Source organism: Sebastes fasciatus, chromosome 24, assembly GCF_043250625.1.
Source record: "Sebastes fasciatus isolate fSebFas1 chromosome 24, fSebFas1.pri, whole genome shotgun sequence".
In the NCBI taxonomy this organism is placed as follows: Eukaryota; Metazoa; Chordata; class Actinopteri; order Perciformes; family Sebastidae; genus Sebastes; species Sebastes fasciatus.
The window spans coordinates 101,246-387,858 of NC_133818.1; positions in this window are offsets into that span (position 1 = coordinate 101,246).

Below are 286,613 nucleotides of genomic sequence, written 5' to 3' on the forward strand. Positions count from 1 at the left end.
TTTTTTATATCAAAAAATGTATATCTCTGGAACGGAAGGTCGTAGAGACTCACAACCACGACAGGCGTGTTCAGCGTGGTCGAATTATGTCAGACAGAGCACGTTTCCAAGTGTCTACGACGTTCGGTTCGGGAGATATTCGAGAAAAACGTTAAATGTTTCAGAAACATCTTGTAGTGAACTGTTTAATTGTTTAATGTTTCAGAAACATCTAGTAGTGAACTGTTTAACTGTTAAATGGGTTAGGGTTAGGGTTAGGGTTAGGTTAAGGGGATAAAAACTTCATCTGGAAATAGGGTTAGGGTTAGTGTTAGGGTTAGGGTTAGGTTTGGGTTATGGTTGGGGTTGATAGATCCGGTGGAGGTTTGTTTGCACTGGCCTAAAGATCTGTATGTAAGTGTGTGTGGCTGTATGATGCTTAATGTGTGAGCTGGTTCCTGTTCCTGTCGTGATGGATGGGTGAGGTGGCTGGAGCAGCTCTCTGCCCCGGGAGACCCGGGTTCGACTCCCAGATGAGGCGGAGGACCAGGATGTGGTTAGGGCTAGGGTAAGAGGGTGGGGTAAGATGGTTGAGTCAGGGCAAGGTTAGGGGGTTGGGGTTCAAGTAGGGGGTTAGGGTTAGGGTAAGGTGGTAGGGTTAGGGTAAGAAGGTAGGGTCAGGGTAAGGTTAGGGGGTTGGGGGTCAAGTAGGGGGTTAGGGTTAGGGTAAGAAGGTAGGGTCAGGGTAAGGTTAGGTGGTTTGGGTTCAGGTAGGGTTAGGGTTAGGATAAGGGTGTGGGTAAGGGTTAAGGTTTAGGGATTAAATCAGGAAGTACTGGTCAGGGTTAGGGTTAGGGTTAGGGTTAGGTAAGGGCATGATAACCACGATGATCAAATTGATCATCCTTGATCATCCTCATTAACTCTTTGTGTGAACATGACAGAGCGATGAGACCTTGACGTACCCCCCCATTTTCGGGGTCGTTCTTTCCACTGATGGCACTGACAAGTCTGTGCGACTTTCGGTTGCGAAGTTACGCAACTTTTTTATATCAAAAAATGTATATCTCTGGAACGGAAGGTCGTAGAGACTCACAACCACGACAGGCGTGTTCAGCGTGGTCGAATTATGTCAGACAGAGCACGTTTCCAAGTGTCTACGACGTTCGGTTCGGGAGATATTCGAGAAAAACGTTAAATGTTTCAGAAACATCTTGTAGTGAACTGTTTAATTGTTTAATGTTTCAGAAACATCCTGTAGTGAACTGTTTAATTGTTTAATGTTTCAGAAACATCCTGTAATGAACTGTTTAATTGTTTAATGTTTCAGAAACATCTAGTAGTGAACTGTTTAACTGTTAAATGTTTCAGAAACATCCTGTAGTGAACTGTTTAACTGTTAAATGTTTCAGAAACATCCTGTAGTGAACTGTTTAATTGTTTAATGTTTCAGAAACATCTAGTAGTGAACTGTTTAACTGTTAAATGGGTTAGGGTTAGGGTTAGGGTTAGGTTAGGGTTAGGGTTAGGGTTGGGGTTAGGGTTAGGTAAGGGCATGATAACCACGATGATCAAATTGATCATCCTTGATCATCCTCATTAACTCTTTGTGTGAACATGACAGAGCGATGAGACCTTGACGTACCCCCCCATTTTCGGGGTCGTTCTTTCCACTGATGGCACTGACAAGTCTGTGCGACTTTCGGTTGCGAAGTTACGCAACTTTTTTATATCAAAAAATGTATATCTCTGGAACGGAAGGTCGTAGAGACTCACAACCACGACAGGCGTGTTCCGCGTGGTCGAATTATGTCAGACAGAGCACGTTTCCAAGTGTCTACGACGTTCGGTTCGGGAGATATTCGAGAAAAACGTTAAATGTTTCAGAAACATCTTGTAGTGAACTGTTTAATTGTTTAATGTTTCAGAAACATCCTGTAGTGAACTGTTTAATTGTTTAATGTTTCAGAAACATCCTGTAGTGAACTGTTTAACTGTTAAATGTTTCAGAAACATCCTGTAGTGAACTGTTTAACTGTTAAATGTTTCAGAAACATCTAGTAGTGAACTGTTTAACTGTTAAATGTTTCAGAAACATCTTGTAGTGAACTGTTTAACTGTTAAATGTTTCAGAAACATCCTGTAGTGAACTGTTTAATTGTTTAATGTTTCAGAAACATCTAGTAGTGAACTGTTTAACTGTTAAATGGGTTAGGGTTAGGGTTAGGGTTAGGTTAAGGGGATAAAAACTTCATCTGGAAATAGGGTTAGGGTTAGTGTTAGGGTTAGGGTTAGGTTTGGGTTATGGTTGGGGTTGATAGATCCGGTGGAGGTTTGTTTGCACTGGCCTAAAGATCTGTATGTAAGTGTGTGTGGCTGTATGATGCTTAATGTGTGAGCTGGTTCCTGTTCCTGTCGTGATGGATGGGTGAGGTGGCTGGAGCAGCTCTCTGCCCCGGGAGACCCGGGTTCGACTCCCAGATGAGGCGGAGGACCAGGATGTGGTTAGGGCTAGGGTAAGAGGGTGGGGTAAGATGGTTGAGTCAGGGCAAGGTTAGGGGGTTGGGGTTCAAGTAGGGGGTTAGGGTTAGGGTAAGGTGGTAGGGTTAGGGTAAGAAGGTAGGGTCAGGGTAAGGTTAGGGGGTTGGGGGTCAAGTAGGGGGTTAGGGTTAGGGTAAGAAGGTAGGGTCAGGGTAAGGTTAGGTGGTTTGGGTTCAGGTAGGGTTAGGGTTAGGATAAGGGTGTGGGTAAGGGTTAAGGTTTAGGGATTAAATCAGGAAGTACTGGTCAGGGTTAGGGTTAGGGTTAGGGTTAGGTAAGGGCATGATAACCACGATGATCAAATTGATCATCCTTGATCATCCTCATTAACTCTTTGTGTGAACATGACAGAGCGATGAGACCTTGACGTACCCCCCCATTTTCGGGGTCGTTCTTTCCACTGATGGCACTGACAAGTCTGTGCGACTTTCGGTTGCGAAGTTACGCAACTTTTTTATATCAAAAAATGTATATCTCTGGAACGGAAGGTCGTAGAGACTCACAACCACGACAGGCGTGTTCAGCGTGGTCGAATTATGTCAGACAGAGCACGTTTCCAAGTGTCTACGACGTTCGGTTCGGGAGATATTCGAGAAAAACGTTAAATGTTTCAGAAACATCTTGTAGTGAACTGTTTAATTGTTTAATGTTTCAGAAACATCCTGTAGTGAACTGTTTAATTGTTTAATGTTTCAGAAACATCCTGTAATGAACTGTTTAATTGTTTAATGTTTCAGAAACATCTAGTAGTGAACTGTTTAACTGTTAAATGTTTCAGAAACATCCTGTAGTGAACTGTTTAACTGTTAAATGTTTCAGAAACATCCTGTAGTGAACTGTTTAATTGTTTAATGTTTCAGAAACATCTAGTAGTGAACTGTTTAACTGTTAAATGGGTTAGGGTTAGGGTTAGGGTTAGGTTAGGGTTAGGGTTAGGGTTAGGGTTGGGGTTAGGGTTAGGTAAGGGCATGATAACCACGATGATCAAATTGATCATCCTTGATCATCCTCATTAACTCTTTGTGTGAACATGACAGAGCGATGAGACCTTGACGTACCCCCCCATTTTCGGGGTCGTTCTTTCCACTGATGGCACTGACAAGTCTGTGCGACTTTCGGTTGCGAAGTTACGCAACTTTTTTATATCAAAAAATGTATATCTCTGGAACGGAAGGTCGTAGAGACTCACAACCACGACAGGCGTGTTCCGCGTGGTCGAATTATGTCAGACAGAGCACGTTTCCAAGTGTCTACGACGTTCGGTTCGGGAGATATTCGAGAAAAACGTTAAATGTTTCAGAAACATCTTGTAGTGAACTGTTTAATTGTTTAATGTTTCAGAAACATCCTGTAGTGAACTGTTTAATTGTTTAATGTTTCAGAAACATCCTGTAGTGAACTGTTTAATTGTTTAATGTTTCAGAAACATATAGTAGTGAACTGTTTAACTGTTAAATGTTTCAGAAACATCCTGTAGTGAACTGTTTAACTGTTAAATGTTTCAGAAACATCCTGTAGTGAACTGTTTAATTGTTTAATGTTTCAGAAACATCTAGTAGTGAACTGTTTAACTGTTAAATGGGTTAGGGTTAGGGTTAGGGTTAGGTTAAGGGGATAAAAACTTCATCTGGAAATAGGGTTAGGGTTAGGGTTAGGGTTAGGGTTATGGTTGGGGTTGATAGATCCGGTGGAGGTTTGTTTGCACTGGCCTAAAGATCTGTATGTAAGTGTGTGTGGCTGTATGATGCTTAATGTGTGAGCTGGTTCCTGTTCCTGTCGTGATGGATGGGTGAGGTGGCTGGAGCAGCTCTCTGCCCCGGGAGACCCGGATTCGACTCCCAGATGAGGCGGAGGACCAGGATGTGGTTAGGGCCCAGGGTTAGGGTTAGGGTAAGAGGGTGGGGTAAGATGGTTGAGTCAGGGCAAGGTTAGGGGGTTGGGGTTCAAGTAGGGGGTTAGGGTTAGGGTAAGGTGGTAGGGTTAGGGTAAGAAGGTAGGGTCAGGGTAAGGTTAGGGGGTTTGGGTTCAAGTAGGGGGTTAGGGTTAGGGTAAGAAGGTAGGGTCAGGGTAAGGTTAGGTGGTTTGGGTTCAGGTAGGGTTAGGGTTAGGATAAGGGGGTGGGTAAGGGTTAAGGTTTAGGGATTAAATCAGGAAGTACTGGTTAGGGTTAGGGTTAGGTAAGGGCATGATAACCACGATGATCAAATTGATCATCCTTGATCATCCTCATTAACTCTTTTTGTGAACATGACAGAGCGATGAGACCTTGACGTACCCCCCCATTTTCGGGGTCGTTCTTTCCACTGATGGCACTGACAAGTCTGTGCGACTTTCGGTTGCGAAGTTACGCAACTTTTTTATATCAAAAAATGTATATCTCTGGAACGGAAGGTCGTAGAGACTCACAACCACGACAGGCGTGTTCAGCGTGGTCGAATTATGTCAGACAGAGCACGTTTCCAAGTGTCTACGATGTTCGGTTCGAGAGATATTCGAGAAAAACGTTAAATGTTTCAGAAACATCTTGTAGTGAACTGTTTAATTGTTTAATGTTTCAGAAACATCCTGTAGTGAACTGTTTAATTGTTTAATGTTTCAGAAACATCCTTTAGTGAACTGTTTAATTGTTTAATGTTTCAGAAACATCTAGTAGTGAACTGTTTAACTGTTAAATGTTTCAGAAACATCCTGTAGTGAACTGTTTAACTGTTAAATGTTTCAGAAACATCCTGTAGTGAACTGTTTAATTGTTTAATGTTTCAGAAACATCTAGTAGTGAACTGTTTAACTGTTAAATGGGTTAGGGTTAGGGTTAGGTTAAGGGGATAAAAACTTCATCTGGAAATAGGGTTAGGGTTAGGGTTAGGTTTGGGTTATGGTTGGGGTTGATAGATCCGGTGGAGGTTTGTTTGCACTGGCCTAAAGATCTGTATGTAAGTGTGTGTGGCTGTATGATGCTTAATGTGTGAGCTGGTTCCTGTTCCTGTCGTGATGGATGGGTGAGGTGGCTGGAGCAGCTCTCTGCCCCGGGAGACCCGGGTTCGACTCCCAGATGAGGCGGAGGACCAGGATGTGGTTAGGGCCCAGGGTTAGGGTTAGGGTAAGAGGGTGGGGTAAGATGGTTGAGTCAGGGCAAGGTTAGGGGGTTGGGGTTCAAGTAGGGGGTTAGGGTTAGGGTAAGGTGGTAGGGTTAGGGTAAGAAGGTAGGGTCAGGGTAAGGTTAGGGGGTTGGGGTTCAAGTAGGGGGTTAGGGTTAGGGTTAGGGTAAGAAGGTAGGGTCAGGGTAAGGTTAGGTGGTTTGGGTTCAGGTAGGGTTAGGGTTAGGATAAGGGGGTGGGTAAGGGTTAAGGTTTAGGGATTAAATCAGGAAGTACTGACGCAACTGTCTAAGGATAAACTTGGCTGTGGTGGGCGTCCAGGTGCGATTGTCCGATTCCGTTATGAAGTCCTGGGGTGGGATTGCAGGGATATGTTGAAGAGTGCTGATGACCTTGTTGATGTGGGTGAGGGTGCTCTTGTGTTTGGGGCTGAGGTTTGGGGAGAAGTTGATGAGGGGTACATATACATCGGCGCGAGGGAAGGTGCTGGTTGCAGTTTTCATCATGATTTGCAGTTGTTTGACAGCGACCTTGGGGTCCTGGATCCTGTCATTAAGGCCAACTGCGAGGATGACGAATGAAGTGTTGTGGTTGGGTGCTGTCCTTCTAAAAAGCTGGTAGAATTTCCGGAAGTTGGCAGAGGGGTAGCTGTCGAGTTGTAGATCCGTTTTGGAGTGAGATGGGAATCTGCTGATGCGGCCGTCGCCCAATACCAAGTATGTCGCCTGTGTTGTGATGGTCCAATCGTCGGGTCTGGTGTTGTGGCAGGTGGGTATACAGGGGCCTGGGGAGTAGCTTATGTCGGGGTCGAAGGAGGGGTTGTAGGTGGGATCTAGGGTGATGGACTCCAGCTCTGAGGTAGTGGTGGCTTCCAGAGAGGCCAAGGCAAGCGGCGCGACCCCAAAAGAGTGCTGAGTGGAGGGCTCAGATAGGGCTTTCAGAGTGGCAGTGTTAGCCTTTGGAGTCCCAGTCATCATGGGTGTAGCCTCCTGCAGCTGCTCAATTGGGGCCCGCCGCCCGACAAGGCCAGTCCGGTCACCAGCACCACCTGTGGGTGTGAGAGGGAGAGGAGAGATGGTGTCAATGGTTATGACTGCAAGGTTGTGCTTACTGTGAATGGTGGGGGATCAAATCAAATCAAATCAATTTATTTTTGTATAGCGTCAAATCACAACAGAAGTTATCTCAAGACGCTTTATATGTAGAGCAGGTCTATGACCGTACACCATAGTTTTGAGACCCAACAGGATCCACCAAGCGCACTGTGGCCAGGAAAAACTCCCCGATTACTGGGAAGAAACCTGGAGCAGAACCGGGCGCAGGGCGGGCGGCCATCTGCCGAGACCGGCTGGGGGGATAGATAGATAGAGTGAGAGAGAGAGAGAGAGAGAGAGAGAGAGAGAGAGATATAGAAGCAGCCACAATAGCAGTCTAGCCGCTGTAATAACTAATACAAGTAGGGCTGATAACACAAAACCAATAGTGGTGGATGGAAAGAGTGATAATACAACTATCGGAAAGCCAGCACTGTCCAGCATCTCTCCTCAGTACGTCCATGTGTATTGGTGTGGGACGTCCCTGCGATCGATGCCCGTGCGTTGGTTCCTGCAGCATCAGCATGCTTGCTGGGAGCTCTTGATGTCTTTGGCAGTGATTGAGAAGTGTTATTCTCCAGGCTGCCACATTGTCATTAGGTGTTGGAAATCCCTCGTTAGCATTGGTAGTCCCTCGTACAGACGTAGTTAATTAGGGATGGTAGCAGTTGGTGTCAAGCAGGCACCGACGCGGCAGCAGATGCAGCCACAATACCGGAGACCACCAAGATCCAGGTGAAACCCTGCTCCAAGTGTACCCATGCTCCAGGTATAACCTCGCTCCCTGGTGTGATCCCGCTCCAGGTATGACCTCACTCCAGGTGTGACCCCACTCCACGGTTAGCTGCGAGACAAGGAGGCACAAGGACTCCCGGGAAGGAATGAAGTTAGTAACAACATGGACATGGGACATGAGTATATACAGAAGGAGAGGGGAGCTCAGTGTGTCATAGGAAGTTCCTTATGACAGTGTGTCATAGGAAGTCCCCCGGCAGTCTATGCCTATAGCAGCTTAAGTATAAGCGTTATCAAAGAGGAAAGTCTTTAGCCTACTCTTAAATGTAGAGACGGTGTCTGCCTCCCGGACTGAAACTGGGAGCTGGTTCCAGAGAAGAGGAGCTTGATAGCTGAAGGCTCTGGCTCCCATTCTACGTTTGGAGACTCTAGGAACCTCAAGTAACCCTGCATTCTGTGAGCGCAGTGCTCTAGTGGGGTAGTAGGGTACTATGAGCTCTTTAAGATATGATGGGGCCTGACCGTTTAGCGCTTTGTAGGTGAGGAGGACGATTTTAAAATCTATTCTGGATTTTACAGGCAGCCAGTGCAGAGAAGCTAATACAGGCGTAATATGATCTCTTTTTCTAGTTCTAGTCAGTACACGTGCTGCAGCATTCTGGATCAACTGGAGAGTCTTAAGAGACTTATTGGAGCAGCCTGATAATAAGGAATTGCAGTAATCGAGTCTAGAGGTAACAAATGCATGGACTAATTTTTCTGCATCATTTTGACACAGGATGTGCCTGATCTTCGCAATGTTACGTAGATGAAAGAAGGCAGTCCGTGAGGTTTGTTTTATGTGAGAGTTAAAGGACATATCCTGGTCGAAGACAACTCCCAGATTCCTTACGGTGGTGCTGGAGGCCAGGGCAATGCCATCTAAAGTAACTATATCATTAGATAATTTGTTTCGGAGGTGCTCAGGGCCTAGTACAATAACTTCAGTTTTGTCTGAGTTTAACATCAGGAAATTGCAGGCCATCCAGGTTTTTATGTCCTTAAGGCATGCTTGAAGTTTAGTTAACTGGTTTGTTTCGTCTGGCTTGATTGATAGATATAATTGAGTATCATCTGCATAACAATGAAAGTTTATGGAGTGTTTTCTAATAACATTGCCTAAGGGAAGCATATATAAGGTAAATAGAATTGGTCCAAGTACAGAACCCTGTGGAACTCCGTGACTAACTTTGGCGTACATGGAGGACTCATCGTTGATATGTACAAACTGAGATCGATCTGATAAATAGGACTTAAACCAACTTAGTGCAGTTCCTTTAATGCCAATTAAATGTTCCAGTCTTTGTAATAGGATGTCATGGTCAATGGTGTCGAAAGCAGCACTGAGATCTAGCAAGACAAGGGTTAGGGTTAGGGTTAGGGTTAGGGTTAGGTAAGGGCATGATAACCACGATGATCAAATTGATCATCCTTGATCATCCTCATTAACTCTTTGTGTGAACATGACAGAGCGATGAGACCTTGACGTACCCCCCCATTTTCGGGGTCGTTCTTTCCACTGATGGCACTGACAAGTCTGTGCGACTTTCGGTTGCGAAGTTACGCAACTTTTTTATATCAAAAAATGTATATCTCTGGAACGGAAGGTCGTAGAGACTCACAACCACGACAGGCGTGTTCAGCGTGGTCGAATTATGTCCGTTCGGTTCGGGAGATATTCGAGAAAAACGTTAAATGTTTCAGAAACATCTTGTAGTGAACTGTTTAATTGTTTAATGTTTCAGAAACATCCTGTAGTGAACTGTTTAATTGTTTAATGTTTCAGAAACATCCTGTAGTGAACTGTTTAACTGTTAAATGTTTCAGAAACATCCTGTAGTGAACTGTTTAACTGTTAAATGTTTCAGAAACATCTAGTAGTGAACTGTTTAACTGTTAAATGTTTCAGAAACATCTTGTAGTGAACTGTTTAACTGTTAAATGTTTCAGAAACATCCTGTAGTGAACTGTTTAATTGTTTAATGTTTCAGAAACATCTAGTAGTGAACTGTTTAACTGTTAAATGGGTTAGGGTTAGGGTTAGGGTTAGGTTAAGGGGATAAAAACTTCATCTGGAAATAGGGTTAGGGTTAGGGTTAGGTTTGGGTTATGGTTGGGGTTGATAGATCCGGTGGAGGTTTGTTTGCACTGGCCTAAAGATCTGTATGTAAGTGTGTGTGGCTGTATGATGCTTAATGTGTGAGCTGGTTCCTGTTCCTGTCGTGATGGATGGGTGAGGTGGCTGGAGCAGCTCTCTGCCCCGGGAGACCCGGGTTCGACTCCCAGATGAGGCGGAGGACCAGGATGTGGTTAGGGCCCAGGGTTAGGGTTAGGGTAAGAGGGTGGGGTAAGATGGTTGAGTCAGGGCAAGGTTAGGGGGTTGGGGTTCAAGTAGGGGGTTAGGGTTAGGGTAAGGTGGTAGGGTTAGGGTAAGGTTAGGTGGTTTGGGTTCAGGTAGGGTTAGGGTTAGGATAAGGGGGTGGGTAAGGGTTAAGGTTTAGGGATTAAATCAGGAAGTACTGACGCAACTGTCTAAGGATAAACTTGGCTGTGGTGGGCGTCCAGGTGCGATTGTCCGATTCCGTTATGAAGTCCTGGGGTGGGATTGCAGGGATATGTTGAAGAGTGCTGATGACCTTGTTGATGTGGGTGAGGGTGCTCTTGTGTTTGGGGCTGAGGTTTGGGGAGAAGTTGATGAGGGGTACATATACATCGGCGCGAGGACATTGACAGCGACCTTGGGGTCCTGGATCCTGTCATTAAGGCCAACTGCGAGGATGACGAATGAAGTGTTGTGGTTGGGTGCTGTCCTTCTAAAAAGCTGGTAGAATTTCCGGAAGTTGGCAGAGGGGTAGCTGTCGAGTTGTAGATCCGTTTTGGAGTGAGATGGGAATCTGCTGATGCGGCCGTCGCCCAATACCAAGTATGTCGCCTGTGTTGTGATGGTCCAATCGTCGGGTCTGGTGTTGTGGCAGGTGGGTATACAGGGGCCTGGGGAGTAGCTTATGTCGGGGTCGAAGGAGGGGTTGTAGGTGGGATCTAGGGTGATGGACTCCAGCTCTGAGGTAGCGGTGGCTTCCAGAGAGGCCAAGGCAAGCGGCGCGACCCCAAAAGAGTGCTGAGTGGAGGGCTCAGATAGGGCTTTCAGAGTGGCAGTGTTAGCCTTTGGAGTCCCAGTCATCATGGGTGTAGCCTCCTGCAGCTGCTCAATTGGGGCCCGCCGCCCGACAAGGCCAGTCCGGTCACCAGCACCACCTGTGGGTGTGAGAGGGAGAGGAGAGATGGTGTCAATGGTTATGACTGCAAGGTTGTGCTTACTGTGAATGGTGGGGGATCAAATCAAATCAAATCAATTTATTTTTGTATAGCGTCAAATCACAACAGAAGTTATCTCAAGACGCTTTATATGTAGAGCAGGTCTATGACCGTACACCATAGTTTTGAGACCCAACAGGATCCACCAAGCGCACTGTGGCCAGGAAAAACTCCCCGATTACTGGGAAGAAACCTGGAGCAGAACCGGGCGCAGGGCGGGCGGCCATCTGCCGAGACCGGCTGGGGGGATAGATAGATAGAGTGAGAGAGAGAGAGAGAGAGAGATAGAGAGAGAGAGATATAGAAGCAGCCACAATAGCAGTCTAGCCGCTGTAATAACTAATACAAGTAGGGCTGATAACACAAAACCAATAGTGGTGGATGGAAAGAGTGATAATACAACTATCGGAAAGCCAGCACTGTCCAGCATCTCTCCTCAGTACGTCCATGTGTATTGGTGTGGGACGTCCCTGCGATCGATGCCCGTGCGTTGGTTCCTGCAGCATCAGCATGCTTGCTGGGAGCTCTTGATGTCTTTGGCAGTGATTGAGAAGTGTTATTCTCCAGGCTGCCACATTGTCATTAGGTGTTGGAAATCCCTCGTTAGCATTGGTAGTCCCTCGTACAGACGTAGTTAATTAGGGATGGTAGCAGTTGGTGTCAAGCAGGCACCGACGCGGCAGCAGATGCAGCCACAATACCGGAGACCACCAAGATCCAGGTGAAACCCTGCTCCAAGTGTACCCATGCTCCAGGTATAACCTCGCTCCCTGGTGTGATCCCGCTCCAGGTATGACCTCACTCCAGGTGTGACCCCACTCCACGGTTAGCTGCGAGACAAGGAGGCACAAGGACTCCCGGGAAGGAATGAAGTTAGTAACAACATGGACATGGGACATGAGTATATACAGAAGGAGAGGGGAGCTCAGTGTGTCATAGGAAGTTCCTTATGACAGTGTGTCATAGGAAGTCCCCCGGCAGTCTATGCCTATAGCAGCTTAAGTATAAGCGTTATCAAAGAGGAAAGTCTTTAGCCTACTCTTAAATGTAGAGACGGTGTCTGCCTCCCGGACTGAAACTGGGAGCTGGTTCCAGAGAAGAGGAGCTTGATAGCTGAAGGCTCTGGCTCCCATTCTACGTTTGGAGACTCTAGGAACCTCAAGTAACCCTGCATTCTGTGAGCGCAGTGCTCTAGTGGGGTAGTAGGGTACTATGAGCTCTTTAAGATATGATGGGGCCTGACCGTTTAGCGCTTTGTAGGTGAGGAGGACGATTTTAAAATCTATTCTGGATTTTACAGGCAGCCAGTGCAGAGAAGCTAATACAGGCGTAATATGATCTCTTTTTCTAGTTCTAGTCAGTACACGTGCTGCAGCATTCTGGATCAACTGGAGAGTCTTAAGAGACTTATTGGAGCAGCCTGATAATAAGGAATTGCAGTAATCGAGTCTAGAGGTAACAAATGCATGGACTAATTTTTCTGCATCATTTTGACACAGGATGTGCCTGATCTTCGCAATGTTACGTAGATGAAAGAAGGCAGTCCGTGAGGTTTGTTTTATGTGAGAGTTAAAGGACATATCCTGGTCGAAGACAACTCCCAGATTCCTTACGGTGGTGCTGGAGGCCAGGGCAATGCCATCTAAAGTAACTATATCATTAGATAATTTGTTTCGGAGGTGCTCAGGGCCTAGTACAATAACTTCAGTTTTGTCTGAGTTTAACATCAGGAAATTGCAGGTCATCCAGGTTTTTATGTCCTTAAGGCATGCTTGAAGTTTAGTTAACTGGTTTGTTTCGTCTGGCTTGATTGATAGATATAATTGAGTATCATCTGCATAACAATGAAAGTTTATGGAGTGTTTTCTAATAACATTGCCTAAGGGAAGCATATATAAGGTAAATAGAATTGGTCCAAGTACAGAACCCTGTGGAACTCCGTGACTAACTTTGGCGTACATGGAGGACTCATCGTTGATATGTACAAACTGAGATCGATCTGATAAATAGGACTTAAACCAACTTAGTGCAGTTCCTTTAATGCCAATTAAATGTTCCAGTCTTTGTAATAGGATGTCATGGTCAATGGTGTCGAAAGCAGCACTGAGATCTAGCAAGACAAGGGTTAGGGTTAGGGTTAGGGTTAGGTAAGGGCATGATAACCACGATGATCAAATTGATCATCCTTGATCATCCTCATTAACTCTTTGTGTGAACATGACAGAGCGATGAGACCTTGACGTACCCCCCCATTTTCGGGGTCGTTCTTTCCACTGATGGCACTGACAAGTCTGCGACTTTCGGTTGCGAAGTTACGCAACTTTTTTATATCAAAAAATTTATATCTCTGGAACGGAAGGTCGTAGAGACTCACAACCACGACAGGCGTGTTCAGCGTGGTCGAATTATGTCAGACAGAGCACGTTTCCAAGTGTCTACGACGTTCGGTTCGGGAGATATTCGAGAAAAACGTTAAATGTTTCAGAAACATCTTGTAGTGAACTGTTTAATTGTTTAATGTTTCAGAAACATCCTGTAGTGAACTGTTTAACTGTTAAATGTTTCAGAAACATCCTGTAGTGAACTGTTTAACTGTTAAATGTTTCAGAAACATCCTGTAGTGAACTGTTTAATTGTTTAATGTTTCAGAAACATCTAGTAGTGAACTGTTTAACTGTTAAATGGGTTAGGGTTAGGGTTAGGGTTAGGTTAAGGGGATAAAAACTTCATCTGGAAATAGGGTTAGGGTTAGGGTTAGGGTTAGGTTTGGGTTATGGTTGGGGTTGATAGATCCGGTGGAGGTTTGTTTGCACTGGCCTAAAGATCTGTATGTAAGTGTGTGTGGCTGTATGATGCTTAATGTGTGAGCTGGTTCCTGTTCCTGTCGTGATGGATGGGTGAGGTGGCTGGAGCAGCTCTCTGCCCCGGGAGACCCGGGTTCGACTCCCAGATGAGGCGGAGGACCAGGATGTGGTTAGGGCCCAGGGTTAGGGTTAGGGTAAGAGGGTGGGGTAAGATGGTTGAGTCAGGGCAAGGTTAGGGGGTTGGGGTTCAAGTAGGGGGTTAGGGTTAGGGTAAGGTGGTAGGGTTAGGGTAAGAAGGTAGGGTCAGGGTAAGGTTAGGGGGTTTGGGTTCAAGTAGGGGGTTAGGGTTAGGGTTAGGGTAAGAAGGTAGGGTCAGGGTAAGGTTAGGTGGTTTGGGTTCAGGTAGGGTTAGGGTTAGGATAAGGGGGTGGGTAAGGGTTAAGGTTTAGGGATTAAATCAGGAAGTACTGACGCAACTGTCTAAGGATAAACTTGGCTGTGGTGGGCGTCCAGGTGCGATTGTCCGATTCCGTTATGAAGTCCTGGGGTGGGATTGCAGGGATATGTTGAAGAGTGCTGATGACCTTGTTGATGTGGGTGAGGGTGCTCTTGTGTTTGGGGCTGAGGTTTGGGGAGAAGTTGATGAGGGGTACATATACATCGGCGCGAGGGAAGGTGCTGGTTGCAGTTTTCATCATGATTTGCAGTTGTTTGACAGCGACCTTGGGGTCCTGGATCCTGTCATTAAGGCCAACTGCGAGGATGACGAATGAAGTGTTGTGGTTGGGTGCTGTCCTTCTAAAAAGCTGGTAGAATTTCCGGAAGTTGGCAGAGGGGTAGCTGTCGAGTTGTAGATCCGTTTTGGAGTGAGATGGGAATCTGCTGATGCGGCCGTCGCCCAATACCAAGTATGTCGCCTGTGTTGTGATGGTCCAATCGTCGGGTCTGGTGTTGTGGCAGGTGGGTATACAGGGGCCTGGGGAGTAGCTTATGTCGGGGTCGAAGGAGGGGTTGTAGGTGGGATCTAGGGTGATGGACTCCAGCTCTGAGGTAGCGGTGGCTTCCAGAGAGGCCAAGGCAAGCGGCGCGACCCCAAAAGAGTGCTGAGTGGAGGGCTCAGATAGGGCTTTCAGAGTGGCAGTGTTAGCCTTTGGAGTCCCAGTCATCATGGGTGTAGCCTCCTGCAGCTGCTCAATTGGGGCCCGCCGCCCGACAAGGCCAGTCCGGTCACCAGCACCACCTGTGGGTGTGAGAGGGAGAGGAGAGATGGTGTCAATGGTTATGACTGCAAGGTTGTGCTTACTGTGAATGGTGGGGGATCAAATCAAATCAAATCAATTTATTTTTGTATAGCGTCAAATCACAACAGAAGTTATCTCAAGACGCTTTATATGTAGAGCAGGTCTATGACCGTACACCATAGTTTTGAGACCCAACAGGATCCACCAAGCGCACTGTGGCCAGGAAAAACTCCCCGATTACTGGGAAGAAACCTGGAGCAGAACCGGGCGCAGGGCGGGCGGCCATCTGCCGAGACCGGCTGGGGGGATAGATAGATAGAGTGAGAGAGAGCGAGAGAGAGAGATAGAGAGAGAGAGATATAGAAGCAGCCACAATAGCAGTCTAGCCGCTGTAATAACTAATACAAGTAGGGCTGATAACACAAAACCAATAGTGGTGGATGGAAAGAGTGATAATACAACTATCGGAAAGCCAGCACTGTCCAGCATCTCTCCTCAGTACGTCCATGTGTATTGGTGTGGGACGTCCCTGCGATCGATGCCCGTGCGTTGGTTCCTGCAGCATCAGCATGCTTGCTGGGAGCTCTTGATGTCTTTGGCAGTGATTGAGAAGTGTTATTCTCCAGGCTGCCACATTGTCATTAGGTGTTGGAAATCCCTCGTTAGCATTGGTAGTCCCTCGTACAGACGTAGTTAATTAGGGATGGTAGCAGTTGGTGTCAAGCAGGCACCGACGCGGCAGCAGATGCAGCCACAATACCGGAGACCACCAAGATCCAGGTGAAACCCTGCTCCAAGTGTACCCATGCTCCAGGTATAACCTCGCTCCCTGGTGTGATCCCGCTCCAGGTATGACCTCACTCCAGGTGTGACCCCACTCCACGGTTAGCTGCGAGACAAGGAGGCACAAGGACTCCCGGGAAGGAATGAAGTTAGTAACAACATGGACATGGGACATGAGTATATACAGAAGGAGAGGGGAGCTCAGTGTGTCATAGGAAGTTCCTTATGACAGTGTGTCATAGGAAGTCCCCCGGCAGTCTATGCCTATAGCAGCTTAAGTATAAGCGTTATCAAAGAGGAAAGTCTTTAGCCTACTCTTAAATGTAGAGACGGTGTCTGCCTCCCGGACTGAAACTGGGAGCTGGTTCCAGAGAAGAGGAGCTTGATAGCTGAAGGCTCTGGCTCCCATTCTACGTTTGGAGACTCTAGGAACCTCAAGTAACCCTGCATTCTGTGAGCGCAGTGCTCTAGTGGGGTAGTAGGGTACTATGAGCTCTTTAAGATATGATGGGGCCTGACCGTTTAGCGCTTTGTAGGTGAGGAGGACGATTTTAAAATCTATTCTGGATTTTACAGGCAGCCAGTGCAGAGAAGCTAATACAGGCGTAATATGATCTCTTTTTCTAGTTCTAGTCAGTACACGTGCTGCAGCATTCTGGATCAACTGGAGAGTCTTAAGAGACTTATTGGAGCAGCCTGATAATAAGGAATTGCAGTAATCGAGTCTAGAGGTAACAAATGCATGGACTAATTTTTCTGCATCATTTTGACACAGGATGTGCCTGATCTTCGCAATGTTACGTAGATGAAAGAAGGCAGTCCGTGAGGTTTGTTTTATGTGAGAGTTAAAGGACATATCCTGGTCGAAGACAACTCCCAGATTCCTTACGGTGGTGCTGGAGGCCAGGGCAATGCCATCTAAAGTAACTATATCATTAGATAATTTGTTTCGGAGGTGCTCAGGGCCTAGTACAATAACTTCAGTTTTGTCTGAGTTTAACATCAGGAAATTGCAGGTCATCCAGGTTTTTATGTCCTTAAGGCATGCTTGAAGTTTAGTTAACTGGTTTGTTTCGTCTGGCTTGATTGATAGATATAATTGAGTATCATCTGCATAACAATGAAAGTTTATGGAGTGTTTTCTAATAACATTGCCTAAGGGAAGCATATATAAGGTAAATAGAATTGGTCCAAGTACAGAACCCTGTGGAACTCCGTGACTAACTTTGGCGTACATGGAGGACTCATCGTTGATATGTACAAACTGAGATCGATCTGATAAATAGGACTTAAACCAACTTAGTGCAGTTCCTTTAATGCCAATTAAATGTTCCAGTCTTTGTAATAGGATGTCATGGTCAATGGTGTCGAAAGCAGCACTGAGATCTAGCAAGACAAGGGTTAGGGTTAGGGTTAGGGTTAGGGTTAGGGTTAGGTAAGGGCATGATAACCACGATGATCAAATTGATCATCCTTGATCATCCTCATTAACTCTTTGTGTGAACATGACAGAGCGATGAGACCTTGACGTACCCCCCCATTTTCGGGGTCGTTCTTTCCACTGATGGCACTGACAAGTCTGTGCGACTTTCGGTTGCGAAGTTACGCAACTTTTTTATATCAAAAAATGTATATCTCTGGAACGGAAGGTCGTAGAGACTCACAACCACGACAGGCGTGTTCAGCGTGGTCGAATTATGTCAGACAGAGCACGTTTCCAAGTGTCTACGACGTTCGGTTCGGGAGATATTCGAGAAAAACGTTAAATGTTTCAGAAACATCTTGTAGTGAACTGTTTAATTGTTTAATGTTTCAGAAACATCCTGTAGTGAACTGTTTAATTGTTTAATGTTTCAGAAACATCCTGTAGTGAACTGTTTAATTGTTTAATGTTTCAGAAACATCTAGTAGTGAACTGTTTAATTGTTAAATGGGTTAGGGTTAGGGTTAGGGTTAGGTTAAGGGGATAAAAACTTCATCTGGAAATAGGGTTAGGGTTAGGGTTAGGGTTAGGTTTGGGTTATGGTTGGGGTTGATAGATCCGGTGGAGGTTTGTTTGCACTGGCCTAAAGATCTGTATGTAAGTGTGTGTGGCTGTATGATGCTTAATGTGTGAGCTGGTTCCTGTTCCTGTCGTGATGGATGGGTGAGGTGGCTGGAGCAGCTCTCTGCCCCGGGAGACCCGGGTTCGACTCCCAGATGAGGCGGAGGACCAGGATGTGGTTAGGGCCCACGGTTAGGGTTAGGGTAAGAGGGTGGGGTAAGATGGTTGAGTCAGGGCAAGGTTAGGGGGTTGGGGTTCAAGTAGGGGGTTAGGGTTAGGGTAAGGTGGTAGGGTTAGGGTAAGAAGGTAGGGTCAGGGTAAGGTTAGGGGGTTGGGGTTCAAGTAGGGGGTTAGGGTTAGGGTAAGAAGGTAAGGTTAGGTGGTTTGGGTTCAGGTAGGGTTAGGGTTAGGATAAGGGGGTGGGTAAGGGTTAAGGTTTAGGGATTAAATCAGGAAGTACTGACGCAACTGTCTAAGGATAAACTTGGCTGTGGTGGGCGTCCAGGTGCGATTGTCCGATTCCGTTATGAAGTCCTGGGGTGGGATTGCAGGGATATGTTGAAGAGTGCTGATGACCTTGTTGATGTGGGTGAGGGTGCTCTTGTGTTTGGGGCTGAGGTTTGGGGAGAAGTTGATGAGGGGTACATATACATCGGCGCGAGGGAAGGTGCTGGTTGCAGTTTTCATCATGATTTGCAGTTGTTTGACAGCGACCTTGGGGTCCTGGATCCTGTCATTAAGGCCAACTGCGAGGATGACGAATGAAGTGTTGTGGTTGGGTGCTGTCCTTCTAAAAAGCTGGTAGAATTTCCGGAAGTTGGCAGAGGGGTAGCTGTCGAGTTGTAGATCCGTTTTGGAGTGAGATGGGAATCTGCTGATGCGGCCGTCGCCCAATACCAAGTATGTCGCCTGTGTTGTGATGGTCCAATCGTCGGGTCTGGTGTTGTGGCAGGTGGGTATACAGGGGCCTGGGGAGTAGCTTATGTCGGGGTCGAAGGAGGGGTTGTAGGTGGGATCTAGGGTGATGGACTCCAGCTCTGAGGTAGCGGTGGCTTCCAGAGAGGCCAAGGCAAGCGGCGCGACCCCAAAAGAGTGCTGAGTGGAGGGCTCAGATAGGGCTTTCAGAGTGGCAGTGTTAGCCTTTGGAGTCCCAGTCATCATGGGTGTAGCCTCCTGCAGCTGCTCAATTGGGGCCCGCCGCCCGACAAGGCCAGTCCGGTCACCAGCACCACCTGTGGGTGTGAGAGGGAGAGGAGAGATGGTGTCAATGGTTATGACTGCAAGGTTGTGCTTACTGTGAATGGTGGGGGATCAAATCAAATCAAATCAATTTATTTTTGTATAGCGTCAAATCACAACAGAAGTTATCTCAAGACGCTTTATATGTAGAGCAGGTCTATGACCGTACACCATAGTTTTGAGACCCAACAGGATCCACCAAGCGCACTGTGGCCAGGAAAAACTCCCCGATTACTGGGAAGAAACCTGGAGCAGAACCGGGCGCAGGGCGGGCGGCCATCTGCCGAGACCGGCTGGGGGGATAGATAGATAGAGTGAGAGAGAGCGAGAGAGAGAGATAGAGAGAGAGAGATATAGAAGCAGCCACAATAGCAGTCTAGCCGCTGTAATAACTAATACAAGTAGGGCTGATAACACAAAACCAATAGTGGTGGATGGAAAGAGTGATAATACAACTATCGGAAAGCCAGCACTGTCCAGCATCTCTCCTCAGTACGTCCATGTGTATTGGTGTGGGACGTCCCCGCGATCGATGCCCGTGCGTTGGTTCCTGCAGCATCAGCATGCTTGCTGGGAGCTCTTGATGTCTTTGGCAGTGATTGAGAAGTGTTATTCTCCAGGCTGCCACATTGTCATTAGGTGTTGGAAATCCCTCGTTAGCATTGGTAGTCCCTCGTACAGACGTAGTTAATTAGGGATGGTAGCAGTTGGTGTCAAGCAGGCACCGACGCGGCAGCAGATGCAGCCACAATACCGGAGACCACCAAGATCCAGGTGAAACCCTGCTCCAAGTGTACCCATGCTCCAGGTATAACCTCGCTCCCTGGTGTGATCCCGCTCCAGGTATGACCTCACTCCAGGTGTGACCCCACTCCACGGTTAGCTGCGAGACAAGGAGGCACAAGGACTCCCGGGAAGGAATGAAGTTAGTAACAACATGGACATGGGACATGAGTATATACAGAAGGAGAGGGGAGCTCAGTGTGTCATAGGAAGTTCCTTATGACAGTGTGTCATAGGAAGTCCCCCGGCAGTCTATGCCTATAGCAGCTTAAGTATAAGCGTTATCAAAGAGGAAAGTCTTTAGCCTACTCTTAAATGTAGAGACGGTGTCTGCCTCCCGGACTGAAACTGGGAGCTGGTTCCAGAGAAGAGGAGCTTGATAGCTGAAGGCTCTGGCTCCCATTCTACGTTTGGAGACTCTAGGAACCTCAAGTAACCCTGCATTCTGTGAGCGCAGTGCTCTAGTGGGGTAGTAGGGTACTATGAGCTCTTTAAGATATGATGGGGCCTGACCGTTTAGCGCTTTGTAGGTGAGGAGGACGATTTTAAAATCTATTCTGGATTTTACAGGCAGCCAGTGCAGAGAAGCTAATACAGGCGTAATATGATCTCTTTTTCTAGTTCTAGTCAGTACACGTGCTGCAGCATTCTGGATCAACTGGAGAGTCTTAAGAGACTTATTGGAGCAGCCTGATAATAAGGAATTGCAGTAATCGAGTCTAGAGGTAACAAATGCATGGACTAATTTTTCTGCATCATTTTGACACAGGATGTGCCTGATCTTCGCAATGTTACGTAGATGAAAGAAGGCAGTCCGTGAGGTTTGTTTTATGTGAGAGTTAAAGGACATATCCTGGTCGAAGACAACTCCCAGATTCCTTACGGTGGTGCTGGAGGCCAGGGCAATGCCATCTAAAGTAACTATATCATTAGATAATTTGTTTCGGAGGTGCTCAGGGCCTAGTACAATAACTTCAGTTTTGTCTGAGTTTAACATCAGGAAATTGCAGGTCATCCAGGTTTTTATGTCCTTAAGGCATGCTTGAAGTTTAGTTAACTGGTTTGTTTCGTCTGGCTTGATTGATAGATATAATTGAGTATCATCTGCATAACAATGAAAGTTTATGGAGTGTTTTCTAATAACATTGCCTAAGGGAAGCATATATAAGGTAAATAGAATTGGTCCAAGTACAGAACCCTGTGGAACTCCGTGACTAACTTTGGCGTACATGGAGGACTCATCGTTGATATGTACAAACTGAGATCGATCTGATAAATAGGACTTAAACCAACTTAGTGCAGTTCCTTTAATGCCAATTAAATGTTCCAGTCTTTGTAATAGGATGTCATGGTCAATGGTGTCGAAAGCAGCACTGAGATCTAGCAAGACAAGGGTAAGGGTTAGGGTTAGGGTTAGGGTTAGGTAAGGGCATGATAACCACGATGATCAAATTGATCATCCTTGATCATCCTCATTAACTCTTTGTGTGAACATGACAGAGCGATGAGACCTTGACGTACCCCCCCACTTTCGGGGTCGTTCTTTCCACTGATGGCACTGACAAGTCTGTGCGACTTTCGGTTGCGAAGTTACGCAACTTTTTTATATCAAAAAATGTATATCTCTGGAACGGAAGGTCGTAGAGACTCACAACCACGACAGGCGTGTTCAGCGTGGTCGAATTATGTCAGACAGAGCACGTTTCCAAGTGTCTACGACGTTCGGTTCGGGAGATATTCGAGAAAAACGTTCGGCTAGGGTTAGGGTTAGGGTTAGGCCTAGGTAAGGGCATGATAACCACGATGATCAAATTGATCATCCTTGATCATCCTCATTAACTCTTTGTGTGAACATGACAGAGCGATGAGACCTTGACGTACCCCCCCATTTTCGGGGTCGTTCTTTCCACTGATGGCACTGACAAGTCTGTGCGACTTTCGGTTGCGAAGTTACGCAACTTTTTTATTTCAAAAAATGTATATCTCTGGAACGGAAGGTCGTAGAGACTCACAACCACGACAGGCGTGTTCAGCGTGGTCGAATTATGTCAGACAGAGCACGTTTCCAAGTGTCTACGACGTTCGGTTCGGGAGATATTCGAGAAAAACGTTCGGCTAGGGTTAGGGTTAGGGTTAGGCCTAGGTAAGGGCATGATAACCACGATGATCAAATTGATCATCCTTGATCATCCTCATTAACTCTTTGTGTGAACATGACAGAGCGATGAGACCTTGACGTACCCCCCCATTTTCGGGGTCGTTCTTTCCACTGATGGCACTGACAAGTCTGTGCGACTTTCGGTTGCGAAGTTACGCAACTTTTTTATATCAAAAAATGTATATCTCTGGAACGGAAGGTCGTAGAGACTCACAACCACGACAGGCGTGTTCAGCGTGGTCGAATTATGTCAGACAGAGCACGTTTCCAAGTGTCTACGACGTTCGGTTCGGGAGATATTCGAGAAAAACGTTAAATGTTTCAGAAACATCTTGTAGTGAACTGTTTAATTGTTTAATGTTTCAGAAACATCCTGTAGTGAACTGTTTAATTGTTTAATGTTTCAGAAACATCCTGTAGTGAACTGTTTAATTGTTTAATGTTTCAGAAACATCTAGTAGTGAACTGTTTAACTGTTAAATGTTTCAGAAACATCCTGTAGTGAACTGTTTAACTGTTAAATGTTTCAGAAACATCCTGTAGTGAACTGTTTAATTGTTAAATGGGTTAGGGTTAGGGTTAGGGTTAGGTTAAGGGGATAAAAACTTCATCTGGAAATAGGGTTAGGGTTAGGGTTAGGGTTAGGGTTAGGTTTGGGTTATGGTTGGGGTTGATAGATCCGGTGGAGGTTTGTTTGCACTGGCCTAAAGATCTGTATGTAAGTGTGTGTGGCTGTATGATGCTTAATGTGTGAGCTGGTTCCTGTTCCTGTCGTGATGGATGGGTGAGGTGGCTGGAGCAGCTCTCTGCCCCGGGAGACCCGGGTTCGACTCCCAGATGAGGCGGAGGACCAGGATGTGGTTAGGGCCCACGGTTAGGGTTAGGGTAAGAGGGTGGGGTAAGATGGTTGAGTCAGGGCAAGGTTAGGGGGTTGGGGTTCAAGTAGGGGGTTAGGGTTAGGGTAAGGTGGTAGGGTTAGGGTAAGAAGGTAGGGTCAGGGTAAGGTTAGGGGGTTGGGGTTCAAGTAGGGGGTTAGGGTTAGGGTAAGAAGGTAAGGTTAGGTGGTTTGGGTTCAGGTAGGGTTAGGGTTAGGATAAGGGGGTGGGTAAGGGTTAAGGTTTAGGGATTAAATCAGGAAGTACTGACGCAACTGTCTAAGGATAAACTTGGCTGTGGTGGGCGTCCAGGTGCGATTGTCCGATTCCGTTATGAAGTCCTGGGGTGGGATTGCAGGGATATGTTGAAGAGTGCTGATGACCTTGTTGATGTGGGTGAGGGTGCTCTTGTGTTTGGGGCTGAGGTTTGGGGAGAAGTTGATGAGGGGTACATATACATCGGCGCGAGGGAAGGTGCTGGTTGCAGTTTTCATCATGATTTGCAGTTGTTTGACAGCGACCTTGGGGTCCTGGATCCTGTCATTAAGGCCAACTGCGAGGATGACGAATGAAGTGTTGTGGTTGGGTGCTGTCCTTCTAAAAAGCTGGTAGAATTTCCGGAAGTTGGCAGAGGGGTAGCTGTCGAGTTGTAGATCCGTTTTGGAGTGAGATGGGAATCTGCTGATGCGGCCGTCGCCCAATACCAAGTATGTCGCCTGTGTTGTGATGGTCCAATCGTCGGGTCTGGTGTTGTGGCAGGTGGGTATACAGGGGCCTGGGGAGTAGCTTATGTCGGGGTCGAAGGAGGGGTTGTAGGTGGGATCTAGGGTGATGGACTCCAGCTCTGAGGTAGCGGTGGCTTCCAGAGAGGCCAAGGCAAGCGGCGCGACCCCAAAAGAGTGCTGAGTGGAGGGCTCAGATAGGGCTTTCAGAGTGGCAGTGTTAGCCTTTGGAGTCCCAGTCATCATGGGTGTAGCCTCCTGCAGCTGCTCAATTGGGGCCCGCCGCCCGACAAGGCCAGTCCGGTCACCAGCACCACCTGTGGGTGTGAGAGGGAGAGGAGAGATGGTGTCAATGGTTATGACTGCAAGGTTGTGCTTACTGTGAATGGTGGGGGATCAAATCAAATCAAATCAATTTATTTTTGTATAGCGTCAAATCACAACAGAAGTTATCTCAAGACGCTTTATATGTAGAGCAGGTCTATGACCGTACACCATAGTTTTGAGACCCAACAGGATCCACCAAGCGCACTGTGGCCAGGAAAAACTCCCCGATTACTGGGAAGAAACCTGGAGCAGAACCGGGCGCAGGGCGGGCGGCCATCTGCCGAGACCGGCTGGGGGGATAGATAGATAGAGTGAGAGAGAGCGAGAGAGAGAGATAGAGAGAGAGAGATATAGAAGCAGCCACAATAGCAGTCTAGCCGCTGTAATAACTAATACAAGTAGGGCTGATAACACAAAACCAATAGTGGTGGATGGAAAGAGTGATAATACAACTATCGGAAAGCCAGCACTGTCCAGCATCTCTCCTCAGTACGTCCATGTGTATTGGTGTGGGACGTCCCTGCGATCGATGCCCGTGCGTTGGTTCCTGCAGCATCAGCATGCTTGCTGGGAGCTCTTGATGTCTTTGGCAGTGATTGAGAAGTGTTATTCTCCAGGCTGCCACATTGTCATTAGGTGTTGGAAATCCCTCGTTAGCATTGGTAGTCCCTCGTACAGACGTAGTTAATTAGGGATGGTAGCAGTTGGTGTCAAGCAGGCACCGACGCGGCAGCAGATGCAGCCACAATACCGGAGACCACCAAGATCCAGGTGAAACCCTGCTCCAAGTGTACCCATGCTCCAGGTATAACCTCGCTCCCTGGTGTGATCCCGCTCCAGGTATGACCTCACTCCAGGTGTGACCCCACTCCACGGTTAGCTGCGAGACAAGGAGGCACAAGGACTCCCGGGAAGGAATGAAGTTAGTAACAACATGGACATGGGACATGAGTATATACAGAAGGAGAGGGGAGCTCAGTGTGTCATAGGAAGTTCCTTATGACAGTGTGTCATAGGAAGTCCCCCGGCAGTCTATGCCTATAGCAGCTTAAGTATAAGCGTTATCAAAGAGGAAAGTCTTTAGCCTACTCTTAAATGTAGAGACGGTGTCTGCCTCCCGGACTGAAACTGGGAGCTGGTTCCAGAGAAGAGGAGCTTGATAGCTGAAGGCTCTGGCTCCCATTCTACGTTTGGAGACTCTAGGAACCTCAAGTAACCCTGCATTCTGTGAGCGCAGTGCTCTAGTGGGGTAGTAGGGTACTATGAGCTCTTTAAGATATGATGGGGCCTGACCGTTTAGCGCTTTGTAGGTGAGGAGGACGATTTTAAAATCTATTCTGGATTTTACAGGCAGCCAGTGCAGAGAAGCTAATACAGGCGTAATATGATCTCTTTTTCTAGTTCTAGTCAGTACACGTGCTGCAGCATTCTGGATCAACTGGAGAGTCTTAAGAGACTTATTGGAGCAGCCTGATAATAAGGAATTGCAGTAATCGAGTCTAGAGGTAACAAATGCATGGACTAATTTTTCTGCATCATTTTGACACAGGATGTGCCTGATCTTCGCAATGTTACGTAGATGAAAGAAGGCAGTCCGTGAGGTTTGTTTTATGTGAGAGTTAAAGGACATATCCTGGTCGAAGACAACTCCCAGATTCCTTACGGTGGTGCTGGAGGCCAGGGCAATGCCATCTAAAGTAACTATATCATTAGATAATTTGTTTCGGAGGTGCTCAGGGCCTAGTACAATAACTTCAGTTTTGTCTGAGTTTAACATCAGGAAATTGCAGGTCATCCAGGTTTTTATGTCCTTAAGGCATGCTTGAAGTTTAGTTAACTGGTTTGTTTCGTCTGGCTTGATTGATAGATATAATTGAGTATCATCTGCATAACAATGAAAGTTTATGGAGTGTTTTCTAATAACATTGCCTAAGGGAAGCATATATAAGGTAAATAGAATTGGTCCAAGTACAGAACCCTGTGGAACTCCGTGACTAACTTTGGCGTACATGGAGGACTCATCGTTGATATGTACAAACTGAGATCGATCTGATAAATAGGACTTAAACCAACTTAGTGCAGTTCCTTTAATGCCAATTAAATGTTCCAGTCTTTGTAATAGGATGTCATGGTCAATGGTGTCGAAAGCAGCACTGAGATCTAGCAAGACAAGGGTTAGGGTTAGGGTTAGGGTTAGGGTTAGGGTTAGGTAAGGGCATGATAACCACGATGATCAAATTGATCATCCTTGATCATCCTCATTAACTCTTTGTGTGAACATGACAGAGCGATGAGACCTTGACGTACCCCCCCATTTTCGGGGTCGTTCTTTCCACTGATGGCACTGACAAGTCTGTGCGACTTTCGGTTGCGAAGTTACGCAACTTTTTTATATCAAAAAATGTATATCTCTGGAACGGAAGGTCGTAGAGACTCACAACCACGACAGGCGTGTTCAGCGTGGTCGAATTATGTCAGACAGAGCACGTTTCCAAGTGTCTACGACGTTCGGTTCGGGAGATATTCGAGAAAAACGTTCGGCTAGGGTTAGGGTTAGGGTTAGGCCTAGGTAAGGGCATGATAACCACGATGATCAAATTGATCATCCTTGATCATCCTCTAACTCTTTGTGTGAACATGACAGAGCGATGAGACCTTGACGTACCCCCCCATTTTCGGGGTCGTTCTTTCCACTGATGGCACTGACAAGTCTGTGCGACTTTCGGTTGCGAAGTTACGCAACTTTTTTATATCAAAAAATGTATATCTCTGGAACGGAAGGTCGTAGAGACTCACAACCACGACAGGCGTGTTCAGCGTGGTCGAATTATGTCAGACAGAGCACGTTTCCAAGTGTCTACGACGTTCGGTTCGGGAGATATTCGAGAAAAACGTTAAATGTTTCAGAAACATCTTGTAGTGAACTGTTTAATTGTTTAATGTTTCAGAAACATCCTGTAGTGAACTGTTTAATTGTTTAATGTTTCAGAAACATCCTGTAGTGAACTGTTTAATTGTTTAATGTTTCAGAAACATCTAGTAGTGAACTGTTTAACTGTTAAATGTTTCAGAAACATCCTGTAGTGAACTGTTTAACTGTTAAATGTTTCAGAAACATCCTGTAGTGAACTGTTTAATTGTTAAATGGGTTAGGGTTAGGGTTAGGGTTAGGTTAAGGGGATAAAAACTTCATCTGGAAATAGGGTTAGGGTTAGGGTTAGGGTTAGGGTTAGGTTTGGGTTATGGTTGGGGTTGATAGATCCGGTGGAGGTTTGTTTGCACTGGCCTAAAGATCTGTATGTAAGTGTGTGTGGCTGTATGATGCTTAATGTGTGAGCTGGTTCCTGTTCCTGTCGTGATGGATGGGTGAGGTGGCTGGAGCAGCTCTCTGCCCCGGGAGACCCGGGTTCGACTCCCAGATGAGGCGGAGGACCAGGATGTGGTTAGGGCCCACGGTTAGGGTTAGGGTAAGAGGGTGGGGTAAGATGGTTGAGTCAGGGCAAGGTTAGGGGGGTTGGGGTTCAAGTAGGGGGTTAGGGTTAGGGTAAGGTGGTAGGGTTAGGGTAAGAAGGTAGGGTCAGGGTAAGGTTAGGGGGTTGGGGTTCAAGTAGGGGGTTAGGGTTAGGGTAAGAAGGTAAGGTTAGGTGGTTTGGGTTCAGGTAGGGTTAGGGTTAGGATAAGGGGGTGGGTAAGGGTTAAGGTTTAGGGATGAAATCAGGAAGTACTGACGCAACTGTCTAAGGATAAACTTGGCTGTGGTGGGCGTCCAGGTGCGATTGTCCGATTCCGTTATGAAGTCCTGGGGTGGGATTGCAGGGATATGTTGAAGAGTGCTGATGACCTTGTTGATGTGGGTGAGGGTGCTCTTGTGTTTGGGGCTGAGGTTTGGGGAGAAGTTGATGAGGGGTACATATACATCGGCGCGAGGGAAGGTGCTGGTTGCAGTTTTCATCATGATTTGCAGTTGTTTGACAGCGACCTTGGGGTCCTGGATCCTGTCATTAAGGCCAACTGCGAGGATGACGAATGAAGTGTTGTGGTTGGGTGCTGTCCTTCTAAAAAGCTGGTAGAATTTCCGGAAGTTGGCAGAGGGGTAGCTGTCGAGTTGTAGATCCGTTTTGGAGTGAGATGGGAATCTGCTGATGCGGCCGTCGCCCAATACCAAGTATGTCGCCTGTGTTGTGATGGTCCAATCGTCGGGTCTGGTGTTGTGGCAGGTGGGTATACAGGGGCCTGGGGAGTAGCTTATGTCGGGGTCGAAGGAGGGGTTGTAGGTGGGATCTAGGGTGATGGACTCCAGCTCTGAGGTAGCGGTGGCTTCCAGAGAGGCCAAGGCAAGCGGCGCGACCCCAAAAGAGTGCTGAGTGGAGGGCTCAGATAGGGCTTTCAGAGTGGCAGTGTTAGCCTTTGGAGTCCCAGTCATCATGGGTGTAGCCTCCTGCAGCTGCTCAATTGGGGCCCGCCGCCCGACAAGGCCAGTCCGGTCACCAGCACCACCTGTGGGTGTGAGAGGGAGAGGAGAGATGGTGTCAATGGTTATGACTGCAAGGTTGTGCTTACTGTGAATGGTGGGGGATCAAATCAAATCAAATCAATTTATTTTTGTATAGCGTCAAATCACAACAGAAGTTATCTCAAGACGCTTTATATGTAGAGCAGGTCTATGACCGTACACCATAGTTTTGAGACCCAACAGGATCCACCAAGCGCACTGTGGCCAGGAAAAACTCCCCGATTACTGGGAAGAAACCTGGAGCAGAACCGGGCGCAGGGCGGGCGGCCATCTGCCGAGACCGGCTGGGGGGATAGATAGATAGAGTGAGAGAGAGAGAGAGAGAGAGATAGAGAGAGAGAGATATAGAAGCAGCCACAATAGCAGTCTAGCCGCTGTAATAACTAATACAAGTAGGGCTGATAACACAAAACCAATAGTGGTGGATGGAAAGAGTGATAATACAACTATCGGAAAGCCAGCACTGTCCAGCATCTCTCCTCAGTACGTCCATGTGTATTGGTGTGGGACGTCCCTGCGATCGATGCCCGTGCGTTGGTTCCTGCAGCATCAGCATGCTTGCTGGGAGCTCTTGATGTCTTTGGCAGTGATTGAGAAGTGTTATTCTCCAGGCTGCCACATTGTCATTAGGTGTTGGAAATCCCTCGTTAGCATTGGTAGTCCCTCGTACAGACGTAGTTAATTAGGGATGGTAGCAGTTGGTGTCAAGCAGGCACCGACGCGGCAGCAGATGCAGCCACAATACCGGAGACCACCAAGATCCAGGTGAAACCCTGCTCCAAGTGTACCCATGCTCCAGGTATAACCTCGCTCCCTGGTGTGATCCCGCTCCAGGTATGACCTCACTCCAGGTGTGACCCCACTCCACGGTTAGCTGCGAGACAAGGAGGCACAAGGACTCCCGGGAAGGAATGAAGTTAGTAACAACATGGACATGGGACATGAGTATATACAGAAGGAGAGGGGAGCTCAGTGTGTCATAGGAAGTTCCTTATGACAGTGTGTCATAGGAAGTCCCCCGGCAGTCTATGCCTATAGCAGCTTAAGTATAAGCGTTATCAAAGAGGAAAGTCTTTAGCCTACTCTTAAATGTAGAGACGGTGTCTGCCTCCCGGACTGAAACTGGGAGCTGGTTCCAGAGAAGAGGAGCTTGATAGCTGAAGGCTCTGGCTCCCATTCTACGTTTGGAGACTCTAGGAACCTCAAGTAACCCTGCATTCTGTGAGCGCAGTGCTCTAGTGGGGTAGTAGGGTACTATGAGCTCTTTAAGATATGATGGGGCCTGACCGTTTAGCGCTTTGTAGGTGAGGAGGACGATTTTAAAATCTATTCTGGATTTTACAGGCAGCCAGTGCAGAGAAGCTAATACAGGCGTAATATGATCTCTTTTTCTAGTTCTAGTCAGTACACGTGCTGCAGCATTCTGGATCAACTGGAGAGTCTTAAGAGACTTATTGGAGCAGCCTGATAATAAGGAATTGCAGTAATCGAGTCTAGAGGTAACAAATGCATGGACTAATTTTTCTGCATCATTTTGACACAGGATGTGCCTGATCTTCGCAATGTTACGTAGATGAAAGAAGGCAGTCCGTGAGGTTTGTTTTATGTGAGAGTTAAAGGACATATCCTGGTCGAAGACAACTCCCAGATTCCTTACGGTGGTGCTGGAGGCCAGGGCAATGCCATCTAAAGTAACTATATCATTAGATAATTTGTTTCGGAGGTGCTCAGGGCCTAGTACAATAACTTCAGTTTTGTCTGAGTTTAACATCAGGAAATTGCAGGTCATCCAGGTTTTTATGTCCTTAAGGCATGCTTGAAGTTTAGTTAACTGGTTTGTTTCGTCTGGCTTGATTGATAGATATAATTGAGTATCATCTGCATAACAATGAAAGTTTATGGAGTGTTTTCTAATAACATTGCCTAAGGGAAGCATATATAAGGTAAATAGAATTGGTCCAAGTACAGAACCCTGTGGAACTCCGTGACTAACTTTGGCGTACATGGAGGACTCATCGTTGATATGTACAAACTGAGATCGATCTGATAAATAGGACTTAAACCAACTTAGTGCAGTTCCTTTAATGCCAATTAAATGTTCCAGTCTTTGTAATAGGATGTCATGGTCAATGGTGTCGAAAGCAGCACTGAGATCTAGCAAGACAAGGGTTAGGGTTAGGGTTAGGGTTAGGGTTAGGGTTAGGCAAGGGCATGATAACCACGATGATCAAATTGATCATCCTTGATCATCCTCATTAACTCTTTGTGTGAACATGACAGAGCGATGAGACCTTGACGTACCCCCCCATTTTCGGGGTCGTTCTTTCCACTGATGGCATTGACAAGTCTGTGCGACTTTCGGTTGCGAAGTTACGCAACTTTTTTATATAAAAAAATGTATATCTCTGGAACGGAAGGTCGTAGAGACTCACAACCACGACAGGCGTGTTCAGCGTGGTCGAATTATGTCAGACAGAGCACGTTTCCAAGTGTCTACGACGTTCGGTTCGGGAGATATTCGAGAAAAACGTTAAATGTTTCAGAAACATCTTGTAGTGAACTGTTTAATTGTTTAATGTTTCAGAAACATCCTGTAGTGAACTGTTTAATTGTTTAATGTTTCAGAAACATCCTGTAGTGAACTGTTTAATTGTTTAATGTTTCAGAAACATCTAGTAGTGAACTGTTTAACTGTTAAATGTTTCAGAAACATCCTGTAGTGAACTGTTTAACTGTTAAATGTTTCAGAAACATCCTGTAGTGAACTGTTTAATTGTTTAATGTTTCAGAAACATCTAGTAGTGAACTGTTTAACTGTTAAATGGGTTAGGGTTAGGGTTAGGGTTAGGGTTAGGTTAAGGGGATAAAAACTTCATCTGGAAATAGGGTTAGGGTCAGGGTTAGGGTTAGGTTTGGGTTATGGTTGGGGTTGATAGATCCGGTGGAGGTTTGTTTGCACTGGCCTAAAGATCTGTATGTAAGTGTGTGTGGCTGTATGATGCTTAATGTGTGAGCTGGTTCCTGTTCCTGTCGTGATGGATGGTGGCTGGAGCAGCTCTCTGCCCCGGGAGACCCGGGTTCGACTCCCAGATGAGGCGGAGGACCAGGATGTGGTTAGGGCCCAGGGTTAGGGTTAGGGTTAGGGTAAGAGGGTGGGGTAAGATGGTTGAGTCAGGGCAAGGTTAGGGGGTTGGGGTTCAAGTAGGGGGTTAGGGTTAGGGTAAGGTGGTAGGGTTAGGGTAAGAAGGTAGGGTCAGGGTAAGGTTAGGGGGTTGGGGTTCAAGTAGGGGGTTAGGGTTAGGGTAAGAAGGTAGGGTCAGGGTAAGGTTAGGTGGTTTGGGTTCAGGTAGGGTTAGGGTTAGGATAAGGGGGTGGGTAAGGGTTAAGGTTTAGGGATTAAATCAGGAAGTACTGACGCAACTGTCTAAGGATAAACTTGGCTGTGGTGGGCGTCCAGGTGCGATTGTCCGATTCCGTTATGAAGTCCTGGGGTGGGATTGCAGGGATATGTTGAAGAGTGCTGATGACCTTGTTGATGTGGGTGAGGGTGCTCTTGTGTTTGGGGCTGAGGTTTGGGGAGAAGTTGATGAGGGGTACATATACATCGGCGCGAGGGAAGGTGCTGGTTGCAGTTTTCATCATGATTTGCAGTTGTTTGACAGCGACCTTGGGGTCCTGGATCCTGTCATTAAGGCCAACTGCGAGGATGACGAATGAAGTGTTGTGGTTGGGTTCTGTCCTTCTAAAAAGCTGGTAGAATTTCCGGAAGTTGGCAGAGGGGTAGCTGTCGAGTTGTAGATCCGTTTTGGAGTGAGATGGGAATCTGCTGATGCGGCCGTCGCCCAATACCAAGTATGTCGCCTGTGTTGTGATGGTCCAATCGTCGGGTCTGGTGTTGTGGCAGGTGGGTATACAGGGGCCTGGGGAGTAGCTTATGTCGGGGTCGAAGGAGGGGTTGTAGGTGGGATCTAGGGTGATGGACTCCAGCTCTGAGGTAGCGGTGGCTTCCAGAGAGGCCAAGGCAAGCGGCGCGACCCCAAAAGAGTGCTGAGTGGAGGGCTCAGATAGGGCTTTCAGAGTGGCAGTGTTAGCCTTTGGAGTCCCAGTCATCATGGGTGTAGCCTCCTGCAGCTGCTCAATTGGGGCCCGCCGCCCGACAAGGCCAGTCCGGTCACCAGCACCACCTGTGGGTGTGAGAGGGAGAGGAGAGATGGTGTCAATGGTTATGACTGCAAGGTTGTGCTTACTGTGAATGGTGGGGGATCAAATCAAATCAAATCAATTTATTTTTGTATAGCGTCAAATCACAACAGAAGTTATCTCAAGACGCTTTATATGTAGAGCAGGTCTATGACCGTACACCATAGTTTTGAGACCCAACAGGATCCACCAAGCGCACTGTGGCCAGGAAAAACTCCCCGATTACTGGGAAGAAACCTGGAGCAGAACCGGGCGCAGGGCGGGCGGCCATCTGCCGAGACCGGCTGGGGGGATAGATAGATAGAGTGAGAGAGAGAGAGAGAGAGAGATAGAGAGAGAGAGATATAGAAGCAGCCACAATAGCAGTCTAGCCGCTGTAATAACTAATACAAGTAGGGCTGATAACACAAAACCAATAGTGGTGGATGGAAAGAGTGATAATACAACTATCGGAAAGCCAGCACTGTCCAGCATCTCTCCTCAGTACGTCCATGTGTATTGGTGTGGGACGTCCCTGCGATCGATGCCCGTGCGTTGGTTCCTGCAGCATCAGCATGCTTGCTGGGAGCTCTTGATGTCTTTGGCAGTGATTGAGAAGTGTTATTCTCCAGGCTGCCACATTGTCATTAGGTGTTGGAAATCCCTCGTTAGCATTGGTAGTCCCTCGTACAGACGTAGTTAATTAGGGATGGTAGCAGTTGGTGTCAAGCAGGCACCGACGCGGCAGCAGATGCAGCCACAATACCGGAGACCACCAAGATCCAGGTGAAACCCTGCTCCAAGTGTACCCATGCTCCAGGTATAACCTCGCTCCCTGGTGTGATCCCGCTCCAGGTATGACCTCACTCCAGGTGTGACCCCACTCCACGGTTAGCTGCGAGACAAGGAGGCACAAGGACTCCCGGGAAGGAATGAAGTTAGTAACAACATGGACATGGGACATGAGTATATACAGAAGGAGAGGGGAGCTCAGTGTGTCATAGGAAGTTCCTTATGACAGTGTGTCATAGGAAGTCCCCCGGCAGTCTATGCCTATAGCAGCTTAAGTATAAGCGTTATCAAAGAGGAAAGTCTTTAGCCTACTCTTAAATGTAGAGACGGTGTCTGCCTCCCGGACTGAAACTGGGAGCTGGTTCCAGAGAAGAGGAGCTTGATAGCTGAAGGCTCTGGCTCCCATTCTACGTTTGGAGACTCTAGGAACCTCAAGTAACCCTGCATTCTGTGAGCGCAGTGCTCTAGTGGGGTAGTAGGGTACTATGAGCTCTTTAAGATATGATGGGGCCTGACCGTTTAGCGCTTTGTAGGTGAGGAGGACGATTTTAAAATCTATTCTGGATTTTACAGGCAGCCAGTGCAGAGAAGCTAATACAGGCGTAATATGATCTCTTTTTCTAGTTCTAGTCAGTACACGTGCTGCAGCATTCTGGATCAACTGGAGAGTCTTAAGAGACTTATTGGAGCAGCCTGATAATAAGGAATTGCAGTAATCGAGTCTAGAGGTAACAAATGCATGGACTAATTTTTCTGCATCATTTTGACACAGGATGTGCCTGATCTTCGCAATGTTACGTAGATGAAAGAAGGCAGTCCGTGAGGTTTGTTTTATGTGAGAGTTAAAGGACATATCCTGGTCGAAGACAACTCCCAGATTCCTTACGGTGGTGCTGGAGGCCAGGGCAATGCCATCTAAAGTAACTATATCATTAGATAATTTGTTTCGGAGGTGCTCAGGGCCTAGTACAATAACTTCAGTTTTGTCTGAGTTTAACATCAGGAAATTGCAGGTCATCCAGGTTTTTATGTCCTTAAGGCATGCTTGAAGTTTAGTTAACTGGTTTGTTTCGTCTGGCTTGATTGATAGATATAATTGAGTATCATCTGCATAACAATGAAAGTTTATGGAGTGTTTTCTAATAACATTGCCTAAGGGAAGCATATATAAGGTAAATAGAATTGGTCCAAGTACAGAACCCTGTGGAACTCCGTGACTAACTTTGGCGTACATGGAGGACTCATCGTTGATATGTACAAACTGAGATCGATCTGATAAATAGGACTTAAACCAACTTAGTGCAGTTCCTTTAATGCCAATTAAATGTTCCAGTCTTTGTAATAGGATGTCATGGTCAATGGTGTCGAAAGCAGCACTGAGATCTAGCAAGACAAGGGTTAGGGTTAGGGTTAGGGTTAGGGTTAGGGTTAGGGTTAGGCAAGGGCATGATAACCACGATGATCAAATTGATCATCCTTGATCATCCTCATTAACTCTTTGTGTGAACATGACAGAGCGATGAGACCTTGACGTACCCCCCCATTTTCGGGGTCGTTCTTTCCACTGATGGCATTGACAAGTCTGTGCGACTTTCGGTTGCGAAGTTACGCAACTTTTTTATATAAAAAAATGTATATCTCTGGAACGGAAGGTCGTAGAGACTCACAACCACGACAGGCGTGTTCAGCGTGGTCGAATTATGTCAGACAGAGCACGTTTCCAAGTGTCTACGACGTTCGGTTCGGGAGATATTCGAGAAAAACGTTAAATGTTTCAGAAACATCTTGTAGTGAACTGTTTAATTGTTTAATGTTTCAGAAACATCCTGTAGTGAACTGTTTAATTGTTTAATGTTTCAGAAACATCCTGTAGTGAACTGTTTAATTGTTTAATGTTTCAGAAACATCTAGTAGTGAACTGTTTAACTGTTAAATGTTTCAGAAACATCCTGTAGTGAACTGTTTAACTGTTAAATGTTTCAGAAACATCCTGTAGTGAACTGTTTAATTGTTTAATGTTTCAGAAACATCTAGTAGTGAACTGTTTAACTGTTAAATGGGTTAGGGTTAGGGTTAGGGTTAGGTTAAGGGGATAAAAACTTCATCTGGAAATAGGGTTAGGGTTAGGGTTAGGGTTAGGGTTAGGTTTGGGTTATGGTTGGGGTTGATAGATCCGGTGGAGGTTTGTTTGCACTGGCCTAAAGATCTGTATGTAAGTGTGTGTGGCTGTATGATGCTTAATGTGTGAGCTGGTTCCTGTTCCTGTCGTAATGGATGGGTGAGGTGGCTGGAGCAGCTCTCTGCCCCGGGAGACCCGGGTTCGACTCCCAGATGAGGCGGAGGACCAGGATGTGGTTAGGGCCCAGGGTTAGGGTTAGGGTTAGGGTAAGAGGGTGGGGTAAGATGGTTGAGTCAGGGCAAGGTTAGGGTTAGGGGGTTGGGGTTCAAGTAGGGGGTTAGGGTTAGGGTAAGGTGGTAGGGTTAGGGTAAGAAGGTAGGGTCAGGGTAAGGTTAGGGGGTTGGGGTTCAAGTAGGGGGTTAGGGTTAGGGTAAGAAGGTAGGGTCAGGGTAAGGTTAGGTGGTTTGGGTTCAGGTAGGGTTAGGGTTAGGATAAGGGGGTGGGTAAGGGTTAAGGTTTAGGGATTAAATCAGGAAGTACTGACGCAACTGTCTAAGGATAAACTTGGCTGTGGTGGGCGTCCAGGTGCGATTGTCCGATTCCGTTATGAAGTCCTGGGGTGGGATTGCAGGGATATGTTGAAGAGTGCTGATGACCTTGTTGATGTGGGTGAGGGTGCTCTTGTGTTTGGGGCTGAGGTTTGGGGAGAAGTTGATGAGGGGTACATATACATCGGCGCGAGGGAAGGTGCTGGTTGCAGTTTTCATCATGATTTGCAGTTGTTTGACAGCGACCTTGGGGTCCTGGATCCTGTCATTAAGGCCAACTGCGAGGATGACGAATGAAGTGTTGTGGTTGGGTTCTGTCCTTCTAAAAAGCTGGTAGAATTTCCGGAAGTTGGCAGAGGGGTAGCTGTCGAGTTGTAGATCCGTTTTGGAGTGAGATGGGAATCTGCTGATGCGGCCGTCGCCCAATACCAAGTATGTCGCCTGTGTTGTGATGGTCCAATCGTCGGGTCTGGTGTTGTGGCAGGTGGGTATACAGGGGCCTGGGGAGTAGCTTATGTCGGGGTCGAAGGAGGGGTTGTAGGTGGGATCTAGGGTGATGGACTCCAGCTCTGAGGTAGCGGTGGCTTCCAGAGAGGCCAAGGCAAGCGGCGCGACCCCAAAAGAGTGCTGAGTGGAGGGCTCAGATAGGGCTTTCAGAGTGGCAGTGTTAGCCTTTGGAGTCCCAGTCATCATGGGTGTAGCCTCCTGCAGCTGCTCAATTGGGGCCCGCCGCCCGACAAGGCCAGTCCGGTCACCAGCACCACCTGTGGGTGTGAGAGGGAGAGGAGAGATGGTGTCAATGGTTATGACTGCAAGGTTGTGCTTACTGTGAATGGTGGGGGATCAAATCAAATCAAATCAATTTATTTTTGTATAGCGTCAAATCACAACAGAAGTTATCTCAAGACGCTTTATATGTAGAGCAGGTCTATGACCGTACACCATAGTTTTGAGACCCAACAGGATCCACCAAGCGCACTGTGGCCAGGAAAAACTCCCCGATTACTGGGAAGAAACCTGGAGCAGAACCGGGCGCAGGGCGGGCGGCCATCTGCCGAGACCGGCTGGGGGGATAGATAGATAGAGTGAGAGAGAGAGAGAGAGAGAGATAGAGAGAGAGAGATATAGAAGCAGCCACAATAGCAGTCTAGCCGCTGTAATAACTAATACAAGTAGGGCTGATAACACAAAACCAATAGTGGTGGATGGAAAGAGTGATAATACAACTATCGGAAAGCCAGCACTGTCCAGCATCTCTCCTCAGTACGTCCATGTGTATTGGTGTGGGACGTCCCTGCGATCGATGCCCGTGCGTTGGTTCCTGCAGCATCAGCATGCTTGCTGGGAGCTCTTGATGTCTTTGGCAGTGATTGAGAAGTGTTATTCTCCAGGCTGCCACATTGTCATTAGGTGTTGGAAATCCCTCGTTAGCATTGGTAGTCCCTCGTACAGACGTAGTTAATTAGGGATGGTAGCAGTTGGTGTCAAGCAGGCACCGACGCGGCAGCAGATGCAGCCACAATACCGGAGACCACCAAGATCCAGGTGAAACCCTGCTCCAAGTGTACCCATGCTCCAGGTATAACCTCGCTCCCTGGTGTGATCCCGCTCCAGGTATGACCTCACTCCAGGTGTGACCCCACTCCACGGTTAGCTGCGAGACAAGGAGGCACAAGGACTCCCGGGAAGGAATGAAGTTAGTAACAACATGGACATGGGACATGAGTATATACAGAAGGAGAGGGGAGCTCAGTGTGTCATAGGAAGTTCCTTATGACAGTGTGTCATAGGAAGTCCCCCGGCAGTCTATGCCTATAGCAGCTTAAGTATAAGCGTTATCAAAGAGGAAAGTCTTTAGCCTACTCTTAAATGTAGAGACGGTGTCTGCCTCCCGGACTGAAACTGGGAGCTGGTTCCAGAGAAGAGGAGCTTGATAGCTGAAGGCTCTGGCTCCCATTCTACGTTTGGAGACTCTAGGAACCTCAAGTAACCCTGCATTCTGTGAGCGCAGTGCTCTAGTGGGGTAGTAGGGTACTATGAGCTCTTTAAGATATGATGGGGCCTGACCGTTTAGCGCTTTGTAGGTGAGGAGGACGATTTTAAAATCTATTCTGGATTTTACAGGCAGCCAGTGCAGAGAAGCTAATACAGGCGTAATATGATCTCTTTTTCTAGTTCTAGTCAGTACACGTGCTGCAGCATTCTGGATCAACTGGAGAGTCTTAAGAGACTTATTGGAGCAGCCTGATAATAAGGAATTGCAGTAATCGAGTCTAGAGGTAACAAATGCATGGACTAATTTTTCTGCATCATTTTGACACAGGATGTGCCTGATCTTCGCAATGTTACGTAGATGAAAGAAGGCAGTCCGTGAGGTTTGTTTTATGTGAGAGTTAAAGGACATATCCTGGTCGAAGACAACTCCCAGATTCCTTACGGTGGTGCTGGAGGCCAGGGCAATGCCATCTAAAGTAACTATATCATTAGATAATTTGTTTCGGAGGTGCTCAGGGCCTAGTACAATAACTTCAGTTTTGTCTGAGTTTAACATCAGGAAATTGCAGGTCATCCAGGTTTTTATGTCCTTAAGGCATGCTTGAAGTTTAGTTAACTGGTTTGTTTCGTCTGGCTTGATTGATAGATATAATTGAGTATCATCTGCATAACAATGAAAGTTTATGGAGTGTTTTCTAATAACATTGCCTAAGGGAAGCATATATAAGGTAAATAGAATTGGTCCAAGTACAGAACCCTGTGGAACTCCGTGACTAACTTTGGCGTACATGGAGGACTCATCGTTGATATGTACAAACTGAGATCGATCTGATAAATAGGACTTAAACCAACTTAGTGCAGTTCCTTTAATGCCAATTAAATGTTCCAGTCTTTGTAATAGGATGTCATGGTCAATGGTGTCGAAAGCAGCACTGAGATCTAGCAAGACAAGGGTTAGGGTTAGGGTTAGGGTTAGGGTTAGGGTTAGGCAAGGGCATGATAACCACGATGATCAAATTGATCATCCTTGATCATCCTCATTAACTCTTTGTGTGAACATGACAGAGCGATGAGACCTTGACGTACCCCCCCATTTTCGGGGTCGTTCTTTCCACTGATGGCATTGACAAGTCTGTGCGACTTTCGGTTGCGAAGTTACGCAACTTTTTTATATAAAAAAATGTATATCTCTGGAACGGAAGGTCGTAGAGACTCACAACCACGACAGGCGTGTTCAGCGTGGTCGAATTATGTCAGACAGAGCACGTTTCCAAGTGTCTACGACGTTCGGTTCGGGAGATATTCGAGAAAAACGTTAAATGTTTCAGAAACATCTTGTAGTGAACTGTTTAATTGTTTAATGTTTCAGAAACATCCTGTAGTGAACTGTTTAATTGTTTAATGTTTCAGAAACATCCTGTAGTGAACTGTTTAATTGTTTAATGTTTCAGAAACATCTAGTAGTGAACTGTTTAACTGTTAAATGTTTCAGAAACATCCTGTAGTGAACTGTTTAACTGTTAAATGTTTCAGAAACATCCTGTAGTGAACTGTTTAATTGTTTAATGTTTCAGAAACATCTAGTAGTGAACTGTTTAACTGTTAAATGGGTTAGGGTTAGGGTTAGGGTTAGGGTTAGGTTAAGGGGATAAAAACTTCATCTGGAAATAGGGTTAGGGTCAGGGTTAGGGTTAGGTTTGGGTTATGGTTGGGGTTGATAGATCCGGTGGAGGTTTGTTTGCACTGGCCTAAAGATCTGTATGTAAGTGTGTGTGGCTGTATGATGCTTAATGTGTGAGCTGGTTCCTGTTCCTGTCGTGATGGATGGGTGAGGTGGCTGGAGCAGCTCTCTGCCCCGGGAGACCCGGGTTCGACTCCCAGATGAGGCGGAGGACCAGGATGTGGTTAGGGCCCAGGGTTAGGGTTAGGGTAAGAGGGTGGGGTAAGATGGTTGAGTCAGGGCAAGGTTAGGGGGTTGGGGTTCAAGTAGGGGGTTAGGGTTAGGGTAAGGTGGTAGGGTTAGGGTAAGAAGGTAGGGTCAGGGTAAGGTTAGGGGGTTGGGGTTCAAGTAGGGGGTTAGGGTTAGGGTTAGGGTAAGAAGGTAGGGTCAGGGTAAGGTTAGGTGGTTTGGGTTCAGGTAGGGTTAGGATAAGGGGGTGGGTAAGGGTTAAGGTTTAGGGATTAAATCAGGAAGTACTGACGCAACTGTCTAAGGATAAACTTGGCTGTGGTGGGCGTCCAGGTGCGATTGTCCGATTCCGTTATGAAGTCCTGGGGTGGGATTGCAGGGATATGTTGAAGAGTGCTGATGACCTTGTTGATGTGGGTGAGGGTGCTCTTGTGTTTGGGGCTGAGGTTTGGGGAGAAGTTGATGAGGGGTACATATACATCGGCGCGAGGGAAGGTGCTGGTTGCAGTTTTCATCATGATTTGCAGTTGTTTGACAGCGACCTTGGGGTCCTGGATCCTGTCATTAAGGCCAACTGCGAGGATGACGAATGAAGTGTTGTGGTTGGGTTCTGTCCTTCTAAAAAGCTGGTAGAATTTCCGGAAGTTGGCAGAGGGGTAGCTGTCGAGTTGTAGATCCGTTTTGGAGTGAGATGGGAATCTGCTGATGCGGCCGTCGCCCAATACCAAGTATGTCGCCTGTGTTGTGATGGTCCAATCGTCGGGTCTGGTGTTGTGGCAGGTGGGTATACAGGGGCCTGGGGAGTAGCTTATGTCGGGGTCGAAGGAGGGGTTGTAGGTGGGATCTAGGGTGATGGACTCCAGCTCTGAGGTAGCGGTGGCTTCCAGAGAGGCCAAGGCAAGCGGCGCGACCCCAAAAGAGTGCTGAGTGGAGGGCTCAGATAGGGCTTTCAGAGTGGCAGTGTTAGCCTTTGGAGTCCCAGTCATCATGGGTGTAGCCTCCTGCAGCTGCTCAATTGGGGCCCGCCGCCCGACAAGGCCAGTCCGGTCACCAGCACCACCTGTGGGTGTGAGAGGGAGAGGAGAGATGGTGTCAATGGTTATGACTGCAAGGTTGTGCTTACTGTGAATGGTGGGGGATCAAATCAAATCAAATCAATTTATTTTTGTATAGCGTCAAATCACAACAGAAGTTATCTCAAGACGCTTTATATGTAGAGCAGGTCTATGACCGTACACCATAGTTTTGAGACCCAACAGGATCCACCAAGCGCACTGTGGCCAGGAAAAACTCCCCGATTACTGGGAAGAAACCTGGAGCAGAACCGGGCGCAGGGCGGGCGGCCATCTGCCGAGACCGGCTGGGGGGATAGATAGATAGAGTGAGAGAGAGAGAGAGAGAGAGATAGAGAGAGAGAGATATAGAAGCAGCCACAATAGCAGTCTAGCCGCTGTAATAACTAATACAAGTAGGGCTGATAACACAAAACCAATAGTGGTGGATGGAAAGAGTGATAATACAACTATCGGAAAGCCAGCACTGTCCAGCATCTCTCCTCAGTACGTCCATGTGTATTGGTGTGGGACGTCCCTGCGATCGATGCCCGTGCGTTGGTTCCTGCAGCATCAGCATGCTTGCTGGGAGCTCTTGATGTCTTTGGCAGTGATTGAGAAGTGTTATTCTCCAGGCTGCCACATTGTCATTAGGTGTTGGAAATCCCTCGTTAGCATTGGTAGTCCCTCGTACAGACGTAGTTAATTAGGGATGGTAGCAGTTGGTGTCAAGCAGGCACCGACGCGGCAGCAGATGCAGCCACAATACCGGAGACCACCAAGATCCAGGTGAAACCCTGCTCCAAGTGTACCCATGCTCCAGGTATAACCTCGCTCCCTGGTGTGATCCCGCTCCAGGTATGACCTCACTCCAGGTGTGACCCCACTCCACGGTTAGCTGCGAGACAAGGAGGCACAAGGACTCCCGGGAAGGAATGAAGTTAGTAACAACATGGACATGGGACATGAGTATATACAGAAGGAGAGGGGAGCTCAGTGTGTCATAGGAAGTTCCTTATGACAGTGTGTCATAGGAAGTCCCCCGGCAGTCTATGCCTATAGCAGCTTAAGTATAAGCGTTATCAAAGAGGAAAGTCTTTAGCCTACTCTTAAATGTAGAGACGGTGTCTGCCTCCCGGACTGAAACTGGGAGCTGGTTCCAGAGAAGAGGAGCTTGATAGCTGAAGGCTCTGGCTCCCATTCTACGTTTGGAGACTCTAGGAACCTCAAGTAACCCTGCATTCTGTGAGCGCAGTGCTCTAGTGGGGTAGTAGGGTACTATGAGCTCTTTAAGATATGATGGGGCCTGACCGTTTAGCGCTTTGTAGGTGAGGAGGACGATTTTAAAATCTATTCTGGATTTTACAGGCAGCCAGTGCAGAGAAGCTAATACAGGCGTAATATGATCTCTTTTTCTAGTTCTAGTCAGTACACGTGCTGCAGCATTCTGGATCAACTGGAGAGTCTTAAGAGACTTATTGGAGCAGCCTGATAATAAGGAATTGCAGTAATCGAGTCTAGAGGTAACAAATGCATGGACTAATTTTTCTGCATCATTTTGACACAGGATGTGCCTGATCTTCGCAATGTTACGTAGATGAAAGAAGGCAGTCCGTGAGGTTTGTTTTATGTGAGAGTTAAAGGACATATCCTGGTCGAAGACAACTCCCAGATTCCTTACGGTGGTGCTGGAGGCCAGGGCAATGCCATCTAAAGTAACTATATCATTAGATAATTTGTTTCGGAGGTGCTCAGGGCCTAGTACAATAACTTCAGTTTTGTCTGAGTTTAACATCAGGAAATTGCAGGTCATCCAGGTTTTTATGTCCTTAAGGCATGCTTGAAGTTTAGTTAACTGGTTTGTTTCGTCTGGCTTGATTGATAGATATAATTGAGTATCATCTGCATAACAATGAAAGTTTATGGAGTGTTTTCTAATAACATTGCCTAAGGGAAGCATATATAAGGTAAATAGAATTGGTCCAAGTACAGAACCCTGTGGAACTCCGTGACTAACTTTGGCGTACATGGAGGACTCATCGTTGATATGTACAAACTGAGATCGATCTGATAAATAGGACTTAAACCAACTTAGTGCAGTTCCTTTAATGCCAATTAAATGTTCCAGTCTTTGTAATAGGATGTCATGGTCAATGGTGTCGAAAGCAGCACTGAGATCTAGCAAGACAAGGGTTAGGGTTAGGGTTAGGGTTAGGGTTAGGGTTAGGGTTAGGCAAGGGCATGATAACCACGATGATCAAATTGATCATCCTTGATCATCCTCATTAACTCTTTGTGTGAACATGACAGAGCGATGAGACCTTGACGTACCCCCCCATTTTCGGGGTCGTTCTTTCCACTGATGGCATTGACAAGTCTGTGCGACTTTCGGTTGCGAAGTTACGCAACTTTTTTATATAAAAAAATGTATATCTCTGGAACGGAAGGTCGTAGAGACTCACAACCACGACAGGCGTGTTCAGCGTGGTCGAATTATGTCAGACAGAGCACGTTTCCAAGTGTCTACGACGTTCGGTTCGGGAGATATTCGAGAAAAACGTTAAATGTTTCAGAAACATCTTGTAGTGAACTGTTTAATTGTTTAATGTTTCAGAAACATCCTGTAGTGAACTGTTTAATTGTTTAATGTTTCAGAAACATCCTGTAGTGAACTGTTTAATTGTTTAATGTTTCAGAAACATCTAGTAGTGAACTGTTTAACTGTTAAATGTTTCAGAAACATCCTGTAGTGAACTGTTTAACTGTTAAATGTTTCAGAAACATCCTGTAGTGAACTGTTTAATTGTTTAATGTTTCAGAAACATCTAGTAGTGAACTGTTTAACTGTTAAATGGGTTAGGGTTAGGGTTAGGGTTAGGTTAAGGGGATAAAAACTTCATCTGGAAATAGGGTTAGGGTTAGGGTTAGGGTTAGGGTTAGGTTTGGGTTATGGTTGGGGTTGATAGATCCGGTGGAGGTTTGTTTGCACTGGCCTAAAGATCTGTATGTAAGTGTGTGTGGCTGTATGATGCTTAATGTGTGAGCTGGTTCCTGTTCCTGTCGTAATGGATGGGTGAGGTGGCTGGAGCAGCTCTCTGCCCCGGGAGACCCGGGTTCGACTCCCAGATGAGGCGGAGGACCAGGATGTGGTTAGGGCCCAGGGTTAGGGTTAGGGTTAGGGTAAGAGGGTGGGGTAAGATGGTTGAGTCAGGGCAAGGTTAGGGGGTTGGGGTTCAAGTAGGGGGTTAGGGTTAGGGTAAGGTGGTAGGGTTAGGGTAAGAAGGTAGGGTCAGGGTAAGGTTAGGGGGTTGGGGTTCAAGTAGGGGGTTAGGGTTAGGGTTAGGGTAAGAAGGTAGGGTCAGGGTAAGGTTAGGTGGTTTGGGTTCAGGTAGGGTTAGGGTTAGGATAAGGGGGTGGGTAAGGGTTAAGGTTTAGGGATTAAATCAGGAAGTACTGACGCAACTGTCTAAGGATAAACTTGGCTGTGGTGGGCGTCCAGGTGCGATTGTCCGATTCCGTTATGAAGTCCTGGGGTGGGATTGCAGGGATATGTTGAAGAGTGCTGATGACCTTGTTGATGTGGGTGAGGGTGCTCTTGTGTTTGGGGCTGAGGTTTGGGGAGAAGTTGATGAGGGGTACATATACATCGGCGCGAGGGAAGGTGCTGGTTGCAGTTTTCATCATGATTTGCAGTTGTTTGACAGCGACCTTGGGGTCCTGGATCCTGTCATTAAGGCCAACTGCGAGGATGACGAATGAAGTGTTGTGGTTGGGTTCTGTCCTTCTAAAAAGCTGGTAGAATTTCCGGAAGTTGGCAGAGGGGTAGCTGTCGAGTTGTAGATCCGTTTTGGAGTGAGATGGGAATCTGCTGATGCGGCCGTCGCCCAATACCAAGTATGTCGCCTGTGTTGTGATGGTCCAATCGTCGGGTCTGGTGTTGTGGCAGGTGGGTATACAGGGGCCTGGGGAGTAGCTTATGTCGGGGTCGAAGGAGGGGTTGTAGGTGGGATCTAGGGTGATGGACTCCAGCTCTGAGGTAGCGGTGGCTTCCAGAGAGGCCAAGGCAAGCGGCGCGACCCCAAAAGAGTGCTGAGTGGAGGGCTCAGATAGGGCTTTCAGAGTGGCAGTGTTAGCCTTTGGAGTCCCAGTCATCATGGGTGTAGCCTCCTGCAGCTGCTCAATTGGGGCCCGCCGCCCGACAAGGCCAGTCCGGTCACCAGCACCACCTGTGGGTGTGAGAGGGAGAGGAGAGATGGTGTCAATGGTTATGACTGCAAGGTTGTGCTTACTGTGAATGGTGGGGGATCAAATCAAATCAAATCAATTTATTTTTGTATAGCGTCAAATCACAACAGAAGTTATCTCAAGACGCTTTATATGTAGAGCAGGTCTATGACCGTACACCATAGTTTTGAGACCCAACAGGATCCACCAAGCGCACTGTGGCCAGGAAAAACTCCCCGATTACTGGGAAGAAACCTGGAGCAGAACCGGGCGCAGGGCGGGCGGCCATCTGCCGAGACCGGCTGGGGGGATAGATAGATAGAGTGAGAGAGAGAGAGAGAGAGAGATAGAGAGAGAGAGATATAGAAGCAGCCACAATAGCAGTCTAGCCGCTGTAATAACTAATACAAGTAGGGCTGATAACACAAAACCAATAGTGGTGGATGGAAAGAGTGATAATACAACTATCGGAAAGCCAGCACTGTCCAGCATCTCTCCTCAGTACGTCCATGTGTATTGGTGTGGGACGTCCCTGCGATCGATGCCCGTGCGTTGGTTCCTGCAGCATCAGCATGCTTGCTGGGAGCTCTTGATGTCTTTGGCAGTGATTGAGAAGTGTTATTCTCCAGGCTGCCACATTGTCATTAGGTGTTGGAAATCCCTCGTTAGCATTGGTAGTCCCTCGTACAGACGTAGTTAATTAGGGATGGTAGCAGTTGGTGTCAAGCAGGCACCGACGCGGCAGCAGATGCAGCCACAATACCGGAGACCACCAAGATCCAGGTGAAACCCTGCTCCAAGTGTACCCATGCTCCAGGTATAACCTCGCTCCCTGGTGTGATCCCGCTCCAGGTATGACCTCACTCCAGGTGTGACCCCACTCCACGGTTAGCTGCGAGACAAGGAGGCACAAGGACTCCCGGGAAGGAATGAAGTTAGTAACAACATGGACATGGGACATGAGTATATACAGAAGGAGAGGGGAGCTCAGTGTGTCATAGGAAGTTCCTTATGACAGTGTGTCATAGGAAGTCCCCCGGCAGTCTATGCCTATAGCAGCTTAAGTATAAGCGTTATCAAAGAGGAAAGTCTTTAGCCTACTCTTAAATGTAGAGACGGTGTCTGCCTCCCGGACTGAAACTGGGAGCTGGTTCCAGAGAAGAGGAGCTTGATAGCTGAAGGCTCTGGCTCCCATTCTACGTTTGGAGACTCTAGGAACCTCAAGTAACCCTGCATTCTGTGAGCGCAGTGCTCTAGTGGGGTAGTAGGGTACTATGAGCTCTTTAAGATATGATGGGGCCTGACCGTTTAGCGCTTTGTAGGTGAGGAGGACGATTTTAAAATCTATTCTGGATTTTACAGGCAGCCAGTGCAGAGAAGCTAATACAGGCGTAATATGATCTCTTTTTCTAGTTCTAGTCAGTACACGTGCTGCAGCATTCTGGATCAACTGGAGAGTCTTAAGAGACTTATTGGAGCAGCCTGATAATAAGGAATTGCAGTAATCGAGTCTAGAGGTAACAAATGCATGGACTAATTTTTCTGCATCATTTTGACACAGGATGTGCCTGATCTTCGCAATGTTACGTAGATGAAAGAAGGCAGTCCGTGAGGTTTGTTTTATGTGAGAGTTAAAGGACATATCCTGGTCGAAGACAACTCCCAGATTCCTTACGGTGGTGCTGGAGGCCAGGGCAATGCCATCTAAAGTAACTATATCATTAGATAATTTGTTTCGGAGGTGCTCAGGGCCTAGTACAATAACTTCAGTTTTGTCTGAGTTTAACATCAGGAAATTGCAGGTCATCCAGGTTTTTATGTCCTTAAGGCATGCTTGAAGTTTAGTTAACTGGTTTGTTTCGTCTGGCTTGATTGATAGATATAATTGAGTATCATCTGCATAACAATGAAAGTTTATGGAGTGTTTTCTAATAACATTGCCTAAGGGAAGCATATATAAGGTAAATAGAATTGGTCCAAGTACAGAACCCTGTGGAACTCCGTGACTAACTTTGGCGTACATGGAGGACTCATCGTTGATATGTACAAACTGAGATCGATCTGATAAATAGGACTTAAACCAACTTAGTGCAGTTCCTTTAATGCCAATTAAATGTTCCAGTCTTTGTAATAGGATGTCATGGTCAATGGTGTCGAAAGCAGCACTGAGATCTAGCAAGACAAGGGTTAGGGTTAGGGTTAGGGTTAGGGTTAGGGTTAGGGTTAGGCAAGGGCATGATAACCACGATGATCAAATTGATCATCCTTGATCATCCTCATTAACTCTTTGTGTGAACATGACAGAGCGATGAGACCTTGACGTACCCCCCCATTTTCGGGGTCGTTCTTTCCACTGATGGCATTGACAAGTCTGTGCGACTTTCGGTTGCGAAGTTACGCAACTTTTTTATATAAAAAAATGTATATCTCTGGAACGGAAGGTCGTAGAGACTCACAACCACGACAGGCGTGTTCAGCGTGGTCGAATTATGTCAGACAGAGCACGTTTCCAAGTGTCTACGACGTTCGGTTCGGGAGATATTCGAGAAAAACGTTAAATGTTTCAGAAACATCTTGTAGTGAACTGTTTAATTGTTTAATGTTTCAGAAACATCCTGTAGTGAACTGTTTAATTGTTTAATGTTTCAGAAACATCCTGTAGTGAACTGTTTAATTGTTTAATGTTTCAGAAACATCTAGTAGTGAACTGTTTAACTGTTAAATGTTTCAGAAACATCCTGTAGTGAACTGTTTAACTGTTAAATGTTTCAGAAACATCCTGTAGTGAACTGTTTAATTGTTTAATGTTTCAGAAACATCTAGTAGTGAACTGTTTAACTGTTAAATGGGTTAGGGTTAGGGTTAGGGTTAGGTTAAGGGGATAAAAACTTCATCTGGAAATAGGGTTAGGGTTAGGGTTAGGGTTAGGGTTAGGTTTGGGTTATGGTTGGGGTTGATAGATCCGGTGGAGGTTTGTTTGCACTGGCCTAAAGATCTGTATGTAAGTGTGTGTGGCTGTATGATGCTTAATGTGTGAGCTGGTTCCTGTTCCTGTCGTAATGGATGGGTGAGGTGGCTGGAGCAGCTCTCTGCCCCGGGAGACCCGGGTTCGACTCCCAGATGAGGCGGAGGACCAGGATGTGGTTAGGGCCCAGGGTTAGGGTTAGGGTTAGGGTAAGAGGGTGGGGTAAGATGGTTGAGTCAGGGCAAGGTTAGGGGGTTGGGGTTCAAGTAGGGGGTTAGGGTTAGGGTAAGGTGGTAGGGTTAGGGTAAGAAGGTAGGGTCAGGGTAAGGTTAGGGGGTTGGGGTTCAAGTAGGGGGTTAGGGTTAGGGTTAGGGTAAGAAGGTAGGGTCAGGGTAAGGTTAGGTGGTTTGGGTTCAGGTAGGGTTAGGGTTAGGATAAGGGGGTGGGTAAGGGTTAAGGTTTAGGGATTAAATCAGGAAGTACTGACGCAACTGTCTAAGGATAAACTTGGCTGTGGTGGGCGTCCAGGTGCGATTGTCCGATTCCGTTATGAAGTCCTGGGGTGGGATTGCAGGGATATGTTGAAGAGTGCTGATGACCTTGTTGATGTGGGTGAGGGTGCTCTTGTGTTTGGGGCTGAGGTTTGGGGAGAAGTTGATGAGGGGTACATATACATCGGCGCGAGGGAAGGTGCTGGTTGCAGTTTTCATCATGATTTGCAGTTGTTTGACAGCGACCTTGGGGTCCTGGATCCTGTCATTAAGGCCAACTGCGAGGATGACGAATGAAGTGTTGTGGTTGGGTTCTGTCCTTCTAAAAAGCTGGTAGAATTTCCGGAAGTTGGCAGAGGGGTAGCTGTCGAGTTGTAGATCCGTTTTGGAGTGAGATGGGAATCTGCTGATGCGGCCGTCGCCCAATACCAAGTATGTCGCCTGTGTTGTGATGGTCCAATCGTCGGGTCTGGTGTTGTGGCAGGTGGGTATACAGGGGCCTGGGGAGTAGCTTATGTCGGGGTCGAAGGAGGGGTTGTAGGTGGGATCTAGGGTGATGGACTCCAGCTCTGAGGTAGCGGTGGCTTCCAGAGAGGCCAAGGCAAGCGGCGCGACCCCAAAAGAGTGCTGAGTGGAGGGCTCAGATAGGGCTTTCAGAGTGGCAGTGTTAGCCTTTGGAGTCCCAGTCATCATGGGTGTAGCCTCCTGCAGCTGCTCAATTGGGGCCCGCCGCCCGACAAGGCCAGTCCGGTCACCAGCACCACCTGTGGGTGTGAGAGGGAGAGGAGAGATGGTGTCAATGGTTATGACTGCAAGGTTGTGCTTACTGTGAATGGTGGGGGATCAAATCAAATCAAATCAATTTATTTTTGTATAGCGTCAAATCACAACAGAAGTTATCTCAAGACGCTTTATATGTAGAGCAGGTCTATGACCGTACACCATAGTTTTGAGACCCAACAGGATCCACCAAGCGCACTGTGGCCAGGAAAAACTCCCCGATTACTGGGAAGAAACCTGGAGCAGAACCGGGCGCAGGGCGGGCGGCCATCTGCCGAGACCGGCTGGGGGGATAGATAGATAGAGTGAGAGAGAGAGAGAGAGAGAGATAGAGAGAGAGAGATATAGAAGCAGCCACAATAGCAGTCTAGCCGCTGTAATAACTAATACAAGTAGGGCTGATAACACAAAACCAATAGTGGTGGATGGAAAGAGTGATAATACAACTATCGGAAAGCCAGCACTGTCCAGCATCTCTCCTCAGTACGTCCATGTGTATTGGTGTGGGACGTCCCTGCGATCGATGCCCGTGCGTTGGTTCCTGCAGCATCAGCATGCTTGCTGGGAGCTCTTGATGTCTTTGGCAGTGATTGAGAAGTGTTATTCTCCAGGCTGCCACATTGTCATTAGGTGTTGGAAATCCCTCGTTAGCATTGGTAGTCCCTCGTACAGACGTAGTTAATTAGGGATGGTAGCAGTTGGTGTCAAGCAGGCACCGACGCGGCAGCAGATGCAGCCACAATACCGGAGACCACCAAGATCCAGGTGAAACCCTGCTCCAAGTGTACCCATGCTCCAGGTATAACCTCGCTCCCTGGTGTGATCCCGCTCCAGGTATGACCTCACTCCAGGTGTGACCCCACTCCACGGTTAGCTGCGAGACAAGGAGGCACAAGGACTCCCGGGAAGGAATGAAGTTAGTAACAACATGGACATGGGACATGAGTATATACAGAAGGAGAGGGGAGCTCAGTGTGTCATAGGAAGTTCCTTATGACAGTGTGTCATAGGAAGTCCCCCGGCAGTCTATGCCTATAGCAGCTTAAGTATAAGCGTTATCAAAGAGGAAAGTCTTTAGCCTACTCTTAAATGTAGAGACGGTGTCTGCCTCCCGGACTGAAACTGGGAGCTGGTTCCAGAGAAGAGGAGCTTGATAGCTGAAGGCTCTGGCTCCCATTCTACGTTTGGAGACTCTAGGAACCTCAAGTAACCCTGCATTCTGTGAGCGCAGTGCTCTAGTGGGGTAGTAGGGTACTATGAGCTCTTTAAGATATGATGGGGCCTGACCGTTTAGCGCTTTGTAGGTGAGGAGGACGATTTTAAAATCTATTCTGGATTTTACAGGCAGCCAGTGCAGAGAAGCTAATACAGGCGTAATATGATCTCTTTTTCTAGTTCTAGTCAGTACACGTGCTGCAGCATTCTGGATCAACTGGAGAGTCTTAAGAGACTTATTGGAGCAGCCTGATAATAAGGAATTGCAGTAATCGAGTCTAGAGGTAACAAATGCATGGACTAATTTTTCTGCATCATTTTGACACAGGATGTGCCTGATCTTCGCAATGTTACGTAGATAAAAGAAGGCAGTCCGTGAGGTTTGTTTTATGTGAGAGTTAAAGGACATATCCTGGTCGAAGACAACTCCCAGATTCCTTACGGTGGTGCTGGAGGCCAGGGCAATGCCATCTAAAGTAACTATATCATTAGATAATTTGTTTCGGAGGTGCTCAGGGCCTAGTACAATAACTTCAATTTTGTCTGAGTTTAACATCAGGAAATTGCAGGTCATCCAGGTTTTTATGTCCTTAAGGCATGCTTGAAGTTTAGTTAACTGGTTTGTTTCGTCTGGCTTGATTGATAGATATAATTGAGTATCATCTGCATAACAATGAAAGTTTATGGAGTGTTTTCTAATAACATTGCCTAAGGGAAGCATATATAAGGTAAATAGAATTGGTCCGAGTACAGAACCCTGTGGAACTCCGTGACTAACTTTGGCGTACATGGAGGACTCATCGTTGATATGTACAAACTGAGATCGATCTGATAAATAGGACTTAAACCAACTTAGTGCAGTTCCTTTAATGCCAATTAAATGTTCCAGTCTTTGTAATAGGATGTCATGGTCAATGGTGTCGAAAGCAGCACTGAGATCTAGCAAGACAAGGGTTAGGGTTAGGGTTAGGGTTAGGTAAGGGCATGATAACCACGATGATCAAATTGATCATCCTTGATCATCCTCATTAACTCTTTGTGTGAACATGACAGAGCGATGAGACCTTGACGTACCCCCCCATTTTCGGGGTCGTTCTTTCCACTGATGGCATTGACAAGTCTGTGCAACTTTCGGTTGCGAAGTTACGCAACTTTTTTATATAAAAAAATGTATATCTCTGGAACGGAAGGTCGTAGAGACTCACAACCACGACAGGCGTGTTCAGCGTGGTCGAATTATATCAGACAGAGCACGTTTCCAAGTGTCTACGACGTTCGGTTCGGGAGATATTCGAGAAAAACGTTAAATGTTTCAGAAACATCTTGTAGTGAACTGTTTAATTGTTTAATGTTTCAGAAACATCCTGTAGTGAACTGTTTAATTGTTTAATGTTTCAGAAACATCCTGTAGTGAACTGTTTAATTGTTTAATGTTTCAGAAACATCTAGTAGTGAACTGTTTAACTGTTAAATGTTTCAGAAACATCCTGTAGTGAACTGTTTAACTGTTAAATGTTTCAGAAACATCCTGTAGTGAACTGTTTAATTGTTTAATGTTTCAGAAACATCTAGTAGTGAACTGTTTAACTGTTAAATGGGTTAGGGTTAGGGTTAGGGTTAGGTTAAGGGGATAAAAACTTCATCTGGAAATAGGGTTAGGGTTAGGGTTAGGGTTAGGGTTAGGGTTAGGTTTGGGTTATGGTTGGGGTTGATAGATCCGGTGGAGGTTTGTTTGCACTGGCCTAAAGATCTGTATGTAAGTGTGTGTGGCTGTATGATGCTTAATGTGTGAGCTGGTTCCTGTTCCTGTCGTGATGGATGGGTGAGGTGGCTGGAGCAGCTCTCTGCCCCGGGAGACCCGGGTTCGACTCCCAGATGAGGCGGAGGACCAGGATGTGGTTAGGGCCCAGGGTTAGGGTTAGGGTAAGAGGGTGGGGTAAGATGGTTGGGTCAGGGCAAGGTTAGGGGGTTGGGGTTCAAGTAGGGGGTTAGGGTTAGGGTAAGGTGGTAGGGTTAGGGTAAGAAGGTAGGGTCAGGGTAAGGTTAGGGGGTTGGGGTTCAAGTAGGGGGTTAGGGTTAGGGTTAGGGTAAGAAGGTAGGGTCAGGGTAAGGTTAGGTGGTTTGGGTTCAGGTAGGGTTAGGGTTAGGATAAGGGGGTGGGTAAGGGTTAAGGTTTAGGGATTAAATCAGGAAGTACTGACGCAACTGTCTAAGGATAAACTTGGCTGTGGTGGGCGTCCAGGTGCGATTGTCCGATTCCGTTATGAAGTCCTGGGGTGGGATTGCAGGGATATGTTGAAGAGTGCTGATGACCTTGTTGATGTGGGAGAGGGTGCTCTTGTGTTTGGGGCTGAGGTTTGGGGAGAAGTTGATGAGGGGTACATATACATCGGCGCGAGGGAAGGTGCTGGTTGCAGTTTTCATCATGATTTGCAGTTGTTTGACAGCGACCTTGGGGTCCTGGATCCTGTCATTAAGGCCAACTGCGAGGATGACGAATGAAGTGTTGTGGTTGGGTGCTGTCCTTCTAAAAAGCTGGTAGAATTTCCGGAAGTTGGCAGAGGGGTAGCTGTCGAGTTGTAGATCCGTTTTGGAGTGAGATGGGAATCTGCTGATGCGGCCGTCGCCCAATACCAAGTATGTCGCCTGTGTTGTGATGGTCCAATCGTCGGGTCTGGTGTTGTGGCAGGTGGGTATACAGGGGCCTGGGGAGTAGCTTATGTCGGGGTCGAAGGAGGGGTTGTAGGTGGGATCTAGGGTGATGGACTCCAGCTCTGAGGTAGCGGTGGCTTCCAGAGAGGCCAAGGCAAGCGGCGCGACCCCAAAAGAGTGCTGAGTGGAGGGCTCAGATAGGGCTTTCAGAGTGGCAGTGTTAGCCTTTGGAGTCCCAGTCATCATGGGTGTAGCCTCCTGCAGCTGCTCAATTGGGGCCCGCCGCCCGACAAGGCCAGTCCGGTCACCAGCACCACCTGTGGGTGTGAGAGGGAGAGGAGAGATGGTGTCAATGGTTATGACTGCAAGGTTGTGCTTACTGTGAATGGTGGGGGATCAAATCAAATCAAATCAATTTATTTTTGTATAGCGTCAAATCACAACAGAAGTTATCTCAAGACGCTTTATATGTAGAGCAGGTCTATGACCGTACACCATAGTTTTGAGACCCAACAGGATCCACCAAGCGCACTGTGGCCAGGAAAAACTCCCCGATTACTGGGAAGAAACCTGGAGCAGAACCGGGCGCAGGGCGGGCGGCCATCTGCCGAGACCGGCTGGGGGGATAGATAGATAGAGTGAGAGAGAGAGAGAGAGAGAGATAGAGAGAGAGAGATATAGAAGCAGCCACAATAGCAGTCTAGCCGCTGTAATAACTAATACAAGTAGGGCTGATAACACAAAACCAATAGTGGTGGATGGAAAGAGTGATAATACAACTATCGGAAAGCCAGCACTGTCCAGCATCTCTCCTCAGTACGTCCATGTGTATTGGTGTGGGACGTCCCTGCGATCGATGCCCGTGCGTTGGTTCCTGCAGCATCAGCATGCTTGCTGGGAGCTCTTGATGTCTTTGGCAGTGATTGAGAAGTGTTATTCTCCAGGCTGCCACATTGTCATTAGGTGTTGGAAATCCCTCGTTAGCATTGGTAGTCCCTCGTACAGACGTAGTTAATTAGGGATGGTAGCAGTTGGTGTCAAGCAGGCACCGACGCGGCAGCAGATGCAGCCACAATACCGGAGACCACCAAGATCCAGGTGAAACCCTGCTCCAAGTGTACCCATGCTCCAGGTATAACCTCGCTCCCTGGTGTGATCCCGCTCCAGGTATGACCTCACTCCAGGTGTGACCCCACTCCACGGTTAGCTGCGAGACAAGGAGGCACAAGGACTCCCGGGAAGGAATGAAGTTAGTAACAACATGGACATGGGACATGAGTATATACAGAAGGAGAGGGGAGCTCAGTGTGTCATAGGAAGTTCCTTATGACAGTGTGTCATAGGAAGTCCCCCGGCAGTCTATGCCTATAGCAGCTTAAGTATAAGCGTTATCAAAGAGGAAAGTCTTTAGCCTACTCTTAAATGTAGAGACGGTGTCTGCCTCCCGGACTGAAACTGGGAGCTGGTTCCAGAGAAGAGGAGCTTGATAGCTGAAGGCTCTGGCTCCCATTCTACGTTTGGAGACTCTAGGAACCTCAAGTAACCCTGCATTCTGTGAGCGCAGTGCTCTAGTGGGGTAGTAGGGTACTATGAGCTCTTTAAGATATGATGGGGCCTGACCGTTTAGCGCTTTGTAGGTGAGGAGGACGATTTTAAAATCTATTCTGGATTTTACAGGCAGCCAGTGCAGAGAAGCTAATACAGGCGTAATATGATCTCTTTTTCTAGTTCTAGTCAGTACACGTGCTGCAGCATTCTGGATCAACTGGAGAGTCTTAAGAGACTTATTGGAGCAGCCTGATAATAAGGAATTGCAGTAATCGAGTCTAGAGGTAACAAATGCATGGACTAATTTTTCTGCATCATTTTGACACAGGATGTGCCTGATCTTCGCAATGTTACGTAGATGAAAGAAGGCAGTCCGTGAGGTTTGTTTTATGTGAGAGTTAAAGGACATATCCTGGTCGAAGACAACTCCCAGATTCCTTACGGTGGTGCTGGAGGCCAGGGCAATGCCATCTAAAGTAACTATATCATTAGATAATTTGTTTCGGAGGTGCTCAGGGCCTAGTACAATAACTTCAGTTTTGTCTGAGTTTAACATCAGGAAATTGCAGGTCATCCAGGTTTTTATGTCCTTAAGGCATGCTTGAAGTTTAGTTAACTGGTTTGTTTCGTCTGGCTTGATTGATAGATATAATTGAGTATCATCTGCATAACAATGAAAGTTTATGGAGTGTTTTCTAATAACATTGCCTAAGGGAAGCATATATAAGGTAAATAGAATTGGTCCAAGTACAGAACCCTGTGGAACTCCGTGACTAACTTTGGCGTACATGGAGGACTCATCGTTGATATGTACAAACTGAGATCGATCTGATAAATAGGACTTAAACCAACTTAGTGCAGTTCCTTTAATGCCAATTAAATGTTCCAGTCTTTGTAATAGGATGTCATGGTCAATGGTGTCGAAAGCAGCACTGAGATCTAGCAAGACAAGGGTTAGGGTTAGGGTTAGGGTTAGGGTTAGGGTTAGGTAAGGGCATGATAACCACGATGATCAAATTGATCATCCTTGATCATCCTCATTAACTCTTTGTGTGAACATGACAGAGCGATGAGACCTTGACGTACCCCCCCATTTTCGGGGTCGTTCTTTCCACTGATGGCACTGACAAGTCTGTGCGACTTTCGGTTGCGAAGTTACGCAACTTTTTTATATCAAAAAATGTATATCTCTGGAACGGAAGGTCGTAGAGACTCACAACCACGACAGGCGTGTTCAGCGTGGTCGAATTATGTCAGACAGAGCACGTTTCCAAGTGTCTACGACGTTCGGTTCGGGAGATATTCGAGAAAAACGTTCGGCTAGGGTTAGGGTTAGGGTTAGGCCTAGGTAAGGGCATGATAACCACGATGATCAAATTGATCATCCTTGATCATCCTCATTAACTCTTTGTGTGAACATGACAGAGCGATGAGACCTTGACGTACCCCCCCATTTTCGGGGTCGTTCTTTCCACTGATGGCACTGACAAGTCTGTGCGACTTTCGGTTGCGAAGTTACGCAACTTTTTTATATCAAAAAATGTATATCTCTGGAACGGAAGGTCGTAGAGACTCACAACTACGACAGGCGTGTTCAGCGTGGTCGAATTATGTCAGACAGAGCATGTTTCCAAGTGTCTACGACGTTCGGTTCGGGAGATATTCGAGAAAAACGTTAAATGTTTCAGAAACATCTTGTAGTGAACTGTTTAATTGTTTAATGTTTCAGAAACATCCTGTAGTGAACTGTTTAATTGTTTAATGTTTCAGAAACATCCTGTAGTGAACTGTTTAATTGTTTAATGTTTCAGAAACATCTAGTAGTGAACTGTTTAACTGTTAAATGTTTCAGAAACATCCTGTAGTGAACTGTTTAACTGTTAAATGTTTCAGAAACATCCTGTAGTGAACTGTTTAATTGTTTAATGTTTCAGAAACATCTAGTAGTGAACTGTTTAACTGTTAAATGGGTTAGGGTTAGGGTTAGGGTTAGGTTAAGGGGATAAAAACTTCATCTGGAAATAGGGTTAGGGTTAGGGTTAGGGTTAGGGTTAGGTTTGGGTTATGGTTGGGGTTGATAGATCCGGTGGAGGTTTGTTTGCACTGGCCTAAAGATCTGTATGTAAGTGTGTGTGGCTGTATGATGCTTAATGTGTGAGCTGGTTCCTGTTCCTGTCGTGATGGATGGGCGAGGTGGCTGGAGCAGCTCTCTGCCCCGGGAGACCCGGGTTCGACTCCCAGATGAGGCGGAGGACCAGGATGTGGTTAGGGCCCAGGGTTAGGGTTAGGGTTAGGGTAAGAGGGTGGGGTAAGATGGTTGAGTCAGGGCAAGGTTAGGGGGTTGGGGTTCAAGTAGGGGGTTAGGGTTAGGGTAAGGTGGTAGGGTTAGGGTAAGAAGGTAGGGTCAGGGTAAGGTTAGGGGGTTGGGGTTCAAGTAGGGGGTTAGGGTTAGGGTAAGAAGGTAAGGTTAGGTGGTTTGGGTTCAGGTAGGGTTAGGGTTAGGATAAGGGGGTGGGTAAGGGTTAAGGTTTAGGGATTAAATCAGGAAGTACTGACGCAACTGTCTAAGGATAAACTTGGCTGTGGTGGGCGTCCAGGTGCGATTGTCCGATTCCGTTATGAAGTCCTGGGGTGGGATTGCAGGGATATGTTGAAGAGTGCTGATGACCTTGTTGATGTGGGTGAGGGTGCTCTTGTGTTTGGGGCTGAGGTTTGGGGAGAAGTTGATGAGGGGTACATATACATCGGCGCGAGGGAAGGTGCTGGTTGCAGTTTTCATCATGATTTGCAGTTGTTTGACAGCGACCTTGGGGTCCTGGATCCTGTCATTAAGGCCAACTGCGAGGATGACGAATGAAGTGTTGTGGTTGGGTGCTGTCCTTCTAAAAAGCTGGTAGAATTTCCGGAAGTTGGCAGAGGGGTAGCTGTCGAGTTGTAGATCCGTTTTGGAGTGAGATGGGAATCTGCTGATGCGGCCGTCGCCCAATACCAAGTATGTCGCCTGTGTTGTGATGGTCCAATCGTCGGGTCTGGTGTTGTGGCAGGTGGGTATACAGGGGCCTGGGGAGTAGCTTATGTCGGGGTCGAAGGAGGGGTTGTAGGTGGGATCTAGGGTGATGGACTCCAGCTCTGCGGTAGCGGTGGCTTCCAGAGAGGCCAAGGCAAGCGGCGCGACCCCAAAAGAGTGCTGAGTGGAGGGCTCAGATAGGGCTTTCAGAGTGGCAGTGTTAGCCTTTGGAGTCCCAGTCATCATGGGTGTAGCCTCCTGCAGCTGCTCAATTGGGGCCCGCCGCCCGACAAGGCCAGTCCGGTCACCAGCACCACCTGTGGGTGTGAGAGGGAGAGGAGAGATGGTGTCAATGGTTATGACTGCAAGGTTGTGCTTACTGTGAATGGTGGGGGATCAAATCAAATCAAATCAATTTATTTTTGTATAGCGTCAAATCACAACAGAAGTTATCTCAAGACGCTTTATATGTAGAGCAGGTCTATGACCGTACACCATAGTTTTGAGACCCAACAGGATCCACCAAGCGCACTGTGGCCAGGAAAAACTCCCCGATTACTGGGAAGAAACCTGGAGCAGAACCGGGCGCAGGGCGGGCGGCCATCTGCCGAGACCGGCTGGGGGGATAGATAGATAGAGTGAGAGAGAGAGAGAGAGAGAGATAGAGAGAGAGAGATATAGAAGCAGCCACAATAGCAGTCTAGCCGCTGTAATAACTAATACAAGTAGGGCTGATAACACAAAACCAATAGTGGTGGATGGAAAGAGTGATAATACAACTATCGGATAGCCAGCACTGTCCAGCATCTCTCCTCAGTACGTCCATGTGTATTGGTGTGGGACGTCCCTGCGATCGATGCCCGTGCGTTGGTTCCTGCAGCATCAGCATGCTTGCTGGGAGCTCTTGATGTCTTTGGCAGTGATTGAGAAGTGTTATTCTCCAGGCTGCCACATTGTCATTAGGTGTTGGAAATCCCTCGTTAGCATTGGTAGTCCCTCGTACAGACGTAGTTAATTAGGGATGGTAGCAGTTGGTGTCAAGCAGGCACCGACGCGGCAGCAGATGCAGCCACAATACCGGAGACCACCAAGATCCAGGTGAAACCCTGCTCCAAGTGTACCCATGCTCCAGGTATAACCTCGCTCCCTGGTGTGATCCCGCTCCAGGTATGACCTCACTCCAGGTGTGACCCCACTCCACGGTTAGCTGCGAGACAAGGAGGCACAAGGACTCCCGGGAAGGAATGAAGTTAGTAACAACATGGACATGGGACATGAGTATATACAGAAGGAGAGGGGAGCTCAGTGTGTCATAGGAAGTTCCTTATGACAGTGTGTCATAGGAAGTCCCCCGGCAGTCTATGCCTATAGCAGCTTAAGTATAAGCGTTATCAAAGAGGAAAGTCTTTAGCCTACTCTTAAATGTAGAGACGGTGTCTGCCTCCCGGAGTGAAACTGGGAGCTGGTTCCAGAGAAGAGGAGCTTGATAGCTGAAGGCTCTGGCTCCCATTCTACGTTTGGAGACTCTAGGAACCTCAAGTAACCCTGCATTCTGTGAGCGCAGTGCTCTAGTGGGGTAGTAGGGTACTATGAGCTCTTTAAGATATGATGGGGCCTGACCGTTTAGCGCTTTGTAGGTGAGGAGGACGATTTTAAAATCTATTCTGGATTTTACAGGCAGCCAGTGCAGAGAAGCTAATACAGGCGTAATATGATCTCTTTTTCTAGTTCTAGTCAGTACACGTGCTGCAGCATTCTGGATCAACTGGAGAGTCTTAAGAGACTTATTGGAGCAGCCTGATAATAAGGAATTGCAGTAATCGAGTCTAGAGGTAACAAATGCATGGACTAATTTTTCTGCATCATTTTGACACAGGATGTGCCTGATCTTCGCAATGTTACGTAGATGAAAGAAGGCAGTCCGTGAGGTTTGTTTTATGTGAGAGTTAAAGGACATATCCTGGTCGAAGACAACTCCCAGATTCCTTACGGTGGTGCTGGAGGCCAGGGCAATGCCATCTAAAGTAACTATATCATTAGATAATTTGTTTCGGAGGTGCTCAGGGCCTAGTACAATAACTTCAGTTTTGTCTGAGTTTAACATCAGGAAATTGCAGGTCATCCAGGTTTTTATGTCCTTAAGGCATGCTTGAAGTTTAGTTAACTGGTTTGTTTCGTCTGGCTTGATTGATAGATATAATTGAGTATCATCTGCATAACAATGAAAGTTTATGGAGTGTTTTCTAATAACATTGCCTAAGGGAAGCATATATAAGGTAAATAGAATTGGTCCAAGTACAGAACCCTGTGGAACTCCGTGACTAACTTTGGCGTACATGGAGGACTCATCGTTGATATGTACAAACTGAGATCGATCTGATAAATAGGACTTAAACCAACTTAGTGCAGTTCCTTTAATGCCAATTAAATGTTCCAGTCTTTGTAATAGGATGTCATGGTCAATGGTGTCGAAAGCAGCACTGAGATCTAGCAAGACAAGGGTTAGGGTTAGGGTTAGGGTTAGGTAAGGGCATGATAACCACGATGATCAAATTGATCATCCTTGATCATCCTCATTAACTCTTTGTGTGAACATGACAGAGCGATGAGACCTTGACGTACCCCCCCATTTTCGGGGTCGTTCTTTCCACTGATGGCACTGACAAGTCTGTGCGACTTTCGGTTGCGAAGTTACGCAACTTTTTTATATCAAAAAATGTATATCTCTGGAACGGAAGGTCGTAGAGACTCACAACCACGACAGGCGTGTTCAGCGTGGTCGAATTATGTCAGACAGAGCACGTTTCCAAGTGTCTACGACGTTCGGTTCGGGAGATATTCGAGAAAAACGTTAAATGTTTCAGAAACATCTTGTAGTGAACTGTTTAATTGTTTAATGTTTCAGAAACATCCTGTAGTGAACTGTTTAATTGTTTAATGTTTCAGAAACATCCTGTAGTGAACTGTTTAATTGTTTAATGTTTCAGAAACATCTAGTAGTGAACTGTTTAACTGTTAAATGTTTCAGAAACATCCTGTAGTGAACTGTTTAACTGTTAAATGTTTCAGAAACATCCTGTAGTGAACTGTTTAATTGTTTAATGTTTCAGAAACATCTAGTAGTGAACTGTTTAACTGTTAAATGGGTTAGGGTTAGGGTTAGGGTTAGGGTTATGGTTGGGGTTGATAGATCCGGTGGAGGTTTGTTTGCACTGGCCTAAAGATCTGTATGTAAGTGTGTGTGGCTGTATGATGCTTAATGTGTGAGCTGGTTCCTGTTCCTGTCGTGATGGATGGGTGAGGTGGCTGGAGCAGCTCTCTGCCCCGGGAGACCCGGGTTCGACTCCCAGATGAGGCGGAGGACCAGGATGTGGTTAGGGCCCAGGGTTAGGGTTAGGGTAAGAGGGTGGGGTAAGATGGTTGAGTCAGGGCAAGGTTAGGGGGTTGGGGTTCAAGTAGGGGGTTAGGGTTAGGGTAAGGTGGTAGGGTTAGGGTAAGAAGGTAGGGTCAGGGTAAGGTTAAGGTTAGGGGGTTGGGGTTCAAGTAGGGGGTTAGGGTTAGGGTAAGAAGGTAGGGTCAGGGTAAGGTTAGGTGGTTTGGGTTCAGGTAGGGTTAGGGTTAGGATAAGGGGGTGGGTAAGGGTTAAGGTTTAGGGATTAAATCAGGAAGTACTGACGCAACTGTCTAAGGATAAACTTGGCTGTGGTGGGCGTCCAGGTGCGATTGTCCGATTCCGTTATGAAGTCCTGGGGTGGGATTGCAGGGATATGTTGAAGAGTGCTGATGACCTTGTTGATGTGGGTGAGGGTGCTCTTGTGTTTGGGGCTGAGGTTTGGGGAGAAGTTGATGATGGGTACATATACATCGGCGCGAGGGACGGTGCTGGTTGCAGTTTTCATCATGATTTGCAGTTGTTTGACAGCGACCTTGGGGTCCTGGATCCTGTCATTAAGGCCAACTGCGAGGATGACGAATGAAGTGTTGTGGTTGGGTGCTGTCCTTCTAAAAAGCTGGTAGAATTTCCGGAAGTTGGCAGAGGGGTAGCTGTCGAGTTGTAGATCCGTTTTGGAGTGAGATGGGAATCTGCTGATGCGGCCGTCGCCCAATACCAAGTATGTCGCCTGTGTTGTGATGGTCCAATCGTCGGGTCTGGTGTTGTGGCAGGTGGGTATACAGGGGCCTGGGGAGTAGCTTATGTCGGGGTCGAAGGAGGGGTTGTAGGTGGGATCTAGGGTGATGGACTCCAGCTCTGAGGTAGCGGTGGCTTCCAGAGAGGCCAAGGCAAGCGGCGCGACCCCAAAAGAGTGCTGAGTGGAGGGCTCAGATAGGGCTTTCAGAGTGGCAGTGTTAGCCTTTGGAGTCCCAGTCATCATGGGTGTAGCCTCCTGCAGCTGCTCAATTGGGGCCCGCCGCCCGACAAGGCCAGTCCGGTCACCAGCACCACCTGTGGGTGTGAGAGGGAGAGGAGAGATGGTGTCAATGGTTATGACTGCAAGGTTGTGCTTACTGTGAATGGTGGGGGATCAAATCAAATCAAATCAATTTATTTTTGTATAGCGTCAAATCACAACAGAAGTTATCTCAAGACGCTTTATATGTAGAGCAGGTCTATGACCGTACACCATAGTTTTGAGACCCAACAGGATCCACCAAGCGCACTGTGGCCAGGAAAAACTCCCCGATTACTGGGAAGAAACCTGGAGCAGAACCGGGCGCAGGGCGGGCGGCCATCTGCCGAGACCGGCTGGGGGGATAGATAGATAGAGTGAGAGAGAGAGAGAGAGAGAGATAGAGAGAGAGAGATATAGAAGCAGCCACAATAGCAGTCTAGCCGCTGTAATAACTAATACAAGTAGGGCTGATAACACAAAACCAATAGTGGTGGATGGAAAGAGTGATAATACAACTATCGGAAAGCCAGCACTGTCCAGCATCTCTCCTCAGTACGTCCATGTGTATTGGTGTGGGACGTCCCTGCGATCGATGCCCGTGCGTTGGTTCCTGCAGCATCAGCATGTTTGCTGGGAGCTCTTGATGTCTTTGGCAGTGATTGAGAAGTGTTATTCTCCAGGCTGCCACATTGTCATTAGGTGTTGGAAATCCCTCGTTAGCATTGGTAGTCCCTCGTACAGACGTAGTTAATTAGGGATGGTAGCAGTTGGTGTCAAGCAGGCACCGACGCGGCAGCAGATGCAGCCACAATACCGGAGACCACCAAGATCCAGGTGAAACCCTGCTCCAAGTGTACCCATGCTCCAGGTATAACCTCGCTCCCTGGTGTGATCCCGCTCCAGGTATGACCTCACTCCAGGTGTGACCCCACTCCACGGTTAGCTGCGAGACAAGGAGGCACAAGGACTCCCGGGAAGGAATGAAGTTAGTAACAACATGGACATGGGACATGAGTATATACAGAAGGAGAGGGGAGCTCAGTGTGTCATAGGAAGTTCCTTATGACAGTGTGTCATAGGAAGTCCCCCGGCAGTCTATGCCTATAGCAGCTTAAGTATAAGCGTTATCAAAGAGGAAAGTCTTTAGCCTACTCTTAAATGTAGAGACGGTGTCTGCCTCCCGGAGTGAAACTGGGAGCTGGTTCCAGAGAAGAGGAGCTTGATAGCTGAAGGCTCTGGCTCCCATTCTACGTTTGGAGACTCTAGGAACCTCAAGTAACCCTGCATTCTGTGAGCGCAGTGCTCTAGTGGGGTAGTAGGGTACTATGAGCTCTTTAAGATATGATGGGGCCTGACCGTTTAGCGCTTTGTAGGTGAGGAGGACGATTTTAAAATCTATTCTGGATTTTACAGGCAGCCAGTGCAGAGAAGCTAATACAGGCGTAATATGATCTCTTTTTCTAGTTCTAGTCAGTACACGTGCTGCAGCATTCTGGATCAACTGGAGAGTCTTAAGAGACTTATTGGAGCAGCCTGATAATAAGGAATTGCAGTAATCGAGTCTAGAGGTAACAAATGCATGGACTAATTTTTCTGCATCATTTTGACACAGGATGTGCCTGATCTTCGCAATGTTACGTAGATGAAAGAAGGCAGTCCGTGAGGTTTGTTTTATGTGAGAGTTAAAGGACATATCCTGGTCGAAGACAACTCCCAGATTCCTTACGGTGGTGCTGGAGGCCAAGGCAATGCCATCTAAAGTAACTATATCATTAGATAATTTGTTTCGGAGGTGCTCAGGGCCTAGTACAATAACTTCAGTTTTGTCTGAGTTTAACATCAGGAAATTGCAGGTCATCCAGGTTTTTATGTCCTTAAGGCATGCTTGAAGTTTAGTTAACTGGTTTGTTTCGTCTGGCTTGATTGATAGATATAATTGAGTATCATCTGCATAACAATGAAAGTTTATGGAGTGTTTTCTAATAACATTGCCTAAGGGAAGCATATATAAGGTAAATAGAATTGGTCCAAGTACAGAACCCTGTGGAACTCCGTGACTAACTTTGGCGTACATGGAGGACTCATCGTTGATATGTACAAACTGAGATCGATCTGATAAATAGGACTTAAACCAACTTAGTGCAGTTCCTTTAATGCCAATTAAATGTTCCAGTCTTTGTAATAGGATGTCATGGTCAATGGTGTCGAAAGCAGCACTGAGATCTAGCAAGACAAGGGTTAGGGTTAGGGTTAGGGTTAGGGTTAGGGTTAGGGTTAGGTAAGGGCATGATAACCACGATGATCAAATTGATCATCCTTGATCATCCTCATTAACTCTTTGTGTGAACATGACAGAGCGATGAGACCTTGACGTACCCCCCCATTTTCGGGGTCGTTCTTTCCACTGATGGCACTGACAAGTCTGTGCGACTTTCGGTTGCGAAGTTACGCAACTTTTTTATATCAAAAAATGTATATCTCTGGAACGGAAGGTCGTAGAGACTCACAACCACGACAGGCGTGTTCAGCGTGGTCGAATTATGTCAGACAGAGCACGTTTCCAAGTGTCTACGACGTTCGGTTCGGGAGATATTCGAGAAAAACGTTAAATGTTTCAGAAACATCTTGTAGTGAACTGTTTAATTGTTTAATGTTTCAGAAACATCCTGTAGTGAACTGTTTAATTGTTTAATGTTTCAGAAACATCCTGTAGTGAACTGTTTAATTGTTTAATGTTTCAGAAACATCTAGTAGTGAACTGTTTAACTGTTAAATGTTTCAGAAACATCCTGTAGTGAACTGTTTAACTGTTAAATGTTTCAGAAACATCCTGTAGTGAACTGTTTAATTGTTTAATGTTTCAGAAACATCTAGTAGTGAACTGTTTAACTGTTAAATGGGTTAGGGTTAGGGTTAGGGTTAGGGTTATGGTTGGGGTTGATAGATCCGGTGGAGGTTTGTTTGCACTGGCCTAAAGATCTGTATGTAAGTGTGTGTGGCTGTATGATGCTTAATGTGTGAGCTGGTTCCTGTTCCTGTCGTGATGGATGGGTGAGGTGGCTGGAGCAGCTCTCTGCCCCGGGAGACCCGGGTTCGACTCCCAGATGAGGCGGAGGACCAGGATGTGGTTAGGGCCCAGGGTTAGGGTTAGGGTAAGAGGGTGGGGTAAGATGGTTGAGTCAGGGCAAGGTTAGGGGGTTGGGGTTCAAGTAGGGGGTTAGGGTTAGGGTAAGGTGGTAGGGTTAGGGTAAGAAGGTAGGGTCAGGGTAAGGTTAAGGTTAGGGGGTTGGGGTTCAAGTAGGGGGTTAGGGTTAGGGTAAGAAGGTAGGGTCAGGGTAAGGTTAGGTGGTTTGGGTTCAGGTAGGGTTAGGGTTAGGATAAGGGGGTGGGTAAGGGTTAAGGTTTAGGGATTAAATCAGGAAGTACTGACGCAACTGTCTAAGGATAAACTTGGCTGTGGTGGGCGTCCAGGTGCGATTGTCCGATTCCGTTATGAAGTCCTGGGGTGGGATTGCAGGGATATGTTGAAGAGTGCTGATGACCTTGTTGATGTGGGTGAGGGTGCTCTTGTGTTTGGGGCTGAGGTTTGGGGAGAAGTTGATGATGGGTACATATACATCGGCGCGAGGGAAGGTGCTGGTTGCAGTTTTCATCATGATTTGCAGTTGTTTGACAGCGACCTTGGGGTCCTGGATCCTGTCATTAAGGCCAACTGCGAGGATGACGAATGAAGTGTTGTGGTTGGGTGCTGTCCTTCTAAAAAGCTGGTAGAATTTCCGGAAGTTGGCAGAGGGGTAGCTGTCGAGTTGTAGATCCGTTTTGGAGTGAGATGGGAATCTGCTGATGCGGCCGTCGCCCAATACCAAGTATGTCGCCTGTGTTGTGATGGTCCAATCGTCGGGTCTGGTGTTGTGGCAGGTGGGTATACAGGGGCCTGGGGAGTAGCTTATGTCGGGGTCGAAGGAGGGGTTGTAGGTGGGATCTAGGGTGATGGACTCCAGCTCTGAGGTAGCGGTGGCTTCCAGAGAGGCCAAGGCAAGCGGCGCGACCCCAAAAGAGTGCTGAGTGGAGGGCTCAGATAGGGCTTTCAGAGTGGCAGTGTTAGCCTTTGGAGTCCCAGTCATCATGGGTGTAGCCTCCTGCAGCTGCTCAATTGGGGCCCGCCGCCCGACAAGGCCAGTCCGGTCACCAGCACCACCTGTGGGTGTGAGAGGGAGAGGAGAGATGGTGTCAATGGTTATGACTGCAAGGTTGTGCTTACTGTGAATGGTGGGGGATCAAATCAAATCAAATCAATTTATTTTTGTATAGCGTCAAATCACAACAGAAGTTATCTCAAGACGCTTTATATGTAGAGCAGGTCTATGACCGTACACCATAGTTTTGAGACCCAACAGGATCCACCAAGCGCACTGTGGCCAGGAAAAACTCCCCGATTACTGGGAAGAAACCTGGAGCAGAACCGGGCGCAGGGCGGGCGGCCATCTGCCGAGACCGGCTGGGGGGATAGATAGATAGAGTGAGAGAGAGAGAGAGAGAGAGATAGAGAGAGAGAGATATAGAAGCAGCCACAATAGCAGTCTAGCCGCTGTAATAACTAATACAAGTAGGGCTGATAACACAAAACCAATAGTGGTGGATGGAAAGAGTGATAATACAACTATCGGAAAGCCAGCACTGTCCAGCATCTCTCCTCAGTACGTCCATGTGTATTGGTGTGGGACGTCCCTGCGATCGATGCCCGTGCGTTGGTTCCTGCAGCATCAGCATGTTTGCTGGGAGCTCTTGATGTCTTTGGCAGTGATTGAGAAGTGTTATTCTCCAGGCTGCCACATTGTCATTAGGTGTTGGAAATCCCTCGTTAGCATTGGTAGTCCCTCGTACAGACGTAGTTAATTAGGGATGGTAGCAGTTGGTGTCAAGCAGGCACCGACGCGGCAGCAGATGCAGCCACAATACCGGAGACCACCAAGATCCAGGTGAAACCCTGCTCCAAGTGTACCCATGCTCCAGGTATAACCTCGCTCCCTGGTGTGATCCCGCTCCAGGTATGACCTCACTCCAGGTGTGACCCCACTCCACGGTTAGCTGCGAGACAAGGAGGCACAAGGACTCCCGGGAAGGAATGAAGTTAGTAACAACATGGACATGGGACATGAGTATATACAGAAGGAGAGGGGAGCTCAGTGTGTCATAGGAAGTTCCTTATGACAGTGTGTCATAGGAAGTCCCCCGGCAGTCTATGCCTATAGCAGCTTAAGTATAAGCGTTATCAAAGAGGAAAGTCTTTAGCCTACTCTTAAATGTAGAGACGGTGTCTGCCTCCCGGAGTGAAACTGGGAGCTGGTTCCAGAGAAGAGGAGCTTGATAGCTGAAGGCTCTGGCTCCCATTCTACGTTTGGAGACTCTAGGAACCTCAAGTAACCCTGCATTCTGTGAGCGCAGTGCTCTAGTGGGGTAGTAGGGTACTATGAGCTCTTTAAGATATGATGGGGCCTGACCGTTTAGCGCTTTGTAGGTGAGGAGGACGATTTTAAAATCTATTCTGGATTTTACAGGCAGCCAGTGCAGAGAAGCTAATACAGGCGTAATATGATCTCTTTTTCTAGTTCTAGTCAGTACACGTGCTGCAGCATTCTGGATCAACTGGAGAGTCTTAAGAGACTTATTGGAGCAGCCTGATAATAAGGAATTGCAGTAATCGAGTCTAGAGGTAACAAATGCATGGACTAATTTTTCTGCATCATTTTGACACAGGATGTGCCTGATCTTCGCAATGTTACGTAGATGAAAGAAGGCAGTCCGTGAGGTTTGTTTTATGTGAGAGTTAAAGGACATATCCTGGTCGAAGACAACTCCCAGATTCCTTACGGTGGTGCTGGAGGCCAGGGCAATGCCATCTAAAGTAACTATATCATTAGATAATTTGTTTCGGAGGTGCTCAGGGCCTAGTACAATAACTTCAGTTTTGTCTGAGTTTAACATCAGGAAATTGCAGGTCATCCAGGTTTTTATGTCCTTAAGGCATGCTTGAAGTTTAGTTAACTGGTTTGTTTCGTCTGGCTTGATTGATAGATATAATTGAGTATCATCTGCATAACAATGAAAGTTTATGGAGTGTTTTCTAATAACATTGCCTAAGGGAAGCATATATAAGGTAAATAGAATTGGTCCAAGTACAGAACCCTGTGGAACTCCGTGACTAACTTTGGCGTACATGGAGGACTCATCGTTGATATGTACAAACTGAGATCGATCTGATAAATAGGACTTAAACCAACTTAGTGCAGTTCCTTTAATGCCAATTAAATGTTCCAGTCTTTGTAATAGGATGTCATGGTCAATGGTGTCGAAAGCAGCACTGAGATCTAGCAAGACAAGGGTTAGGGTTAGGGTTAGGGTTAGGGTTAGGGTTAGGGTTAGGTAAGGGCATGATAACCACGATGATCAAATTGATCATCCTTGATCATCCTCATTAACTCTTTGTGTGAACATGACAGAGCGATGAGACCTTGACGTACCCCCCCATTTTCGGGGTCGTTCTTTCCACTGATGGCACTGACAAGTCTGTGCGACTTTCGGTTGCGAAGTTACGCAACTTTTTTATATCAAAAAATGTATATCTCTGGAACGGAAGGTCGTAGAGACTCACAACCACGACAGGCGTGTTCAGCGTGGTCGAATTATGTCAGACAGAGCACGTTTCCAAGTGTCTACGACGTTCGGTTCGGGAGATATTCGAGAAAAACGTTAAATGTTTCAGAAACATCTTGTAGTGAACTGTTTAATTGTTTAATGTTTCAGAAACATCCTGTAGTGAACTGTTTAATTGTTTAATGTTTCAGAAACATCCTGTAGTGAACTGTTTAATTGTTTAATGTTTCAGAAACATCTAGTAGTGAACTGTTTAACTGTTAAATGTTTCAGAAACATCCTGTAGTGAACTGTTTAACTGTTAAATGTTTCAGAAACATCCTGTAGTGAACTGTTTAATTGTTTAATGTTTCAGAAACATCTAGTAGTGAACTGTTTAACTGTTAAATGGGTTAGGGTTAGGGTTAGGGTTAGGGTTATGGTTGGGGTTGATAGATCCGGTGGAGGTTTGTTTGCACTGGCCTAAAGATCTGTATGTAAGTGTGTGTGGCTGTATGATGCTTAATGTGTGAGCTGGTTCCTGTTCCTGTCGTGATGGATGGGTGAGGTGGCTGGAGCAGCTCTCTGCCCCGGGAGACCCGGGTTCGACTCCCAGATGAGGCGGAGGACCAGGATGTGGTTAGGGCCCAGGGTTAGGGTTAGGGTAAGAGGGTGGGGTAAGATGGTTGAGTCAGGGCAAGGTTAGGGGGTTGGGGTTCAAGTAGGGGGTTAGGGTTAGGGTAAGGTGGTAGGGTTAGGGTAAGAAGGTAGGGTCAGGGTAAGGTTAAGGTTAGGGGGTTGGGGTTCAAGTAGGGGGTTAGGGTTAGGGTAAGAAGGTAGGGTCAGGGTAAGGTTAGGTGGTTTGGGTTCAGGTAGGGATAGGGTTAGGATAAGGGGGTGGGTAAGGGTTAAGGTTTAGGGATTAAATCAGGAAGTACTGACGCAACTGTCTAAGGATAAACTTGGCTGTGGTGGGCGTCCAGGTGCGATTGTCCGATTCCGTTATGAAGTCCTGGGGTGGGATTGCAGGGATATGTTGAAGAGTGCTGATGACCTTGTTGATGTGGGTGAGGGTGCTCTTGTGTTTGGGGCTGAGGTTTGGGGAGAAGTTGATGATGGGTACATATACATCGGCGCGAGGGACGGTGCTGGTTGCAGTTTTCATCATGATTTGCAGTTGTTTGACAGCGACCTTGGGGTCCTGGATCCTGTCATTAAGGCCAACTGCGAGGATGACGAATGAAGTGTTGTGGTTGGGTGCTGTCCTTCTAAAAAGCTGGTAGAATTTCCGGAAGTTGGCAGAGGGGTAGCTGTCGAGTTGTAGATCCGTTTTGGAGTGAGATGGGAATCTGCTGATGCGGCCGTCGCCCAATACCAAGTATGTCGCCTGTGTTGTGATGGTCCAATCGTCGGGTCTGGTGTTGTGGCAGGTGGGTATACAGGGGCCTGGGGAGTAGCTTATGTCGGGGTCGAAGGAGGGGTTGTAGGTGGGATCTAGGGTGATGGACTCCAGCTCTGAGGTAGCGGTGGCTTCCAGAGAGGCCAAGGCAAGCGGCGCGACCCCAAAAGAGTGCTGAGTGGAGGGCTCAGATAGGGCTTTCAGAGTGGCAGTGTTAGCCTTTGGAGTCCCAGTCATCATGGGTGTAGCCTCCTGCAGCTGCTCAATTGGGGCCCGCCGCCCGACAAGGCCAGTCCGGTCACCAGCACCACCTGTGGGTGTGAGAGGGAGAGGAGAGATGGTGTCAATGGTTATGACTGCAAGGTTGTGCTTACTGTGAATGGTGGGGGATCAAATCAAATCAAATCAATTTATTTTTGTATAGCGTCAAATCACAACAGAAGTTATCTCAAGACGCTTTATATGTAGAGCAGGTCTATGACCGTACACCATAGTTTTGAGACCCAACAGGATCCACCAAGCGCACTGTGGCCAGGAAAAACTCCCCGATTACTGGGAAGAAACCTGGAGCAGAACCGGGCGCAGGGCGGGCGGCCATCTGCCGAGACCGGCTGGGGGGATAGATAGATAGAGTGAGAGAGAGAGAGAGAGAGAGATAGAGAGAGAGAGATATAGAAGCAGCCACAATAGCAGTCTAGCCGCTGTAATAACTAATACAAGTAGGGCTGATAACACAAAACCAATAGTGGTGGATGGAAAGAGTGATAATACAACTATCGGAAAGCCAGCACTGTCCAGCATCTCTCCTCAGTACGTCCATGTGTATTGGTGTGGGACGTCCCTGCGATCGATGCCCGTGCGTTGGTTCCTGCAGCATCAGCATGTTTGCTGGGAGCTCTTGATGTCTTTGGCAGTGATTGAGAAGTGTTATTCTCCAGGCTGCCACATTGTCATTAGGTGTTGGAAATCCCTCGTTAGCATTGGTAGTCCCTCGTACAGACGTAGTTAATTAGGGATGGTAGCAGTTGGTGTCAAGCAGGCACCGACGCGGCAGCAGATGCAGCCACAATACCGGAGACCACCAAGATCCAGGTGAAACCCTGCTCCAAGTGTACCCATGCTCCAGGTATAACCTCGCTCCCTGGTGTGATCCCGCTCCAGGTATGACCTCACTCCAGGTGTGACCCCACTCCACGGTTAGCTGCGAGACAAGGAGGCACAAGGACTCCCGGGAAGGAATGAAGTTAGTAACAACATGGACATGGGACATGAGTATATACAGAAGGAGAGGGGAGCTCAGTGTGTCATAGGAAGTTCCTTATGACAGTGTGTCATAGGAAGTCCCCCGGCAGTCTATGCCTATAGCAGCTTAAGTATAAGCGTTATCAAAGAGGAAAGTCTTTAGCCTACTCTTAAATGTAGAGACGGTGTCTGCCTCCCGGACTGAAACTGGGAGCTGGTTCCAGAGAAGAGGAGCTTGATAGCTGAAGGCTCTGGCTCCCATTCTACGTTTGGAGACTCTAGGAACCTCAAGTAACCCTGCATTCTGTGAGCGCAGTGCTCTAGTGGGGTAGTAGGGTACTATGAGCTCTTTAAGATATGATGGGGCCTGACCGTTTAGCGCTTTGTAGGTGAGGAGGACGATTTTAAAATCTATTCTGGATTTTACAGGCAGCCAGTGCAGAGAAGCTAATACAGGCGTAATATGATCTCTTTTTCTAGTTCTAGTCAGTACACGTGCTGCAGCATTCTGGATCAACTGGAGAGTCTTAAGAGACTTATTGGAGCAGCCTGATAATAAGGAATTGCAGTAATCGAGTCTAGAGGTAACAAATGCATGGACTAATTTTTCTGCATCATTTTGACACAGGATGTGCCTGATCTTCGCAATGTTACGTAGATGAAAGAAGGCAGTCCGTGAGGTTTGTTTTATGTGAGAGTTAAAGGACATATCCTGGTCGAAGACAACTCCCAGATTCCTTACGGTGGTGCTGGAGGCCAGGGCAATGCCATCTAAAGTAACTATATCATTAGATAATTTGTTTCGGAGGTGCTCAGGGCCTAGTACAATAACTTCAGTTTTGTCTGAGTTTAACATCAGGAAATTGCAGGTCATCCAGGTTTTTATGTCCTTAAGGCATGCTTGAAGTTTAGTTAACTGGTTTGTTTCGTCTGGCTTGATTGATAGATATAATTGAGTATCATCTGCATAACAATGAAAGTTTATGGAGTGTTTTCTAATAACATTGCCTAAGGGAAGCATATATAAGGTAAATAGAATTGGTCCAAGTACAGAACCCTGTGGAACTCCGTGACTAACTTTGGCGTACATGGAGGACTCATCGTTGATATGTACAAACTGAGATCGATCTGATAAATAGGACTTAAACCAACTTAGTGCAGTTCCTTTAATGCCAATTAAATGTTCCAGTCTTTGTAATAGGATGTCATGGTCAATGGTGTCGAAAGCAGCACTGAGATCTAGCAAGACAAGGGTTAGGGTTAGGGTTAGGGTTAGGGTTAGGGTTAGGGTTAGGGTTAGGTAAGGGCATGATAACCACGATGATCAAATTGATCATCCTTGATCATCCTCATTAACTCTTTGTGTGAACATGACAGAGCGATGAGACCTTGACGTACCCCCCCATTTTCGGGGTCGTTCTTTCCACTGATGGCACTGACAAGTCTGTGCGACTTTCGGTTGCGAAGTTACGCAACTTTTTTATATCAAAAAATGTATATCTCTGGAACGGAAGGTCGTAGAGACTCACAACCACGACAGGCGTGTTCAGCGTGGTCGAATTATGTCAGACAGAGCACGTTTCCAAGTGTCTACGACATTCGGTTCGGGAGATATTCGAGAAAAACGTTAAATGTTTCAGAAACATCTTGTAGTGAACTGTTTAATTGTTTAATGTTTCAGAAACATCCTGTAGTGAACTGTTTAATTGTTTAATGTTTCAGAAACATCCTGTAGTGAACTGTTTAACTGTTAAATGTTTCAGAAACATCCTGTAGTGAACTGTTTAACTGTTAAATGTTTCAGAAACATCTAGTAGTGAACTGTTTAACTGTTAAATGTTTCAGAAACATCCTGTAGTGAACTGTTTAACTGTTAAATGTTTCAGAAACATCCTGTAGTGAACTGTTTAATTGTTTAATGTTTCAGAAACATCTAGTAGTGAACTGTTTAACTGTTAAATGGGTTAGGGTTAGGGTTAGGGTTAGGTTAAGGGGATAAAAACTTCATCTGGAAATAGGGTTAGGGTTAGGGTTAGGGTTAGGTTTGGGTTATGGTTGGGGTTGATAGATCCGGTGGAGGTTTGTTTGCACTGGCCTAAAGATCTGTATGTAAGTGTGTGTGGCTGTATGATGCTTAATGTGTGAGCTGGTTCCTGTTCCTGTCGTGATGGATGGGTGAGGTGGCTGGAGCAGCTGTCTGCCCCGGGAGACCCGGGTTCGACTCCCAGATGAGGCGGAGGACCAGGATGTGGTTAGGGCCCAGGGTTAGGGTTAGGGTAAGAGGGTGGGGTAAGATGGTTGAGTCAGGGCAAGGTTAGGGGGTTGGGGTTCAAGTAGGGGGTTAGGGTTAGGGTAAGGTGGTAGGGTTAGGGTAAGAAGGTAGGGTCAGGGTAAGGTTAGGGGGTTGGGGTTCAAGTAGGGGGTTAGGGTTAGGGTAAGAAGGTAGGGTCAGGGTAAGGTTAGGTGGTTTGGGTTCAGGTAGGGTTAGGGTTAGGATAAGGGGGTGGGTAAGGGTTAAGGTTTAGGGATTAAATCAGGAAGTACTGACGCAACTGTCTAAGGATAAACTTGGCTGTGGTGGGCGTCCAGGTGCGATTGTCCGATTCCGTTATGAAGTCCTGGGGTGGGATTGCAGGGATATGTTGAAGAGTGCTGATGACCTTGTTGATGTGGGTGAGGGTGCTCTTGTGTTTGGGGCTGAGGTTTGGGGAGAAGTTGATGAGGGGTACATATACATCGGCGCGAGGGAAGGTGCTGGTTGCAGTTTTCATCATGATTTGCAGTTGTTTGACAGCGACCTTTGGGTCCTGGATCCTGTCATTAAGGCCAACTGCGAGGATGACGAATGAAGTGTTGTGGTTGGGTGCTGTCCTTCTAAAAAGCTGGTAGAATTTCCGGAAGTTGGCAGAGGGGTAGCTGTCGAGTTGTAGATCCGTTTTGGAGTGAGATGGGAATCTGCTGATGCGGCCGTCGCCCAATACCAAGTATGTCGCCTGTGTTGTGATGGTCCAATCGTCGGGTCTGGTGTTGTGGTAGGTGGGTATACAGGGGCCTGGGGAGTAGCTTATGTCGGGGTCGAAGGAGGGGTTGTAGGTGGGATCTAGGGTGATGGACTCCAGCTGAGGTAGCGGTGGCTTCCAGAGAGGCCAAGGCAAGCGGCGCGACCCCAAAAGAGTGCTGAGTGGAGGGCTCAGATAGGGCTTTCAGAGTGGCAGTGTTAGCCTTTGGAGTCCCAGTCATCATGGGTGTAGCCTCCTGCAGCTGCTCAATTGGGGCCCGCCGCCCGACAAGGCCAGTCCGGTCACCAGCACCACCTGTGGGTGTGAGAGGGAGAGGAGAGATGGTGTCAATGGTTATGACTGCAAGGTTGTGCTTACTGTGAATGGTGGGGGATCAAATCAAATCAAATCAATTTATTTTTGTATAGCGTCAAATCACAACAGAAGTTATCTCAAGACGCTTTATATGTAGAGCAGGTCTATGACCGTACACCATAGTTTTGAGACCCAACAGGATCCACCAAGCGCACTGTGGCCAGGAAAAACTCCCCGATTACTGGGAAGAAACCTGGAGCAGAACCGGGCGCAGGGCGGGCGGCCATCTGCCGAGACCGGCTGGGGGGATAGATAGATAGAGTGAGAGAGAGAGAGAGAGAGAGAGATAGAGAGAGAGAGATATAGAAGCAGCCACAATAGCAGTCTAGCCGCTGTAATAACTAATACAAGTAGGGCTGATAACACAAAACCAATAGTGGTGGATGGAAAGAGTGATAATACAACTATCGGAAAGCCAGCACTGTCCAGCATCTCTCCTCAGTACGTCCATGTGTATTGGTGTGGGACGTCCCTGCGATCGATGCCCGTGCGTTGGTTCCTGCAGCATCAGCATGCTTGCTGGGAGCTCTTGATGTCTTTGGCAGTGATTGAGAAGTGTTATTCTCCAGGCTGCCACATTGTCATTAGGTGTTGGAAATCCCTCGTTAGCATTGGTAGTCCCTCGTACAGACGTAGTTAATTAGGGATGGTAGCAGTTGGTGTCAAGCAGGCACCGACGCGGCAGCAGATGCAGCCACAATACCGGAGACCACCAAGATCCAGGTGAAACCCTGCTCCAAGTGTACCCATGCTCCAGGTATAACCTCGCTCCCTGGTGTGATCCCGCTCCAGGTATGACCTCACTCCAGGTGTGACCCCACTCCACGGTTAGCTGCGAGACAAGGAGGCACAAGGACTCCCGGGAAGGAATGAAGTTAGTAACAACATGGACATGGGACATGAGTATATACAGAAGGAGAGGGGAGCTCAGTGTGTCATAGGAAGTTCCTTATGACAGTGTGTCATAGGAAGTCCCCCGGCAGTCTATGCCTATAGCAGCTTAAGTATAAGCGTTATCAAAGAGGAAAGTCTTTAGCCTACTCTTAAATGTAGAGACGGTGTCTGCCTCCCGGACTGAAACTGGGAGCTGGTTCCAGAGAAGAGGAGCTTGATAGCTGAAGGCTCTGGCTCCCATTCTACGTTTGGAGACTCTAGGAACCTCAAGTAACCCTGCATTCTGTGAGCGCAGTGCTCTAGTGGGGTAGTAGGGTACTATGAGCTCTTTAAGATATGATGGGGCCTGACCGTTTAGCGCTTTGTAGGTGAGGAGGACGATTTTAAAATCTATTCTGGATTTTACAGGCAGCCAGTGCAGAGAAGCTAATACAGGCGTAATATGATCTCTTTTTCTAGTTCTAGTCAGTACACGTGCTGCAGCATTCTGGATCAACTGGAGAGTCTTAAGAGACTTATTGGAGCAGCCTGATAATAAGGAATTGCAGTAATCGAGTCTAGAGGTAACAAATGCATGGACTAATTTTTCTGCATCATTTTGACACAGGATGTGCCTGATCTTCGCAATGTTACGTAGATGAAAGAAGGCAGTCCGTGAGGTTTGTTTTATGTGAGAGTTAAAGGACATATCCTGGTCGAAGACAACTCCCAGATTCCTTACGGTGGTGCTGGAGGCCAGGGCAATGCCATCTAAAGTAACTATATCATTAGATAATTTGTTTCGGAGGTGCTCAGGGCCTAGTACAATAACTTCAGTTTTGTCTGAGTTTAACATCAGGAAATTGCAGGTCATCCAGGTTTTTATGTCCTTAAGGCATGCTTGAAGTTTAGTTAACTGGTTTGTTTCGTCTGGCTTGATTGATAGATATAATTGAGTATCATCTGCATAACAATGAAAGTTTATGGAGTGTTTTCTAATAACATTGCCTAAGGGAAGCATATATAAGGTAAATAGAATTGGTCCAAGTACAGAACCCTGTGGAACTCCGTGACTAACTTTGGCGTACATGGAGGACTCATCGTTGATATGTACAAACTGAGATCGATCTGATAAATAGGACTTAAACCAACTTAGTGCAGTTCCTTTAATGCCAATTAAATGTTCCAGTCTTTGTAATAGGATGTCATGGTCAATGGTGTCGAAAGCAGCACTGAGATCTAGCAAGACAAGGGTTAGGGTTAGGGTTAGGGTTAGGGTTAGGGTTAGGGTTAGGTAAGGGCATGATAACCACGATGATCAAATTGATCATCCTTGATCATCCTCATTAACTCTTTGTGTGAACATGACAGAGCGATGAGACCTTGACGTACCCCCCCATTTTCGGGGTCGTTCTTTCCACTGATGGCACTGACAAGTCTGTGCGACTTTCGGTTGCGAAGTTACGCAACTTTTTTATATCAAAAAATGTATATCTCTGGAACGGAAGGTCGTAGAGACTCACAACCACGACAGGCGTGTTCAGCGTGGTCGAATTATGTCAGACAGAGCACGTTTCCAAGTGTCTACGACGTTCGGTTCGGGAGATATTCGAGAAAAACGTTCGGCTAGGGTTAGGGTTAGGGTTAGGCCTAGGTAAGGGCATGATAACCACGATGATCAAATTGATCATCCTTGATCATCCTCATTAACTCTTTGTGTGAACATGACAGAGCGATGAGACCTTGACGTACCCCCCCATTTTCGGGGTCGTTCTTTCCACTGATGGCACTGACAAGTCTGTGCGACTTTCGGATGCGAAGTTACGCAACTTTTTTATATCAAAAAATGTATATCTCTGGAACGGAAGGTCGTAGAGACTCACAACCACGACAGGCGTGTTCAGCGTGGTCGAATTATGTCAGACAGAGCACGTTTCCAAGTGTCTACGACGTTCGGTTCGGGAGATATTCGAGAAAAACGTTAAATGTTTCAGAAACATCTTGTAGTGAACTGTTTAATTGTTTAATGTTTCAGAAACATCTAGTAGTGAACTGTTTAACTGTTAAATGGGTTAGGGTTAGGGTTAGGGTTAGGTTAAGGGGATAAAAACTTCATCTGGAAGTAGGGTTAGGGTTAGTGTTAGGGTTAGGGTTAGGGTTAGGTTTGGGTTATGGTTGGGGTTGATAGATCCGGTGGAGGTTTGTTTGCACTGGCCTAAAGATCTGTATGTAAGTGTGTGTGGCTGTATGATGCTTAATGTGTGAGCTGGTTCCTGTTCCTGTCGTGATGGATGGGTGAGGTGGCTGGAGCAGCTCTCTGCCCCGGGAGACCCGGGTTCGACTCCCAGATGAGGCGGAGGACCAGGATGTGGTTAGGGCTAGGGTAAGAGGGTGGGGTAAGATGGTTGAGTCAGGGCAAGGGTAGGGGGTTAGGGTTAGGGTAAGGTGGTAGGGTTAGGGTAAGAAGGTAGGGTCAGGGTAAGGTTAGGGGGTTGGGGTTCAAGTAGGGGGTTAGGGTTAGGGTAAGAAGGTAGGGTCAGGGTAAGGTTAGGTGGTTTGGGTTCAGGTAGGGTTAGGGTTAGGATAAGGGTGTGGGTAAGGGTTAAGGTTTAGGGATTAAATCAGGAAGTACTGGTTAGGGTTAGGGTTAGGGTTAGGGTTAGGGTTAGGTAAGGGCATGATAACCACGATGATCAAATTGATCATCCTTGATCATCCTCATTAACTCTTTGTGTGAACATGACAGAGCGATGAGACCTTGACGTACCCCCCCATTTTCGGGGTCGTTCTTTCCACTGATGGCACTGACAAGTCTGTGCGACTTTCGGTTGCGAAGTTACGCAACTTTTTTATATCAAAAAATGTATATCTCTGGAACGGAAGGTCGTAGAGACTCACAACCACGACAGGCGTGTTCCGCGTGGTCGAATTATGTCAGACAGAGCACGTTTCCAAGTGTCTACGACGTTCGGTTCGGGAGATATTCGAGAAAAACTTTAAATGTTTCAGAAACATCTTGTAGTGAACTGTTTAATTGTTTAATGTTTCAGAAACATCCTGTAGTGAACTGTTTAATTGTTTAATGTTTCAGAAACATCCTGTAGTGAACTGTTTAACTGTTAAATGTTTCAGAAACATCCTGTAGTGAACTGTTTAACTGTTAAATGTTTCAGAAACATCTAGTAGTGAACTGTTTAACTGTTAAATGTTTCAGAAACATCCTGTAGTGAACTGTTTAACTGTTAAATGTTTCAGAAACATCCTGTAGTGAACTTTTTAATTGTTTAATGTTTCAGAAACATCTAGTAGTGAACTGTTTAACTGTTAAATGGGTTAGGGTTAGGGTTAGGGTTAGGTTAAGGGGATAAAAACTTCATCTGGAAATAGGGTTAGGGTTAGGGTTAGGGTTAGGGTTAGGTTTGGGTTATGGTTGGGGTTGATAGATCCGGTGGAGGTTTGTTTGCACTGGCCTAAAGATCTGTATGTAAGTGTGTGTGGCTGTATGATGCTTAATGTGTGAGCTGGTTCCTGTTCCTGTCGTGATGGATGGGTGAGGTGGCTGGAGCAGCTCTCTGCCCCGGGAGACTCCCAGATGAGGCGGAGGACCAGGATGTGGTTAGGGCCCAGGGTTAGGGTTAGGGTAAGAGGGTGGGGTAAGATGGTTGAGTCAGGGCAAGGTTAGGGGGTTGGGGTTCAAGTAGGGGGTTAGGGTTAGGGTAAGGTGGTAGGGTTAGGGTAAGAAGGTAGGGTCAGGGTAAGGTTAGGGGGTTGGGGTTCAAGTAGGGGGTTAGGGTTAGGGTAAGAAGGTAGGGTCAGGGTAAGGTTAGGTGGTTTGGGTTCAGGTAGGGTTAGGGTTAGGATAAGGGTGTGGGTAAGGGTTAAGGTTTAGGGATTAAATCAGGAAGTACTGGTTAGGGTTAGGGTTAGGGTTAGGGTTAGGGTTAGGTAAGGGCATGATAACCACGATGATCAAATTGATCATCCTTGATCATCCTCATTAACTCTTTGTGTGAACATGACAGAGCGATGAGACCTTGACGTACCCCCCCATTTTCGGGGTCGTTCTTTCCACTGATGGCACTGACAAGTCTGTGCGACTTTCGGTTGCGAAGTTACGCAACTTTTTTATATAAAAAAATGTATATCTCTGGAACGGAAGGTCGTAGAGACTCACAACCACGACAGGCGTGTTCCGCGTGGTCGAATTATGTCAGACAGAGCACGTTTCCAAGTGTCTACGACGTTCGGTTCGGGAGATATTCGAGAAAAACTTTAAATGTTTCAGAAACATCTTGTAGTGAACTGTTTAATTGTTTAATGTTTCAGAAACATCCTGTAGTGAACTGTTTAATTGTTTAATGTTTCAGAAACATCCTGTAGTGAACTGTTTAACTGTTAAATGTTTCAGAAACATCCTGTAGTGAACTGTTTAACTGTTAAATGTTTCAGAAACATCTAGTAGTGAACTGTTTAACTGTTAAATGTTTCAGAAACATCCTGTAGTGAACTGTTTAACTGTTAAATGTTTCAGAAACATCCTGTAGTGAACTTTTTAATTGTTTAATGTTTCAGAAACATCTAGTAGTGAACTGTTTAACTGTTAAATGGGTTAGGGTTAGGGTTAGGGTTAGGTTAAGGGGATAAAAACTTCATCTGGAAATAGGGTTAGGGTTAGGGTTAGGGTTAGGGTTAGGTTTGGGTTATGGTTGGGGTTGATAGATCCGGTGGAGGTTTGTTTGCACTGGCCTAAAGATCTGTATGTAAGTGTGTGTGGCTGTATGATGCTTAATGTGTGAGCTGGTTCCTGTTCCTGTCGTGATGGATGGGTGAGGTGGCTGGAGCAGCTCTCTGCCCCGGGAGACTCCCAGATGAGGCGGAGGACCAGGATGTGGTTAGGGCCCAGGGTTAGGGTTAGGGTAAGAGGGTGGGGTAAGATGGTTGAGTCAGGGCAAGGTTAGGGGGTTGGGGTTCAAGTAGGGGGTTAGGGTTAGGGTAAGGTGGTAGGGTTAGGGTAAGAAGGTAGGGTCAGGGTAAGGTTAGGGGGTTGGGGTTCAAGTAGGGGGTTAGGGTTAGGGTAAGAAGGTAGGGTCAGGGTAAGGTTAGGTGGTTTGGGTTCAGGTAGGGTTAGGGTTAGGATAAGGGTGTGGGTAAGGGTTAAGGTTTAGGGATTAAATCAGGAAGTACTGGTTAGGGTTAGGGTTAGGGTTAGGGTTAGGGTTAGGTAAGGGCATGATAACCACGATGATCAAATTGATCATCCTTGATCATCCTCATTAACTCTTTGTGTGAACATGACAGAGCGATGAGACCTTGACGTACCCCCCCATTTTCGGGGTCGTTCTTTCCACTGATGGCACTGACAAGTCTGTGCGACTTTCGGTTGCGAAGTTACGCAACTTTTTTATATCAAAAAATGTATATCTCTGGAACGGAAGGTCGTAGAGACTCACAACCACGACAGGCGTGTTCCGCGTGGTCGAATTATGTCAGACAGAGCACGTTTCCAAGTGTCTACGACGTTCGGTTCGGGAGATATTCGAGAAAAACTTTAAATGTTTCAGAAACATCTTGTAGTGAACTGTTTAATTGTTTAATGTTTCAGAAACATCCTGTAGTGAACTGTTTAATTGTTTAATGTTTCAGAAACATCCTGTAGTGAACTGTTTAACTGTTAAATGTTTCAGAAACATCCTGTAGTGAACTGTTTAACTGTTAAATGTTTCAGAAACATCTAGTAGTGAACTGTTTAACTGTTAAATGTTTCAGAAACATCCTGTAGTGAACTGTTTAACTGTTAAATGTTTCAGAAACATCCTGTAGTGAACTTTTTAATTGTTTAATGTTTCAGAAACATCTAGTAGTGAACTGTTTAACTGTTAAATGGGTTAGGGTTAGGGTTAGGGTTAGGTTAAGGGGATAAAAACTTCATCTGGAAATAGGGTTAGGGTTAGGGTTAGGGTTAGGTTTGGGTTATGGTTGGGGTTGATAGATCCGGTGGAGGTTTGTTTGCACTGGCCTAAAGATCTGTATGTAAGTGTGTGTGGCTGTATGATGCTTAATGTGTGAGCTGGTTCCTGTTCCTGTCGTGATGGATGGGTGAGGTGGCTGGAGCAGCTCTCTGCCCCGGGAGACTCCCAGATGAGGCGGAGGACCAGGATGTGGTTAGGGCCCAGGGTTAGGGTTAGGGTAAGAGGGTGGGGTAAGATGGTTGAGTCAGGGCAAGGTTAGGGGGTTGGGGTTCAAGTAGGGGGTTAGGGTTAGGGTAAGGTGGTAGGGTTAGGGTAAGAAGGTAGGGTCAGGGTAAGGTTAGGGGGTTGGGGTTCAAGTAGGGGGTTAGGGTTAGGGTAAGAAGGTAGGGTCAGGGTAAGGTTAGGTGGTTTGGGTTCAGGTAGGGTTAGGGTTAGGATAAGGGGGTGGGTAAGGGTTAAGGTTTAGGGATTAAATCAGGAAGTACTGACGCAACTGTCTAAGGATAAACTTGGCTGTGGTGGGCGTCCAGGTGCGATTGTCCGATTCCGTTATGAAGTCCTGGGGTGGGATTGCAGGGATATGTTGAAGAGTGCTGATGACCTTGTTGATGTGGGTGAGGGTGCTCTTGTGTTTGGGGCTGAGGTTTGGGGAGAAGTTGATGAGGGGTACATATACATCGGCGCGAGGGAAGGTGCTGGTTGCAGTTTTCATCATGATTTGCAGTTGTTTGACAGCGACCTTGGGGTCCTGGATCCTGTCATTAAGGCCAACTGCGAGGATGACGAATGAAGTGTTGTGGTTGGGTGCTGTCCTTCTAAAAAGCTGGTAGAATTTCCGGAAGTTGGCAGAGGGGTAGCTGTCGAGTTGTAGATCCGTTTTGGAGTGAGATGGGAATCTGCTGATGCGGCCGTCGCCCAATACCAAGTATGTCGCCTGTGTTGTGATGGTCCAATCGTCGGGTCTGGTGTTGTGGCAGGTGGGTATACAGGGGCCTGGGGAGTAGCTTATGTCGGGGTCGAAGGAGGGGTTGTAGGTGGGATCTAGGGTGATGGACTCCAGCTCTGAGGTAGCGGTGGCTTCCAGAGAGGCCAAGGCAAGCGGCGCGACCCCAAAAGAGTGCTGAGTGGAGGGCTCAGATAGGGCTTTCAGAGTGGCAGTGTTAGCCTTTGGAGTCCCAGTCATCATGGGTGTAGCCTCCTGCAGCTGCTCAATTGGGGCCCGCCGCCCGACAAGGCCAGTCCGGTCACCAGCACCACCTGTGGGTGTGAGAGGGAGAGGAGAGATGGTGTCAATGGTTATGACTGCAAGGTTGTGCTTACTGTGAATGGTGGGGGATCAAATCAAATCAAATCAATTTATTTTTGTATAGCGTCAAATCACAACAGAAGTTATCTCAAGACGCTTTATATGTAGAGCAGGTCTATGACCGTACACCATAGTTTTGAGACCCAACAGGATCCACCAAGCGCACTGTGGCCAGGAAAAACTCCCCGATTACTGGGAAGAAACCTGGAGCAGAACCGGGCGCAGGGCGGGCGGCCATCTGCCGAGACCGGCTGGGGGGATAGATAGATAGAGTGAGAGAGAGAGAGAGAGAGAGATAGAGAGAGAGAGATATAGAAGCAGCCACAATAGCAGTCTAGCCGCTGTAATAACTAATACAAGTAGGGCTGATAACACAAAACCAATAGTGGTGGATGGAAAGAGTGATAATACAACTATCGGAAAGCCAGCACTGTCCAGCATCTCTCCTCAGTACGTCCATGTGTATTGGTGTGGGACGTCCCTGCGATCGATGCCCGTGCGTTGGTTCCTGCAGCATCAGCATGCTTGCTGGGAGCTCTTGATGTCTTTGGCAGTGATTGAGAAGTGTTATTCTCCAGGCTGCCACATTGTCATTAGGTGTTGGAAATCCCTCGTTAGCATTGGTAGTCCCTCGTACAGACGTAGTTAATTAGGGATGGTAGCAGTTGGTGTCAAGCAGGCACCGACGCGGCAGCAGATGCAGCCACAATACCGGAGACCACCAAGATCCAGGTGAAACCCTGCTCCAAGTGTACCCATGCTCCAGGTATAACCTCGCTCCCTGGTGTGATCCCGCTCCAGGTATGACCTCACTCCAGGTGTGACCCCACTCCACGGTTAGCTGCGAGACAAGGAGGCACAAGGACTCCCGGGAAGGAATGAAGTTAGTAACAACATGGACATGGGACATGAGTATATACAGAAGGAGAGGGGAGCTCAGTGTCATAAGGAACTTCCTATGACACAGTGTGTCATAGGAAGTCCCCCGGCAGTCTATGCCTATAGCAGCTTAAGTATAAGCGTTATCAAAGAGGAAAGTCTTTAGCCTACTCTTAAATGTAGAGACGGTGTCTGCCTCCCGGACTGAAACTGGGAGCTGGTTCCAGAGAAGAGGAGCTTGATAGCTGAAGGCTCTGGCTCCCATTCTACGTTTGGAGACTCTAGGAACCTCAAGTAACCCTGCATTCTGTGAGCGCAGTGCTCTAGTGGGGTAGTAGGGTACTATGAGCTCTTTAAGATATGATGGGGCCTGACCGTTTAGCGCTTTGTAGGTGAGGAGGACGATTTTAAAATCTATTCTGGATTTTACAGGCAGCCAGTGCAGAGAAGCTAATACAGGCGTAATATGATCTCTTTTTCTAGTTCTAGTCAGTACACGTGCTGCAGCATTCTGGATCAACTGGAGAGTCTTAAGAGACTTATTGGAGCAGCCTGATAATAAGGAATTGCAGTAATCGAGTCTAGAGGTAACAAATGCATGGACTAATTTTTCTGCATCATTTTGACACAGGATGTGCCTGATCTTCGCAATGTTACGTAGATGAAAGAAGGCAGTCCGTGAGGTTTGTTTTATGTGAGAGTTAAAGGACATATCCTGGTCGAAGACAACTCCCAGATTCCTTACGGTGGTGCTGGAGGCCAGGGCAATGCCATCTAAAGTAACTATATCATTAGATAATTTGTTTCGGAGGTGCTCAGGGCCTAGTACAATAACTTCAGTTTTGTCTGAGTTTAACATCAGGAAATTGCAGGTCATCCAGGTTTTTATGTCCTTAAGGCATGCTTGAAGTTTAGTTAACTGGTTTGTTTCGTCTGGCTTGATTGATAGATATAATTGAGTATCATCTGCATAACAATGAAAGTTTATGGAGTGTTTTCTAATAACATTGCCTAAGGGAAGCATATATAAGGTAAATAGAATTGGTCCAAGTACAGAACCCTGTGGAACTCCGTGACTAACTTTGGCGTACATGGAGGACTCATCGTTGATATGTACAAACTGAGATCGATCTGATAAATAGGACTTAAACCAACTTAGTGCAGTTCCTTTAATGCCAATTAAATGTTCCAGTCTTTGTAATAGGATGTCATGGTCAATGGTGTCGAAAGCAGCACTGAGATCTAGCAAGACAAGGGTTAGGGTTAGGGTTAGGGTTAGGGTTAGGGTTAGGTAAGGGCATGATAACCACGATGATGAAATTGATCATCCTTGATCATCCTCATTAACTCTTTGTGTGAACATGACAGAGCGATGAGACCTTGACGTACCCCCCCATTTTCGGGGTCGTTCTTTCCACTGATGGCACTGACAAGTCTGTGCGACTTTCGGTTGCGAAGTTACGCAACTTTTTTATATCAAAAAATGTATATCTCTGGAACGGAAGGTCGTAGAGACTCACAACCACGACAGGCGTGTTCGGCGTGGTCGAATTATGTCAGACAGAGCACGTTTCCAAGTGTCTACGACGTTCGGTTCGGGAGATATTCGAGAAAAACGTTAAATGTTTCAGAAACATCTTGTAGTGAACTGTTTAATTGTTTAATGTTTCAGAAACATCCTGTAGTGAACTGTTTAATTGTTTAATGTTTCAGAAACATCTTGTAGTGAACTGTTTAATTGTTTAATGTTTCAGAAACATCTAGTAGTGAACTGTTTAACTGTTAAATGTTTCAGAAACATCCTGTAGTGAACTATTTAACTGTTAAATGTTTCAGAAACATCCTGTAGTGAACTGTTTAATTGTTTAATGTTTCAGAAACATCTAGTAGTGAACTGTTTAACTGTTAAATGGGTTAGGGTTAGGGTTAGGGTTAGGTTAAGGGGATAAAAACTTCATCTGGAAATAGGGTTAGGGTTAGGGTTAGGGTTATGGTTGGGGTTGATAGATCCGGTGGAGGTTTGTTTGCACTGGCCTAAAGATCTGTATGTAAGTGTGTGTGGCTGTATGATGCTTAATGTGTGAGCTGGTTCCTGTTCCTGTCGTGATGGATGGGTGAGGTGGCTGGAGCAGCTCTCTGCCCCGGGAGACCCGGGTTCGACTCCCAGATGAGGCGGAGGACCAGGATGTGGTTAGGGCCCAGGGTTAGGGTTAGGGTAAGAGGGTGGGGTAAGATGGTTGAGTCAGGGCAAGGTTAGGGGGTTGGGGTTCAAGTAGGGGGTTAGGGTTAGGGTAAGGTGGTAGGGTTAGGGTAAGAAGGTAGGGTCAGGGTAAGGTTAGGGGGTTGGGGTTCAAGTAGGGGGTTAGGGTTAGGGTTAGGGTAAGAAGGTAGGGTCAGGGTAAGGTTAGGTGGTTTGGGTTCAGGTAGGGTTAGGGTTAGGATAAGGGGGTGGGTAAGGGTTAAGGTTTAGGGATTAAATCAGGAAGTACTGGTTAGGGTTAGGGTTAGGGTTAGGGTTAGGGTTAGGTAAGGGCATGATAACCACGATGATCAAATTGATCATCCTTGATCATCCTCATTAACTCTTTGTGTGAACATGACAGAGCGATGAGACCTTGACGTACCCCCCCATTTTCGGGGTCGTTCTTTCCACTGATGGCACTGACAAGTCTGTGCGACTTTCGGTTGCGAAGTTACGCAACTTTTTTATATCAAAAAATGTATATCTCTGGAACGGAAGGTCGTAGAGACTCACAACCACGACAGGCGTGTTCAGCGTGGTCGAATTATGTCAGACAGAGCACGTTTCCAAGTGTCTACGACGTTCGGTTCGGGAGATATTCGAGAAAAACGTTAAATGTTTCAGAAACATCTTGTAGTGAACTGTTTAATTGTTTAATGTTTCAGAAACATCCTGTAGTGAACTGTTTAATTGTTTAATGTTTCAGAAACATCCTGTAGTGAACTGTTTAATTGTTTAATGTTTCAGAAACATCTAGTAGTGAACTGTTTAACTGTTAAATGTTTCAGAAACATCCTGTAGTGAACTGTTTAATTGTTTAATGTTTCAGAAACATCTAGTAGTGAACTGTTTAACTGTTAAATGGGTTAGGGTTAGGGTTAGGGTTAGGTTAAGGGGATAAAAACTTCATCTGGAAATAGGGTTAGGGTTAGGGTTAGGGTTAGGGTTAGGTTTGGGTTATGGTTGGGGTTGATAGATCCGGTGGAGGTTTGTTTGCACTGGCCTAAAGATCTGTATGTAAGTGTGTGTGGCTGTATGATGCTTAATGTGTGAGCTGGTTCCTGTTCCTGTCGTGATGGATGGGTGAGGTGGCTGGAGCAGCTCTCTGCCCCGGGAGACCCGGGTTCGACTCCCAGATGAGGCGGAGGACCAGGATGTGGTTAGGGCCCAGGGTTAGGGTTAGGGTAAGAGGGTGGGGTAAGATGGTTGAGTCAGGGCAAGGTTAGGGGGTTGGGGTTCAAGTAGGGGGTTAGGGTTAGGGTAAGGTGGTAGGGTTAGGGTAAGAAGGTAGGGTCAGGGTAAGGTTAGGGGGTTAGGGTTAGGGTTAGGGTTAGGGTTTAGGGTTAGGGTTAGGGTTAGGGTTAGGGTTTAGGGTTAGGGTTAGGGTTAGGGTTAGGTAAGGGCATGATAACCACGATGATCAAATTGATCATCCTTGATCATCCTCATTAACTCTTTGTGTGAACATGACAGAGCGATGAGACCTTGACGTACCCCCCCATTTTCGGGGTCGTTCTTTCCACTGATGGCACTGACAAGTCTGTGCGACTTTCGGATGCGAAGTTACGCAACTTTTTTATATCAAAAAATTTATATCTCTGGAACGGAAGGTCGTAGAGACTCACAACCACGACAGGCGTGTTCAGCGTGGTCGAATTATGTCAGACAGAGCACGTTTCCAAGTGTCTACGACGTTCGGTTCGGGAGATATTCGAGAAAAACGTTAAATGTTTCAGAAACATCTTGTAGTGAACTGTTTAACTGTTAAATGGGTTAGGGTTAGGGTTAGGGTTAGGTTAAGGGGATAAAAACTTCATCTGGAAGTAGGGTTAGGGTTAGTGTTAGGGTTAGGGTTAGGGTTAGGTTTGGGTTATGGTTGGGGTTGATAGATCCGGTGGAGGTTTGTTTGCACTGGCCTAAAGATCTGTATGTAAGTGTGTGTGGCTGTATGATGCTTAATGTGTGAGCTGGTTCCTGTTCCTGTCGTGATGGATGGGTGAGGTGGCTGGAGCAGCTCTCTGCCCCGGGAGACCCGGGTTCGACTCCCAGATGAGGCGGAGGACCAGGATGTGGTTAGGGCTAGGGTAAGAGGGTGGGGTAAGATGGTTGAGTCAGGGCAAGGGTAGGGGGTTAGGGTTAGGGTAAGGTGGTAGGGTTAGGGTAAGAAGGTAGGGTCAGGGTAAGGTTAGGGGGATGGGGTTCAAGTAGGGGGTTAGGGTTAGGGTAAGAAGGTAGGGTCAGGGTAAGGTTAGGTGGTTTGGGTTCAGGTAGGGTTAGGGTTAGGATAAGGGTGTGGGTAAGGGTTAAGGTTTAGGGATTAAATCAGGAAGTACTGGTTAGGGTTAGGGTTAGGGTTAGGGTTAGGGTTAGGTAAGGGCATGATAACCACGATGATCAAATTGATCATCCTTGATCATCCTCATTAACTCTTTGTGTGAACATGACAGAGCGATGAGACCTTGACGTACCCCCCCATTTTCGGGGTCGTTCTTTCCACTGATGGCACTGACAAGTCTGTGCGACTTTCGGTTGCGAAGTTACGCAACTTTTTTATATCAAAAAATGTATATCTCTGGAACGGAAGGTCGTAGAGACTCACAACCACGACAGGCGTGTTCCGCGTGGTCGAATTATGTCAGACAGAGCACGTTTCCAAGTGTCTACGACGTTCGGTTCGGGAGATATTCGAGAAAAACTTTAAATGTTTCAGAAACATCTTGTAGTGAACTGTTTAATTGTTTAATGTTTCAGAAACATCCTGTAGTGAACTGTTTAATTGTTTAATGTTTCAGAAACATCCTGTAGTGAACTGTTTAACTGTTAAATGTTTCAGAAACATCCTGTAGTGAACTGTTTAACTGTTAAATGTTTCAGAAACATCTAGTAGTGAACTGTTTAACTGTTAAATGTTTCAGAAACATCCTGTAGTGAACTGTTTAACTGTTAAATGTTTCAGAAACATCCTGTAGTGAACTTTTTAATTGTTTAATGTTTCAGAAACATCTAGTAGTGAACTGTTTAACTGTTAAATGGGTTAGGGTTAGGGTTAGGGTTAGGTTAAGGGGATAAAAACTTCATCTGGAAATAGGGTTAGGGTTAGGGTTAGGGTTAGGTTTGGGTTATGGTTGGGGTTGATAGATCCGGTGGAGGTTTGTTTGCACTGGCCTAAAGATCTGTATGTAAGTGTGTGTGGCTGTATGATGCTTAATGTGTGAGCTGGTTCCTGTTCCTGTCGTGATGGATGGGTGAGGTGGCTGGAGCAGCTCTCTGCCCCGGGAGACTCCCAGATGAGGCGGAGGACCAGGATGTGGTTAGGGCCCAGGGTTAGGGTTAGGGTAAGAGGGTGGGGTAAGATGGTTGAGTCAGGGCAAGGTTAGGGGGTTGGGGTTCAAGTAGGGGGTTAGGGTTAGGGTAAGGTGGTAGGGTTAGGGTAAGAAGGTAGGGTCAGGGTAAGGTTAGGGGGTTGGGGTTCAAGTAGGGGGTTAGGGTTAGGGTAAGAAGGTAGGGTCAGGGTAAGGTTAGGTGGTTTGGGTTCAGGTAGGGTTAGGGTTAGGATAAGGGGGTGGGTAAGGGTTAAGGTTTAGGGATTAAATCAGGAAGTACTGACGCAACTGTCTAAGGATAAACTTGGCTGTGGTGGGCGTCCAGGTGCGATTGTCCGATTCCGTTATGAAGTCCTGGGGTGGGATTGCAGGGATATGTTGAAGAGTGCTGATGACCTTGTTGATGTGGGTGAGGGTGCTCTTGTGTTTGGGGCTGAGGTTTGGGGAGAAGTTGATGAGGGGTACATATACATCGGCGCGAGGGAAGGTGCTGGTTGCAGTTTTCATCATGATTTGCAGTTGTTTGACAGCGACCTTGGGGTCCTGGATCCTGTCATTAAGGCCAACTGCGAGGATGACGAATGAAGTGTTGTGGTTGGGTGCTGTCCTTCTAAAAAGCTGGTAGAATTTCCGGAAGTTGGCAGAGGGGTAGCTGTCGAGTTGTAGATCCGTTTTGGAGTGAGATGGGAATCTGCTGATGCGGCCGTCGCCCAATACCAAGTATGTCGCCTGTGTTGTGATGGTCCAATCGTCGGGTCTGGTGTTGTGGCAGGTGGGTATACAGGGGCCTGGGGAGTAGCTTATGTCGGGGTCGAAGGAGGGGTTGTAGGTGGGATCTAGGGTGATGGACTCCAGCTCTGAGGTAGCGGTGGCTTCCAGAGAGGCCAAGGCAAGCGGCGCGACCCCAAAAGAGTGCTGAGTGGAGGGCTCAGATAGGGCTTTCAGAGTGGCAGTGTTAGCCTTTGGAGTCCCAGTCATCATGGGTGTAGCCTCCTGCAGCTGCTCAATTGGGGCCCGCCGCCCGACAAGGCCAGTCCGGTCACCAGCACCACCTGTGGGTGTGAGAGGGAGAGGAGAGATGGTGTCAATGGTTATGACTGCAAGGTTGTGCTTACTGTGAATGGTGGGGGATCAAATCAAATCAAATCAATTTATTTTTGTATAGCGTCAAATCACAACAGAAGTTATCTCAAGACGCTTTATATGTAGAGCAGGTCTATGACCGTACACCATAGTTTTGAGACCCAACAGGATCCACCAAGCGCACTGTGGCCAGGAAAAACTCCCCGATTACTGGGAAGAAACCTGGAGCAGAACCGGGCGCAGGGCGGGCGGCCATCTGCCGAGACCGGCTGGGGGGATAGATAGATAGAGTGAGAGAGAGAGAGAGAGAGAGATAGAGAGAGAGAGATATAGAAGCAGCCACAATAGCAGTCTAGCCGCTGTAATAACTAATACAAGTAGGGCTGATAACACAAAACCAATAGTGGTGGATGGAAAGAGTGATAATACAACTATCGGAAAGCCAGCACTGTCCAGCATCTCTCCTCAGTACGTCCATGTGTATTGGTGTGGGACGTCCCTGCGATCGATGCCCGTGCGTTGGTTCCTGCAGCATCAGCATGCTTGCTGGGAGCTCTTGATGTCTTTGGCAGTGATTGAGAAGTGTTATTCTCCAGGCTGCCACATTGTCATTAGGTGTTGGAAATCCCTCGTTAGCATTGGTAGTCCCTCGTACAGACGTAGTTAATTAGGGATGGTAGCAGTTGGTGTCAAGCAGGCACCGACGCGGCAGCAGATGCAGCCACAATACCGGAGACCACCAAGATCCAGGTGAAACCCTGCTCCAAGTGTACCCATGCTCCAGGTATAACCTCGCTCCCTGGTGTGATCCCGCTCCAGGTATGACCTCACTCCAGGTGTGACCCCACTCCACGGTTAGCTGCGAGACAAGGAGGCACAAGGACTCCCGGGAAGGAATGAAGTTAGTAACAACATGGACATGGGACATGAGTATATACAGAAGGAGAGGGGAGCTCAGTGTGTCATAGGAAGTTCCTTATGACAGTGTGTCATAGGAAGTCCCCCGGCAGTCTATGCCTATAGCAGCTTAAGTATAAGCGTTATCAAAGAGGAAAGTCTTTAGCCTACTCTTAAATGTAGAGACGGTGTCTGCCTCCCGGACTGAAACTGGGAGCTGGTTCCAGAGAAGAGGAGCTTGATAGCTGAAGGCTCTGGCTCCCATTCTACGTTTGGAGACTCTAGGAACCTCAAGTAACCCTGCATTCTGTGAGCGCAGTGCTCTAGTGGGGTAGTAGGGTACTATGAGCTCTTTAAGATATGATGGGGCCTGACCGTTTAGCGCTTTGTAGGTGAGGAGGACGATTTTAAAATCTATTCTGGATTTTACAGGCAGCCAGTGCAGAGAAGCTAATACAGGCGTAATATGATCTCTTTTTCTAGTTCTAGTCAGTACACGTGCTGCAGCATTCTGGATCAACTGGAGAGTCTTAAGAGACTTATTGGAGCAGCCTGATAATAAGGAATTGCAGTAATCGAGTCTAGAGGTAACAAATGCATGGACTAATTTTTCTGCATCATTTTGACACAGGATGTGCCTGATCTTCGCAATGTTACGTAGATGAAAGAAGGCAGTCCGTGAGGTTTGTTTTATGTGAGAGTTAAAGGACATATCCTGGTCGAAGACAACTCCCAGATTCCTTACGGTGGTGCTGGAGGCCAGGGCAATGCCATCTAAAGTAACTATATCATTAGATAATTTGTTTCGGAGGTGCTCAGGGCCTAGTACAATAACTTCAGTTTTGTCTGAGTTTAACATCAGGAAATTGCAGGTCATCCAGGTTTTTATGTCCTTAAGGCATGCTTGAAGTTTAGTTAACTGGTTTGTTTCGTCTGGCTTGATTGATAGATATAATTGAGTATCATCTGCATAACAATGAAAGTTTATGGAGTGTTTTCTAATAACATTGCCTAAGGGAAGCATATATAAGGTAAATAGAATTGGTCCAAGTACAGAACCCTGTGGAACTCCGTGACTAACTTTGGCGTACATGGAGGACTCATCGTTGATATGTACAAACTGAGATCGATCTGATAAATAGGACTTAAACCAACTTAGTGCAGTTCCTTTAATGCCAATTAAATGTTCCAGTCTTTGTAATAGGATGTCATGGTCAATGGTGTCGAAAGCAGCACTGAGATCTAGCAAGACAAGGGTTAGGGTTAGGGTTAGGGTTAGGGTTAGGGTTAGGGTTAGGCAAGGGCATGATAACCACGATGATCAAATTGATCATCCTTGATCATCCTCATTAACTCTTTGTGTGAACATGACAGAGCGATGAGACCTTGACGTACCCCCCCATTTTCGGGGTCGTTCTTTCCACTGATGGCACTGACAAGTCTGTGCGACTTTCGGTTGCGAAGTTACGCAACTTTTTTATATCAAAAAATGTATATCTCTGGAACGGAAGGTCGTAGAGACTCACAACCACGACAGGCGTGTTCGGCGTGGTCGAATTATGTCAGACAGAGCACGTTTCCAAGTGTCTACGACGTTCGGTTCGGGAGATATTCGAGAAAAACGTTAAATGTTTCAGAAACATCTTGTAGTGAACTGTTTAATTGTTTAATGTTTCAGAAACATCCTGTAGTGAACTGTTTAATTGTTTAATGTTTCAGAAACATCTTGTAGTGAACTGTTTAATTGTTTAATGTTTCAGAAACATCTAGTAGTGAACTGTTTAACTGTTAAATGTTTCAGAAACATCCTGTAGTGAACTATTTAACTGTTAAATGTTTCAGAAACATCCTGTAGTGAACTGTTTAATTGTTTAATGTTTCAGAAACATCTAGTAGTGAACTGTTTAACTGTTAAATGGGTTAGGGTTAGGGTTAGGGTTAGGTTAAGGGGATAAAAACTTCATCTGGAAATAGGGTTAGGGTTAGGGTTAGGGTTATGGTTGGGGTTGATAGATCCGGTGGAGGTTTGTTTGCACTGGCCTAAAGATCTGTATGTAAGTGTGTGTGGCTGTATGATGCTTAATGTGTGAGCTGGTTCCTGTTCCTGTCGTGATGGATGGGTGAGGTGGCTGGAGCAGCTCTCTGCCCCGGGAGACCCGGGTTCGACTCCCAGATGAGGCGGAGGACCAGGATGTGGTTAGGGCCCAGGGTTAGGGTTAGGGTAAGAGGGTGGGGTAAGATGGTTGAGTCAGGGCAAGGTTAGGGGGTTGGGGTTCAAGTAGGGGGTTAGGGTTAGGGTAAGGTGGTAGGGTTAGGGTAAGAAGGTAGGGTCAGGGTAAGGTTAGGGGGTTGGGGTTCAAGTAGGGGGTTAGGGTTAGGGTTAGGGTAAGAAGGTAGGGTCAGGGTAAGGTTAGGTGGTTTGGGTTCAGGTAGGGTTAGGGTTAGGATAAGGGGGTGGGTAAGGGTTAAGGTTTAGGGATTAAATCAGGAAGTACTGGTTAGGGTTAGGGTTAGGGTTAGGGTTAGGGTTAGGTAAGGGCATGATAACCACGATGATCAAATTGATCATCCTTGATCATCCTCATTAACTCTTTGTGTGAACATGACAGAGCGATGAGACCTTGACGTACCCCCCCATTTTCGGGGTCGTTCTTTCCACTGATGGCACTGACAAGTCTGTGCGACTTTCGGTTGCGAAGTTACGCAACTTTTTTATATCAAAAAATGTATATCTCTGGAACGGAAGGTCGTAGAGACTCACAACCACGACAGGCGTGTTCAGCGTGGTCGAATTATGTCAGACAGAGCACGTTTCCAAGTGTCTACGACGTTCGGTTCGGGAGATATTCGAGAAAAACGTTAAATGTTTCAGAAACATCTTGTAGTGAACTGTTTAATTGTTTAATGTTTCAGAAACATCCTGTAGTGAACTGTTTAATTGTTTAATGTTTCAGAAACATCCTGTAGTGAACTGTTTAATTGTTTAATGTTTCAGAAACATCTAGTAGTGAACTGTTTAACTGTTAAATGTTTCAGAAACATCCTGTAGTGAACTGTTTAATTGTTTAATGTTTCAGAAACATCTAGTAGTGAACTGTTTAACTGTTAAATGGGTTAGGGTTAGGGTTAGGGTTAGGTTAAGGGGATAAAAACTTCATCTGGAAATAGGGTTAGGGTTAGGGTTAGGGTTAGGGTTAGGTTTGGGTTATGGTTGGGGTTGATAGATCCGGTGGAGGTTTGTTTGCACTGGCCTAAAGATCTGTATGTAAGTGTGTGTGGCTGTATGATGCTTAATGTGTGAGCTGGTTCCTGTTCCTGTCGTGATGGATGGGTGAGGTGGCTGGAGCAGCTCTCTGCCCCGGGAGACCCGGGTTCGACTCCCAGATGAGGCGGAGGACCAGGATGTGGTTAGGGCCCAGGGTTAGGGTTAGGGTAAGAGGGTGGGGTAAGATGGTTGAGTCAGGGCAAGGTTAGGGGGTTGGGGTTCAAGTAGGGGGTTAGGGTTAGGGTAAGGTGGTAGGGTTAGGGTAAGAAGGTAGGGTCAGGGTAAGGTTAGGGGGTTAGGGTTAGGGTTAGGGTTTAGGGTTAGGGTTAGGGTTAGGGTTAGGGTTTAGGGTTAGGGTTAGGGTTAGGGTTAGGTAAGGGCATGATAACCACGATGATCAAATTGATCATCCTTGATCATCCTCATTAACTCTTTGTGTGAACATGACAGAGCGATGAGACCTTGACGTACCCCCCCATTTTCGGGGTCGTTCTTTCCACTGATGGCACTGACAAGTCTGTGCGACTTTCGGATGCGAAGTTACGCAACTTTTTTATATCAAAAAATTTATATCTCTGGAACGGAAGGTCGTAGAGACTCACAACCACGACAGGCGTGTTCAGCGTGGTCGAATTATGTCAGACAGAGCACGTTTCCAAGTGTCTACGACGTTCGGTTCGGGAGATATTCGAGAAAAACGTTAAATGTTTCAGAAACATCTTGTAGTGAACTGTTTAACTGTTAAATGGGTTAGGGTTAGGGTTAGGGTTAGGTTAAGGGGATAAAAACTTCATCTGGAAGTAGGGTTAGGGTTAGTGTTAGGGTTAGGGTTAGGGTTAGGTTTGGGTTATGGTTGGGGTTGATAGATCCGGTGGAGGTTTGTTTGCACTGGCCTAAAGATCTGTATGTAAGTGTGTGTGGCTGTATGATGCTTAATGTGTGAGCTGGTTCCTGTTCCTGTCGTGATGGATGGGTGAGGTGGCTGGAGCAGCTCTCTGCCCCGGGAGACCCGGGTTCGACTCCCAGATGAGGCGGAGGACCAGGATGTGGTTAGGGCTAGGGTAAGAGGGTGGGGTAAGATGGTTGAGTCAGGGCAAGGGTAGGGGGTTAGGGTTAGGGTAAGGTGGTAGGGTTAGGGTAAGAAGGTAGGGTCAGGGTAAGGTTAGGGGGATGGGGTTCAAGTAGGGGGTTAGGGTTAGGGTAAGAAGGTAGGGTCAGGGTAAGGTTAGGTGGTTTGGGTTCAGGTAGGGTTAGGGTTAGGATAAGGGTGTGGGTAAGGGTTAAGGTTTAGGGATTAAATCAGGAAGTACTGGTTAGGGTTAGGGTTAGGGTTAGGGTTAGGGTTAGGGTTAGGTAAGGGCATGATAACCACGATGATCAAATTGATCATCCTTGATCATCCTCATTAACTCTTTGTGTGAACATGACAGAGCGATGAGACCTTGACGTACCCCCCCATTTTCGGGGTCGTTCTTTCCACTGATGGCACTGACAAGTCTGTGCGACTTTCGGTTGCGAAGTTACGCAACTTTTTTATATCAAAAAATGTATATCTCTGGAACGGAAGGTCGTAGAGACTCACAACCACGACAGGCGTGTTCCGCGTGGTCGAATTATGTCAGACAGAGCACGTTTCCAAGTGTCTACGACGTTCGGTTCGGGAGATATTCGAGAAAAACTTTAAATGTTTCAGAAACATCTTGTAGTGAACTGTTTAATTGTTTAATGTTTCAGAAACATCCTGTAGTGAACTGTTTAATTGTTTAATGTTTCAGAAACATCCTGTAGTGAACTGTTTAACTGTTAAATGTTTCAGAAACATCCTGTAGTGAACTGTTTAACTGTTAAATGTTTCAGAAACATCTAGTAGTGAACTGTTTAACTGTTAAATGTTTCAGAAACATCCTGTAGTGAACTGTTTAACTGTTAAATGTTTCAGAAACATCCTGTAGTGAACTTTTTAATTGTTTAATGTTTCAGAAACATCTAGTAGTGAACTGTTTAACTGTTAAATGGGTTAGGGTTAGGGTTAGGGTTAGGTTAAGGGGATAAAAACTTCATCTGGAAATAGGGTTAGGGTTAGGGTTAGGGTTAGGGTTAGGTTTGGGTTATGGTTGGGGTTGATAGATCCGGTGGAGGTTTGTTTGCACTGGCCTAAAGATCTGTATGTAAGTGTGTGTGGCTGTATGATGCTTAATGTGTGAGCTGGTTCCTGTTCCTGTCGTGATGGATGGGTGAGGTGGCTGGAGCAGCTCTCTGCCCCGGGAGACTCCCAGATGAGGCGGAGGACCAGGATGTGGTTAGGGCCCAGGGTTAGGGTTAGGGTAAGAGGGTGGGGTAAGATGGTTGAGTCAGGGCAAGGTTAGGGGGTTGGGGTTCAAGTAGGGGGTTAGGGTTAGGGTAAGGTGGTAGGGTTAGGGTAAGAAGGTAGGGTCAGGGTAAGGTTAGGGGGTTGGGGTTCAAGTAGGGGGTTAGGGTTAGGGTAAGAAGGTAGGGTCAGGGTAAGGTTAGGTGGTTTGGGTTCAGGTAGGGTTAGGGTTAGGATAAGGGGGTGGGTAAGGGTTAAGGTTTAGGGATTAAATCAGGAAGTACTGACGCAACTGTCTAAGGATAAACTTGGCTGTGGTGGGCGTCCAGGTGCGATTGTCCGATTCCGTTATGAAGTCCTGGGGTGGGATTGCAGGGATATGTTGAAGAGTGCTGATGACCTTGTTGATGTGGGTGAGGGTGCTCTTGTGTTTGGGGCTGAGGTTTGGGGAGAAGTTGATGAGGGGTACATATACATCGGCGCGAGGGAAGGTGCTGGTTGCAGTCTTCATCATGATTTGCAGTTGTTTGACAGCGACCTTGGGGTCCTGGATCCTGTCATTAAGGCCAACTGCGAGGATGACGAATGAAGTGTTGTGGTTGGGTGCTGTCCTTCTAAAAAGCTGGTAGAATTTCCGGAAGTTGGCAGAGGGGTAGCTGTCGAGTTGTAGATCCGTTTTGGAGTGAGATGGGAATCTGCTGATGCGGCCGTCGCCCAATACCAAGTATGTCGCCTGTGTTGTGATGGTCCAATCGTCGGGTCTGGTGTTGTGGCAGGTGGGTATACAGGGGCCTGGGGAGTAGCTTATGTCGGGGTCGAAGGAGGGGTTGTAGGTGGGATCTAGGGTGATGGACTCCAGCTCTGAGGTAGCGGTGGCTTCCAGAGAGGCCAAGGCAAGCGGCGCGACCCCAAAAGAGTGCTGAGTGGAGGGCTCAGATAGGGCTTTCAGAGTGGCAGTGTTAGCCTTTGGAGTCCCAGTCATCATGGGTGTAGCCTCCTGCAGCTGCTCAATTGGGGCCCGCCGCCCGACAAGGCCAGTCCGGTCACCAGCACCACCTGTGGGTGTGAGAGGGAGAGGAGAGATGGTGTCAATGGTTATGACTGCAAGGTTGTGCTTACTGTGAATGGTGGGGGATCAAATCAAATCAAATCAATTTATTTTTGTATAGCGTCAAATCACAACAGAAGTTATCTCAAGACGCTTTATATGTAGAGCAGGTCTATGACCGTACACCATAGTTTTGAGACCCAACAGGATCCACCAAGCGCACTGTGGCCAGGAAAAACTCCCCGATTACTGGGAAGAAACCTGGAGCAGAACCGGGCGCAGGGCGGGCGGCCATCTGCCGAGACCGGCTGGGGGGATAGATAGATAGAGTGAGAGAGAGAGAGAGAGAGAGATAGAGAGAGAGAGATATAGAAGCAGCCACAATAGCAGTCTAGCCGCTGTAATAACTAATACAAGTAGGGCTGATAACACAAAACCAATAGTGGTGGATGGAAAGTGTGATAATACAACTATCGGAAAGCCAGCACTGTCCAGCATCTCTCCTCAGTACGTCCATGTGTATTGGTGTGGGACGTCCCTGCGATCGATGCCCGTGCGTTGGTTCCTGCAGCATCAGCATGCTTGCTGGGAGCTCTTGATGTCTTTGGCAGTGATTGAGAAGTGTTATTCTCCAGGCTGCCACATTGTCATTAGGTGTTGGAAATCCCTCGTTAGCATTGGTAGTCCCTCGTACAGACGTAGTTAATTAGGGATGGTAGCAGTTGGTGTCAAGCAGGCACCGACGCGGCAGCAGATGCAGCCACAATACCGGAGACCACCAAGATCCAGGTGAAACCCTGCTCCAAGTGTACCCATGCTCCAGGTATAACCTCGCTCCCTGGTGTGATCCCGCTCCAGGTATGACCTCACTCCAGGTGTGACCCCACTCCACGGTTAGCTGCGAGACAAGGAGGCACAAGGACTCCCGGGAAGGAATGAAGTTAGTAACAACATGGACATGGGACATGAGTATATACAGAAGGAGAGGGGAGCTCAGTGTGTCATAGGAAGTTCCTTATGACAGTGTGTCATAGGAAGTCCCCCGGCAGTCTATGCCTATAGCAGCTTAAGTATAAGCGTTATCAAAGAGGAAAGTCTTTAGCCTACTCTTAAATGTAGAGACGGTGTCTGCCTCCCGGACTGAAACTGGGAGCTGGTTCCAGAGAAGAGGAGCTTGATAGCTGAAGGCTCTGGCTCCCATTCTACGTTTGGAGACTCTAGGAACCTCAAGTAACCCTGCATTCTGTGAGCGCAGTGCTCTAGTGGGGTAGTAGGGTACTATGAGCTCTTTAAGATATGATGGGGCCTGACCGTTTAGCGCTTTGTAGGTGAGGAGGACGATTTTAAAATCTATTCTGGATTTTACAGGCAGCCAGTGCAGAGAAGCTAATACAGGCGTAATATGATCTCTTTTTCTAGTTCTAGTCAGTACACGTGCTGCAGCATTCTGGATCAACTGGAGAGTCTTAAGAGACTTATTGGAGCAGCCTGATAATAAGGAATTGCAGTAATCGAGTCTAGAGGTAACAAATGCATGGACTAATTTTTCTGCATCATTTTGACACAGGATGTGCCTGATCTTCGCAATGTTACGTAGATGAAAGAAGGCAGTCCGTGAGGTTTGTTTTATGTGAGAGTTAAAGGACATATCCTGGTCGAAGACAACTCCCAGATTCCTTACGGTGGTGCTGGAGGCCAGGGCAATGCCATCTAAAGTAACTATATCATTAGATAATTTGTTTCGGAGGTGCTCAGGGCCTAGTACAATAACTTCAGTTTTGTCTGAGTTTAACATCAGGAAATTGCAGGTCATCCAGGTTTTTATGTCCTTAAGGCATGCTTGAAGTTTAGTTAACTGGTTTGTTTCGTCTGGCTTGATTGATAGATATAATTGAGTATCATCTGCATAACAATGAAAGTTTATGGAGTGTTTTCTAATAACATTGCCTAAGGGAAGCATATATAAGGTAAATAGAATTGGTCCAAGTACAGAACCCTGTGGAACTCCGTGACTAACTTTGGCGTACATGGAGGACTCATCGTTGATATGTACAAACTGAGATCGATCTGATAAATAGGACTTAAACCAACTTAGTGCAGTTCCTTTAATGCCAATTAAATGTTCCAGTCTTTGTAATAGGATGTCATGGTCAATGGTGTCGAAAGCAGCACTGAGATCTAGCAAGACAAGGGTTAGGGTTAGGGTTAGGGTTAGGGTTAGGGTTAGGTAAGGGCATGATAACCACGATGATCAAATTGATCATCCTTGATCATCCTCATTAACTCTTTGTGTGAACATGACAGAGCGATGAGACCTTGACGTACCCCCCCATTTTCGGGGTCGTTCTTTCCACTGATGGCACTGACAAGTCTGTGCGACTTTCGGTTGCGAAGTTACGCAACTTTTTTATATCAAAAAATGTATATCTCTGGAACGGAAGGTCGTAGAGACTCACAACCACGACAGGCGTGTTCAGCGTGGTCGAATTATGTCAGACAGAGCACGTTTCCAAGTGTCTACGACGTTCGGTTCGGGAGATATTCGAGAAAAACGTTAAATGTTTCAGAAACATCTTGTAGTGAACTGTTTAATTGTTTAATGTTTCAGAAACATCCTGTAGTGAACTGTTTAATTGTTTAATGTTTCAGAAACATCCTGTAGTGAACTGTTTAATTGTTTAATGTTTCAGAAACATCTAGTAGTGAACTGTTTAACTGTTAAATGTTTCAGAAACATCCTGTAGTGAACTGTTTAATTGTTTAATGTTTCAGAAACATCTAGTAGTGAACTGTTTAACTGTTAAATGGGTTAGGGTTAGGGTTAGGGTTAGGTTAAGGGGATAAAAACTTCATCTGGAAATAGGGTTAGGGTTAGGGTTAGGGTTAGGGTTAGGTTTGGGTTATGGTTGGGGTTGATAGATCCGGTGGAGGTTTGTTTGCACTGGCCTAAAGATCTGTATGTAAGTGTGTGTGGCTGTATGATGCTTAATGTGTGAGCTGGTTCCTGTTCCTGTCGTGATGGATGGGTGAGGTGGCTGGAGCAGCTCTCTGCCCCGGGAGACCCGGGTTCGACTCCCAGATGAGGCGGAGGACCAGGATGTGGTTAGGGCCCAGGGTTAGGGTTAGGGTAAGAGGGTGGGGTAAGATGGTTGAGTCAGGGCAAGGTTAGGGGGTTGGGGTTCAAGTAGGGGGTTAGGGTTAGGGTAAGGTGGTAGGGTTAGGGTAAGAAGGTAGGGTCAGGGTAAGGTTAGGGGGTTGGGGTTCAAGTAGGGGGTTAGGGTTAGGGTAAGAAGGTAGGGTCAGGGTAAGGTTAGGTGGTTTGGGTTCAGGTAGGGTTAGGGTTAGGATAAGGGGGTGGGTAAGGGTTAAGGTTTAGGGATTAAATCAGGAAGTACTGACGCAACTGTCTAAGGATAAACTTGGCTGTGGTGGGCGTCCAGGTGCGATTGTCCGATTCCGTTATGAAGTCCTGGGGTGGGATTGCAGGGATATGTTGAAGAGTGCTGATGACCTTGTTGATGTGGGTGAGGGTGCTCTTGTGTTTGGGGCTGAGGTTTGGGGAGAAGTTGATGAGGGGTACATATACATCGGCGCGAGGGAAGGTGCTGGTTGCAGTTTTCATCATGATTTGCAGTTGTTTGACAGCGACCTTGGGGTCCTGGATCCTGTCATTAAGGCCAACTGCGAGGATGACGAATGAAGTGTTGTGGTTGGGTGCTGTCCTTCTAAAAAGCTGGTAGAATTTCCGGAAGTTGGCAGAGGGGTAGCTGTCGAGTTGTAGATCCGTTTTGGAGTGAGATGGGAATCTGCTGATGCGGCCGTCGCCCAATACCAAGTATGTCGCCTGTGTTGTGATGGTCCAATCGTCGGGTCTGGTGTTGTGGCAGGTGGGTATACAGGGGCCTGGGGAGTAGCTTATGTCGGGGTCGAAGGAGGGGTTGTAGGTGGGATCTAGGGTGATGGACTCCAGCTCTGAGGTAGCGGTGGCTTCCAGAGAGGCCAAGGCAAGCGGCGCGACCCCAAAAGAGTGCTGAGTGGAGGGCTCAGATAGGGCTTTCAGAGTGGCAGTGTTAGCCTTTGGAGTCCCAGTCATCATGGGTGTAGCCTCCTGCAGCTGCTCAATTGGGGCCCGCCGCCCGACAAGGCCAGTCCGGTCACCAGCACCACCTGTGGGTGTGAGAGGGAGAGGAGAGATGGTGTCAATGGTTATGACTGCAAGGTTGTGCTTACTGTGAATGGTGGGGGATCAAATCAAATCAAATCAATTTATTTTTGTATAGCGTCAAATCACAACAGAAGTTATCTCAAGACGCTTTATATGTAGAGCAGGTCTATGACCGTACACCATAGTTTTGAGACCCAACAGGATCCACCAAGCGCACTGTGGCCAGGAAAAACTCCCCGATTACTGGGAAGAAACCTGGAGCAGAACCGGGCGCAGGGCGGGCGGCCATCTGCCGAGACCGGCTGGGGGGATAGATAGATAGAGTGAGAGAGAGAGAGAGAGAGAGATAGAGAGAGAGAGATATAGAAGCAGCCACAATAGCAGTCTAGCCGCTGTAATAACTAATACAAGTAGGGCTGATAACACAAAACCAATAGTGGTGGATGGAAAGAGTGATAATACAACTATCGGAAAGCCAGCACTGTCCAGCATCTCTCCTCAGTACGTCCATGTGTATTGGTGTGGGACGTCCCTGCGATCGATGCCCGTGCGTTGGTTCCTGCAGCATCAGCATGCTTGCTGGGAGCTCTTGATGTCTTTGGCAGTGATTGAGAAGTGTTATTCTCCAGGCTGCCACATTGTCATTAGGTGTTGGAAATCCCTCGTTAGCATTGGTAGTCCCTCGTACAGACGTAGTTAATTAGGGATGGTAGCAGTTGGTGTCAAGCAGGCACCGACGCGGCAGCAGATGCAGCCACAATACCGGAGACCACCAAGATCCAGGTGAAACCCTGCTCCAAGTGTACCCATGCTCCAGGTATAACCTCGCTCCCTGGTGTGATCCCGCTCCAGGTATGACCTCACTCCAGGTGTGACCCCACTCCACGGTTAGCTGCGAGACAAGGAGGCACAAGGACTCCCGGGAAGGAATGAAGTTAGTAACAACATGGACATGGGACATGAGTATATACAGAAGGAGAGGGGAGCTCAGTGTGTCATAGGAAGTTCCTTATGACAGTGTGTCATAGGAAGTCCCCCGGCAGTCTATGCCTATAGCAGCTTAAGTATAAGCGTTATCAAAGAGGAAAGTCTTTAGCCTACTCTTAAATGTAGAGACGGTGTCTGCCTCCCGGACTGAAACTGGGAGCTGGTTCCAGAGAAGAGGAGCTTGATAGCTGAAGGCTCTGGCTCCCATTCTACGTTTGGAGACTCTAGGAACCTCAAGTAACCCTGCATTCTGTGAGCGCAGTGCTCTAGTGGGGTAGTAGGGTACTATGAGCTCTTTAAGATATGATGGGGCCTGACCGTTTAGCGCTTTGTAGGTGAGGAGGACGATTTTAAAATCTATTCTGGATTTTACAGGCAGCCAGTGCAGAGAAGCTAATACAGGCGTAATATGATCTCTTTTTCTAGTTCTAGTCAGTACACGTGCTGCAGCATTCTGGATCAACTGGAGAGTCTTAAGAGACTTATTGGAGCAGCCTGATAATAAGGAATTGCAGTAATCGAGTCTAGAGGTAACAAATGCATGGACTAATTTTTCTGCATCATTTTGACACAGGATGTGCCTGATCTTCGCAATGTTACGTAGATGAAAGAAGGCAGTCCGTGAGGTTTGTTTTATGTGAGAGTTAAAGGACATATCCTGGTCGAAGACAACTCCCAGATTCCTTACGGTGGTGCTGGAGGCCAGGGCAATGCCATCTAAAGTAACTATATCATTAGATAATTTGTTTCGGAGGTGCTCAGGGCCTAGTACAATAACTTCAGTTTTGTCTGAGTTTAACATCAGGAAATTGCAGGTCATCCAGGTTTTTATGTCCTTAAGGCATGCTTGAAGTTTAGTTAACTGGTTTGTTTCGTCTGGCTTGATTGATAGATATAATTGAGTATCATCTGCATAACAATGAAAGTTTATGGAGTGTTTTCTAATAACATTGCCTAAGGGAAGCATATATAAGGTAAATAGAATTGGTCCAAGTACAGAACCCTGTGGAACTCCGTGACTAACTTTGGCGTACATGGAGGACTCATCGTTGATATGTACAAACTGAGATCGATCTGATAAATAGGACTTAAACCAACTTAGTGCAGTTCCTTTAATGCCAATTAAATGTTCCAGTCTTTGTAATAGGATGTCATGGTCAATGGTGTCGAAAGCAGCACTGAGATCTAGCAAGACAAGGGTTAGGGTTAGGGTTAGGGTTAGGGTTAGGGTTAGGTAAGGGCATGATAACCACGATGATCAAATTGATCATCCTTGATCATCCTCATTAACTCTTTATGTGAACATGACAGAGCGATGAGACCTTGACGTACCCCCCCATTTTCGGGGTCGTTCTTTCCACTGATGGCACTGACAAGTCTGTGCGACTTTCGGTTGCGAAGTTACGCAACTTTTTTATATCAAAAAATGTTTATCTCTGGAACGGAAGGTCGTAGAGACTCACAACCACGACAGGCGTGTTCGGCGTGGTCGAATTATGTCAGACAGAGCACGTTTCCAAGTGTCTACGACGTTCGGTTCGGGAGATATTCGAGAAAAACGTTAAATGTTTCAGAAACATCTTGTAGTGAACTGTTTAATTGTTTAATGTTTCAGAAACATCCTGTAGTGAACTGTTTAATTGTTTAATGTTTCAGAAACATCCTGTAGTGAACTGTTTAATTGTTTAATGTTTCAGAAACATCTAGTAGTGAACTGTTTAACTGTTAAATGTTTCAGAAACATCCTGTAGTGAACTGTTTAACTGTTAAATGTTTCAGAAACATCCTGTAGTGAACTGTTTAATTGTTTAATGTTTCAGAAACATCTAGTAGTGAACTGTTTAACTGTTAAATGGGTTAGGGTTAGGGTTAGGGTTAGGTTAAGGGGATAAAAACTTCATCTGGAAATAGGGTTAGGGTTAGGGTTAGGGTTATGGTTGGGGTTGATAGATCCGGTGGAGGTTTGTTTGCACTGGCCTAAAGATCTGTATGTAAGTGTGTGTGGCTGTATGATGCTTAATGTGTGAGCTGGTTCCTGTTCCTGTCGTGATGGATGGGTGAGGTGGCTGGAGCAGCTCTCTGCCCCGGGAGACCCGGGTTCGACTCCCAGATGAGGCGGAGGACCAGGATGTGGTTAGGGCCCAGGCTTAGGGTTAGGGTAAGAGGGTGGGGTAAGATGGTTGAGTCAGGGCAAGGTTAGGGGGTTGGGGTTCAAGTAGGGGGTTAGGGTTAGGGTAAGGTGGTAGGGTTAGGGTAAGAAGGTAGGGTCAGGGTAAGGTTAGGGGGTTAGGGTTAGGGTTAGGGTTAGGGTTTAGGGTTTAGGGTTAGGGTTAGGGTTAGGGTTAGGGTTAGGGTTAGGTAAGGGCATGATAACCACGATGATCAAATTGATCATCCTTGATCATCCTCATTAACTCTTTGTGTGAACATGACAGAGCGATGAGACCTTGACGTACCCCCCCATTTTCGGGGTCGTTCTTTCCACTGATGGCACTGACAAGTCTGTGCGACTTTCGGATGCGAAGTTACGGAACTTTTTTATATCAAAAAATTTATATCTCTGGAACGGAAGGTCGTAGAGACTCACAACCACGACAGGCGTGTTCAGCGTGGTCGAATTATGTCAGACAGAGCACGTTTCCAAGTGTCTACGACGTTCGGTTCGGGAGATATTCGAGAAAAACGTTAAATGTTTCAGAAACATCTTGTAGTGAACTGTTTAATTGTTTAATGTTTCAGAAACATCTAGTAGTGAACTGTTTAACTGTTAAATGGGTTAGGGTTAGGGTTAGGGTTAGGTTAAGGGGATAAAAACTTCATCTGGAAGTAGGGTTAGGGTTAGTGTTAGGGTTAGGGTTAGGGTTAGGTTTGGGTTATGGTTGGGGTTGATAGATCCGGTGGAGGTTTGTTTGCACTGGCCTAAAGATCTGTATGTAAGTGTGTGTGGCTGTATGATGCTTAATGTGTGAGCTGGTTCCTGTTCCTGTCGTGATGGATGGGTGAGGTGGCTGGAGCAGCTCTCTGCCCCGGGAGACCCGGGTTCGACTCCCAGATGAGGCGGAGGACCAGGATGTGGTTAGGGCTAGGGTAAGAGGGTGGGGTAAGATGGTTGAGTCAGGGCAAGGGTAGGGGGTTAGGGTTAGGGTAAGGTGGTAGGGTTAGGGTAAGAAGGTAGGGTCAGGGTAAGGTTAGGGGGTTGGGGTTCAAGTAGGGGGTTAGGGTTAGGGTAAGAAGGTAGGGTCAGGGTAAGGTTAGGTGGTTTGGGTTCAGGTAGGGTTAGGGTTAGGATAAGGGGGTGGGTAAGGGTTAAGGTTTAGGGATTAAATCAGGAAGTACTGGTTAGGGTTAGGGTTAGGGTTAGGGTTAGGGTTAGGTAAGGGCATGATAACCACGATGATCAAATTGATCATCCTTGATCATCCTCATTAACTCTTTGTGTGAACATGACAGAGCGATGAGACCTTGACGTACCCCCCCATTTTCGGGGTCGTTCTTTCCACTGATGGCACTGACAAGTCTGTGCGACTTTCGGTTGCGAAGTTACGCAACTTTTTTATATCAAAAAATGTATATCTCTGGAACGGAAGGTCGTAGAGACTCACAACCACGACAGGCGTGTTCAGCGTGGTCGAATTATGTCAGACAGAGCACGTTTCCAAGTGTCTACGACGTTCGGTTCGGGAGATATTCGAGAAAAACGTTAAATGTTTCAGAAACATCTTGTAGTGAACTGTTTAATTGTTTAATGTTTCAGAAACATCTAGTAGTGAACTGTTTAACTGTTAAATGGGTTAGGGTTAGGGTTAGGGTTAGGTTAAGGGGATAAAAACTTCATCTGGAAGTAGGGTTAGGGTTAGGGTTAGGGTTAGGGTTAGGGTTAGGTTTGGGTTATGGTTGGGGTTGATAGATCCGGTGGAGGTTTGTTTGCACTGGCCTAAAGATCTGTATGTAAGTGTGTGTGGCTGTATGATGCTTAATGTGTGAGCTGGTTCCTGTTCCTGTCGTGATGGATGGGTGAGGTGGCTGGAGCAGCTCTCTGCCCCGGGAGACCCGGGTTCGACTCCCAGATGAGGCGGAGGACCAGGATGTGGTTAGGGCTAGGGTAAGAGGGTGGGGTAAGATGGTTGAGTCAGGGCAAGGGTAGGGGGTTAGGGTTAGGGTAAGGTGGTAGGGTTAGGGTAAGAAGGTAGGGTCAGGGTAAGGTTAGGGGGTTGGGGTTCAAGTAGGGGGTTAGGGTTAGGGTAAGAAGGTAGGGTCAGGGTAAGGTTAGGTGGTTTGGGTTCAGGTAGGGTTAGGGTTAGGATAAGGGTGTGGGTAAGGGTTAAGGTTTAGGGATTAAATCAGGAAGTACTGGTTAGGGTTAGGGTTAGGGTTAGGGTTAGGGTTAGGGTTAGGTAAGGGCATGATAACCACGATGATCAAATTGATCATCCTTGATCATCCTCATTAACTCTTTGTGTGAACATGACAGAGCGATGAGACCTTGACGTACCCCCCCATTTTCGGGGTCGTTCTTTCCACTGATGGCACTGACAAGTCTGTGCGACTTTCGGTTGCGAAGTTACGCAACTTTTTTATATCAAAAAATGTATATCTCTGGAACGGAAGGTCGTAGAGACTCACAACCACGACAGGCGTGTTCCGCGTGGTCGAATTATGTCAGACAGAGCACGTTTCCAAGTGTCTACGACGTTCGGTTCGGGAGATATTCGAGAAAAACTTTAAATGTTTCAGAAACATCTTGTAGTGAACTGTTTAATTGTTTAATGTTTCAGAAACATCCTGTAGTGAACTGTTTAATTGTTTAATGTTTCAGAAACATCCTGTAGTGAACTGTTTAACTGTTAAATGTTTCAGAAACATCCTGTAGTGAACTGTTTAACTGTTAAATGTTTCAGAAACATCTAGTAGTGAACTGTTTAACTGTTAAATGTTTCAGAAACATCCTGTAGTGAACTGTTTAACTGTTAAATGTTTCAGAAACATCCTGTAGTGAACTTTTTAATTGTTTAATGTTTCAGAAACATCTAGTAGTGAACTGTTTAACTGTTAAATGGGTTAGGGTTAGGGTTAGGGTTAGGTTAAGGGGATAAAAACTTCATCTGGAAATAGGGTTAGGGTTAGGGTTAGGGTTAGGGTTAGGTTTGGGTTATGGTTGGGGTTGATAGATCCGGTGGAGGTTTGTTTGCACTGGCCTAAAGATCTGTATGTAAGTGTGTGTGGCTGTATGATGCTTAATGTGTGAGCTGGTTCCTGTTCCTGTCGTGATGGATGGGTGAGGTGGCTGGAGCAGCTCTCTGCCCCGGGAGACTCCCAGATGAGGCGGAGGACCAGGATGTGGTTAGGGCCCAGGGTTAGGGTTAGGGTAAGAGGGTGGGGTAAGATGGTTGAGTCAGGGCAAGGTTAGGGGGTTGGGGTTCAAGTAGGGGGTTAGGGTTAGGGTAAGGTGGTAGGGTTAGGGTAAGAAGGTAGGGTCAGGGTAAGGTTAGGGGGTTGGGGTTCAAGTAGGGGGTTAGGGTTAGGGTAAGAAGGTAGGGTCAGGGTAAGGTTAGGTGGTTTGGGTTCAGGTAGGGTTAGGGTTAGGATAAGGGGGTGGGTAAGGGTTAAGGTTTAGGGATTAAATCAGGAAGTACTGACGCAACTGTCTAAGGATAAACTTGGCTGTGGTGGGCGTCCAGGTGCAATTGTCCGATTCCGTTATGAAGTCCTGGGGTGGGATTGCAGGGATATGTTGAAGAGTGCTGATGACCTTGTTGATGTGGGTGAGGGTGCTCTTGTGTTTGGGGCTGAGGTTTGGGGAGAAGTTGATGAGGGGTACATATACATCGGCGCGAGGGAAGGTGCTGGTTGCAGTTTTCATCATGATTTGCAGTTGTTTGACAGCGACCTTGGGGTCCTGGATCCTGTCATTAAGGCCAACTGCGAGGATGACGAATGAAGTGTTGTGGTTGGGTGCTGTCCTTCTAAAAAGCTGGTAGAATTTCCGGAAGTTGGCAGAGGGGTAGCTGTCGAGTTGTAGATCCGTTTTGGAGTGAGATGGGAATCTGCTGATGCGGCCGTCGCCCAATACCAAGTATGTCGCCTGTGTTGTGATGGTCCAATCGTCGGGTCTGGTGTTGTGGCAGGTGGGTATACAGGGGCCTGGGGAGTAGCTTATGTCGGGGTCGAAGGAGGGGTTGTAGGTGGGATCTAGGGTGATGGACTCCAGCTCTGAGGTAGCGGTGGCTTCCAGAGAGGCCAAGGCAAGCGGCGCGACCCCAAAAGAGTGCTGAGTGGAGGGCTCAGATAGGGCTTTCAGAGTGGCAGTGTTAGCCTTTGGAGTCCCAGTCATCATGGGTGTAGCCTCCTGCAGCTGCTCAATTGGGGCCCGCCGCCCGACAAGGCCAGTCCGGTCACCAGCACCACCTGTGGGTGTGAGAGGGAGAGGAGAGATGGTGTCAATGGTTATGACTGCAAGGTTGTGCTTACTGTGAATGGTGGGGGATCAAATCAAATCAAATCAATTTATTTTTGTATAGCGTCAAATCACAACAGAAGTTATCTCAAGACGCTTTATATGTAGAGCAGGTCTATGACCGTACACCATAGTTTTGAGACCCAACAGGATCCACCAAGCGCACTGTGGCCAGGAAAAACTCCCCGATTACTGGGAAGAAACCTGGAGCAGAACCGGGCGCAGGGCGGGCGGCCATCTGCCGAGACCGGCTGGGGGGATAGATAGATAGAGTGAGAGAGAGAGAGAGAGAGAGATAGAGAGAGAGAGATATAGAAGCAGCCACAATAGCAGTCTAGCCGCTGTAATAACTAATACAAGTAGGGCTGATAACACAAAACCAATAGTGGTGGATGGAAAGAGTGATAATACAACTATCGGAAAGCCAGCACTGTCCAGCATCTCTCCTCAGTACGTCCATGTGTATTGGTGTGGGACGTCCCTGCGATCGATGCCCGTGCGTTGGTTCCTGCAGCATCAGCATGCTTGCTGGGAGCTCTTGATGTCTTTGGCAGTGATTGAGAAGTGTTATTCTCCAGGCTGCCACATTGTCATTAGGTGTTGGAAATCCCTCGTTAGCATTGGTAGTCCCTCGTACAGACGTAGTTAATTAGGGATGGTAGCAGTTGGTGTCAAGCAGGCACCGACGCGGCAGCAGATGCAGCCACAATACCGGAGACCACCAAGATCCAGGTGAAACCCTGCTCCAAGTGTACCCATGCTCCAGGTATAACCTCGCTCCCTGGTGTGATCCCGCTCCAGGTATGACCTCACTCCAGGTGTGACCCCACTCCACGGTTAGCTGCGAGACAAGGAGGCACAAGGACTCCCGGGAAGGAATGAAGTTAGTAACAACATGGACATGGGACATGAGTATATACAGAAGGAGAGGGGAGCTCAGTGTGTCATAGGAAGTTCCTTATGACAGTGTGTCATAGGAAGTCCCCCGGCAGTCTATGCCTATAGCAGCTTAAGTATAAGCGTTATCAAAGAGGAAAGTCTTTAGCCTACTCTTAAATGTAGAGACGGTGTCTGCCTCCCGGACTGAAACTGGGAGCTGGTTCCAGAGAAGAGGAGCTTGATAGCTGAAGGCTCTGGCTCCCATTCTACGTTTGGAGACTCTAGGAACCTCAAGTAACCCTGCATTCTGTGAGCGCAGTGCTCTAGTGGGGTAGTAGGGTACTATGAGCTCTTTAAGATATGATGGGGCCTGACCGTTTAGCGCTTTGTAGGTGAGGAGGACGATTTTAAAATCTATTCTGGATTTTACAGGCAGCCAGTGCAGAGAAGCTAATACAGGCGTAATATGATCTCTTTTTCTAGTTCTAGTCAGTACACGTGCTGCAGCATTCTGGATCAACTGGAGAGTCTTAAGAGACTTATTGGAGCAGCCTGATAATAAGGAATTGCAGTAATCGAGTCTAGAGGTAACAAATGCATGGACTAATTTTTCTGCATCATTTTGACACAGGATGTGCCTGATCTTCGCAATGTTACGTAGATGAAAGAAGGCAGTCCGTGAGGTTTGTTTTATGTGAGAGTTAAAGGACATATCCTGGTCGAAGACAACTCCCAGATTCCTTACGGTGGTGCTGGAGGCCAGGGCAATGCCATCTAAAGTAACTATATCATTAGATAATTTGTTTCGGAGGTGCTCAGGGCCTAGTACAATAACTTCAGTTTTGTCTGAGTTTAACATCAGGAAATTGCAGGTCATCAAGGTTTTTATGTCCTTAAGGCATGCTTGAAGTTTAGTTAACTGGTTTGTTTCGTCTGGCTTGATTGATAGATATAATTGAGTATCATCTGCATAACAATGAAAGTTTATGGAGTGTTTTCTAATAGCATTGCCTAAGGGAAGCATATATAAGGTAAATAGAATTGGTCCAAGTACAGAACCCTGTGGAACTCCGTGACTAACTTTGGCGTACATGGAGGACTCATCGTTGATATGTACAAACTGAGATCGATCTGATAAATAGGACTTAAACCAACTTAGTGCAGTTCCTTTAATGCCAATTAAATGTTCCAGTCTTTGTAATAGGATGTCATGGTCAATGGTGTCGAAAGCAGCACTGAGATCTAGCAAGACAAGGGTTAGGGTTAGGGTTAGGGTTAGGGTTAGGGTTAGGGTTAGGTAAGGGCATGATAACCACGATGATCAAATTGATCATCCTTGATCATCCTCATTAACTCTTTGTGTGAACATGACAGAGCGATGAGACCTTGACGTACCCCCCCATTTTCGGGGTCGTTCTTTCCACTGATGGCACTGACAAGTCTGTGCGACTTTCGGTTGCGAAGTTACGCAACTTTTTTATATCAAAAAATGTATATCTCTGGAACGGAAGGTCGTAGAGACTCACAACCACGACAGGCGTGTTCGGCGTGGTCGAATTATGTCAGACAGAGCACGTTTCCAAGTGTCTACGACGTTCGGTTCGGGAGATATTCGAGAAAAACGTTAAATGTTTCAGAAACATCTTGTAGTGAACTGTTTAATTGTTTAATGTTTCAGAAACATCCTGTAGTGAACTGTTTAACTGTTAAATGTTTCAGAAACATCCTGTAGTGAACTGTTTAACTGTTAAATGTTTCAGAAACATCTAGTAGTGAACTGTTTAACTGTTAAATGTTTCAGAAACATCCTGTAGTGAACTGTTTAACTGTTAAATGTTTCAGAAACATCCTGTAGTGAACTGTTTAATTGTTTAATGTTTCAGAAACATCTAGTAGTGAACTGTTTAACTGTTAAATGGGTTAGGGTTAGGGTTAGGGTTAGGTTAAGGGGATAAAAACTTCATCTGGAAGTAGGGTTAGGGTTAGTGTTAGGGTTAGGGTTAGGGTTAGGTTTGGGTTATGGTTGGGGTTGATAGATCCGGTGGAGGTTTGTTTGCACTGGCCTAAAGATCTGTATGTAAGTGTGTGTGGCTGTATGATGCTTAATGTGTGAGCTGGTTCCTGTTCCTGTCGTGATGGATGGGTGAGGTGGCTGGAGCAGCTCTCTGCCCCGGGAGACCCGGGTTCGACTCCCAGATGAGGCGGAGGACCAGGATGTGGTTAGGGCTAGGGTAAGAGGGTGGGGTAAGATGGTTGAGTCAGGGCAAGGGTAGGGGGTTAGGGTTAGGGTAAGGTGGTAGGGTTAGGGTAAGAAGGTAGGGTCAGGGTAAGGTTAGGGGGTTGGGGTTCAAGTAGGGGGTTAGGGTTAGGGTAAGAAGGTAGGGTCAGGGTAAGGTTAGGTGGTTTGGGTTCAGGTAGGGTTAGGGTTAGGATAAGGGGGTGGGTAAGGGTTAAGGTTTAGGGATTAAATCAGGAAGTACTGGTTAGGGTTAGGGTTAGGGTTAGGGTTAGGGTTAGGTAAGGGCATGATAACCACGATGATCAAATTGATCATCCTTGATCATCCTCATTAACTCTTTGTGTGAACATGACAGAGCGATGAGACCTTGACGTACCCCCCCATTTTCGGGGTCGTTCTTTCCACTGATGGCACTGACAAGTCTGTGCGACTTTCGGTTGCGAAGTTACGCAACTTTTTTATATCAAAAAATGTATATCTCTGGAACGGAAGGTCGTAGAGACTCACAACCACGACAGGCGTGTTCAGCGTGGTCGAATTATGTCAGACAGAGCACGTTTCCAAGTGTCTACGACGTTCGGTTCGGGAGATATTCGAGAAAAACGTTAAATGTTTCAGAAACATCTTGTAGTGAACTGTTTAATTGTTTAATGTTTCAGAAACATCTAGTAGTGAACTGTTTAACTGTTAAATGGGTTAGGGTTAGGGTTAGGGTTAGGTTAAGGGGATAAAAACTTCATCTGGAAGTAGGGTTAGGGTTAGTGTTAGGGTTAGGGTTAGGGTTAGGTTTGGGTTATGGTTGGGGTTGATAGATCCGGTGGAGGTTTGTTTGCACTGGCCTAAAGATCTGTATGTAAGTGTGTGTGGCTGTATGATGCTTAATGTGTGAGCTGGTTCCTGTTCCTGTCGTGATGGATGGGTGAGGTGGCTGGAGCAGCTCTCTGCCCCGGGAGACCCGGGTTCGACTCCCAGATGAGGCGGAGGACCAGGATGTGGTTAGGGCTAGGGTAAGAGGGTGGGGTAAGATGGTTGAGTCAGGGCAAGGGTAGGGGGTTAGGGTTAGGGTAAGGTGGTAGGGTTAGGGTAAGAAGGTAGGGTCAGGGTAAGGTTAGGGGGTTGGGGTTCAAGTAGGGGGTTAGGGTTAGGGTAAGAAGGTAGGGTCAGGGTAAGGTTAGGTGGTTTGGGTTCAGGTAGGGTTAGGGTTAGGATAAGGGTGTGGGTAAGGGTTAAGGTTTAGGGATTAAATCAGGAAGTACTGGTTAGGGTTAGGGTTAGGGTTAGGGTTAGGGTTAGGTAAGGGCATGATAACCACGATGATCAAATTGATCATCCTTGATCATCCTCATTAACTCTTTGTGTGAACATGACAGAGCGATGAGACCTTGACGTACCCCCCCATTTTCGGGGTCGTTCTTTCCACTGATGGCACTGACAAGTCTGTGCGACTTTCGGTTGCGAAGTTACGCAACTTTTTTATATCAAAAAATGTATATCTCTGGAACGGAAGGTCGTAGAGACTCACAACCACGACAGGCGTGTTCCGCGTGGTCGAATTATGTCAGACAGAGCACGTTTCCAAGTGTCTACGACGTTCGGTTCGGGAGATATTCGAGAAAAACTTTAAATGTTTCAGAAACATCTTGTAGTGAACTGTTTAATTGTTTAATGTTTCAGAAACATCCTGTAGTGAACTGTTTAATTGTTTAATGTTTCAGAAACATCCTGTAGTGAACTGTTTAACTGTTAAATGTTTCAGAAACATCCTGTAGTGAACTGTTTAACTGTTAAATGTTTCAGAAACATCTAGTAGTGAACTGTTTAACTGTTAAATGTTTCAGAAACATCCTGTAGTGAACTGTTTAACTGTTAAATGTTTCAGAAACATCCTGTAGTGAACTTTTTAATTGTTTAATGTTTCAGAAACATCTAGTAGTGAACTGTTTAACTGTTAAATGGGTTAGGGTTAGGGTTAGGGTTAGGTTAAGGGGATAAAAACTTCATCTGGAAATAGGGTTAGGGTTAGGGTTAGGGTTAGGGTTAGGTTTGGGTTATGGTTGGGGTTGATAGATCCGGTGGAGGTTTGTTTGCACTGGCCTAAAGATCTGTATGTAAGTGTGTGTGGCTGTATGATGCTTAATGTGTGAGCTGGTTCCTGTTCCTGTCGTGATGGATGGGTGAGGTGGCTGGAGCAGCTCTCTGCCCCGGGAGACTCCCAGATGAGGCGGAGGACCAGGATGTGGTTAGGGCCCAGGGTTAGGGTTAGGGTAAGAGGGTGGGGTAAGATGGTTGAGTCAGGGCAAGGTTAGGGGGTTGGGGTTCAAGTAGGGGGTTAGGGTTAGGGTAAGGTGGTAGGGTTAGGGTAAGAAGGTAGGGTCAGGGTAAGGTTAGGGGGTTGGGGTTCAAGTAGGGGGTTAGGGTTAGGGTAAGAAGGTAGGGTCAGGGTAAGGTTAGGTGGTTTGGGTTCAGGTAGGGTTAGGGTTAGGATAAGGGGGTGGGTAAGGGTTAAGGTTTAGGGATTAAATCAGGAAGTACTGACGCAACTGTCTAAGGATAAACTTGGCTGTGGTGGGCGTCCAGGTGCGATTGTCCGATTCCGTTATGAAGTCCTGGGGTGGGATTGCAGGGATATGTTGAAGAGTGCTGATGACCTTGTTGATGTGGGTGAGGGTGCTCTTGTGTTTGGGGCTGAGGTTTGGGGAGAAGTTGATGAGGGGTACATATACATCGGCGCGAGGGAAGGTGCTGGTTGCAGTTTTCATCATGATTTGCAGTTGTTTGACAGCGACCTTGGGGTCCTGGATCCTGTCATTAAGGCCAACTGCGAGGATGACGAATGAAGTGTTGTGGTTGGGTGCTGTCCTTCTAAAAAGCTGGTAGAATTTCCGGAAGTTGGCAGAGGGGTAGCTGTCGAGTTGTAGATCCGTTTTGGAGTGAGATGGGAATCTGCTGATGCGGCCGTCGCCCAATACCAAGTATGTCGCCTGTGTTGTGATGGTCCAATCGTCGGGTCTGGTGTTGTGGCAGGTGGGTATACAGGGGCCTGGGGAGTAGCTTATGTCGGGGTCGAAGGAGGGGTTGTAGGTGGGATCTAGGGTGATGGACTCCAGCTCTGAGGTAGCGGTGGCTTCCAGAGAGGCCAAGGCAAGCGGCGCGACCCCAAAAGAGTGCTGAGTGGAGGGCTCAGATAGGGCTTTCAGAGTGGCAGTGTTAGCCTTTGGAGTCCCAGTCATCATGGGTGTAGCCTCCTGCAGCTGCTCAATTGGGGCCCGCCGCCCGACAAGGCCAGTCCGGTCACCAGCACCACCTGTGGGTGTGAGAGGGAGAGGAGAGATGGTGTCAATGGTTATGACTGCAAGGTTGTGCTTACTGTGAATGGTGGGGGATCAAATCAAATCAAATCAATTTATTTTTGTATAGCGTCAAATCACAACAGAAGTTATCTCAAGACGCTTTATATGTAGAGCAGGTCTATGACCGTACACCATAGTTTTGAGACCCAACAGGATCCACCAAGCGCACTGTGGCCAGGAAAAACTCCCCGATTACTGGGAAGAAACCTGGAGCAGAACCGGGCGCAGGGCGGGCGGCCATCTGCCGAGACCGGCTGGGGGGATAGATAGATAGAGTGAGAGAGAGAGAGAGAGAGAGATAGAGAGAGAGAGATATAGAAGCAGCCACAATAGCAGTCTAGCCGCTGTAATAACTAATACAAGTAGGGCTGACACAAAACCAATAGTGGTGGATGGAAAGAGTGATAATACAACTATCGGAAAGCCAGCACTGTCCAGCATCTCTCCTCAGTACGTCCATGTGTATTGGTGTGGGACGTCCCTGCGATCGATGCCCGTGCGTTGGTTCCTGCAGCATCAGCATGCTTGCTGGGAGCTCTTGATGTCTTTGGCAGTGATTGAGAAGTGTTATTCTCCAGGCTGCCACATTGTCATTAGGTGTTGGAAATCCCTCGTTAGCATTGGTAGTCCCTCGTACAGACGTAGTTAATTAGGGATGGTAGCAGTTGGTGTCAAGCAGGCACCGACGCGGCAGCAGATGCAGCCACAATACCGGAGACCACCAAGATCCAGGTGAAACCCTGCTCCAAGTGTACCCATGCTCCAGGTATAACCTCGCTCCCTGGTGTGATCCCGCTCCAGGTATGACCTCACTCCAGGTGTGACCCCACTCCACGGTTAGCTGCGAGACAAGGAGGCACAAGGACTCCCGGGAAGGAATGAAGTTAGTAACAACATGGACATGGGACATGAGTATATACAGAAGGAGAGGGGAGCTCAGTGTGTCATAGGAAGTTCCTTATGACAGTGTGTCATAGGAAGTCCCCCGGCAGTCTATGCCTATAGCAGCTTAAGTATAAGCGTTATCAAAGAGGAAAGTCTTTAGCCTACTCTTAAATGTAGAGACGGTGTCTGCCTCCCGGACTGAAACTGGGAGCTGGTTCCAGAGAAGAGGAGCTTGATAGCTGAAGGCTCTGGCTCCCATTCTACGTTTGGAGACTCTAGGAACCTCAAGTAACCCTGCATTCTGTGAGCGCAGTGCTCTAGTGGGGTAGTAGGGTACTATGAGCTCTTTAAGATATGATGGGGCCTGACCGTTTAGCGCTTTGTAGGTGAGGAGGACGATTTTAAAATCTATTCTGGATTTTACAGGCAGCCAGTGCAGAGAAGCTAATACAGGCGTAATATGATCTCTTTTTCTAGTTCTAGTCAGTACACGTGCTGCAGCATTCTGGATCAACTGGAGAGTCTTAAGAGACTTATTGGAGCAGCCTGATAATAAGGAATTGCAGTAATCGAGTCTAGAGGTAACAAATGCATGGACTAATTTTTCTGCATCATTTTGACACAGGATGTGCCTGATCTTCGCAATGTTACGTAGATGAAAGAAGGCAGTCCGTGAGGTTTGTTTTATGTGAGAGTTAAAGGACATATCCTGGTCGAAGACAACTCCCAGATTCCTTACGGTGGTGCTGGAGGCCAGGGCAATGCCATCTAAAGTAACTATATCATTAGATAATTTGTTTCGGAGGTGCTCAGGGCCTAGTACAATAACTTCAGTTTTGTCTGAGTTTAACATCAGGAAATTGCAGGTCATCCAGGTTTTTATGTCCTTAAGGCATGCTTGAAGTTTAGTTAACTGGTTTGTTTCGTCTGGCTTGATTGATAGATATAATTGAGTATCATCTGCATAACAATGAAAGTTTATGGAGTGTTTTCTAATAGCATTGCCTAAGGGAAGCATATATAAGGTAAATAGAATTGGTCCAAGTACAGAACCCTGTGGAACTCCGTGACTAACTTTGGCGTACATGGAGGACTCATCGTTGATATGTACAAACTGAGATCGATCTGATAAATAGGACTTAAACCAACTTAGTGCAGTTCCTTTAATGCCAATTAAATGTTCCAGTCTTTGTAATAGGATGTCATGGTCAATGGTGTCGAAAGCAGCACTGAGATCTAGCAAGACAAGGGTTAGGGTTAGGGTTAGGGTTAGGGTTAGGGTTAGGGTTAGGTAAGGGCATGATAACCACGATGATCAAATTGATCATCCTTGATCATCCTCATTAACTCTTTGTGTGAACATGACAGAGCGATGAGACCTTGACGTACCCCCCCATTTTCGGGGTCGTTCTTTCCACTGATGGCACTGACAAGTCTGTGCGACTTTCGGTTGCGAAGTTACGCAACTTTTTTATATCAAAAAATGTATATCTCTGGAACGGAAGGTCGTAGAGACTCACAACCACGACAGGCGTGTTCGGCGTGGTCGAATTAATTCAGACAGAGCACGTTTCCAAGTGTCTACGACGTTCGGTTCGGGAGATATTCGAGAAAAACGTTAAATGTTTCAGAAACATCTTGTAGTGAACTGTTTAATTGTTTAATGTTTCAGAAACATCCTGTAGTGAACTGTTTAACTGTTAAATGTTTCAGAAACATCCTGTAGTGAACTGTTTAACTGTTAAATGTTTCAGAAACATCTAGTAGTGAACTGTTTAACTGTTAAATGTTTCAGAAACATCCTGTAGTGAACTGTTTAACTGTTAAATGTTTCAGAAACATCCTGTAGTGAACTGTTTAATTGTTTAATGTTTCAGAAACATCTAGTAGTGAACTGTTTAACTGTTAAATGGGTTAGGGTTAGGGTTAGGGTTAGGTTAAGGGGATAAAAACTTCATCTGGAAATAGGGTTAGGGTTAGGGTTAGGGTTAGGGTTAGGGTTAGGGTTATGGTTGGGGTTGATAGATCCGGTGGAGGTTTGTTTGCACTGGCCTAAAGATCTGTATGTAAGTGTGTGTGGCTGTATGATGCTTAATGTGTGAGCTGGTTCCTGTTCCTGTCGTGATGGATGGGTGAGGTGGCTGGAGCAGCTCTCTGCCCCGGGAGACCCGGGTTCGACTCCCAGATGAGGCGGAGGACCAGGATGTGGTTAGGGCCCAGGGTTAGGGTTAGGGTAAGAGGGTGGGGTAAGATGGTTGAGTCAGGGCAAGGTTAGGGGGTTGGGGTTCAAGTAGGGGGTTAGGGTTAGGGTAAGGTGGTAGGGTTAGGGTAAGAAGGTAGGGTCAGGGTAAGGTTAGGGGGTTGGGGTTCAAGTAGGGGGTTAGGGTTAGGGTAAGAAGGTAGGGTCAGGGTAAGGTTAGGTGGTTTGGGTTCAGGTAGGGTTAGGGTTAGGATAAGGGGGTGGGTAAGGGTTAAGGTTTAGGGATTAAATCAGGAAGTACTGGTTAGGGTTAGGGTTAGGGTTAGGTAAGGGCATGATAACCACGATGATCAAATTGATCATCCTTGATCATCCTCATTAACTCTTTGTGTGAACATGACAGAGCGATGAGACCTTGACGTACCCCCCCATTTTCGGGGTCGTTCTTTCCACTGATGGCACTGACAAGTCTGTGCGACTTTCGGTTGCGAAGTTACGCAACTTTTTTATATCAAAAAATGTATATCTCTGGAACGGAAGGTCGTAGAGACTCACAACCACGACAGGCGTGTTCAGCGTGGTCGAATTATGTCAGACAGAGCACGTTTCCAAGTGTCTACGACGTTCGGTTCGGGAGATATTCGAGAAAAACGTTAAATGTTTCAGAAACATCTTGTAGTGAACTGTTTAATTGTTTAATGTTTCAGAAACATCCTGTAGTGAACTGTTTAATTGTTTAATGTTTTAGAAACATCCTGTAGTGAACTGTTTAACTGTTAAATGTTTCAGAAACATCTAGTAGTGAACTGTTTAACTGTTAAATGTTTCAGAAACATCCTGTAGTGAACTGTTTAACTGTTAAATGTTTCAGAAACATCCTGTAGTGAACTGTTTAATTGTTTAATGTTTCAGAAACATCTAGTAGTGAACTGTTTAACTGTTAAATGGGTTAGGGTTAGGGTTAGGGTTAGGTTAAGGGGATAAAAACTTCATCTGGAAATAGGGTTAGGGTTAGGGTTAGGGTTAGGGTTAGGGTTAGGGTTATGGTTGGGGTTGATAGATCCGGTGGAGGTTTGTTTGCACTGGCCTAAAGATCTGTATGTAAGTGTGTGTGGCTGTATGATGCTTAATGTGTGAGCTGGTTCCTGTTCCTGTCGTGATGGATGGGTGAGGTGGCTGGAGCAGCTCTCTGCCCCGGGAGACCCGGGTTCGACTCCCAGATGAGGCGGAGGACCAGGATGTGGTTAGGGCCCAGGGTTAGGGTTAGGGTAAGAGGGTGGGGTAAGATGGTTGAGTCAGGGCAAGGTTAGGGGGTTGGGGTTCAAGTAGGGGGTTAGGGTTAGGGTAAGGTGGTAGGGTTAGGGTAAGAAGGTAGGGTCAGGGTAAGGTTAGGGGGTTGGGGTTCAAGTAGGGGGTTAGGGTTAGGGTAAGAAGGTAGGGTCAGGGTAAGGTTAGGTGGTTTGGGTTCAGGTAGGGTTAGGGTTAGGATAAGGGGGTGGGTAAGGGTTAAGGTTTAGGGATTAAATCAGGAAGTACTGGTTAGGGTTAGGGTTAGGGTTAGGTAAGGGCATGATAACCACGATGATCAAATTGATCATCCTTGATCATCCTCATTAACTCTTTGTGTGAACATGACAGAGCGATGAGACCTTGACGTACCCCCCCATTTTCGGGGTCGTTCTTTCCACTGATGGCACTGACAAGTCTGTGCGACTTTCGGTTGCGAAGTTACGCAACTTTTTTATATCAAAAAATGTATATCTCTGGAACGGAAGGTCGTAGAGACTCACAACCACGACAGGCGTGTTCAGCGTGGTCGAATTATGTCAGACAGAGCACGTTTCCAAGTGTCTACGACGTTCGGTTCGGGAGATATTCGAGAAAAACGTTAAATGTTTCAGAAACATCTTGTAGTGAACTGTTTAATTGTTTAATGTTTCAGAAACATCCTGTAGTGAACTGTTTAATTGTTTAATGTTTCAGAAACATCCTGTAGTGAACTGTTTAACTGTTAAATGTTTCAGAAACATCTAGTAGTGAACTGTTTAACTGTTAAATGTTTCAGAAACATCCTGTAGTGAACTGTTTAACTGTTAAATGTTTCAGAAACATCCTGTAGTGAACTGTTTAATTGTTTAATGTTTCAGAAACATCTAGTAGTGAACTGTTTAACTGTTAAATGGGTTAGGGTTAGGGTTAGGTTAAGGGGATAAAAACTTCATCTGGAAATAGGGTTAGGGTTAGGGTTAGGGTTAGGGTTAGGGTTAGGTTTGGGTTATGGTTGGGGTTGATAGATCCGGTGGAGGTTTGTTTGCACTGGCCTAAAGATCTGTATGTAAGTGTGTGTGGCTGTATGATGCTTAATGTGTGAGCTGGTTCCTGTTCCTGTCGTGATGGATGGGTGAGGTGGCTGGAGCAGCTCTCTGCCCCGGGAGACTCCCAGATGAGGCGGAGGACCAGGATGTGGTTAGGGCCCAGGGTTAGGGTTAGGGTAAGAGGGTGGGGTAAGATGGTTGAGTCAGGGCAAGGTTAGGGGGTTGGGGTTCAAGTAGGGGGTTAGGGTTAGGGTAAGGTGGTAGGGTTAGGGTAAGAAGGTAGGGTCAGGGTAAGGTTAGGGGGTTGGGGTTCAAGTAGGGGGTTAGGGTTAGGGTAAGAAGGTAGGGTCAGGGTAAGGTTAGGTGGTTTGGGTTCAGGTAGGGTTAGGGTTAGGATAAGGGGGTGGGTAAGGGTTAAGGTTTAGGGATTAAATCAGGAAGTACTGACGCAACTGTCTAAGGATAAACTTGGCTGTGGTGGGCGTCCAGGTGCGATTGTCCGATTCCGTTATGAAGTCCTGGGGTGGGATTGCAGGGATATGTTGAAGAGTGCTGATGACCTTGTTGATGTGGGTGAGGGTGCTCTTGTGTTTGGGGCTGAGGTTTGGGGAGAAGTTGATGAGGGGTACATATACATCGGCGCGAGGGAAGGTGCTGGTTGCAGTTTTCATCATGATTTGCAGTTGTTTGACAGCGACCTTGGGGTCCTGGATCCTGTCATTAAGGCCAACTGCGAGGATGACGAATGAAGTGTTGTGGTTGGGTGCTGTCCTTCTAAAAAGCTGGTAGAATTTCCGGAAGTTGGCAGAGGGGTAGCTGTCGAGTTGTAGATCCGTTTTGGAGTGAGATGGGAATCTGCTGATGCGGCCGTCGCCCAATACCAAGTATGTCGCCTGTGTTGTGATGGTCCAATCGTCGGGTCTGGTGTTGTGGCAGGTGGGTATACAGGGGCCTGGGGAGTAGCTTATGTCGGGGTCGAAGGAGGGGTTGTAGGTGGGATCTAGGGTGATGGACTCCAGCTCTGAGGTAGCGGTGGCTTCCAGAGAGGCCAAGGCAAGCGGCGCGACCCCAAAAGAGTGCTGAGTGGAGGGCTCAGATAGGGCTTTCAGAGTGGCAGTGTTAGCCTTTGGAGTCCCAGTCATCATGGGTGTAGCCTCCTGCAGCTGCTCAATTGGGGCCCGCCGCCCGACAAGGCCAGTCCGGTCACCAGCACCACCTGTGGGTGTGAGAGGGAGAGGAGAGATGGTGTCAATGGTTATGACTGCAAGGTTGTGCTTACTGTGAATGGTGGGGGATCAAATCAAATCAAATCAATTTATTTTTGTATAGCGTCAAATCACAACAGAAGTTATCTCAAGACGCTTTATATGTAGAGCAGGTCTATGACCGTACACCATAGTTTTGAGACCCAACAGGATCCACCAAGCGCACTGTGGCCAGGAAAAACTCCCCGATTACTGGGAAGAAACCTGGAGCAGAACCGGGCGCAGGGCGGGCGGCCATCTGCCGAGACCGGCTGGGGGGATAGATAGATAGAGTGAGAGAGAGAGAGAGAGAGAGATAGAGAGAGAGAGATATAGAAGCAGCCACAATAGCAGTCTAGCCGCTGTAATAACTAATACAAGTAGGGCTGATAACACAAAACCAATAGTGGTGGATGGAAAGAGTGATAATACAACTATCGGAAAGCCAGCACTGTCCAGCATCTCTCCTCAGTACGTCCATGTGTATTGGTGTGGGACGTCCCTGCGATCGATGCCCGTGCGTTGGTTCCTGCAGCATCAGCATGCTTGCTGGGAGCTCTTGATGTCTTTGGCAGTGATTGAGAAGTGTTATTCTCCAGGCTGCCACATTGTCATTAGGTGTTGGAAATCCCTCGTTAGCATTGGTAGTCCCTCGTACAGACGTAGTTAATTAGGGATGGTAGCAGTTGGTGTCAAGCAGGCACCGACGCGGCAGCAGATGCAGCCACAATACCGGAGACCACCAAGATCCAGGTGAAACCCTGCTCCAAGTGTACCCATGCTCCAGGTATAACCTCGCTCCCTGGTGTGATCCCGCTCCAGGTATGACCTCACTCCAGGTGTGACCCCACTCCACGGTTAGCTGCGAGACAAGGAGGCACAAGGACTCCCGGGAAGGAATGAAGTTAGTAACAACATGGACATGGGACATGAGTATATACAGAAGGAGAGGGGAGCTCAGTGTGTCATAGGAAGTTCCTTATGACAGTGTGTCATAGGAAGTCCCCCGGCAGTCTATGCCTATAGCAGCTTAAGTATAAGCGTTATCAAAGAGGAAAGTCTTTAGCCTACTCTTAAATGTAGAGACGGTGTCTGCCTCCCGGACTGAAACTGGGAGCTGGTTCCAGAGAAGAGGAGCTTGATAGCTGAAGGCTCTGGCTCCCATTCTACGTTTGGAGACTCTAGGAACCTCAAGTAACCCTGCATTCTGTGAGCGCAGTGCTCTAGTGGGGTAGTAGGGTACTATGAGCTCTTTAAGATATGATGGGGCCTGACCGTTTAGCGCTTTGTAGGTGAGGAGGACGATTTTAAAATCTATTCTGGATTTTACAGGCAGCCAGTGCAGAGAAGCTAATACAGGCGTAATATGATCTCTTTTTCTAGTTCTAGTCAGTACACGTGCTGCAGCATTCTGGATCAACTGGAGAGTCTTAAGAGACTTATTGGAGCAGCCTGATAATAAGGAATTGCAGTAATCGAGTCTAGAGGTAACAAATGCATGGACTAATTTTTCTGCATCATTTTGACACAGGATGTGCCTGATCTTCGCAATGTTACGTAGATGAAAGAAGGCAGTCCGTGAGGTTTGTTTTATGTGAGAGTTAAAGGACATATCCTGGTCGAAGACAACTCCCAGATTCCTTACGGTGGTGCTGGAGGCCAGGGCAATGCCATCTAAAGTAACTATATCATTAGATAATTTGTTTCGGAGGTGCTCAGGGCCTAGTACAATAACTTCAGTTTTGTCTGAGTTTAACATCAGGAAATTGCAGGTCATCCAGGTTTTTATGTCCTTAAGGCATGCTTGAAGTTTAGTTAACTGGTTTGTTTCGTCTGGCTTGATTGATAGATATAATTGAGTATCATCTGCATAACAATGAAAGTTTATGGAGTGTTTTCTAATAGCATTGCCTAAGGGAAGCATATATAAGGTAAATAGAATTGGTCCAAGTACAGAACCCTGTGGAACTCCGTGACTAACTTTGGCGTACATGGAGGACTCATCGTTGATATGTACAAACTGAGATCGATCTGATAAATAGGACTTAAACCAACTTAGTGCAGTTCCTTTAATGCCAATTAAATGTTCCAGTCTTTGTAATAGGATGTCATGGTCAATGGTGTCGAAAGCAGCACTGAGATCTAGCAAGACAAGGGTTAGGGTTAGGGTTAGGGTTAGGGTTAGGGTTAGGGTTAGGTAAGGGCATGATAACCACGATGATCAAATTGATCATCCTTGATCATCCTCATTAACTCTTTGTGTGAACATGACAGAGCGATGAGACCTTGACGTACCCCCCCATTTTCGGGGTCGTTCTTTCCACTGATGGCACTGACAAGTCTGTGCGACTTTCGGTTGCGAAGTTACGCAACTTTTTTATATCAAAAAATGTATATCTCTGGAACGGAAGGTCGTAGAGACTCACAACCACGACAGGCGTGTTCGGCGTGGTCGAATTAATTCAGACAGAGCACGTTTCCAAGTGTCTACGACGTTCGGTTCGGGAGATATTCGAGAAAAACGTTAAATGTTTCAGAAACATCTTGTAGTGAACTGTTTAATTGTTTAATGTTTCAGAAACATCCTGTAGTGAACTGTTTAACTGTTAAATGTTTCAGAAACATCCTGTAGTGAACTGTTTAACTGTTAAATGTTTCAGAAACATCTAGTAGTGAACTGTTTAACTGTTAAATGTTTCAGAAACATCCTGTAGTGAACTGTTTAACTGTTAAATGTTTCAGAAACATCCTGTAGTGAACTGTTTAATTGTTTAATGTTTCAGAAACATCTAGTAGTGAACTGTTTAACTGTTAAATGGGTTAGGGTTAGGGTTAGGGTTAGGTTAAGGGGATAAAAACTTCATCTGGAAATAGGGTTAGGGTTAGGGTTAGGGTTAGGGTTATGGTTGGGGTTGATAGATCCGGTGGAGGTTTGTTTGCACTGGCCTAAAGATCTGTATGTAAGTGTGTGTGGCTGTATGATGCTTAATGTGTGAGCTGGTTCCTGTTCCTGTCGTGATGGATGGGTGAGGTGGCTGGAGCAGCTCTCTGCCCCGGGAGACCCGGGTTCGACTCCCAGATGAGGCGGAGGACCAGGATGTGGTTAGGGCCCAGGGTTAGGGTTAGGGTAAGAGGGTGGGGTAAGATGGTTGAGTCAGGGCAAGGTTAGGGGGTTGGGGTTCAAGTAGGGGGTTAGGGTTAGGGTAAGGTGGTAGGGTTAGGGTAAGAAGGTAGGGTCAGGGTAAGGTTAGGGGGTTGGGGTTCAAGTAGGGGGTTAGGGTTAGGGTAAGAAGGTAGGGTCAGGGTAAGGTTAGGTGGTTTGGGTTCAGGTAGGGTTAGGGTTAGGATAAGGGGGTGGGTAAGGGTTAAGGTTTAGGGATTAAATCAGGAAGTACTGGTTAGGGTTAGGGTTAGGGTTAGGTAAGGGCATGATAACCACGATGATCAAATTGATCATCCTTGATCATCCTCATTAACTCTTTGTGTGAACATGACAGAGCGATGAGACCTTGACGTACCCCCCCATTTTCGGGGTCGTTCTTTCCACTGATGGCACTGACAAGTCTGTGCGACTTTCGGTTGCGAAGTTACGCAACTTTTTTATATCAAAAAATGTATATCTCTGGAACGGAAGGTCGTAGAGACTCACAACCACGACAGGCGTGTTCAGCGTGGTCGAATTATGTCAGACAGAGCACGTTTCCAAGTGTCTACGACGTTCGGTTCGGGAGATATTCGAGAAAAACGTTAAATGTTTCAGAAACATCTTGTAGTGAACTGTTTAATTGTTTAATGTTTCAGAAACATCCTGTAGTGAACTGTTTAATTGTTTAATGTTTTAGAAACATCCTGTAGTGAACTGTTTAACTGTTAAATGTTTCAGAAACATCTAGTAGTGAACTGTTTAACTGTTAAATGTTTCAGAAACATCCTGTAGTGAACTGTTTAACTGTTAAATGTTTCAGAAACATCCTGTAGTGAACTGTTTAATTGTTTAATGTTTCAGAAACATCTAGTAGTGAACTGTTTAACTGTTAAATGGGTTAGGGTTAGGGTTAGGGTTAGGTTAAGGGGATAAAAACTTCATCTGGAAATAGGGTTAGGGTTAGGGTTAGGGTTAGGGTTAGGGTTAGGGTTATGGTTGGGGTTGATAGATCCGGTGGAGGTTTGTTTGCACTGGCCTAAAGATCTGTATGTAAGTGTGTGTGGCTGTATGATGCTTAATGTGTGAGCTGGTTCCTGTTCCTGTCGTGATGGATGGGTGAGGTGGCTGGAGCAGCTCTCTGCCCCGGGAGACCCGGGTTCGACTCCCAGATGAGGCGGAGGACCAGGATGTGGTTAGGGCCCAGGGTTAGGGTTAGGGTAAGAGGGTGGGGTAAGATGGTTGAGTCAGGGCAAGGTTAGGGGGTTGGGGTTCAAGTAGGGGGTTAGGGTTAGGGTAAGGTGGTAGGGTTAGGGTAAGAAGGTAGGGTCAGGGTAAGGTTAGGGGGTTGGGGTTCAAGTAGGGGGTTAGGGTTAGGGTAAGAAGGTAGGGTCAGGGTAAGGTTAGGTGGTTTGGGTTCAGGTAGGGTTAGGGTTAGGATAAGGGGGTGGGTAAGGGTTAAGGTTTAGGGATTAAATCAGGAAGTACTGGTTAGGGTTAGGGTTAGGGTTAGGTAAGGGCATGATAACCACGATGATCAAATTGATCATCCTTGATCATCCTCATTAACTCTTTGTGTGAACATGACAGAGCGATGAGACCTTGACGTACCCCCCCATTTTCGGGGTCGTTCTTTCCACTGATGGCACTGACAAGTCTGTGCGACTTTCGGTTGCGAAGTTACGCAACTTTTTTATATCAAAAAATGTATATCTCTGGAACGGAAGGTCGTAGAGACTCACAACCACGACAGGCGTGTTCAGCGTGGTCGAATTATGTCAGACAGAGCACGTTTCCAAGTGTCTACGACGTTCGGTTCGGGAGATATTCGAGAAAAACGTTAAATGTTTCAGAAACATCTTGTAGTGAACTGTTTAATTGTTTAATGTTTCAGAAACATCCTGTAGTGAACTGTTTAATTGTTTAATGTTTCAGAAACATCCTGTAGTGAACTGTTTAACTGTTAAATGTTTCAGAAACATCTAGTAGTGAACTGTTTAACTGTTAAATGTTTCAGAAACATCCTGTAGTGAACTGTTTAACTGTTAAATGTTTCAGAAACATCCTGTAGTGAACTGTTTAATTGTTTAATGTTTCAGAAACATCTAGTAGTGAACTGTTTAACTGTTAAATGGGTTAGGGTTAGGGTTAGGGTTAGGTTAAGGGGATAAAAACTTCATCTGGAAATAGGGTTAGGGTTAGGGTTAGGGTTAGGGTTAGGTTTGGGTTATGGTTGGGGTTGATAGATCCGGTGGAGGTTTGTTTGCACTGGCCTAAAGATCTGTATGTAAGTGTGTGTGGCTGTATGATGCTTAATGTGTGAGCTGGTTCCTGTTCCTGTCGTGATGGATGGGTGAGGTGGCTGGAGCAGCTCTCTGCCCCGGGAGACTTCCAGATGAGGCGGAGGACCAGGATGTGGTTAGGGCCCAGGGTTAGGGTTAGGGTAAGAGGGTGGGGTAAGATGGTTGAGTCAGGGCAAGGTTAGGGGGTTGGGGTTCAAGTAGGGGGTTAGGGTTAGGGTAAGGTGGTAGGGTTAGGGTAAGAAGGTAGGGTCAGGGTAAGGTTAGGGGGTTGGGGTTCAAGTAGGGGGTTAGGGTTAGGGTAAGAAGGTAGGGTCAGGGTAAGGTTAGGTGGTTTGGGTTCAGGTAGGGTTAGGGTTAGGATAAGGGGGTGGGTAAGGGTTAAGGTTTAGGGATTAAATCAGGAAGTACTGACGCAACTGTCTAAGGATAAACTTGGCTGTGGTGGGCGTCCAGGTGCGATTGTCCGATTCCGTTATGAAGTCCTGGGGTGGGATTGCAGGGATATGTTGAAGAGTGCTGATGACCTTGTTGATGTGGGTGAGGGTGCTCTTGTGTTTGGGGCTGAGGTTTGGGGAGAAGTTGATGAGGGGTACATATACATCGGCGCGAGGGAAGGTGCTGGTTGCAGTTTTCATCATGATTTGCAGTTGTTTGACAGCGACCTTGGGGTCCTGGATCCTGTCATTAAGGCCAACTGCGAGGATGACGAATGAAGTGTTGTGGTTGGGTGCTGTCCTTCTAAAAAGCTGGTAGAATTTCCGGAAGTTGGCAGAGGGGTAGCTGTCGAGTTGTAGATCCGTTTTGGAGTGAGATGGGAATCTGCTGATGCGGCCGTCGCCCAATACCAAGTATGTCGCCTGTGTTGTGATGGTCCAATCGTCGGGTCTGGTGTTGTGGCAGGTGGGTATACAGGGGCCTGGGGAGTAGCTTATGTCGGGGTCGAAGGAGGGGTTGTAGGTGGGATCTAGGGTGATGGACTCCAGCTCTGAGGTAGCGGTGGCTTCCAGAGAGGCCAAGGCAAGCGGCGCGACCCCAAAAGAGTGCTGAGTGGAGGGCTCAGATAGGGCTTTCAGAGTGGCAGTGTTAGCCTTTGGAGTCCCAGTCATCATGGGTGTAGCCTCCTGCAGCTGCTCAATTGGGGCCCGCCGCCCGACAAGGCCAGTCCGGTCACCAGCACCACCTGTGGGTGTGAGAGGGAGAGGAGAGATGGTGTCAATGGTTATGACTGCAAGGTTGTGCTTACTGTGAATGGTGGGGGATCAAATCAAATCAAATCAATTTATTTTTGTATAGCGTCAAATCACAACAGAAGTTATCTCAAGACGCTTTATATGTAGAGCAGGTCTATGACCGTACACCATAGTTTTGAGACCCAACAGGATCCACCAAGCGCACTGTGGCCAGGAAAAACTCCCCGATTACTGGGAAGAAACCTGGAGCAGAACCGGGCGCAGGGCGGGCGGCCATCTGCCGAGACCGGCTGGGGGGATAGATAGATAGAGTGAGAGAGAGAGAGAGAGAGAGATAGAGAGAGAGAGATATAGAAGCAGCCACAATAGCAGTCTAGCCGCTGTAATAACTAATACAAGTAGGGCTGATAACACAAAACCAATAGTGGTGGATGGAAAGAGTGATAATACAACTATCGGAAAGCCAGCACTGTCCAGCATCTCTCCTCAGTACGTCCATGTGTATTGGTGTGGGACGTCCCTGCGATCGATGCCCGTGCGTTGGTTCCTGCAGCATCAGCATGCTTGCTGGGAGCTCTTGATGTCTTTGGCAGTGATTGAGAAGTGTTATTCTCCAGGCTGCCACATTGTCATTAGGTGTTGGAAATCCCTCGTTAGCATTGGTAGTCCCTCGTACAGACGTAGTTAATTAGGGATGGTAGCAGTTGGTGTCAAGCAGGCACCGACGCGGCAGCAGATGCAGCCACAATACCGGAGACCACCAAGATCCAGGTGAAACCCTGCTCCAAGTGTACCCATGCTCCAGGTATAACCTCGCTCCCTGGTGTGATCCCGCTCCAGGTATGACCTCACTCCAGGTGTGACCCCACTCCACGGTTAGCTGCGAGACAAGGAGGCACAAGGACTCCCGGGAAGGAATGAAGTTAGTAACAACATGGACATGGGACATGAGTATATACAGAAGGAGAGGGGAGCTCAGTGTGTCATAGGAAGTTCCTTATGACAGTGTGTCATAGGAAGTCCCCCGGCAGTCTATGCCTATAGCAGCTTAAGTATAAGCGTTATCAAAGAGGAAAGTCTTTAGCCTACTCTTAAATGTAGAGACGGTGTCTGCCTCCCGGACTGAAACTGGGAGCTGGTTCCAGAGAAGAGGAGCTTGATAGCTGAAGGCTCTGGCTCCCATTCTACGTTTGGAGACTCTAGGAACCTCAAGTAACCCTGCATTCTGTGAGCGCAGTGCTCTAGTGGGGTAGTAGGGTACTATGAGCTCTTTAAGATATGATGGGGCCTGACCGTTTAGCGCTTTGTAGGTGAGGAGGACGATTTTAAAATCTATTCTGGATTTTACAGGCAGCCAGTGCAGAGAAGCTAATACAGGCGTAATATGATCTCTTTTTCTAGTTCTAGTCAGTACACGTGCTGCAGCATTCTGGATCAACTGGAGAGTCTTAAGAGACTTATTGGAGCAGCCTGATAATAAGGAATTGCAGTAATCGAGTCTAGAGGTAACAAATGCATGGACTAATTTTTCTGCATCATTTTGACACAGGATGTGCCTGATCTTCGCAATGTTACGTAGATGAAAGAAGGCAGTCCGTGAGGTTTGTTTTATGTGAGAGTTAAAGGACATATCCTGGTCGAAGACAACTCCCAGATTCCTTACGGTGGTGCTGGAGGCCAGGGCAATGCCATCTAAAGTAACTATATCATTAGATAATTTGTTTCGGAGGTGCTCAGGGCCTAGTACAATAACTTCAGTTTTGTCTGAGTTTAACATCAGGAAATTGCAGGTCATCCAGGTTTTTATGTCCTTAAGGCATGCTTGAAGTTTAGTTAACTGGTTTGTTTCGTCTGGCTTGATTGATAGATATAATTGAGTATCATCTGCATAACAATGAAAGTTTATGGAGTGTTTTCTAATAGCATTGCCTAAGGGAAGCATATATAAGGTAAATAGAATTGGTCCAAGTACAGAACCCTGTGGAACTCCGTGACTAACTTTGGCGTACATGGAGGACTCATCGTTGATATGTACAAACTGAGATCGATCTGATAAATAGGACTTAAACCAACTTAGTGCAGTTCCTTTAATGCCAATTAAATGTTCCAGTCTTTGTAATAGGATGTCATGGTCAATGGTGTCGAAAGCAGCACTGAGATCTAGCAAGACAAGGGTTAGGGTTAGGGTTAGGGTTAGGGTTAGGGTTAGGGTTAGGTAAGGGCATGATAACCACGATGATCAAATTGATCATCCTTGATCATCCTCATTAACTCTTTGTGTGAACATGACAGAGCGATGAGACCTTGACGTACCCCCCCATTTTCGGGGTCGTTCTTTCCACTGATGGCACTGACAAGTCTGTGCGACTTTCGGTTGCGAAGTTACGCAACTTTTTTATATCAAAAAATGTATATCTCTGGAACGGAAGGTCGTAGAGACTCACAACCACGACAGGCGTGTTCGGCGTGGTCGAATTAATTCAGACAGAGCACGTTTCCAAGTGTCTACGACGTTCGGTTCGGGAGATATTCGAGAAAAACGTTAAATGTTTCAGAAACATCTTGTAGTGAACTGTTTAATTGTTTAATGTTTCAGAAACATCCTGTAGTGAACTGTTTAACTGTTAAATGTTTCAGAAACATCCTGTAGTGAACTGTTTAACTGTTAAATGTTTCAGAAACATCTAGTAGTGAACTGTTTAACTGTTAAATGTTTCAGAAACATCCTGTAGTGAACTGTTTAACTGTTAAATGTTTCAGAAACATCCTGTAGTGAACTGTTTAATTGTTTAATGTTTCAGAAACATCTAGTAGTGAACTGTTTAACTGTTAAATGGGTTAGGGTTAGGGTTAGGGTTAGGTTAAGGGGATAAAAACTTCATCTGGAAATAGGGTTAGGGTTAGGGTTAGGGTTATGGTTGGGGTTGATAGATCCGGTGGAGGTTTGTTTGCACTGGCCTAAAGATCTGTATGTAAGTGTGTGTGGCTGTATGATGCTTAATGTGTGAGCTGGTTCCTGTTCCTGTCGTGATGGATGGGTGAGGTGGCTGGAGCAGCTCTCTGCCCCGGGAGACCCGGGTTCGACTCCCAGATGAGGCGGAGGACCAGGATGTGGTTAGGGCCCAGGGTTAGGGTTAGGGTAAGAGGGTGGGGTAAGATGGTTGAGTCAGGGCAAGGTTAGGGGGTTGGGGTTCAAGTAGGGGGTTAGGGTTAGGGTAAGGTGGTAGGGTTAGGGTAAGAAGGTAGGGTCAGGGTAAGGTTAGGGGGTTGGGGTTCAAGTAGGGGGTTAGGGTTAGGGTAAGAAGGTAGGGTCAGGGTAAGGTTAGGTGGTTTGGGTTCAGGTAGGGTTAGGGTTAGGATAAGGGGGTGGGTAAGGGTTAAGGTTTAGGGATTAAATCAGGAAGTACTGGTTAGGGTTAGGGTTAGGGTTAGGTAAGGGCATGATAACCACGATGATCAAATTGATCATCCTTGATCATCCTCATTAACTCTTTGTGTGAACATGACAGAGCGATGAGACCTTGACGTACCCCCCCATTTTCGGGGTCGTTCTTTCCACTGATGGCACTGACAAGTCTGTGCGACTTTCGGTTGCGAAGTTACGCAACTTTTTTATATCAAAAAATGTATATCTCTGGAACGGAAGGTCGTAGAGACTCACAACCACGACAGGCGTGTTCAGCGTGGTCGAATTATGTCAGACAGAGCACGTTTCCAAGTGTCTACGACGTTCGGTTCGGGAGATATTCGAGAAAAACGTTAAATGTTTCAGAAACATCTTGTAGTGAACTGTTTAATTGTTTAATGTTTCAGAAACATCCTGTAGTGAACTGTTTAATTGTTTAATGTTTTAGAAACATCCTGTAGTGAACTGTTTAACTGTTAAATGTTTCAGAAACATCTAGTAGTGAACTGTTTAACTGTTAAATGTTTCAGAAACATCCTGTAGTGAACTGTTTAACTGTTAAATGTTTCAGAAACATCCTGTAGTGAACTGTTTAATTGTTTAATGTTTCAGAAACATCTAGTAGTGAACTGTTTAACTGTTAAATGGGTTAGGGTTAGGGTTAGGGTTAGGTTAAGGGGATAAAAACTTCATCTGGAAATAGGGTTAGGGTTAGGGTTAGGGTTAGGGTTAGGGTTATGGTTGGGGTTGATAGATCCGGTGGAGGTTTGTTTGCACTGGCCTAAAGATCTGTATGTAAGTGTGTGTGGCTGTATGATGCTTAATGTGTGAGCTGGTTCCTGTTCCTGTCGTGATGGATGGGTGAGGTGGCTGGAGCAGCTCTCTGCCCCGGGAGACCCGGGTTCGACTCCCAGATGAGGCGGAGGACCAGGATGTGGTTAGGGCCCAGGGTTAGGGTTAGGGTAAGAGGGTGGGGTAAGATGGTTGAGTCAGGGCAAGGTTAGGGGGTTGGGGTTCAAGTAGGGGGTTAGGGTTAGGGTAAGGTGGTAGGGTTAGGGTAAGAAGGTAGGGTCAGGGTAAGGTTAGGGGGTTGGGGTTCAAGTAGGGGGTTAGGGTTAGGGTAAGAAGGTAGGGTCAGGGTAAGGTTAGGTGGTTTGGGTTCAGGTAGGGTTAGGGTTAGGATAAGGGGGTGGGTAAGGGTTAAGGTTTAGGGATTAAATCAGGAAGTACTGGTTAGGGTTAGGGTTAGGGTTAGGTAAGGGCATGATAACCACGATGATCAAATTGATCATCCTTGATCATCCTCATTAACTCTTTGTGTGAACATGACAGAGCGATGAGACCTTGACGTACCCCCCCATTTTCGGGGTCGTTCTTTCCACTGATGGCACTGACAAGTCTGTGCGACTTTCGGTTGCGAAGTTACGCAACTTTTTTATATCAAAAAATGTATATCTCTGGAACGGAAGGTCGTAGAGACTCACAACCACGACAGGCGTGTTCAGCGTGGTCGAATTATGTCAGACAGAGCACGTTTCCAAGTGTCTACGACGTTCGGTTCGGGAGATATTCGAGAAAAACGTTAAATGTTTCAGAAACATCTTGTAGTGAACTGTTTAATTGTTTAATGTTTCAGAAACATCCTGTAGTGAACTGTTTAATTGTTTAATGTTTCAGAAACATCCTGTAGTGAACTGTTTAACTGTTAAATGTTTCAGAAACATCTAGTAGTGAACTGTTTAACTGTTAAATGTTTCAGAAACATCCTGTAGTGAACTGTTTAACTGTTAAATGTTTCAGAAACATCCTGTAGTGAACTGTTTAATTGTTTAATGTTTCAGAAACATCTAGTAGTGAACTGTTTAACTGTTAAATGGGTTAGGGTTAGGGTTAGGGTTAGGTTAAGGGGATAAAAACTTCATCTGGAAATAGGGTTAGGGTTAGGGTTAGGGTTAGGGTTATGGTTGGGGTTGATAGATCCGGTGGAGGTTTGTTTGCACTGGCCTAAAGATCTGTATGTAAGTGTGTGTGGCTGTATGATGCTTAATGTGTGAGCTGGTTCCTGTTCCTGTCGTGATGGATGGGTGAGGTGGCTGGAGCAGCTCTCTGCCCCGGGAGACCCGGGTTCGACTCCCAGATGAGGCGGAGGACCAGGATGTGGTTAGGGCCCAGGGTTAGGGTTAGGGTAAGAGGGTGGGGTAAGATGGTTGAGTCAGGGCAAGGTTAGGGGGTTGGGGTTCAAGTAGGGGGTTAGGGTTAGGGTAAGGTGGTAGGGTTAGGGTAAGAAGGTAGGGTCAGGGTAAGGTTAGGGGGTTGGGGTTCAAGTAGGGGGTTAGGGTTAGGGTAAGAAGGTAGGGTCAAGGTAAGGTTAGGTGGTTTGGGTTCAGGTAGGGTTAGGGTTAGGATAAGGGGGTGGGTAAGGGTTAAGGTTTAGGGATTAAATCAGGAAGTACTGGTTAGGGTTAGGGTTAGGGTTAGGTAAGGGCATGATAACCACGATGATCAAATTGATCATCCTTGATCATCCTCATTAACTCTTTGTGTGAACATGACAGAGCGATGAGACCTTGACGTACCCCCCCATTTTCGGGGTCGTTCTTTCCACTGATGGCACTGACAAGTCTGTGCGACTTTCGGTTGCGAAGTTACGCAACTTTTTTATATCAAAAAATGTATATCTCTGGAACGGAAGGTCGTAGAGACTCACAACCACGACAGGCGTGTTCAGCGTGGTCGAATTATGTCAGACAGAGCACGTTTCCAAGTGTCTACGACGTTCGGTTCGGGAGATATTCGAGAAAAACGTTAAATGTTTCAGAAACATCTTGTAGTGAACTGTTTAATTGTTTAATGTTTCAGAAACATCCTGTAGTGAACTGTTTAACTGTTAAATGTTTCAGAAACATCCTGTAGTGAACTGTTTAACTGTTAAATGTTTCAAGAAACATCTAGTAGTGAACTGTTTAACTGTTAAATGTTTCAGAAACATCCTGTAGTGAACTGTTTAACTGTTAAATGTTTCAGAAACATCCTGTAGTGAACTGTTTAATTGTTTAATGTTTCAGAAACATCTAGTAGTGAACTGTTTAACTGTTAAATGGGTTAGGGTTAGGGTTAGGGTTAGGTTAAGGGGATAAAAACTTCATCTGGAAATAGGGTTAGGGTTAGGGTTAGGGTTAGGGTTAGGTTTGGGTTATGGTTGGGGTTGATAGATCCGGTGGAGGTTTGTTTGCACTGGCCTAAAGATCTGTATGTAAGTGTGTGTGGCTGTATGATGCTTAATGTGTGAGCTGGTTCCTGTTCCTGTCGTGATGGATGGGTGAGGTGGCTGGAGCAGCTCTCTGCCCCGGGAGACCCGGGTTCGACTCCCAGATGAGGCGGAGGACCAGGATGTGGTTAGGGCCCAGGGTTAGGGTTAGGGTAAGAGGGTGGGGTAAGATGGTTGAGTCAGGGCAAGGTTAGGGGGTTGGGGTTCAAGTAGGGGGTTAGGGTTAGGGTAAGGTGGTAGGGTTAGGGTAAGAAGGTAGGGTCAGGGTAAGGTTAGGGGGTTGGGGTTCAAGTAGGGGGTTAGGGTTAGGGTAAGAAGGTAGGGTCAGGGTAAGGTTAGGTGGTTTGGGTTCAGGTAGGGTTAGGGTTAGGATAAGGGGGTGGGTAAGGGTTAAGGTTTAGGGATTAAATCAGGAAGTACTGACGCAACTGTCTAAGGATAAACTTGGCTGTGGTGGGCGTCCAGGTGCGATTGTCCGATTCCGTTATGAAGTCCTGGGGTGGGATTGCAGGGATATGTTGAAGAGTGCTGATGACCTTGTTGATGTGGGTGAGGGTGCTCTTGTGTTTGGGGCTGAGGTTTGGGGAGAAGTTGATGAGGGGTACATATACATCGGCGCGAGGGAAGGTGCTGGTTGCAGTTTTCATCATGATTTGCAGTTGTTTGACAGCGACCTTGGGGTCCTGGATCCTGTCATTAAGGCCAACTGCGAGGATGACGAATGAAGTGTTGTGGTTGGGTGCTGTCCTTCTAAAAAGCTGGTAGAATTTCCGGAAGTTGGCAGAGGGGTAGCTGTCGAGTTGTAGATCCGTTTTGGAGTGAGATGGGAATCTGCTGATGCGGCCGTCGCCCAATACCAAGTATGTCGCCTGTGTTGTGATGGTCCAATCGTCGGGTCTGGTGTTGTGGCAGGTGGGTATACAGGGGCCTGGGGAGTAGCTTATGTCGGGGTCGAAGGAGGGGTTGTAGGTGGGATCTAGGGTGATGGACTCCAGCTCTGAGGTAGCGGTGGCTTCCAGAGAGGCCAAGGCAAGCGGCGCGACCCCAAAAGAGTGCTGAGTGGAGGGCTCAGATAGGGCTTTCAGAGTGGCAGTGTTAGCCTTTGGAGTCCCAGTCATCATGGGTGTAGCCTCCTGCAGCTGCTCAATTGGGGCCCGCCGCCCGACAAGGCCAGTCCGGTCACCAGCACCACCTGTGGGTGTGAGAGGGAGAGGAGAGATGGTGTCAATGGTTATGACTGCAAGGTTGTGCTTACTGTGAATGGTGGGGGATCAAATCAAATCAAATCAATTTATTTTTGTATAGCGTCAAATCACAACAGAAGTTATCTCAAGACGCTTTATATGTAGAGCAGGTCTATGACCGTACACCATAGTTTTGAGACCCAACAGGATCCACCAAGCGCACTGTGGCCAGGAAAAACTCCCCGATTACTGGGAAGAAACCTGGAGCAGAACCGGGCGCAGGGCGGGCGGCCATCTGCCGAGACCGGCTGGGGGGATAGATAGATAGAGTGAGAGAGAGAGAGAGAGAGAGATAGAGAGAGAGAGATATAGAAGCAGCCACAATAGCAGTCTAGCCGCTGTAATAACTAATACAAGTAGGGCTGATAACACAAAACCAATAGTGGTGGATGGAAAGAGTGATAATACAACTATCGGAAAGCCAGCACTGTCCAGCATCTCTCCTCAGTACGTCCATGTGTATTGGTGTGGGACGTCCCTGCGATCGATGCCCGTGCGTTGGTTCCTGCAGCATCAGCATGCTTGCTGGGAGCTCTTGATGTCTTTGGCAGTGATTGAGAAGTGTTATTCTCCAGGCTGCCACATTGTCATTAGGTGTTGGAAATCCCTCGTTAGCATTGGTAGTCCCTCGTACAGACGTAGTTAATTAGGGATGGTAGCAGTTGGTGTCAAGCAGGCACCGACGCGGCAGCAGATGCAGCCACAATACCGGAGACCACCAAGATCCAGGTGAAACCCTGCTCCAAGTGTACCCATGCTCCAGGTATAACCTCGCTCCCTGGTGTGATCCCGCTCCAGGTATGACCTCACTCCAGGTGTGACCCCACTCCACGGTTAGCTGCGAGACAAGGAGGCACAAGGACTCCCGGGAAGGAATGAAGTTAGTAACAACATGGACATGGGACATGAGTATATACAGAAGGAGAGGGGAGCTCAGTGTGTCATAGGAAGTTCCTTATGACAGTGTGTCATAGGAAGTCCCCCGGCAGTCTATGCCTATAGCAGCTTAAGTATAAGCGTTATCAAAGAGGAAAGTCTTTAGCCTACTCTTAAATGTAGAGACGGTGTCTGCCTCCCGGACTGAAACTGGGAGCTGGTTCCAGAGAAGAGGAGCTTGATAGCTGAAGGCTCTGGCTCCCATTCTACGTTTGGAGACTCTAGGAACCTCAAGTAACCCTGCATTCTGTGAGCGCAGTGCTCTAGTGGGGTAGTAGGGTACTATGAGCTCTTTAAGATATGATGGGGCCTGACCGTTTAGCGCTTTGTAGGTGAGGAGGACGATTTTAAAATCTATTCTGGATTTTACAGGCAGCCAGTGCAGAGAAGCTAATACAGGCGTAATATGATCTCTTTTTCTAGTTCTAGTCAGTACACGTGCTGCAGCATTCTGGATCAACTGGAGAGTCTTAAGAGACTTATTGGAGCAGCCTGATAATAAGGAATTGCAGTAATCGAGTCTAGAGGTAACAAATGCATGGACTAATTTTTCTGCATCATTTTGACACAGGATGTGCCTGATCTTCGCAATGTTACGTAGATGAAAGAAGGCAGTCCGTGAGGTTTGTTTTATGTGAGAGTTAAAGGACATATCCTGGTCGAAGACAACTCCCAGATTCCTTACGGTGGTGCTGGAGGCCAGGGCAATGCCATCTAAAGTAACTATATCATTAGATAATTTGTTTCGGAGGTGCTCAGGGCCTAGTACAATAACTTCAGTTTTGTCTGAGTTTAACATCAGGAAATTGCAGGTCATCCAGGTTTTTATGTCCTTAAGGCATGCTTGAAGTTTAGTTAACTGGTTTGTTTCGTCTGGCTTGATTGATAGATATAATTGAGTATCATCTGCATAACAATGAAAGTTTATGGAGTGTTTTCTAATAGCATTGCCTAAGGGAAGCATATATAAGGTAAATAGAATTGGTCCAAGTACAGAACCCTGTGGAACTCCGTGACTAACTTTGGCGTACATGGAGGACTCATCGTTGATATGTACAAACTGAGATCGATCTGATAAATAGGACTTAAACCAACTTAGTGCAGTTCCTTTAATGCCAATTAAATGTTCCAGTCTTTGTAATAGGATGTCATGGTCAATGGTGTCGAAAGCAGCACTGAGATCTAGCAAGACAAGGTTAGGGTTAGGGTTAGGGTTAGGGTTAGGGTTAGGGTTAGGTAAGGGCATGATAACCACGATGATCAAATTGATCATCCTTGATCATCCTCATTAACTCTTTGTGTGAACATGACAGAGCGATGAGACCTTGACGTACCCCCCCATTTTCGGGGTCGTTCTTTCCACTGATGGCACTGACAAGTCTGTGCGACTTTCGGTTGCGAAGTTACGCAACTTTTTTATATCAAAAAATGTATATCTCTGGAACGGAAGGTCGTAGAGACTCACAACCACGACAGGCGTGTTCGGCGTGGTCGAATTAATTCAGACAGAGCACGTTTCCAAGTGTCTACGACGTTCGGTTCGGGAGATATTCGAGAAAAACGTTAAATGTTTCAGAAACATCTTGTAGTGAACTGTTTAATTGTTTAATGTTTCAGAAACATCCTGTAGTGAACTGTTTAACTGTTAAATGTTTCAGAAACATCCTGTAGTGAACTGTTTAACTGTTAAATGTTTCAGAAACATCTAGTAGTGAACTGTTTAACTGTTAAATGTTTCAGAAACATCCTGTAGTGAACTGTTTAACTGTTAAATGTTTCAGAAACATCCTGTAGTGAACTGTTTAATTGTTTAATGTTTCAGAAACATCTAGTAGTGAACTGTTTAACTGTTAAATGGGTTAGGGTTAGGGTTAGGGTTAGGTTAAGGGGATAAAAACTTCATCTGGAAATAGGGTTAGGGTTAGGGTTAGGGTTAGGGTTAGGGTTATGGTTATGGTTGGGGTTGATAGATCCGGTGGAGGTTTGTTTGCACTGGCCTAAAGATCTGTATGTAAGTGTGTGTGGCTGTATGATGCTTAATGTGTGAGCTGGTTCCTGTTCCTGTCGTGATGGATGGGTGAGGTGGCTGGAGCAGCTCTCTGCCCCGGGAGACCCGGGTTCGACTCCCAGATGAGGCGGAGGACCAGGATGTGGTTAGGGCCCAGGGTTAGGGTTAGGGTAAGAGGGTGGGGTAAGATGGTTGAGTCAGGGCAAGGTTAGGGGGTTGGGGTTCAAGTAGGGGGTTAGGGTTAGGGTAAGGTGGTAGGGTTAGGGTAAGAAGGTAGGGTCAGGGTAAGGTTAGGGGGTTGGGGTTCAAGTAGGGGGTTAGGGTTAGGGTAAGAAGGTAGGGTCAGGGTAAGGTTAGGTGGTTTGGGTTCAGGTAGGGTTAGGGTTAGGATAAGGGGGTGGGTAAGGGTTAAGGTTTAGGGATTAAATCAGGAAGTACTGGTTAGGGTTAGGGTTAGGGTTAGGTAAGGGCATGATAACCACGATGATCAAATTGATCATCCTTGATCATCCTCATTAACTCTTTGTGTGAACATGACAGAGCGATGAGACCTTGACGTACCCCCCCATTTTCGGGGTCGTTCTTTCCACTGATGGCACTGACAAGTCTGTGCGACTTTCGGTTGCGAAGTTACGCAACTTTTTTATATCAAAAAATGTATATCTCTGGAACGGAAGGTCGTAGAGACTCACAACCACGACAGGCGTGTTCAGCGTGGTCGAATTATGTCAGACAGAGCACGTTTCCAAGTGTCTACGACGTTCGGTTCGGGAGATATTCGAGAAAAACGTTAAATGTTTCAGAAACATCTTGTAGTGAACTGTTTAATTGTTTAATGTTTCAGAAACATCCTGTAGTGAACTGTTTAATTGTTTAATGTTTCAGAAACATCCTGTAGTGAACTGTTTAACTGTTAAATGTTTCAGAAACATCTAGTAGTGAACTGTTTAACTGTTAAATGTTTCAGAAACATCCTGTAGTGAACTGTTTAACTGTTAAATGTTTCAGAAACATCCTGTAGTGAACTGTTTAATTGTTTAATGTTTCAGAAACATCTAGTAGTGAACTGTTTAACTGTTAAATGGGTTAGGGTTAGGGTTAGGGTTAGGTTAAGGGGATAAAAACTTCATCTGGAAATAGGGTTAGGGTTAGGGTTAGGGTTAGGGTTAGGGTTAGGGTTATGGTTGGGGTTGATAGATCCGGTGGAGGTTTGTTTGCACTGGCCTAAAGATCTGTATGTAAGTGTGTGTGGCTGTATGATGCTTAATGTGTGAGCTGGTTCCTGTTCCTGTCGTGATGGATGGGTGAGGTGGCTGGAGCAGCTCTCTGCCCCGGGAGACCCGGGTTCGACTCCCAGATGAGGCGGAGGACCAGGATGTGGTTAGGGCCCAGGGTTAGGGTTAGGGTAAGAGGGTGGGGTAAGATGGTTGAGTCAGGGCAAGGTTAGGGGGTTGGGGTTCAAGTAGGGGGTTAGGGTTAGGGTAAGGTGGTAGGGTTAGGGTAAGAAGGTAGGGTCAGGGTAAGGTTAGGGGGTTGGGGTTCAAGTAGGGGGTTAGGGTTAGGGTAAGAAGGTAGGGTCAGGGTAAGGTTAGGTGGTTTGGGTTCAGGTAGGGTTAGGGTTAGGATAAGGGGGTGGGTAAGGGTTAAGGTTTAGGGATTAAATCAGGAAGTACTGGTTAGGGTTAGGGTTAGGGTTAGGTAAGGGCATGATAACCACGATGATCAAATTGATCATCCTTGATCATCCTCATTAACTCTTTGTGTGAACATGACAGAGCGATGAGACCTTGACGTACCCCCCCATTTTCGGGGTCGTTCTTTCCACTGATGGCACTGACAAGTCTGTGCGACTTTCGGTTGCGAAGTTACGCAACTTTTTTATATCAAAAAATGTATATCTCTGGAACGGAAGGTCGTAGAGACTCACAACCACGACAGGCGTGTTCGGCGTGGTCGAATTATGTCAGACAGAGCACGTTTCCAAGTGTCTACGACGTTCGGTTCGGGAGATATTCGAGAAAAACGTTAAATGTTTCAGAAACATCTTGTAGTGAACTGTTTAATTGTTTAATGTTTCAGAAACATCCTGTAGTGAACTGTTTAACTGTTAAATGTTTCAGAAACATCCTGTAGTGAACTGTTTAACTGTTAAATGTTTCAGAAACATCTAGTAGTGAACTGTTTAACTGTTAAATGTTTCAGAAACATCCTGTAGTGAACTGTTTAACTGTTAAATGTTTCAGAAACATCCTGTAGTGAACTGTTTAATTGTTTAATGTTTCAGAAACATCTAGTAGTGAACTGTTTAACTGTTAAATGGGTTAGGGTTAGGGTTAGGGTTAGGTTAAGGGGATAAAAACTTCATCTGGAAATAGGGTTAGGGTTAGGGTTAGGGTTAGGGTTATGGTTATGGTTGGGGTTGATAGATCCGGTGGAGGTTTGTTTGCACTGGCCTAAAGATCTGTATGTAAGTGTGTGTGGCTGTATGATGCTTAATGTGTGAGCTGGTTCCTGTTCCTGTCGTGATGGATGGGTGAGGTGGCTGGAGCAGCTCTCTGCCCCGGGAGACCCGGGTTCGACTCCCAGATGAGGCGGAGGACCAGGATGTGGTTAGGGCCCAGGGTTAGGGTTAGGGTAAGACGGTGGGGTAAGATGGTTGAGTCAGGGCAAGGTTAGGGGGTTGGGGTTCAAGTAGGGGGTTAGGGTTAGGGTAAGGTGGTAGGGTTAGGGTAAGAAGGTAGGGTCAGGGTAAGGTTAGGGGGTTGGGGTTCAAGTAGGGGGTTAGGGTTAGGGTAAGAAGGTAGGGTCAGGGTAAGGTTAGGTGGTTTGGGTTCAGGTAGGGTTAGGGTTAGGATAAGGGGGTGGGTAAGGGTTAAGGTTTAGGGATTAAATCAGGAAGTACTGGTTAGGGTTAGGGTTAGGGTTAGGTAAGGGCATGATAACCACGATGATCAAATTGATCATCCTTGATCATCCTCATTAACTCTTTGTGTGAACATGACAGAGCGATGAGACCTTGACGTACCCCCCCATTTTCGGGGTCGTTCTTTCCACTGATGGCACTGACAAGTCTGTGCGACTTTCGGTTGCGAAGTTACGCAACTTTTTTATATCAAAAAATGTATATCTCTGGAACGGAAGGTCGTAGAGACTCACAACCACGACAGGCGTGTTCAGCGTGGTCGAATTATGTCAGACAGAGCACGTTTCCAAGTGTCTACGACGTTCGGTTCGGGAGATATTCGAGAAAAACGTTAAATGTTTCAGAAACATCTTGTAGTGAACTGTTTAATTGTTTAATGTTTCAGAAACATCCTGTAGTGAACTGTTTAATTGTTTAATGTTTCAGAAACATCCTGTAGTGAACTGTTTAACTGTTAAATGTTTCAGAAACATCTAGTAGTGAACTGTTTAACTGTTAAATGTTTCAGAAACATCCTGTAGTGAACTGTTTAACTGTTAAATGTTTCAGAAACATCCTGTAGTGAACTGTTTAATTGTTTAATGTTTCAGAAACATCTAGTAGTGAACTGTTTAACTGTTAAATGGGTTAGGGTTAGGGTTAGGGTTAGGTTAAGGGGATAAAAACTTCATCTGGAAATAGGGTTAGGGTTAGGGTTAGGGTTAGGGTTATGGTTGGGGTTGATAGATCCGGTGGAGGTTTGTTTGCACTGGCCTAAAGATCTGTATGTAAGTGTGTGTGGCTGTATGATGCTTAATGTGTGAGCTGGTTCCTGTTCCTGTCGTGATGGATGGGTGAGGTGGCTGGAGCAGCTCTCTGCCCCGGGAGACCCGGGTTCGACTCCCAGATGAGGCGGAGGACCAGGATGTGGTTAGGGCCCAGGGTTAGGGTTAGGGTAAGAGGGTGGGGTAAGATGGTTGAGTCAGGGCAAGGTTAGGGGGTTGGGGTTCAAGTAGGGGGTTAGGGTTAGGGTAAGGTGGTAGGGTTAGGGTAAGAAGGTAGGGTCAGGGTAAGGTTAGGGGGTTGGGGTTCAAGTAGGGGGTTAGGGTTAGGGTAAGAAGGTAGGGTCAAGGTAAGGTTAGGTGGTTTGGGTTCAGGTAGGGTTAGGGTTAGGATAAGGGGGTGGGTAAGGGTTAAGGTTTAGGGATTAAATCAGGAAGTACTGGTTAGGGTTAGGGTTAGGGTTAGGTAAGGGCATGATAACCACGATGATCAAATTGATCATCCTTGATCATCCTCATTAACTCTTTGTGTGAACATGACAGAGCGATGAGACCTTGACGTACCCCCCCATTTTCGGGGTCGTTCTTTCCACTGATGGCACTGACAAGTCTGTGCGACTTTCGGTTGCGAAGTTACGCAACTTTTTTATATCAAAAAATGTATATCTCTGGAACGGAAGGTCGTAGAGACTCACAACCACGACAGGCGTGTTCAGCGTGGTCGAATTATGTCAGACAGAGCACGTTTCCAAGTGTCTACGACGTTCGGTTCGGGAGATATTCGAGAAAAACGTTAAATGTTTCAGAAACATCTTGTAGTGAACTGTTTAATTGTTTAATGTTTCAGAAACATCCTGTAGTGAACTGTTTAACTGTTAAATGTTTCAGAAACATCCTGTAGTGAACTGTTTAACTGTTAAATGTTTCAGAAACATCTAGTAGTGAACTGTTTAACTGTTAAATGTTTCAGAAACATCCTGTAGTGAACTGTTTAACTGTTAAATGTTTCAGAAACATCCTGTAGTGAACTGTTTAATTGTTTAATGTTTCAGAAACATCTAGTAGTGAACTGTTTAACTGTTAAATGGGTTAGGGTTAGGGTTAGGGTTAGGTTAAGGGGATAAAAACTTCATCTGGAAATAGGGTTAGGGTTAGGGTTAGGGTTAGGGTTAGGTTTGGGTTATGGTTGGGGTTGATAGATCCGGTGGAGGTTTGTTTGCACTGGCCTAAAGATCTGTATGTAAGTGTGTGTGGCTGTATGATGCTTAATGTGTGAGCTGGTTCCTGTTCCTGTCGTGATGGATGGGTGAGGTGGCTGGAGCAGCTCTCTGCCCCGGGAGACCCGGGTTCGACTCCCAGATGAGGCGGAGGACCAGGATGTGGTTAGGGCCCAGGGTTAGGGTTAGGGTAAGAGGGTGGGGTAAGATGGTTGAGTCAGGGCAAGGTTAGGGGGTTGGGGTTCAAGTAGGGGGTTAGGGTTAGGGTAAGGTGGTAGGGTTAGGGTAAGAAGGTAGGGTCAGGGTAAGGTTAGGGGGTTGGGGTTCAAGTAGGGGGTTAGGGTTAGGGTAAGAAGGTAGGGTCAGGGTAAGGTTAGGTGGTTTGGGTTCAGGTAGGGTTAGGGTTAGGATAAGGGGGTGGGTAAGGGTTAAGGTTTAGGGATTAAATCAGGAAGTACTGACGCAACTGTCTAAGGATAAACTTGGCTGTGGTGGGCGTCCAGGTGCGATTGTCCGATTCCGTTATGAAGTCCTGGGGTGGGATTGCAGGGATATGTTGAAGAGTGCTGATGACCTTGTTGATGTGGGTGAGGTTGTCTTGTGTTTGGGGCTGAGGTTTGGGGAGAAGTTGATGAGGGGTACATATACATCGGCGCGAGGGAAGGTGCTGGTTGCAGTCTTCATCATGATTTGCAGTTGTTTGACAGCGACCTTGGGGTCCTGGATCCTGTCATTAAGGCCAACTGCGAGGATGACGAATGAAGTGTTGTGGTTGGGTGCTGTCCTTCTAAAAAGCTGGTAGAATTTCCGGAAGTTGGCAGAGGGGTAGCTGTCGAGTTGTAGATCCGTTTTGGAGTGAGATGGGAATCTGCTGATGCGGCCGTCGCCCAATACCAAGTATGTCGCCTGTGTTGTGATGGTCCAATCGTCGGGTCTGGTGTTGTGGCAGGTGGGTATACAGGGGCCTGGGGAGTAGCTTATGTCGGGGTCGAAGGAGGGGTTGTAGGTGGGATCTAGGGTGATGGACTCCAGCTCTGAGGTAGCGGTGGCTTCCAGAGAGGCCAAGGCAAGCGGCGCGACCCCAAAAGAGTGCTGAGTGGAGGGCTCAGATAGGGCTTTCAGAGTGGCAGTGTTAGCCTTTGGAGTCCCAGTCATCATGGGTGTAGCCTCCTGCAGCTGCTCAATTGGGGCCCGCCGCCCGACAAGGCCAGTCCGGTCACCAGCACCACCTGTGGGTGTGAGAGGGAGAGGAGAGATGGTGTCAATGGTTATGACTGCAAGGTTGTGCTTACTGTGAATGGTGGGGGATCAAATCAAATCAAATCAATTTATTTTTGTATAGCGTCAAATCACAACAGAAGTTATCTCAAGACGCTTTATATGTAGAGCAGGTCTATGACCGTACACCATAGTTTTGAGACCCAACAGGATCCACCAAGCGCACTGTGGCCAGGAAAAACTCCCCGATTACTGGGAAGAAACCTGGAGCAGAACCGGGCGCAGGGCGGGCGGCCATCTGCCGAGACCGGCTGGGGGGATAGATAGATAGAGTGAGAGAGAGAGAGAGAGAGAGATAGAGAGAGAGAGATATAGAAGCAGCCACAATAGCAGTCTAGCCGCTGTAATAACTAATACAAGTAGGGCTGATAACACAAAACCAATAGTGGTGGATGGAAAGTGTGATAATACAACTATCGGAAAGCCAGCACTGTCCAGCATCTCTCCTCAGTACGTCCATGTGTATTGGTGTGGGACGTCCCTGCGATCGATGCCCGTGCGTTGGTTCCTGCAGCATCAGCATGCTTGCTGGGAGCTCTTGATGTCTTTGGCAGTGATTGAGAAGTGTTATTCTCCAGGCTGCCACATTGTCATTAGGTGTTGGAAATCCCTCGTTAGCATTGGTAGTCCCTCGTACAGACGTAGTTAATTAGGGATGGTAGCAGTTGGTGTCAAGCAGGCACCGACGCGGCAGCAGATGCAGCCACAATACCGGAGACCACCAAGATCCAGGTGAAACCCTGCTCCAAGTGTACCCATGCTCCAGGTATAACCTCGCTCCCTGGTGTGATCCCGCTCCAGGTATGACCTCACTCCAGGTGTGACCCCACTCCACGGTTAGCTGCGAGACAAGGAGGCACAAGGACTCCCGGGAAGGAATGAAGTTAGTAACAACATGGACATGGGACATGAGTATATACAGAAGGAGAGGGGAGCTCAGTGTGTCATAGGAAGTTCCTTATGACAGTGTGTCATAGGAAGTCCCCCGGCAGTCTATGCCTATAGCAGCTTAAGTATAAGCGTTATCAAAGAGGAAAGTCTTTAGCCTACTCTTAAATGTAGAGACGGTGTCTGCCTCCCGGACTGAAACTGGGAGCTGGTTCCAGAGAAGAGGAGCTTGATAGCTGAAGGCTCTGGCTCCCATTCTACGTTTGGAGACTCTAGGAACCTCAAGTAACCCTGCATTCTGTGAGCGCAGTGCTCTAGTGGGGTAGTAGGGTACTATGAGCTCTTTAAGATATGATGGGGCCTGACCGTTTAGCGCTTTGTAGGTGAGGAGGACGATTTTAAAATCTATTCTGGATTTTACAGGCAGCCAGTGCAGAGAAGCTAATACAGGCGTAATATGATCTCTTTTTCTAGTTCTAGTCAGTACACGTGCTGCAGCATTCTGGATCAACTGGAGAGTCTTAAGAGACTTATTGGAGCAGCCTGATAATAAGGAATTGCAGTAATCGAGTCTAGAGGTAACAAATGCATGGACTAATTTTTCTGCATCATTTTGACACAGGATGTGCCTGATCTTCGCAATGTTACGTAGATGAAAGAAGGCAGTCCGTGAGGTTTGTTTTATGTGAGAGTTAAAGGACATATCCTGGTCGAAGACAACTCCCAGATTCCTTACGGTGGTGCTGGAGGCCAGGGCAATGCCATCTAAAGTAACTATATCATTAGATAATTTGTTTCGGAGGTGCTCAGGGCCTAGTACAATAACTTCAGTTTTGTCTGAGTTTAACATCAGGAAATTGCAGGTCATCCAGGTTTTTATGTCCTTAAGGCATGCTTGAAGTTTAGTTAACTGGTTTGTTTCGTCTGGCTTGATTGATAGATATAATTGAGTATCATCTGCATAACAATGAAAGTTTATGGAGTGTTTTCTAATAACATTGCCTAAGGGAAGCATATATAAGGTAAATAGAATTGGTCCAAGTACAGAACCCTGTGGAACTCCGTGACTAACTTTGGCGTACATGGAGGACTCATCGTTGATATGTACAAACTGAGATCGATCTGATAAATAGGACTTAAACCAACTTAGTGCAGTTCCTTTAATGCCAATTAAATGTTCCAGTCTTTGTAATAGGATGTCATGGTCAATGGTGTCGAAAGCAGCACTGAGATCTAGCAAGACAAGGGTTAGGGTTAGGGTTAGGGTTAGGGTTAGGGTTAGGGTTAGGTAAGGGCATGATAACCACGATGATCAAATTGATCATCCTTGATCATCCTCATTAACTCTTTGTGTGAACATGACAGAGCGATGAGACCTTGACGTACCCCCCCATTTTCGGGGTCGTTCTTTCCACTGATGGCACTGACAAGTCTGTGCGACTTTCGGTTGCGAAGTTACGCAACTTTTTTATATCAAAAAATGTATATCTCTGGAACGGAAGGTCGTAGAGACTCACAACCACGACAGGCGTGTTCAGCGTGGTCGAATTATGTCAGACAGAGCACGTTTCCAAGTGTCTACGACGTTCGGTTCGGGAGATATTCGAGAAAAACGTTAAATGTTTCAGAAACATCTTGTAGTGAACTGTTTAATTGTTTAATGTTTCAGAAACATCCTGTAGTGAACTGTTTAATTGTTTAATGTTTCAGAAACATCCTGTAGTGAACTGTTTAATTGTTTAATGTTTCAGAAACATCTAGTAGTGAACTGTTTAACTGTTAAATGGGTTAGGGTTAGGGTTAGGGTTAGGTTAAGGGGATAAAAACTTCATCTGGAAATAGGGTTAGGGTTAGGGTTAGGGTTAGGGTTAGGTTTGGGTTATGGTTGGGGTTGATAGATCCGGTGGAGGTTTGTTTGCACTGGCCTAAAGATCTGTATGTAAGTGTGTGTGGCTGTATGATGCTTAATGTGTGAGCTGGTTCCTGTTCCTGTCGTGATGGATGGGTGAGGTGGCTGGAGCAGCTCTCTGCCCCGGGAGACCCGGGTTCGACTCCCAGATGAGGCGGAGGACCAGGATGTGGTTAGGGCCCAGGGTTAGGGTTAGGGTAAGAGGGTGGGGTAAGATGGTTGAGTCAGGGCAAGGTTAGGGGGTTGGGGTTCAAGTAGGGGGTTAGGGTTAGGGTAAGGTGGTAGGGTTAGGGTAAGAAGGTAGGGTCAGGGTAAGGTTAGGGGGTTGGGGTTCAAGTAGGGGGTTAGGGTTAGGGTAAGAAGGTAGGGTCAGGGTAAGGTTAGGTGGTTTGGGTTCAGGTAGGGTTAGGGTTAGGATAAGGGGGTGGGTAAGGGTTAAGGTTTAGGGATTAAATCAGGAAGTACTGACGCAACTGTCTAAGGATAAACTTGGCTGTGGTGGGCGTCCAGGTGCGATTGTCCGATTCCGTTATGAAGTCCTGGGGTGGGATTGCAGGGATATGTTGAAGAGTGCTGATGACCTTGTTGATGTGGGTGAGGGTGCTCTTGTGTTTGGGGCTGAGGTTTGGGGAGAAGTTGATGAGGGGTACATATACATCGGCGCGAGGGAAGGTGCTGGTTGCAGTTTTCATCATGATTTGCAGTTGTTTGACAGCGACCTTGGGGTCCTGGATCCTGTCATTAAGGCCAACTGCGAGGATGACGAATGAAGTGTTGTGGTTGGGTGCTGTCCTTCTAAAAAGCTGGTAGAATTTCCGGAAGTTGGCAGAGGGGTAGCTGTCGAGTTGTAGATCCGTTTTGGAGTGAGATGGGAATCTGCTGATGCGGCCGTCGCCCAATACCAAGTATGTCGCCTGTGTTGTGATGGTCCAATCGTCGGGTCTGGTGTTGTGGCAGGTGGGTATACAGGGGCCTGGGGAGTAGCTTATGTCGGGGTCGAAGGAGGGGTTGTAGGTGGGATCTAGGGTGATGGACTCCAGCTCTGAGGTAGCGGTGGCTTCCAGAGAGGCCAAGGCAAGCGGCGCGACCCCAAAAGAGTGCTGAGTGGAGGGCTCAGATAGGGCTTTCAGAGTGGCAGTGTTAGCCTTTGGAGTCCCAGTCATCATGGGTGTAGCCTCCTGCAGCTGCTCAATTGGGGCCCGCCGCCCGACAAGGCCAGTCCGGTCACCAGCACCACCTGTGGGTGTGAGAGGGAGAGGAGAGATGGTGTCAATGGTTATGACTGCAAGGTTGTGCTTACTGTGAATGGTGGGGGATCAAATCAAATCAAATCAATTTATTTTTGTATAGCGTCAAATCACAACAGAAGTTATCTCAAGACGCTTTATATGTAGAGCAGGTCTATGACCGTACACCATAGTTTTGAGACCCAACAGGATCCACCAAGCGCACTGTGGCCAGGAAAAACTCCCCGATTACTGGGAAGAAACCTGGAGCAGAACCGGGCGCAGGGCGGGCGGCCATCTGCCGAGACCGGCTGGGGGGATAGATAGATAGAGTGAGAGAGAGAGAGAGAGAGAGATAGAGAGAGAGAGATATAGAAGCAGCCACAATAGCAGTCTAGCCGCTGTAATAACTAATACAAGTAGGGCTGATAACACAAAACCAATAGTGGTGGATGGAAAGAGTGATAATACAACTATCGGAAAGCCAGCACTGTCCAGCATCTCTCCTCAGTACGTCCATGTGTATTGGTGTGGGACGTCCCTGCGATCGATGCCCGTGCGTTGGTTCCTGCAGCATCAGCATGCTTGCTGGGAGCTCTTGATGTCTTTGGCAGTGATTGAGAAGTGTTATTCTCCAGGCTGCCACATTGTCATTAGGTGTTGGAAATCCCTCGTTAGCATTGGTAGTCCCTCGTACAGACGTAGTTAATTAGGGATGGTAGCAGTTGGTGTCAAGCAGGCACCGACGCGGCAGCAGATGCAGCCACAATACCGGAGACCACCAAGATCCAGGTGAAACCCTGCTCCAAGTGTACCCATGCTCCAGGTATAACCTCGCTCCCTGGTGTGATCCCGCTCCAGGTATGACCTCACTCCAGGTGTGACCCCACTCCACGGTTAGCTGCGAGACAAGGAGGCACAAGGACTCCCGGGAAGGAATGAAGTTAGTAACAACATGGACATGGGACATGAGTATATACAGAAGGAGAGGGGAGCTCAGTGTGTCATAGGAAGTTCCTTATGACAGTGTGTCATAGGAAGTCCCCCGGCAGTCTATGCCTATAGCAGCTTAAGTATAAGCGTTATCAAAGAGGAAAGTCTTTAGCCTACTCTTAAATGTAGAGACGGTGTCTGCCTCCCGGACTGAAACTGGGAGCTGGTTCCAGAGAAGAGGAGCTTGATAGCTGAAGGCTCTGGCTCCCATTCTACGTTTGGAGACTCTAGGAACCTCAAGTAACCCTGCATTCTGTGAGCGCAGTGCTCTAGTGGGGTAGTAGGGTACTATGAGCTCTTTAAGATATGATGGGGCCTGACCGTTTAGCGCTTTGTAGGTGAGGAGGACGATTTTAAAATCTATTCTGGATTTTACAGGCAGCCAGTGCAGAGAAGCTAATACAGGCGTAATATGATCTCTTTTTCTAGTTCTAGTCAGTACACGTGCTGCAGCATTCTGGATCAACTGGAGAGTCTTAAGAGACTTATTGGAGCAGCCTGATAATAAGGAATTGCAGTAATCGAGTCTAGAGGTAACAAATGCATGGACTAATTTTTCTGCATCATTTTGACACAGGATGTGCCTGATCTTCGCAATGTTACGTAGATGAAAGAAGGCAGTCCGTGAGGTTTGTTTTATGTGAGAGTTAAAGGACATATCCTGGTCGAAGACAACTCCCAGATTCCTTACGGTGGTGCTGGAGGCCAGGGCAATGCCATCTAAAGTAACTATATCATTAGATAATTTGTTTCGGAGGTGCTCAGGGCCTAGTACAATAACTTCAGTTTTGTCTGAGTTTAACATCAGGAAATTGCAGGTCATCCAGGTTTTTATGTCCTTAAGGCATGCTTGAAGTTTAGTTAACTGGTTTGTTTCGTCTGGCTTGATTGATAGATATAATTGAGTATCATCTGCATAACAATGAAAGTTTATGGAGTGTTTTCTAATAACATTGCCTAAGGGAAGCATATATAAGGTAAATAGAATTGGTCCAAGTACAGAACCCTGTGGAACTCCGTGACTAACTTTGGCGTACATGGAGGACTCATCGTTGATATGTACAAACTGAGATCGATCTGATAAATAGGACTTAAACCAACTTAGTGCAGTTCCTTTAATGCCAATTAAATGTTCCAGTCTTTGTAATAGGATGTCATGGTCAATGGTGTCGAAAGCAGCACTGAGATCTAGCAAGACAAGGGTTAGGGTTAGGGTTAGGGTTAGGGTTAGGGTTAGGGTTAGGTAAGGGCATGATAACCACGATGATCAAATTGATCATCCTTGATCATCCTCATTAACTCTTTGTGTGAACATGACAGAGCGATGAGACCTTGACGTACCCCCCCATTTTCGGGGTCGTTCTTTCCACTGATGGCACTGACAAGTCTGTGCGACTTTCGGTTGCGAAGTTACGCAACTTTTTTATATCAAAAAATGTATATCTCTGGAACGGAAGGTCGTAGAGACTCACAACCACGACAGGCGTGTTCAGCGTGGTCGAATTATGTCAGACAGAGCACGTTTCCAAGTGTCTACGACGTTCGGTTCGGGAGATATTCGAGAAAAACGTTAAATGTTTCAGAAACATCTTGTAGTGAACTGTTTAATTGTTTAATGTTTCAGAAACATCCTGTAGTGAACTGTTTAATTGTTTAATGTTTCAGAAACATCCTGTAGTGAACTGTTTAATTGTTTAATGTTTCAGAAACATCTAGTAGTGAACTGTTTAACTGTTAAATGTTTCAGAAACATCCTGTAGTGAACTGTTTAACTGTTAAATGTTTCAGAAACATCCTGTAGTGAACTGTTTAATTGTTTAATGTTTCAGAAACATCTAGTAGTGAACTGTTTAACTGTTAAATGGGTTAGGGTTAGGGTTAGGGTTAGGTTAAGGGGATAAAAACTTCATCTGGAAATAGGGTTAGGGTTAGGGTTAGGGTTAGGGTTAGGTTTGGGTTATGGTTGGGGTTGATAGATCCGGTGGAGGTTTGTTTGCACTGGCCTAAAGATCTGTATGTAAGTGTGTGTGGCTGTATGATGCTTAATGTGTGAGCTGGTTCCTGTTCCTGTCGTGATGGATGGGTGAGGTGGCTGGAGCAGCTCTCTGCCCCGGGAGACCCGGGTTCGACTCCCAGATGAGGCGGAGGACCAGGATGTGGTTAGGGCCCAGGGTTAGGGTTAGGGTAAGAGGGTGGGGTAAGATGGTTGAGTCAGGGCAAGGTTAGGGGGTTGGGGTTCAAGTAGGGGGTTAGGGTTAGGGTAAGGTGGTAGGGTTAGGGTAAGAAGGTAGGGTCAGGGTAAGGTTAGGGGGTTGGGGTTCAAGTAGGGGGTTAGGGTTAGGGTAAGAAGGTAGGGTCAGGGTAAGGTTAGGTGGTTTGGGTTCAGGTAGGGTTAGGGTTAGGATAAGGGGGTGGGTAAGGGTTAAGGTTTAGGGATTAAATCAGGAAGTACTGACGCAACTGTCTAAGGATAAACTTGGCTGTGGTGGGCGTCCAGGTGCGATTGTCCGATTCCGTTATGAAGTCCTGGGGTGGGATTGCAGGGATATGTTGAAGAGTGCTGATGACCTTGTTGATGTGGGTGAGGGTGCTCTTGTGTTTGGGGCTGAGGTTTGGGGAGAAGTTGATGAGGGGTACATATACATCGGCGCGAGGGAAGGTGCTGGTTGCAGTTTTCATCATGATTTGCAGTTGTTTGACAGCGACCTTGGGGTCCTGGATCCTGTCATTAAGGCCAACTGCGAGGATGACGAATGAAGTGTTGTGGTTGGGTGCTGTCCTTCTAAAAAGCTGGTAGAATTTCCGGAAGTTGGCAGAGGGGTAGCTGTCGAGTTGTAGATCCGTTTTGGAGTGAGATGGGAATCTGCTGATGCGGCCGTCGCCCAATACCAAGTATGTCGCCTGTGTTGTGATGGTCCAATCGTCGGGTCTGGTGTTGTGGCAGGTGGGTATACAGGGGCCTGGGGAGTAGCTTATGTCGGGGTCGAAGGAGGGGTTGTAGGTGGGATCTAGGGTGATGGACTCCAGCTCTGAGGTAGCGGTGGCTTCCAGAGAGGCCAAGGCAAGCGGCGCGACCCCAAAAGAGTGCTGAGTGGAGGGCTCAGATAGGGCTTTCAGAGTGGCAGTGTTAGCCTTTGGAGTCCCAGTCATCATGGGTGTAGCCTCCTGCAGCTGCTCAATTGGGGCCCGCCGCCCGACAAGGCCAGTCCGGTCACCAGCACCACCTGTGGGTGTGAGAGGGAGAGGAGAGATGGTGTCAATGGTTATGACTGCAAGGTTGTGCTTACTGTGAATGGTGGGGGATCAAATCAAATCAAATCAATTTATTTTTGTATAGCGTCAAATCACAACAGAAGTTATCTCAAGACGCTTTATATGTAGAGCAGGTCTATGACCGTACACCATAGTTTTGAGACCCAACAGGATCCACCAAGCGCACTGTGGCCAGGAAAAACTCCCCGATTACTGGGAAGAAACCTGGAGCAGAACCGGGCGCAGGGCGGGCGGCCATCTGCCGAGACCGGCTGGGGGGATAGATAGATAGAGTGAGAGAGAGAGAGAGAGAGAGATAGAGAGAGAGAGATATAGAAGCAGCCACAATAGCAGTCTAGCCGCTGTAATAACTAATACAAGTAGGGCTGATAACACAAAACCAATAGTGGTGGATGGAAAGAGTGATAATACAACTATCGGAAAGCCAGCACTGTCCAGCATCTCTCCTCAGTACGTCCATGTGTATTGGTGTGGGACGTCCCTGCGATCGATGCCCGTGCGTTGGTTCCTGCAGCATCAGCATGCTTGCTGGGAGCTCTTGATGTCTTTGGCAGTGATTGAGAAGTGTTATTCTCCAGGCTGCCACATTGTCATTAGGTGTTGGAAATCCCTCGTTAGCATTGGTAGTCCCTCGTACAGACGTAGTTAATTAGGGATGGTAGCAGTTGGTGTCAAGCAGGCACCGACGCGGCAGCAGATGCAGCCACAATACCGGAGACCACCAAGATCCAGGTGAAACCCTGCTCCAAGTGTACCCATGCTCCAGGTATAACCTCGCTCCCTGGTGTGATCCCGCTCCAGGTATGACCTCACTCCAGGTGTGACCCCACTCCACGGTTAGCTGCGAGACAAGGAGGCACAAGGACTCCCGGGAAGGAATGAAGTTAGTAACAACATGGACATGGGACATGAGTATATACAGAAGGAGAGGGGAGCTCAGTGTGTCATAGGAAGTTCCTTATGACAGTGTGTCATAGGAAGTCCCCCGGCAGTCTATGCCTATAGCAGCTTAAGTATAAGCGTTATCAAAGAGGAAAGTCTTTAGCCTACTCTTAAATGTAGAGACGGTGTCTGCCTCCCGGACTGAAACTGGGAGCTGGTTCCAGAGAAGAGGAGCTTGATAGCTGAAGGCTCTGGCTCCCATTCTACGTTTGGAGACTCTAGGAACCTCAAGTAACCCTGCATTCTGTGAGCGCAGTGCTCTAGTGGGGTAGTAGGGTACTATGAGCTCTTTAAGATATGATGGGGCCTGACCGTTTAGCGCTTTGTAGGTGAGGAGGACGATTTTAAAATCTATTCTGGATTTTACAGGCAGCCAGTGCAGAGAAGCTAATACAGGCGTAATATGATCTCTTTTTCTAGTTCTAGTCAGTACACGTGCTGCAGCATTCTGGATCAACTGGAGAGTCTTAAGAGACTTATTGGAGCAGCCTGATAATAAGGAATTGCAGTAATCGAGTCTAGAGGTAACAAATGCATGGACTAATTTTTCTGCATCATTTTGACACAGGATGTGCCTGATCTTCGCAATGTTACGTAGATGAAAGAAGGCAGTCCGTGAGGTTTGTTTTATGTGAGAGTTAAAGGACATATCCTGGTCGAAGACAACTCCCAGATTCCTTACGGTGGTGCTGGAGGCCAGGGCAATGCCATCTAAAGTAACTATATCATTAGATAATTTGTTTCGGAGGTGCTCAGGGCCTAGTACAATAACTTCAGTTTTGTCTGAGTTTAACATCAGGAAATTGCAGGTCATCCAGGTTTTTATGTCCTTAAGGCATGCTTGAAGTTTAGTTAACTGGTTTGTTTCGTCTGGCTTGATTGATAGATATAATTGAGTATCATCTGCATAACAATGAAAGTTTATGGAGTGTTTTCTAATAGCATTGCCTAAGGGAAGCATATATAAGGTAAATAGAATTGGTCCAAGTACAGAACCCTGTGGAACTCCGTGACTAACTTTGGCGTACATGGAGGACTCATCGTTGATATGTACAAACTGAGATCGATCTGATAAATAGGACTTAAACCAACTTAGTGCAGTTCCTTTAATGCCAATTAAATGTTCCAGTCTTTGTAATAGGATGTCATGGTCAATGGTGTCGAAAGCAGCACTGAGATCTAGCAAGACAAGGGTTAGGGTTAGGGTTAGGGTTAGGGTTAGGGTTAGGTAAGGGCATGATAACCACGATGATCAAATTGATCATCCTTGATCATCCTCATTAACTCTTTGTGTGAACATGACAGAGCGATGAGACCTTGACGTACCCCCCCATTTTCGGGGTCGTTCTTTCCACTGATGGCACTGACAAGTCTGTGCGACTTTCGGTTGCGAAGTTACGCAACTTTTTTATATCAAAAAATGTATATCTCTGGAACGGAAGGTCGTAGAGACTCACAACCACGACAGGCGTGTTCGGCGTGGTCGAATTATGTCAGACAGAGCACGTTTCCAAGTGTCTACGACGTTCGGTTCGGGAGATATTCGAGAAAAACGTTAAATGTTTCAGAAACATCTTGTAGTGAACTGTTTAATTGTTTAATGTTTCAGAAACATCCTGTAGTGAACTGTTTAACTGTTAAATGTTTCAGAAACATCCTGTAGTGAACTGTTTAACTGTTAAATGTTTCAGAAACATCTAGTAGTGAACTGTTTAACTGTTAAATGTTTCAGAAACATCCTGTAGTGAACTGTTTAACTGTTAAATGTTTCAGAAACATCCTGTAGTGAACTGTTTAATTGTTTAATGTTTCAGAAACATCTAGTAGTGAACTGTTTAACTGTTAAATGGGTTAGGGTTAGGGTTAGGGTTAGGTTAAGGGGATAAAAACTTCATCTGGAAATAGGGTTAGGGTTAGGGTTAGGGTTAGGGTTAGGGTTAGGGTTATGGTTGGGGTTGATAGATCCGGTGGAGGTTTGTTTGCACTGGCCTAAAGATCTGTATGTAAGTGTGTGTGGCTGTATGATGCTTAATGTGTGAGCTGGTTCCTGTTCCTGTCGTGATGGATGGGTGAGGTGGCTGGAGCAGCTCTCTGCCCCGGGAGACCCGGGTTCGACTCCCAGATGAGGCGGAGGACCAGGATGTGGTTAGGGCCCAGGGTTAGGGTTAGGGTAAGAGGGTGGGGTAAGATGGTTGAGTCAGGGCAAGGTTAGGGGGTTGGGGTTCAAGTAGGGGGTTAGGGTTAGGGTAAGGTGGTAGGGTTAGGGTAAGAAGGTAGGGTCAGGGTAAGGTTAGGGGGTTGGGGTTCAAGTAGGGGGTTAGGGTTAGGGTAAGAAGGTAGGGTCAGGGTAAGGTTAGGTGGTTTGGGTTCAGGTAGGGTTAGGGTTAGGATAAGGGGGTGGGTAAGGGTTAAGGTTTAGGGATTAAATCAGGAAGTACTGGTTAGGGTTAGGGTTAGGGTTAGGGTTAGGGTTAGGTAAGGGCATGATAACCACGATGATCAAATTGATCATCCTTGATCATCCTCATTAACTCTTTGTGTGAACATGACAGAGCGATGAGACCTTGACGTACCCCCCCATTTTCGGGGTCGTTCTTTCCACTGATGGCACTGACAAGTCTGTGCGACTTTCGGTTGCGAAGTTACGCAACTTTTTTATATCAAAAAATGTATATCTCTGGAACGGAAGGTCGTAGAGACTCACAACCACGACAGGCGTGTTCAGCGTGGTCGAATTATGTCAGACAGAGCACGTTTCCAAGTGTCTACGACGTTCGGTTCGGGAGATATTCGAGAAAAACGTTAAATGTTTCAGAAACATCTTGTAGTGAACTGTTTAATTGTTTAATGTTTCAGAAACATCCTGTAGTGAACTGTTTAATTGTTTAATGTTTCAGAAACATCCTGTAGTGAACTGTTTAACTGTTAAATGTTTCAGAAACATCTAGTAGTGAACTGTTTAACTGTTAAATGTTTCAGAAACATCCTGTAGTGAACTGTTTAACTGTTAAATGTTTCAGAAACATCCTGTAGTGAACTGTTTAATTGTTTAATGTTTCAGAAACATCTAGTAGTGAACTGTTTAACTGTTAAATGGGTTAGGGTTAGGGTTAGGGTTAGGTTAAGGGGATAAAAACTTCATCTGGAAATAGGGTTAGGGTTAGGGTTAGGGTTAGGGTTAGGGTTAGGGTTATGGTTGGGGTTGATAGATCCGGTGGAGGTTTGTTTGCACTGGCCTAAAGATCTGTATGTAAGTGTGTGTGGCTGTATGATGCTTAATGTGTGAGCTGGTTCCTGTTCCTGTCGTGATGGATGGGTGAGGTGGCTGGAGCAGCTCTCTGCCCCGGGAGACCCGGGTTCGACTCCCAGATGAGGCGGAGGACCAGGATGTGGTTAGGGCCCAGGGTTAGGGTTAGGGTAAGAGGGTGGGGTAAGATGGTTGAGTCAGGGCAAGGTTAGGGGGTTGGGGTTCAAGTAGGGGGTTAGGGTTAGGGTAAGGTGGTAGGGTTAGGGTAAGAAGGTAGGGTCAGGGTAAGGTTAGGGGGTTGGGGTTCAAGTAGGGGGTTAGGGTTAGGGTAAGAAGGTAGGGTCAGGGTAAGGTTAGGTGGTTTGGGTTCAGGTAGGGTTAGGGTTAGGATAAGGGGGTGGGTAAGGGTTAAGGTTTAGGGATTAAATCAGGAAGTACTGGTTAGGGTTAGGGTTAGGGTTAGGTAAGGGCATGATAACCACGATGATCAAATTGATCATCCTTGATCATCCTCATTAACTCTTTGTGTGAACATGACAGAGCGATGAGACCTTGACGTACCCCCCCATTTTCGGGGTCGTTCTTTCCACTGATGGCACTGACAAGTCTGTGCGACTTTCGGTTGCGAAGTTACGCAACTTTTTTATATCAAAAAATGTATATCTCTGGAACGGAAGGTCGTAGAGACTCACAACCACGACAGGCGTGTTCAGCGTGGTCGAATTATGTCAGACAGAGCACGTTTCCAAGTGTCTACGACGTTCGGTTCGGGAGATATTCGAGAAAAACGTTAAATGTTTCAGAAACATCTTGTAGTGAACTGTTTAATTGTTTAATGTTTCAGAAACATCCTGTAGTGAACTGTTTAACTGTTAAATGTTTCAGAAACATCCTGTAGTGAACTGTTTAACTGTTAAATGTTTCAGAAACATCTAGTAGTGAACTGTTTAACTGTTAAATGTTTCAGAAACATCCTGTAGTGAACTGTTTAACTGTTAAATGTTTCAGAAACATCCTGTAGTGAACTGTTTAATTGTTTAATGTTTCAGAAACATCTAGTAGTGAACTGTTTAACTGTTAAATGGGTTAGGGTTAGGGTTAGGGTTAGGTTAAGGGGATAAAAACTTCATCTGGAAATAGGGTTAGGGTTAGGGTTAGGGTTAGGGTTAGGGTTATGGTTGGGGTTGATAGATCCGGTGGAGGTTTGTTTGCACTGGCCTAAAGATCTGTATGTAAGTGTGTGTGGCTGTATGATGCTTAATGTGTGAGCTGGTTCCTGTTCCTGTCGTGATGGATGGGTGAGGTGGCTGGAGCAGCTCTCTGCCCCGGGAGACCCGGGTTCGACTCCCAGATGAGGCGGAGGACCAGGATGTGGTTAGGGCCCAGGGTTAGGGTTAGGGTAAGAGGGTGGGGTAAGATGGTTGAGTCAGGGCAAGGTTAGGGGGTTGGGGTTCAAGTAGGGGGTTAGGGTTAGGGTAAGGTGGTAGGGTTAGGGTAAGAAGGTAGGGTCAGGGTAAGGTTAGGGGGTTGGGGTTCAAGTAGGGGGTTAGGGTTAGGGTAAGAAGGTAGGGTCAAGGTAAGGTTAGGTGGTTTGGGTTCAGGTAGGGTTAGGGTTAGGATAAGGGGGTGGGTAAGGGTTAAGGTTTAGGGATTAAATCAGGAAGTACTGGTTAGGGTTAGGGTTAGGGTTAGGTAAGGGCATGATAACCACGATGATCAAATTGATCATCCTTGATCATCCTCATTAACTCTTTGTGTGAACATGACAGAGCGATGAGACCTTGACGTACCCCCCCATTTTCGGGGTCGTTCTTTCCACTGATGGCACTGACAAGTCTGTGCGACTTTCGGTTGCGAAGTTACGCAACTTTTTTATATCAAAAAATGTATATCTCTGGAACGGAAGGTCGTAGAGACTCACAACCACGACAGGCGTGTTCAGCGTGGTCGAATTATGTCAGACAGAGCACGTTTCCAAGTGTCTACGACGTTCGGTTCGGGAGATATTCGAGAAAAACGTTAAATGTTTCAGAAACATCTTGTAGTGAACTGTTTAATTGTTTAATGTTTCAGAAACATCCTGTAGTGAACTGTTTAACTGTTAAATGTTTCAGAAACATCCTGTAGTGAACTGTTTAACTGTTAAATGTTTCAGAAACATCTAGTAGTGAACTGTTTAACTGTTAAATGTTTCAGAAACATCCTGTAGTGAACTGTTTAACTGTTAAATGTTTCAGAAACATCCTGTAGTGAACTGTTTAACTGTTAAATGTTTCAGAAACATCCTGTAGTGAACTGTTTAACTGTTAAATGTTTCAGAAACATCCTGTAGTGAACTGTTTAATTGTTTAATGTTTCAGAAACATCTAGTAGTGAACTGTTTAACTGTTAAATGGGTTAGGGTTAGGGTTAGGGTTAGGTTAAGGGGATAAAAACTTCATCTGGAAATAGGGTTAGGGTTAGGGTTAGGGTTAGGGTTAGGTTTGGGTTATGGTTGGGGTTGATAGATCCGGTGGAGGTTTGTTTGCACTGGCCTAAAGATCTGTATGTAAGTGTGTGTGGCTGTATGATGCTTAATGTGTGAGCTGGTTCCTGTTCCTGTCGTGATGGATGGGTGAGGTGGCTGGAGCAGCTCTCTGCCCCGGGAGACCCGGGTTCGACTCCCAGATGAGGCGGAGGACCAGGATGTGGTTAGGGCCCAGGGTTAGGGTTAGGGTAAGAGGGTGGGGTAAGATGGTTGAGTCAGGGCAAGGTTAGGGGGTTGGGGTTCAAGTAGGGGGTTAGGGTTAGGGTAAGGTGGTAGGGTTAGGGTAAGAAGGTAGGGTCAGGGTAAGGTTAGGGGGTTGGGGTTCAAGTAGGGGGTTAGGGTTAGGGTAAGAAGGTAGGGTCAGGGTAAGGTTAGGTGGTTTGGGTTCAGGTAGGGTTAGGGTTAGGATAAGGGGGTGGGTAAGGGTTAAGGTTTAGGGATTAAATCAGGAAGTACTGACGCAACTGTCTAAGGATAAACTTGGCTGTGGTGGGCGTCCAGGTGCGATTGTCCGATTCCGTTATGAAGTCCTGGGGTGGGATTGCAGGGATATGTTGAAGAGTGCTGATGACCTTGTTGATGTGGGTGAGGGTGCTCTTGTGTTTGGGGCTGAGGTTTGGGGAGAAGTTGATGAGGGGTACATATACATCGGCGCGAGGGAAGGTGCTGGTTGCAGTCTTCATCATGATTTGCAGTTGTTTGACAGCGACCTTGGGGTCCTGGATCCTGTCATTAAGGCCAACTGCGAGGATGACGAATGAAGTGTTGTGGTTGGGTGCTGTCCTTCTAAAAAGCTGGTAGAATTTCCGGAAGTTGGCAGAGGGGTAGCTGTCGAGTTGTAGATCCGTTTTGGAGTGAGATGGGAATCTGCTGATGCGGCCGTCGCCCAATACCAAGTATGTCGCCTGTGTTGTGATGGTCCAATCGTCGGGTCTGGTGTTGTGGCAGGTGGGTATACAGGGGCCTGGGGAGTAGCTTATGTCGGGGTCGAAGGAGGGGTTGTAGGTGGGATCTAGGGTGATGGACTCCAGCTCTGAGGTAGCGGTGGCTTCCAGAGAGGCCAAGGCAAGCGGCGCGACCCCAAAAGAGTGCTGAGTGGAGGGCTCAGATAGGGCTTTCAGAGTGGCAGTGTTAGCCTTTGGAGTCCCAGTCATCATGGGTGTAGCCTCCTGCAGCTGCTCAATTGGGGCCCGCCGCCCGACAAGGCCAGTCCGGTCACCAGCACCACCTGTGGGTGTGAGAGGGAGAGGAGAGATGGTGTCAATGGTTATGACTGCAAGGTTGTGCTTACTGTGAATGGTGGGGGATCAAATCAAATCAAATCAATTTATTTTTGTATAGCGTCAAATCACAACAGAAGTTATCTCAAGACGCTTTATATGTAGAGCAGGTCTATGACCGTACACCATAGTTTTGAGACCCAACAGGATCCACCAAGCGCACTGTGGCCAGGAAAAACTCCCCGATTACTGGGAAGAAACCTGGAGCAGAACCGGGCGCAGGGCGGGCGGCCATCTGCCGAGACCGGCTGGGGGGATAGATAGATAGAGTGAGAGAGAGAGAGAGAGAGAGATAGAGAGAGAGAGATATAGAAGCAGCCACAATAGCAGTCTAGCCGCTGTAATAACTAATACAAGTAGGGCTGATAACACAAAACCAATAGTGGTGGATGGAAAGTGTGATAATACAACTATCGGAAAGCCAGCACTGTCCAGCATCTCTCCTCAGTACGTCCATGTGTATTGGTGTGGGACGTCCCTGCGATCGATGCCCGTGCGTTGGTTCCTGCAGCATCAGCATGCTTGCTGGGAGCTCTTGATGTCTTTGGCAGTGATTGAGAAGTGTTATTCTCCAGGCTGCCACATTGTCATTAGGTGTTGGAAATCCCTCGTTAGCATTGGTAGTCCCTCGTACAGACGTAGTTAATTAGGGATGGTAGCAGTTGGTGTCAAGCAGGCACCGACGCGGCAGCAGATGCAGCCACAATACCGGAGACCACCAAGATCCAGGTGAAACCCTGCTCCAAGTGTACCCATGCTCCAGGTATAACCTCGCTCCCTGGTGTGATCCCGCTCCAGGTATGACCTCACTCCAGGTGTGACCCCACTCCACGGTTAGCTGCGAGACAAGGAGGCACAAGGACTCCCGGGAAGGAATGAAGTTAGTAACAACATGGACATGGGACATGAGTATATACAGAAGGAGAGGGGAGCTCAGTGTGTCATAGGAAGTTCCTTATGACAGTGTGTCATAGGAAGTCCCCCGGCAGTCTATGCCTATAGCAGCTTAAGTATAAGCGTTATCAAAGAGGAAAGTCTTTAGCCTACTCTTAAATGTAGAGACGGTGTCTGCCTCCCGGACTGAAACTGGGAGCTGGTTCCAGAGAAGAGGAGCTTGATAGCTGAAGGCTCTGGCTCCCATTCTACGTTTGGAGACTCTAGGAACCTCAAGTAACCCTGCATTCTGTGAGCGCAGTGCTCTAGTGGGGTAGTAGGGTACTATGAGCTCTTTAAGATATGATGGGGCCTGACCGTTTAGCGCTTTGTAGGTGAGGAGGACGATTTTAAAATCTATTCTGGATTTTACAGGCAGCCAGTGCAGAGAAGCTAATACAGGCGTAATATGATCTCTTTTTCTAGTTCTAGTCAGTACACGTGCTGCAGCATTCTGGATCAACTGGAGAGTCTTAAGAGACTTATTGGAGCAGCCTGATAATAAGGAATTGCAGTAATCGAGTCTAGAGGTAACAAATGCATGGACTAATTTTTCTGCATCATTTTGACACAGGATGTGCCTGATCTTCGCAATGTTACGTAGATGAAAGAAGGCAGTCCGTGAGGTTTGTTTTATGTGAGAGTTAAAGGACATATCCTGGTCGAAGACAACTCCCAGATTCCTTACGGTGGTGCTGGAGGCCAGGGCAATGCCATCTAAAGTAACTATATCATTAGATAATTTGTTTCGGAGGTGCTCAGGGCCTAGTACAATAACTTCAGTTTTGTCTGAGTTTAACATCAGGAAATTGCAGGTCATCCAGGTTTTTATGTCCTTAAGGCATGCTTGAAGTTTAGTTAACTGGTTTGTTTCGTCTGGCTTGATTGATAGATATAATTGAGTATCATCTGCATAACAATGAAAGTTTATGGAGTGTTTTCTAATAACATTGCCTAAGGGAAGCATATATAAGGTAAATAGAATTGGTCCAAGTACAGAACCCTGTGGAACTCCGTGACTAACTTTGGCGTACATGGAGGACTCATCGTTGATATGTACAAACTGAGATCGATCTGATAAATAGGACTTAAACCAACTTAGTGCAGTTCCTTTAATGCCAATTAAATGTTCCAGTCTTTGTAATAGGATGTCATGGTCAATGGTGTCGAAAGCAGCACTGAGATCTAGCAAGACAAGGGTTAGGGTTAGGGTTAGGGTTAGGGTTAGGGTTAGGGTTAGGTAAGGGCATGATAACCACGATGATCAAATTGATCATCCTTGATCATCCTCATTAACTCTTTGTGTGAACATGACAGAGCGATGAGACCTTGACGTACCCCCCCATTTTCGGGGTCGTTCTTTCCACTGATGGCACTGACAAGTCTGTGCGACTTTCGGTTGCGAAGTTACGCAACTTTTTTATATCAAAAAATGTATATCTCTGGAACGGAAGGTCGTAGAGACTCACAACCACGACAGGCGTGTTCGGCGTGGTCGAATTATGTCAGACAGAGCACGTTTCCAAGTGTCTACGACGTTCGGTTCGGGAGATATTCGAGAAAAACGTTAAATGTTTCAGAAACATCTTGTAGTGAACTGTTTAATTGTTTAATGTTTCAGAAACATCCTGTAGTGAACTGTTTAATTGTTTAATGTTTCAGAAACATCCTGTAGTGAACTGTTTAATTGTTTAATGTTTCAGAAACATCTAGTAGTGAACTGTTTAACTGTTAAATGTTTCAGAAACATCCTGTAGTGAACTGTTTAACTGTTAAATGTTTCAGAAACATCCTGTAGTGAACTGTTTAATTGTTTAATGTTTCAGAAACATCTAGTAGTGAACTGTTTAACTGTTAAATGGGTTAGGGTTAGGGTTAGGGTTAGGTTAAGGGGATAAAAACTTCATCTGGAAATAGGGTTAGGGTTAGGGTTAGGGTTATGGTTGGGGTTGATAGATCCGGTGGAGGTTTGTTTGCACTGGCCTAAAGATCTGTATGTAAGTGTGTGTGGCTGTATGATGCTTAATGTGTGAGCTGGTTCCTGTTCCTGTCGTGATGGATGGGTGAGGTGGCTGGAGCAGCTCTCTGCCCCGGGAGACCCGGGTTCGACTCCCAGATGAGGCGGAGGACCAGGATGTGGTTAGGGCCCAGGGTTAGGGTTAGGGTAAGAGGGTGGGGTAAGATGGTTGAGTCAGGGCAAGGTTAGGGGGTTGGGGTTCAAGTAGGGGGTTAGGGTTAGGGTAAGGTGGTAGGGTTAGGGTAAGAAGGTAGGGTCAGGGTAAGGTTAGGGGGTTGGGGTTCAAGTAGGGGGTTAGGGTTAGGGTAAGAAGGTAGGGTCAGGGTAAGGTTAGGTGGTTTGGGTTCAGGTAGGGTTAGGGTTAGGATAAGGGGGTGGGTAAGGGTTAAGGTTTAGGGATTAAATCAGGAAGTACTGGTTAGGGTTAGGGTTAGGGTTAGGGTTAGGTAAGGGCATGATAACCACGATGATCAAATTGATCATCCTTGATCATCCTCATTAACTCTTTGTGTGAACATGACAGAGCGATGAGACCTTGACGTACCCCCCCATTTTCGGGGTCGTTCTTTCCACTGATGGCACTGACAAGTCTGTGCGACTTTCGGTTGCGAAGTTACGCAACTTTTTTATATCAAAAAATGTATATCTCTGGAACGGAAGGTCGTAGAGACTCACAACCACGACAGGCGTGTTCAGCGTGGTCGAATTATGTCAGACAGAGCACGTTTCCAAGTGTCTACGACGTTCGGTTCGGGAGATATTCGAGAAAAACGTTAAATGTTTCAGAAACATCTTGTAGTGAACTGTTTAATTGTTTAATGTTTCAGAAACATCCTGTAGTGAACTGTTTAATTGTTTAATGTTTCAGAAACATCCTGTAGTGAACTGTTTAATTGTTTAATGTTTCAGAAACATCTAGTAGTGAACTGTTTAACTGTTAAATGTTTCAGAAACATCCTGTAGTGAACTGTTTAACTGTTAAATGTTTCAGAAACATCCTGTAGTGAACTGTTTAATTGTTTAATGTTTCAGAAACATCTAGTAGTGAACTGTTTAACTGTTAAATGGGTTAGGGTTAGGGTTAGGGTTAGGTTAAGGGGATAAAAACTTCATCTGGAAATAGGGTTAGGGTTAGGGTTAGGGTTAGGTTTGGGTTATGGTTGGGGTTGATAGATCCGGTGGAGGTTTGTTTGCACTGGCCTAAAGATCTGTATGTAAGTGTGTGTGGCTGTATGATGCTTAATGTGTGAGCTGGTTCCTGTTCCTGTCGTGATGGATGGGTGAGGTGGCTGGAGCAGCTCTCTGCCCCGGGAGACCCGGGTTCGACTCCCAGATGAGGCGGAGGACCAGGATGTGGTTAGGGCCCAGGGTTAGGGTTAGGGTAAGAGGGTGGGGTAAGATGGTTGAGTCAGGGCAAGGTTAGGGGGTTGGGGTTCAAGTAGGGGGTTAGGGTTAGGGTAAGGTGGTAGGGTTAGGGTAAGAAGGTAGGGTCAGGGTAAGGTTAGGGGGTTGGGGTTCAAGTAGGGGGTTAGGGTTAGGGTAAGAAGGTAGGGTCAGGGTAAGGTTAGGTGGTTTGGGTTCAGGTAGGGTTAGGGTTAGGATAAGGGGGTGGGTAAGGGTTAAGGTTTAGGGATTAAATCAGGAAGTACTGACGCAACTGTCTAAGGATAAACTTGGCTGTGGTGGGCGTCCAGGTGCGATTGTCCGATTCCGTTATGAAGTCCTGGGGTGGGATTGCAGGGATATGTTGAAGAGTGCTGATGACCTTGTTGATGTGGGTGAGGGTGCTCTTGTGTTTGGGGCTGAGGTTTGGGGAGAAGTTGATGAGGGGTACATATACATCGGCGCGAGGGAAGGTGCTGGTTGCAGTTTTCATCATGATTTGCAGTTGTTTGACAGCGACCTTGGGGTCCTGGATCCTGTCATTAAGGCCAACTGCGAGGATGACGAATGAAGTGTTGTGGTTGGGTGCTGTCCTTCTAAAAAGCTGGTAGAATTTCCGGAAGTTGGCAGAGGGGTAGCTGTCGAGTTGTAGATCCGTTTTGGAGTGAGATGGGAATCTGCTGATGCGGCCGTCGCCCAATACCAAGTATGTCGCCTGTGTTGTGATGGTCCAATCGTCGGGTCTGGTGTTGTGGCAGGTGGGTATACAGGGGCCTGGGGAGTAGCTTATGTCGGGGTCGAAGGAGGGGTTGTAGGTGGGATCTAGGGTGATGGACTCCAGCTCTGAGGTAGCGGTGGCTTCCAGAGAGGCCAAGGCAAGCGGCGCGACCCCAAAAGAGTGCTGAGTGGAGGGCTCAGATAGGGCTTTCAGAGTGGCAGTGTTAGCCTTTGGAGTCCCAGTCATCATGGGTGTAGCCTCCTGCAGCTGCTCAATTGGGGCCCGCCGCCCGACAAGGCCAGTCCGGTCACCAGCACCACCTGTGGGTGTGAGAGGGAGAGGAGAGATGGTGTCAATGGTTATGACTGCAAGGTTGTGCTTACTGTGAATGGTGGGGGATCAAATCAAATCAAATCAATTTATTTTTGTATAGCGTCAAATCACAACAGAAGTTATCTCAAGACGCTTTATATGTAGAGCAGGTCTATGACCGTACACCATAGTTTTGAGACCCAACAGGATCCACCAAGCGCACTGTGGCCAGGAAAAACTCCCCGATTACTGGGAAGAAACCTGGAGCAGAACCGGGCGCAGGGCGGGCGGCCATCTGCCGAGACCGGCTGGGGGGATAGATAGATAGAGTGAGAGAGAGAGAGAGAGAGAGATAGAGAGAGAGAGATATAGAAGCAGCCACAATAGCAGTCTAGCCGCTGTAATAACTAATACAAGTAGGGCTGATAACACAAAACCAATAGTGGTGGATGGAAAGAGTGATAATACAACTATCGGAAAGCCAGCACTGTCCAGCATCTCTCCTCAGTACGTCCATGTGTATTGGTGTGGGACGTCCCTGCGATCGATGCCCGTGCGTTGGTTCCTGCAGCATCAGCATGCTTGCTGGGAGCTCTTGATGTCTTTGGCAGTGATTGAGAAGTGTTATTCTCCAGGCTGCCACATTGTCATTAGGTGTTGGAAACCCCTCGTTAGCATTGGTAGTCCCTCGTACAGACGTAGTTAATTAGGGATGGTAGCAGTTGGTGTCAAGCAGGCACCGACGCGGCAGCAGATGCAGCCACAATACCGGAGACCACCAAGATCCAGGTGAAACCCTGCTCCAAGTGTACCCATGCTCCAGGTATAACCTCGCTCCCTGGTGTGATCCCGCTCCAGGTATGACCTCACTCCAGGTGTGACCCCACTCCACGGTTAGCTGCGAGACAAGGAGGCACAAGGACTCCCGGGAAGGAATGAAGTTAGTAACAACATGGACATGGGACATGAGTATATACAGAAGGAGAGGGGAGCTCAGTGTGTCATAGGAAGTTCCTTATGACAGTGTGTCATAGGAAGTCCCCCGGCAGTCTATGCCTATAGCAGCTTAAGTATAAGCGTTATCAAAGAGGAAAGTCTTTAGCCTACTCTTAAATGTAGAGACGGTGTCTGCCTCCCGGACTGAAACTGGGAGCTGGTTCCAGAGAAGAGGAGCTTGATAGCTGAAGGCTCTGGCTCCCATTCTACGTTTGGAGACTCTAGGAACCTCAAGTAACCCTGCATTCTGTGAGCGCAGTGCTCTAGTGGGGTAGTAGGGTACTATGAGCTCTTTAAGATATGATGGGGCCTGACCGTTTAGCGCTTTGTAGGTGAGGAGGACGATTTTAAAATCTATTCTGGATTTTACAGGCAGCCAGTGCAGAGAAGCTAATACAGGCGTAATATGATCTCTTTTTCTAGTTCTAGTCAGTACACGTGCTGCAGCATTCTGGATCAACTGGAGAGTCTTAAGAGACTTATTGGAGCAGCCTGATAATAAGGAATTGCAGTAATCGAGTCTAGAGGTAACAAATGCATGGACTAATTTTTCTGCATCATTTTGACACAGGATGTGCCTGATCTTCGCAATGTTACGTAGATGAAAGAAGGCAGTCCGTGAGGTTTGTTTTATGTGAGAGTTAAAGGACATATCCTGGTCGAAGACAACTCCCAGATTCCTTACGGTGGTGCTGGAGGCCAGGGCAATGCCATCTAAAGTAACTATATCATTAGATAATTTGTTTCGGAGGTGCTCAGGGCCTAGTACAATAACTTCAGTTTTGTCTGAGTTTAACATCAGGAAATTGCAGGTCATCCAGGTTTTTATGTCCTTAAGGCATGCTTGAAGTTTAGTTAACTGGTTTGTTTCGTCTGGCTTGATTGATAGATATAATTGAGTATCATCTGCATAACAATGAAAGTTTATGGAGTGTTTTCTAATAACATTGCCTAAGGGAAGCATATATAAGGTAAATAGAATTGGTCCAAGTACAGAACCCTGTGGAACTCCGTGACTAACTTTGGCGTACATGGAGGACTCATCGTTGATATGTACAAACTGAGATCGATCTGATAAATAGGACTTAAACCAACTTAGTGCAGTTCCTTTAATGCCAATTAAATGTTCCAGTCTTTGTAATAGGATGTCATGGTCAATGGTGTCGAAAGCAGCACTGAGATCTAGCAAGACAAGGGTTAGGGTTAGGGTTAGGGTTAGGGTTAGGGTTAGGGTTAGGGTTAGGTAAGGGCATGATAACCACGATGATCAAATTGATCATCCTTGATCATCCTCATTAACTCTTTGTGTGAACATGACAGAGCGATGAGACCTTGACGTACCCCCCCATTTTCGGGGTCGTTCTTTCCACTGATGGCACTGACAAGTCTGTGCGACTTTCGGTTGCGAAGTTACGCAACTTTTTTATATCAAAAAATGTATATCTCTGGAACGGAAGGTCGTAGAGACTCACAACCACGACAGGCGTGTTCGGCGTGGTCGAATTATGTCAGACAGAGCACGTTTCCAAGTGTCTACGACGTTCGGTTCGGGAGATATTCGAGAAAAACGTTAAATGTTTCAGAAACATCTTGTAGTGAACTGTTTAATTGTTTAATGTTTCAGAAACATCCTGTAGTGAACTGTTTAATTGTTTAATGTTTCAGAAACAACCTGTAGTGAACTGTTTAATTGTTTAATGTTTCAGAAACATCTAGTAGTGAACTGTTTAACTGTTAAATGTTTCAGAAACATCCTGTAGTGAACTGTTTAATTGTTTAATGTTTCAGAAACATCTAGTAGTGAACTGTTTAACTGTTAAATGGGTTAGGGTTAGGGTTAGGGTTAGGTTAAGGGGATAAAAACTTCATCTGGAAATAGGGTTAGGGTTAGGGTTAGGGTTATGGTTGGGGTTGATAGATCCGGTGGAGGTTTGTTTGCACTGGCCTAAAGATCTGTATGTAAGTGTGTGTGGCTGTATGATGCTTAATGTGTGAGCTGGTTCCTGTTCCTGTCGTGATGGATGGGTGAGGTGGCTGGAGCAGCTCTCTGCCCCGGGAGACCCGGGTTCGACTCCCAGATGAGGCGGAGGACCAGGATGTGGTTAGGGCCCAGGGTTAGGGTTAGGGTTAGGGTTAGGGTAAGAGGGTGGGGTAAGATGGTTGAGTCAGGGCAAGGTTAGGGGGTTGGGGTTCAAGTAGGGGGTTAGGGTTAGGGTAAGGTGGTAGGGTTAGGGTAAGAAGGTAGGGTCAGGGTAAGGTTAGGGGGTTGGGGTTCAAGTAGGGGGTTAGGGTTAGGGTAAGAAGGTAGGGTCAGGGTAAGGTTAGGTGGTTTGGGTTCAGGTAGGGTTAGGGTTAGGATAAGGGGGTGGGTAAGGGTTAAGGTTTAGGGATTAAATCAGGAAGTACTGGTTAGGGTTAGGGTTAGGGTTAGGGTTAGGGTTAGGTAAGGGCATGATAACCACGATGATCAAATTGATCATCCTTGATCATCCTCATTAACTCTTTGTGTGAACATGACAGAGCGATGAGACCTTGACGTACCCCCCCATTTTCGGGGTCGTTCTTTCCACTGATGGCACTGACAAGTCTGTGCGACTTTCGGTTGCGAAGTTACGCAACTTTTTTATATCAAAAAATGTATATCTCTGGAACGGAAGGTCGTAGAGACTCACAACCACGACAGGCGTGTTCAGCGTGGTCGAATTATGTCAGACAGAGCACGTTTCCAAGTGTCTACGACGTTCGGTTCGGGAGATATTCGAGAAAAACGTTAAATGTTTCAGAAACATCTTGTAGTGAACTGTTTAATTGTTTAATGTTTCAGAAACATCCTGTAGTGAACTGTTTAATTGTTTAATGTTTCAGAAACATCCTGTAGTGAACTGTTTAATTGTTTAATGTTTCAGAAACATCTAGTAGTGAACTGTTTAACTGTTAAATGTTTCAGAAACATCCTGTAGTGAACTGTTTAACTGTTAAATGTTTCAGAAACATCCTGTAGTGAACTGTTTAATTGTTTAATGTTTCAGAAACATCTAGTAGTGAACTGTTTAACTGTTAAATGGGTTAGGGTTAGGGTTAGGGTTAGGTTTAGGGGATAAAAACTTCATCTGGAAATAGGGTTAGGGTTAGGGTTAGGGTTATGGTTGGGGTTGATAGATCCGGTGGAGGTTTGTTTGCACTGGCCTAAAGATCTGTATGTAAGTGTGTGTGGCTGTATGATGCTTAATGTGTGAGCTGGTTCATGTTCCTGTCGTGATGGATGGGTGAGGTGGCTGGAGCAGCTCTCTGCCCCGGGAGACCCGGGTTCGACTCCCAGATGAGGCGGAGGACCAGGATGTGGTTAGGGCTAGGGTAAGAGGGTGGGGTAAGATGGTTGAGTCAGGGCAAGGGTAGGGGGTTAGGGTAAGGTGGTAGGGTTAGGGTAAGAAGGTAGGGTCAGGGTAAGGTTAGGGGGTTGGGGTTCAAGTAGGGGGTTAGGGTTAGGGTAAGAAGGTAGGGTCAGGGTAAGGTTAGGTGGTTTGGGTTCAGGTAGGGTTAGGGTTAGGATAAGGGTGTGGGTAAGGGTTAAGGTTTAGGGATTAAATCAGGAAGTACTGGTTAGGGTTAGGGTTAGGGTTAGGTAAGGGCATGATAACCACGATGATCAAATTGATCATCCTTGATCATCCTCATTAACTCTTTGTGTGAACATGACAGAGCGATGAGACCTTGACGTACCCCCCCATTTTCGGGGTCGTTCTTTCCACTGATGGCACTGACAAGTCTGTGCGACTTTCGGTTGCGAAGTTACGCAACTTTTTTATATCAAAAAATGTATATCTCTGGAACGGAAGGTCGTAGAGACTCACAACCACGACAGGCGTGTTCGGCGTGGTCGAATTATGTCAGACAGAGCACGTTTCCAAGTGTCTACGACGTTCGGTTCGGGAGATATTCGAGAAAAACGTTAAATGTTTCAGAAACATCTTGTAGTGAACTGTTTAATTGTTTAATGTTTCAGAAACATCCTGTAGTGAACTGTTTAACTGTTAAATGTTTCAGAAACATCCTGTAGTGAACTGTTTAACTGTTAAATGTTTCAGAAACATCTAGTAGTGAACTGTTTAACTGTTAAATGTTTCAGAAACATCCTGTAGTGAACTGTTTAACTGTTAAATGTTTCAGAAACATCCTGTAGTGAACTGTTTAATTGTTTAATGTTTCAGAAACATCTAGTAGTGAACTGTTTAACTGTTAAATGGGTTAGGGTTAGGGTTAGGGTTAGGTTAAGGGGATAAAAACTTCATCTGGAAATAGGGTTAGGGTTAGGGTTAGGGTTAGGTTTGGGTTATGGTTGGGGTTGATAGATCCGGTGGAGGTTTGTTTGCACTGGCCTAAAGATCTGTATGTAAGTGTGTGTGGCTGTATGATGCTTAATGTGTGAGCTGGTTCCTGTTCCTGTCGTGATGGATGGGTGAGGTGGCTGGAGCAGCTCTCTGCCCCGGGAGACCCGGGTTCGACTCCCAGATGAGGCGGAGGACCAGGATGTGGTTAGGGCCCAGGGTTAGGGTTAGGGTAAGAGGGTGGGGTAAGATGGTTGAGTCAGGGCAAGGTTAGGGGGTTGGGGTTCAAGTAGGGGGTTAGGGTTAGGGTAAGGTGGTAGGGTTAGGGTAAGAAGGTAGGGTCAGGGTAAGGTTAGGGGGTTGGGGTTCAAGTAGGGGGTTAGGGTTAGGGTAAGAAGGTAGGGTCAGGGTAAGGTTAGGTGGTTTGGGTTCAGGTAGGGTTAGGGTTAGGATAAGGGGGTGGGTAAGGGTTAAGGTTTAGGGATTAAATCAGGAAGTACTGACGCAACTGTCTAAGGATAAACTTGGCTGTGGTGGGCGTCCAGGTGCGATTGTCCGATTCCGTTATGAAGTCCTGGGGTGGGATTGCAGGGATATGTTGAAGAGTGCTGATGACCTTGTTGATGTGGGTGAGGGTGCTCTTGTGTTTGGGGCTGAGGTTTGGGGAGAAGTTGATGAGGGGTACATATACATCGGCGCGAGGGAAGGTGCTGGTTGCAGTCTTCATCATGATTTGCAGTTGTTTGACAGCGACCTTGGGGTCCTGGATCCTGTCATTAAGGCCAACTGCGAGGATGACGAATGAAGTGTTGTGGTTGGGTGCTGTCCTTCTAAAAAGCTGGTAGAATTTCCGGAAGTTGGCAGAGGGGTAGCTGTCGAGTTGTAGATCCGTTTTGGAGTGAGATGGGAATCTGCTGATGCGGCCGTCGCCCAATACCAAGTATGTCGCCTGTGTTGTGATGGTCCAATCGTCGGGTCTGGTGTTGTGGCAGGTGGGTATACAGGGGCCTGGGGAGTAGCTTATGTCGGGGTCGAAGGAGGGGTTGTAGGTGGGATCTAGGGTGATGGACTCCAGCTCTGAGGTAGCGGTGGCTTCCAGAGAGGCCAAGGCAAGCGGCGCGACCCCAAAAGAGTGCTGAGTGGAGGGCTCAGATAGGGCTTTCAGAGTGGCAGTGTTAGCCTTTGGAGTCCCAGTCATCATGGGTGTAGCCTCCTGCAGCTGCTCAATTGGGGCCCGCCGCCCGACAAGGCCAGTCCGGTCACCAGCACCACCTGTGGGTGTGAGAGGGAGAGGAGAGATGGTGTCAATGGTTATGACTGCAAGGTTGTGCTTACTGTGAATGGTGGGGGATCAAATCAAATCAAATCAATTTATTTTTGTATAGCGTCAAATCACAACAGAAGTTATCTCAAGACGCTTTATATGTAGAGCAGGTCTATGACCGTACACCATAGTTTTGAGACCCAACAGGATCCACCAAGCGCACTGTGGCCAGGAAAAACTCCCCGATTACTGGGAAGAAACCTGGAGCAGAACCGGGCGCAGGGCGGGCGGCCATCTGCCGAGACCGGCTGGGGGGATAGATAGATAGAGTGAGAGAGAGAGAGAGAGAGAGATAGAGAGAGAGAGATATAGAAGCAGCCACAATAGCAGTCTAGCCGCTGTAATAACTAATACAAGTAGGGCTGATAACACAAAACCAATAGTGGTGGATGGAAAGAGTGATAATACAACTATCGGAAAGCCAGCACTGTCCAGCATCTCTCCTCAGTACGTCCATGTGTATTGGTGTGGGACGTCCCTGCGATCGATGCCCGTGCGTTGGTTCCTGCAGCATCAGCATGCTTGCTGGGAGCTCTTGATGTCTTTGGCAGTGATTGAGAAGTGTTATTCTCCAGGCTGCCACATTGTCATTAGGTGTTGGAAACCCCTCGTTAGCATTGGTAGTCCCTCGTACAGACGTAGTTAATTAGGGATGGTAGCAGTTGGTGTCAAGCAGGCACCGACGCGGCAGCAGATGCAGCCACAATACCGGAGACCACCAAGATCCAGGTGAAACCCTGCTCCAAGTGTACCCATGCTCCAGGTATAACCTCGCTCCCTGGTGTGATCCCGCTCCAGGTATGACCTCACTCCAGGTGTGACCCCACTCCACGGTTAGCTGCGAGACAAGGAGGCACAAGGACTCCCGGGAAGGAATGAAGTTAGTAACAACATGGACATGGGACATGAGTATATACAGAAGGAGAGGGGAGCTCAGTGTGTCATAGGAAGTTCCTTATGACAGTGTGTCATAGGAAGTCCCCCGGCAGTCTATGCCTATAGCAGCTTAAGTATAAGCGTTATCAAAGAGGAAAGTCTTTAGCCTACTCTTAAATGTAGAGACGGTGTCTGCCTCCCGGACTGAAACTGGGAGCTGGTTCCAGAGAAGAGGAGCTTGATAGCTGAAGGCTCTGGCTCCCATTCTACGTTTGGAGACTCTAGGAACCTCAAGTAACCCTGCATTCTGTGAGCGCAGTGCTCTAGTGGGGTAGTAGGGTACTATGAGCTCTTTAAGATATGATGGGGCCTGACCGTTTAGCGCTTTGTAGGTGAGGAGGACGATTTTAAAATCTATTCTGGATTTTACAGGCAGCCAGTGCAGAGAAGCTAATACAGGCGTAATATGATCTCTTTTTCTAGTTCTAGTCAGTACACGTGCTGCAGCATTCTGGATCAACTGGAGAGTCTTAAGAGACTTATTGGAGCAGCCTGATAATAAGGAATTGCAGTAATCGAGTCTAGAGGTAACAAATGCATGGACTAATTTTTCTGCATCATTTTGACACAGGATGTGCCTGATCTTCGCAATGTTACGTAGATGAAAGAAGGCAGTCCGTGAGGTTTGTTTTATGTGAGAGTTAAAGGACATATCCTGGTCGAAGACAACTCCCAGATTCCTTACGGTGGTGCTGGAGGCCAGGGCAATGCCATCTAAAGTAACTATATCATTAGATAATTTGTTTTGGAGGTGCTCAGGGCCTAGTACAATAACTTCAGTTTTGTCTGAGTTTAACATCAGGAAATTGCAGGTCATCCAGGTTTTTATGTCCTTAAGGCATGCTTGAAGTTTAGTTAACTGGTTTGTTTCGTCTGGCTTGATTGATAGATATAATTGAGTATCATCTGCATAACAATGAAAGTTTATGGAGTGTTTTCTAATAACATTGCCTAAGGGAAGCATATATAAGGTAAATAGAATTGGTCCAAGTACAGAACCCTGTGGAACTCCGTGACTAACTTTGGCGTACATGGAGGACTCATCGTTGATATGTACAAACTGAGATCGATCTGATAAATAGGACTTAAACCAACTTAGTGCAGTTCCTTTAATGCCAATTAAATGTTCCAGTCTTTGTAATAGGATGTCATGGTCAATGGTGTCGAAAGCAGCACTGAGATCTAGCAAGACAAGGGTTAGGGTTAGGGTTAGGGTTAGGGTTAGGGTTAGGGTTAGGTAAGGGCATGATAACCACGATGATCAAATTGATCATCCTTGATCATCCTCATTAACTCTTTGTGTGAACATGACAGAGCGATGAGACCTTGACGTACCCCCCCATTTTCGGGGTCGTTCTTTCCACTGATGGCACTGACAAGTCTGTGCGACTTTCGGTTGCGAAGTTACGCAACTTTTTTATATCAAAAAATGTATATCTCTGGAACGGAAGGTCGTAGAGACTCACAACCACGACAGGCGTGTTCGGCGTGGTCGAATTATGTCAGACAGAGCACGTTTCCAAGTGTCTACGACGTTCGGTTCGGGAGATATTCGAGAAAAACGTTAAATGTTTCAGAAACATCTTGTAGTGAACTGTTTAATTGTTTAATGTTTCAGAAACATCCTGTAGTGAACTGTTTAATTGTTTAATGTTTCAGAAACATCCTGTAGTGAACTGTTTAATTGTTTAATGTTTCAGAAACATCTAGTAGTGAACTGTTTAACTGTTAAATGTTTCAGAAACATCCTGTAGTGAACTGTTTAACTGTTAAATGTTTCAGAAACATCCTGTAGTGAACTGTTTAATTGTTTAATGTTTCAGAAACATCTAGTAGTGAACTGTTTAACTGTTAAATGGGTTAGGGTTAGGGTTAGGGTTAGGTTAAGGGGATAAAAACTTCATCTGGAAATAGGGTTAGGGTTAGGGTTAGGGTTATGGTTGGGGTTGATAGATCCGGTGGAGGTTTGTTTGCACTGGCCTAAAGATCTGTATGTAAGTGTGTGTGGCTGTATGATGCTTAATGTGTGAGCTGGTTCCTGTTCCTGTCGTGATGGATGGGTGAGGTGGCTGGAGCAGCTCTCTGCCCCGGGAGACCCGGGTTCGACTCCCAGATGAGGCGGAGGACCAGGATGTGGTTAGGGCCCAGGGTTAGGGTTAGGGTTAGGGTTAGGGTAAGAGGGTGGGGTAAGATGGTTGAGTCAGGGCAAGGTTAGGGGGTTGGGGTTCAAGTAGGGGGTTAGGGTTAGGGTAAGGTGGTAGGGTTAGGGTAAGAAGGTAGGGTCAGGGTAAGGTTAGGGGGTTGGGGTTCAAGTAGGGGGTTAGGGTTAGGGTAAGAAGGTAGGGTCAGGGTAAGGTTAGGTGGTTTGGGTTCAGGTAGGGTTAGGGTTAGGATAAGGGGGTGGGTAAGGGTTAAGGTTTAGGGATTAAATCAGGAAGTACTGGTTAGGGTTAGGGTTAGGGTTAGGGTTAGGGTTAGGTAAGGGCATGATAACCACGATGATCAAATTGATCATCCTTGATCATCCTCATTAACTCTTTGTGTGAACATGACAGAGCGATGAGACCTTGACGTACCCCCCCATTTTCGGGGTCGTTCTTTCCACTGATGGCACTGACAAGTCTGTGCGACTTTCGGTTGCGAAGTTACGCAACTTTTTTATATCAAAAAATGTATATCTCTGGAACGGAAGGTCGTAGAGACTCACAACCACGACAGGCGTGTTCAGCGTGGTCGAATTATGTCAGACAGAGCACGTTTCCAAGTGTCTACGACGTTCGGTTCGGGAGATATTCGAGAAAAACGTTAAATGTTTCAGAAACATCTTGTAGTGAACTGTTTAATTGTTTAATGTTTCAGAAACATCCTGTAGTGAACTGTTTAATTGTTTAATGTTTCAGAAACATCCTGTAGTGAACTGTTTAATTGTTTAATGTTTCAGAAACATCTAGTAGTGAACTGTTTAACTGTTAAATGTTTCAGAAACATCCTGTAGTGAACTGTTTAACTGTTAAATGTTTCAGAAACATCCTGTAGTGAACTGTTTAATTGTTTAATGTTTCAGAAACATCTAGTAGTGAACTGTTTAACTGTTAAATGGGTTAGGGTTAGGGTTAGGGTTAGGTTTAGGGGATAAAAACTTCATCTGGAAATAGGGTTAGGGTTAGGGTTAGGGTTATGGTTGGGGTTGATAGATCCGGTGGAGGTTTGTTTGCACTGGCCTAAAGATCTGTATGTAAGTGTGTGTGGCTGTATGATGCTTAATGTGTGAGCTGGTTCATGTTCCTGTCGTGATGGATGGGTGAGGTGGCTGGAGCAGCTCTCTGCCCCGGGAGACCCGGGTTCGACTCCCAGATGAGGCGGAGGACCAGGATGTGGTTAGGGCTAGGGTAAGAGGGTGGGGTAAGATGGTTGAGTCAGGGCAAGGGTAGGGGGTTAGGGTAAGGTGGTAGGGTTAGGGTAAGAAGGTAGGGTCAGGGTAAGGTTAGGGGGTTGGGGTTCAAGTAGGGGGTTAGGGTTAGGGTAAGAAGGTAGGGTCAGGGTAAGGTTAGGTGGTTTGGGTTCAGGTAGGGTTAGGGTTAGGATAAGGGTGTGGGTAAGGGTTAAGGTTTAGGGATTAAATCAGGAAGTACTGGTTAGGGTTAGGGTTAGGGTTAGGTAAGGGCATGATAACCACGATGATCAAATTGATCATCCTTGATCATCCTCATTAACTCTTTGTGTGAACATGACAGAGCGATGAGACCTTGACGTACCCCCCCATTTTCGGGGTCGTTCTTTCCACTGATGGCACTGACAAGTCTGTGCGACTTTCGGTTGCGAAGTTACGCAACTTTTTTATATCAAAAAATGTATATCTCTGGAACGGAAGGTCGTAGAGACTCACAACCACGACAGGCGTGTTCGGCGTGGTCGAATTATGTCAGACAGAGCACGTTTCCAAGTGTCTACGACGTTCGGTTCGGGAGATATTCGAGAAAAACGTTAAATGTTTCAGAAACATCTTGTAGTGAACTGTTTAATTGTTTAATGTTTCAGAAACATCCTGTAGTGAACTGTTTAACTGTTAAATGTTTCAGAAACATCCTGTAGTGAACTGTTTAACTGTTAAATGTTTCAGAAACATCTAGTAGTGAACTGTTTAACTGTTAAATGTTTCAGAAACATCCTGTAGTGAACTGTTTAACTGTTAAATGTTTCAGAAACATCCTGTAGTGAACTGTTTAATTGTTTAATGTTTCAGAAACATCTAGTAGTGAACTGTTTAACTGTTAAATGGGTTAGGGTTAGGGTTAGGGTTAGGTTAAGGGGATAAAAACTTCATCTGGAAATAGGGTTAGGGTTAGGGTTAGGGTTAGGTTTGGGTTATGGTTGGGGTTGATAGATCCGGTGGAGGTTTGTTTGCACTGGCCTAAAGATCTGTATGTAAGTGTGTGTGGCTGTATGATGCTTAATGTGTGAGCTGGTTCCTGTTCCTGTCGTGATGGATGGGTGAGGTGGCTGGAGCAGCTCTCTGCCCCGGGAGACCCGGGTTCGACTCCCAGATGAGGCGGAGGACCAGGATGTGGTTAGGGCCCAGGGTTAGGGTTAGGGTAAGAGGGTGGGGTAAGATGGTTGAGTCAGGGCAAGGTTAGGGGGTTGGGGTTCAAGTAGGGGGTTAGGGTTAGGGTAAGGTGGTAGGGTTAGGGTAAGAAGGTAGGGTCAGGGTAAGGTTAGGGGGTTGGGGTTCAAGTAGGGGGTTAGGGTTAGGGTAAGAAGGTAGGGTCAGGGTAAGGTTAGGTGGTTTGGGTTCAGGTAGGGTTAGGGTTAGGATAAGGGGGTGGGTAAGGGTTAAGGTTTAGGGATTAAATCAGGAAGTACTGGTTAGGGTTAGGGTTAGGGTTAGGTAAGGGCATGATAACCACGATGATCAAATTGATCATCCTTGATCATCCTCATTAACTCTTTGTGTGAACATGACAGAGCGATGAGACCTTGACGTACCCCCCCATTTTCGGGGTCGTTCTTTCCACTGATGGCACTGACAAGTCTGTGCGACTTTCGGTTGCGAAGTTACGCAACTTTTTTATATCAAAAAATGTATATCTCTGGAACGGAAGGTCGTAGAGACTCACAACCACGACAGGCGTGTTCAGCGTGGTCGAATTATGTCAGACAGAGCACGTTTCCAAGTGTCTACGACGTTCGGTTCGGGAGATATTCGAGAAAAACGTTAAATGTTTCAGAAACATCTTGTAGTGAACTGTTTAATTGTTTAATGTTTCAGAAACATCCTGTAGTGAACTGTTTAACTGTTAAATGTTTCAGAAACATCCTGTAGTGAACTGTTTAACTGTTAAATGTTTCAGAAACATCTAGTAGTGAACTGTTTAACTGTTAAATGTTTCAGAAACATCCTGTAGTGAACTGTTTAACTGTTAAATGTTTCAGAAACATCCTGTAGTGAACTGTTTAATTGTTTAATGTTTCAGAAACATCTAGTAGTGAACTGTATAACTGTTAAATGGGTTAGGGTTAGGGTTAGGGTTAGGTTAAGGGGATAAAAACTTCATCTGGAAATAGGGTTAGGGTTAGGGTTAGGGTTAGGGTTAGGTTTGGGTTATGGTTGGGGTTGATAGATCCGGTGGAGGTTTGTTTGCACTGGCCTAAAGATCTGTATGTAAGTGTGTGTGGCTGTATGATGCTTAATGTGTGAGCTGGTTCCTGTTCCTGTCGTGATGGATGGGTGAGGTGGCTGGAGCAGCTCTCTGCCCCGGGAGACCCGGGTTCGACTCCCAGATGAGGCGGAGGACCAGGATGTGGTTAGGGCCCAGGGTTAGGGTTAGGGTAAGAGGGTGGGGTAAGATGGTTGAGTCAGGGCAAGGTTAGGGGGTTGGGGTTCAAGTAGGGGGTTAGGGTTAGGGTAAGGTGGTAGGGTTAGGGTAAGAAGGTAGGGTCAGGGTAAGGTTAGGGGGTTGGGGTTCAAGTAGGGGGTTAGGGTTAGGGTAAGAAGGTAGGGTCAGGGTAAGGTTAGGTGGTTTGGGTTCAGGTAGGGTTAGGGTTAGGATAAGGGGGTGGGTAAGGGTTAAGGTTTAGGGATTAAATCAGGAAGTACTGACGCAACTGTCTAAGGATAAACTTGGCTGTGGTGGGCGTCCAGGTGCGATTGTCCGATTCCGTTATGAAGTCCTGGGGTGGGATTGCAGGGATATGTTGAAGAGTGCTGATGACCTTGTTGATGTGGGTGAGGGTGCTCTTGTGTTTGGGGCTGAGGTTTGGGGAGAAGTTGATGAGGGGTACATATACATCGGCGCGAGGGAAGGTGCTGGTTGCAGTCTTCATCATGATTTGCAGTTGTTTGACAGCGACCTTGGGGTCCTGGATCCTGTCATTAAGGCCAACTGCGAGGATGACGAATGAAGTGTTGTGGTTGGGTGCTGTCCTTCTAAAAAGCTGGTAGAATTTCCGGAAGTTGGCAGAGGGGTAGCTGTCGAGTTGTAGATCCGTTTTGGAGTGAGATGGGAATCTGCTGATGCGGCCGTCGCCCAATACCAAGTATGTCGCCTGTGTTGTGATGGTCCAATCGTCGGGTCTGGTGTTGTGGCAGGTGGGTATACAGGGGCCTGGGGAGTAGCTTATGTCGGGGTCGAAGGAGGGGTTGTAGGTGGGATCTAGGGTGATGGACTCCAGCTCTGAGGTAGCGGTGGCTTCCAGAGAGGCCAAGGCAAGCGGCGCGACCCCAAAAGAGTGCTGAGTGGAGGGCTCAGATAGGGCTTTCAGAGTGGCAGTGTTAGCCTTTGGAGTCCCAGTCATCATGGGTGTAGCCTCCTGCAGCTGCTCAATTGGGGCCCGCCGCCCGACAAGGCCAGTCCGGTCACCAGCACCACCTGTGGGTGTGAGAGGGAGAGGAGAGATGGTGTCAATGGTTATGACTGCAAGGTTGTGCTTACTGTGAATGGTGGGGGATCAAATCAAATCAAATCAATTTATTTTTGTATAGCGTCAAATCACAACAGAAGTTATCTCAAGACGCTTTATATGTAGAGCAGGTCTATGACCGTACACCATAGTTTTGAGACCCAACAGGATCCACCAAGCGCACTGTGGCCAGGAAAAACTCCCCGATTACTGGGAAGAAACCTGGAGCAGAACCGGGCGCAGGGCGGGCGGCCATCTGCCGAGACCGGCTGGGGGGATAGATAGATAGAGTGAGAGAGAGAGAGAGAGAGAGATAGAGAGAGAGAGATATAGAAGCAGCCACAATAGCAGTCTAGCCGCTGTAATAACTAATACAAGTAGGGCTGATAACACAAAACCAATAGTGGTGGATGGAAAGTGTGATAATACAACTATCGGAAAGCCAGCACTGTCCAGCATCTCTCCTCAGTACGTCCATGTGTATTGGTGTGGGACGTCCCTGCGATCGATGCCCGTGCGTTGGTTCCTGCAGCATCAGCATGCTTGCTGGGAGCTCTTGATGTCTTTGGCAGTGATTGAGAAGTGTTATTCTCCAGGCTGCCACATTGTCATTAGGTGTTGGAAATCCCTCGTTAGCATTGGTAGTCCCTCGTACAGACGTAGTTAATTAGGGATGGTAGCAGTTGGTGTCAAGCAGGCACCGACGCGGCAGCAGATGCAGCCACAATACCGGAGACCACCAAGATCCAGGTGAAACCCTGCTCCAAGTGTACCCATGCTCCAGGTATAACCTCGCTCCCTGGTGTGATCCCGCTCCAGGTATGACCTCACTCCAGGTGTGACCCCACTCCACGGTTAGCTGCGAGACAAGGAGGCACAAGGACTCCCGGGAAGGAATGAAGTTAGTAACAACATGGACATGGGACATGAGTATATACAGAAGGAGAGGGGAGCTCAGTGTGTCATAGGAAGTTCCTTATGACAGTGTGTCATAGGAAGTCCCCCGGCAGTCTATGCCTATAGCAGCTTAAGTATAAGCGTTATCAAAGAGGAAAGTCTTTAGCCTACTCTTAAATGTAGAGACGGTGTCTGCCTCCCGGACTGAAACTGGGAGCTGGTTCCAGAGAAGAGGAGCTTGATAGCTGAAGGCTCTGGCTCCCATTCTACGTTTGGAGACTCTAGGAACCTCAAGTAACCCTGCATTCTGTGAGCGCAGTGCTCTAGTGGGGTAGTAGGGTACTATGAGCTCTTTAAGATATGATGGGGCCTGACCGTTTAGCGCTTTGTAGGTGAGGAGGACGATTTTAAAATCTATTCTGGATTTTACAGGCAGCCAGTGCAGAGAAGCTAATACAGGCGTAATATGATCTCTTTTTCTAGTTCTAGTCAGTACACGTGCTGCAGCATTCTGGATCAACTGGAGAGTCTTAAGAGACTTATTGGAGCAGCCTGATAATAAGGAATTGCAGTAATCGAGTCTAGAGGTAACAAATGCATGGACTAATTTTTCTGCATCATTTTGACACAGGATGTGCCTGATCTTCGCAATGTTACGTAGATGAAAGAAGGCAGTCCGTGAGGTTTGTTTTATGTGAGAGTTAAAGGACATATCCTGGTCGAAGACAACTCCCAGATTCCTTACGGTGGTGCTGGAGGCCAGGGCAATGCCATCTAAAGTAACTATATCATTAGATAATTTGTTTCGGAGGTGCTCAGGGCCTAGTACAATAACTTCAGTTTTGTCTGAGTTTAACATCAGGAAATTGCAGGTCATCCAGGTTTTTATGTCCTTAAGGCATGCTTGAAGTTTAGTTAACTGGTTTGTTTCGTCTGGCTTGATTGATAGATATAATTGAGTATCATCTGCATAACAATGAAAGTTTATGGAGTGTTTTCTAATAACATTGCCTAAGGGAAGCATATATAAGGTAAATAGAATTGGTCCAAGTACAGAACCCTGTGGAACTCCGTGACTAACTTTGGCGTACATGGAGGACTCATCGTTGATATGTACAAACTGAGATCGATCTGATAAATAGGACTTAAACCAACTTAGTGCAGTTCCTTTAATGCCAATTAAATGTTCCAGTCTTTGTAATAGGATGTCATGGTCAATGGTGTCGAAAGCAGCACTGAGATCTAGCAAGACAAGGGTTAGGGTTAGGGTTAGGGTTAGGGTTAGGGTTAGGGTTAGGTAAGGGCATGATAACCACGATGATCAAATTGATCATCCTTGATCATCCTCATTAACTCTTTGTGTGAACATGACAGAGCGATGAGACCTTGACGTACCCCCCCATTTTCGGGGTCGTTCTTTCCACTGATGGCACTGACAAGTCTGTGCGACTTTCGGTTGCGAAGTTACGCAACTTTTTTATATCAAAAAATGTATATCTCTGGAACGGAAGGTCGTAGAGACTCACAACCACGACAGGCGTGTTCAGCGTGGTCGAATTATGTCAGACAGAGCACGTTTCCAAGTGTCTACGACGTTCGGTTCGGGAGATATTCGAGAAAAACGTTAAATGTTTCAGAAACATCTTGTAGTGAACTGTTTAATTGTTTAATGTTTCAGAAACATCCTGTAGTGAACTGTTTAATTGTTTAATGTTTCAGAAACATCCTGTAGTGAACTGTTTAATTGTTTAATGTTTCAGAAACATCTAGTAGTGAACTGTTTAACTGTTAAATGTTTCAGAAACATCCTGTAGTGAACTGTTTAACTGTTAAATGTTTCAGAAACATCCTGTAGTGAACTGTTTAATTGTTTAATGTTTCAGAAACATCTAGTAGTGAACTGTTTAACTGTTAAATGGGTTAGGGTTAGGGTTAGGGTTAGGTTAAGGGGATAAAAACTTCATCTGGAAATAGGGTTAGGGTTAGGGTTAGGGTTAGGGTTAGGTTTGGGTTATGGTTGGGGTTGATAGATCCGGTGGAGGTTTGTTTGCACTGGCCTAAAGATCTGTATGTAAGTGTGTGTGGCTGTATGATGCTTAATGTGTGAGCTGGTTCCTGTTCCTGTCGTGATGGATGGGTGAGGTGGCTGGAGCAGCTCTCTGCCCCGGGAGACCCGGGTTCGACTCCCAGATGAGGCGGAGGACCAGGATGTGGTTAGGGCCCAGGGTTAGGGTTAGGGTAAGAGGGTGGGGTAAGATGGTTGAGTCAGGGCAAGGTTAGGGGGTTGGGGTTCAAGTAGGGGGTTAGGGTTAGGGTAAGGTGGTAGGGTTAGGGTAAGAAGGTAGGGTCAGGGTAAGGTTAGGGGGTTGGGGTTCAAGTAGGGGGTTAGGGTTAGGGTAAGAAGGTAGGGTCAGGGTAAGGTTAGGTGGTTTGGGTTCAGGTAGGGTTAGGGTTAGGATAAGGGGGTGGGTAAGGGTTAAGGTTTAGGGATTAAATCAGGAAGTACTGACGCAACTGTCTAAGGATAAACTTGGCTGTGGTGGGCGTCCAGGTGCGATTGTCCGATTCCGTTATGAAGTCCTGGGGTGGGATTGCAGGGATATGTTGAAGAGTGCTGATGACCTTGTTGATGTGGGTGAGGGTGCTCTTGTGTTTGGGGCTGAGGTTTGGGGAGAAGTTGATGAGGGGTACATATACATCGGCGCGAGGGAAGGTGCTGGTTGCAGTTTTCATCATGATTTGCAGTTGTTTGACAGCGACCTTGGGGTCCTGGATCCTGTCATTAAGGCCAACTGCGAGGATGACGAATGAAGTGTTGTGGTTGGGTGCTGTCCTTCTAAAAAGCTGGTAGAATTTCCGGAAGTTGGCAGAGGGGTAGCTGTCGAGTTGTAGATCCGTTTTGGAGTGAGATGGGAATCTGCTGATGCGGCCGTCGCCCAATACCAAGTATGTCGCCTGTGTTGTGATGGTCCAATCGTCGGGTCTGGTGTTGTGGCAGGTGGGTATACAGGGGCCTGGGGAGTAGCTTATGTCGGGGTCGAAGGAGGGGTTGTAGGTGGGATCTAGGGTGATGGACTCCAGCTCTGAGGTAGCGGTGGCTTCCAGAGAGGCCAAGGCAAGCGGCGCGACCCCAAAAGAGTGCTGAGTGGAGGGCTCAGATAGGGCTTTCAGAGTGGCAGTGTTAGCCTTTGGAGTCCCAGTCATCATGGGTGTAGCCTCCTGCAGCTGCTCAATTGGGGCCCGCCGCCCGACAAGGCCAGTCCGGTCACCAGCACCACCTGTGGGTGTGAGAGGGAGAGGAGAGATGGTGTCAATGGTTATGACTGCAAGGTTGTGCTTACTGTGAATGGTGGGGGATCAAATCAAATCAAATCAATTTATTTTTGTATAGCGTCAAATCACAACAGAAGTTATCTCAAGACGCTTTATATGTAGAGCAGGTCTATGACCGTACACCATAGTTTTGAGACCCAACAGGATCCACCAAGCGCACTGTGGCCAGGAAAAACTCCCCGATTACTGGGAAGAAACCTGGAGCAGAACCGGGCGCAGGGCGGGCGGCCATCTGCCGAGACCGGCTGGGGGGATAGATAGATAGAGTGAGAGAGAGAGAGAGAGAGAGATAGAGAGAGAGAGATATAGAAGCAGCCACAATAGCAGTCTAGCCGCTGTAATAACTAATACAAGTAGGGCTGATAACACAAAACCAATAGTGGTGGATGGAAAGAGTGATAATACAACTATCGGAAAGCCAGCACTGTCCAGCATCTCTCCTCAGTACGTCCATGTGTATTGGTGTGGGACGTCCCTGCGATCGATGCCCGTGCGTTGGTTCCTGCAGCATCAGCATGCTTGCTGGGAGCTCTTGATGTCTTTGGCAGTGATTGAGAAGTGTTATTCTCCAGGCTGCCACATTGTCATTAGGTGTTGGAAATCCCTCGTTAGCATTGGTAGTCCCTCGTACAGACGTAGTTAATTAGGGATGGTAGCAGTTGGTGTCAAGCAGGCACCGACGCGGCAGCAGATGCAGCCACAATACCGGAGACCACCAAGATCCAGGTGAAACCCTGCTCCAAGTGTACCCATGCTCCAGGTATAACCTCGCTCCCTGGTGTGATCCCGCTCCAGGTATGACCTCACTCCAGGTGTGACCCCACTCCACGGTTAGCTGCGAGACAAGGAGGCACAAGGACTCCCGGGAAGGAATGAAGTTAGTAACAACATGGACATGGGACATGAGTATATACAGAAGGAGAGGGGAGCTCAGTGTGTCATAGGAAGTTCCTTATGACAGTGTGTCATAGGAAGTCCCCCGGCAGTCTATGCCTATAGCAGCTTAAGTATAAGCGTTATCAAAGAGGAAAGTCTTTAGCCTACTCTTAAATGTAGAGACGGTGTCTGCCTCCCGGACTGAAACTGGGAGCTGGTTCCAGAGAAGAGGAGCTTGATAGCTGAAGGCTCTGGCTCCCATTCTACGTTTGGAGACTCTAGGAACCTCAAGTAACCCTGCATTCTGTGAGCGCAGTGCTCTAGTGGGGTAGTAGGGTACTATGAGCTCTTTAAGATATGATGGGGCCTGACCGTTTAGCGCTTTGTAGGTGAGGAGGACGATTTTAAAATCTATTCTGGATTTTACAGGCAGCCAGTGCAGAGAAGCTAATACAGGCGTAATATGATCTCTTTTTCTAGTTCTAGTCAGTACACGTGCTGCAGCATTCTGGATCAACTGGAGAGTCTTAAGAGACTTATTGGAGCAGCCTGATAATAAGGAATTGCAGTAATCGAGTCTAGAGGTAACAAATGCATGGACTAATTTTTCTGCATCATTTTGACACAGGATGTGCCTGATCTTCGCAATGTTACGTAGATGAAAGAAGGCAGTCCGTGAGGTTTGTTTTATGTGAGAGTTAAAGGACATATCCTGGTCGAAGACAACTCCCAGATTCCTTACGGTGGTGCTGGAGGCCAGGGCAATGCCATCTAAAGTAACTATATCATTAGATAATTTGTTTCGGAGGTGCTCAGGGCCTAGTACAATAACTTCAGTTTTGTCTGAGTTTAACATCAGGAAATTGCAGGTCATCCAGGTTTTTATGTCCTTAAGGCATGCTTGAAGTTTAGTTAACTGGTTTGTTTCGTCTGGCTTGATTGATAGATATAATTGAGTATCATCTGCATAACAATGAAAGTTTATGGAGTGTTTTCTAATAGCATTGCCTAAGGGAAGCATATATAAGGTAAATAGAATTGGTCCAAGTACAGAACCCTGTGGAACTCCGTGACTAACTTTGGCGTACATGGAGGACTCATCGTTGATATGTACAAACTGAGATCGATCTGATAAATAGGACTTAAACCAACTTAGTGCAGTTCCTTTAATGCCAATTAAATGTTCCAGTCTTTGTAATAGGATGTCATGGTCAATGGTGTCGAAAGCAGCACTGAGATCTAGCAAGACAAGGGTTAGGGTTAGGGTTAGGGTTAGGGTTAGGGTTAGGTAAGGGCATGATAACCACGATGATCAAATTGATCATCCTTGATCATCCTCATTAACTCTTTGTGTGAACATGACAGAGCGATGAGACCTTGACGTACCCCCCCATTTTCGGGGTCGTTCTTTCCACTGATGGCACTGACAAGTCTGTGCGACTTTCGGTTGCGAAGTTACGCAACTTTTTTATATCAAAAAATGTATATCTCTGGAACGGAAGGTCGTAGAGACTCACAACCACGACAGGCGTGTTCGGCGTGGTCGAATTATGTCAGACAGAGCACGTTTCCAAGTGTCTACGACGTTCGGTTCGGGAGATATTCGAGAAAAACGTTAAATGTTTCAGAAACATCTTGTAGTGAACTGTTTAATTGTTTAATGTTTCAGAAACATCCTGTAGTGAACTGTTTAACTGTTAAATGTTTCAGAAACATCCTGTAGTGAACTGTTTAACTGTTAAATGTTTCAGAAACATCTAGTAGTGAACTGTTTAACTGTTAAATGTTTCAGAAACATCCTGTAGTGAACTGTTTAACTGTTAAATGTTTCAGAAACATCCTGTAGTGAACTGTTTAATTGTTTAATGTTTCAGAAACATCTAGTAGTGAACTGTTTAACTGTTAAATGGGTTAGGGTTAGGGTTAGGTTAAGGGGATAAAAACTTCATCTGGAAATAGGGTTAGGGTTAGGGTTAGGGTTAGGGTTAGGGTTAGGGTTATGGTTGGGGTTGATAGATCCGGTGGAGGTTTGTTTGCACTGGCCTAAAGATCTGTATGTAAGTGTGTGTGGCTGTATGATGCTTAATGTGTGAGCTGGTTCCTGTTCCTGTCGTGATGGATGGGTGAGGTGGCTGGAGCAGCTCTCTGCCCCGGGAGACCCGGGTTCGACTCCCAGATGAGGCGGAGGACCAGGATGTGGTTAGGGCCCAGGGTTAGGGTTAGGGTAAGAGGGTGGGGTAAGATGGTTGAGTCAGGGCAAGGTTAGGGGGTTGGGGTTCAAGTAGGGGGTTAGGGTTAGGGTAAGGTGGTAGGGTTAGGGTAAGAAGGTAGGGTCAGGGTAAGGTTAGGGGGTTGGGGTTCAAGTAGGGGGTTAGGGTTAGGGTAAGAAGGTAGGGTCAGGGTAAGGTTAGGTGGTTTGGGTTCAGGTAGGGTTAGGGTTAGGATAAGGGGGTGGGTAAGGGTTAAGGTTTAGGGATTAAATCAGGAAGTACTGGTTAGGGTTAGGGTTAGGGTTAGGTAAGGGCATGATAACCACGATGATCAAATTGATCATCCTTGATCATCCTCATTAACTCTTTGTGTGAACATGACAGAGCGATGAGACCTTGACGTACCCCCCCATTTTCGGGGTCGTTCTTTCCACTGATGGCACTGACAAGTCTGTGCGACTTTCGGTTGCGAAGTTACGCAACTTTTTTATATCAAAAAATGTATATCTCTGGAACGGAAGGTCGTAGAGACTCACAACCACGACAGGCGTGTTCAGCGTGGTCGAATTATGTCAGACAGAGCACGTTTCCAAGTGTCTACGACGTTCGGTTCGGGAGATATTCGAGAAAAACGTTAAATGTTTCAGAAACATCTTGTAGTGAACTGTTTAATTGTTTAATGTTTCAGAAACATCCTGTAGTGAACTGTTTAATTGTTTAATGTTTCAGAAACATCCTGTAGTGAACTGTTTAACTGTTAAATGTTTCAGAAACATCTAGTAGTGAACTGTTTAACTGTTAAATGTTTCAGAAACATCCTGTAGTGAACTGTTTAACTGTTAAATGTTTCAGAAACATCCTGTAGTGAACTGTTTAATTGTTTAATGTTTCAGAAACATCTAGTAGTGAACTGTTTAACTGTTAAATGGGTTAGGGTTAGGGTTAGGGTTAGGTTAAGGGGATAAAAACTTCATCTGGAAATAGGGTTAGGGTTAGGGTTAGGGTTATGGTTATGGTTGGGGTTGATAGATCCGGTGGAGGTTTGTTTGCACTGGCCTAAAGATCTGTATGTAAGTGTGTGTGGCTGTATGATGCTTAATGTGTGAGCTGGTTCCTGTTCCTGTCGTGATGGATGGGTGAGGTGGCTGGAGCAGCTCTCTGCCCCGGGAGACCCGGGTTCGACTCCCAGATGAGGCGGAGGACCAGGATGTGGTTAGGGCCCAGGGTTAGGGTTAGGGTAAGAGGGTGGGGTAAGATGGTTGAGTCAGGGCAAGGTTAGGGGGTTGGGGTTCAAGTAGGGGGTTAGGGTTAGGGTAAGGTGGTAGGGTTAGGGTAAGAAGGTAGGGTCAGGGTAAGGTTAGGGGGTTGGGGTTCAAGTAGGGGGTTAGGGTTAGGGTAAGAAGGTAGGGTCAGGGTAAGGTTAGGTGGTTTGGGTTCAGGTAGGGTTAGGGTTAGGATAAGGGGGTGGGTAAGGGTTAAGGTTTAGGGATTAAATCAGGAAGTACTGACGCAACTGTCTAAGGATAAACTTGGCTGTGGTGGGCGTCCAGGTGCGATTGTCCGATTCCGTTATGAAGTCCTGGGGTGGGATTGCAGGGATATGTTGAAGAGTGCTGATGACCTTGTTGATGTGGGTGAGGGTGCTCTTGTGTTTGGGGCTGAGGTTTGGGGAGAAGTTGATGAGGGGTACATATACATCGGCGCGAGGGAAGGTGCTGGTTGCAGTCTTCATCATGATTTGCAGTTGTTTGACAGCGACCTTGGGGTCCTGGATCCTGTCATTAAGGCCAACTGCGAGGATGACGAATGAAGTGTTGTGGTTGGGTGCTGTCCTTCTAAAAAGCTGGTAGAATTTCCGGAAGTTGGCAGAGGGGTAGCTGTCGAGTTGTAGATCCGTTTTGGAGTGAGATGGGAATCTGCTGATGCGGCCGTCGCCCAATACCAAGTATGTCGCCTGTGTTGTGATGGTCCAATCGTCGGGTCTGGTGTTGTGGCAGGTGGGTATACAGGGGCCTGGGGAGTAGCTTATGTCGGGGTCGAAGGAGGGGTTGTAGGTGGGATCTAGGGTGATGGACTCCAGCTCTGAGGTAGCGGTGGCTTCCAGAGAGGCCAAGGCAAGCGGCGCGACCCCAAAAGAGTGCTGAGTGGAGGGCTCAGATAGGGCTTTCAGAGTGGCAGTGTTAGCCTTTGGAGTCCCAGTCATCATGGGTGTAGCCTCCTGCAGCTGCTCAATTGGGGCCCGCCGCCCGACAAGGCCAGTCCGGTCACCAGCACCACCTGTGGGTGTGAGAGGGAGAGGAGAGATGGTGTCAATGGTTATGACTGCAAGGTTGTGCTTACTGTGAATGGTGGGGGATCAAATCAAATCAAATCAATTTATTTTTGTATAGCGTCAAATCACAACAGAAGTTATCTCAAGACGCTTTATATGTAGAGCAGGTCTATGACCGTACACCATAGTTTTGAGACCCAACAGGATCCACCAAGCGCACTGTGGCCAGGAAAAACTCCCCGATTACTGGGAAGAAACCTGGAGCAGAACCGGGCGCAGGGCGGGCGGCCATCTGCCGAGACCGGCTGGGGGGATAGATAGATAGAGTGAGAGAGAGAGAGAGAGAGAGATAGAGAGAGAGAGATATAGAAGCAGCCACAATAGCAGTCTAGCCGCTGTAATAACTAATACAAGTAGGGCTGATAACACAAAACCAATAGTGGTGGATGGAAAGTGTGATAATACAACTATCGGAAAGCCAGCACTGTCCAGCATCTCTCCTCAGTACGTCCATGTGTATTGGTGTGGGACGTCCCTGCGATCGATGCCCGTGCGTTGGTTCCTGCAGCATCAGCATGCTTGCTGGGAGCTCTTGATGTCTTTGGCAGTGATTGAGAAGTGTTATTCTCCAGGCTGCCACATTGTCATTAGGTGTTGGAAATCCCTCGTTAGCATTGGTAGTCCCTCGTACAGACGTAGTTAATTAGGGATGGTAGCAGTTGGTGTCAAGCAGGCACCGACGCGGCAGCAGATGCAGCCACAATACCGGAGACCACCAAGATCCAGGTGAAACCCTGCTCCAAGTGTACCCATGCTCCAGGTATAACCTCGCTCCCTGGTGTGATCCCGCTCCAGGTATGACCTCACTCCAGGTGTGACCCCACTCCACGGTTAGCTGCGAGACAAGGAGGCACAAGGACTCCCGGGAAGGAATGAAGTTAGTAACAACATGGACATGGGACATGAGTATATACAGAAGGAGAGGGGAGCTCAGTGTGTCATAGGAAGTTCCTTATGACAGTGTGTCATAGGAAGTCCCCCGGCAGTCTATGCCTATAGCAGCTTAAGTATAAGCGTTATCAAAGAGGAAAGTCTTTAGCCTACTCTTAAATGTAGAGACGGTGTCTGCCTCCCGGACTGAAACTGGGAGCTGGTTCCAGAGAAGAGGAGCTTGATAGCTGAAGGCTCTGGCTCCCATTCTACGTTTGGAGACTCTAGGAACCTCAAGTAACCCTGCATTCTGTGAGCGCAGTGCTCTAGTGGGGTAGTAGGGTACTATGAGCTCTTTAAGATATGATGGGGCCTGACCGTTTAGCGCTTTGTAGGTGAGGAGGACGATTTTAAAATCTATTCTGGATTTTACAGGCAGCCAGTGCAGAGAAGCTAATACAGGCGTAATATGATCTCTTTTTCTAGTTCTAGTCAGTACACGTGCTGCAGCATTCTGGATCAACTGGAGAGTCTTAAGAGACTTATTGGAGCAGCCTGATAATAAGGAATTGCAGTAATCGAGTCTAGAGGTAACAAATGCATGGACTAATTTTTCTGCATCATTTTGACACAGGATGTGCCTGATCTTCGCAATGTTACGTAGATGAAAGAAGGCAGTCCGTGAGGTTTGTTTTATGTGAGAGTTAAAGGACATATCCTGGTCGAAGACAACTCCCAGATTCCTTACGGTGGTGCTGGAGGCCAGGGCAATGCCATCTAAAGTAACTATATCATTAGATAATTTGTTTCGGAGGTGCTCAGGGCCTAGTACAATAACTTCAGTTTTGTCTGAGTTTAACATCAGGAAATTGCAGGTCATCCAGGTTTTTATGTCCTTAAGGCATGCTTGAAGTTTAGTTAACTGGTTTGTTTCGTCTGGCTTGATTGATAGATATAATTGAGTATCATCTGCATAACAATGAAAGTTTATGGAGTGTTTTCTAATAACATTGCCTAAGGGAAGCATATATAAGGTAAATAGAATTGGTCCAAGTACAGAACCCTGTGGAACTCCGTGACTAACTTTGGCGTACATGGAGGACTCATCGTTGATATGTACAAACTGAGATCGATCTGATAAATAGGACTTAAACCAACTTAGTGCAGTTCCTTTAATGCCAATTAAATGTTCCAGTCTTTGTAATAGGATGTCATGGTCAATGGTGTCGAAAGCAGCACTGAGATCTAGCAAGACAAGGGTTAGGGTTAGGGTTAGGGTTAGGGTTAGGGTTAGGGTTAGGTAAGGGCATGATAACCACGATGATCAAATTGATCATCCTTGATCATCCTCATTAACTCTTTGTGTGAACATGACAGAGCGATGAGACCTTGACGTACCCCCCCATTTTCGGGGTCGTTCTTTCCACTGATGGCACTGACAAGTCTGTGCGACTTTCGGTTGCGAAGTTACGCAACTTTTTTATATCAAAAAATGTATATCTCTGGAACGGAAGGTCGTAGAGACTCACAACCACGACAGGCGTGTTCAGCGTGGTCGAATTATGTCAGACAGAGCACGTTTCCAAGTGTCTACGACGTTCGGTTCGGGAGATATTCGAGAAAAACGTTAAATGTTTCAGAAACATCTTGTAGTGAACTGTTTAATTGTTTAATGTTTCAGAAACATCCTGTAGTGAACTGTTTAATTGTTTAATGTTTCAGAAACATCCTGTAGTGAACTGTTTAATTGTTTAATGTTTCAGAAACATCTAGTAGTGAACTGTTTAACTGTTAAATGTTTCAGAAACATCCTGTAGTGAACTGTTTAACTGTTAAATGTTTCAGAAACATCCTGTAGTGAACTGTTTAATTGTTTAATGTTTCAGAAACATCTAGTAGTGAACTGTTTAACTGTTAAATGGGTTAGGGTTAGGGTTAGGGTTAGGTTAAGGGGATAAAAACTTCATCTGGAAATAGGGTTAGGGTTAGGGTTAGGGTTAGGGTTAGGTTTGGGTTATGGTTGGGGTTGATAGATCCGGTGGAGGTTTGTTTGCACTGGCCTAAAGATCTGTATGTAAGTGTGTGTGGCTGTATGATGCTTAATGTGTGAGCTGGTTCCTGTTCCTGTCGTGATGGATGGGTGAGGTGGCTGGAGCAGCTCTCTGCCCCGGGAGACCCGGGTTCGACTCCCAGATGAGGCGGAGGACCAGGATGTGGTTAGGGCCCAGGGTTAGGGTTAGGGTAAGAGGGTGGGGTAAGATGGTTGAGTCAGGGCAAGGTTAGGGGGTTGGGGTTCAAGTAGGGGGTTAGGGTTAGGGTAAGGTGGTAGGGTTAGGGTAAGAAGGTAGGGTCAGGGTAAGGTTAGGGGGTTGGGGTTCAAGTAGGGGGTTAGGGTTAGGGTAAGAAGGTAGGGTCAGGGTAAGGTTAGGTGGTTTGGGTTCAGGTAGGGTTAGGGTTAGGATAAGGGGGTGGGTAAGGGTTAAGGTTTAGGGATTAAATCAGGAAGTACTGACGCAACTGTCTAAGGATAAACTTGGCTGTGGTGGGCGTCCAGGTGCGATTGTCCGATTCCGTTATGAAGTCCTGGGGTGGGATTGCAGGGATATGTTGAAGAGTGCTGATGACCTTGTTGATGTGGGTGAGGGTGCTCTTGTGTTTGGGGCTGAGGTTTGGGGAGAAGTTGATGAGGGGTACATATACATCGGCGCGAGGGAAGGTGCTGGTTGCAGTCTTCATCATGATTTGCAGTTGTTTGACAGCGACCTTGGGGTCCTGGATCCTGTCATTAAGGCCAACTGCGAGGATGACGAATGAAGTGTTGTGGTTGGGTGCTGTCCTTCTAAAAAGCTGGTAGAATTTCCGGAAGTTGGCAGAGGGGTAGCTGTCGAGTTGTAGATCCGTTTTGGAGTGAGATGGGAATCTGCTGATGCGGCCGTCGCCCAATACCAAGTATGTCGCCTGTGTTGTGATGGTCCAATCGTCGGGTCTGGTGTTGTGGCAGGTGGGTATACAGGGGCCTGGGGAGTAGCTTATGTCGGGGTCGAAGGAGGGGTTGTAGGTGGGATCTAGGGTGATGGACTCCAGCTCTGAGGTAGCGGTGGCTTCCAGAGAGGCCAAGGCAAGCGGCGCGACCCCAAAAGAGTGCTGAGTGGAGGGCTCAGATAGGGCTTTCAGAGTGGCAGTGTTAGCCTTTGGAGTCCCAGTCATCATGGGTGTAGCCTCCTGCAGCTGCTCAATTGGGGCCCGCCGCCCGACAAGGCCAGTCCGGTCACCAGCACCACCTGTGGGTGTGAGAGGGAGAGGAGAGATGGTGTCAATGGTTATGACTGCAAGGTTGTGCTTACTGTGAATGGTGGGGGATCAAATCAAATCAAATCAATTTATTTTTGTATAGCGTCAAATCACAACAGAAGTTATCTCAAGACGCTTTATATGTAGAGCAGGTCTATGACCGTACACCATAGTTTTGAGACCCAACAGGATCCACCAAGCGCACTGTGGCCAGGAAAAACTCCCCGATTACTGGGAAGAAACCTGGAGCAGAACCGGGCGCAGGGCGGGCGGCCATCTGCCGAGACCGGCTGGGGGGATAGATAGATAGAGTGAGAGAGAGAGAGAGAGAGAGATAGAGAGAGAGAGATATAGAAGCAGCCACAATAGCAGTCTAGCCGCTGTAATAACTAATACAAGTAGGGCTGATAACACAAAACCAATAGTGGTGGATGGAAAGTGTGATAATACAACTATCGGAAAGCCAGCACTGTCCAGCATCTCTCCTCAGTACGTCCATGTGTATTGGTGTGGGACGTCCCTGCGATCGATGCCCGTGCGTTGGTTCCTGCAGCATCAGCATGCTTGCTGGGAGCTCTTGATGTCTTTGGCAGTGATTGAGAAGTGTTATTCTCCAGGCTGCCACATTGTCATTAGGTGTTGGAAATCCCTCGTTAGCATTGGTAGTCCCTCGTACAGACGTAGTTAATTAGGGATGGTAGCAGTTGGTGTCAAGCAGGCACCGACGCGGCAGCAGATGCAGCCACAATACCGGAGACCACCAAGATCCAGGTGAAACCCTGCTCCAAGTGTACCCATGCTCCAGGTATAACCTCGCTCCCTGGTGTGATCCCGCTCCAGGTATGACCTCACTCCAGGTGTGACCCCACTCCACGGTTAGCTGCGAGACAAGGAGGCACAAGGACTCCCGGGAAGGAATGAAGTTAGTAACAACATGGACATGGGACATGAGTATATACAGAAGGAGAGGGGAGCTCAGTGTGTCATAGGAAGTTCCTTATGACAGTGTGTCATAGGAAGTCCCCCGGCAGTCTATGCCTATAGCAGCTTAAGTATAAGCGTTATCAAAGAGGAAAGTCTTTAGCCTACTCTTAAATGTAGAGACGGTGTCTGCCTCCCGGACTGAAACTGGGAGCTGGTTCCAGAGAAGAGGAGCTTGATAGCTGAAGGCTCTGGCTCCCATTCTACGTTTGGAGACTCTAGGAACCTCAAGTAACCCTGCATTCTGTGAGCGCAGTGCTCTAGTGGGGTAGTAGGGTACTATGAGCTCTTTAAGATATGATGGGGCCTGACCGTTTAGCGCTTTGTAGGTGAGGAGGACGATTTTAAAATCTATTCTGGATTTTACAGGCAGCCAGTGCAGAGAAGCTAATACAGGCGTAATATGATCTCTTTTTCTAGTTCTAGTCAGTACACGTGCTGCAGCATTCTGGATCAACTGGAGAGTCTTAAGAGACTTATTGGAGCAGCCTGATAATAAGGAATTGCAGTAATCGAGTCTAGAGGTAACAAATGCATGGACTAATTTTTCTGCATCATTTTGACACAGGATGTGCCTGATCTTCGCAATGTTACGTAGATGAAAGAAGGCAGTCCGTGAGGTTTGTTTTATGTGAGAGTTAAAGGACATATCCTGGTCGAAGACAACTCCCAGATTCCTTACGGTGGTGCTGGAGGCCAGGGCAATGCCATCTAAAGTAACTATATCATTAGATAATTTGTTTCGGAGGTGCTCAGGGCCTAGTACAATAACTTCAGTTTTGTCTGAGTTTAACATCAGGAAATTGCAGGTCATCCAGGTTTTTATGTCCTTAAGGCATGCTTGAAGTTTAGTTAACTGGTTTGTTTCGTCTGGCTTGATTGATAGATATAATTGAGTATCATCTGCATAACAATGAAAGTTTATGGAGTGTTTTCTAATAACATTGCCTAAGGGAAGCATATATAAGGTAAATAGAATTGGTCCAAGTACAGAACCCTGTGGAACTCCGTGACTAACTTTGGCGTACATGGAGGACTCATCGTTGATATGTACAAACTGAGATCGATCTGATAAATAGGACTTAAACCAACTTAGTGCAGTTCCTTTAATGCCAATTAAATGTTCCAGTCTTTGTAATAGGATGTCATGGTCAATGGTGTCGAAAGCAGCACTGAGATCTAGCAAGACAAGGGTTAGGGTTAGGGTTAGGGTTAGGGTTAGGGTTAGGGTTAGGGTTAGGTAAGGGCATGATAACCACGATGATCAAATTGATCATCCTTGATCATCCTCATTAACTCTTTGTGTGAACATGACAGAGCGATGAGACCTTGACGTACCCCCCCATTTTCGGGGTCGTTCTTTCCACTGATGGCACTGACAAGTCTGTGCGACTTTCGGTTGCGAAGTTACGCAACTTTTTTATATCAAAAAATGTATATCTCTGGAACGGAAGGTCGTAGAGACTCACAACCACGACAGGCGTGTTCAGCGTGGTCGAATTATGTCAGACAGAGCACGTTTCCAAGTGTCTACGACGTTCGGTTCGGGAGATATTCGAGAAAAACCTTAAATGTTTCAGAAACATCTTGTAGTGAACTGTTTAATTGTTTAATGTTTCAGAAACATCCTGTAGTGAACTGTTTAATTGTTTAATGTTTCAGAAACATCCTGTAGTGAACTGTTTAATTGTTTAATGTTTCAGAAACATCTAGTAGTGAACTGTTTAACTGTTAAATGTTTCAGAAACATCCTGTAGTGAACTGTTTAACTGTTAAATGTTTCAGAAACATCCTGTAGTGAACTGTTTAATTGTTTAATGTTTCAGAAACATCTAGTAGTGAACTGTTTAACTGTTAAATGGGTTAGGGTTAGGGTTAGGGTTAGGTTAAGGGGATAAAAACTTCATCTGGAAATAGGGTTAGGGTTAGGGTTAGGGTTAGGGTTAGGTTTGGGTTATGGTTGGGGTTGATAGATCCGGTGGAGGTTTGTTTGCACTGGCCTAAAGATCTGTATGTAAGTGTGTGTGGCTGTATGATGCTTAATGTGTGAGCTGGTTCCTGTTCCTGTCGTGATGGATGGGTGAGGTGGCTGGAGCAGCTCTCTGCCCCGGGAGACCCGGGTTCGACTCCCAGATGAGGCGGAGGACCAGGATGTGGTTAGGGCCCAGGGTTAGGGTTAGGGTAAGAGGGTGGGGTAAGATGGTTGAGTCAGGGCAAGGTTAGGGGGTTGGGGTTCAAGTAGGGGGTTAGGGTTAGGGTAAGGTGGTAGGGTTAGGGTAAGAAGGTAGGGTCAGGGTAAGGTTAGGGGGTTGGGGTTCAAGTAGGGGGTTAGGGTTAGGGTAAGAAGGTAGGGTCAGGGTAAGGTTAGGTGGTTTGGGTTCAGGTAGGGTTAGGGTTAGGATAAGGGGGTGGGTAAGGGTTAAGGTTTAGGGATTAAATCAGGAAGTACTGACGCAACTGTCTAAGGATAAACTTGGCTGTGGTGGGCGTCCAGGTGCGATTGTCCGATTCCGTTATGAAGTCCTGGGGTGGGATTGCAGGGATATGTTGAAGAGTGCTGATGACCTTGTTGATGTGGGTGAGGGTGCTCTTGTGTTTGGGGCTGAGGTTTGGGGAGAAGTTGATGAGGGGTACATATACATCGGCGCGAGGGAAGGTGCTGGTTGCAGTTTTCATCATGATTTGCAGTTGTTTGACAGCGACCTTGGGGTCCTGGATCCTGTCATTAAGGCCAACTGCGAGGATGACGAATGAAGTGTTGTGGTTGGGTGCTGTCCTTCTAAAAAGCTGGTAGAATTTCCGGAAGTTGGCAGAGGGGTAGCTGTCGAGTTGTAGATCCGTTTTGGAGTGAGATGGGAATCTGCTGATGCGGCCGTCGCCCAATACCAAGTATGTCGCCTGTGTTGTGATGGTCCAATCGTCGGGTCTGGTGTTGTGGCAGGTGGGTATACAGGGGCCTGGGGAGTAGCTTATGTCGGGGTCGAAGGAGGGGTTGTAGGTGGGATCTAGGGTGATGGACTCCAGCTCTGAGGTAGCGGTGGCTTCCAGAGAGGCCAAGGCAAGCGGCGCGACCCCAAAAGAGTGCTGAGTGGAGGGCTCAGATAGGGCTTTCAGAGTGGCAGTGTTAGCCTTTGGAGTCCCAGTCATCATGGGTGTAGCCTCCTGCAGCTGCTCAATTGGGGCCCGCCGCCCGACAAGGCCAGTCCGGTCACCAGCACCACCTGTGGGTGTGAGAGGGAGAGGAGAGATGGTGTCAATGGTTATGACTGCAAGGTTGTGCTTACTGTGAATGGTGGGGGATCAAATCAAATCAAATCAATTTATTTTTGTATAGCGTCAAATCACAACAGAAGTTATCTCAAGACGCTTTATATGTAGAGCAGGTCTATGACCGTACACCATAGTTTTGAGACCCAACAGGATCCACCAAGCGCACTGTGGCCAGGAAAATCTCCCCGATTACTGGGAAGAAACCTGGAGCAGAACCGGGCGCAGGGCGGGCGGCCATCTTCCGAGACCGGCTGGGGGGATAGATAGATAGAGTGAGAGAGAGAGAGAGAGAGAGATAGAGAGAGAGAGATATAGAAGCAGCCACAATAGCAGTCTAGCCGCTGTAATAACTAATACAAGTAGGGCTGATAACACAAAACCAATAGTGGTGGATGGAAAGAGTGATAATACAACTATCGGAAAGCCAGCACTGTCCAGCATCTCTCCTCAGTACGTCCATGTGTATTGGTGTGGGACGTCCCTGCGATCGATGCCCGTGCGTTGGTTCCTGCAGCATCAGCATGCTTGCTGGGAGCTCTTGATGTCTTTGGCAGTGATTGAGAAGTGTTATTCTCCAGGCTGCCACATTGTCATTAGGTGTTGGAAATCCCTCGTTAGCATTGGTAGTCCCTCGTACAGACGTAGTTAATTAGGGATGGTAGCAGTTGGTGTCAAGCAGGCACCGACGCGGCAGCAGATGCAGCCACAATACCGGAGACCACCAAGATCCAGGTGAAACCCTGCTCCAAGTGTACCCATGCTCCAGGTATAACCTCGCTCCCTGGTGTGATCCCGCTCCAGGTATGACCTCACTCCAGGTGTGACCCCACTCCACGGTTAGCTGCGAGACAAGGAGGCACAAGGACTCCCGGGAAGGAATGAAGTTAGTAACAACATGGACATGGGACATGAGTATATACAGAAGGAGAGGGGAGCTCAGTGTGTCATAGGAAGTTCCTTATGACAGTGTGTCATAGGAAGTCCCCCGGCAGTCTATGCCTATAGCAGCTTAAGTATAAGCGTTATCAAAGAGGAAAGTCTTTAGCCTACTCTTAAATGTAGAGACGGTGTCTGCCTCCCGGACTGAAACTGGGAGCTGGTTCCAGAGAAGAGGAGCTTGATAGCTGAAGGCTCTGGCTCCCATTCTACGTTTGGAGACTCTAGGAACCTCAAGTAACCCTGCATTCTGTGAGCGCAGTGCTCTAGTGGGGTAGTAGGGTACTATGAGCTCTTTAAGATATGATGGGGCCTGACCGTTTAGCGCTTTGTAGGTGAGGAGGACGATTTTAAAATCTATTCTGGATTTTACAGGCAGCCAGTGCAGAGAAGCTAATACAGGCGTAATATGATCTCTTTTTCTAGTTCTAGTCAGTACACGTGCTGCAGCATTCTGGATCAACTGGAGAGTCTTAAGAGACTTATTGGAGCAGCCTGATAATAAGGAATTGCAGTAATCGAGTCTAGAGGTAACAAATGCATGGACTAATTTTTCTGCATCATTTTGACACAGGATGTGCCTGATCTTCGCAATGTTACGTAGATGAAAGAAGGCAGTCCGTGAGGTTTGTTTTATGTGAGAGTTAAAGGACATATCCTGGTCGAAGACAACTCCCAGATTCCTTACGGTGGTGCTGGAGGCCAGGGCAATGCCATCTAAAGTAACTATATCATTAGATAATTTGTTTCGGAGGTGCTCAGGGCCTAGTACAATAACTTCAGTTTTGTCTGAGTTTAACATCAGGAAATTGCAGGTCATCCAGGTTTTTATGTCCTTAAGGCATGCTTGAAGTTTAGTTAACTGGTTTGTTTCGTCTGGCTTGATTGATAGATATAATTGAGTATCATCTGCATAACAATGAAAGTTTATGGAGTGTTTTCTAATAACATTGCCTAAGGGAAGCATATATAAGGTAAATAGAATTGGTCCAAGTACAGAACCCTGTGGAACTCCGTGACTAACTTTGGCGTACATGGAGGACTCATCGTTGATATGTACAAACTGAGATCGATCTGATAAATAGGACTTAAACCAACTTAGTGCAGTTCCTTTAATGCCAATTAAATGTTCCAGTCTTTGTAATAGGATGTCATGGTCAATGGTGTCGAAAGCAGCACTGAGATCTAGCAAGACAAGGGTTAGGGTTAGGGTTAGGGTTAGGTAAGGGCATGATAACCACGATGATCAAATTGATCATCCTTGATCATCCTCATTAACTCTTTGTGTGAACATGACAGAGCGATTAGACCTTGACGTACCCCCCCATTTTCGGGGTCGTTCTTTCCACTGATGGCACTGACAAGTCTGTGCGACTTTCGGTTGCGAAGTTACGCAACTTTTTTATATCAAAAAATGTATATCTCTGGAACGGAAGGTCGTAGAGACTCACAACCACGACAGGCGTGTTCAGCGTGGTCGAATTATGTCAGACAGAGCACGTTTCCAAGTGTCTACGACGTTCGGTTCGGGAGATATTCGAGAAAAACGTTAAATGTTTCAGAAACATCTTGTAGTGAACTGTTTAATTGTTTAATGTTTCAGAAACATCCTGTAGTGAACTGTTTAATTGTTTAATGTTTCAGAAACATCCTGTAGTGAACTGTTTAATTGTTTAATGTTTCAGAAACATCTAGTAGTGAACTGTTTAACTGTTAAATGTTTCAGAAACATCCTGTAGTGAACTGTTTAACTGTTAAATGTTTCATAAACATCCTGTAGTGAACTGTTTAATTGTTTAATGTTTCAGAAACATCTAGTAGTGAACTGTTTAACTGTTAAATGGGTTAGGGTTAGGGTTAGGGTTAGGTTAAGGGGATAAAAACTTCATCTGGAAATAGGGTTAGGGTTAGGGTTAGGGTTAGGGTTAGGTTTGGGTTATGGTTGGGGTTGATAGATCCGGTGGAGGTTTGTTTGCACTGGCCTAAAGATCTGTATGTAAGTGTGTGTGGCTGTATGATGCTTAATGTGTGAGCTGGTTCCTGTTCCTGTCGTGATGGATGGGTGAGGTGGCTGGAGCAGCTCTCTGCCCCGGGAGACCCGGGTTCGACTCCCAGATGAGGCGGAGGACCAGGATGTGGTTAGGGCCCAGGGTTAGGGTTAGGGTAAGAGGGTGGGGTAAGATGGTTGAGTCAGGGCAAGGTTAGGGGGTTGGGGTTCAAGTAGGGGGTTAGGGTTAGGGTAAGGTGGTAGGGTTAGGGTAAGAAGGTAGGGTCAGGGTAAGGTTAGGGGGTTGGGGTTCAAGTAGGGGGTTAGGGTTAGGGTTAGGGTAAGAAGGTAGGGTCAGGGTAAGGTTAGGTGGTTTGGGTTCAGGTAGGGTTAGGGTTAGGATAAGGGGGTGGGTAAGGGTTAAGGTTTAGGGATTAAATCAGGAAGTACTGACGCAACTGTCTAAGGATAAACTTGGCTGTGGTGGGCGTCCAGGTGCGATTGTCCGATTCCGTTATGAAGTCCTGGGGTGGGATTGCAGGGATATGTTGAAGAGTGCTGATGACCTTGTTGATGTGGGTGAGGGTGCTCTTGTGTTTGGGGCTGAGGTTTGGGGAGAAGTTGATGAGGGGTACATATACATCGGCGCGAGGGAAGGTGCTGGTTGCAGTTTTCATCATGATTTGCAGTTGTTTGACAGCGACCTTGGGGTCCTGGATCCTGTCATTAAGGCCAACTGCGAGGATGACGAATGAAGTGTTGTGGTTGGGTGCTGTCCTTCTAAAAAGCTGGTAGAATTTCCGGAAGTTGGCAGAGGGGTAGCTGTCGAGTTGTAGATCCGTTTTGGAGTGAGATGGGAATCTGCTGATGCGGCCGTCGCCCAATACCAAGTATGTCGCCTGTGTTGTGATGATCCAATCGTCGGGTCTGGTGTTGTGGCAGGTGGGTATACAGGGGCCTGGGGAGTAGCTTATGTCGGGGTCGAAGGAGGGGTTGTAGGTGGGATCTAGGGTGATGGACTCCAGCTCTGAGGTAGCGGTGGCTTCCAGAGAGGCCAAGGCAAGCGGCGCGACCCCAAAAGAGTGCTGAGTGGAGGGCTCAGATAGGGCTTTCAGAGTGGCAGTGTTAGCCTTTGGAGTCCCAGTCATCATGGGTGTAGCCTCCTGCAGCTGCTCAATTGGGGCCCGCCGCCCGACAAGGCCAGTCCGGTCACCAGCACCACCTGTGGGTGTGAGAGGGAGAGGAGAGATGGTGTCAATGGTTATGACTGCAAGGTTGTGCTTACTGTGAATGGTGGGGGATCAAATCAAATCAAATCAATTTATTTTTGTATAGCGTCAAATCACAACAGAAGTTATCTCAAGACGCTTTATATGTAGAGCAGGTCTATGACCGTACACCATAGTTTTGAGACCCAACAGGATCCACCAAGCGCACTGTGGCCAGGAAAAACTCCCCGATTACTGGGAAGAAACCTGGAGCAGAACCGGGCGCAGGGCGGGCGGCCATCTGCCGAGACCGGCTGGGGGGATAGATAGATAGAGTGAGAGAGAGAGAGAGAGAGAGATAGAGAGAGAGAGATATAGAAGCAGCCACAATAGCAGTCTAGCCGCTGTAATAACTAATACAAGTAGGGCTGATAACACAAAACCAATAGTGGTGGATGGAAAGAGTGATAATACAACTATCGGAAAGCCAGCACTGTCCAGCATCTCTCCTCAGTACGTCCATGTGTATTGGTGTGGGACGTCCCTGCGATCGATGCCCGTGCGTTGGTTCCTGCAGCATCAGCATGCTTGCTGGGAGCTCTTGATGTCTTTGGCAGTGATTGAGAAGTGTTATTCTCCAGGCTGCCACATTGTCATTAGGTGTTGGAAATCCCTCGTTAGCATTGGTAGTCCCTCGTACAGACGTAGTTAATTAGGGATGGTAGCAGTTGGTGTCAAGCAGGCACCGACGCGGCAGCAGATGCAGCCACAATACCGGAGACCACCAAGATCCAGGTGAAACCCTGCTCCAAGTGTACCCATGCTCCAGGTATAACCTCGCTCCCTGGTGTGATCCCGCTCCAGGTATGACCTCACTCCAGGTGTGACCCCACTCCACGGTTAGCTGCGAGACAAGGAGGCACAAGGACTCCCGGGAAGGAATGAAGTTAGTAACAACATGGACATGGGACATGAGTATATACAGAAGGAGAGGGGAGCTCAGTGTGTCATAGGAAGTTCCTTATGACAGTGTGTCATAGGAAGTCCCCCGGCAGTCTATGCCTATAGCAGCTTAAGTATAAGCGTTATCAAAGAGGAAAGTCTTTAGCCTACTCTTAAATGTAGAGACGGTGTCTGCCTCCCGGACTGAAACTGGGAGCTGGTTCCAGAGAAGAGGAGCTTGATAGCTGAAGGCTCTGGCTCCCATTCTACGTTTGGAGACTCTAGGAACCTCAAGTAACCCTGCATTCTGTGAGCGCAGTGCTCTAGTGGGGTAGTAGGGTACTATGAGCTCTTTAAGATATGATGGGGCCTGACCGTTTAGCGCTTTGTAGGTGAGGAGGACGATTTTAAAATCTATTCTGGATTTTACAGGCAGCCAGTGCAGAGAAGCTAATACAGGCGTAATATGATCTCTTTTTCTAGTTCTAGTCAGTACACGTGCTGCAGCATTCTGGATCAACTGGAGAGTCTTAAGAGACTTATTGGAGCAGCCTGATAATAAGGAATTGCAGTAATCGAGTCTAGAGGTAACAAATGCATGGACTAATTTTTCTGCATCATTTTGACACAGGATGTGCCTGATCTTCGCAATGTTACGTAGATGAAAGAAGGCAGTCCGTGAGGTTTGTTTTATGTGAGAGTTAAAGGACATATCCTGGTCGAAGACAACTCCCAGATTCCTTACGGTGGTGCTGGAGGCCAGGGCAATGCCATCTAAAGTAACTATATCATTAGATAATTTGTTTCGGAGGTGCTCAGGGCCTAGTACAATAACTTCAGTTTTGTCTGAGTTTAACATCAGGAAATTGCAGGTCATCCAGGTTTTTATGTCCTTAAGGCATGCTTGAAGTTTAGTTAACTGGTTTGTTTCGTCTGGCTTGATTGATAGATATAATTGAGTATCATCTGCATAACAATGAAAGTTTATGGAGTGTTTTCTAATAGCATTGCCTAAGGGAAGCATATATAAGGTAAATAGAATTGGTCCAAGTACAGAACCCTGTGGAACTCCGTGACTAACTTTGGCGTACATGGAGGACTCATCGTTGATATGTACAAACTGAGATCGATCTGATAAATAGGACTTAAACCAACTTAGTGCAGTTCCTTTAATGCCAATTAAATGTTCCAGTCTTTGTAATAGGATGTCATGGTCAATGGTGTCGAAAGCAGCACTGAGATCTAGCAAGACAAGGGTTAGGGTTAGGGTTAGGGTTAGGGTTAGGGTTAGGGTTAGGGTTAGGTAAGGGCATGATAACCACGATGATCAAATTGATCATCCTTGATCATCCTCATTAACTCTTTGTGTGAACATGACAGAGCGATGAGACCTTGACGTACCCCCCCATTTTCGGGGTCGTTCTTTCCACTGATGGCACTGACAAGTCTGTGCGACTTTCGGTTGCGAAGTTACGCAACTTTTTTATATAAAAAAATGTATATCTCTGGAACGGAAGGTCGTAGAGACTCACAACCACGACAGGCGTGTTCAGCGTGGTCGAATTATGTCAGACAGAGCACGTTTCCAAGTGTCTACGACGTTCGGTTCGGGAGATATTCGAGAAAAACGTTAAATGTTTCAGAAACATCTTGTAGTGAACTGTTTAATTGTTTAATGTTTCAGAAACATCCTGTAGTGAACTGTTTAACTGTTAAATGTTTCAGAAACATCCTGTAGTGAACTGTTTAACTGTTAAATGTTTCAGAAACATCTAGTAGTGAACTGTTTAACTGTTAAATGTTTCAGAAACATCCTGTAGTGAACTGTTTAACTGTTAAATGTTTCAGAAACATCCTGTAGTGAACTGTTTAATTGTTTAATGTTTCAGAAACATCTAGTAGTGAACTGTTTAACTGTTAAATGGGTTAGGGTTAGGGTTAGGTTAAGGGGATAAAAACTTCATCTGGAAATAGGGTTAGGGTTAGGGTTAGGGTTAGGGTTAGGGTTATGGTTGGGGTTGATAGATCCGGTGGAGGTTTGTTTGCACTGGCCTAAAGATCTGTATGTAAGTGTGTGTGGCTGTATGATGCTTAATGTGTGAGCTGGTTCCTGTTCCTGTCGTGATGGATGGGTGAGGTTGCTGGAGCAGCTCTCTGCCCCGGGAGACCCGGGTTCGACTCCCAGATGAGGCGGAGGACCAGGATGTGGTTAGGGCCCAGGGTTAGGGTTAGGGTAAGAGGGTGGGGTAAGATGGTTGAGTCAGGGCAAGGTTAGGGGGTTGGGGTTCAAGTAGGGGGTTAGGGTTAGGGTAAGGTGGTAGGGTTAGGGTAAGAAGGTAGGGTCAGGGTAAGGTTAGGGGGTTGGGGTTCAAGTAGGGGGTTAGGGTTAGGGTAAGAAGGTAGGGTCAGGGTAAGGTTAGGTGGTTTGGGTTCAGGTAGGGTTAGGGTTAGGATAAGGGGGTGGGTAAGGGTTAAGGTTTAGGGATTAAATCAGGAAGTACTGGTTAGGGTTAGGGTTAGGGTTAGGTAAGGGCATGATAACCACGATGATCAAATTGATCATCCTTGATCATCCTCATTAACTCTTTGTGTGAACATGACAGAGCGATGAGACCTTGACGTACCCCCCCATTTTCGGGGTCGTTCTTTCCACTGATGGCACTGACAAGTCTGTGCGACTTTCGGTTGCGAAGTTACGCAACTTTTTTATATCAAAAAATGTATATCTCTGGAACGGAAGGTCGTAGAGACTCACAACCACGACAGGCGTGTTCAGCGTGGTCGAATTATGTCAGACAGAGCACGTTTCCAAGTGTCTACGACGTTCGGTTCGGGAGATATTCGAGAAAAACGTTAAATGTTTCAGAAACATCTTGTAGTGAACTGTTTAATTGTTTAATGTTTCAGAAACATCCTGTAGTGAACTGTTTAATTGTTTAATGTTTCAGAAACATCCTGTAGTGAACTGTTTAACTGTTAAATGTTTCAGAAACATCTAGTAGTGAACTGTTTAACTGTTAAATGTTTCAGAAACATCCTGTAGTGAACTGTTTAACTGTTAAATGTTTCAGAAACATCCTGTAGTGAACTGTTTAATTGTTTAATGTTTCAGAAACATCTAGTAGTGAACTGTTTAACTGTTAAATGGGTTAGGGTTAGGGTTAGGGTTAGGTTAAGGGGATAAAAACTTCATCTGGAAATAGGGTTAGGGTTAGGGTTAGGGTTAGGGTTAGGGTTATGGTTATGGTTGGGGTTGATAGATCCGGTGGAGGTTTGTTTGCACTGGCCTAAAGATCTGTATGTAAGTGTGTGTGGCTGTATGATGCTTAATGTGTGAGCTGGTTCCTGTTCCTGTCGTGATGGATGGGTGAGGTGGCTGGAGCAGCTCTCTGCCCCGGGAGACCCGGGTTCGACTCCCAGATGAGGCGGAGGACCAGGATGTGGTTAGGGCCCAGGGTTAGGGTTAGGGTAAGAGGGTGGGGTAAGATGGTTGAGTCAGGGCAAGGTTAGGGGGTTGGGGTTCAAGTAGGGGGTTAGGGTTAGGGTAAGGTGGTAGGGTTAGGGTAAGAAGGTAGGGTCAGGGTAAGGTTAGGGGGTTGGGGTTCAAGTAGGGGGTTAGGGTTAGGGTAAGAAGGTAGGGTCAGGGGAAGGTTAGGTGGTTTGGGTTCAGGTAGGGTTAGGGTTAGGATAAGGGGGTGGGTAAGGGTTAAGGTTTAGGGATTAAATCAGGAAGTACTGGTTAGGGTTAGGGTTAGGGTTAGGTAAGGGCATGATAACCACGATGATCAAATTGATCATCCTTGATCATCCTCATTAACTCTTTGTGTGAACATGACAGAGCGATGAGACCTTGACGTACCCCCCCATTTTCGGGGTCGTTCTTTCCACTGATGGCACTGACAAGTCTGTGCGACTTTCGGTTGCGAAGTTACGCAACTTTTTTATATAAAAAAATGTATATCTCTGGAACGGAAGGTCGTAGAGACTCACAACCACGACAGGCGTGTTCAGCGTGGTCGAATTATGTCAGACAGAGCACGTTTCCAAGTGTCTACGACGTTCGGTTCGGGAGATATTCGAGAAAAACGTTAAATGTTTCAGAAACATCTTGTAGTGAACTGTTTAATTGTTTAATGTTTCAGAAACATCCTGTAGTGAACTGTTTAACTGTTAAATGTTTCAGAAACATCCTGTAGTGAACTGTTTAACTGTTAAATGTTTCAGAAACATCTAGTAGTGAACTGTTTAACTGTTAAACGTTTCAGAAACATCCTGTAGTGAACTGTTTAACTGTTAAATGTTTCAGAAACATCCTGTAGTGAACTGTTTAATTGTTTAATGTTTCAGAAACATCTAGTAGTGAACTGTTTAACTGTTAAATGGGTTAGGGTTAGGGTTAGGTTAAGGGGATAAAAACTTCATCTGGAAATAGGGTTAGGGTTAGGGTTAGGGTTAGGGTTAGGTTTGGGTTATGGTTGGGGTTGATAGATCCGGTGGAGGTTTGTTTGCACTGGCCTAAAGATCTGTATGTAAGTGTGTGTGGCTGTATGATGCTTAATGTGTGAGCTGGTTCCTGTTCCTGTCGTGATGGATGGGTGAGGTGGCTGGAGCAGCTCTCTGCCCCGGGAGACCCGGGTTCGACTCCCAGATGAGGCGGAGGACCAGGATGTGGTTAGGGCCCAGGGTTAGGGTTAGGGTTAGGGTAAGAGGGTGGGGTAAGATGGTTGAGTCAGGGCAAGGTTAGGGGGTTGGGGTTCAAGTAGGGGGTTAGGGTTAGGGTAAGGTGGTAGGGTTAGGGTAAGAAGGTAGGGTCAGGGTAAGGTTAGGGGGTTGGGGTTCAAGTAGGGGGTTAGGGTTAGGGTAAGAAGGTAGGGTCAGGGTAAGGTTAGGTGGTTTGGGTTCAGGTAGGGTTAGGGTTAGGATAAGGGGGTGGGTAAGGGTTAAGGTTTAGGGATTAAATCAGGAAGTACTGACGCAACTGTCTAAGGATAAACTTGGCTGTGGTGGGCGTCCAGGTGCGATTGTCCGATTCCGTTATGAAGTCCTGGGGTGGGATTGCAGGGATATGTTGAAGAGTGCTGATGACCTTGTTGATGTGGGTGAGGGTGCTCTTGTGTTTGGGGCTGAGGTTTGGGGAGAAGTTGATGAGGGGTACATATACATCGGCGCGAGGGAAGGTGCTGGTTGCAGTCTTCATCATGATTTGCAGTTGTTTGACAGCGACCTTGGGGTCCTGGATCCTGTCATTAAGGCCAACTGCGAGGATGACGAATGAAGTGTTGTGGTTGGGTGCTGTCCTTCTAAAAAGCTGGTAGAATTTCCGGAAGTTGGCAGAGGGGTAGCTGTCGAGTTGTAGATCCGTTTTGGAGTGAGATGGGAATCTGCTGATGCGGCCGTCGCCCAATACCAAGTATGTCGCCTGTGTTGTGATGGTCCAATCGTCGGGTCTGGTGTTGTGGCAGGTGGGTATACAGGGGCCTGGGGAGTAGCTTATGTCGGGGTCGAAGGAGGGGTTGTAGGTGGGATCTAGGGTGATGGACTCCAGCTCTGAGGTAGCGGTGGCTTCCAGAGAGGCCAAGGCAAGCGGCGCGACCCCAAAAGAGTGCTGAGTGGAGGGCTCAGATAGGGCTTTCAGAGTGGCAGTGTTAGCCTTTGGAGTCCCAGTCATCATGGGTGTAGCCTCCTGCAGCTGCTCAATTGGGGCCCGCCGCCCGACAAGGCCAGTCCGGTCACCAGCACCACCTGTGGGTGTGAGAGGGAGAGGAGAGATGGTGTCAATGGTTATGACTGCAAGGTTGTGCTTACTGTGAATGGTGGGGGATCAAATCAAATCAAATCAATTTATTTTTGTATAGCGTCAAATCACAACAGAAGTTATCTCAAGACGCTTTATATGTAGAGCAGGTCTATGACCGTACACCATAGTTTTGAGACCCAACAGGATCCACCAAGCGCACTGTGGCCAGGAAAAACTCCCCGATTACTGGGAAGAAACCTGGAGCAGAACCGGGCGCAGGGCGGGCGGCCATCTGCCGAGACCGGCTGGGGGGATAGATAGATAGAGTGAGAGAGAGAGAGAGAGAGAGATAGAGAGAGAGAGATATAGAAGCAGCCACAATAGCAGTCTAGCCGCTGTAATAACTAATACAAGTAGGGCTGATAACACAAAACCAATAGTGGTGGATGGAAAGTGTGATAATACAACTATCGGAAAGCCAGCACTGTCCAGCATCTCTCCTCAGTACGTCCATGTGTATTGGTGTGGGACGTCCCTGCGATCGATGCCCGTGCGTTGGTTCCTGCAGCATCAGCATGCTTGCTGGGAGCTCTTGATGTCTTTGGCAGTGATTGAGAAGTGTTATTCTCCAGGCTGCCACATTGTCATTAGGTGTTGGAAATCCCTCGTTAGCATTGGTAGTCCCTCGTACAGACGTAGTTAATTAGGGATGGTAGCAGTTGGTGTCAAGCAGGCACCGACGCGGCAGCAGATGCAGCCACAATACCGGAGACCACCAAGATCCAGGTGAAACCCTGCTCCAAGTGTACCCATGCTCCAGGTATAACCTCGCTCCCTGGTGTGATCCCGCTCCAGGTATGACCTCACTCCAGGTGTGACCCCACTCCACGGTTAGCTGCGAGACAAGGAGGCACAAGGACTCCCGGGAAGGAATGAAGTTAGTAACAACATGGACATGGGACATGAGTATATACAGAAGGAGAGGGGAGCTCAGTGTGTCATAGGAAGTTCCTTATGACAGTGTGTCATAGGAAGTCCCCCGGCAGTCTATGCCTATAGCAGCTTAAGTATAAGCGTTATCAAAGAGGAAAGTCTTTAGCCTACTCTTAAATGTAGAGACGGTGTCTGCCTCCCGGACTGAAACTGGGAGCTGGTTCCAGAGAAGAGGAGCTTGATAGCTGAAGGCTCTGGCTCCCATTCTACGTTTGGAGACTCTAGGAACCTCAAGTAACCCTGCATTCTGTGAGCGCAGTGCTCTAGTGGGGTAGTAGGGTACTATGAGCTCTTTAAGATATGATGGGGCCTGACCGTTTAGCGCTTTGTAGGTGAGGAGGACGATTTTAAAATCTATTCTGGATTTTACAGGCAGCCAGTGCAGAGAAGCTAATACAGGCGTAATATGATCTCTTTTTCTAGTTCTAGTCAGTACACGTGCTGCAGCATTCTGGATCAACTGGAGAGTCTTAAGAGACTTATTGGAGCAGCCTGATAATAAGGAATTGCAGTAATCGAGTCTAGAGGTAACAAATGCATGGACTAATTTTTCTGCATCATTTTGACACAGGATGTGCCTGATCTTCGCAATGTTACGTAGATGAAAGAAGGCAGTCCGTGAGGTTTGTTTTATGTGAGAGTTAAAGGACATATCCTGGTCGAAGACAACTCCCAGATTCCTTACGGTGGTGCTGGAGGCCAGGGCAATGCCATCTAAAGTAACTATATCATTAGATAATTTGTTTCGGAGGTGCTCAGGGCCTAGTACAATAACTTCAGTTTTGTCTGAGTTTAACATCAGGAAATTGCAGGTCATCCAGGTTTTTATGTCCTTAAGGCATGCTTGAAGTTTAGTTAACTGGTTTGTTTCGTCTGGCTTGATTGATAGATATAATTGAGTATCATCTGCATAACAATGAAAGTTTATGGAGTGTTTTCTAATAACATTGCCTAAGGGAAGCATATATAAGGTAAATAGAATTGGTCCAAGTACAGAACCCTGTGGAACTCCGTGACTAACTTTGGCGTACATGGAGGACTCATCGTTGATATGTACAAACTGAGATCGATCTGATAAATAGGACTTAAACCAACTTAGTGCAGTTCCTTTAATGCCAATTAAATGTTCCAGTCTTTGTAATAGGATGTCATGGTCAATGGTGTCGAAAGCAGCACTGAGATCTAGCAAGACAAGGGTTAGGGTTAGGGTTAGGGTTAGGGTTAGGGTTAGGGTTAGGTAAGGGCATGATAACCACGATGATCAAATTGATCATCCTTGATCATCCTCATTAACTCTTTGTGTGAACATGACAGAGCGATGAGACTTTGACGTACCCCCCCATTTTCGGGGTCGTTCTTTCCACTGATGGCACTGACAAGTCTGTGCGACTTTCGGTTGCGAAGTTACGCAACTTTTTTATATCAAAAAATGTATATCTCTGGAACGGAAGGTCGTAGAGACTCACAACCACGACAGGCGTGTTCAGCGTGGTCGAATTATGTCAGACAGAGCACGTTTCCAAGTGTCTACGACGTTCGGTTCGGGAGATATTCGAGAAAAACGTTAAATGTTTCAGAAACATCTTGTAGTGAACTGTTTAATTGTTTAATGTTTCAGAAACATCCTGTAGTGAACTGTTTAATTGTTTAATGTTTCAGAAACATCCTGTAGTGAACTGTTTAATTGTTTAATGTTTCAGAAACATCTAGTAGTGAACTGTTTAACTGTTAAATGTTTCAGAAACATCCTGTAGTGAACTGTTTAACTGTTAAATGTTTCAGAAACATCCTGTAGTGAACTGTTTAATTGTTTAATGTTTCAGAAACATCTAGTAGTGAACTGTTTAACTGTTAAATGGGTTAGGGTTAGGGTTAGGGTTAGGTTAAGGGGATACAAACTTCATCTGGAAATAGGGTTAGGGTTAGGGTTAGGGTTAGGGTTAGGGTTATGGTTGGGGTTGATAGATCCGGTGGAGGTTTGTTTGCACTGGCCTAAAGATCTGTATGTAAGTGTGTGTGGCTGTATGATGCTTAATGTGTGAGCTGGTTCCTGTTCCTGTCGTGATGGATGGGTGAGGTGGCTGGAGCAGCTCTCTGCCCCGGGAGACCCGGGTTCGACTCCCAGATGAGGCGGAGGACCAGGATGTGGTTAGGGCCCAGGGTTAGGGTTAGGGTTAGGGTAAGAGGGTGGGGTAAGATGGTTGAGTCAGGGCAAGGTTAGGGGGTTGGGGTTCAAGTAGGGGGTTAGGGTTAGGGTAAGGTGGTAGGGTTAGGGTAAGAAGGTAGGGTCAGGGTAAGGTTAGGGGGTTGGGGTTCAAGTAGGGGGTTAGGGTTAGGGTAAGAAGGTAGGGTCAGGGTAAGGTTAGGTGGTTTGGGTTCAGGTAGGGTTAGGGTTAGGATAAGGGGGTGGGTAAGGGTTAAGGTTTAGGGATTAAATCAGGAAGTACTGACGCAACTGTCTAAGGATAAACTTGGCTGTGGTGGGCGTCCAGGTGCGATTGTCCGATTCCGTTATGAAGTCCTGGGGTGGGATTGCAGGGATATGTTGAAGAGTGCTGATGACCTTGTTGATGTGGGTGAGGGTGCTCTTGTGTTTGGGACTGAGGTTTGGGGAGAAGTTGATGAGGGGTACATATACATCGGCGCGAGGGAAGGTGCTGGTTGCAGTCTTCATCATGATTTGCAGTTGTTTGACAGCGACCTTGGGGTCCTGGATCCTGTCATTAAGGCCAACTGCGAGGATGACGAATGAAGTGTTGTGGTTGGGTGCTGTCCTTCTAAAAAGCTGGTAGAATTTCCGGAAGTTGGCAGAGGGGTAGCTGTCGAGTTGTAGATCCGTTTTGGAGTGAGATGGGAATCTGCTGATGCGGCCGTCGCCCAATACCAAGTATGTCGCCTGTGTTGTGATGGTCCAATCGTCGGGTCTGGTGTTGTGGCAGGTGGGTATACAGGGGCCTGGGGAGTAGCTTATGTCGGGGTCGAAGGAGGGGTTGTAGGTGGGATCTAGGGTGATGGACTCCAGCTCTGAGGTAGCGGTGGCTTCCAGAGAGGCCAAGGCAAGCGGCGCGACCCCAAAAGAGTGCTGAGTGGAGGGCTCAGATAGGGCTTTCAGAGTGGCAGTGTTAGCCTTTGGAGTCCCAGTCATCATGGGTGTAGCCTCCTGCAGCTGCTCAATTGGGGCCCGCCGCCCGACAAGGCCAGTCCGGTCACCAGCACCACCTGTGGGTGTGAGAGGGAGAGGAGAGATGGTGTCAATGGTTATGACTGCAAGGTTGTGCTTACTGTGAATGGTGGGGGATCAAATCAAATCAAATCAATTTATTTTTGTATAGCGTCAAATCACAACAGAAGTTATCTCAAGACGCTTTATATGTAGAGCAGGTCTATGACCGTACACCATAGTTTTGAGACCCAACAGGATCCACCAAGCGCACTGTGGCCAGGAAAAACTCCCCGATTACTGGGAAGAAACCTGGAGCAGAACCGGGCGCAGGGCGGGCGGCCATCTGCCGAGACCGGCTGGGGGGATAGATAGATAGAGTGAGAGAGAGAGAGAGAGAGAGATAGAGAGAGAGAGATATAGAAGCAGCCACAATAGCAGTCTAGCCGCTGTAATAACTAATACAAGTAGGGCTGATAACACAAAACCAATAGTGGTGGATGGAAAGTGTGATAATACAACTATCGGAAAGCCAGCACTGTCCAGCATCTCTCCTCAGTACGTCCATGTGTATTGGTGTGGGACGTCCCTGCGATCGATGCCCGTGCGTTGGTTCCTGCAGCATCAGCATGCTTGCTGGGAGCTCTTGATGTCTTTGGCAGTGATTGAGAAGTGTTATTCTCCAGGCTGCCACATTGTCATTAGGTGTTGGAAATCCCTCGTTAGCATTGGTAGTCCCTCGTACAGACGTAGTTAATTAGGGATGGTAGCAGTTGGTGTCAAGCAGGCACCGACGCGGCAGCAGATGCAGCCACAATACCGGAGACCACCAAGATCCAGGTGAAACCCTGCTCCAAGTGTACCCATGCTCCAGGTATAACCTCGCTCCCTGGTGTGATCCCGCTCCAGGTATGACCTCACTCCAGGTGTGACCCCACTCCACGGTTAGCTGCGAGACAAGGAGGCACAAGGACTCCCGGGAAGGAATGAAGTTAGTAACAACATGGACATGGGACATGAGTATATACAGAAGGAGAGGGGAGCTCAGTGTGTCATAGGAAGTTCCTTATGACAGTGTGTCATAGGAAGTCCCCCGGCAGTCTATGCCTATAGCAGCTTAAGTATAAGCGTTATCAAAGAGGAAAGTCTTTAGCCTACTCTTAAATGTAGAGACGGTGTCTGCCTCCCGGACTGAAACTGGGAGCTGGTTCCAGAGAAGAGGAGCTTGATAGCTGAAGGCTCTGGCTCCCATTCTACGTTTGGAGACTCTAGGAACCTCAAGTAACCCTGCATTCTGTGAGCGCAGTGCTCTAGTGGGGTAGTAGGGTACTATGAGCTCTTTAAGATATGATGGGGCCTGACCGTTTAGCGCTTTGTAGGTGAGGAGGACGATTTTAAAATCTATTCTGGATTTTACAGGCAGCCAGTGCAGAGAAGCTAATACAGGCGTAATATGATCTCTTTTTCTAGTTCTAGTCAGTACACGTGCTGCAGCATTCTGGATCAACTGGAGAGTCTTAAGAGACTTATTGGAGCAGCCTGATAATAAGGAATTGCAGTAATCGAGTCTAGAGGTAACAAATGCATGGACTAATTTTTCTGCATCATTTTGACACAGGATGTGCCTGATCTTCGCAATGTTACGTAGATGAAAGAAGGCAGTCCGTGAGGTTTGTTTTATGTGAGAGTTAAAGGACATATCCTGGTCGAAGACAACTCCCAGATTCCTTACGGTGGTGCTGGAGGCCAGGGCAATGCCATCTAAAGTAACTATATCATTAGATAATTTGTTTCGGAGGTGCTCAGGGCCTAGTACAATAACTTCAGTTTTGTCTGAGTTTAACATCAGGAAATTGCAGGTCATCCAGGTTTTTATGTCCTTAAGGCATGCTTGAAGTTTAGTTAACTGGTTTGTTTCGTCTGGCTTGATTGATAGATATAATTGAGTATCATCTGCATAACAATGAAAGTTTATGGAGTGTTTTCTAATAACATTGCCTAAGGGAAGCATATATAAGGTAAATAGAATTGGTCCAAGTACAGAACCCTGTGGAACTCCGTGACTAACTTTGGCGTACATGGAGGACTCATCGTTGATATGTACAAACTGAGATCGATCTGATAAATAGGACTTAAACCAACTTAGTGCAGTTCCTTTAATGCCAATTAAATGTTCCAGTCTTTGTAATAGGATGTCATGGTCAATGGTGTCGAAAGCAGCACTGAGATCTAGCAAGACAAGGGTTAGGGTTAGGGTTAGGGTTAGGGTTAGGGTTAGGGTTAGGTAAGGGCATGATAACCACGATGATCAAATTGATCATCCTTGATCATCCTCATTAACTCTTTGTGTGAACATGACAGAGCGATGAGACCTTGACGTACCCCCCCATTTTCGGGGTCGTTCTTTCCACTGATGGCACTGACAAGTCTGTGCGACTTTCGGTTGCGAAGTTACGCAACTTTTTTATATCAAAAAATGTATATCTCTGGAACGGAAGGTCGTAGAGACTCACAACCACGACAGGCGTGTTCAGCGTGGTCGAATTATGTCAGACAGAGCACGTTTCCAAGTGTCTACGACGTTCGGTTCGGGAGATATTCGAGAAAAACGTTAAATGTTTCAGAAACATCTTGTAGTGAACTGTTTAATTGTTTAATGTTTCAGAAACATCCTGTAGTGAACTGTTTAATTGTTTAATGTTTCAGAAACATCCTGTAGTGAACTGTTTAATTGTTTAATGTTTCAGAAACATCTAGTAGTGAACTGTTTAACTGTTAAATGTTTCAGAAACATCCTGTAGTGAACTGTTTAACTGTTAAATGTTTCAGAAACATCCTGTAGTGAACTGTTTAATTGTTTAATGTTTCAGAAACATCTAGTAGTGAACTGTTTAACTGTTAAATGGGTTAGGGTTAGGGTTAGGGTTAGGTTAAGGGGATAAAAACTTCATCTGGAAATAGGGTTAGGGTTAGGGTTAGGTTTGGGTTATGGTTGGGGTTGATAGATCCGGTGGAGGTTTGTTTGCACTGGCCTAAAGATCTGTATGTAAGTGTGTGTGGCTGTATGATGCTTAATGTGTGAGCTGGTTCCTGTTCCTGTCGTGATGGATGGGTGAGGTGGCTGGAGCAGCTCTCTGCCCCGGGAGACCCGGGTTCGACTCCCAGATGAGGCGGAGGACCAGGATGTGGTTAGGGCCCAGGGTTAGGGTTAGGGTAAGAGGGTGGGGTAAGATGGTTGAGTCAGGGCAAGGTTAGGGGGTTGGGGTTCAAGTAGGGGGTTAGGGTTAGGGTAAGGTGGTAGGGTCAGGGTAAGGTTAGGGGGTTGGGGTTCAAGTAGGGGGTTAGGGTTAGGGTAAGGTGGTAGGGTTAGGGTAAGAAGGTAGGGTCAGGGTAAGGTTAGGGGGTTGGGGTTCAAGTAGGGGGTTAGGGTTAGGGTAAGAAGGTAGGGTCAGGGTAAGGTTAGGTGGTTTGGGTTCAGGTAGGGTTAGGGTTAGGATAAGGGGGTGGGTAAGGGTTAAGGTTTAGGGATTAAATCAGGAAGTACTGACGCAACTGTCTAAGGATAAACTTGGCTGTGGTGGGCGTCCAGGTGCGATTGTCCGATTCCGTTATGAAGTCCTGGGGTGGGATTGCAGGGATATGTTGAAGAGTGCTGATGACCTTGTTGATGTGGGTGAGGGTGCTCTTGTGTTTGGGGCTGAGGTTTGGGGAGAAGTTGATGAGGGGTACATATACATCGGCGCGAGGGAAGGTGCTGGTTGCAGTTTTCATCATGATTTGCAGTTGTTTGACAGCGACCTTGGGGTCCTGGATCCTGTCATTAAGGCCAACTGCGAGGATGACGAATGAAGTGTTGTGGTTGGGTGCTGTCCTTCTAAAAAGCTGGTAGAATTTCCGGAAGTTGGCAGAGGGGTAGCTGTCGAGTTGTAGATCCGTTTTGGAGTGAGATGGGAATCTGCTGATGCGGCCGTCGCCCAATACCAAGTATGTCGCCTGTGTTGTGATGGTCCAATCGTCGGGTCTGGTGTTGTGGCAGGTGGGTATACAGGGGCCTGGGGAGTAGCTTATGTCGGGGTCGAAGGAGGGGTTGTAGGTGGGATCTAGGGTGATGGACTCCAGCTCTGAGGTAGCGGTGGCTTCCAGAGAGGCCAAGGCAAGCGGCGCGACCCCAAAAGAGTGCTGAGTGGAGGGCTCAGATAGGGCTTTCAGAGTGGCAGTGTTAGCCTTTGGAGTCCCAGTCATCATGGGTGTAGCCTCCTGCAGCTGCTCAATTGGGGCCCGCCGCCCGACAAGGCCAGTCCGGTCACCAGCACCACCTGTGGGTGTGAGAGGGAGAGGAGAGATGGTGTCAATGGTTATGACTGCAAGGTTGTGCTTACTGTGAATGGTGGGGGATCAAATCAAATCAAATCAATTTATTTTTGTAAAGCGTCAAATCACAACAGAAGTTATCTCAAGACGCTTTATATGTAGAGCAGGTCTATGACCGTACACCATAGTTTTGAGACCCAACAGGATCCACCAAGCGCACTGTGGCCAGGAAAAACTCCCCGATTACTGGGAAGAAACCTGGAGCAGAACCGGGCGCAGGGCGGGCGGCCATCTGCCGAGACCGGCTGGGGGGATAGATAGATAGAGTGAGAGAGAGAGAGAGAGAGAGATAGAGAGAGAGAGATATAGAAGCAGCCACAATAGCAGTCTAGCCGCTGTAATAACTAATACAAGTAGGGCTGATAACACAAAACCAATAGTGGTGGATGGAAAGAGTGATAATACAACTATCGGAAAGCCAGCACTGTCCAGCATCTCTCCTCAGTACGTCCATGTGTATTGGTGTGGGACGTCCCTGCGATCGATGCCCGTGCGTTGGTTCCTGCAGCATCAGCATGCTTGCTGGGAGCTCTTGATGTCTTTGGCAGTGATTGAGAAGTGTTATTCTCCAGGCTGCCACATTGTCATTAGGTGTTGGAAATCCCTCGTTAGCATTGGTAGTCCCTCGTACAGACGTAGTTAATTAGGGATGGTAGCAGTTGGTGTCAAGCAGGCACCGACACGGCAGCAGATGCAGCCACAATACCGGAGACCACCAAGATCCAGGTGAAACCCTGCTCCAAGTGTACCCATGCTCCAGGTATAACCTCGCTCCCTGGTGTGATCCCGCTCCAGGTATGACCTCACTCCAGGTGTGACCCCACTCCACGGTTAGCTGCGAGACAAGGAGGCACAAGGACTCCCGGGAAGGAATGAAGTTAGTAACAACATGGACATGGGACATGAGTATATACAGAAGGAGAGGGGAGCTCAGTGTGTCATAGGAAGTTCCTTATGACAGTGTGTCATAGGAAGTCCCCCGGCAGTCTATGCCTATAGCAGCTTAAGTATAAGCGTTATCAAAGAGGAAAGTCTTTAGCCTACTCTTAAATGTAGAGACGGTGTCTGCCTCCCGGACTGAAACTGGGAGCTGGTTCCAGAGAAGAGGAGCTTGATAGCTGAAGGCTCTGGCTCCCATTCTACGTTTGGAGACTCTAGGAACCTCAAGTAACCCTGCATTCTGTGAGCGCAGTGCTCTAGTGGGGTAGTAGGGTACTATGAGCTCTTTAAGATATGATGGGGCCTGACCGTTTAGCGCTTTGTAGGTGAGGAGGACGATTTTAAAATCTATTCTGGATTTTACAGGCAGCCAGTGCAGAGAAGCTAATACAGGCGTAATATGATCTCTTTTTCTAGTTCTAGTCAGTACACGTGCTGCAGCATTCTGGATCAACTGGAGAGTCTTAAGAGACTTATTGGAGCAGCCTGATAATAAGGAATTGCAGTAATCGAGTCTAGAGGTAACAAATGCATGGACTAATTTTTCTGCATCATTTTGACACAGGATGTGCCTGATCTTCGCAATGTTACGTAGATGAAAGAAGGCAGTCCGTGAGGTTTGTTTTATGTGAGAGTTAAAGGACATATCCTGGTCGAAGACAACTCCCAGATTCCTTACGGTGGTGCTGGAGGCCAGGGCAATGCCATCTAAAGTAACTATATCATTAGATAATTTGTTTCGGAGGTGCTCAGGGCCTAGTACAATAACTTCAGTTTTGTCTGAGTTTAACATCAGGAAATTGCAGGTCATCCAGGTTTTTATGTCCTTAAGGCATGCTTGAAGTTTAGTTAACTGGTTTGTTTCGTCTGGCTTGATTGATAGATATAATTGAGTATCATCTGCATAACAATGAAAGTTTATGGAGTGTTTTCTAATAACATTGCCTAAGGGAAGCATATATAAGGTAAATAGAATTGGTCCAAGTACAGAACCCTGTGGAACTCCGTGACTAACTTTGGCGTACATGGAGGACTCATCGTTGATATGTACAAACTGAGATCGATCTGATAAATAGGACTTAAACCAACTTAGTGCAGTTCCTTTAATGCCAATTAAATGTTCCAGTCTTTGTAATAGGATGTCATGGTCAATGGTGTCGAAAGCAGCACTGAGATCTAGCAAGACAAGGGTTAGGGTTAGGGTTAGGGTTAGGGTTAGGGTTAGGGTTAGGTAAGGGCATGATAACCACGATGATCAAATTGATCATCCTTGATCATCCTCATTAACTCTTTGTGTGAACATGACAGAGCGATGAGACCTTGACGTACCCCCCCATTTTCGGGGTCGTTCTTTCCACTGATGGCACTGACAAGTCTGTGCGACTTTCGGTTGCGAAGTTACGCAACTTTTTTATATCAAAAAATGTATATCTCTGGAACGGAAGGTCGTAGAGACTCACAACCACGACAGGCGTGTTCAGCGTGGTCGAATTATGTCAGACAGAGCACGTTTCCAAGTGTCTACGACGTTCGGTTCGGGAGATATTCGAGAAAAACGTTAAATGTTTCAGAAACATCTTGTAGTGAACTGTTTAATTGTTTAATGTTTCAGAAACATCCTGTAGTGAACTGTTTAATTGTTTAATGTTTCAGAAACATCCTGTAGTGAACTGTTTAATTGTTTAATGTTTCAGAAACATCTAGTAGTGAACTGTTTAACTGTTAAATGTTTCAGAAACATCCTGTAGTGAACTGTTTAACTGTTAAATGTTTCAGAAACATCCTGTAGTGAACTGTTTAATTGTTTAATGTTTCAGAAACATCTAGTAGTGAACTGTTTAACTGTTAAATGGGTTAGGGTTAGGGTTAGGGTTAGGTTAAGGGGATAAAAACTTCATCTGGAAATAGGGTTAGGGTTAGGGTTAGGTTTGGGTTATGGTTGGGGTTGATAGATCCGGTGGAGGTTTGTTTGCACTGGCCTAAAGATCTGTATGTAAGTGTGTGTGGCTGTATGATGCTTAATGTGTGAGCTGGTTCCTGTTCCTGTCGTGATGGATGGGTGAGGTGGCTGGAGCAGCTCTCTGCCCCGGGAGACCCGGGTTCGACTCCCAGATGAGGCGGAGGACCAGGATGTGGTTAGGGCCCAGGGTTAGGGTTAGGGTAAGAGGGTGGGGTAAGATGGTTGAGTCAGGGCAAGGTTAGGGGGTTGGGGTTCAAGTAGGGGGTTAGGGTTAGGGTAAGGTGGTAGGGTCAGGGTAAGGTTAGGGGGTTGGGGTTCAAGTAGGGGGTTAGGGTTAGGGTAAGGTGGTAGGGTTAGGGTAAGAAGGTAGGGTCAGGGTAAGGTTAGGGGGTTGGGGTTCAAGTAGGGGGTTAGGGTTAGGGTAAGAAGGTAGGGTCAGGGTAAGGTTAGGTGGTTTGGGTTCAGGTAGGGTTAGGGTTAGGATAAGGGGGTGGGTAAGGGTTAAGGTTTAGGGATTAAATCAGGAAGTACTGACGCAACTGTCTAAGGATAAACTTGGCTGTGGTGGGCGTCCAGGTGCGATTGTCCGATTCCGTTATGAAGTCCTGGGGTGGGATTGCAGGGATATGTTGAAGAGTGCTGATGACCTTGTTGATGTGGGTGAGGGTGCTCTTGTGTTTGGGGCTGAGGTTTGGGGAGAAGTTGATGAGGGGTACATATACATCGGCGCGAGGGAAGGTGCTGGTTGCAGTTTTCATCATGATTTGCAGTTGTTTGACAGCGACCTTGGGGTCCTGGATCCTGTCATTAAGGCCAACTGCGAGGATGACGAATGAAGTGTTGTGGTTGGGTGCTGTCCTTCTAAAAAGCTGGTAGAATTTCCGGAAGTTGGCAGAGGGGTAGCTGTCGAGTTGTAGATCCGTTTTGGAGTGAGATGGGAATCTGCTGATGCGGCCGTCGCCCAATACCAAGTATGTCGCCTGTGTTGTGATGGTCCAATCGTCGGGTCTGGTGTTGTGGCAGGTGGGTATACAGGGGCCTGGGGAGTAGCTTATGTCGGGGTCGAAGGAGGGGTTGTAGGTGGGATCTAGGGTGATGGACTCCAGCTCTGAGGTAGCGGTGGCTTCCAGAGAGGCCAAGGCAAGCGGCGCGACCCCAAAAGAGTGCTGAGTGGAGGGCTCAGATAGGGCTTTCAGAGTGGCAGTGTTAGCCTTTGGAGTCCCAGTCATCATGGGTGTAGCCTCCTGCAGCTGCTCAATTGGGGCCCGCCGCCCGACAAGGCCAGTCCGGTCACCAGCACCACCTGTGGGTGTGAGAGGGAGAGGAGAGATGGTGTCAATGGTTATGACTGCAAGGTTGTGCTTACTGTGAATGGTGGGGGATCAAATCAAATCAAATCAATTTATTTTTGTATAGCGTCAAATCACAACAGAAGTTATCTCAAGACGCTTTATATGTAGAGCAGGTCTATGACCGTACACCATAGTTTTGAGACCCAACAGGATCCACCAAGCGCACTGTGGCCAGGAAAAACTCCCCGATTACTGGGAAGAAACCTGGAGCAGAACCGGGCGCAAGTCGGGCGGCCATCTGCCGAGACCGGCTGGGGGGATAGATAGATAGAGTGAGAGAGAGAGAGAGAGAGAGATAGAGAGAGAGAGATATAGAAGCAGCCACAATAGCAGTCTAGCCGCTGTAATAACTAATACAAGTAGGGCTGATAACACAAAACCAATAGTGGTGGATGGAAAGAGTGATAATACAACTATCGGAAAGCCAGCACTGTCCAGCATCTCTCCTCAGTACGTCCATGTGTATTGGTGTGGGACGTCCCTGCGATCGATGCCCGTGCGTTGGTTCCTGCAGCATCAGCATGCTTGCTGGGAGCTCTTGATGTCTTTGGCAGTGATTGAGAAGTGTTATTCTCCAGGCTGCCACATTGTCATTATGTGTTGGAAATCCCTCGTTAGCATTGGTAGTCCCTCGTACAGACGTAGTTAATTAGGGATGGTAGCAGTTGGTGTCAAGCAGGCACCGACGCGGCAGCAGATGCAGCCACAATACCGGAGACCACCAAGATCCAGGTGAAACCCTGCTCCAAGTGTACCCATGCTCCAGGTATAACCTCGCTCCCTGGTGTGATCCCGCTCCAGGTATGACCTCACTCCAGGTGTGACCCCACTCCACGGTTAGCTGCGAGACAAGGAGGCACAAGGACTCCCGGGAAGGAATGAAGTTAGTAACAACATGGACATGGGACATGAGTATATACAGAAGGAGAGGGGAGCTCAGTGTGTCATAGGAAGTTCCTTATGACAGTGTGTCATAGGAAGTCCCCCGGCAGTCTATGCCTATAGCAGCTTAAGTATAAGCGTTATCAAAGAGGAAAGTCTTTAGCCTACTCTTAAATGTAGAGACGGTGTCTGCCTCCCGGACTGAAACTGGGAGCTGGTTCCAGAGAAGAGGAGCTTGATAGCTGAAGGCTCTGGCTCCCATTCTACGTTTGGAGACTCTAGGAACCTCAAGTAACCCTGCATTCTGTGAGCGCAGTGCTCTAGTGGGGTAGTAGGGTACTATGAGCTCTTTAAGATATGATGGGGCCTGACCGTTTAGCGCTTTGTAGGTGAGGAGGACGATTTTAAAATCTATTCTGGATTTTACAGGCAGCCAGTGCAGAGAAGCTAATACAGGCGTAATATGATCTCTTTTTCTAGTTCTAGTCAGTACACGTGCTGCAGCATTCTGGATCAACTGGAGAGTCTTAAGAGACTTATTGGAGCAGCCTGATAATAAGGAATTGCAGTAATCAAGTCTAGAGGTAACAAATGCATGGACTAATTTTTCTGCATCATTTTGACACAGGATGTGCCTGATCTTCGCAATGTTACGTAGATGAAAGAAGGCAGTCCGTGAGGTTTGTTTTATGTGAGAGTTAAAGGACATATCCTGGTCGAAGACAACTCCCAGATTCCTTACGGTGGTGCTGGCGGTGGTGCTGGAGGCCAGGGCAATGCCATCTAAAGTAACTATATCATTAGATAATTTGTTTCGGAGGTGCTCAGGGCCTAGTACAATAACTTCAGTTTTGTCTGAGTTTAACATCAGGAAATTGCAGGTCATCCAGGTTTTTATGTCCTTAAGGCATGCTTGAAGTTTAGTTAACTGGTTTGTTTCGTCTGGCTTGATTGATAGATATAATTGAGTATCATCTGCATAACAATGAAAGTTTATGGAGTGTTTTCTAATAACATTGCCTAAGGGAAGCATATATAAGGTAAATAGAATTGGTCCAAGTACAGAACCCTGTGGAACTCCGTGACTAACTTTGGCGTACATGGAGGACTCATCGTTGATATGTACAAACTGAGATCGATCTGATAAATAGGACTTAAACCAACTTAGTGCAGTTCCTTTAATGCCAATTAAATGTTCCAGTCTTTGTAATAGGATGTCATGGTCAATGGTGTCGAAAGCAGCACTGAGATCTAGCAAGACAAGGGTTAGGGTTAGGGTTAGGGTTAGGGTTAGGTAAGGGCATGATAACCACGATGATCAAATTGATCATCCTTGATCATCCTCATTAACTCTTTGTGTGAACATGACAGAGCGATGAGACCTTGACGTACCCCCCCATTTTCGGGGTCGTTCTTTCCACTGATGGCACTGACAAGTCTGTGCGACTTTCGGTTGCGAAGTTACGCAACTTTTTTATATCAAAAAATGTATATCTCTGGAACGGAAGGTCGTAGAGACTCACAACCACGACAGGCGTGTTCGGCGTGGTCGAATTATGTCAGACAGAGCACGTTTCCAAGTGTCTACGACGTTCGGTTCGGGAGATATTCGAGAAAAACGTTAAATGTTTCAGAAACATCTTGTAGTGAACTGTTTAATTGTTTAATGTTTCAGAAACATCCTGTAGTGAACTGTTTAATTGTTTAATGTTTCAGAAACATCCTGTAGTGAACTGTTTAATTGTTTAATGTTTCAGAAACATCTAGTAGTGAACTGTTTAACTGTTAAATGTTTCAGAAACATCCTGTAGTGAACTGTTTAACTGTTAAATGTTTCAGAAACATCCTGTAGTGAACTGTTTAATTGTTTAATGTTTCAGAAACATCTAGTAGTGAACTGTTTAACTGTTAAATGGGTTAGGGTTAGGGTTAGGGTTAGGTTAAGGGGATAAAAACTTCATCTGGAAATAGGGTTAGGGTTAGGGTTAGGGTTATGGTTGGGGTTGATAGATCCGGTGGAGGTTTGTTTGCACTGGCCTAAAGATCTGTATGTAAGTGTGTGTGGCTGTATGATGCTTAATGTGTGAGCTGGTTCCTGTTCCTGTCGTGATGGATGGGTGAGGTGGCTGGAGCAGCTCTCTGCCCCGGAAGACCCGGGTTCGACTCCCAGATGAGGCGGAGGACCAGGATGTGGTTAGGGCCCAGGGTTAGGGTTAGGGTAAGAGGGTGGGGTAAGATGGTTGAGTCAGGGCAAGGTTAGGGGGTTGGGGTTCAAGTAGGGGGTTAGGGTTAGGGTAAGGTGGTAGGGTTAGGGTAAGAAGGTAGGGTCAGGGTAAGGTTAGGGGGTTGGGGTTCAAGTAGGGGGTTAGGGTTAGGGTAAGAAGGTAGGGTCAGGGTAAGGTTAGGTGGTTTGGGTTCAGGTAGGGTTAGGGTTAGGATAAGGGGGTGGGTAAGGGTTAAGGTTTAGGGATTAAATCAGGAAGTACTGGTTAGGGTTAGGGTTAGGGTTAGGGTTAGGGTTAGGTAAGGGCATGATAACCACAATGATCAAATTGATCATCCTTGATCATCCTCATTAACTCTTTGTGTGAACATGACAGAGCGATGAGACCTTGACGTACCCCCCCATTTTCGGGGTCGTTCTTTCCACTGATGGCACTGACAAGTCTGTGCGACTTTCGGTTGCGAAGTTACGCAACTTTTTTATATAAAAAAATGTATATCTCTGGAACGGAAGGTCGTAGAGACTCACAACCACGACAGGCGTGTTCAGCGTGGTCGAATTATGTCAGACAGAGCACGTTTCCAAGTGTCTACGACGTTCGGTTCGGGAGATATTCGAGAAAAACGTTAAATGTTTCAGAAACATCTTGTAGTGAACTGTTTAATTGTTTAATGTTTCAGAAACATCCTGTAGTGAACTGTTTAATTGTTTAATGTTTCAGAAACATCCTGTAGTGAACTGTTTAATTGTTTAATGTTTCAGAAACATCTAGTAGTGAACTGTTTAACTGTTAAATGTTTCAGAAACATCCTGTAGTGAACTGTTTAACTGTTAAATGTTTCAGAAACATCCTGTAGTGAACTGTTTAATTGTTTAATGTTTCAGAAACATCTAGTAGTGAACTGTTTAACTGTTAAATGGGTTAGGGTTAGGGTTAGGGTTAGGTTAAGGGGATAAAAACTTCATCTGGAAATAGGGTTAGGGTTAGGGTTAGGGTTAGGGTTAGGTTTGGGTTATGGTTGGGGTTGATAGATCCGGTGGAGGTTTGTTTGCACTGGCCTAAAGATCTGTATGTAAGTGTGTGTGGCTGTATGATGCTTAATGTGTGAGCTGGTTCCTGTTCCTGTCGTGATGGATGGGTGAGGTGGCTGGAGCAGCTCTCTGCCCCGGGAGACCCGGGTTCGACTCCCAGATGAGGCGGAGGACCAGGATGTGGTTAGGGCCCAGGGTTAGGGTTAGGGTAAGAGGGTGGGGTAAGATGGTTGAGTCAGGGCAAGGTTAGGGGGTTAGGGTTAGGGTAAGGTGGTAGGGTCAGGGTAAGGTTAGGGGGTTGGGGTTCAAGTAGGGGGTTAGGGTTAGGGTAAGGTGGTAGGGTTAGGGTAAGAAGGTAGGGTCAGGGTAAGGTTAGGGGGTTGGGGTTCAAGTAGGGGGTTAGGGTTAGGGTAAGAAGGTAGGGTCAGGGTAAGGTTAGGTGGTTTGGGTTCAGGTAGGGTTAGGGTTAGGATAAGGGGGTGGGTAAGGGTTAAGGTTTAGGGATTAAATCAGGAAGTACTGACGCAACTGTCTAAGGATAAACTTGGCTGTGGTGGGCGTCCAGGTGCGATTGTCCGATTCCGTTATGAAGTCCTGGGGTGGGATTGCAGGGATATGTTGAAGAGTGCTGATGACCTTGTTGATGTGGGTGAGGGTGCTCTTGTGTTTGGGGCTGAGGTTTGGGGAGAAGTTGATGAGGGGTACATATACATCGGCGCGAGGGAAGGTGCTGGTTGCAGTTTTCATCATGATTTGCAGTTGTTTGACAGCGACCTTGGGGTCCTGGATCCTGTCATTAAGGCCAACTGCGAGGATGACGAATGAAGTGTTGTGGTTGGGTGCTGTCCTTCTAAAAAGCTGGTAGAATTTCCGGAAGTTGGCAGAGGGGTAGCTGTCGAGTTGTAGATCCGTTTTGGAGTGAGATGGGAATCTGCTGATGCGGCCGTCGCCCAATACCAAGTATGTCGCCTGTGTTGTGATGGTCCAATCGTCGGGTCTGGTGTTGTGGCAGGTGGGTATACAGGGGCCTGGGGAGTAGCTTATGTCGGGGTCGAAGGAGGGGTTGTAGGTGGGATCTAGGGTGATGGACTCCAGCTCTGAGGTAGCGGTGGCTTCCAGAGAGGCCAAGGCAAGCGGCGCGACCCCAAAAGAGTGCTGAGTGGAGGGCTCAGATAGGGCTTTCAGAGTGGCAGTGTTAGCCTTTGGAGTCCCAGTCATCATGGGTGTAGCCTCCTGCAGCTGCTCAATTGGGGCCCGCCGCCCGACAAGGCCAGTCCGGTCACCAGCACCACCTGTGGGTGTGAGAGGGAGAGGAGAGATGGTGTCAATGGTTATGACTGCAAGGTTGTGCTTACTGTGAATGGTGGGGGATCAAATCAAATCAAATCAATTTATTTTTGTATAGCGTCAAATCACAACAGAAGTTATCTCAAGACGCTTTATATGTAGAGCAGGTCTATGACCGTACACCATAGTTTTGAGACCCAACAGGATCCACCAAGCGCACTGTGGCCAGGAAAAACTCCCCGATTACTGGGAAGAAACCTGGAGCAGAACCGGGCGCAGGGCGGGCGGCCATCTGCCGAGACCGGCTGGGGGGATAGATAGATAGAGTGAGAGAGAGAGAGAGAGAGAGATAGAGAGAGAGAGATATAGAAGCAGCCACAATAGCAGTCTAGCCGCTGTAATAACTAATACAAGTAGGGCTGATAACACAAAACCAATAGTGGTGGATGGAAAGAGTGATAATACAACTATCGGAAAGCCAGCACTGTCCAGCATCTCTCCTCAGTACGTCCATGTGTATTGGTGTGGGACGTCCCTGCGATCGATGCCCGTGCGTTGGTTCCTGCAGCATCAGCATGCTTGCTGGGAGCTCTTGATGTCTTTGGCAGTGATTGAGAAGTGTTATTCTCCAGGCTGCCACATTGTCATTAGGTGTTGGAAATCCCTCGTTAGCATTGGTAGTCCCTCGTACAGACGTAGTTAATTAGGGATGGTAGCAGTTGGTGTCAAGCAGGCACCGACGCGGCAGCAGATGCAGCCACAATACCGGAGACCACCAAGATCCAGGTGAAACCCTGCTCCAAGTGTACCCATGCTCCAGGTATAACCTCGCTCCCTGGTGTGATCCCGCTCCAGGTATGACCTCACTCCAGGTGTGACCCCACTCCACGGTTAGCTGCGAGACAAGGAGGCACAAGGACTCCCGGGAAGGAATGAAGTTAGTAACAACATGGACATGGGACATGAGTATATACAGAAGGAGAGGGGAGCTCAGTGTGTCATAGGAAGTTCCTTATGACAGTGTGTCATAGGAAGTCCCCCGGCAGTCTATGCCTATAGCAGCTTAAGTATAAGCGTTATCAAAGAGGAAAGTCTTTAGCCTACTCTTAAATGTAGAGACGGTGTCTGCCTCCCGGACTGAAACTGGGAGCTGGTTCCAGAGAAGAGGAGCTTGATAGCTGAAGGCTCTGGCTCCCATTCTACGTTTGGAGACTCTAGGAACCTCAAGTAACCCTGCATTCTGTGAGCGCAGTGCTCTAGTGGGGTAGTAGGGTACTATGAGCTCTTTAAGATATGATGGGGCCTGACCGTTTAGCGCTTTGTAGGTGAGGAGGACGATTTTAAAATCTATTCTGGATTTTACAGGCAGCCAGTGCAGAGAAGCTAATACAGGCGTAATATGATCTCTTTTTCTAGTTCTAGTCAGTACACGTGCTGCAGCATTCTGGATCAACTGGAGAGTCTTAAGAGACTTATTGGAGCAGCCTGATAATAAGGAATTGCAGTAATCGAGTCTAGAGGTAACAAATGCATGGACTAATTTTTCTGCATCATTTTGACACAGGATGTGCCTGATCTTCGCAATGTTACGTAGATGAAAGAAGGCAGTCCGTGAGGTTTGTTTTATGTGAGAGTTAAAGGACATATCCTGGTCGAAGACAACTCCCAGATTCCTTACGGTGGTGCTGGAGGCCAGGGCAATGCCATCTAAAGTAACTATATCATTAGATAATTTGTTTCGGAGGTGCTCAGGGCCTAGTACAATAACTTCAGTTTTGTCTGAGTTTAACATCAGGAAATTGCAGGTCATCCAGGTTTTTATGTCCTTAAGGCATGCTTGAAGTTTAGTTAACTGGTTTGTTTCGTCTGGCTTGATTGATAGATATAATTGAGTATCATCTGCATAACAATGAAAGTTTATGGAGTGTTTTCTAATAACATTGCCTAAGGGAAGCATATATAAGGTAAATAGAATTGGTCCAAGTACAGAACCCTGTGGAACTCCGTGACTAACTTTGGCGTACATGGAGGACTCATCGTTGATATGTACAAACTGAGATCGATCTGATAAATAGGACTTAAACCAACTTAGTGCAGTTCCTTTAATGCCAATTAAATGTTCCAGTCTTTGTAATAGGATGTCATGGTCAATGGTGTCGAAAGCAGCACTGAGATCTAGCAAGACAAGGGTTAGGGTTAGGGTTAGGGTTAGGGTTAGGGTTAGGGTTAGGTAAGGGCATGATAACCACGATGATCAAATTGATCATCCTTGATCATCCTCATTAACTCTTTGTGTGAACATGACAGAGCGATGAGACCTTGACGTACCCCCCCATTTTCGGGGTCGTTCTTTCCACTGATGGCACTGACAAGTCTGTGCGACTTTCGGTTGCGAAGTTACGCAACTTTTTTATATCAAAAAATGTATATCTCTGGAACGGAAGGTCGTAGAGACTCACAACCACGACAGGCGTGTTCAGCGTGGTCGAATTATGTCAGACAGAGCACGTTTCCAAGTGTCTACGACGTTCGGTTCGGGAGATATTCGAGAAAAACGTTAAATGTTTCAGAAACATCTTGTAGTGAACTGTTTAATTGTTTAATGTTTCAGAAACATCCTGTAGTGAACTGTTTAATTGTTTAATGTTTCAGAAACATCCTGTAGTGAACTGTTTAATTGTTTAATGTTTCAGAAACATCTAGTAGTGAACTGTTTAACTGTTAAATGTTTCAGAAACATCCTGTAGTGAACTGTTTAACTGTTAAATGTTTCAGAAACATCCTGTAGTGAACTGTTTAATTGTTTAATGTTTCAGAAACATCTAGTAGTGAACTGTTTAACTGTTAAATGGGTTAGGGTTAGGGTTAGGGTTAGGTTAAGGGGATAAAAACTTCATCTGGAAATAGGGTTAGGGTTAGGGTTAGGGTTATGGTTGGGGTTGATAGATCCGGTGGAGGTTTGTTTGCACTGGCCTAAAGATCTGTATGTAAGTGTGTGTGGCTGTATGATGCTTAATGTGTGAGCTGGTTCCTGTTCCTGTCGTGATGGATGGGTGAGGTGGCTGGAGCAGCTCTCTGCCCCGGGAGACCCGGGTTCGACTCCCAGATGAGGCGGAGGACCAGGATGTGGTTAGGGCCCAGGGTTAGGGTTAGGGTAAGAGGGTGGGGTAAGATGGTTGAGTCAGGGCAAGGTTAGGGGGTTGGGGTTCAAGTAGGGGGTTAGGGTTAGGGTAAGGTGGTAGGGTTAGGGTAAGAAGGTAGGGTCAGGGTAAGGTTAGGGGGTTGGGGTTCAAGTAGGGGGTTAGGGTTAGGGTAAGAAGGTAGGGTCAGGGTAAGGTTAGGTGGTTTGGGTTCAGGTAGGGTTAGGGTTAGGATAAGGGGGTGGGTAAGGGTTAAGGTTTAGGGATTAAATCAGGAAGTACTGGTTAGGGTTAGGGTTAGGGTTAGGGTTAGGGTTAGGTAAGGGCATGATAACCACGATGATCAAATTGATCATCCTTGATCATCCTCATTAACTCTTTGTGTGAACATGACAGAGCGATGAGACCTTGACGTACCCCCCCATTTTCGGGGTCGTTCTTTCCACTGATGGCACTGACAAGTCTGTGCGACTTTCGGTTGCGAAGTTACGCAACTTTTTTATATCAAAAAATGTATATCTCTGGAACGGAAGGTCGTAGAGACTCACAACCACGACAGGCGTGTTCAGCGTGGTCGAATTATGTCAGACAGAGCACGTTTCCAAGTGTCTACGACGTTCGGTTCGGGAGATATTCGAGAAAAACGTTAAATGTTTCAGAAACATCTTGTAGTGAACTGTTTAATTGTTTAATGTTTCAGAAACATCCTGTAGTGAACTGTTTAATTGTTTAATGTTTCAGAAACATCCTGTAGTGAACTGTTTAATTGTTTAATGTTTCAGAAACATCTAGTAGTGAACTGTTTAACTGTTAAATGTTTCAGAAACATCCTGTAGTGAACTGTTTAACTGTTAAATGTTTCAGAAACATCCTGTAGTGAACTGTTTAATTGTTTAATGTTTCAGAAACATCTAGTAGTGAACTGTTTAACTGTTAAATGGGTTAGGGTTAGGGTTAGGGTTAGGTTAAGGGGATAAAAACTTCATCTGGAAATAGGGTTAGGGTTAGGGTTAGGGTTAGGGTTAGGGTTAGGTTTGGGTTATGGTTGGGGTTGATAGATCCGGTGGAGGTTTGTTTGCACTGGCCTAAAGATCTGTATGTAAGTGTGTGTGGCTGTATGATGCTTAATGTGTGAGCTGGTTCCTGTTCCTGTCGTGATGGATGGGTGAGGTGGCTGGAGCAGCTCTCTGCCCCGGGAGACCCGGGTTCGACTCCCAGATGAGGCGGAGGACCAGGATGTGGTTAGGGCCCAGGGTTAGGGTTAGGGTAAGAGGGTGGGGTAAGATGGTTGAGTCAGGGCAAGGTTAGGGGGTTGGGGTTCAAGTAGGGGGTTAGGGTTAGGGTAAGGTGGTAGGGTTAGGGTAAGAAGGTAGGGTCAGGGTAAGGTTAGGGGGTTAGGGTTAGGGTTAGGGTTTAGGGTTAGGGTTAGGGTTAGGGTTAGGGTTTAGGGTTAGGGTTAGGGTTAGGGTTAGGGTTAGGTAAGGGCATGATAACCACGATGATCAAATTGATCATCCTTGATCATCCTCATTAACTCTTTGTGTGAACATGACAGAGCGATGAGACCTTGACGTACCCCCCCATTTTCGGGGTCGTTCTTTCCACTGATGGCACTGACAAGTCTGTGCGACTTTCGGATGCGAAGTTACGCAACTTTTTTATATCAAAAAATTTATATCTCTGGAACGGAAGGTCGTAGAGACTCACAACCACGACAGGCGTGTTCAGCGTGGTCGAATTATGTCAGACAGAGCACGTTTCCAAGTGTCTACGACGTTCGGTTCGGGAGATATTCGAGAAAAACTTTAAATGTTTCAGAAACATCTCGTAGTGAACTGTTTAATTGTTTAATGTTTCAGAAACATCTAGTAGTGAACTGTTTAACTGTTAAATGGGTTAGGGTTAGGGTTAGGGTTAGGTTAAGGGGATAAAAACTTCATCTGGAAGTAGGGTTAGGGTTAGTGTTAGGGTTAGGGTTAGGGTTAGGTTTGGGTTATGGTTGGGGTTGATAGATCCGGTGGAGGTTTGTTTGCACTGGCCTAAAGATCTGTATGTAAGTGTGTGTGGCTGTATGATGCTTAATGTGTGAGCTGGTTCCTGTTCCTGTCGTGATGGATGGGTGAGGTGGCTGGAGCAGCTCTCTGCCCCGGGAGACCCGGGTTCGACTCCCAGATGAGGCGGAGGACCAGGATGTGGTTAGGGCTAGGGTAAGAGGGTGGGGTAAGATGGTTGAGTCAGGGCAAGGGTAGGGGGTTAGGGTTAGGGTAAGGTGGTAGGGTTAGGGTAAGAAGGTAGGGTCAGGGTAAGGTTAGGGGGTTGGGGTTCAAGTAGGGGGTTAGGGTTAGGGTAAGAAGGTAGGGTCAGGGTAAGGTTAGGTGGTTTGGGTTCAGGTAGGGTTAGGGTTAGGATAAGGATAAGGGTGTGGGTAAGGGTTAAGGTTTAGGGATTAAATCAGGAAGTACTGGTTAGGGTTAGGGTTAGGGTTAGGGTTAGGGTTAGGGTTAGGGCATGATAACCACGATGATCAAATTGATCATCCTTGATCATCCTCATTAACTCTTTGTGTGAACATGACAGAGCGATGAGACCTTGACGTACCCCCCCATTTTCGGGGTCGTTCTTTCCACTGATGGCACTGACAAGTCTGTGCGACTTTCGGTTGCGAAGTTACGCAACTTTTTTATATCAAAAAATGTATATCTCTGGAACGGAAGGTCGTAGAGACTCACAACCACGACAGGCGTGTTCCGCGTGGTCGAATTATGTCAGACAGAGCACGTTTCCAAGTGTCTACGACGTTCGGTTCGGGAGATATTCGAGAAAAACTTTAAATGTTTCAGAAACATCTTGTAGTGAACTGTTTAATTGTTTAATGTTTCAGAAACATCCTGTAGTGAACTGTTTAATTGTTTAATGTTTCAGAAACATCCTGTAGTGAACTGTTTAACTGTTAAATGTTTCAGAAACATCCTGTAGTGAACTGTTTAACTGTTAAATGTTTCAGAAACATCTAGTAGTGAACTGTTTAACTGTTAAATGTTTCAGAAACATCCTGTAGTGAACTGTTTAACTGTTAAATGTTTCAGAAACATCCTGTAGTGAACTTTTTAATTGTTTAATGTTTCAGAAACATCTAGTAGTGAACTGTTTAACTGTTAAATGGGTTAGGGTTAGGGTTAGGGTTAGGGTTAGGTTAAGGCGATAAAAACTTCATCTGGAAATAGGGTTAGGGTTAGGGTTAGGGTTAGGGTTAGGTTTGGGTTATGGTTGGGGTTGATAGATCCGGTGGAGGTTTGTTTGCACTGGCCTAAAGATCTGTATGTAAGTGTGTGTGGCTGTATGATGCTTAATGTGTGAGCTGGTTCCTGTTCCTGTCGTGATGGATGGGTGAGGTGGCTGGAGCAGCTCTCTGCCCCGGGAGACTCCCAGATGAGGCGGAGGACCAGGATGTGGTTAGGGCCCAGGGTTAGGGTTAGGGTAAGAGGGTGGGGTAAGATGGTTGAGTCAGGGCAAGGTTAGGGGGTTGGGGTTCAAGTAGGGGGTTAGGGTTAGGGTAAGGTGGTAGGGTTAGGGTAAGAAGGTAGGGTCAGGGTAAGGTTAGGGGGTTGGGGTTCAAGTAGGGGGTTAGGGTTAGGGTAAGAAGGTAGGGTCAGGGTAAGGTTAGGTGGTTTGGGTTCAGGTAGGGTTAGGGTTAGGATAAGGGGGTGGGTAAGGGTTAAGGTTTAGGGATTAAATCAGGAAGTACTGACGCAACTGTCTAAGGATAAACTTGGCTGTGGTGGGCGTCCAGGTGCGATTGTCCGATTCCGTTATGAAGTCCTGGGGTGGGATTGCAGGGATATGTTGAAGAGTGCTGATGACCTTGTTGATGTGGGTGAGGGTGCTCTTGTGTTTGGGGCTGAGGTTTGGGGAGAAGTTGATGAGGGGTACATATACATCGGCGCGAGGGAAGGTGCTGGTTGCAGTCTTCATCATGATTTGCAGTTGTTTGACAGCGACCTTGGGGTCCTGGATCCTGTCATTAAGGCCAACTGCGAGGATGACGAATGAAGTGTTGTGGTTGGGTGCTGTCCTTCTAAAAAGCTGGTAGAATTTCCGGAAGTTGGCAGAGGGGTAGCTGTCGAGTTGTAGATCCGTTTTGGAGTGAGATGGGAATCTGCTGATGCGGCCGTCGCCCAATACCAAGTATGTCGCCTGTGTTGTGATGGTCCAATCGTCGGGTCTGGTGTTGTGGCAGGTGGGTATACAGGGGCCTGGGGAGTAGCTTATGTCGGGGTCGAAGGAGGGGTTGTAGGTGGGATCTAGGGTGATGGACTCCAGCTCTGAGGTAGCGGTGGCTTCCAGAGAGGCCAAGGCAAGCGGCGCGACCCCAAAAGAGTGCTGAGTGGAGGGCTCAGATAGGGCTTTCAGAGTGGCAGTGTTAGCCTTTGGAGTCCCAGTCATCATGGGTGTAGCCTCCTGCAGCTGCTCAATTGGGGCCCGCCGCCCGACAAGGCCAGTCCGGTCACCAGCACCACCTGTGGGTGTGAGAGGGAGAGGAGAGATGGTGTCAATGGTTATGACTGCAAGGTTGTGCTTACTGTGAATGGTGGGGGATCAAATCAAATCAAATCAATTTATTTTTGTATAGCGTCAAATCACAACAGAAGTTATCTCAAGACGCTTTATATGTAGAGCAGGTCTATGACCGTACACCATAGTTTTGAGACCCAACAGGATCCACCAAGCGCACTGTGGCCAGGAAAAACTCCCCGATTACTGGGAAGAAACCTGGAGCAGAACCGGGCGCAGGGCGGGCGGCCATCTGCCGAGACCGGCTGGGGGGATAGATAGATAGAGTGAGAGAGAGAGAGAGAGAGAGATAGAGAGAGAGAGATATAGAAGCAGCCACAATAGCAGTCTAGCCGCTGTAATAACTAATACAAGTAGGGCTGATAACACAAAACCAATAGTGGTGGATGGAAAGTGTGATAATACAACTATCGGAAAGCCAGCACTGTCCAGCATCTCTCCTCAGTACGTCCATGTGTATTGGTGTGGGACGTCCCTGCGATCGATGCCCGTGCGTTGGTTCCTGCAGCATCAGCATGCTTGCTGGGAGCTCTTGATGTCTTTGGCAGTGATTGAGAAGTGTTATTCTCCAGGCTGCCACATTGTCATTAGGTGTTGGAAATCCCTCGTTAGCATTGGTAGTCCCTCGTACAGACGTAGTTAATTAGGGATGGTAGCAGTTGGTGTCAAGCAGGCACCGACGCGGCAGCAGATGCAGCCACAATACCGGAGACCACCAAGATCCAGGTGAAACCCTGCTCCAAGTGTACCCATGCTCCAGGTATAACCTCGCTCCCTGGTGTGATCCCGCTCCAGGTATGACCTCACTCCAGGTGTGACCCCACTCCACGGTTAGCTGCGAGACAAGGAGGCACAAGGACTCCCGGGAAGGAATGAAGTTAGTAACAACATGGACATGGGACATGAGTATATACAGAAGGAGAGGGGAGCTCAGTGTGTCATAGGAAGTTCCTTATGACAGTGTGTCATAGGAAGTCCCCCGGCAGTCTATGCCTATAGCAGCTTAAGTATAAGCGTTATCAAAGAGGAAAGTCTTTAGCCTACTCTTAAATGTAGAGACGGTGTCTGCCTCCCGGACTGAAACTGGGAGCTGGTTCCAGAGAAGAGGAGCTTGATAGCTGAAGGCTCTGGCTCCCATTCTACGTTTGGAGACTCTAGGAACCTCAAGTAACCCTGCATTCTGTGAGCGCAGTGCTCTAGTGGGGTAGTAGGGTACTATGAGCTCTTTAAGATATGATGGGGCCTGACCGTTTAGCGCTTTGTAGGTGAGGAGGACGATTTTAAAATCTATTCTGGATTTTACAGGCAGCCAGTGCAGAGAAGCTAATACAGGCGTAATATGATCTCTTTTTCTAGTTCTAGTCAGTACACGTGCTGCAGCATTCTGGATCAACTGGAGAGTCTTAAGAGACTTATTGGAGCAGCCTGATAATAAGGAATTGCAGTAATCGAGTCTAGAGGTAACAAATGCATGGACTAATTTTTCTGCATCATTTTGACACAGGATGTGCCTGATCTTCGCAATGTTACGTAGATGAAAGAAGGCAGTCCGTGAGGTTTGTTTTATGTGAGAGTTAAAGGACATATCCTGGTCGAAGACAACTCCCAGATTCCTTACGGTGGTGCTGGAGGCCAGGGCAATGCCATCTAAAGTAACTATATCATTAGATAATTTGTTTCGGAGGTGCTCAGGGCCTAGTACAATAACTTCAGTTTTGTCTGAGTTTAACATCAGGAAATTGCAGGTCATCCAGGTTTTTATGTCCTTAAGGCATGCTTGAAGTTTAGTTAACTGGTTTGTTTCGTCTGGCTTGATTGATAGATATAATTGAGTATCATCTGCATAACAATGAAAGTTTATGGAGTGTTTTCTAATAACATTGCCTAAGGGAAGCATATATAAGGTAAATAGAATTGGTCCAAGTACAGAACCCTGTGGAACTCCGTGACTAACTTTGGCGTACATGGAGGACTCATCGTTGATATGTACAAACTGAGATCGATCTTATAAATAGGACTTAAACCAACTTAGTGCAGTTCCTTTAATGCCAATTAAATGTTCCAGTCTTTGTAATAGGATGTCATGGTCAATGGTGTCGAAAGCAGCACTGAGATCTAGCAAGACAAGGGTTAGGGTTAGGGTTAGGGTTAGGGTTAGGGTTAGGTAAGGGCATGATAACCACGATGATCAAATTGATCATCCTTGATCATCCTCATTAACTCTTTGTGTGAACATGACAGAGCGATGAGACCTTGACGTACCCCCCCATTTTCGGGGTCGTTCTTTCCACTGATGGCACTGACAAGTCTGTGCGACTTTCGGTTGCGAAGTTACGCAACTTTTTTATATCAAAAAATGTATATCTCTGGAACGGAAGGTCGTAGAGACTCACAACCACGACAGGCGTGTTCGGCGTGGTCGAATTATGTCAGACAGAGCACGTTTCCAAGTGTCTACGACGTTCGGTTCGGGAGATATTCGAGAAAAACGTTAAATGTTTCAGAAACATCTTGTAGTGAACTGTTTAATTGTTTAATGTTTCAGAAACATCCTGTAGTGAACTGTTTAACTGTTAAATGTTTCAGAAACATCCTGTAGTGAACTGTTTAACTGTTAAATGTTTCAGAAACATCTAGTAGTGAACTGTTTAACTGTTAAATGTTTCAGAAACATCCTGTAGTGAACTGTTTAACTGTTAAATGTTTCAGAAACATCCTGTAGTGAACTGTTTAATTGTTTAATGTTTCAGAAACATCTAGTAGTGAACTGTTTAACTGTTAAATGGGTTAGGGTTAGGGTTAGGGTTAGGTTAAGGGGATAAAAACTTCATCTGGAAATAGGGTTAGGGTTAGGGTTAGGGTTAGGGTTAGGGTTAGGGTTATGGTTGGGGTTGATAGATCCGGTGGAGGTTTGTTTGCACTGGCCTAAAGATCTGTATGTAAGTGTGTGTGGCTGTATGATGCTTAATGTGTGAGCTGGTTCCTGTTCCTGTCGTGATGGATGGGTGAGGTGGCTGGAGCAGTTCTCTGCCCCGGGAGACCCGGGTTCGACTCCCAGATGAGGCGGAGGACCAGGATGTGGTTAGGGCCCAGGGTTAGGGTTAGGGTAAGAGGGTGGGGTAAGATGGTTGAGTCAGGGCAAGGTTAGGGGGTTGGGGTTCAAGTAGGGGGTTAGGGTTAGGGTAAGGTGGTAGGGTTAGGGTAAGAAGGTAGGGTCAGGGTAAGGTTAGGGGGTTGGGGTTCAAGTAGGGGGTTAGGGTTAGGGTTAGGGTAAGAAGGTAGGGTCAGGGTAAGGTTAGGTGGTTTGGGTTCAGGTAGGGTTAGGGTTAGGATAAGGGGGTGGGTAAGGGTTAAGGTTTAGGGATTAAATCAGGAAGTACTGACGCAACTGTCTAAGGATAAACTTGGCTGTGGTGGGCGTCCAGGTGCGATTGTCCGATTCCGTTATGAAGTCCTGGGGTGGGATTGCAGGGATATGTTGAAGAGTGCTGATGACCTTGTTGATGTGGGTGAGGGTGCTCTTGTGTTTGGGGCTGAGGTTTGGGGAGAAGTTGATGAGGGGTACATATACATCGGCGCGAGGGAAGGTGCTGGTTGCAGTTTTCATCATGATTTGCAGTTGTTTGACAGCGACCTTGGGGTCCTGGATCCTGTCATTAAGGCCAACTGCGAGGATGACGAATGAAGTGTTGTGGTTGGGTGCTGTCCTTCTAAAAAGCTGGTAGAATTTCCGGAAGTTGGCAGAGGGGTAGCTGTCGAGTTGTAGATCCGTTTTGGAGTGAGATGGGAATCTGCTGATGCGGCCGTCGCCCAATACCAAGTATGTCGCCTGTGTTGTGATGGTCCAATCGTCGGGTCTGGTGTTGTGGCAGGTGGGTATACAGGGGCCTGGGGAGTAGCTTATGTCGGGGTCGAAGGAGGGGTTGTAGGTGGGATCTAGGGTGATGGACTCCAGCTCTGAGGTAGCGGTGGCTTCCAGAGAGGCCAAGGCAAGCGGCGCGACCCCAAAAGAGTGCTGAGTGGAGGGCTCAGATAGGGCTTTCAGAGTGGCAGTGTTAGCCTTTGGAGTCCCAGTCATCATGGGTGTAGCCTCCTGCAGCTGCTCAATTGGGGCCCGCCGCCCGACAAGGCCAGTCCGGTCACCAGCACCACCTGTGGGTGTGAGAGGGAGAGGAGAGATGGTGTCAATGGTTATGACTGCAAGGTTGTGCTTACTGTGAATGGTGGGGGATCAAATCAAATCAAATCAATTTATTTTTGTATAGCGTCAAATCACAACAGAAGTTATCTCAAGACGCTTTATATGTAGAGCAGGTCTATGACCGTACACCATAGTTTTGAGACCCAACAGGATCCACCAAGCGCACTGTGGCCAGGAAAAACTCCCCGATTACTGGGAAGAAACCTGGAGCAGAACCGGGCGCAGGGCGGGCGGCCATCTGCCGAGACCGGCTGGGGGGATAGATAGATAGAGTGAGAGAGAGAGAGAGAGAGAGATAGAGAGAGAGAGATATAGAAGCAGCCACAATAGCAGTCTAGCCGCTGTAATAACTAATACAAGTAGGGCTGATAACACAAAACCAATAGTGGTGGATGGAAAGAGTGATAATACAACTATCGGAAAGCCAGCACTGTCCAGCATCTCTCCTCAGTACGTCCATGTGTATTGGTGTGGGACGTCCCTGCGATCGATGCCCGTGCGTTGGTTCCTGCAGCATCAGCATGCTTGCTGGGAGCTCTTGATGTCTTTGGCAGTGATTGAGAAGTGTTATTCTCCAGGCTGCCACATTGTCATTAGGTGTTGGAAATCCCTCGTTAGCATTGGTAGTCCCTCGTACAGACGTAGTTAATTAGGGATGGTAGCAGTTGGTGTCAAGCAGGCACCGACGCGGCAGCAGATGCAGCCACAATACCGGAGACCACCAAGATCCAGGTGAAACCCTGCTCCAAGTGTACCCATGCTCCAGGTATAACCTCGCTCCCTGGTGTGATCCCGCTCCAGGTATGACCTCACTCCAGGTGTGACCCCACTCCACGGTTAGCTGCGAGACAAGGAGGCACAAGGACTCCCGGGAAGGAATGAAGTTAGTAACAACATGGACATGGGACATGAGTATATACAGAAGGAGAGGGGAGCTCAGTGTGTCATAGGAAGTTCCTTATGACAGTGTGTCATAGGAAGTCCCCCGGCAGTCTATGCCTATAGCAGCTTAAGTATAAGCGTTATCAAAGAGGAAAGTCTTTAGCCTACTCTTAAATGTAGAGACGGTGTCTGCCTCCCGGACTGAAACTGGGAGCTGGTTCCAGAGAAGAGGAGCTTGATAGCTGAAGGCTCTGGCTCCCATTCTACGTTTGGAGACTCTAGGAACCTCAAGTAACCCTGCATTCTGTGAGCGCAGTGCTCTAGTGGGGTAGTAGGGTACTATGAGCTCTTTAAGATATGATGGGGCCTGACCGTTTAGCGCTTTGTAGGTGAGGAGGACGATTTTAAAATCTATTCTGGATTTTACAGGCAGCCAGTGCAGAGAAGCTAATACAGGCGTAATATGATCTCTTTTTCTAGTTCTAGTCAGTACACGTGCTGCAGCATTCTGGATCAACTGGAGAGTCTTAAGAGACTTATTGGAGCAGCCTGATAATAAGGAATTGCAGTAATCGAGTCTAGAGGTAACAAATGCATGGACTAATTTTTCTGCATCATTTTGACACAGGATGTGCCTGATCTTCGCAATGTTACGTAGATGAAAGAAGGCAGTCCGTGAGGTTTGTTTTATGTGAGAGTTAAAGGACATATCCTGGTCGAAGACAACTCCCAGATTCCTTACGGTGGTGCTGGAGGCCAGGGCAATGCCATCTAAAGTAACTATATCATTAGATAATTTGTTTCGGAGGTGCTCAGGGCCTAGTACAATAACTTCAGTTTTGTCTGAGTTTAACATCAGGAAATTGCAGGTCATCCAGGTTTTTATGTCCTTAAGGCATGCTTGAAGTTTAGTTAACTGGTTTGTTTCGTCTGGCTTGATTGATAGATATAATTGAGTATCATCTGCATAACAATGAAAGTTTATGGAGTGTTTTCTAATAACATTGCCTAAGGGAAGCATATATAAGGTAAATAGAATTGGTCCAAGTACAGAACCCTGTGGAACTCCGTGACTAACTTTGGCGTACATGGAGGACTCATCGTTGATATGTACAAACTGAGATCGATCTGATAAATAGGACTTAAACCAACTTAGTGCAGTTCCTTTAATGCCAATTAAATGTTCCAGTCTTTGTAATAGGATGTCATGGTCAATGGTGTCGAAAGCAGCACTGAGATCTAGCAAGACAAGGGTTAGGGTTAGGGTTAGGGTTAGGGTTAGGGTTAGGTAAGGGCATGATAACCACGATGATCAAATTGATCATCCTTGATCATCCTCATTAACTCTTTGTGTGAACATGACAGAGCGATGAGACCTTGACGTACCCCCCCATTTTCGGGGTCGTTCTTTCCACTGATGGCACTGACAAGTCTGTGCGACTTTCGGTTGCGAAGTTACGCAACTTTTTTATATCAAAAAATGTATATCTCTGGAACGGAAGGTCGTAGAGACTCACAACCACGACAGGCGTGTTCAGCGTGGTCGAATTATGTCAGACAGAGCACGTTTCCAAGTGTCTACGACGTTCGGTTCGGGAGATATTCGAGAAAAACGTTAAATGTTTCAGAAACATCTTGTAGTGAACTGTTTAATTGTTTAATGTTTCAGAAACATCCTGTAGTGAACTGTTTAATTGTTTAATGTTTCAGAAACATCCTGTAGTGAACTGTTTAACTGTTAAATGTTTCAGAAACATCCTGTAGTGAACTGTTTAATTGTTTAATGTTTCAGAAACATCTAGTAGTGAACTGTTTAACTGTTAAATGGGTTAGGGTTAGGGTTAGGGTTAGGTTAAGGGGATAAAAACTTCATCTGGAAATAGGGTTAGGGTTAGGGTTAGGGTTAGGGTTAGGTTTGGGTTATGGTTGGGGTTGATAGATCCGGTGGAGGTTTGTTTGCACTGGCCTAAAGATCTGTATGTAAGTGTGTGTGGCTGTATGATGCTTAATGTGTGAGCTGGTTCCTGTTCCTGTCGTGATGGATGGGTGAGGTGGCTGGAGCAGCTCTCTGCCCCGGGAGACCCGGGTTCGACTCCCAGATGAGGCGGAGGACCAGGATGTGGTTAGGGCCCAGGGTTAGGGTTAGGGTAAGAGGGTGGGGTAAGATGGTTGAGTCAGGGCAAGGTTAGGGGGTTGGGGTTCAAGTAGGGGGTTAGGGTTAGGGTAAGGTGGTAGGGTTAGGGTAAGAAGGTAGGGTCAGGGTAAGGTTAGGGGGTTGGGGTTCAAGTAGGGGGTTAGGGTTAGGGTAAGAAGGTAGGGTCAGGGTAAGGTTAGGTGGTTTGGGTTCAGGTAGGGTTAGGGTTAGGATAAGGGGGTGGGTAAGGGTTAAGGTTTAGGGATTAAATCAGGAAGTACTGACGCAACTGTCTAAGGATAAACTTGGCTGTGGTGGGCGTCCAGGTGCGATTGTCCGATTCCGTTATGAAGTCCTGGGGTGGGATTGCAGGGATATGTTGAAGAGTGCTGATGACCTTGTTGATGTGGGTGAGGGTGCTCTTGTGTTTGGGGCTGAGGTTTGGGGAGAAGTTGATGAGGGGTACATATACATCGGCGCGAGGGAAGGTGCTGGTTGCAGTTTTCATCATGATTTGCAGTTGTTTGACAGCGACCTTGGGGTCCTGGATCCTGTCATTAAGGCCAACTGCGAGGATGACGAATGAAGTGTTGTGGTTGGGTGCTGTCCTTCTAAAAAGCTGGTAGAATTTCCGGAAGTTGGCAGAGGGGTAGCTGTCGAGTTGTAGATCCGTTTTGGAGTGAGATGGGAATCTGCTGATGCGGCCGTCGCCCAATACCAAGTATGTCGCCTGTGTTGTGATGGTCCAATCGTCGGGTCTGGTGTTGTGGCAGGTGGGTATACAGGGGCCTGGGGAGTAGCTTATGTCGGGGTCGAAGGAGGGGTTGTAGGTGGGATCTAGGGTGATGGACTCCAGCTCTGAGGTAGCGGTGGCTTCCAGAGAGGCCAAGGCAAGCGGCGCGACCCCAAAAGAGTGCTGAGTGGAGGGCTCAGATAGGGCTTTCAGAGTGGCAGTGTTAGCCTTTGGAGTCCCAGTCATCATGGGTGTAGCCTCCTGCAGCTGCTCAATTGGGGCCCGCCGCCCGACAAGGCCAGTCCGGTCACCAGCACCACCTGTGGGTGTGAGAGGGAGAGGAGAGATGGTGTCAATGGTTATGACTGCAAGGTTGTGCTTACTGTGAATGGTGGGGGATCAAATCAAATCAAATCAATTTATTTTTGTATAGCGTCAAATCACAACAGAAGTTATCTCAAGACGCTTTATATGTAGAGCAGGTCTATGACCGTACACCATAGTTTTGAGACCCAACAGGATCCACCAAGCGCACTGTGGCCAGGAAAAACTCCCCGATTACTGGGAAGAAACCTGGAGCAGAACCGGGCGCAGGGCGGGCGGCCATCTGCCGAGACCGGCTGGGGGGATAGATAGATAGAGTGAGAGAGAGAGAGAGAGAGAGATAGAGAGAGAGAGATATAGAAGCAGCCACAATAGCAGTCTAGCCGCTGTAATAACTAATACAAGTAGGGCTGATAACACAAAACCAATAGTGGTGGATGGAAAGAGTGATAATACAACTATCGGAAAGCCAGCACTGTCCAGCATCTCTCCTCAGTACGTCCATGTGTATTGGTGTGGGACGTCCCTGCGATCGATGCCCGTGCGTTGGTTCCTGCAGCATCAGCATGCTTGCTGGGAGCTCTTGATGTCTTTGGCAGTGATTGAGAAGTGTTATTCTCCAGGCTGCCACATTGTCATTAGGTGTTGGAAATCCCTCGTTAGCATTGGTAGTCCCTCGTACAGACGTAGTTAATTAGGGATGGTAGCAGTTGGTGTCAAGCAGGCACCGACGCGGCAGCAGATGCAGCCACAATACCGGAGACCACCAAGATCCAGGTGAAACCCTGCTCCAAGTGTACCCATGCTCCAGGTATAACCTCGCTCCCTGGTGTGATCCCGCTCCAGGTATGACCTCACTCCAGGTGTGACCCCACTCCACGGTTAGCTGCGAGACAAGGAGGCACAAGGACTCCCGGGAAGGAATGAAGTTAGTAACAACATGGACATGGGACATGAGTATATACAGAAGGAGAGGGGAGCTCAGTGTGTCATAGGAAGTTCCTTATGACAGTGTGTCATAGGAAGTCCCCCGGCAGTCTATGCCTATAGCAGCTTAAGTATAAGCGTTATCAAAGAGGAAAGTCTTTAGCCTACTCTTAAATGTAGAGACGGTGTCTGCCTCCCGGACTGAAACTGGGAGCTGGTTCCAGAGAAGAGGAGCTTGATAGCTGAAGGCTCTGGCTCCCATTCTACGTTTGGAGACTCTAGGAACCTCAAGTAACCCTGCATTCTGTGAGCGCAGTGCTCTAGTGGGGTAGTAGGGTACTATGAGCTCTTTAAGATATGATGGGTCCTGACCGTTTAGCGCTTTGTAGGTGAGGAGGACGATTTTAAAATCTATTCTGGATTTTACAGGCAGCCAGTGCAGAGAAGCTAATACAGGCGTAATATGATCTCTTTTTCTAGTTCTAGTCAGTACACGTGCTGCAGCATTCTGGATCAACTGGAGAGTCTTAAGAGACTTATTGGAGCAGCCTGATAATAAGGAATTGCAGTAATCGAGTCTAGAGGTAACAAATGCATGGACTAATTTTTCTGCATCATTTTGACACAGGATGTGCCTGATCTTCGCAATGTTACGTAGATGAAAGAAGGCAGTCCGTGAGGTTTGTTTTATGTGAGAGTTAAAGGACATATCCTGGTCGAAGACAACTCCCAGATTCCTTACGGTGGTGCTGGAGGCCAGGGCAATGCCATCTAAAGTAACTATATCATTAGATAATTTGTTTCGGAGGTGCTCAGGGCCTAGTACAATAACTTCAGTTTTGTCTGAGTTTAACATCAGGAAATTGCAGGTCATCCAGGTTTTTATGTCCTTAAGGCATGCTTGAAGTTTAGTTAACTGGTTTGTTTCGTCTGGCTTGATTGATAGATATAATTGAGTATCATCTGCATAACAATGAAAGTTTATGGAGTGTTTTCTAATAACATTGCCTAAGGGAAGCATATATAAGGTAAATAGAATTGGTCCAAGTACAGAACCCTGTGGAACTCCGTGACTAACTTTGGCGTACATGGAGGACTCATCGTTGATATGTACAAACTGAGATCGATCTGATAAATAGGACTTAAACCAACTTAGTGCAGTTCCTTTAATGCCAATTAAATGTTCCAGTCTTTGTAATAGGATGTCATGGTCAATGGTGTCGAAAGCAGCACTGAGATCTAGCAAGACAAGGGTTAGGGTTAGGGTTAGGGTTAGGGTTAGGGTTAGGGTTAGGTAAGGGCATGATAACCACGATGATCAAATTGATCATCCTTGATCATCCTCATTAACTCTTTGTGTGAACATGACAGAGCGATGAGACCTTGACGTACCCCCCCATTTTCGGGGTCGTTCTTTCCACTGATGGCACTGACAAGTCTGTGCGACTTTCGGTTGCGAAGTTACGCAACTTTTTTATATCAAAAAATGTATATCTCTGGAACGGAAGGTCGTAGAGACTCACAACCACGACAGGCGTGTTCGGCGTGGTCGAATTATGTCAGACAGAGCACGTTTCCAAGTGTCTACGACGTTCGGTTCGGGAGATATTCGAGAAAAACGTTAAATGTTTCAGAAACATCTTGTAGTGAACTGTTTAATTGTTTAATGTTTCAGAAACATCCTGTAGTGAACTGTTTAACTGTTAAATGTTTCAGAAACATCCTGTAGTGAACTGTTTAACTGTTAAATGTTTCAGAAACATCTAGTAGTGAACTGTTTAACTGTTAAATGTTTCAGAAACATCCTGTAGTGAACTGTTTAACTGTTAAATGTTTCAGAAACATCCTGTAGTGAACTGTTTAATTGTTTAATGTTTCAGAAACATCTAGTAGTGAACTGTTTAACTGTTAAATGGGTTAGGGTTAGGGTTAGGGTTAGGTTAAGGGGATAAAAACTTCATCTGGAAATAGGGTTAGGGTTAGGGTTAGGGTTAGGGTTAGGGTTAGGGTTATGGTTGGGGTTGATAGATCCGGTGGAGGTTTGTTTGCACTGGCCTAAAGATCTGTATGTAAGTGTGTGTGGCTGTATGATGCTTAATGTGTGAGCTGGTTCCTGTTCCTGTCGTGATGGATGGGTGAGGTGGCTGGAGCAGCTCTCTGCCCCGGGAGACCCGGGTTCGACTCCCAGATGAGGCGGAGGACCAGGATGTGGTTAGGGCCCAGGGTTAGGGTTAGGGTAAGAGGGTGGGGTAAGATGGTTGAGTCAGGGCAAGGTTAGGGGGTTGGGGTTCAAGTAGGGGGTTAGGGTTAGGGTAAGGTGGTAGGGTTAGGGTAAGAAGGTAGGGTCAGGGTAAGGTTAGGGGGTTGGGGTTCAAGTAGGGGGTTAGGGTTAGGGTAAGAAGGTAGGGTCAGGGTAAGGTTAGGTGGTTTGGGTTCAGGTAGGGTTAGGGTTAGGATAAGGGGGTGGGTAAGGGTTAAGGTTTAGGGATTAAATCAGGAAGTACTGGTTAGGGTTAGGGTTAGGGTTAGGTAAGGGCATGATAACCACGATGATCAAATTGATCATCCTTGATCATCCTCATTAACTCTTTGTGTGAACATGACAGAGCGATGAGACCTTGACGTACCCCCCCATTTTCGGGGTCGTTCTTTCCACTGATGGCACTGACAAGTCTGTGCGACTTTCGGTTGCGAAGTTACGCAACTTTTTTATATCAAAAAATGTATATCTCTGGAACGGAAGGTCGTAGAGACTCACAACCACGACAGGCGTGTTCAGCGTGGTCGAATTATGTCAGACAGAGCACGTTTCCAAGTGTCTACGACGTTCGGTTCGGGAGATATTCGAGAAAAACGTTAAATGTTTCAGAAACATCTTGTAGTGAACTGTTTAATTGTTTAATGTTTCAGAAACATCCTGTAGTGAACTGTTTAATTGTTTAATGTTTCAGAAACATCCTGTAGTGAACTGTTTAACTGTTAAATGTTTCAGAAACATCTAGTAGTGAACTGTTTAACTGTTAAATGTTTCAGAAACATCCTGTAGTGAACTGTTTAACTGTTAAATGTTTCAGAAACATCCTGTAGTGAACTGTTTAATTGTTTAATGTTTCAGAAACATCTAGTAGTGAACTGTTTAACTGTTAAATGGGTTAGGGTTAGGGTTAGGGTTAGGTTAAGGGGATAAAAACTTCATCTGGAAATAGGGTTAGGGTTAGGGTTAGGGTTATGGTTGGGGTTGATAGATCCGGTGGAGGTTTGTTTGCACTGGCCTAAAGATCTGTATGTAAGTGTGTGTGGCTGTATGATGCTTAATGTGTGAGCTGGTTCCTGTTCCTGTCGTGATGGATGGGTGAGGTGGCTGGAGCAGCTCTCTGCCCCGGGAGACCCGGGTTCGACTCCCAGATGAGGCGGAGGACCAGGATGTGGTTAGGGCCCAGGGTTAGGGTTAGGGTAAGAGGGTGGGGTAAGATGGTTGAGTCAGGGCAAGGTTAGGGGGTTGGGGTTCAAGTAGGGGGTTAGGGTTAGGGTAAGGTGGTAGGGTTAGGGTAAGAAGGTAGGGTCAGGGTAAGGTTAGGGGGTTGGGGTTCAAGTAGGGGGTTAGGGTTAGGGTAAGAAGGTAGGGTCAGGGTAAGGTTAGGTGGTTTGGGTTCAGGTAGGGTTAGGGTTAGGATAAGGGGGTGGGTAAGGGTTAAGGTTTAGGGATTAAATCAGGAAGTACTGGTTAGGGTTAGGGTTAGGGTTAGGTAAGGGCATGATAACCACGATGATCAAATTGATCATCCTTGATCATCCTCATTAACTCTTTGTGTGAACATGACAGAGCGATGAGACCTTGACGTACCCCCCCATTTTTGGGGTCGTTCTTTCCACTGATGGCACTGACAAGTCTGTGCGACTTTCGGTTGCGAAGTTACGCAACTTTTTTATATCAAAAAATGTATATCTCTGGAACGGAAGGTCGTAGAGACTCACAACCACGACAGGCGTGTTCAGCGTGGTCGAATTATGTCAGACAGAGCACGTTTCCAAGTGTCTACGACGTTCGGTTCGGGAGATATTCGAGAAAAACGTTAAATGTTTCAGAAACATCTTGTAGTGAACTGTTTAATTGTTTAATGTTTCAGAAACATCCTGTAGTGAACTGTTTAACTGTTAAATGTTTCAGAAACATCCTGTAGTGAACTGTTTAACTGTTAAATGTTTCAGAAACATCTAGTAGTGAACTGTTTAACTGTTAAATGTTTCAGAAACATCCTGTAGTGAACTGTTTAACTGTTAAATGTTTCAGAAACATCCTGTAGTGAACTGTTTAATTGTTTAATGTTTCAGAAACATCTAGTAGTGAACTGTTTAACTGTTAAATGGGTTAGGGTTAGGGTTAGGGTTAGGTTAAGGGGATAAAAACTTCATCTGGAAATAGGGTTAGGGTTAGGGTTAGGGTTAGGGTTAGGGTTAGGTTTGGGTTATGGTTGGGGTTTATAGATCCGGTGGAGGTTTGTTTGCACTGGCCTAAAGATCTGTATGTAAGTGTGTGTGGCTGTATGATGCTTAATGTGTGAGCTGGTTCCTGTTCCTGTCGTGATGGATGGGTGAGGTGGCTGGAGCAGCTCTCTGCCCCGGGAGACCCGGGTTCGACTCCCAGATGAGGCGGAGGACCAGGATGTGGTTAGGGCCCAGGGTTAGGGTTAGGGTAAGAGGGTGGGGTAAGATGGTTGAGTCAGGGCAAGGTTAGGGGGTTGGGGTTCAAGTAGGGGGTTAGGGTTAGGGTAAGGTGGTAGGGTTAGGGTAAGAAGGTAGGGTCAGGGTAAGGTTAGGGGGTTGGGTTCAAGTAGGGGGTTAGGGTTAGGGTAAGAAGGTAGGGTCAGGGTAAGGTTAGGTGGTTTGGGTTCAGGTAGGGTTAGGGTTAGGATAAGGGGGTGGGTAAGGGTTAAGGTTTAGGGATTAAATCAGGAAGTACTGGTTAGGGTTAGGGTTAGGGTTAGGGTTAGGGTTAGGTAAGGGCATGATAACCACGATGATCAAATTGATCATCCTTGATCATCCTCATTAACTCTTTGTGTGAACATGACAGAGCGATGAGACCTTGACGTACCCCCCCATTTTCGGGGTCGTTCTTTCCACTGATGGCACTGACAAGTCTGTGCGACTTTCGGTTGCGAAGTTACGCAACTTTTTTATATCAAAAAATGTATATCTCTGGAACGGAAGGTCGTAGAGACTCACAACCACGACAGGCGTGTTCAGCGTGGTCGAATTATGTCAGACAGAGCACGTTTCCAAGTGTCTACGACGTTCGGTTCGGGAGATATTCGAGAAAAACGTTAAATGTTTCAGAAACATCTTGTAGTGAACTGTTTAATTGTTTAATGTTTCAGAAACATCCTGTAGTGAACTGTTTAATTGTTTAATGTTTCAGAAACATCCTGTAGTGAACTGTTTAATTGTTTAATGTTTCAGAAACATCTAGTAGTGAACTGTTTAACTGTTAAATGTTTCAGAAACATCCTGTAGTGAACTGTTTAACTGTTAAATGTTTCAGAAACATCCTGTAGTGAACTGTTTAATTGTTTAATGTTTCAGAAACATCTAGTAGTGAACTGTTTAACTGTTAAATGGGTTAGGGTTAGGGTTAGGGTTAGGTTAAGGGGATAAAAACTTCATCTGGAAATAGGGTTAGGGTTAGGGTTAGGTTTGGGTTATGGTTGGGGTTGATAGATCCGGTGGAGGTTTGTTTGCACTGGCCTAAAGATCTGTATGTAAGTGTGTGTGGCTGTATGATGCTTAATGTGTGAGCTGGTTCCTGTTCCTGTCGTGATGGATGGGTGAGGTGGCTGGAGCAGCTCTCTGCCCCGGGAGACTCCCAGATGAGGCGGAGGACCAGGATGTGGTTAGGGCCCAGGGTTAGGGTTAGGGTAAGAGGGTGGGGTAAGATGGTTGAGTCAGGGCAAGGTTAGGGGGTTGGGGTTCAAGTAGGGGGTTAGGGTTAGGGTAAGGTGGTAGGGTTAGGGTAAGAAGGTAGGGTCAGGGTAAGGTTAGGGGGTTGGGGTTCAAGTAGGGGGTTAGGGTTAGGGTAAGAAGGTAGGGTCAGGGTAAGGTTAGGTGGTTTGGGTTCAGGTAGGGTTAGGGTTAGGATAAGGGGGTGGGTAAGGGTTAAGGTTTAGGGATTAAATCAGGAAGTACTGACGCAACTGTCTAAGGATAAACTTGGCTGTGGTGGGCGTCCAGGTGCGATTGTCCGATTCCGTTATGAAGTCCTGGGGTGGGATTGCAGGGATATGTTGAAGAGTGCTGATGACCTTGTTGATGTGGGTGAGGGTGCTCTTGTGTTTGGGGCTGAGGTTTGGGGAGAAGTTGATGAGGGGTACATATACATCGGCGCGAGGGAAGGTGCTGGTTGCAGTTTTCATCATGATTTGCAGTTGTTTGACAGCGACCTTGGGGTCCTGGATCCTGTCATTAAGGCCAACTGCGAGGATGACGAATGAAGTGTTGTGGTTGGGTGCTGTCCTTCTAAAAAGCTGGTAGAATTTCCGGAAGTTGGCAGAGGGGTAGCTGTCGAGTTGTAGATCCGTTTTGGAGTGAGATGGGAATCTGCTGATGCGGCCGTCGCCCAATACCAAGTATGTCGCCTGTGTTGTGATGGTCCAATCGTCGGGTCTGGTGTTGTGGCAGGTGGGTATACAGGGGCCTGGGGAGTAGCTTATGTCGGGGTCGAAGGAGGGGTTGTAGGTGGGATCTAGGGTGATGGACTCCAGCTCTGAGGTAGCGGTGGCTTCCAGAGAGGCCAAGGCAAGCGGCGCGACCCCAAAAGAGTGCTGAGTGGAGGGCTCAGATAGGGCTTTCAGAGTGGCAGTGTTAGCCTTTGGAGTCCCAGTCATCATGGGTGTAGCCTCCTGCAGCTGCTCAATTGGGGCCCGCCGCCCGACAAGGCCAGTCCGGTCACCAGCACCACCTGTGGGTGTGAGAGGGAGAGGAGAGATGGTGTCAATGGTTATGACTGCAAGGTTGTGCTTACTGTGAATGGTGGGGGATCAAATCAAATCAAATCAATTTATTTTTGTATAGCGTCAAATCACAACAGAAGTTATCTCAAGACGCTTTATATGTAGAGCAGGTCTATGACCGTACACCATAGTTTTGAGACCCAACAGGATCCACCAAGCGCACTGTGGCCAGGAAAAACTCCCCGATTACTGGGAAGAAACCTGGAGCAGAACCGGGCGCAGGGCGGGCGGCCATCTGCCGAGACCGGCTGGGGGGATAGATAGATAGAGTGAGAGAGAGAGAGAGAGAGAGATAGAGAGAGAGAGATATAGAAGCAGCCACAATAGCAGTCTAGCCGCTGTAATAACTAATACAAGTAGGGCTGATAACACAAAACCAATAGTGGTGGATGGAAAGTGTGATAATACAACTATCGGAAAGCCAGCACTGTCCAGCATCTCTCCTCAGTACGTCCATGTGTATTGGTGTGGGACGTCCCTGCGATCGATGCCCGTGCGTTGGTTCCTGCAGCATCAGCATGCTTGCTGGGAGCTCTTGATGTCTTTGGCAGTGATTGAGAAGTGTTATTCTCCAGGCTGCCACATTGTCATTAGGTGTTGGAAATCCCTCGTTAGCATTGGTAGTCCCTCGTACAGACGTAGTTAATTAGGGATGGTAGCAGTTGGTGTCAAGCAGGCACCGACGCGGCAGCAGATGCAGCCACAATACCGGAGACCACCAAGATCCAGGTGAAACCCTGCTCCAAGTGTACCCATGCTCCAGGTATAACCTCGCTCCCTGGTGTGATCCCGCTCCAGGTATGACCTCACTCCAGGTGTGACCCCACTCCACGGTTAGCTGCGAGACAAGGAGGCACAAGGACTCCCGGGAAGGAATGAAGTTAGTAACAACATGGACATGGGACATGAGTATATACAGAAGGAGAGGGGAGCTCAGTGTGTCATAGGAAGTTCCTTATGACAGTGTGTCATAGGAAGTCCCCCGGCAGTCTATGCCTATAGCAGCTTAAGTATAAGCGTTATCAAAGAGGAAAGTCTTTAGCCTACTCTTAAATGTAGAGACGGTGTCTGCCTCCCGGACTGAAACTGGGAGCTGGTTCCAGAGAAGAGGAGCTTGATAGCTGAAGGCTCTGGCTCCCATTCTACGTTTGGAGACTCTAGGAACCTCAAGTAACCCTGCATTCTGTGAGCGCAGTGCTCTAGTGGGGTAGTAGGGTACTATGAGCTCTTTAAGATATGATGGGGCCTGACCGTTTAGCGCTTTGTAGGTGAGGAGGACGATTTTAAAATCTATTCTGGATTTTACAGGCAGCCAGTGCAGAGAAGCTAATACAGGCGTAATATGATCTCTTTTTCTAGTTCTAGTCAGTACACGTGCTGCAGCATTCTGGATCAACTGGAGAGTCTTAAGAGACTTATTGGAGCAGCCTGATAATAAGGAATTGCAGTAATCGAGTCTAGAGGTAACAAATGCATGGACTAATTTTTCTGCATCATTTTGACACAGGATGTGCCTGATCTTCGCAATGTTACGTAGATGAAAGAAGGCAGTCCGTGAGGTTTGTTTTATGTGAGAGTTAAAGGACATATCCTGGTCGAAGACAACTCCCAGATTCCTTACGGTGGTGCTGGAGGCCAGGGCAATGCCATCTAAAGTAACTATATCATTAGATAATTTGTTTCGGAGGTGCTCAGGGCCTAGTACAATAACTTCAGTTTTGTCTGAGTTTAACATCAGGAAATTGCAGGTCATCCAGGTTTTTATGTCCTTAAGGCATGCTTGAAGTTTAGTTAACTGGTTTGTTTCGTCTGGCTTGATTGATAGATATAATTGAGTATCATCTGCATAACAATGAAAGTTTATGGAGTGTTTTCTAATAACATTGCCTAAGGGAAGCATATATAAGGTAAATAGAATTGGTCCAAGTACAGAACCCTGTGGAACTCCGTGACTAACTTTGGCGTACATGGAGGACTCATCGTTGATATGTACAAACTGAGATCGATCTGATAAATAGGACTTAAACCAACTTAGTGCAGTTCCTTTAATGCCAATTAAATGTTCCAGTCTTTGTAATAGGATGTCATGGTCAATGGTGTCGAAAGCAGCACTGAGATCTAGCAAGACAAGGGTTAGGGTTAGGGTTAGGGTTAGGGTTAGGGTTAGGGTTAGGTAAGGGCATGATAACCACGATGATCAAATTGATCATCCTTGATCATCCTCATTAACTCTTTGTGTGAACATGACAGAGCGATGAGACCTTGACGTACCCCCCCATTTTCGGGGTCGTTCTTTCCACTGATGGCACTGACAAGTCTGTGCGACTTTCGGTTGCGAAGTTACGCAACTTTTTTATATCAAAAAATGTATATCTCTGGAACGGAAGGTCGTAGAGACTCACAACCACGACAGGCGTGTTCAGCGTGGTCGAATTATGTCAGACAGAGCACGTTTCCAAGTGTCTACGACGTTCGGTTCGGGAGATATTCGAGAAAAACGTTAAATGTTTCAGAAACATCTTGTAGTGAACTGTTTAATTGTTTAATGTTTCAGAAACATCCTGTAGTGAACTGTTTAATTGTTTAATGTTTCAGAAACATCCTGTAGTGAACTGTTTAATTGTTTAATGTTTCAGAAACATCTAGTAGTGAACTGTTTAACTGTTAAATGTTTCAGAAACATCCTGTAGTGAACTGTTTAACTGTTAAATGTTTCAGAAACATCCTGTAGTGAACTGTTTAATTGTTTAATGTTTCAGAAACATCTAGTAGTGAACTGTTTAACTGTTAAATGGGTTAGGGTTAGGGTTAGGGTTAGGTTAAGGGGATAAAAACTTCATCTGGAAATAGGGTTAGGGTTAGGGTTAGGGTTAGGGTTAGGTTTGGGTTATGGTTGGGGTTGATAGATCCGGTGGAGGTTTGTTTGCACTGGCCTAAAGATCTGTATGTAAGTGTGTGTGGCTGTATGATGCTTAATGTGTGAGCTGGTTCCTGTTCCTGTCGTGATGGATGGGTGAGGTGGCTGGAGCAGCTCTCTGCCCCGGGAGACTCCCAGATGAGGCGGAGGACCAGGATGTGGTTAGGGCCCAGGGTTAGGGTTAGGGTAAGAGGGTGGGGTAAGATGGTTGAGTCAGGGCAAGGTTAGGGGGTTGGGGTTCAAGTAGGGGGTTAGGGTTAGGGTAAGGTGGTAGGGTTAGGGTAAGAAGGTAGGGTCAGGGTAAGGTTAGGGGGTTAGGGTTAGGGTTAGGGTTAGGGTTTAGGGTTAGGGTTAGGGTTAGGGTTAGGGTTAGGGTTAGGGTTAGGGTTAGGTAAGGGCATGATAACCACGATGATCAAATTGATCATCCTTGATCATCCTCATTAACTCTTTGTGTGAACATGACAGAGCGATGAGACCTTGACGTACCCCCCCATTTTCGGGGTCGTTCTTTCCACTGATGGCACTGACAAGTCTGTGCGACTTTCGGTTGCGAAGTTACGCAACTTTTTTATATCAAAAAATGTATATCTCTGGAACGGAAGGTCGTAGAGACTCACAACCACGACAGGCGTGTTCAGCGTGGTCGAATTATGTCAGACAGAGCACGTTTCCAAGTGTCTACGACGTTCGGTTCGGGAGATATTCGAGAAAAACGTTAAATGTTTCAGAAACATCTTGTAGTGAACTGTTTAATTGTTTAATGTTTCAGAAACATCCTGTAGTGAACTGTTTAATTGTTTAATGTTTCAGAAACATCCTGTAGTGAACTGTTTAATTGTTTAATGTTTCAGAAACATCTAGTAGTGAACTGTTTAACTGTTAAATGTTTCAGAAACATCCTGTAGTGAACTGTTTAACTGTTAAATGTTTCAGAAACATCCTGTAGTGAACTGTTTAATTGTTTAATGTTTCAGAAACATCTAGTAGTGAACTGTTTAACTGTTAAATGGGTTAGGGTTAGGGTTAGGGTTAGGTTAAGGGGATAAAAACTTCATCTGGAAATAGGGTTAGGGTTAGGGTTAGGGTTAGGGTTAGGTTTGGGTTATGGTTGGGGTTGATAGATCCGGTGGAGGTTTGTTTGCACTGGCCTAAAGATCTGTATGTAAGTGTGTGTGGCTGTATGATGCTTAATGTGTGAGCTGGTTCCTGTTCCTGTCGTGATGGATGGGTGAGGTGGCTGGAGCAGCTCTCTGCCCCGGGAGACCCGGGTTCGACTCCCAGATGAGGCGGAGGACCAGGATGTGGTTAGGGCCCAGGGTTAGGGTTAGGGTAAGAGGGTGGGGTAAGATGGTTGAGTCAGGGCAAGGTTAGGGGGTTGGGGTTCAAGTAGGGGGTTAGGGTTAGGGTAAGGTGGTAGGGTTAGGGTAAGAAGGTAGGGTCAGGGTAAGGTTAGGGGGTTGGGGTTCAAGTAGGGGGTTAGGGTTAGGGTTAGGGTAAGAAGGTAGGGTCAGGGTAAGGTTAGGTGGTTTGGGTTCAGGTAGGGTTAGGGTTAGGATAAGGGGGTGGGTAAGGGTTAAGGTTTAGGGATTAAATCAGGAAGTACTGACGCAACTGTCTAAGGATAAACTTGGCTGTGGTGGGCGTCCAGGTGCGATTGTCCGATTCCGTTATGAAGTCCTGGGGTGGGATTGCAGGGATATGTTGAAGAGTGCTGATGACCTTGTTGATGTGGGTGAGGGTGCTCTTGTGTTTGGGGCTGAGGTTTGGGGAGAAGTTGATGAGGGGTACATATACATCGGCGCGAGGGAAGGTGCTGGTTGCAGTTTTCATCATGATTTGCAGTTGTTTGACAGCGACCTTGGGGTCCTGGATCCTGTCATTAAGGCCAACTGCGAGGATGACGAATGAAGTGTTGTGGTTGGGTGCTGTCCTTCTAAAAAGCTGGTAGAGTTTCCGGAAGTTGGCAGAGGGGTAGCTGTCGAGTTGTAGATCCGTTTTGGAGTGAGATGGGAATCTGCTGATGCGGCCGTCGCCCAATACCAAGTATGTCGCCTGTGTTGTGATGGTCCAATCGTCGGGTCTGGTGTTGTGGCAGGTGGGTATACAGGGGCCTGGGGAGTAGCTTATGTCGGGGTCGAAGGAGGGGTTGTAGGTGGGATCTAGGGTGATGGACTCCAGCTCTGAGGTAGCGGTGGCTTCCAGAGAGGCCAAGGCAAGCGGCGCGACCCCAAAAGAGTGCTGAGTGGAGGGCTCAGATAGGGCTTTCAGAGTGGCAGTGTTAGCCTTTGGAGTCCCAGTCATCATGGGTGTAGCCTCCTGCAGCTGCTCAATTGGGGCCCGCCGCCCGACAAGGCCAGTCCGGTCACCAGCACCACCTGTGGGTGTGAGAGGGAGAGGAGAGATGGTGTCAATGGTTATGACTGCAAGGTTGTGCTTACTGTGAATGGTGGGGGATCAAATCAAATCAAATCAATTTATTTTTGTATAGCGTCAAATCACAACAGAAGTTATCTCAAGACGCTTTATATGTAGAGCAGGTCTATGACCGTACACCATAGTTTTGAGACCCAACAGGATCCACCAAGCGCACTGTGGCCAGGAAAAACTCCCCGATTACTGGGAAGAAACCTGGAGCAGAACCGGGCGCAGGGCGGGCGGCCATCTGCCGAGACCGGCTGGGGGGATAGATAGATAGAGTGAGAGAGAGAGAGAGAGAGAGATAGAGAGAGAGAGATATAGAAGCAGCCACAATAGCAGTCTAGCCGCTGTAATAACTAATACAAGTAGGGCTGATAACACAAAACCAATAGTGGTGGATGGAAAGAGTGATAATACAACTATCGGAAAGCCAGCACTGTCCAGCATCTCTCCTCAGTACGTCCATGTGTATTGGTGTGGGACGTCCCTGCGATCGATGCCCGTGCGTTGGTTCCTGCAGCATCAGCATGCTTGCTGGGAGCTCTTGATGTCTTTGGCAGTGATTGAGAAGTGTTATTCTCCAGGCTGCCACATTGTCATTAGGTATTGGAAATCCCTCGTTAGCATTGGTAGTCCCTCGTACAGACGTAGTTAATTAGGGATGGTAGCAGTTGGTGTCAAGCAGGCACCGACGCGGCAGCAGATGCAGCCACAATACCGGAGACCACCAAGATCCAGGTGAAACCCTGCTCCAAGTGTACCCATGCTCCAGGTATAACCTCGCTCCCTGGTGTGATCCCGCTCCAGGTATGACCTCACTCCAGGTGTGACCCCACTCCACGGTTAGCTGCGAGACAAGGAGGCACAAGGACTCCCGGGAAGGAATGAAGTTAGTAACAACATGGACATGGGACATGAGTATATACAGAAGGAGAGGGGAGCTCAGTGTGTCATAGGAAGTTCCTTATGACAGTGTGTCATAGGAAGTCCCCCGGCAGTCTATGCCTATAGCAGCTTAAGTATAAGCGTTATCAAAGAGGAAAGTCTTTAGCCTACTCTTAAATGTAGAGACGGTGTCTGCCTCCCGGACTGAAACTGGGAGCTGGTTCCAGAGAAGAGGAGCTTGATAGCTGAAGGCTCTGGCTCCCATTCTACGTTTGGAGACTCTAGGAACCTCAAGTAACCCTGCATTCTGTGAGCGCAGTGCTCTAGTGGGGTAGTAGGGTACTATGAGCTCTTTAAGATATGATGGGGCCTGACCGTTTAGCGCTTTGTAGGTGAGGAGGACGATTTTAAAATCTATTCTGGATTTTACAGGCAGCCAGTGCAGAGAAGCTAATACAGGCGTAATATGATCTCTTTTTCTAGTTCTAGTCAGTACACGTGCTGCAGCATTCTGGATCAACTGGAGAGTCTTAAGAGACTTATTGGAGCAGCCTGATAATAAGGAATTGCAGTAATCGAGTCTAGAGGTAACAAATGCATGGACTAATTTTTCTGCATCATTTTGACACAGGATGTGCCTGATCTTCGCAATGTTACGTAGATGAAAGAAGGCAGTCCGTGAGGTTTGTTTTATGTGAGAGTTAAAGGACATATCCTGGTCGAAGACAACTCCCAGATTCCTTACGGTGGTGCTGGAGGCCAGGGCAATGCCATCTAAAGTAACTATATCATTAGATAATTTGTTTCGGAGGTGCTCAGGGCCTAGTACAATAACTTCAGTTTTGTCTGAGTTTAACATCAGGAAATTGCAGGTCATCCAGGTTTTTATGTCCTTAAGGCATGCTTGAAGTTTAGTTAACTGGTTTGTTTCGTCTGGCTTGATTGATAGATATAATTGAGTATCATCTGCATAACAATGAAAGTTTATGGAGTGTTTTCTAATAGCATTGCCTAAGGGAAGCATATATAAGGTAAATAGAATTGGTCCAAGTACAGAACCCTGTGGAACTCCGTGACTAACTTTGGCGTACATGGAGGACTCATCGTTGATATGTACAAACTGAGATCGATCTGATAAATAGGACTTAAACCAACTTAGTGCAGTTCCTTTAATGCCAATTAAATGTTCCAGTCTTTGTAATAGGATGTCATGGTCAATGGTGTCGAAAGCAGCACTGAGATCTAGCAAGACAAGGGTTAGGGTTAGGGTTAGGGTTAGGGTTAGGGTTAGGGTTAGGTAAGGGCATGATAACCACGATGATCAAATTGATCATCCTTGATCATCCTCATTAACTCTTTGTGTGAACATGACAGAGCGATGAGACCTTGACGTACCCCCCCATTTTCGGGGTCGTTCTTTCCACTGATGGCACTGACAAGTCTGTGCGACTTTCGGTTGCGAAGTTACGCAACTTTTTTATATCAAAAAATGTATATCTCTGGAACGGAAGGTCGTAGAGACTCACAACCACGACAGGCGTGTTCAGCGTGGTCGAATTATGTCAGACAGAGCACGTTTCCAAGTGTCTACGACGTTCGGTTCGGGAGATATTCGAGAAAAACGTTAAATGTTTCAGAAACATCTTGTAGTGAACTGTTTAATTGTTTAATGTTTCAGAAACATCCTGTAGTGAACTGTTTAATTGTTTAATGTTTCAGAAACATCCTGTAGTGAACTGTTTAACTGTTAAATGTTTCAGAAACATCTAGTAGTGAACTGTTTAACTGTTAAATGTTTCAGAAACATCCTGTAGTGAACTGTTTAACTGTTAAATGTTTCAGAAACATACTGTAGTGAACTGTTTAATTGTTTAATGTTTCAGAAACATCTAGTAGTGAACTGTTTAACTGTTAAATGGGTTAGGGTTAGGGTTAGGGTTAGGTTAAGGGGATAAAAACTTCATCTGGAAATAGGGTTAGGGTTAGGGTTAGGGTTAGGGTTAGGGTTATGGTTATGGTTGGGGTTGATAGATCCGGTGGAGGTTTGTTTGCACTGGCCTAAAGATCTGTATGTAAGTGTGTGTGGCTGTATGATGCTTAATGTGTGAGCTGGTTCCTGTTCCTGTCGTGATGGATGGGTGAGGTGGCTGGAGCAGCTCTCTGCCCCGGGAGACCCGGGTTCGACTCCCAGATGAGGCGGAGGACCAGGATGTGGTTAGGGCCCAGGGTTAGGGTTAGGGTAAGAGGGTGGGGTAAGATGGTTGAGTCAGGGCAAGGTTAGGGGGTTGGGGTTCAAGTAGGGGGTTAGGGTTAGGGTAAGGTGGTAGGGTTAGGGTAAGAAGGTAGGGTCAGGGTAAGGTTAGGGGGTTGGGGTTCAAGTAGGGGGTTAGGGTTAGGGTAAGAAGGTAGGGTCAGGGTAAGGTTAGGTGGTTTGGGTTCAGGTAGGGTTAGGGTTAGGATAAGGGGGTGGGTAAGGGTTAAGGTTTAGGGATTAAATCAGGAAGTACTGGTTAGGGTTAGGGTTAGGGTTAGGTAAGGGCATGATAACCACGATGATCAAATTGATCATCCTTGATCATCCTCATTAACTCTTTGTGTGAACATGACAGAGCGATGAGACCTTGACGTACCCCCCCATTTTCGGGGTCGTTCTTTCCACTGATGGCACTGACAAGTCTGTGCGACTTTCGGTTGCGAAGTTACGCAACTTTTTTATATCAAAAAATGTATATCTCTGGAACGGAAGGTCGTAGAGACTCACAACCACGACAGGCGTGTTCAGCGTGGTCGAATTATGTCAGACAGAGCACGTTTCCAAGTGTCTACGACGTTCGGTTCGGGAGATATTCGAGAAAAACGTTAAATGTTTCAGAAACATCTTGTAGTGAACTGTTTAATTGTTTAATGTTTCAGAAACATCCTGTAGTGAACTGTTTAACTGTTAAATGTTTCAGAAACATCCTGTAGTGAACTGTTTAACTGTTAAATGTTTCAGAAACATCTAGTAGTGAACTGTTTAACTGTTAAATGTTTCAGAAACATCCTGTAGTGAACTGTTTAACTGTTAAATGTTTCAGAAACATCCTGTAGTGAACTGTTTAATTGTTTAATGTTTCAGAAACATCTAGTAGTGAACTGTTTAACTGTTAAATGGGTTAGGGTTAGGGTTAGGGTTAGGTTAAGGGGATAAAAACTTCATCTGGAAATAGGGTTAGGGTTAGGGTTAGGGTTAGGGTTAGGTTTGGGTTATGGTTGGGGTTGATAGATCCGGTGGAGGTTTGTTTGCACTGGCCTAAAGATCTGTATGTAAGTGTGTGTGGCTGTATGATGCTTAATGTGTGAGCTGGTTCCTGTTCCTGTCGTGATGGATGGGTGAGGTGGCTGGAGCAGCTCTCTGCCCCGGGAGACCCGGGTTCGACTCCCAGATGAGGCGGAGGACCAGGATGTGGTTAGGGCCCAGGGTTAGGGTTAGGGTAAGAGGGTGGGGTAAGATGGTTGAGTCAGGGCAAGGTTAGGGGGTTGGGGTTCAAGTAGGGGGTTAGGGTTAGGGTAAGGTGGTAGGGTTAGGGTAAGAAGGTAGGGTCAGGGTAAGGTTAGGGGGTTGGGGTTCAAGTAGGGGGTTAGGGTTAGGGTAAGAAGGTAGGGTCACGGTAAGGTTAGGTGGTTTGGGTTCAGGTAGGGTTAGGGTTAGGATAAGGGGGTGGGTAAGGGTTAAGGTTTAGGGATTAAATCAGGAAGTACTGGTTAGGGTTAGGGTTAGGGTTAGGGTTAGGTAAGGGCATGATAACCACGATGATCAAATTGATCATCCTTGATCATCCTCATTAACTCTTTGTGTGAACATGACAGAGCGATGAGACCTTGACGTACCCCCCCATTTTCGGGGTCGTTCTTTCCACTGATGGCACTGACAAGTCTGTGCGACGTTCGGTTGCGAAGTTACGCAACTTTTTTATATCAAAAAATGTATATCTCTGGAACGGAAGGTCGTAGAGACTCACAACCACGACAGGCGTGTTCAGCGTGGTCGAATTATGTGAGACAGAGCACGTTTCCAAGTGTCTACGACGTTCGGTTCGGGAGATATTCGAGAAAAACTTTAAATGTTTCAGAAACATCTTGTAGTGAACTGTTTAATTGTTTAATGTTTCAGAAACATCCTGTAGTGAACTGTTTAATTGTTTAATGTTTCAGAAACATCTAGTAGTGAACTGTTTAACTGTTAAATGTTTCAGAAACATCCTGTAGTGAACTGTTTAACTGTTAAATGTTTCAGAAACATCCTGTAGTGAACTGTTTAATTGTTTAATGTTTCAGAAACATCTAGTAGTGAACTGTTTAACTGTTAAATGGGTTAGGGTTAGGGTTAGGGTTAGGTTAAGGGGATAAAAACTTCATCTGGAAATAGGGTTAGGGTTAGGGTTAGGGTTAGGGTTAGGTTTGGGTTATGGTTGGGGTTGATAGATCCGGTGGAGGTTTGTTTGCACTGGCCTAAAGATCTGTATGTAAGTGTGTGTGGCTGTATGATGCTTAATGTGTGAGCTGGTTCCTGTTCCTGTCGTGATGGATGGGTGAGGTGGCTGGAGCAGCTCTCTGCCCCGGGAGACCCGGGTTCGACTCCCAGATGAGGCGGAGGACCAGGATGTGGTTAGGGCCCAGGGTTAGGGTTAGGGTAAGAGGGTGGGGTAAGATGGTTGAGTCAGGGCAAGGTTAGGGGGTTGGGGTTCAAGTAGGGGGTTAGGGTTAGGGTAAGGTGGTAGGGTTAGGGTAAGAAGGTAGGGTCAGGGTAAGGTTAGGGGGTTAGGGTTAGGGTTAGGGTTAGGGTTAGGGTTAGGTAAGGGCATGATAACCACGATGATCAAATTGATCATCCTTGATCATCCTCATTAACTCTTTGTGTGAACATGACAGAGTAATGAGACCTTGACGTACCCCCCCATTTTCGGGGTCGTTCTTTCCACTGATGGCACTGACAAGTCTGTGCGACTTTCGGATGCGAAGTTACGCAACTTTTTTATATCAAAAAATTTATATCTCTGGAACGGAAGGTCGTAGAGACTCACAACCACGACAGGCGTGTTCAGCGTGGTCGAATTATGTCAGACAGAGCACGTTTCCAAGTGTCTACGACGTTCGGTTCGGGAGATATTCGAGAAAAACGTTAAATGTTTCAGAAACATCTTGTAGTGAACTGTTTAATTGTTTAATGTTTCAGAAACATCTAGTAGTGAACTGTTTAACTGTTAAATGGGTTAGGGTTAGGGTTAGGGTTAGGTTAAGGGGATAAAAACTTCATCTGGAAGTAGGGTTAGGGTTAGTGTTAGGGTTAGGGTTAGGGTTAGGTTTGGGTTATGGTTGGGGTTGATAGATCCGGTGGAGGTTTGTTTGCACTGGCCTAAAGATCTGTATGTAAGTGTGTGTGGCTGTATGATGCTTAATGTGTGAGCTGGTTCCTGTTCCTGTCGTGATGGATGGGTGAGGTGGCTGGAGCAGCTCTCTGCCCCGGGAGACCCGGGTTCGACTCCCAGATGAGGCGGAGGACCAGGATGTGGTTAGGGCCCAGGGTTAGGGTTAGGGTAAGAGGGTGGGGTAAGATGGTTGAGTCAGGGCAAGGTTAGGGGGTTGGGGTTCAAGTAGGGGGTTAGGGTTAGGGTAAGGTGGTAGGGTTAGGGTAAGAAGGTAGGGTCAGGGTAAGGTTAGGGGGTTGGGGTTCAAGTAGGGGGTTAGGGTTAGGGTTAGGGTAAGAAGGTAGGGTCAGGGTAAGGTTAGGTGGTTTGGGTTCAGGTAGGGTTAGGGTTAGGATAAGGGGGTGGGTAAGGGTTAAGGTTTAGGGATTAAATCAGGAAGTACTGACGCAACTGTCTAAGGATAAACTTGGCTGTGGTGGGCGTCCAGGTGCGATTGTCCGATTCCGTTATGAAGTCCTGGGGTGGGATTGCAGGGATATGTTGAAGAGTGCTGATGACCTTGTTGATGTGGGTGAGGGTGCTCTTGTGTTTGGGGCTGAGGTTTGGGGAGAAGTTGATGAGGGGTACATATACATCGGCGCGAGGGAAGGTGCTGGTTGCAGTTGTTTGACAGCGACCTTGGGGTCCTGGATCCTGTCATTAAGGCCAACTGCGAGGATGACGAATGAAGTGTTGTGGTTGGGTGCTGTCCTTCTAAAAAGCTGGTAGAGTTTCCGGAAGTTGGCAGAGGGGTAGCTGTCGAGTTGTAGATCCGTTTTGGAGTGAGATGGGAATCTGCTGATGCGGCCGTCGCCCAATACCAAGTATGTCGCCTGTGTTGTGATGGTCCAATCGTCGGGTCTGGTGTTGTGGCAGGTGGGTATACAGGGGCCTGGGGAGTAGCTTATGTCGGGGTCGAAGGAGGGGTTGTAGGTGGGATCTAGGGTGATGGACTCCAGCTCTGAGGTAGCGGTGGCTTCCAGAGAGGCCAAGGCAAGCGGCGCGACCCCAAAAGAGTGCTGAGTGGAGGGCTCAGATAGGGCTTTCAGAGTGGCAGTGTTAGCCTTTGGAGTCCCAGTCATCATGGGTGTAGCCTCCTGCAGCTGCTCAATTGGGGCCCGCCGCCCGACAAGGCCAGTCCGGTCACCAGCACCACCTGTGGGTGTGAGAGGGAGAGGAGAGATGGTGTCAATGGTTATGACTGCAAGGTTGTGCTTACTGTGAATGGTGGGGGATCAAATCAAATCAAATCAATTTATTTTTGTATAGCGTCAAATCACAACAGAAGTTATCTCAAGACGCTTTATATGTAGAGCAGGTCTATGACCGTACACCATAGTTTTGAGACCCAACAGGATCCACCAAGCGCACTGTGGCCAGGAAAAACTCCCCGATTACTGGGAAGAAACCTGGAGCAGAACCGGGCGCAGGGCGGGCGGCCATCTGCCGAGACCGGCTGGGGGGATAGATAGATAGAGTGAGAGAGAGAGAGAGAGAGAGATAGAGAGAGAGAGATATAGAAGCAGCCACAATAGCAGTCTAGCCGCTGTAATAACTAATACAAGTAGGGCTGATAACACAAAACCAATAGTGGTGGATGGAAAGAGTGATAATACAACTATCGGAAAGCCAGCACTGTCCAGCATCTCTCCTCAGTACGTCCATGTGTATTGGTGTGGGACGTCCCTGCGATCGATGCCCGTGCGTTGGTTCCTGCAGCATCAGCATGCTTGCTGGGAGCTCTTGATGTCTTTGGCAGTGATTGAGAAGTGTTATTCTCCAGGCTGCCACATTGTCATTAGGTGTTGGAAATCCCTCGTTAGCATTGGTAGTCCCTCGTACAGACGTAGTTAATTAGGGATGGTAGCAGTTGGTGTCAAGCAGGCACCGACGCGGCAGCAGATGCAGCCACAATACCGGAGACCACCAAGATCCAGGTGAAACCCTGCTCCAAGTGTACCCATGCTCCAGGTATAACCTCGCTCCCTGGTGTGATCCCGCTCCAGGTATGACCTCACTCCAGGTGTGACCCCACTCCACGGTTAGCTGCGAGACAAGGAGGCACAAGGACTCCCGGGAAGGAATGAAGTTAGTAACAACATGGACATGGGACATGAGTATATACAGAAGGAGAGGGGAGCTCAGTGTGTCATAGGAAGTTCCTTATGACAGTGTGTCATAGGAAGTCCCCCGGCAGTCTATGCCTATAGCAGCTTAAGTATAAGCGTTATCAAAGAGGAAAGTCTTTAGCCTACTCTTAAATGTAGAGACGGTGTCTGCCTCCCGGACTGAAACTGGGAGCTGGTTCCAGAGAAGAGGAGCTTGATAGCTGAAGGCTCTGGCTCCCATTCTACGTTTGGAGACTCTAGGAACCTCAAGTAACCCTGCATTCTGTGAGCGCAGTGCTCTAGTGGGGTAGTAGGGTACTATGAGCTCTTTAAGATATGATGGGGCCTGACCGTTTAGCGCTTTGTAGGTGAGGAGGACGATTTTAAAATCTATTCTGGATTTTACAGGCAGCCAGTGCAGAGAAGCTAATACAGGCGTAATATGATCTCTTTTTCTAGTTCTAGTCAGTACACGTGCTGCAGCATTCTGGATCAACTGGAGAGTCTTAAGAGACTTATTGGAGCAGCCTGATAATAAGGAATTGCAGTAATCGAGTCTAGAGGTAACAAATGCATGGACTAATTTTTCTGCATCATTTTGACACAGGATGTGCCTGATCTTCGCAATGTTACGTAGATGAAAGAAGGCAGTCCGTGAGGTTTGTTTTATGTGAGAGTTAAAGGACATATCCTGGTCGAAGACAACTCCCAGATTCCTTACGGTGGTGCTGGAGGCCAGGGCAATGCCATCTAAAGTAACTATATCATTAGATAATTTGTTTCGGAGGTGCTCAGGGCCTAGTACAATAACTTCAGTTTTGTCTGAGTTTAACATCAGGAAATTGCAGGTCATCCAGGTTTTTATGTCCTTAAGGCATGCTTGAAGTTTAGTTAACTGGTTTGTTTCGTCTGGCTTGATTGATAGATATAATTGAGTATCATCTGCATAACAATGAAAGTTTATGGAGTGTTTTCTAATAACATTGCCTAAGGGAAGCATATATAAGGTAAATAGAATTGGTCCAAGTACAGAACCCTGTGGAACTCCGTGACTAACTTTGGCGTACATGGAGGACTCATCGTTGATATGTACAAACTGAGATCGATCTGATAAATAGGACTTAAACCAACTTAGTGCAGTTCCTTTAATGCCAATTAAATGTTCCAGTCTTTGTAATAGGATGTCATGGTCAATGGTGTCGAAAGCAGCACTGAGATCTAGCAAGACAAGGGTTAGGGTTAGGGTTAGGGTTAGGTTAAGGGGATAAAAACTTCATCTGGAAATAGGGTTAGGGTTAGGGTTAGGGTTAGGGTTAGGTTTGGGTTATGGTTGGGGTTGATAGATCCGGTGGAGGTTTGTTTGCACTGGCCTAAAGATCTGTATGTAAGTGTGTGTGGCTGTATGATGCTTAATGTGTGAGCTGGTTCCTGTTCCTGTCGTGATGGATGGGTGAGGTGGCTGGAGCAGCTCTCTGCCCCGGGAGACCCGGGTTCGACTCCCAGATGAGGCGGAGGACCAGGATGTGGTTAGGGCCCAGGGTTAGGGTTAGGGTAAGAGGGTGGGGTAAGATGGTTGAGTCAGGGCAAGGTTAGGGGGTTGGGGTTCAAGTAGGGGGTTAGGGTTAGGGTAAGGTGGTAGGGTTAGGGTAAGAAGGTAGGGTCAGGGTAAGGTTAGGGGGTTAGGGTTAGGGTTAGGGTTAGGGTTAGGGTTAGGTAAGGGCATGATAACCACGATGATCAAATTGATCATCCTTGATCATCCTCATTAACTCTTTGTGTGAACATGACAGAGTAATGAGACCTTGACGTACCCCCCCATTTTCGGGGTCGTTCTTTCCACTGATGGCACTGACAAGTCTGTGCGACTTTCGGATGCGAAGTTACGCAACTTTTTTATATCAAAAAATTTATATCTCTGGAACGGAAGGTCGTAGAGACTCACAACCACGACAGGCGTGTTCAGCGTGGTCGAATTATGTCAGACAGAGCACGTTTCCAAGTGTCTACGACGTTCGGTTCGGGAGATATTCGAGAAAAACGTTAAATGTTTCAGAAACATCTTGTAGTGAACTGTTTAATTGTTTAATGTTTCAGAAACATCTAGTAGTGAACTGTTTAACTGTTAAATGGGTTAGGGTTAGGGTTAGGGTTAGGTTAAGGGGATAAAAACTTCATCTGGAAGTAGGGTTAGGGTTAGTGTTAGGGTTAGGGTTAGGGTTAGGTTTGGGTTATGGTTGGGGTTGATAGATCCGGTGGAGGTTTGTTTGCACTGGCCTAAAGATCTGTATGTAAGTGTGTGTGGCTGTATGATGCTTAATGTGTGAGCTGGTTCCTGTTCCTGTCGTGATGGATGGGTGAGGTGGCTGGAGCAGCTCTCTGCCCCGGGAGACCCGGGTTCGACTCCCAGATGAGGCGGAGGACCAGGATGTGGTTAGGGCCCAGGGTTAGGGTTAGGGTAAGAGGGTGGGGTAAGATGGTTGAGTCAGGGCAAGGTTAGGGGGTTGGGGTTCAAGTAGGGGGTTAGGGTTAGGGTAAGGTGGTAGGGTTAGGGTAAGAAGGTAGGGTCAGGGTAAGGTTAGGGGGTTGGGGTTCAAGTAGGGGGTTAGGGTTAGGGTTAGGGTAAGAAGGTAGGGTCAGGGTAAGGTTAGGTGGTTTGGGTTCAGGTAGGGTTAGGGTTAGGATAAGGGGGTGGGTAAGGGTTAAGGTTTAGGGATTAAATCAGGAAGTACTGACGCAACTGTCTAAGGATAAACTTGGCTGTGGTGGGCGTCCAGGTGCGATTGTCCGATTCCGTTATGAAGTCCTGGGGTGGGATTGCAGGGATATGTTGAAGAGTGCTGATGACCTTGTTGATGTGGGTGAGGGTGCTCTTGTGTTTGGGGCTGAGGTTTGGGGAGAAGTTGATGAGGGGTACATATACATCGGCGCGAGGGAAGGTGCTGGTTGCAGTTGTTTGACAGCGACCTTGGGGTCCTGGATCCTGTCATTAAGGCCAACTGCGAGGATGACGAATGAAGTGTTGTGGTTGGGTGCTGTCCTTCTAAAAAGCTGGTAGAGTTTCCGGAAGTTGGCAGAGGGGTAGCTGTCGAGTTGTAGATCCGTTTTGGAGTGAGATGGGAATCTGCTGATGCGGCCGTCGCCCAATACCAAGTATGTCGCCTGTGTTGTGATGGTCCAATCGTCGGGTCTGGTGTTGTGGCAGGTGGGTATACAGGGGCCTGGGGAGTAGCTTATGTCGGGGTCGAAGGAGGGGTTGTAGGTGGGATCTAGGGTGATGGACTCCAGCTCTGAGGTAGCGGTGGCTTCCAGAGAGGCCAAGGCAAGCGGCGCGACCCCAAAAGAGTGCTGAGTGGAGGGCTCAGATAGGGCTTTCAGAGTGGCAGTGTTAGCCTTTGGAGTCCCAGTCATCATGGGTGTAGCCTCCTGCAGCTGCTCAATTGGGGCCCGCCGCCCGACAAGGCCAGTCCGGTCACCAGCACCACCTGTGGGTGTGAGAGGGAGAGGAGAGATGGTGTCAATGGTTATGACTGCAAGGTTGTGCTTACTGTGAATGGTGGGGGATCAAATCAAATCAAATCAATTTATTTTTGTATAGCGTCAAATCACAACAGAAGTTATCTCAAGACGCTTTATATGTAGAGCAGGTCTATGACCGTACACCATAGTTTTGAGACCCAACAGGATCCACCAAGCGCACTGTGGCCAGGAAAAACTCCCCGATTACTGGGAAGAAACCTGGAGCAGAACCGGGCGCAGGGCGGGCGGCCATCTGCCGAGACCGGCTGGGGGGATAGATAGATAGAGTGAGAGAGAGAGAGAGAGAGAGATAGAGAGAGAGAGATATAGAAGCAGCCACAATAGCAGTCTAGCCGCTGTAATAACTAATACAAGTAGGGCTGATAACACAAAACCAATAGTGGTGGATGGAAAGAGTGATAATACAACTATCGGAAAGCCAGCACTGTCCAGCATCTCTCCTCAGTACGTCCATGTGTATTGGTGTGGGACGTCCCTGCGATCGATGCCCGTGCGTTGGTTCCTGCAGCATCAGCATGCTTGCTGGGAGCTCTTGATGTCTTTGGCAGTGATTGAGAAGTGTTATTCTCCAGGCTGCCACATTGTCATTAGGTGTTGGAAATCCCTCGTTAGCATTGGTAGTCCCTCGTACAGACGTAGTTAATTAGGGATGGTAGCAGTTGGTGTCAAGCAGGCACCGACGCGGCAGCAGATGCAGCCACAATACCGGAGACCACCAAGATCCAGGTGAAACCCTGCTCCAAGTGTACCCATGCTCCAGGTATAACCTCGCTCCCTGGTGTGATCCCGCTCCAGGTATGACCTCACTCCAGGTGTGACCCCACTCCACGGTTAGCTGCGAGACAAGGAGGCACAAGGACTCCCGGGAAGGAATGAAGTTAGTAACAACATGGACATGGGACATGAGTATATACAGAAGGAGAGGGGAGCTCAGTGTGTCATAGGAAGTTCCTTATGACAGTGTGTCATAGGAAGTCCCCCGGCAGTCTATGCCTATAGCAGCTTAAGTATAAGCGTTATCAAAGAGGAAAGTCTTTAGCCTACTCTTAAATGTAGAGACGGTGTCTGCCTCCCGGACTGAAACTGGGAGCTGGTTCCAGAGAAGAGGAGCTTGATAGCTGAAGGCTCTGGCTCCCATTCTACGTTTGGAGACTCTAGGAACCTCAAGTAACCCTGCATTCTGTGAGCGCAGTGCTCTAGTGGGGTAGTAGGGTACTATGAGCTCTTTAAGATATGATGGGGCCTGACCGTTTAGCGCTTTGTAGGTGAGGAGGACGATTTTAAAATCTATTCTGGATTTTACAGGCAGCCAGTGCAGAGAAGCTAATACAGGCGTAATATGATCTCTTTTTCTAGTTCTAGTCAGTACACGTGCTGCAGCATTCTGGATCAACTGGAGAGTCTTAAGAGACTTATTGGAGCAGCCTGATAATAAGGAATTGCAGTAATCGAGTCTAGAGGTAACAAATGCATGGACTAATTTTTCTGCATCATTTTGACACAGGATGTGCCTGATCTTCGCAATGTTACGTAGATGAAAGAAGGCAGTCCGTGAGGTTTGTTTTATGTGAGAGTTAAAGGACATATCCTGGTCGAAGACAACTCCCAGATTCCTTACGGTGGTGCTGGAGGCCAGGGCAATGCCATCTAAAGTAACTATATCATTAGATAATTTGTTTCGGAGGTGCTCAGGGCCTAGTACAATAACTTCAGTTTTGTCTGAGTTTAACATCAGGAAATTGCAGGTCATCCAGGTTTTTATGTCCTTAAGGCATGCTTGAAGTTTAGTTAACTGGTTTGTTTCGTCTGGCTTGATTGATAGATATAATTGAGTATCATCTGCATAACAATGAAAGTTTATGGAGTGTTTTCTAATAACATTGCCTAAGGGAAGCATATATAAGGTAAATAGAATTGGTCCAAGTACAGAACCCTGTGGAACTCCGTGACTAACTTTGGCGTACATGGAGGACTCATCGTTGATATGTACAAACTGAGATCGATCTGATAAATAGGACTTAAACCAACTTAGTGCAGTTCCTTTAATGCCAATTAAATGTTCCAGTCTTTGTAATAGGATGTCATGGTCAATGGTGTCGAAAGCAGCACTGAGATCTAGCAAGACAAGGGTTAGGGTTAGGGTTAGGGTTAGGGTTAGGGTTAGGGTTAGGTAAGGGCATGATAACCACGATGATCAAATTGATCATCCTTGATCATCCTCATTAACTCTTTGTGTGAACATGACAGAGCGATGAGACCTTGACGTACCCCCCCATTTTCGGGGTCGTTCTTTCCACTGATGGCACTGACAAGTCTGTGCGACTTTCGGTTGCGAAGTTACGCAACTTTTTTATATCAAAAAATGTATATCTCTGGAACGGAAGGTCGTAGAGACTCACAACCACGACAGGCGTGTTCGGCGTGGTCGAATTATGTCAGACAGAGCACGTTTCCAAGTGTCTACGACGTTCGGTTCGGGAGATATTCGAGAAAAACGTTAAATGTTTCAGAAACATCTTGTAGTGAACTGTTTAATTGTTTAATGTTTCAGAAACATCCTGTAGTGAACTGTTTAATTGTTTAATGTTTCAGAAACATCCTGTAGTGAACTGTTTAATTGTTTAATGTTTCAGAAACATCTAGTAGTGAACTGTTTAACTGTTAAATGTTTCAGAAACATCCTGTAGTGAACTGTTTAACTGTTAAATGTTTCAGAAACATCCTGTAGTGAACTGTTTAATTGTTTAATGTTTCAGAAACATCTAGTAGTGAACTGTTTAACTGTTAAATGTTTCAGAAACATCCTGTAGTGAACTGTTTAACTGTTAAATGTTTCAGAAACATCCTGTAGTGAACTGTTTAATTGTTTAATGTTTCAGAAACATCTAGTAGTGAACTGTTTAACTGTTAAATGGGTTAGGGTTAGGGTTAGGGTTAGGTTAAGGGGATAAAAACTTCATCTGGAAATAGGGTTAGGGTTAGGGTTAGGGTTAGGGTTAGGTTTGGGTTATGGTTGGGGTTGATAGATCCGGTGGAGGTTTGTTTGCACTGGCCTAAAGATCTGTATGTAAGTGTGTGTGGCTGTATGATGCTTAATGTGTGAGCTGGTTCCTGTTCCTGTCGTGATGGATGGGTGAGGTGGCTGGAGCAGCTCTCTGCCCCGGGAGACCCGGGTTCGACTCCCAGATGAGGCGGAGGACCAGGATGTGGTTAGGGCCCAGGGTTAGGGTTAGGGTAAGAGGGTGGGGTAAGATGGTTGAGTCAGGGCAAGGTTAGGGGGTTGGGGTTCAAGTAGGGGGTTAGGGTTAGGGTAAGGTGGTAGGGTTAGGGTAAGAAGGTAGGGTCAGGGTAAGGTTAGGGGGTTGGGGTTCAAGTAGGGGGTTAGGGTTAGGGTAAGAAGGTAGGGTCAGGGTAAGGTTAGGTGGTTTGGGTTCAGGTAGGGTTAGGGTTAGGATAAGGGGGTGGGTAAGGGTTAAGGTTTAGGGATTAAATCAGGAAGTACTGACGCAACTGTCTAAGGATAAACTTGGCTGTGGTGGGCGTCCAGGTGCGATTGTCCGATTCCGTTATGAAGTCCTGGGGTGGGATTGCAGGGATATGTTGAAGAGTGCTGATGACCTTGTTGATGTGGGTGAGGGTGCTCTTGTGTTTGGGGCTGAGGTTTGGGGAGAAGTTGATGAGGGGTACATATACATCGGCGCGAGGGAAGGTGCTGGTTGCAGTTTTCATCATGATTTGCAGTTGTATGACAGCGACCTTGGGGTCCTGGATCCTGTCATTAAGGCCAACTGCGAGGATGACGAATGAAGTGTTGTGGTTGGGTGCTGTCCTTCTAAAAAGCTGGTAGAATTTCCGGAAGTTGGCAGAGGGGTAGCTGTCGAGTTGTAGATCCGTTTTGGAGTGAGATGGGAATCTGCTGATGCGGCCGTCGCCCAATACCAAGTATGTCGCCTGTGTTGTGATGGTCCAATCGTCGGGTCTGGTGTTGTGGCAGGTGGGTATACAGGGGCCTGGGGAGTAGCTTATGTCGGGGTCGAAGGAGGGGTTGTAGGTGGGATCTAGGGTGATGGACTCCAGCTCTGAGGTAGCGGTGGCTTCCAGAGAGGCCAAGGCAAGCGGCGCGACCCCAAAAGAGTGCTGAGTGGAGGGCTCAGATAGGGCTTTCAGAGTGGCAGTGTTAGCCTTTGGAGTCCCAGTCATCATGGGTGTAGCCTCCTGCAGCTGCTCAATTGGGGCCCGCCGCCCGACAAGGCCAGTCCGGTCACCAGCACCACCTGTGGGTGTGAGAGGGAGAGGAGAGATGGTGTCAATGGTTATGACTGCAAGGTTGTGCTTACTGTGAATGGTGGGGGATCAAATCAAATCAAATCAATTTATTTTTGTATAGCGTCAAATCACAACAGAAGTTATCTCAAGACGCTTTATATGTAGAGCAGGTCTATGACCGTACACCATAGTTTTGAGACCCAACAGGATCCACCAAGCGCACTGTGGCCAGGAAAAACTCCCCGATTACTGGGAAGAAACCTGGAGCAGAACCGGGCGCAGGGCGGGCGGCCATCTGCCGAGACCGGCTGGGGGGATAGATAGATAGAGTGAGAGAGAGAGAGAGAGAGAGATAGAGAGAGAGAGATATAGAAGCAGCCACAATAGCAGTCTAGCCGCTGTAATAACTAATACAAGTAGGGCTGATAACACAAAACCAATAGTGGTGGATGGAAAGAGTGATAATACAACTATCGGAAAGCCAGCACTGTCCAGCATCTCTCCTCAGTACGTCCATGTGTATTGGTGTGGGACGTCCCTGCGATCGATGCCCGTGCGTTGGTTCCTGCAGCATCAGCATGCTTGCTGGGAGCTCTTGATGTCTTTGGCAGTGATTGAGAAGTGTTATTCTCCAGGCTGCCACATTGTCATTAGGTGTTGGAAATCCCTCGTTAGCATTGGTAGTCCCTCGTACAGACGTAGTTAATTAGGGATGGTAGCAGTTGGTGTCAAGCAGGCACCGACGCGGCAGCAGATGCAGCCACAATACCGGAGACCACCAAGATCCAGGTGAAACCCTGCTCCAAGTGTACCCATGCTCCAGGTATAACCTCGCTCCCTGGTGTGATCCCGCTCCAGGTATGACCTCACTCCAGGTGTGACCCCACTCCACGGTTAGCTGCGAGACAAGGAGGCACAAGGACTCCCGGGAAGGAATGAAGTTAGTAACAACATGGACATGGGACATGAGTATATACAGAAGGAGAGGGGAGCTCAGTGTGTCATAGGAAGTTCCTTATGACAGTGTGTCATAGGAAGTCCCCCGGCAGTCTATGCCTATAGCAGCTTAAGTATAAGCGTTATCAAAGAGGAAAGTCTTTAGCCTACTCTTAAATGTAGAGACGGTGTCTGCCTCCCGGACTGAAACTGGGAGCTGGTTCCAGAGAAGAGGAGCTTGATAGCTGAAGGCTCTGGCTCCCATTCTACGTTTGGAGACTCTAGGAACCTCAAGTAACCCTGCATTCTGTGAGCGCAGTGCTCTAGTGGGGTAGTAGGGTACTATGAGCTCTTTAAGATATGATGGGGCCTGACCGTTTAGCGCTTTGTCGGTGAGGAGGACGATTTTAAAATCTATTCTGGATTTTACAGGCAGCCAGTGCAGAGAAGCTAATACAGGCGTAATATGATCTCTTTTTCTAGTTCTAGTCAGTACACGTGCTGCAGCATTCTGGATCAACTGGAGAGTCTTAAGAGACTTATTGGAGCAGCCTGATAATAAGGAATTGCAGTAATCGAGTCTAGAGGTAACAAATGCATGGACTAATTTTTCTGCATCATTTTGACACAGGATGTGCCTGATCTTCGCAATGTTACGTAGATGAAAGAAGGCAGTCCGTGAGGTTTGTTTTATGTGAGAGTTAAAGGACATATCCTGGTCGAAGACAACTCCCAGATTCCTTACGGTGGTGCTGGAGGCCAGGGCAATGCCATCTAAAGTAACTATATCATTAGATAATTTGTTTCGGAGGTGCTCAGGGCCTAGTACAATAACTTCAGTTTTGTCTGAGTTTAACATCAGGAAATTGCAGGTCATCCAGGTTTTTATGTCCTTAAGGCATGCTTGAAGTTTAGTTAACTGGTTTGTTTCGTCTGGCTTGATTGATAGATATAATTGAGTATCATCTGCATAACAATGAAAGTTTATGGAGTGTTTTCTAATAACATTGCCTAAGGGAAGCATATATAAGGTAAATAGAATTGGTCCAAGTACAGAACCCTGTGGAACTCCGTGACTAACTTTGGCGTACATGGAGGACTCATCGTTGATATGTACAAACTGAGATCGATCTGATAAATAGGACTTAAACCAACTTAGTGCAGTTCCTTTAATGCCAATTAAATGTTCCAGTCTTTGTAATAGGATGTCATGGTCAATGGTGTCGAAAGCAGCACTGAGATCTAGCAAGACAAGGGTTAGGGTTAGGGTTAGGGTTAGGGTTAGGGTTAGGGTTAGGGTTAGGGTTAGGTAAGGGCATGATAACCACGATGATCAAATTGATCATCCTTGATCATCCTCATTAACTCTTTGTGTGAACATGACAGAGCGATGAGACCTTGACGTACCCCCCCATTTTCGGGGTCGTTCTTTCCACTGATGGCACTGACAAGTCTGTGCGACTTTCGGTTACGAAGTTACGCAACTTTTTTATATCAAAAAATGTATATCTCTGGAACGGAAGGTCGTAGAGACTCACAACCACGACAGGCGTGTTCGGCGTGGTCGAATTATGTCAGACAGAGCACGTTTCCAAGTGTCTACGACGTTCGGTTCGGGAGATATTCGAGAAAAACGTTAAATGTTTCAGAAACATCTTGTAGTGAACTGTTTAATTGTTTAATGTTTCAGAAACATCCTGTAGTGAACTGTTTAATTGTTTAATGTTTCAGAAACATCCTGTAGTGAACTGTTTAATTGTTTAATGTTTCAGAAACATCTAGTAGTGAACTGTTTAACTGTTAAATGTTTCAGAAACATCCTGTAGTGAACTGTTTAACTGTTAAATGTTTCAGAAACATCCTGTAGTGAACTGTTTAATTGTTTAATGTTTCAGAAACATCTAGTAGTGAACTGTTTAACTGTTAAATGGGTTAGGGTTAGGGTTAGGGTTAGGTTAAGGGGATAAAAACTTCATCTGGAAATAGGGTTAGGGTTAGGGTTAGGGTTATGGTTGGGGTTGATAGATCCGGTGGAGGTTTGTTTGCACTGGCCTAAAGATCTGTATGTAAGTGTGTGTGGCTGTATGATGCTTAATGTGTGAGCTGGTTCCTGTTCCTGTCGTGATGGATGGGTGAGGTGGCTGGAGCAGCTCTCTGCCCCGGGAGACCCGGGTTCGACTCCCAGATGAGGCGGAGGACCAGGATGTGGTTAGGGCCCAGGGTTAGGGTTAGGGTAAGAGGGTGGGGTAAGATGGTTGAGTCAGGGCAAGGTTAGGGGGTTGGGGTTCAAGTAGGGGGTTAGGGTTAGGGTAAGGTGGTAGGGTTAGGGTAAGAAGGTAGGGTCAGGGTAAGGTTAGGGGGTTGGGGTTCAAGTAGGGGGTTAGGGTTAGGGTAAGAAGGTAGGGTCAGGGTAAGGTTAGGTGGTTTGGGTTCAGGTAGGGTTAGGGTTAGGATAAGGGGGTGGGTAAGGGTTAAGGTTTAGGGATTAAATCAGGAAGTACTGGTTAGGGTTAGGGTTAGGGTTAGGGTTAGGGTTAGGGTTAGGTAAGGGCATGATAACCACGATGATCAAATTGATCATCCTTGATCATCCTCATTAACTCTTTGTGTGAACATGACAGAGCGATGAGACCTTGACGTACCCCCCCATTTTCGGGGTCGTTCTTTCCACTGATGGCACTGACAAGTCTGTGCGACTTTCGGTTGCGAAGTTACGCAACTTTTTTATATCAAAAAATGTATATCTCTGGAACGGAAGGTCGTAGAGACTCACAACCACGACAGGCGTGTTCAGCGTGGTCGAATTATGTCAGACAGAGCACGTTTCCAAGTGTCTACGACGTTCGGTTCGGGAGATATTCGAGAAAAACGTTAAATGTTTCAGAAACATCTTGTAGTGAACTGTTTAATTGTTTAATGTTTCAGAAACATCCTGTAGTGAACTGTTTAATTGTTTAATGTTTCAGAAACATCCTGTAGTGAACTGTTTAATTGTTTAATGTTTCAGAAACATCTAGTAGTGAACTGTTTAACTGTTAAATGGGTTAGGGTTAGGGTTAGGGTTAGGTTAAGGGGATAAAAACTTCATCTGGAAATAGGGTTAGGGTTAGGGTTAGGGTTAGGGTTAGGTTTGGGTTATGGTTGGGGTTGATAGATCCGGTGGAGGTTTGTTTGCACTGGCCTAAAGATCTGTATGTAAGTGTGTGTGGCTGTATGATGCTTAATGTGTGAGCTGGTTCCTGTTCCTGTCGTGATGGATGGGTGAGGTGGCTGGAGCAGCTCTCTGCCCCGGGAGACCCGGGTTCGACTCCCAGATGAGGCGGAGGACCAGGATGTGGTTAGGGCCTAGGGTTAGGGTTAGGGTAAGAGGGTGGGGTAAGATGGTTGAGTCAGGGCAAGGTTAGGGGGTTGGGGTTCAAGTAGGGGGTTAGGGTTAGGGTAAGGTGGTAGGGTTAGGGTAAGAAGGTAGGGTCGGGGTAAGGTTAGGGGGTTAGGGTTAGGGTTAGGGTTAGGGTTAGGGTTAGGTAAGGGCATGATAACCACGATGATCAAATTGATCATCCTTGATCATCCTCATTAACTCTTTGTGTGAACATGACAGAGCGATGAGACCTTGACGTACCCCCCCATTTTCGGGGTCGTTCTTTCCACTGATGGCACTGACAAGTCTGTGCGACTTTCGGTTGCGAAGTTACGCAACTTTTTTATATCAAAAAATGTATATCTCTGGAACGGAAGGTCGTAGAGACTCACAACCACGACAGGCGTGTTCGGCGTGGTCGAATTATGTCAGACAGAGCACGTTTCCAAGTGTCTACGACGTTCGGTTCGGGAGATATTCGAGAAAAACTTTAAATGTTTCAGAAACATCTTGTAGTGAACTGTTTAATTGTTTAATGTTTCAGAAACATCCTGTAGTGAACTGTTTAATTGTTTAATGTTTCAGAAACATCCTGTAGTGAACTGTTTAATTGTTTAATGTTTCAGAAACATCTAGTAGTGAACTGTTTAACTGTTAAATGTTTCAGAAACATCCTGTAGTGAACTGTTTAACTGTTAAATGTTTCAGAAACATCCTGTAGTGAACTGTTTAATTGTTTAATGTTTCAGAAACATCCTGTAGTGAACTGTTTAATTGTTTAATGTTTCAGAAACATCCTGTAGTGAACTGTTTAATTGTTTAATGTTTCAGAAACATCTAGTAGTGAACTGTTTAACTGTTAAATGTTTCAGAAACATCCTGTAGTGAACTGTTTAACTGTTAAATGTTTCAGAAACATCCTGTAGTGAACTGTTTAATTGTTTAATGTTTCAGAAACATCTAGTAGTGAACTGTTTAACTGTTAAATGGGTTAGGGTTAGGGTTAGGGTTAGGTTAAGGGGATAAAAACTTCATCTGGAAATAGGGTTAGGGTTAGGGTTAGGGTTATGGTTGGGGTTGATAGATCCGGTGGAGGTTTGTTTGCACTGGCCTAAAGATCTGTATGTAAGTGTGTGTGGCTGTATGATGCTTAATGTGTGAGCTGGTTCCTGTTCCTGTCGTGATGGATGGGTGAGGTGGCTGGAGCAGCTCTCTGCCCCGGGAGACCCGGGTTCGACTCCCAGATGAGGCGGAGGACCAGGATGTGGTTAGGGCCCAGGGTTAGGGTTAGGGTAAGAGGGTGGGGTAAGATGGTTGAGTCAGGGCAAGGTTAGGGGGTTGGGGTTCAAGTAGGGGGTTAGGGTTAGGGTAAGGTGGTAGGGTTAGGGTAAGAAGGTAGGGTCAGGGTAAGGTTAGGGGGTTGGGGTTCAAGTAGGGGGTTAGGGTTAGGGTAAGAAGGTAGGGTCAGGGTAAGGTTAGGTGGTTTGGGTTCAGGTAGGGTTAGGGTTAGGATAAGGGGGTGGGTAAGGGTTAAGGTTTAGGGATTAAATCAGGAAGTACTGACGCAACTGTCTAAGGATAAACTTGTCTGTGGTGGGCGTCCAGGTGCGATTGTCCGATTCCGTTATGAAGTCCTGGGGTGGGATTGCAGGGATATGTTGAAGAGTGCTGATGACCTTGTTGATGTGGGTGAGGGTGCTCTTGTGTTTGGGGCTGAGGTTTGGGGAGAAGTTGATGAGGGGTACATATACATCGGCGCGAGGGAAGGTGCTGGTTGCAGTTTTCATCATGATTTGCAGTTGTTTGACAGCGACCTTGGGGTCCTGGATCCTGTCATTAAGGCCAACTGCGAGGATGACGAATGAAGTGTTGTGGTTGGGTGCTGTCCTTCTAAAAAGCTGGTAGAATTTCCGGAAGTTGGCAGAGGGGTAGCTGTCGAGTTGTAGATCCGTTTTGGAGTGAGATGGGAATCTGCTGATGCGGCCGTCGCCCAATACCAAGTATGTCGCCTGTGTTGTGATGGTCCAATCGTCGGGTCTGGTGTTGTGGCAGGTGGGTATACAGGGGCCTGGGGAGTAGCTTATGTCGGGGTCGAAGGAGGGGTTGTAGGTGGGATCTAGGGTGATGGACTCCAGCTCTGAGGTAGCGGTGGCTTCCAGAGAGGCCAAGGCAAGCGGCGCGACCCCAAAAGAGTGCTGAGTGGAGGGCTCAGATAGGGCTTTCAGAGTGGCAGTGTTAGCCTTTGGAGTCCCAGTCATCATGGGTGTAGCCTCCTGCAGCTGCTCAATTGGGGCCCGCCGCCCGACAAGGCCAGTCCGGTCACCAGCACCACCTGTGGGTGTGAGAGGGAGAGGAGAGATGGTGTCAATGGTTATGACTGCAAGGTTGTGCTTACTGTGAATGGTGGGGGATCAAATCAAATCAAATCAATTTATTTTTGTATAGCGTCAAATCACAACAGAAGTTATCTCAAGACGCTTTATATGTAGAGCAGGTCTATGACCGTACACCATAGTTTTGAGACCCAACAGGATCCACCAAGCGCACTGTGGCCAGGAAAAACTCCCCGATTACTGGGAAGAAACCTGGAGCAGAACCGGGCGCAGGGCGGGCGGCCATCTGCCGAGACCGGCTGGGGGGATAGATAGATAGAGTGAGAGAGAGAGAGAGAGAGAGATAGAGAGAGAGAGATATAGAAGCAGCCACAATAGCAGTCTAGCCGCTGTAATAACTAATACAAGTAGGGCTGATAACACAAAACCAATAGTGGTGGATGGAAAGAGTGATAATACAACTATCGGAAAGCCAGCACTGTCCAGCATCTCTCCTCAGTACGTCCATGTGTATTGGTGTGGGACGTCCCTGCGATCGATGCCCGTGCGTTGGTTCCTGCAGCATCAGCATGCTTGCTGGGAGCTCTTGATGTCTTTGGCAGTGATTGAGAAGTGTTATTCTCCAGGCTGCCACATTGTCATTAGGTGTTGGAAATCCCTCGTTAGCATTGGTAGTCCCTCGTACAGACGTAGTTAATTAGGGATGGTAGCAGTTGGTGTCAAGCAGGCACCGACGCGGCAGCAGATGCAGCCACAATACCGGAGACCACCAAGATCCAGGTGAAACCCTGCTCCAAGTGTACCCATGCTCCAGGTATAACCTCGCTCCCTGGTGTGATCCCGCTCCAGGTATGACCTCACTCCAGGTGTGACCCCACTCCACGGTTAGCTGCGAGACAAGGAGGCACAAGGACTCCCGGGAAGGAATGAAGTTAGTAACAACATGGACATGGGACATGAGTATATATAGAAGGAGAGGGGAGCTCAGTGTGTCATAGGAAGTTCCTTATGACAGTGTGTCATAGGAAGTCCCCCGGCAGTCTATGCCTATAGCAGCTTAAGTATAAGCGTTATCAAAGAGGAAAGTCTTTAGCCTACTCTTAAATGTAGAGACGGTGTCTGCCTCCCGGACTGAAACTGGGAGCTGGTTCCAGAGAAGAGGAGCTTGATAGCTGAAGGCTCTGGCTCCCATTCTACGTTTGGAGACTCTAGGAACCTCAAGTAACCCTGCATTCTGTGAGCGCAGTGCTCTAGTGGGGTAGTAGGGTACTATGAGCTCTTTAAGATATGATGGGGCCTGACCGTTTAGCGCTTTGTAGGTGAGGAGGACGATTTTAAAATCTATTCTGGATTTTACAGGCAGCCAGTGCAGAGAAGCTAATACAGGCGTAATATGATCTCTTTTTCTAGTTCTAGTCAGTACACGTGCTGCAGCATTCTGGATCAACTGGAGAGTCTTAAGAGACTTATTGGAGCAGCCTGATAATAAGGAATTGCAGTAATCGAGTCTAGAGGTAACAAATGCATGGACTAATTTTTCTGCATCATTTTGACACAGGATGTGCCTGATCTTCGCAATGTTACGTAGATGAAAGAAGGCAGTCCGTGAGGTTTGTTTTATGTGAGAGTTAAAGGACATATCCTGGTCGAAGACAACTCCCAGATTCCTTACGGTGGTGCTGGAGGCCAGGGCAATGCCATCTAAAGTAACTATATCATTAGATAATTTGTTTCGGAGGTGCTCAGGGCCTAGTACAATAACTTCAGTTTTGTCTGAGTTTAACATCAGGAAATTGCAGGTCATCCAGGTTTTTATGTCCTTAAGGCATGCTTGAAGTTTAGTTAACTGGTTTGTTTCGTCTGGCTTGATTGATAGATATAATTGAGTATCATCTGCATAACAATGAAAGTTTATGGAGTGTTTTCTAATAACATTGCCTAAGGGAAGCATATATAAGGTAAATAGAATTGGTCCAAGTACAGAACCCTGTGGAACTCCGTGACTAACTTTGGCGTACATGGAGGACTCATCGTTGATATGTACAAACTGAGATCGATCTGATAAATAGGACTTAAACCAACTTAGTGCAGTTCCTTTAATGCCAATTAAATGTTCCAGTCTTTGTAATAGGATGTCATGGTCAATGGTGTCGAAAGCAGCACTGAGATCTAGCAAGACAAGGGTTAGGGTTAGGGTTAGGGTTAGGGTTAGGGTTAGGGTTAGGTAAGGGCATGATAACCACGATGATCAAATTGATCATCCTTGATCATCCTCATTAACTCTTTGTGTGAACATGACAGAGCGATGAGACCTTGACGTACCCCCCCATTTTCGGGGTCGTTCTTTCCACTGATGGCACTGACAAGTCTGTGCGACTTTCGGTTGCGAAGTTACGCAACTTTTTTATATCAAAAAATGTATATCTCTGGAACGGAAGGTCGTAGAGACTCACAACCACGACAGGCGTGTTCAGCGTGGTCGAATTATGTCAGACAGAGCACGTTTCCAAGTGTCTACGACGTTCGGTTCGGGAGATATTCGAGAAAAACGTTAAATGTTTCAGAAACATCTTGTAGTGAACTGTTTAATTGTTTAATGTTTCAGAAACATCCTGTAGTGAACTGTTTAATTGTTTAATGTTTCAGAAACATCCTGTAGTGAACTGTTTAATTGTTTAATGTTTCAGAAACATCTAGTAGTGAACTGTTTAACTGTTAAATGTTTCAGAAACATCCTGTAGTGAACTGTTTAACTGTTAAATGTTTCAGAAACATCCTGTAGTGAACTGTTTAATTGTTTAATGTTTCAGAAACATCTAGTAGTGAACTGTTTAACTGTTAAATGGGTTAGGGTTAGGGTTAGGGTTAGGTTAAGGGGATAAAAACTTCATCTGGAAATAGGGTTAGGGTTAGGGTTAGGGTTAGGGTTAGGTTTGGGTTATGGTTGGGGTTGATAGATCCGGTGGAGGTTTGTTTGCACTGGCCTAAAGATCTGTATGTAAGTGTGTGTGGCTGTATGATGCTTAATGTGTGAGCTGGTTCCTGTTCCTGTCGTGATGGATGGGTGAGGTGGCTGGAGCAGCTCTCTGCCCCGGGAGACCCGGGTTCGACTCCCAGATGAGGCGGAGGACCAGGATGTGGTTAGGGCCCAGGGTTAGGGTTAGGGTAAGAGGGTGGGGTAAGATGGTTGAGTCAGGGCAAGGTTAGGGGGTTGGGGTTCAAGTAGGGGGTTAGGGTTAGGGTAAGGTGGTAGGGTTAGGGTAAGAAGGTAGGGTCAGGGTAAGGTTAGGGGGTTGGGGTTCAAGTAGGGGGTTAGGGTTAGGGTTAGGGTAAGAAGGTAGGGTCAGGGTAAGGTTAGGTGGTTTGGGTTCAGGTAGGGTTAGGGTTAGGATAAGGGGGTGGGTAAGGGTTAAGGTTTAGGGATTAAATCAGGAAGTACTGACGCAACTGTCTAAGGATAAACTTGGCTGTGGTGGGCGTCCAGGTGCGATTGTCCGATTCCGTTATGAAGTCCTGGGGTGGGATTGCAGGGATATGTTGAAGAGTGCTGATGACCTTGTTGATGTGGGTGAGGGTGCTCTTGTGTTTGGGGCTGAGGTTTGGGGAGAAGTTGATGAGGGGTACATATACATCGGCGCGAGGGAAGGTGCTAGTTGCAGTTTTCATCATGATTTGCAGTTGTTTGACAGCGACCTTGGGGTCCTGGATCCTGTCATTAAGGCCAACTGCGAGGATGACGAATGAAGTGTTGTGGTTGGGTGCTGTCCTTCTAAAAAGCTGGTAGAATTTCCGGAAGTTGGCAGAGGGGTAGCTGTCGAGTTGTAGATCCGTTTTGGAGTGAGATGGGAATCTGCTGATGCGGCCGTCGCCCAATACCAAGTATGTCGCCTGTGTTGTGATGGTCCAATCGTCGGGTCTGGTGTTGTGGCAGGTGGGTATACAGGGGCCTGGGGAGTAGCTTATGTCGGGGTCGAAGGAGGGGTTGTAGGTGGGATCTAGGGTGATGGACTCCAGCTCTGAGGTAGCGGTGGCTTCCAGAGAGGCCAAGGCAAGCGGCGCGACCCCAAAAGAGTGCTGAGTGGAGGGCTCAGATAGGGCTTTCAGAGTGGCAGTGTTAGCCTTTGGAGTCCCAGTCATCATGGGTGTAGCCTCCTGCAGCTGCTCAATTGGGGCCCGCCGCCCGACAAGGCCAGTCCGGTCACCAGCACCACCTGTGGGTGTGAGAGGGAGAGGAGAGATGGTGTCAATGGTTATGACTGCAAGGTTGTGCTTACTGTGAATGGTGGGGGATCAAATCAAATCAAATCAATTTATTTTTGTATAGCGTCAAATCACAACAGAAGTTATCTCAAGACGCTTTATATGTAGAGCAGGTCTATGACCGTACACCATAGTTTTGAGACCCAACAGGATCCACCAAGCGCACTGTGGCCAGGAAAAACTCCCCGATTACTGGGAAGAAACCTGGAGCAGAACCGGGCGCAGGGCGGGCGGCCATCTGCCGAGACCGGCTGGGGGGATAGATAGATAGAGTGAGAGAGAGAGAGAGAGAGAGATAGAGAGAGAGAGATATAGAAGCAGCCACAATAGCAGTCTAGCCGCTGTAATAACTAATACAAGTAGGGCTGATAACACAAAACCAATAGTGGTGGATGGAAAGAGTGATAATACAACTATCGGAAAGCCAGCACTGTCCAGCATCTCTCCTCAGTACGTCCATGTGTATTGGTGTGGGACGTCCCTGCGATCGATGCCCGTGCGTTGGTTCCTGCAGCATCAGCATGCTTGCTGGGAGCTCTTGATGTCTTTGGCAGTGATTGAGAAGTGTTATTCTCCAGGCTGCCACATTGTCATTAGGTGTTGGAAATCCCTCGTTAGCATTGGTAGTCCCTCG